Raw genomic sequence first — 288,358 nt, forward strand, 5'->3', positions numbered from 1 at the left:
GCAGCAACACACGGAGTTAACTCAATTATACAAGCATGGGTTAATGATTAGAGGAAACTGAGTTATTTATTTTGTTAAAGTTTTAGTTATTCTGTTCACAGTTCTGTCATCAGATTATTTAATACGATTTGTTAAAACACTGTTGTTTCTTTTGATGTGAAATATTATTTATTTAATTTAAATAAAAAGCAATGTTAGTTTTGTAAACAATTTGTTAAGTTAATTTAATAATATATGTATTTTTGAATCAAGTATTCATCTGTATTGTCTTCATTGTTAGTTTCCACATGCCTAAAACAACCTCAAGCTAAATCTAAAAGTTGATGGCTAAATAAGAGCGTTTGAGAAATAAAACGTGTTATTCAGCAACCCTTGCAATTTGGGATTTTATTTTTGGTTGGTAGAGCTGGTCATTTCAAAAGTAGCTCACCAGCCAAAAAAGTGTGGGCACCCCTGTTGTAGAGGATAATCAGTAAAGATAGATTTTTTAGGATCTTATTTTGCCTTTATCTTCTTGTATTATAATCCCTTACATTCTGTGTAAAATCGTTTTCATTAAAATAAAAAAAGGCAATTTGGGGAAAGATTGTATTGGTCAAACTGAAGTGTACTCAGAAATATGTCCTGATTGGTGGTGTAATTAGGCTGATTAAATATGTTTTATTTATTTATGGGGTCTGTGCTATGGGGTTTACACAACCCACCTTTTGGGAACAATTTCAGGCAATCTTTTGAGCTTGCCTGCATACTGCTCATAAATGGTTTGATGGAAGAGGGGTGTGATGTATTTTCATGGTGGTATTCATCAGGCGATTAACAATAGATGTAAAATGTTCAGTCCTGTTAAACCCTGGGGTTTTTTTCACGACACTGTGTCTCAGGAGATCTTAATATTTAAGAACCTATTAATGTGTTATACCAGATTAACGAAAATAATCTCAGTTAACTGAAGATACAAACCATTTTTACCAAAACAAAACACAAGTCTCATAAGAAGAATCTAAATGACCCGTTAGCGAAAAATTCTAACGGACATTGGCACAGAACTCAAGATAAAAGTACCCTTATTACTTATCGTAGCTGCACATACAAGATATCCGATTAAAGCTGAGGTTCCACAGATTATTTAGGTATATAGTATCATCACTGAGTGATCCGAAATCGCGACAGGGGAAGCAAACACAGACATCACAACACGTACCTTTACGTAGCTTCTAGGGGAGATGTCTCACCGTAGCTGTCAATCTGATCAAAAGACGTGTTCAATGGCATTAAAACGAGAAAAAACGCGGCTGAATCGGTTAATCCATACGTTTTTAACGTCTCTGTATAAAAAAAGTATTTCATTTATAATCAATAATTCCATTTTTATGTAAAAATCGCAGAGCAAAAGTTAGCTGCTAATGGTAGCCACCAGAGTGGCTGCTGCTTCCGGTCTTGGCTATGCGGCATTCTAACACACACACATTACCAAATAAGGACTAGGTGGGAGTTCCCCTCGATTCCATTGGCTCTGATGGTTAGAAAGATATGTCACATGTCAAAATCCAGCAAGGGGGGCCAGATATATGGAAAATCCACCCAAATGGCCCCAGAAGAGGTTTTTTTGTGCTAAATCTGTCTAAAAAGGTCAAATATCACTTGTTTTGCATCAATCTTGATACAGGGTACTTATTATATGTTGTACTTTGGATTCCTAAAGCTTTTAGTCTACTACCCCATCATCCAAGGTTAGTTTTTTTCACTATAAATACACAATATTTTTTGGACGGACACTATAATTTAGTTTTTTACCATGTTCAATCTGAATTTTCTTTAAAATAAAAAAAAACAATATTTATTCTGACTTTTCTACATCCAATTCACAGGTTTATCATTACTTTGAGAAAAAAGATTATTAATTTAGGGAAGGGAAGATATGGTCATTGAATGTCATTTTTGAGCCTGAAACCTGAAAAACAGGCTCGGGGTTTAACAGGTTACTATCAAACTGAATATTACATACCTGTAATCCACAATATCAATAACGGAATGGAATAAAACTAATGCTTCGCCCCATGTAAAAAACCCACCCTGTATTAGTTTAATCTGATAAGAAGATGAGAAGCTTTTGACAAATCTTCAGCAATATGAAAGACCAATAGCCCCATCTATTGGCCAAATAAGGCTATCCTTACCCTGATCTCTGAAACCCTTGTGATTCTTTCCAGGAACCCAGAACCAATATTCACTTTCGATCATCCTCTCAGCCCAAGGCAGTGTGCTGTAGCTGTCCTCACCAATACTTGAGTAGCACATAGGAACTTACATAGGGTAAAGGGAGAGGAAGTCAATTGACAGCCCCTGTACTTTAATGGCTTGGGTGTAATGATGACTTTCTACCAACAGATGTCAGACATAGTGGACATTTGCTCAACTATTAATTAGCATAAACAGAGAAGAAAAAGTCAATCTAATATACAATTTATATAATATATCTCAGTTTTAAGTCGTGGAGACTGTATAATGATAATGTTTAAAAATATATAATACACACATGACATTGTTCAATTACACTGAACCATGAGTGTATTATTTTACTTTTAATCTACTTTTATTTAGAATAAAACCATTACATTAATTCAATATCTAAAATTACTCGACAGCAAAACTCATCCAATATTTGAAAAATTAAATTACGAATAGATTATCAAGAGGAAAATACTAATATTTCAAGAAAATAGCACTATCAAGACATCTGTTGTCTCAGCAGCTAGGTCGAAATTATTTTGTCCATACTACTTTTATTGGATTTATATCAGGTGTCTTTTTTTTCATTGGTAAAGTTTTGGTCTTAACTATTATTTATTTTAATAGTTTCAGGTATCATACATGTCTTAATTTGATTTGTTTAAATATATATATTTACACATATCACCTTTTTTTTTTGTGGCTGCATCGTACATAGCTCACACATTGTGCAGCACATTGGTCTCACACCTGGTATGAAATGTTATATATTTATTTGTTTTAATTTTCTTTGCTTCAATGTGTAAATGTGAACAGGTAGCCTGTTCAATTTCCTGTGTTTATGCAGCAGTACTGTCCACAGTGTAGCCCACTAAAATTAAATAATCAATTAATACAAAAATATAAAAATAATCAGAATCATAAATTAATTTTCTTAAACGTTGTAGGGATTTCTTTAAAGATGAAATTATTGTTGTTGTTGTCACATTCCAGAGCAGTGGGTGGCGGTAGAGCTTTTCTTGCAGCACCTTCTTTGAAAGAGTAGAAGAAGAAGCATGCTAACAGCAGCTAGCGCGAGCGCCACCAGTTGCTGCTGTAATGTTCGCCTGTCCAGCCGGGGTGGACTCCTCTGCCAAGGCGCTGTCCTGCACTACTGTTGCCATTTGGATAAGGTAACTAGATGTGGGGAAGCTCAGTCTGAGATTAAAAAGTCTGTGACACTATATTTACTTCTTTTTTTTTTAATAGTAACAGTATTTCTTCATGTGTTGTCATGAACATAAGCTAACGTTAGCTCACTGTAACTGGAGCTGAAGTTAGGCAGTTCGCTGACTGTGCCATGGTGCCGAAATTCAGCTGAACACATGCTGGACTCCACATATTGGAGTCAGAAGTAACGATAACACGGTTTAAAGTGATTTTTAGATTAAATTACGTCCTTCAGTTTGGCATTAGAGTGTTATAAATCGGTTGAGAAATGATCGCCTAACTTTGTTAACTTAAAGTGTATCTCGAGCCGGTTTCTCAAACGTACCTACCCCACCTTTTAATGTGTACAACAACGTTAATCAAAGTGCACAGTCCATTAAGATTTAAAGCATAATGAATATGTGTTAGGGTGCTGTCACTCTTTAGTTTAAACTAAGGAACTACCGTGCGTTTGCCTTTTTTCTGTGGTCGTGTAGGCAGGTGTGAAAGCTATAATTCAACCAGGGCGTCGAGAGGAAGGAGCTTTCGGCCCGCAAGTGAATTCTGGTGCGCCTTTTTACGGTGAAAAGCAGCCAGAGTCAATGTAGATATGTGGCATTAGTATGAATCCAAAAGTTGTTAAACTCATACTGCCACATAATGGTGTTATCTAGCTATGTGTAACGCGATCCAATCAGAAGTGTATATTTGATCGCTCCATGTGTTCCCCTGAAAAGTGAGCAAAACAAAGCAGGCACACAAATTTGACAGCAAACATCATCTCTATTATGAGATAGAAAAAATGGATAGAAAATACTTTAGAATAAGGTGGCACTTTTAAACTCAAACATAACTTGAAAATGAATCGATTATTTACATACAATATATCTATATCAGGAGACAGGATGACTCAGTTGGACCAGCCACTGACTGACTGATACAATGCAGATACAAATATCTGCTCAGGTGAGGTTTAGATTCTAGGAAAGCTTAAAGGTACAATGGGTCACAAAATAATATATAGGGTTTCTTACACAGATAGTAAGGATGTGTAAGACCCATGGAGCTAGATAAGGGATAACAGCTGTGCGACTAACAGGCCATGGCATTCAGATGACACTGCTGAAACAAGCCACTGTAGTTTAATCTAGAGCAGAAGTCAGATGTAGATACAAGGCGAGGCCACGTCGCAAAGCATCTGCTCTCAACTCGTGTGAGTTAATGATTCAGAGGCAGATTAAAGGTACTGTAAGTTAGTTCAGAGTTTGGTAATGGTGTCTCTTGTCATGTTGTTCAGTAGAGTCATGACTGCACAGCCTGTAGGGCCTACAATGCAGTGTTGGGCTTCCATAGGAGTCTCCCCAGCGACATTTGACAACATTTATTTAACTGTATATAAATAAATGTAGTTTTGTATTTAACACATTATAAGTTGCTTGGCTCTTTTAGAATTCATTAACTACACATCCAATATATGAGGCTATGATAGTTTGCCAATGTCTAAGATTATTCTTATTAGTTTTTATACTGTTCTAAAACTATGTTTTAATACTCCTTTATTCATCTTGATTGGTGATATGCTTAATTATACTTAAGTTTATTCAACAAGAAATAAAGAAATGAAGGCTTTCTTTAAGAAAAACAACCCTGCTCAGCAAACAGAGCCAACGCTATCTATCTAGTATGAATGAATTAAAGGTGGGGTAGGTAATTTGAGAAACCAGCTCGAGTGCGCTATGATTTGAAAATACACTGCCGGAAAAAATCTGCTACTTCCTTACAGAGCCCCTCCTCCAACACAAACAAACGCACACATGGCCAATGAGGGCACGAGTTTGTGCACAGATGGAAGGCTGACAGGCAGGTAGGCCATCCAGTTATTTTAGCCGGGCCGGCTAAAATGATTGTTCGTGCTTTTTACAGTACTATGGCTTCCACAGATGGATTTTGTTATGGATTTTTTGTCAAAGCACTTAAGATATTCATTGCTATCGGGATGTTAAGAGCATTCCATGGAATATAGCAAAAAGTGTATCTCGAGCCGGTTTCTCAAACTTACCTACCCCACCTTTAACTGTAATTTCAAAACTATTTAGTTTGGATTTATAATTTAATATGTTTTTAATTGTACTCTTGCTTTAATGTTGGGACATCTTTACAGGCTTCACTATGCGGCGGGGGGATCACGCTTCCCGGGCTTTCCAGGCCCCGGTGGATGTCCATGCCAGTGTAGATGGGCAGATCTACATGTTCAACAGGAGGCCCAATGAGTCTACTTCCTCCTCAGATGATGAGGAGCTCATCGTCTTGGAGATGAGGCCGCGAGTTTCACTGCAGGAGCCAGACAGTCTGAGGAACATCCAGCTGCTGGAGCGGGAAGTGCTGGACGGGGACAACCTCAACAAGCTCGCACTGCAATATGGCTGTAAGGTAAAGATATTGAATAATCAATGATTTTTATTTAAAACAAATCTGGTCCTTATCTCAAAATAATGTTTCCTTTTAACTTTATTGCTATTTATCAATCTAGTTTGTTTTGGGTTGAGTTCAGAGATATCAATTGAAGATATCTTTGCCTTCTTTTGAATATGATAACATTACAAAGCACTCGCATTTGGTGCTCAAAGACGCACAAAATGAATACTTTGAAAAACTCACCAAAAATGTCTCTGTCGACCCGGTTAATAAAGATAATCCACAGATCATGTTGTGAGCAGCTTCATGTAGGAATATTTCATTCCTCTTTGGTTGAGCTGTAAAGTAAGATAGCTCAGAAGAGTTATGTTCCATATGGCGTGGTTATACACTTGGTCAGTGCACTTTGGTGTAAAATAAACTAGCTCTTACATGCCAGGTCATGATTTGTGGGAAGAAGTTTTTCGAAACCTTTTTTTTTGGTACCATTTAGTCGCATTATATTTGAGAGAAGGCATACTACGACGATATCTCAATGATATAACACTCAGCAACTATCACCAAAACAATCTAGATTGGTGAATACAAGTAAGATTCCTGATTCCTTAAAAATCCTGTGTTTCTGTCAACAGGTGACGGATATAAAGCGGGTGAACAACCTCATGCAGGAACAAGATTTATTTGCACTGAAAACCATCAAAATACCTATTCAGAAACACAGCTTTTTAACCGAGTTGCACACAAGTCACCCTCAAGAAGAAATGCCACATTCATCCCCCACACCAGTGAAGCCTCAGGACCGATCCAGAGCCCAGCTACACCTGCAGGAAGTCACAGACTTCCTGATGGAGGTGGACCAAGATATCGAGAAACTGATTCAGAACACAAATGATCAAGATGAAACTTTTTTAGATAACTCAAAACAACAAAGGTTTGGTTTCAAAGGACAGCCTCTGAAGAGTCACGGTGCAGACTGGGGCATCCAGTGGTGGAACGCTGTGGTGGCCATGCTCCTGATCGGCATCGTCCTGCCATTATTTTATGTCATTTATTTCAAAACAAAAGATAGTGGAGTAGCTTCACCAACAGATGGTGAAGGTGCTTTATCTTCCATCCCCTATTCAAACACCTCAGGGACAGGAGCCGAACACTTCCAAGAACCAGGATAAAGCACACCGGAATCATTTTAAGACTGATGATATTTAAGGTGTCAATCAAGATAAAGCCAACTCTCTTAACATTTTCACGCAACACCCCCGTGCGTCAGTGACATTGTCTTTCTGTTTTATACTATATCTGTGATGCTTGAGGCAGAAACTCCAATGACTGTGTTGAAGAGAAATGGATGAAAAAGTTCAAATCTTTGTGATATTTTAGAAAACTAACGGTTATTTCTTTCAAGAGTTGATGTAGTAACATTTCTTACAATATTACTCTCGGTTATTTTACCTCAGGTGATTTACAATATTTGAGGCTGATAAGTAACTGTTGTGTCTTGAACCTCCTCACATGAACAAAGCTGAATAGTGATACTAAATGTATTGTGTGTATTCTGAGATAACACAGCTGTAAGTATTTCTGTGTGGGCTTCACTACAACTCGCCTTCCTATCATTGCCTTTTGCCAGTATCAACATATCATTGTCATGTATCAAGCATAATCATGACATCTGTTCCAATACAGTAATATATATATATTTGCAATACTTTATAATATGAACAATGGGAGAAAAGTGTATGAGGTTAAACTATATTTGACATGGGTTTGAGCATTTATTGTGTGCCTTGACTGAATGAACTTATTTGTGGCTGTGTTATGGTCCACTCATTGCCATGAACATCGTGCCTCTGGGTCTGAATTCAGTGCCAAAAGTGTAACATGTGTTTACAATAAGATTTTGGTACAATATGCTTTATATTTTACATTACAAGGTGTTTCATTTAGAACATTGCATGTATGTTTCCTGAATGAAGTGTGACGTGCCTTAAACCTTCATAGTTAGGTTTGTATGGTATTAAGTCCACCATGAGCAGGTGGTGAATTTGTGTGCCATGTCCAAAGCACTTTTTAAAGTCTAGTATTGAAGCTGGATTTGGTTTTTAAATGTTGAAGTACATTTGTAAACTAATTGGTGTGCAACATCATTTTTATTCAGCATGTACCTACCTGAATACAAACCTAATAGTGTGAATTTAATCTCACAAGTTGATGTTTATTGTCTGGTGTTTTTCCTTGTCAATTCTTCCTTATTTTATAACATGTGTTTATTGAGATTATTCACAGACACGCAATATACTAGGATAGACTATTCACTACTGACACCCAATGTAATTGAACACTTAAACAAAAAGATACAGTAAGCCTTAAGTGTAGTAGAATAGTGTGTATTTAGTTTTGAGAAGTTGCAGTACTCACAGTTACCAAAAGATGGCAGCATGCACATACAATCCTACTACTTGCAGTTGCTAAATGAAACTGCATTTACTATTGTTGTGTGATGTCAGAATAGTCATTTTGAATGATGACAAACTACCACTAAGTTCTGTTAACACTGAGCAGGTGGTGAATTTGTGTGCCATGTCCAAAGCACTTTTTAAAGTCTAGTATTGAAGCTGGATTTGGTTTTTAAATGTTGAAGTACATTTGTAAACTAATTGGTGTGCAACATCATTTTTATTCAGCATGTACCTACCTGAATACAAACCTAATAGTGTGAATTTAATCTCACAAGTTGATGTTTATTGTCTGGTGTTTTTCCTTGTCAATTCTTCCTTATTTTATAACATGTGTTTATTGAGATTATTCACAGACACGCAATATACTAGGATAGACTATTCACTACTGACACCCAATGTAATTGAACACTTAAACAAAAAGATACAGTATACAGTATATAAATATATATATATATATATATATATATATATATAAATATATATATATCAGTATATATACACATAAAAATGTCTTTGTACTTACAGTAAAATCCAAAGAATACAAATGCAGTATGTGAGGAATAACTTCAATGTTACAGATATTTAGAAACAATGCTCAATAGTTGCAAACCCATTGATAACACTAACATAACATTTGAAAGTGTCTGGCCCCCGGATGCTCGCTATAATGGGGTCTGAACCTGGATATTGTGTTTAAAAGATAATACACCCAAACACTGCAAACTGTTTGTACTCTACATGTAAAGCCAAATCATTCTGAGACAACCTATATTAGTATTTATCAGATCATGTTCTCAAATGTATCTGCCGTACACAACAAAAACAAAAGCTCCTTTTCACATTAAGCATTCGAGTCAGGTGAGGCCTACTTAGAAACCAAACTGTGATTTAGTGCTTTGACAGAAAAAATTCTTCAACCTGTGGGACTCAAAATGTTCTTTGTGATGGCAAAGCTGATATTCTTCAAATAAAATATGAGATAGCTCTGATCTGTAATATGACCAGCCAGAGACAACATTTAGAAAACTTGACTCAAGCGTTTGAGTTTTTCTGCGAGTTGGGAACAAAAGTTGAGTAGTTGCGCACTATTGCTGCGGAGGCTCTATGCCTTGTATTATTCTATGACCTGAGACCCTCCTCTCATAACTGCAGCTCACGAACCCTGCTCTGATCTAGCTCCAGGCCGCACTGCGCTGGCGTCCTGCCAGCTCCCAGGCTGAGTCTTATCCTACTGTTGACACATGCCCCCCTTTTTCTCTTTTACCTCCAACCTGGACACTTCTACTCCCTGCCTTTCTTTATTTGATGGAATTCACATCAAGTCTGCTCCTGTAGAGGACATATTTACTAAATATAATGGAGCTCTTACCTTCAACAATCCTAATATGGTGTGTCTGATTCTTACCATGTCAATGGGAGGAAGCGTTTGGCTGACACATTTCATTCAGATGCAGAACACTTTATGGTCCATTACAATTACATAAAATTTACATTTGAATCACCTGAGGGGGACTTTTATTTGTATATTTAAGTTGAAAATGAGTTACTCTACCTGAAGTATATGTACAGTTTGCACACTGTAAGGGGGTGTTCTGGTGTCACTGAAAAGCTGGTTTTGAATCCAACACATTTCTTTGGGCAGAGCGTGCTTTTTTGGAGGTGGTGGCTGAAGCAGAGGGGGCTTTCCCCCTGAACAAAGCACAACCCTCCATACAGTCTGGGTGGAGGGTAAATACAGTGAAAAGATTCACGAGCAACCCGAAGCGCTGCAGCTTTAAGAAGTTTGCACACTTGAGCAGCTGGCAGCAGGCCACTTGGCCAACATAAACAGCCCTAATCCTTTTTCCAAGGAGCTTTCAACACTCATCTCTCTGGCACAACGGCCACTGACTCACTCTCTCGCTCCCTGACATTCCTGCCTGTATTCATTCTGCACTGCTGTCACCAGGGGGCGCTGTGGCCCTTACAATGTGAACGCTGTTGATCATTATTCACTGCTAAGGTATGTGCCTTCCTTTGATTTTCCCCTGAAGCGAAACAGGTCTCAGTTTTCAATCTTAGTGGGAATGGAGGCTTAGTTTCACAATGTCATGTTGACCTGAAGCCCACAGAAGTATGGGTTGCTCCTACAATTGGTGTTGACAAAAAGTAAACTGTGAACTTTCTATTTCTATTCTTCACCACCAGGCACTTTGATATAAATCAGCTTTTGGTGAAAGGTTGGCAGCATTTTTTGTTGTTGTTAAGCTTGTTGGAATCAGCTTTTTGCTGAAAGGTTACCAGAAGTTGTTTTTGCACTCATGCCAAAATAAATCGTATTTAAGAATTACAACTATAGAATTCAGACCGACTAAAATATCACAGTATATTCTCTATATTATTATGTGTTTTAGAGTTATAAACATAAATACAGTGTGATTTCTGTGTGAGTGAGACTGAGGTCTGTTTGAATGGGGGCAGGGAGATCCAGGGTTTTGATTTCCTCTGCTCCCGGGGGGATTTTGCAGACACAGGGTAATTTGTAGTGAAATTTCCAGCACAGTTTGTTTTGCAGGTGGCTGAGAATGAAGGCAGGGCGTGGTGGGGAATGAGAGAAGCAATTTGCTGTCTGTGGGCTGTGAATGTGTGTATTGTTGCACAGCAGTAGGTTTAGTGTTGTGCTGGTATGTGCTATGGTCCAATGGAAGGGAGGCAGCAGTACATTCTCATGGATAAACAAAAGGATTGTTGAAATATTAAATACATTTTTATTGGTGAATTCCTTTCCAGTAAATACACAATGTAACTATCTTTGTCTGGACAAGTCAGTTCATTCTGCAAAGAGAAGATACTCTTTTCATAGAGTAGAGTATAGAGAGTATTTCAGTTTGAAACACGAGTCATAAAACAGGGGGAAAAACGAATTCAATATGTGAAAAATATCACATAACAAAGCAACATGAGTGTATTTGAAGCTTCTCGCCAGAAGACATTTCAGTCTCACATGCTTCGGAGTGGATTCAATTAAAAACTCTTCTCTTTGAATCCCCGGCCAGAATTTCAATGTAGTAATCCATGCCAGATGTTACAGCGCCCCTTGAGGAACACACAAGGTGTTAAGGAAAGAGCTAAGACTGTTACATTTATTTTTATCAGCAAATCTTCAGTCCAATGAGAAACATGAATTTCTGCTATGAAAACTAATCCTGCAGAGAAAGCTCAGAATATGCTATCAAGGAATATTTTGACCAGCATAATTGGATTTATTTTCACATGACTCTGGATTTGAATGAGAATGCATTATATATTGCAAGCATGCTGTATATCATCCCTTAAATCTGACTGTGTAAGTGAGGATCATCTGGAGACACAGATGGCTGGAGAATGTGATGTTCTGTCACTCATGTTCCTGCAGGGGCGGCTGTTTTTCTTTCGCCCCCGCTGTTGAGGAACCAATTGTGCAGCACCTGTTTTACATTCCAGCCGAGGTTTGAGGGGTGTTCACCCCGAGGGACGCTTCTATAGTCAAACTAACACTGACACAGATATGTATGGAAAAAGGTTTCTTTAGTCCATCTCTTGAATCTTTGCGACACTTCCAAGACATCAGTGTATGTGCTGTAGAAAACATATAAGTTAATCATTTTAAGATTATTTTTTTCCTGATGTCCAAAACTGTAAGAGAATCATGTTCTCTGCTGTGCTCACATTCTCTTTTCATCTGCAATGCATTGACCATACTGACTATACTGTTGTACTGAGAAAAAAACACAACAGTGCATACATTTAACACACGTACTCCCTTATCAGCGCTATTATTGTACTTACAAGTTTACTGCAACAATAATAAATATATAGAGTACTATTGTATGTTGCAATATAAACTTATACTGAAGCAAATGTGTAAACCTACTTGGTAATAAAACTGATTCTGATATTACTTATAATACATATTAAATAAATAAGCATATATTGAAGACAAAATACTATGTACATTCTATGTGTCTCTTTCAAAGACATTAACTAATACATTGTGAATACAGTTGTAGCTTTTTACTAGGAAAATACATGAAGCAACTGAAAAAGCTTGTATTTTTGCAGAAGAGGTCAAGAATTCATAAAAAAGTAAGGTTTCTGTTAATGTGTGTCACTAATTTAGATTACAGTTTAAAACTGTATCTTCAGAGGTGGTAGTACTGATATATATATATCATATACTGTCTCATATACCGTCTCATATAAACTCCATTGTGTCCTTGTTGGCTGCAAAGGACAATGTAAATTGTTGGCAGGGTGAGAGAATCCACTGAGACAGGCATGGATGAGGAGAGGATAATGGGTTGGACATGCTTCTCTAAATCACTGGATGCAACTCAACTGAGCACCTGCTTGGCTCAAGACACACAACTAGACGCTAACAGGAGGCTCAATATGGATCTCAGTCCTCTGACACTATATTACACCTGCCATACTGAGGAGGTTATCCCTTACCTGCAATCGCTATACTTGCAGAAACATTTCAATAGAGGGAAAACACAGACTTTGAAATGGGAAGGAACCGTTAAATCAAAACGAGTTTCTCAAATATAGATAGAGATTATGATTAACAATGCACCAAGGACTCCTTAAATAAATCATAAGGTTATTACAAGAGGTAATCAGGAGTACATTGGTTGAAAAGAGTGAATTAAGATGTTCTATTTCTCCATCGAGGGAATTAATGATTTCTTCCTATTCTTTTCTCCCACTAGCTTGTTCATGCCAAATTAAACACTTTAAACTCATTGGTTTTTGAATAACTGGCCAAATAGACCGTTTTTCCTTTCTACATTTTGGCTTTGAGACATTTACAAGGCCTTGACACAAAGTCCGGCCTCTGGATCTGTGCTGCAGGAGTGTGTGTGAAACAGCTGTGTCAGACCAGGTGCAGTCTGTTCAGTGCTCCAGTCTCAGGCACAATTTATACCATAATTCCTGGCGGATCATTTGCAGCACTGCCAGATGAACTCTATTAAAACTGGCTTTTTTTTGTACTAGAACTGGAATGCCCCCTCACACAGAAAAAAAGAAATGTTCCTGTTATTAAAATACATTTACGTGCTGTGGTTTTATTCGACACAAAGGGGTTTTGATTCAATTAAAGGGAGGATAATGCAAGTATGTAGTGACTGTTAATGAAAAGAAAATCCTCCTGTCGCCTCACACCATGTGTATTATTAACAACAACTGGAACAATGTTGTGGACATGTATATTGTGAGAACACAGCAGAACAGTAATTACTGCAGGAGACAAACATCATCCCAGCAGTAAGCTCTTTGTTTGGGACATTACATGGGTAATGAGAACCACTTGCTGCTGGACTCCATAAATGATGTCAGGGGTTTAGAGGTTGCAAGGCTCAATACTCTGCTCATCCCTCTGAAGTACTTGAAAAACATCCATTGCACGTCATGCTGAGAGATGCTGAATTTCCTGCCATTCCCAGATGTTCCCGTGCAGATGTTCTCAGAGGAGGCTTTCAAAGGAAAAGCTATAGGCTTGCAAATGCTGTGCTAATGTTTGCTTTTGCTCACACGTCCAGGCAAAAGTTGGAGTCCTGTAGGAAAAACACCAAAGATTGAAGACTGAAATAACGTTTGAAATAGGATGGCAAAGCTAGTTTAATTTAAATTCAATTTTCCATTTTGTATAAATAAAAAGATACAAAAAAAATGTGTGATTTTAAATAAGGGTAGAATATGATAAGTATATTCCAAAGAGAGAGATAATAAAAACCTTTATGACAAGTCATGTAGCCAAAATTAATGCAAATTTGTTTTACTGGATGTCTTAGTTTGTCTCCAATGTTGTCCTTAACAAGAATACCTCTTATCGTATCCGACAGCTGCAGTTTACACCTTACTGACACAACAAAGTGGCGGATAGGGACTGTCAAGTGGAGCATGGGGAGGTCAAACAAAGTTGATCCAAACATGATAGAGGACTTGGTCAACAAAGAGAAGGGACACAGCGAACAAGCATCCATCTCTCATCACTGTGCTCACAAAGCTGCCATACATGGGGGAGTACATATCAGCCGATTCCCTTTGGCGAGTGGCTCCTGATCCAAGGTCAGATAAAGACACAGCGACAGACCCAAGACTGAATTTGAACCTTGAAGATGATTTGGCTTTGAAAAGACAGATAAAAACTGGACTGATGTGAGACCTTTGCATTCAAAATGAAGCTTACAAATAACTGACATGCTGTATTCAATTCAATTCAAAACCTTTATTTATCCAGGTAAAATCCCATTGAGATCAATGATCTCTTTTTCAAGGGAGACCTGCAGCAGTAGGTTCCACAAGAAGACATAAAAACATAAACAACAGAACAACAAAAGGACATCATACAGCAAAATGTACAGGGATTACAATTTACATATTTAACCACATGTACAGGTACCAACAGCATCTGATTTTGTAACATCCAACCAACCGAGCTTTAAAAACATTTACATTTTCCATTCTTTTTGCAGACTGTTCCATGTTAGTGGAGGTGCACATCTAAAAGCTTTCTTCCCTAAGACAGTCCTAGCACTTGGCACATTTAATAAAACCACAGCATGCGATCTCAGGCAATAAGTACTTTAAATTCGCAGAGAGATCAGGGAGCAGATATAAGATGGTAGTTTATCCAACATGGCTTTGTAAATGAATAAGTACCAGTGACTGAGCCTCCGTACAGTAAGTGATGGCAAAACCGCCTTGGTATACAGGGTACAGTGATGCGTAAGTGCTTTACAATTTGTCAAAAATCTCAGTGCACTGTGATACGCAGCATCTAACTTGCTCAGGTAATTGTCAGGCGCATTCATATATAACAAATCACCATAGTCCAGCACAGGTAAAAAGGTCACAGTGACTAGCCTTTTCCTGGCCTCAAGCGAGAAACGGGACTTGTTTCTGAAAAAGAAACCTAGCCTAACCCTCAGCTTTTTAAGCAGGTTATTTACATGCAATTTAAAAGTGAGACAATCATCAAGCCAGATACCCAAGTATTTGTAACAGGTAACCACTTCAAGTTGTATTCCTTGCGTAGTTACAATATCCAAAGCAGTCTCCGGTGTATTTTTAGCTTTAGCTTTAGAAAAGAGCATTACCTTGGTTTTATCCACATTTAAAAGAAGCTTAAGCTCAGAGAGCTGAGCCTGAATAATGTTAAAAACAGCCTGTAATTTAACAACAGCCTCGTTAATCGAGGGACCTGCACAGTACATAACGGTATCGTCCGCATAAAAATGTAAGGTTGCTCCTTCGACATTTTCACCTAAACTATTAATATAGATAGATAGCGGACCTAAAACTGAACCTTGTGGTACACCATTAGTGATGTTTAACCACTCAGAAGACAGCCCATCAAACTGAACACATTGGGACCTTTCAGAGAGGTAGTTCACAAACCACCCCACTGCAAGGCTGGATATGCCAATACTGAGTAGCCTCTGCTTCAAAATGCGATGATCGACGGTATCAAAAGCATTGGATAGGTCAACAAATAGAGCTGCACAACTCTGCTTATTATCTAAAATACTCGTAATATCATTTACCACTTTCATTGTCGCAGTGATGGTGCTGTGTTGCTTTCTGAAGCCTGATTGATGTTTAGACAGGATGTCATTTGTACATAAAAACTCCTTTACTTGTTCACTCACTTGGCGTTCAAGAACCTTAGCCAGAACTGACAATTTAGAGATGGGTCTATAATTGTTTAATAAGGTGGCCTCCCCTCCTTTTAGTAGTGGCTGACTTCCATACTTTTGGGATTTTATTCGTGCTGAGAGAGAGGTTAAAAAGAGTAGTAAGAGGTGGAGCAATAAAATCTGCAGCTATCTTTAAAAAGAAAGGTTCTACGTTGTCCGGACCTGCCGGCTTTTTAGGATCTAGCTTGGTTAAGACTTCACGAACAACATCAACAGTAAAAGGAGTAAAACTGAAAGGGTTTTCCAGACCACATTGTTCTGTGTCACCGACTGTGGTGTTCACAGAAGCAGAATTAGAAACAGAATGAAACAGAGGACACAAAATGCTCATTAAAACAATTTAACATGGTAGCCCTATCCGATATAGTGCCAGATGCTGTGGTAAGGCACAGAGGTAGCTCATTACGGATATCACCAGTGGATATCGATTTTATGGCTTTCCAGAATTGTCTATGGTTGTTCAGGTTCTTTGTGGTAACTGACAGATAATACTTAGATTTAGCACTTTTGACATGTGAAGTGAAACTATTTCTTAGCTGCCTAAAACGCAGCCATTCTACCTCTGAGCCTGATTTCCTAGCCTTTGCCCAGGCCTTGTTTCTCTCATGCAGGAGACTAGACAGCTCAGCAGAAAACCAAGGATTGTTTCGTCCCTTCACTCTAAATGTACACAGGGGTGCATGTCTATCTATAATTTCCATAAAACCAAGATAAAAACAAGACCATGCAGTCTCAACATCAGCACACAAATCGATTTTTCCCCAATCAAACCCAAACAGATCATGCACAAAACCCTGCTCCACAAAATGTTTTGTCTCTCTTGATGATAATTACGTGGTTTAACCTTTTGGACTTTTGTGTCCCTAATTGTGGCTACAACACAGTGGTCACTCAGATCATTCGCAAATACTCCCACAGCTGAGTATTTATAGGGAATATTAGTTAGAATGAGATTAATTAGGGAGGATTTATTTGGGGACTTAATATTAGGGTGAGTAGGACTGTCAACAATCTGAGTAACATTTAAAGAGATATAAAGGTTTTTAAAATCCTCTGACACTGCAGTTAACCAGTCCCAGTTAAAATCTCCAAGTAGCACTATTTCCTTGTAGTCTAGTTGCGATAAAAGATTTGCTAGCGAAAACAAGGAGTCTTTGACAGCTGAGGGGGGTCTGTAACAGCCCATGACCATGACCTGTTGACCCTTTGCCACTTAAATATTTAAGGCTAAAAATTCAAATTGCTTACTGATAGATTTGGAAACTAATGTGGATACACTGAACTTATTCTTAACATAAATGGCAACGCCACCACCTTTATTAGGCCGGTCGGTACGATACACATTATAACCATTTAAGGCAATGTCAGAGGCCAAAATAGACTTATTTAGCCATGTTTCTGATAAAACAATGACGTCAGCGTCAGTCGAGCTCGCCCAAATATGGACAAAATCTAGTTTACCTAACAGACTGTGCACATTCAAGTGGATGAAACCCAACCCAGATCTAGCTTTAAAATCAGCAGGAGTAGCGATCTGACTACTACTACTGGGCGGACCAGGGTTAGGTTGTACATTTCCTGATAGTAATAACAACAACAAAAACAGGCATATTTTCCTCTTAAGCGACACACATACATTGTCATCTACTTTAGAATCACCGGAAAAGTCTGCGAGAGTGTGATTAGAGCTTAGGAAGCAGTCCTGAAGAACCATCATCGCAGGAAAACAAAAAAGACAATTAATGTGCAATTAATGCCAGAATATTTGAGATGTAAACACATCTGTGTGTGTGTGCGTGTGTGTACATAGTAAGGTTGATTGGTCATTAATTGGGCTTGAAGTTTAGCAGATCCTTGCAGCTGGTGTACTGTACAAAGTGAGGGCAATGGGTTCAGTGGTGTGTGCGTGCGTGCGTGCGTGCGTGCGTGCGTGCGTGCGTGCGTTCTCCTGCGTGTGAAAGAACAGCAAAATCAGGTATCTAGATTTCCGGCCAATTTGCTAATCTCTTTTTTTGTCCAAATCTAAATCAGCCTTTCTTGTTGTCAGTGCTCTGTTGGTATTAGTCAAAGCAAAGTATCTCTGTTTTATACATCTTTATGTAAGTCATGGAGCTTAAAATACATCACACACAAACCTAAACATGAGGGCCATTCGAAAAAGATAAGCGATGTAACAGGAGAATCTAAGTGAGATACAGAAAGGTATTCATTGATGTGTGCTGCCTGTCAAATATATATGGCAAGTAATTATGGCATGATAATATAATTGTCCTTTTCTTACAATGGTTGGTACAAGGGCAGAAGATGGTCGATGCTTTCATCAGCTCTGATGAAGGGTATCATACTTCTGCATCAGTAAACTCAGCTATAACCCGATTTAATCAACACTTATGAACTGTGCGTTTAGATACGCACCACTTTAAAAGTACCAAGATATTAATCAGGACTAGTGGAATATGCCCCTTGAGAAATGTAAGCACACTCGTCTCCCTGTGCCCCGCCGCTCTGTAATCAACATACAAGCAGAGATCACAGACTGCTGAGCTTCAGATTTGTGCTGTGGTCTGTCCTAATACTGCTAAATATTCAAGCAGATTCCAGCAGGCACAGGCTTCTTTTTAAGTGCAAAGGAAATATTAACAGACTTGAAAAGATATTTTTCAGGGGAGTAGAGTGTTTTCTTTAACCCAAATGGCTAAAACTGAAAGTCTAAATTGTCCCTGCAGGACATTTTTTTTTAAAGCCTGCTCATGCACATTTCTCAACTAAAAAAGCACTCGGAAACAACCAAAGATACTTACATACACAAATACACAAGCTTATAGATCTATACAGCTACGAACACAGAGATCAAAATAGACCTTTCATTTAGAGCTGTTGTGAAAAAAAAATGTGATATAGAATATGAGAAATACATTGAGTGTAATGAAAACAGACTAAAACGAAAATAAATATTGGCTGGTTTAACTCGGCAGTTACACTACACTCTGGCACTGAAGTCTATTTATAGTCATAATTTGATGGCTTCAGATTGAGTCCCAGCTCTTTGATTTGATAGTAATGTGATAGATCTCTTTGTGAATGCACGATAAAGTCACACTTAATAATTTTCTCATCGCTCTGGAATTGATATGATTCTCCCCGTGTTGATATGTTATTCTGACCTGATTCCTGCTCCCATGGATACAGCTGCAGCGGAGGCAGAATGGAAAACATGATTCCTTTATACGCTTGGAGGTACAGTGTTCTGTGTGTGTGTGTGTGTGTGTGTGTGTGTGTGTGTGTGTGTGTGTGTGTGTGTGTGTGTGTGTGTGTGTGTGTGTGTGTGTGTGTGTGTGTGTGTGTGTGTGTGTGTGTGTGTGTGTGTGTGTGTGTGTGTGTGTGTGTGTGTGTGTGTGTGTGTGTGTGTGTGTGTGTGTGTGTGTGTGTGTGTGTGTGTGTGTGTGTGTGTGTGTGTGTGTGTGTGTGTGTGTGTGTGTGTGTGATGACAATAAAGCCTTCGCATACTCTGCAACCCGATACAAAAGGTCAGATGTGGTTCTACACTTGAATATAATGTGTGCCACTCAAATTAGAGGGTAGGTGCGCTGTTGGCTGTTAGCTCCATGTACTCTAAGTACTACCCTGTAATACTTTTACTGCTGTGTCAGTTAGACAGTCTTTAAGCCCGTCAGTAAGTGAAACCGACTAGTAAGTAGCAATACAGAGAGTTTGAGGTTGCCCTGGTATAAACAGTAAACAAAGGTGAATAGCTGTAAGTTTGCCAAGAATACGACAGGCTGGCTGTTCCATCTCAAACCAGCATCTCATTAATCAGAAGGTCGTGTTGCAAGTGACATTTTTGTATCAGTATAAATTCATTTTTGCGGTGAACCATAGCTTAACTTCTTCCTGCTTGGTTTGTTTTGTGCTTGGAAATCCTCTCTGGTAAGACTAGAAACCTGAGACAGATTGACACAGATCCAGTTCTCGGACTCTATAAGGAAGTTCAACCAGAACATTTTATTTTAAAAGGCAGCTTTATTTATTTTCAAAGGTATTTTTCTTGTTTGTTTACACCTGCGTTGTGGCAGTAAATATGGCTTTTGTACTTTATGTAGTTAGTAAGAACCTATCATTTTCTCATCAAAGTGAGGTGCTCAAGTGTTTTAAGGGTAATGTATACATCACATTGTATAGGTCTTAGTAGCTATAATTGAATTTTTTTATTGAATCCTATTTCATTCTTTTAGTTTTGTTTTATTCAGTCTTGCTTCAATTTACTTTTATTGATATTAAGTGCTTTAATGATGAAGTTACGGGTCACTGGGTGTGTTTTACTATGGATGGGGTTTTTTAAATTATTCTTAATATTTTCTTTGGATTTGTGAATTTGTGTTAGATTTTTTTTTTTTTTAAATATGCTTTAAATATGCTTTATAAATAAAGTTTGATGTGAATGGATTTGACAATGCTACTAAGTTAATTACGCTTGGAGAATAAACAGAGCTTGTTTGAGTGTTTGACAGAGGAGGTGCTGAGCGGCCTCTTCATTGTCTCCCGTTGGTTGTCGTTGACTACAGAGAGGTTTCCGAGGTGTCTCAGTCTCATCAGGTCGGAGCATTGAAGCCCCTCTCAGTCAGCTCTGAGTGAGTGACAACAGCCGCCCAGAGATAAGAGCAGGGCGAGAGAAAGACCTCTGCATATCAGTGTGTGTGTGTGTGCGTGTGCGTGTGTGTGGCCATTGTGCATGCACATGTCCCTGTATCTGTGTGTGAAGGTGATGAGTGAGATTCAGGCCCAAAGGGGGATCACGTCACCACAGAGATAATCACCATCGCCTAGCAACCTCAGCCCTCAGGCCCACTGACGGAAGTGCAGAGTGAAAAGTGATCCTCTTTAAAAACGAGTGATAATAATGGATCTTTTCAAGCAGACCTGAAATAAACATTTGTCTTTCTTTGATGTCCTTAAAGGACACATCTAATGATGTATGAGTTGAAAGAAAAAGACAAATGAATACAAGTATTTTCTTTGGAGCCACAGACTGATGTAACCTAATCCTCCGTTCCATATATCTCATTTGTGATTCAAAACATGTAAACAACATATCAATGAGCCACATTGTTGCCAGGTAAACTGTCCTGCTGCGATAAATGACTTGCTTGCACACCAAATATGTAGCTGAAAATCTTCCCTAGCAAATTAACTTTGGTTAAGAAATACTATTATAATATAAAATAAGAATATCTTTGGGATTAACAAAATAAACTAATTAGCTTTCTGCTCAATGCTATATATAGGCAGCGAACTTGTGCATTCTTGGTTTTAGCCTTTTTCATTTGTCGATAATCACCAAAGAATATAGAATATTGTCAGCCTTATTCTTTAATAAACACTTAGCTCGGATCCCAGTGTAAAACAATCCTAATAGTAAATATATATCATTGATGATCAATGTATGTAATTGTACTTAAAATCCATACCACATTAATCCCAGAGCTGTAAATTATGAAGAAATAAAAGCAGGTTGAAGCATTTAATGTGTATTTTGTGTGGTCGCTCTAAATGACGGCCCTAATGTGAGATGTCCTTTATAAAGGGAGCCTGTTACTGGCTGTCACTCTGCTCCCAGCCAACAGCGTTCAGACTGAGCTCATTTCAGTTGTGTTACTAGACAAATTATTGTCTTCCTGCTAGACACCCCTGACGAGGCACGTCAATACTGCAGGTGCAGTTGGGCCTGAAATTGCTTTGTTTAAACTTGTCAGGTTGGAATGGAGATTTTAAAAGAAGGATCTATCCTCATTTGCACGGCTAAGGCGCTGTGCAAACCTACAGAGATTATCACCTCAAACTGCAGTGTGTTTTAGAAGAAGAATCTCTTTTAGGATCTGAAACGTGATGAGTTGATATCATGGCTTTTTAGATCTGTCAATAAATGAAACGCTCATTTTCTTTGATATTGTTTATGGGCTTTCACATTTTTGTGTGGGCTTTTCTTCCCTATGTTACATGTCAAAAAGGGAATGTGATATTCAAATTGAAACTAGAGTAAACCAAATTAATCTTTAAGAATTTTCAAAATAATTAACTACATGCTTCTTGTTTTATATACAGCAGGTGCTCATAATGTAGAAAAAGGTTACTTACTGTATCTATACAATGCATATGTTTTTGCCATGACAATTTTCCTGCCTTGAATAACACACTGTCTGACATTTCACCAGCGTACAGTGCACACACAGCGCTGACAATTCAATTGACATATCAACCTTCTTTTTCTACTGACATTTAAACTAATTTCAATGTTTACACTTTGACTGACACTTCAAATCCTTTAAGGTCTCAAGTAATCTTTTAAAAGCATAAAGAAATGGCTCTCAGCTCCTCTAACTGTCTCTGTTAATAAACGATTAACTTCTACTTGGCTGCAGTGCTTTAAATGCAGCTTACACTTTAACTGATATTGCTATTCGACATTTTATATACTTGAACTGACAGTAATTTATTTAGGACTTATATTTGTATCAACATTTTTTAAATCTCCCTTCAGCCATTTTTATTCAAATTATAGTTTATCCAGTGCTTAAAGATAGGGACAGTTTAACAGCGAGTTTGGCACTTTAATTTTAACTGTAATTTCAGCTTGCTTTAGTTTTGTACTTCAACTGCCACTTAAACTTTAACTACTTCAGCTTTGAATATTCAGCAGCACCAACTTGTCAGTCTTATTCTAAGGTTGCCTACAATTTCGATATGCATATTTTTACACTCATACCTACATTTAACAATGTAAAAATGTATATTTGTGTTTGCTCATTTTCACAGGTGTCAAGATTGGTATCAGTCAAAAGAATGTAAGGCATGGCCGCTGTGGTAAAACACTCCTAATTCACAGATTATTCCGGCTTGAATAGTCTTTCCCCCCAATTTGTTCGGAGGACAAAGGGCAATGATGCACATTCCTGAGAGCAGCAGTGGAGAAGCATTCCATCCACTGTTTGTAATTGTTCGCAGCTGTAGGCAGAGTCTGCTTCCTATTTGTCACATTCACGGGTCAAGCGTTACCATATCTTTCAAAATCTCTCGAAAAATAGAAGTAAAGCTCCAGAAGGAAGAGTGTTTATTTGCACTTACTGCAGTAGGTGAAGCAGTGCAGCTGCTAGCCTCCCTACACCTCTGCTTCTATCTTTCATCCTCTGCGCTTTGTTATTGCGAGGATGTACTCGCCATTTATCTATCTGAGCTGAGGGCGGTAAATGCGTTTGGTCAAGATGTTCTGTAAGATTTTCCCGCCATGTCACAGCACGAGGTGTCCATTGTGCGAAAGATGTCTCTTCTTCTAGTTTTAGCATAACAGTATTGGAGCATCTTGCGTTGGAATAACATTTCTGAATGCTGATTTGAAGCTTTGCTATAGCCTACAGGCAATACACACACCACACAGTATCCTTACCAAGCCACAGTGGGGTAATCTCACTTTTGTATCAAATAATTGAGGGATGGCAGCAGTATGACGGTATGTTAGAATCAATCTTTGTTACAGAAGATTTGGACAAATCTCAAATAGTAGGAGGAAAACGATGTAGATCACAAACTGTCCTTTCCAATAACAGCACTCTCTGTGTATGAGCTTCTCCAGAGCCACAATATTGAAAATAAGTGTGTGTGTGTGTGTGTGTGTGTGTGTGTGTGTGTGTGTGTGTGTGTGTGTGTGTGTGTGTGTGTGTGTGTGTGTGTGTGTGTGTGTGTGTGTGTGTGTGTGTGTGTGTGTGTGTGTGTGTGTGTGTGTGTGTGTGTGTGTGTGTGTGTGTGTGTGTGTGTGTGTGTGTGTGTGTGTGTGTGTGTGTGTGTGTGTGTGTGTGTGTGTGTGTGTGTGTGTGTGTGTGTGTGTGTGTGTGTGTGTGTGCGCACGCAAGAGGAGTGTATGTGTGTTTGTACAGGTGCCAAAAAAAAATTCTGCTCTGAGCACAATCCGTGCTTGTGCTAAGAGCAAATGCAAGTGGTTCTCCACTTCAGAACAGAGGGGCACCACAGCAGCTTTATTGTTTAAAATCAGCGCCTGTAACAAAGCATGTATCAGTAGGAACACTGCTTTTATAGTTAGGAGTTGTATCCCGATCGACTGAGACCGACCTTTCCTTCCAAAATGGACCAAAAACACCAACATGATTTGATTTGTTAAACTCTTGTGGTGCTAAATTGTGTTTTTTTTGTAATGTCCATTGTTTCAAAGGGTGACAACATGCAATACAGATTCCTTCTGAGAAACTGACATCAGCTGGGTCATAAAACCTCAGTCATCATGTCCAAGTAAATCCCTTTGCCCAAACCACAAAATTACAGCTTCTAAGTCTGCGGGCAGGGGAATGTGAGTGAAGGTTTTTCTTGTGGACCTTGGGTATGTTTTCAGGAACCACAGACCTAAAGGATATCTGCTGCAGGTAGAGGGCGCTGTAGCTCCTAAAGTCTCCGTTTGGAAATGTTCTTGGTAGTTCTGCAAATAAATACTGTTATTTGTCACCAGCTTGAATATGAGAAGCCGCAGTAATATCTGGGCTCAGCAATTCAAACATTTGGATTCATTTTTTGCAGCACTACCTCCTCTTTCATGTGTTTTATGTTCAGTTATAGGTCACAATGAGAACATGAGACAAAAGACCTATTGAAACAATGTGATGGTACGTGAGATGCTTTGGTATTTTCTTGTGTGATATACATCGCCCTCTCTGTTGAAACTCATCTTTTCTGAATTAGACCCCCTGGATTAAACACAGATAGACATTTTGTACTGTTTCTGCTTAGTTTTTCTTTTTTGAAAAAGCTGTACCTTTACCATTTTACTACCTTGAGCATGGTGTTTGCTTACATAAATAAGTGTGTGTGTATGGATGATGAGCTCTATGCTAATGCAGTGTTGTGGTCCGTAGTGTCGCACTCTCTTAGGAGCTGAAACAGCTGCCTGGGCTGCTTTGCCTCCAGCTGCTTCCAAATTGTCCTGCCATTAAGCTATTATATGTTTACAACCACAGCACCGAGCAAGCCCACGAGGTGCTAGACGCCCTGATGATCTTCCTCTGTTGTAATGAATCATTATCCCCGTTTCTTATTGCCCAGCTTTTGACACGCTGTAATTAGCTGTGATTCAATTAGACGCACTATCTTAACCGAGCTGTAAAGGTATCAGGCACCATCAAAATGGCCTGATATATATTAGATTGATAATATTATTCATGCATATATCCATGCTGTAGAGTTTCACATTACATTGAATGGACACATCTACTTATTCTAAATCTGGCATAATATGCAGTGGTGGAAGGAATTCTAAGATATTTTACTTAAGTGAAAGTTCCAAGTAAAAGTCATTCATTCAAAGACTTACTTAAGTGAAAATACATAAGCATTGACATCAAAATATACTTATACGTATTTACTGGGCCATTTCAGAATCATAAATATGACTTGATTATGAATTAATGTGTTTAACGCTTATTTGATTACTTTCTATATGGTTGCATACTTTATGTACTGCTGGAACTTCCAACCTGTAAGTATATGTTAAAGTTTTCCTAATGGTTGCTGAAATCTGAATCTATAAAGAAACTAAAGGTATCAAATAAATGTAGTGTAATACATTACAGTAAATACAGTCCACCAGTGATAATATGTTAGTATATTTGCATCTGAATTATGCACCATGCTAACTAGAATGTGTGATTTTGCATAAATAAGATTGTTGCTCCTCTTTAACATAAGCCACAAATGTGCCAACAGTTTTTTTTTTATTCCTGCTCTCAGTCTGTTGAGCTGAACTGTGGGAGAGGAGAGGAGCAGGAACACATTGATCTTATTTGGACGGGCTTTTGTCTGGGACACATCCAAACCCAAACAGCCAGGGGAAGGACCACAACAGGCTGTAAGTAATTCTCTTCCAGTAATCCAGACACACTCTGCATAGGTTACAGACAGAGCAAAGCCCCTTGTGATATTCAAAGCACTGTTATTTTTGTATTCAGAGTGTAATGATTTATTTAACACTCTCCCATGGTTTCCTCTTCTCTTCAGTCGTGATACTGTTAGTCAACGACATTTAACTCCATATATGCCTCTTCAGACTGAGTTAGTCGTGTGCCAAAGAGGTGATTCTTTAAAAAAATCAGCCCAAACAATCCCATCTGGTTTATGCTATGACAATACTGCTCTAAGACGCAGCTTGTATACAACTGAACTAGTTGGCAGCTTTCAAGAATTGGACGCGTTCACTGAATACATGTTTCTCATTAACTACGAATACAGAATAATACTGTACTTTAGTGTTTTCACATGCTCAAGATGTACCTATTTCACAATAACTGGAGTCTGTTTACTGAAGAGTCTAGAAAAACAACACTGAGTAACACAGACAACATTTACTGTATTGCTGCTCTTCCCAGTGTAGCGCACAATTGTCATGTCCGTGCTTTTAATTTCTATGGTGATGTTGCGTATGTTTTCTTCTTTACACAATAAATAGATGTTATTCTGGTATTCTGTGTTTACTGTATACTGAAAACTATCAATTTCTGCAGTTTTTAGTGAAAAAAAATCCGTGAATGCTGCTGAACCAAGCAAGAGGATGGACTGCTGATCGACTAATGGAGGAAAACAGCATAATAAAAAGTACTGTAGGGTGAAAATGTGGTGAACTACTGGGTAGCTGTGTCTTTATCTGCCATCTGTTTACAATAAGGCAGAAGAAAATACAAATAAGAATCGCAGAGCCAAGTTTACGCTCAACTGGCTGCGCAGTAATAACATCAGATACTGTATGCAGTCCTGCAGCCTCATGGCTTATTGGCTGATTTGGTTTGGACTGGATGGCTCTGTTCAGCTGCATCCAATAAGCTCTTAGCCAGATGCTTTAAAAATGATTGAAAGGTAAAGTCATTAGTACTCCTGTGTTGTAGACAATTGTTTTCAGTGGAAAAGGTTTGCTCATAAGCAATAAAACACACACTTAATTACATGCACACAATGATCTAGACTGGCCTAATGTAAGCAAAATGTATTTTAATAACCTTTTAAATAACAACTTCATCACTGGATTTATAGGAAACCTCTATCTTTTCATACTAACCCTGAATCCAACTTACAGTACAGATCCATGGGTTGGTTATCCATCCACTCACTTGTGTTCATATTTGACTTATTCTTGACTCTTGTCTTATGTGGTTCTTAACATATTTGCATTAGTTATACTTAATATCTTGACTGTTGATTGTTCATCTTTTCACATGCAGAAAATAATCACATTAGTGAGTTTACCCAACTCCTAAAATAGCTTGGAAATGGTTGCCTCATTTTTTTGTACATGTTAGCAAAGTAACATGTTTTTGAGTAGAGGCAAACTACAAAACTAAGTTTCACCAACTCAAAAAATTCAAAAGTTTACCAAACTCTTAAAATTGTTTCAAAATTGTTGCCGATTTTTTTTTGTATGTTCCCAAAGAAACAGTTTTTACAGTGCATGTATGTGTACTATAGCAGTTAGTGTGTTTTACTGTGATTTCAGTTTTTTTATTAGCAATATATTGGAAGATACCCAGTGAACAGTGTTTTTGTGTACTATTGATATACTTCTTGATCCAAAGATTTGAGTATGTTTTTGTACATGTTTTTCAAAGTAAATTCAGTGACTCATTCAACTCCATGAAAAATAAAGCAATGTCACAGGTACCTCAAATGTGATCCAAACTGAGTGCATCACTTGTTTTATTAAACATTCCTGGTAATAAACTGATACAGTTGAATCATTGTGCAGTATGAGTCACTCAATGTTTGCTAAAATCCTCTCTTTATTATTGCCTTCTTCTTTTCCCAGGTGTCTTATTGAAAGAGGATCAACATGCTCGGGGTGAATCACATTTAGTGCTCTGCTGTAGGATGTGATTGCTGATAGATCAGGCTGTATTAGGTAACAAAAGACTTGAATGAACTGGCTGTCAAATCAATAGCACTCTCCTCTCCCTCTATCTGTCTGTCTGTCGCACTCATTCTGCTTCTTATATAATTCTAAGTATATAAAATCGGTTTTAAACATCAATTTTAGTAGTAGCCTTTTGAAAGGTGCAGAAGAATAAATGGAACAATGTCTACCTGTTACATCCCATTGTCTTAACAAGTAAGTAAACAAGGTAAATGAAACTTTCTTTATGCAGACCACAACTTTACCTTGAACATGTTCTTGCTAAATATGTGCTCGCTCCACACATTTGTGATTTTACAGGGCTCACTGTTGTTATTTAGATTATGTATGCTTCGTAAAACAGATCGATGGCTGTTTGAGATAACAGATCACAGAAATAACCTCCCTCGCTCTCTGGAGGATTGTTGTAAAGGCTTCAAATTAATGCATAAACATGTTCCTTTTCCTTAGACAATAGCCATCATTCCTATTGCAATGCATGAAATCCATGCAGCAACATACATGCGTCTCTTGTTTCCTCTTTATTTGAATGCATGACAGATGACGCGAGAGTGTAGGTGTGTGTTCAGTTAGTGCGTTGAGTGTGTATCTGTGTGCATGTGCATATTGTGATGCTTTGGCAACATTGTTTAATTTAACTTTCATGCCAATAAAGTCCCTTTGAATTGAATTGAATTGAATTGTGTATCTGTGTGCATGCCTGTCATTGTGTATCAGTGTGCACTTTTTAAGGTCGGAACAGACTAAGCCTGCTTATTTCTGTCAGAGTAGACAGCCTGTTGGGTGAGAATAATCTGGAGCTGTCAGTGTCTCTGCATAGCTCCAAAATGTGTACGACCTTGCTACAAAGGAGACTCTTTAATAAGAAGGTCCCTCTCCTTTTTTTGGTGATGCAAAAGGTTGTCCTTAGTCATTTTCATTAATTTCTCAACTCACTCCCAGTGGGAAAATGTGGCAATAATGGCTCATTGAAAATCTTATTAGGCAACATGTTGTGGATAGAAGACTTCGTAATTGATTGCGTCACTTTGCTTATTCTCTAAGACTTAAAAAAGTGCTCAAGGACGTTCTGAAGGGATTTACAGCAGACATCACTAAACATGAAACTGCATTTTACACGTTTTAAGAAAAACTCTTTAAAGGAACCAAACTAAATGTGCTGCTGGGTTAGTCAGCTATTGGCACTGACCAATATCCAACAATGTCCATAGTCATAATACATTATAATCTAACAGATATACTAATGCATTCAAATCGGATTATAAATTATTCCAAGTGGCCATTGGTGGCTTTAAGTAAAGTAATGAAGTTCCTGAGGTATACGCAGATATGGTCGATTCAAATCCAGTCATAAGTCACTATAAATGTTGTTTGTCCTTGTTTGTTTGTAGGAAATTACAATCAGAAAATGATGAAAATCCAAATCAGTGTAAATTTAATTACTGTAGATTTCAAATCTGGACACATGTTATTTTGTTTATTTTATTTTGTTTTGTTTCATTGACCAAGACGTGTATCAGTATAAGCAGTTGCATATTATTTATTAACAGACATTTTGCAACACCATCACTGAACTCACAGCACTGATGGATGAGAATCCAGGCCAGACATCTCTTCCTTTCACACAGCCTCATGATTTCACACAGCTGTTTATAAGGTGTGTGTGTGTGTGTGTGTGTGTGTGTGTGTGTGTGTGTGTGTGTGTGTGTGTGTGTGTGTGTGTGTGTGTGTGTGTGTGTGTGTGTGTGTGTGTGTGTGTGTGTGTGTGTGTGTGTGTGTGTGTGTGTGTGTGTGTGTGTGTGTGTGTGTGTGTGTGTGTGTGTGTGTGTGTGTGTGTGTGTGTGTGTGTGTGTGTGTGTGTGTGTGTGTGTCTTGTTACACTGAACCCACTCTCCTCCTCCTCTTCCTCACCCAAACCTGAGCCCTGTCTGACACAGCCTGCATTTCACATCCTACTGTTTGACGCTCCTAACGTGATTGGAAGATAACTAAAACATCTGTGGTCATTGCAGTTACATCATTCCTTGTGAGTGGCCTCAACAGCAGCAGAGAAGATTATGTCTATCAAACTAGATTTATAAACTGAGGCGTCAAGTTCTCATAAAAAGAGAGATGACATGTTCAACAAGCCATCTGAGAAACGTGCTAAAAAGGTTAATTTTAGCATTATGTATTTTACAACATGCTGCAGTCCTACAATACTATTGGAATAAGCTGCAGTTGAATGGTTACCCTTAAGGTGTATTCTTAATGATAACGTCTTCATTTCACAGTGTAATGCATGTGATTAACTGTCTTGTACTAAGGTGCTTTGGCAGCAGTTCTCCTTGGAGGGCAGTAAGATATTTTACTCTAATTTGAATGTGACAGCCCTCCCATACAGCCAGTCCAACACATGAGGAGAATATTAAGTTGTTAAAGCGGCAAGTGCCTCATGATGGGATATATTCTTATACGGCAAACGCAGTGATTTGCACTAGGTGAAAAAGAAGGCAAAAATAAAAGATAGAAAACATATCATTCAGACTAATGTTTACCACAGCATCTGCAGCTCCAATTGAGGAGGAGTACTTGAGGAGATTAAAGCAGCGGCCAGCAGACAGACAGAGCACGGCATGTTTCCAAGGTAACAAGCTGTGCTAGTATGGACAAGCACTGTTTGATGGCAGCAGAGTCAATATACAGAAGTCTTTCTCAAGCAGATGTCCACTTGATTATTCAGCTACACAGAGAATGAAAGCACAAAGACATTCACATTTCAGAACAGAAGCCCGGTGTGTTTGTACTGCAAACTAAAACACTGATTGAACACAACTAATTAAAAGGACAGTATTGTAGGTATGGTTTTCTTGGTAAAAGTTATATTTCAAGGAGACCAAAACAATTAAATATAAGGTCAGGTCAGAGGGCTGCAAGCTTATTTTAGCCCCATAACCCGCTGTAAGACAACAAACTGTAGTTTTAAAACTTTAGTTTTTCTGCAAATTAAACAAATGAGCATGTCAATTAGTGGGCATTAGAGGTGAAGGTAGGGGATTTAATGAATCCCTTACCAACCGCTCCCAATTATTCCTGCCGTTTAAAATTCATTGATAAGCCAACTAACCGGCTGCTGGCTGTAGCCCCATATTTATCATACAGATACAAAAGGGGCATCAATCTGTTTATACATCTCTTGGCAATAAAGCGTATTTTCCATCTATTTAACCAATGCAAATAAATAATTCATGAAAAAATGTCATGTTTTTGAAACAGCAAAATACAAAGTGTGAGTATGTGTGTGTTGTTTGGCTGTCAGCAGCTACAGTGATGCTGCCTGCCTCTCTGATGTGGCAGACGCTATGAAGGTTCGACATGTCTGTGGTATTTTTGACTCCTTTCAGGCGAGACGGTCTACGTGGACTTGTACTATGTATTACTTAAAACTCTCCAAGAAGGTTTTTCAACTTCTTTTCTCTCTTTTTCCTGCTTGTGTTTAACTGGGTGCCAAAATGTGGCTGTGTGCAGAAGAGCTGGAATACATCTCATTTTGTGGGGAAAGGAGCGGGGGCTCTCGGTGTGTGGCAGAGGCCTACTCTTGGATTCATTTGTGTGACGTGAATTAATGGCTCACTGGAGTGTGGTTGACGCCCTTTAGTATCACCCACAAAGTACAGCGCAGCTCCAGATGAGATCCTCGCTGCATTAGATCACCCAGCAGCCTGAGCACAGATGATAGATGCAGAACCAGATGAAATGATGTTGTCACCTAAATCTGTTTTTGTCTCCCTGATGAAATCTTCTCTAGGGTAGTACTTCAGTTACAACTTGGTCTGGAAACCGTCTCATCTCTCATGATTAACTTGGGTTCAAAATGTGAAAAAGACCCAGAAGTACAAGCACCCATCATCACTACCCCTTTCATCCAGCCCAAAATGCTATTCTTAGAGTGTGCTATTTTTCCTTGTCACATACTGTACTCTACTTGCTTTTTCTCCCAGAGGAAAAAAATCATGTATTTTATGTGAAGCCTGTCATTGTACCTGGTGGAATAGAGACAGGGGAATGAAATAATGAAATGTTGTGTGCGTGCGCGCGTGGTGTGTGTGTGTGTGTGTGTGTGTGTGTGTGTGTGTGTGTGTGTGTGTGTGTGTGTGTGGTGTGTGTGTGTGTGTGTGTGTGTGTGTGTGTGTGTGTGTGTGTGTGTGTGTGTGTGTGTGTGTGTGTGTGTGGTGTGTGTGTGTGTGTGTGTGTGTGTGTGTGTGTGTGTGTGTTTTCATTCCAGTAGTTGGTGTTTAATATATTATTTTGGTTCCAGGCTTGTGGTGAGATTACAGCCACACCTTTTCCTTGAACACAAATATGGGTTTCATTCAGAAAGCCACTTTGGTCAAGTCTTATTTTAAAGCGGTAAGCATTGTAGCCTGTATTCCTCTGTGGCAAGCGAGGAATCAACCATGCCTTTATTTCTGTAATTCAAGGTTTGGTCCACTTAAGGAACAACTCAGTGTGAGCACCAGAGAGAAATTGGCAGCGTGACCGTGCCATGCTATAGGTATTGATTTTGTAGCTTTGTAGGCTATGGTGTTTACAAACCTGCTCAGACTGAAGCCAAATCATTGTTGTTCTGCCTCCCCTGGGATAACTATGTAGTTCAGGCAATAGGATGCCTTAACAGTAGATCCTTAGAAGGGCTAGAGAGTGCAATGAGACTGGGGCACTAATGGCACATTTCCACTGCAGCGGGGTAGCCCTAAGCGTCCTCGCTCAGGCCTCAGGCTGCCTCGCTGGCCGTCCGAGGCCGTGGCGCATTTCCATTACAGTTTAGGACCTGGGGTAGCAGCGCAGTGTAGGCGGGGCGATCGGCTTCACATTTCGAGTTGTTCCGTCGAGCTCCCCGCTGGTTTTATCATCCCCAATGAGATGTAGGAACGTCGTCACCTCCTCGGTCGACCACGGTGTGCTTTTCTTTGACGTTGCCATTTTTGTAGCTCCTCCGTTTACAAAAATGCTGTGTATAAAAATGTTGCAAGATTGCTTCTAAATATATATGCGACGCTAGGGATGATCTCGCGCGCAATCTTGTGACGATTCTCTCTGACCAATCAGCATTCGAGAGTGTTGACGTCACTAGTTCAGCCCTGTCCCTGTCCCTGGCCCTGGCCTGATAGAACCACGATTTTATGGGGCCGGAAAAAGAGGGAAAAAGTACCCGCTAGCCGGCGCTGCGCTATATGGAAAGGCCACCAAAAACTGGCCTGGCCGCTTGAGGACGATTAAGGACGCTTAAACGGGGCTACCCGCTGGAAATGCGCCATAAGCTTGACACAAGCAGAGCTGCAGAAACATCCATTACACTTTATCTGGATTCAGGCTAACAGAAGTAAGAGGCTTTAATTCAGATGATGTGCTAATTACAGTGTAATCAACTGTTTAGTATCATAGCTTCAGTGCTTAAATATGCTACTTTTAGCATTTTAGCATCAATAAAACAATCACAGACAGGGTGAGCAGCCTCTATTTGGTGTTTTACTTTATGTGCCACCTGGAAGAGCGTTGGAGGAAATCTGGAAATGTATGGCTGAATTAAGTCTCTCACAGCACTTGGTTGAGGTTAGGAGAGATGATGGTCTTGGTTAACTACAGACAAAATCTGCAGCGACTTGAAACACAAATCATTACGTGCCTATTAACATTCAACCACAGCCACCATCTTTCACTAACCTTAACCAAAGTGTTTCTGCAGAATGCAAATCCTGGTCTCTGGACACAGTCCTGAGGTTTCTCCACCAACCACCCATCCTGGCCTCCAGCACTGTAAACAAATGAAGCACTTCATTTAGTATTGTAAAACAATTAGTAGCAATATACTGTAGTACTATAGGAAGGCAAATAGCAGCACTTTGAGTGTGCAACATGGCCCATCAGATATTGATTCATTACTCAAGTTGTACTATAAATGCGGGCTGAGTGAACCGATCTTAATCTACAACTGGAGTTGCAAATTGAGGACTTTTCTTTGCTTGACTCTTTTACTGCTATATCTGCCATCAAATGTTTTTAAGCAGCTTGATATAAATGAATATGGCCACCGTTTGAATAAGAACCAAAAACACAAAAGATTCTCGCATGTTTTATACAACTAGCAACAAGCTATGAACTACATGTAAAAAATCATTTGTAACTTGTGAACCTTTATTGGGTCAAATTCACTTTAGTAAATCTTCCTGGCAGCAACAGTAATTTCACATTAAGCTACAAAGCAGTGACCTTGAAACAGGGTGGGGCTGTGTATTTTGAGCTCCGGACCATTTGTCTCTCCAATTTCTCTGCAATTCCTGCAGTCCATCACTGTCATAAGCTCATTATTGATCAGAGACTGATGCGTCTCATGTTCACAGTTAGTTGTCTCCTATTGTATCCTCATCACTCTTATATGAGCTTTGCACATTGATATGTGCCGCATCAGAACTGTAAAATAAAACAGGATCTTCAAGAGAGATTTCCAGTAACAATAAAAACATTATAGCTATGATCCCAAGCGCAAAACTAAAGTTCAAATATCTTTATTTATTGGTACCTGAGGGAAGACATGGATAAATGATTTTCATTTAACTCTAGTGGTCCGAAGAGAGAGAGAGCAATTGGAAAACTCCTACCCATCAAATGGTCGACTACAAGGAGACAGAAAATGACTGCTGCATGAAGACTGCAAGGAAATAGGAAATATGCTGCAAAGTTACTAAAAAGAGGCCAATTATAACTAAAATGGGATGCAAAAAAGACTGCAGAAAGATGCTTAGCAACAGAAAAAAGACACTAAATTACAAGGAGATGCAATCTTTACGCAAAACAACCATAAAGACACAAGGGGCTACAAAGACACAAAATGACTAAAGACATATTAGAAAACTACATGAGGGATATTCGTTTGTATTTGTTTCAGTCTGGCTTCCTATGCAGGAGGGATGGGGCATTTACATGTCTGTGTCCTGGGACATGTCGTCTTATAATCTGTCCATTGCTGAAGACTCTTTGGGTTAGGGTTAGTGAAATAAGCAGCTATTTATTGATAATATTTCAAATTAAAATGTTTTAAATTGTCGGTTAGCATATATTAGGGAGTCTACAGTGGCTGTAATTGTAAAATTCATTATTGTCAAGAACCAGAGCTTTATCACACATTTTGACAAATGTAATGTCCTGCATTCAAAAACCATTTAATATTTAAGTGAGAGTTAAGGCAGTAACATTACCTAGCTCCCTCTCAATAAGACGGATATAGCCTACTGTAAGCTTTCCAACACAACCTTCTGAAGCGCTTCGCTGTGCAAACAGCAGCAGGAAATGACTCCAAATTGTACCCAGAATGCGAGCATGTGAACAAAACACCCCAAAGAGCGTCTCAAACCATCGTGCAAATGTCTGAGGACTGCTATGTGGCATGAAAGGAACATCCATCTCATTTAAATAAGTCAACAACTCCGCAGTATAGGGTTTGAGGCTCAGTAGTCACAGGGTGCCTCCACAGGAGCCGCCCCCCGGCATGTTATCTTTGTGCTGATTGACTCAGCGGGCTCTCATTATCACGGGCAGAATGAGCTGTTAATGTTCTCACAGCCTCTCCTGCTCATTTTCAGGTTACAGCGTGGTTGGGGAATGTCACTTCAATGCCAGTGTTGTGTTCCTCTTCAATTGGTTGAGGCTGTTAACACATTATTTATAGCACATGCTTTATTTAGTATCCCCACTAGAATAATCCAAAAAGCTCTTTATTGTTACAGTGATGGAAACTCTGTAAAGCTGTGGCTCTACTGCAGTTCTTTATCTGACGGACACCTCGCAGGATGTAAGAGTACCTTTTATAAATGGTTGCCTCAAGGCTACAATCTTAGGGTGAGATACCATAACTCTCAATAATGTCCGAGCAGTGACTGGCTGAGAAGAGGATTGTTGCTAAAGAAAAGCCATAGATGGTTACACCAATCACAGAGAAATATGTTCTCAGAATCAACACGAGCTGTCATCTCTTAACTAACAGGTAGAACCGGACGCAGGTGATATTTTAAAAGTACTACATTGACCTCTGCTGAGGATTACCTGCTTACAAAGTTATGAGTCTGCGGTAATGAAGATCTTGTAATTCTTAAAAGCTTTTCCTGGACCGTAGGGAGACAAAGGAGACAAGGAGACAACTTATTAAAGCATTGCACATTAAAAATCAAGGAAATGCTGAGGAAGATGAGGGTTGTTATGAATAGTACATTACATATTTCTCACCTCTGATGCACAGGACATAAATGCTGCATTGGAGCTATCCATCTAATGTTTTGATAATATATATATTAATTTCCTTTTTATTCCATTTCATGAATACATTTCATCTGACAGTTTCTTTGAGAAAAGTAGAGTTCAGACAGTTCAGATTTACCCTTGGCAAAAACATGTTTTCTTTTAAATCTTTGCCAAACACAAGGATAATACAAACAAGGAAGATATATAATTATCAACCTCTTGCATTGCAGTTTTGGCTTCCAGCTATTTATATTAATTGACAGGCCTTGCAGCTAAGCTTGCTTGTTGAATGACAATGTTTTCCTCATTTGCTTCAGAAGCTCAAAAGTGATATACCTGGCAAGATCAAAGTGCAGCTAGTAGTTTCCCCTCCGGCACTTTCTGACTGGGAGAGCGAGATTATAAAAAGGACTTGTGACAAGCACACTGCCTTTGAAGCGGATTAGTATTGTTACCTTCTCATGTTGCACTACTGTCCCCAGAAGTCAGTGGTTTAAACTATCTGGCCGTCTGAACCCCACACAAATGTCCCAGTTGTGAAATATTTGTTCTCACCATTTCAAAGTGGCCCCTTGAGCCCTATAGTGCTGCACTATAATCATAATGAACTGCACCTCTATGGGGCACACAAAGCTGCTGCTGATAAAACTTATTAAGCTTCTTTTTCATGTCCCCAAGGAAAGATTGATTGCACTTGAGAGCCTTTTAATATAAATATATTATCTTCCTCAGTGGTATGAAATCTCACTCTGAAAAATTCTGCTCCAACACTTTAGCAGTGGAAACGTGATCAGAGGCAATCCAAGACTGCAGCACACTTTAAATCCCACAGCTAGAGAGCTGAAAACCAGCTCAATATGTGTTGCCTTAATAGAAAAAAAGACATGTGATTGTTTACTTCACCTTGAACATTGTCATCACATTATCTTTCACTGCTCCTTGGATCCCTTTCAGTTTCAAACAAAGGGAGGATTGAAAGGCAGCTCCTCCACTGCTAATCACTTCTACGTGTCAGCAGCAGACACTCTGTACGGCTACTGCAGGTGTTGTATTGTTCATCACCCGAAATATTACAAACAAAAGGTAAACAGTATCAAACTGTACTGCCTGCTGCAATCTTGCAGACGATACTGCTGCATCAGGACCAAGACCACGAGACTCGGAGACAGTTTTATCCAACAGGCAATTAGACTGACAAACATCTGTTTACAGTCCACATATTTATATATTACCATAAGCATTATTACCTGTACTGCACAGTATTTAATTAACATTCTGTTTTATTTAACTATATTTTAAATGTATATAGTTTACTTATTTCTTCGAGAAGACATTCCTGACATTGTGTCCCTTGCACCATTCTCAATTTCAATATTATTTCTATATCTTCTTGAATTTATTTTTGATGTACTGCTTCAAGTACTACATTTAGAAACAACCATAAATAGAAATAATATATATTTTTAAATTGTATATGCGCCATAAATATGAGACTGGAGCCAGATGATGATTAGCTTGGCTTAGCATAACGACTGGAAACCGAGGGAAACAGCTAATCTGGCTTCAAAGATAACAAATTCCAACTACTGGTACATCTTAACTTCATTAATTTAAAAGTAGTATATTTTCTGTTATATTGGTACAAAGAAAAAGAAAACAACCTCCTGGAAAATAGTCCAGCCCATAACCCCCAGTGAAACCTCAACTTGTAGGCTACTTTTTACACAAGAAGAAATATATGACTTTTTAGTTAGTTACACAGTATTTAACAGACACACATACTGTAAGTGGTATTGAACTTTCTATCTGACAGTTCTGGAGCGCTAATACTAAATAAATATTACACTTAAATCTGTTTCGAGTGTCAATATTTGAGTTCAGTTTACAGCTCCCTCCTTAAACAAAGAACATCTAACTGAATACACCTAACTGCTACTAGCATGTCGGTTACTCTGCGCCGTACCACAAAACGGATTTCAATTGAGTTGAAATCGATGGATAAAGAGTTGCTATATGTCTCGTTCCCTTTTTAAAAGTTGTGTGAGTGAGGCAGAGTCTCGGATTAACAAGGACAGGTTGAATTACAGCTTTAGTTTGGGGGCAATTCAATAGGAAGTGAATCAATCTGAGGATTAATTGTTGCACCACATCCTGAGCAGCAGACACTCGATACAGCTAGAGGGAGACTGCTTTAATGGAAATGAAATACAGACAGCGCACTGCTGCAGCAGCTTAACCCTTCACAGCTCCTACACATGATTAATGTCTTATTAACCCTCTGGAGTCGGTGGACGCGCCGGCGCGTCCAGGTGCGCATAATTTTACTTAATCATATATTTTCGATTATAAGGAGTAGAAATATGATTCAGATATCCGCGGAATCGCTGGAAGAGTAGCTTTCCAGCGGTATCTCCTGTGAGACTGTAACCAGGGCACAGCAGCCAATATGGCCTCTCAAAGCAGCTTGACATTACACTGTGTGGGATTGGTGGATTCGTGTGTCTGTCAAGGAGATCTCGGCCGGCAGCCATCATGGTCTGAAATGACCAATGGACATCGAGAAATCACTAAGGGCCTACCCACCAAGTAAAAAATATATAAACCACGTGTCTCCCATCAGTTCTCATTCATAACACTCCGTTCGATGTCTCACTATGGGATGATCCTCATCGCGGAGCAAACAGAAGCATCAATCTCATTACGCCAATCCTGATTGGCTGGTGATCTTGACGTCAACGTCAGGGAATCACCCCCTATAAGTAGCTTGCGCCACGACGCATGCGTCATTCAAACACCTCTTCTCGCTTCAGAGCACATCTCTACAGTAGCCGGACAAGCTTAACAGTCCACAGACTGAACCCAAATCCAAAACATTTCGGTGGACGGGCGCTCGCCGGCTACTCCTTCTGCTTCGCAAGAAGACGGTAATACTAACGCCAGTTGGTATTAAAATCGACCTCGCCGTTTCTTTCCCCGGAAAGTAAGGTAAGGTTTTGATTTTTCTCAAGCTATAGCTACGCACCTGTTGCTAGCTAGCTTCCCCTTACTACCGACACCACGGTAGCGAGGACGCTTTTCTTTTTCTCTCTCACGGAGGAGAAAAGGATTAGAAGTATATTGACACACCAGTCAATATTCTTTGGATTAAGGACGGGTTGGTAACACTTTTCTCTCAACAACGTACCTGTTACGAGCGTGTCCTCTCCACGCCACGAGGCGAACAAGATGGATGCCTCTCCCCCTCACACCAGAGGAGTCAGGGACTCGGAGGCTCGGTCACGCGGCAGCGGGTTGAAGATAGCAGGCACAGACTCACACCAGGTCTGCTCGTCCTGCCTCGGGCTGGAACACGCCCAGGAGGCTATCGACAACCCTGGCTCGTGCGGGCATTGTGCCCATTTCACCCGAAAGAGCCTCTACCAACGGCTAGCACACCAAGCTAGCTTGTTGGAACAGGACTCCCTCATGTCCACTGATTCGCCGTTTGGCAATCAAGACACGGGGGCGTCCGCCGCAGAGACTGAGCCCCTCACTGTGTCGGTCTGGGGCTCACTAACAGCGGCAGCTGCGGAACCGGGATCCCACGCCGTGTCAGGCCGGGACCCGGTGGCGGCCAGAGACGCGGGACCGGAGCCCCACGCCTCACCCGGCGGGAGCTCACCATGGTCTCGCCCGCGGAGGATGTCCTGGAATTAGACTACATGGAGGACGAAGAGGACACCTCTGAGTCCCTCCCGTCTGATTCGGATGAGCAAGAAGAAGATATCTTCATGTCATCGGCTCAAACGGCAAAGCCGGGAGCGATGGCTGCTCTCCCGGGCGATAGCACACCAGCTTCGCCCTGTCTGAGCATGGACCTGCAGGCCGCATGTCCGCACGCTGCGTCCAGGCTAGACATCCCGTGGCCCGAAATGGCCAAGGAGACCGCCAGGTCCCGTTACGAGGGGAAACATTCTCCCCAAGCAACGAGGACAAGGAGGCAACTCCTCCCGGTCTTCCCGGAGATGTTGGATGAGGTGTCGGTCTCGTGGAGGGACCGACCCTTTAGCAACAAGGCCCCAATCCAGGGTGCCTCCTCCCTAGACTGCGACGGTATGGAGAGGCTCGGCCTGCTCCGCATACCGCCGATGGAACTGCTGGTGGCAGCCCACCTCCTACCGAGGATGGGCCCGTCACCAAGCAGGAACCCCACACTGCCAGCGAAGGTGGACCGTTTCCAGAGCCGCAGCGTTGTCCGCCAGGGCTCTGAACGTTTCCTCACTGCTAACCGCATACCAAGCGGAGCTCTGTGAGGATATGTCGAGTAATCCTGGACCGGCCGTTCTGGACGAGTTGGCCGCGGTCACAGACATTTGTCTCCGTGTCCAACGCTGCGCCGTCCAGGCCACGGGCAAAACAATGGGGATCATGGTGGTGCAGGAAAGAGCTAGATGGCTCAACCTCACCAACCTCCCAGACCGGGAAAAGGAGGATGTGCTTGACATGCCCATCGTTCCCGAGGGGATTTTCGGCTCCGCTCTTGCCTCCATGCAGAGGAGATGCGAGTCGAAAAAGAAGGAGGACGAGGCCCTCCACCTCTGCCTCCCTCGAAGGGCCCAGCCACTGCCTTCGTGGCAGCCCTTCGCCCAAGCTGCCCCGAACCCTGCTCGGTTCAAAATACTGAAAACGCAGAGGTCGCAGTCCGCCCCGAGTCCCCAGCCCAGGCAGGGGACGAGGGCGAGCTGGCCTAGAAAATCTCCGGTTCCGGCTGCAGCCCAGGCGCAGCCAACCCAGAATTTCGGCCAGCAGTCGAAGAAGAAGAGAGCGGCGTGACAGCCCCCCCTTCTCCCCTCTGTGACAGAGCTGGAAGTATACGGTTCCCCAGCTCTAAATGTGTTCCCGCCGCCTCGAGAGATGCCTCAACACCATCCTCAAGTCCGCATGAACACTTATTGATTTTTCTGTCATGAAACATTTTCCGCTAATGCATCCAGCGCATGCACAGTGCCGGCTGGGGTCGTGAAGGCACCACCGTCACGCGCATGCGCAGTGCCGGCTGGAGCTGTAAGGGCACCTCCGCCACACGCATGCGCTGTGTCGGTGGGGATTGTCGAAATGGGGCACCACAGTGCTCAGACACTGGAGGGCCCCATAACACAACAAATAGAGACTCAGAGGTGAAGAGACGTGACATCTCAGCTGGCTCTAAGGAGCATACAGCGGGAGATGCCCACGACATCTGCTTGGGTTTCTCAAGACAGTTACACGGAGCTACAGACTCCAAGTCACCGTCACCCCCCCTCGCTTCTCGGGCTATCTGTATTCAGCAGAGACCTCCAGCGGGCGCACGTAAATCACCCAGAGCTTTTAGCGGTGTTCCCCACCCTAAAACGCTTTCTGCCTTCTCTCAGAGGACACCATGTCCTCGTGAGGACAGACAACACGACCACAGTATCGTGTATGAACCGCCAAGGGAGGTTGCGTTGTCTCCAGTCACACACACTGGCACACAAACTGATCCCTTGGAGCGGCAGACGTCTCCTCTCTCTGAGAGCGACGCATGTACCGGGAGTAATGTACCTCGGGACAGAACTACTGTCCAGAGTTGCACCACTCTATGCAGACTGGACTCCACATCCAAGGATCGTGAGTCCGCTGTGGGTGCGTTACGGCAGAGCCGCGTTAAATCTGTTCGCATAAAGAGAAAATGCTCAATGACAGCTGTTCTCTTTAATGCACGATTTAAAAACGCACTGTTAGGAGTGGACGCACTCGTACACGATTGACCTCCGGGTCTTCTGTACGAGTTCCCACCCCTGGCTCTGATACCCCCAACTCTGGCCAGAGTGAAGGAGCAACGCCACACACTTATCCTGATGGCTCCGCCCTTGCGCGCAACGTACGGGCTGGCGGAGATATATCAGCTGTTGTGCGGGCAGCCATGGCAGCCCCCACTACGCAGGGACAGATTGTCTCAGGTGGGGGGGCGATCCTTCACCCACGCCCAGAGCGCGGGGCACTATGGGCCTGACCCGTGAGTGGTACAATCTGAATACAGTGGGACTCCCTCAGAAGGTGATAAACACTATTCAGAGTGTGAGAGCTTCCTCCACCAGGTCTCTTTATGACTGTAAGTGGGGGGTGTTTGAGGAGTGGTGCCTTCAAGAAGGACACATCTCCTTTCAATGTCCTGTCGGGGTGATTTTATCATCTCTACAGGACTTGATCGATAAACACAGAGCTTTCTCCACTATCAATGTGTACCTGGCTGCTATTGCTGCATGCCATGTGGGCTTTGAGGGTAAGACGGCTAGCCAACATCCTTTGGTCTGCCGTTTTATGAAGGGAGCTCGCAGGCTCCTCCCTGTCTCCAGGTCGCTGGTGCCCTTATGGGACTTGGCAGTGGTTTTAAATGGGCTCAAAATGACCCCATTTGAACCCCTGGAAGGAGCTGACATGAAACATCTGTCACTCAAGACAGTGCTGTTACTGGCCCTGGCATCCGCCAAGCGGGTCAGTGATATTCATGCGCTGTCTGTACATCCTTCATGCACTCAGTTCGCCCCAGGGCAAACGAGAGTGTTGTTGAAGCCCAACCCTGCCTTTACACCAAAGGTGGTTAGTTCGTGTACCCCAATTGACATTGAGGCATTTCCTCCGCCGCTGGTTTCCTCCGGGGAACAGCAGCAGGATCTGTTGTGTCCAGTCCGTGCTTTACGCACCTATATGGACAGATCAAAGGAGCTTCGTCTTAATGACCAACTCTTTGTGTCCTGGGCTAACCCTCACAAGGGCAAGCCTGTTACTAAGCAACAGCTCTCCCACTGGATTGTGGAGGCAATTGCTTTGGCCTATACGAGTCAGAGTTTGCAAGCACCTTCGGGTCTGCGGGCTCACTCGACTCGGGGCCTGGCTACATCCTGGGCTTTGTTCAAGGGTGTTTCCATCCAAGACATCTGTGCAGCGGCGAGCTGGTCCTCGCCGCTCACTTTTGTCCGCTTTTACAGGCTAGACGTCTCCGCTCCAAGCGTGGCCCGAGCAGTGCTGGGCACCTTGTTGAGTCGGGACTCTACCTGTTAAGTTCTGGTTGATCGGTGATTTTCGAGATAAGCTCGTCTGGCAATACGGGAGCTACAATTTCCCATAGTGAGACATCGAACGGAGTGTTATGAATGAGAACTATAGGTTACTTATGAGGTCTCAGAGTAACATGAAGTGAGATGTCTCACCAGACGGCCCTCCTTGCTATGGTGAAGCGAGAAGAGGTGCTTATTTTGAATGACGCATGCGTCGTGGCGCAAGCTACTTATAGGGGGTGATTCCCTGACGTTGACGTCAAAATCACCAGCCAATCAGGATTGGCGTAATGAGATTGATGCTTCCGTTTGCTCCGCGATGAGGCGCATCCCATAGTGAGACATCTCACTTCATGTTACTCATAGCACTGGGGTTACGTAAGTAACCTATAGTTTTCGTCTGTGAGGAGAGAGAGAGAGACAGAGAAAACATTTTTTTTTACAGTTGCCGACTTCGCTAGAGATTTGTTTCGCTAGCAGCAGTGAAGATAGAGCCTCAGAACCTGAAGTCTTCCACTCTTCTGAAGAAGAAGAATACAAAGACAACAACAAGGATCCATTTGGACATGGGTAGGTGTAAATATTACAGTAATAGTGTACTGGCAATGTGTGGGGAATACTGCGAAAATGAACAATAGGTTTATTGATATATATTTTTTATCGATAGTCATGAACTTTTTATTGGGACAAAATAGACTCCATTAGCAAACGTTTACTCTGTGTTAACGTTATTTTGGTGTGTAAAAGTGAGATTACATGTGTAGATGATTAAATTAATCATTTATTCATCCCACAACAGAGACATTTACAGTGACATGTTTTTGCCATCGATTATTTTATCATACTGTTCTGTACAGATGAGACTTTGTCATAGATTTATGTATATATGTGTGCCTGTTATTATTTTACCGTCCTGTACAGATGAGACTTTGTAATCAGATGTAGCCTATGTATTTGTGTGTCTGTGATTTTATACTGAATGTAAAGTAACTGGAAATGCCTGTGTGTGTGTGTGTGTGTGTGTGTGTGTGTGTGTGTGTGTGTGTGTGTGTGTGGTGTGTGTGTGTGTGTGTGTGTGTGTGTGTGTGTGTGTGTGTGTGTGTGTGTGTGTGTGTGTGTGTGTGTGTGTGTGTGTGTGTGTGTGTGTGTGTGTGTGTGTGTGTGTGTGTGTGTGTGTGTGTGTGTGTGTGTGTGTGTGTGTGTGAGAGACTCCTTCTCCAACCTCCCAAACTTTATTTTTATGTGTGCATTGTTATTTGTGCTTGAGCAACATTTTACTTGAACTTTATTTCAATACAATTAGTTGTAATTATTGTCCTACATTTTAATTTGTTTTACAGAGAGGTTTCACAGCTGTCTGGGCCTAGTGGCCCACAGGCGGCGTTTATCCAGCAGCCACAACATCCATCTGTGCCGGCCCCCAGGTCTGTGGCTCAAGGGCCTTCACCAAAGCCATCACCACCAAGGACCAGCAGACCAGCATCACTACAGCTGCCTCCACCTCCATCTACCTCTGCCACCAGGTCAAGATACACCTCAGCACAAAGGCTCGACCACAGCCATCACCTTCAACCCAGCCAGCAAGGAGGTGTCGTGGAGGTCTTGTATAGCACTTGTACACCCCACCTCCACAGCAGCACATGCACCATCACCTCCACCTACACAGCAGCCAGACCCACTGTCTTGGAAGACAGAAAAAGACATTGACACTCTCTTGACATTTATAATGAATAGTTGGTTGAAAGTTCTGATGTTCAATATTGTAAATAGTTAGATTTTCCAGTTTCTTATATTTATATAAATAGTTGGTTGAAAAAAACATATTTATAATAAATTGTTGGTTGAAAAAAAAAGGTTGAATGCTCAATTTGTATTTGTACACATCACATGAACCTTGGTATGTAATATGAAGTCATTATTCAGTCCTAATGTATCTCAGTCCCTGCTGTGGTGGAAGTAGAGTGATAAACACCTATTTTACTCAAAATTCGAATTTTTTTTTTTTTATTTTAGACATGAATTACACATTTGTATACAGTGTAATTCAAATATTTCACTGCTTTTGTGATCCTAGGACTTTGGTAACCAAATCTAAACACCAAAACAATTCGATCACATGAGTAAATTTGTGTTTTCACAAGAGTTTTGAAGATTTTCTGAAAATCGGATGTCAAATGTTAAGCTTTTGAGCTACTTATCTCATCAAACAGTGCTCTAAGGTGAATAATATGCATATATAGCAATACCAGAGATTTTTCTGAACATTTTGATGTGTAACACATGGGGTGCCATTGTAGTGGAAATTTTTCTAATATATCATCCTTATTATATCTTTCATATGCTTAAACCAAATGCTTCTTATTTCCTGATGTGCTTTCTATTATTATTATTATTATTATTATTATTATTATTATTATTATTATAATATTCTCTTATGGATTATTCCCAGGCTCTGCAAGGCCACAGCTGTTTTAGCCGACTGGGAGTCATACAAGAACCGTTATGCTATCTGCTCAAGGCCACTGGGTGTCTCATAAACAATCTGACCGTGTGAACACAAGAGTTATAACATTCCCACTCTTTTCTTATATAATCTCTGCTTCTTCATTGTTCTGCGCACTCTCGCGCAGACTATCTTATACTCTGTCCGACTTGTGACATTATATTATTGTATCGTGTATTTGAAGCTTCAAATAAATAACCAAAAGACAGCTTTTCTCGATTCACCATTTATTTGTTTTGATCACTTGACTTGTACTCTCCAGCCGTGTTTGGGTCCTAGATTTCCATAACAAGTGGCGTTGTCGGCAGGATCTCTGTATGTTCGATTGGGAACACCTCTGGACGCTGGTGGCTGCTAGCTCCGGGATCTTTGGGTCCTCCTCTACCCCGACAAAAACCGTACGGGACGAGGGGACCAGCGCGAGGGGTGGAACCGATTGACTTCACGAGATCCAACGAACTAAAAGGGGCTTTCAATACTGGGTGAGATGTACAAAGTCTAAATTGTTTAAAGTTAAACGTAATTAAACTCCATGACATTTATGAGAGGGACTGCTCGAAACAGAGATATTTGGAATATCTGGCATCGACGGATGAAAAATAGTGTTTTGGTAACACGGAGTGTTTTGGTAACACTTTAAAAGACTTTGTTATGGGAGCAAAGCAGGGGAGGGGGTGTGTACAGCCTCCTGAGGGTCCGATTGTAGATGTCATGCGAGCAAAATATGGTGAAGAAAGTCTGTCTAAATTAAATATATGGACGGAAATGTTCGGATTTCCTAAGGGAGGTTCTTTGAGTAAATTAAAAATCAAAAACCTGGGAGATAAATTACAAGAGTATGGAGATGGGATGAAAAAGAAGAGTACAATTAAAGTAAAAGACTTGGAAAAACTGGACACTCATAGAAAGTGTTTAAAATACTGGGAGGACGAAGCAGAGTGCCGTGAAAGAAGGCAATTGGCCGCGGCAATACAAAAGATACAGGCTGAGGATAAGACTGAAGAGGAAGATAAAAAGTGTTTTGTGTTACCTCCACAATATAAACCACATGCTTCCCTTTATCCTCTGTTTTCAGGCGTGCGGGACCCTCTCCCTCACCTAAGTTCCCCATTCCCCCCTTCCTCCCCCCGTCTGCTACCTGCTGAGGAGGCTGCTGGAGGGGCTGCTGCTGCTGGACCAGAGGTCAACATACCACCCGCCGCTGGAGCAGCTGCACAGCAGGACATACAGAGAGGGGAAAGAGACGAAGAGAGACAGAGAAAAGAAGATGAAGAAGAAGAAGCAGGACTGGAAAATATCCATGACAAGAGAGAGAAAAAGAAAAGAGACGCGAAGAAAACTGAACTCTACAGAAAAGAACACCTCCAAAAAGGAATAACTACATGCTCCCCTTTCCCCGGCCAGCTGACCATGGTCCAGGCTATTACAACCACCTGGACCCAAAGTGATGGCCAGGGCAGAGGAGGGGGTTTCCGAGGCCGGGGAGGAAAAGGCAGAGGACGGGGAAAAGACCGCAATAACTACAATCGCTGTTTTAACTGCGGACAGACGGGTCATCGGATCGCTGAATGCCCACACGAGAAGCAGAAAAAGAACTTTTGATCGGATAAATCGGACCACAACAAAGACAATTCTTCAAACTGACAGTCGAGGGAGGGAGTGGAGGAGGAAGGAATTCGGTCGGGGGAGACGGAACCCATGCCAGCAGCATCTAACCAGGGAAGTGACACACACTAGATTAGAAGAATTAGAGAACATGTCTGTAGTTAAATAGGGTACATATTTGAAATATGACAGTGAATGTTTGCATTAAGAAATGTCCCACACATTTTTGGTTGATTCTGGGGCTACACATTCTGTGGTAAAAAAAAGGCAGATTTGCCTGAATGCAAATTTAGTGATAGATTTATTCATGTGCTGGGTAACTGTAAAGGAGAAGTTTCTGTACCACTTCAGAGTGGAGATAACGGTGTTGACAGTAATCCATTTCCCACATCAGTAAAAAACAGTTATTTTATCATCTGTCTGCCCAATACATTTACTGGGCAGAGATCTGATTCTCCGGTTCGGCTTGGACCTCATTTTTCCACAAATGAGGGTCTTAAAGTCCGACAGCCATCTCCTACGATGGTTCAAAAAAAAAGTGTCATTTGATGATAAAGAACTGGTGAATGTGTATCAATGGGCTGCTGACATATCCTGATTCTCAGGAGTTGTTGCGTTTGACTGGTCAACGTGTTTTTCCACCTGCTGTGTGGAGGCTTCTCATTTTGCATTGTACTGCTAACGTGGTTGAAGGATCCATGTAGATGCTATGATGAGAGTTTTTCTGTTAGAATGTGTGAATGATGAGCTCATATTTAAAAATGTATTGGAATTCGCTGGGTAGCGCTATCTCTGTTAGACTCACACACACACACACACAAGACACAACCAGCTGTGTCAAATCCCAGGGGCGGTCCACACATTTCACTAGCCAGGGGGCCCACTGATAGATGGAGGGATTTGGGTCCAATCGTTAAAGATTGGGAGTCAGTCACTGATTGGGCACCTACACACACAAAATATGTCATGTACTCTATGTCACGTGACGTGTATCAAATGAAAATGTGCACGAACGTAGCCGTTCTGCGCACATTGCTGTTGGTTGAGGATAAGGTAATTCTCATATCTCTGAGCTTCCTGCCGCGCTTTCAGATGTGCCATACTCACTCTGGGCAGCTCACAGATATGACGTAGGTTTAATGTTCACGTTCCGTACCGTACCCATTTAAACGTGAAGCTGTTGATGGCATTCGGCCAGTGTTTACCTCTCTGCTTAAACAAGGGGTCATTATTCCGTGTAACGATTCCAGTGTTTCCTGTCAAAAAGATCAGAGACAAACCTCCTGACGAGTGGAGATTTGTCCAGGATTTACGATGTAAATGCAGCTGAATTCTTATCTGATTATTTCCCAAGTTCCAGCCTCTGCAACATATTTACTGCCATAGATGTCTCAAATGCATTTTTTTTCCAGTGTTCCGGTACACAAAGACAGTCAATTTTTGTTCACATTTGAATATAATGGTAAACCTTACACATTCACACGTTTGTGTTAAGGCTAAATGGTAAAAAAGTCCAATATGTACAAAGAACAGTTACATTTTTGGGTCATGTCATTTTAGGAGAGGGGAAAGCGCTTTCAGATCAGCGTATTGCATCATTGGCTGCTCTGCCAAAACCTGTCACTAAGCGACAGATGATGTCATTCTTGCGTATGTGTTCATAACACACGGCTGTTGTTATGCTTGCTGTGATGTTACATTAGTCCGTTCTCTGCTTGTAATTATGCCGTTACAAGCTTCAAAGTTGTATTTTATCATCTGAATTTGCCGAAACAAGTTTAATATTCTGAAAGCCAATACTTTGAAGATGTATAAGTGAGGTGTCTTGAGTAGTCAAAATTACCTACAAATCATTGTACACACGTGTACATATTATTCTATTTTTATGCAGCTCTGTGTGATTTTGTAGCTACAATTCAGACTAATATACTACCAGAAGTGGAATAAGTACTCAGATATTGTAGTGAAATTAGAAGTACTCAGATATTGTACTTGAGTAAAGGAATAAATACTCAGATCTTGTATTGAAATTATAAGTACTCAGATCTTGTACTTGAGTAAAAGTAGAAGTACCTGAGTGTTACAGTAACAGTCCTGCATTCAAAATGTTCCTCAAGTCAAAGTAGAAAAGTATTATCAGAATATAGTGAAATTAAAGACAGTAAAAGTAGTCGTTGTGCAGATTGGTCCATTTCAGAATAATATATATATGTTTTATAATAATTGATCATGAAAGTGTTCTCAGAGCTGGTGAAGGTGCAGCTAGTCTGAAGTACTTTGTATACTGCAGGGTAGCTTGTGGATTTACTCCAGGTGGAACTAAAGTCTGATTTAACACTTGATTATATTTCACATCATTCATCCACATCTGTGAAGTAACTAAAGGTATTACATACATGTAGTGAAGGAAAAGTACACCATGTACCTATGACTTATGTTCACTTCCAACCTAAAAGGACCTCAAAAATAGTAATCAATAATGTATTGAAAAGTTATTTGCTGATTGGTTTTTATATAGGCCCAATCAAATCAAGGCAATAGGTTGCATCGATGGTTATTGAGTTAAGACAACTTCTATGGAAATGTTGTTAAAGCAACAAAGTTATTTGGGTTAGGGGAGAAGGCTTTTCCTCTACAATCAGAGGTGTTTTCAATTACCACTTATTTAATAATTGGTAGCATAAACACAAGTTTTTAAGTTGATTACTCCAAAGTTCCAACTTGTTTTACCGTATGATTTAAATATAATCTTAAATTGTATGTACTTAATTACCACATGTTGAACATGAACACATGTTTTTAAGTTGACAACCATTTATAAATTAAGTTGCTCCAAATAATATTGTATTCAATAGGGTTTTTCTCTTAGCTTTTTCATGTTTTTTGCCTTTAAAGAAAGAAATTAATTGATTCCACAACAAAAAATATTAGGCAATTCATTTTTTATTTTTGAACTGCAGGTGTTTATTTCAACACATGATGTTTCAAAAGGAGAGACTTCATTTAGTTTGAACATTGCCTGAAGACGGTTGACGTACTTTCCATGGTGTGCACACCTAGACCGGACTTAAAAGACAGACAGGTTTTTATTGTTTGGACTTAAAAGACGTTTCTCTGACCAACGCTGACCTCATTTTGTATGTTGATGGGTCTGCCTCTCGCGACCAATGGGGCACTAATCGGGTGGGTTTTTCTGTTGTTTCAGATTCTGCTGTACTCCGTTCTGGACCGCTTCCATGTCACCTATCAGCACAGGCAGCAGAGCTCATCGCACTAACTGAAGCCTGCACGTTTGCAGAAGGCAAAACCGTGACTATTTACACTGACTCACGATATGCTTTCGGGGTAGTACACGATTTTGGGGCTATTTGGAAGTGTAGACCATTTCTGAAATCTGATGGCAAACCAGTACTTAACCATGTACTGGTTGCAGGCTTACTAGACGCCATTTTTCTCCCATCTGAGGTTGCAGTCTGTAAATGTGCCGCACACGCAAGCAGTACAGACCCAGTTTCCCTAGGAAATGCGTCTGCTGACTCAGCCGCAAAGGCAGCTGCTCTGACTCCTCTCGCACCTCACGCACACTCACGCACACACGCACACACTCACGCACACACGCACACACACAAATGTCATCACTAACTTCCATGCAGCAGCTAGCTACGCCAGTTGAGAAGGCTCAATGGAAGGCTGCTGGGGCTGTTTTCGACCCAAAATCCAGCACCTGGGTTGGCCCAAATTCCAATCCATGTCTTCCCAGATATTTTTTCCCTCATTCCGCTAAGTTGACACATGGGTGGGATCATGTGTCAAAAGGAGGGATGTTAGAGTCTATCAATCAGGAGTGGTTCACAAGGGGGTTCACAGTAACAGCTCAAAAGCACTGTGAAGCATGCCTAATCTGCATTATGCAAGATTCTGGTAGAACAGTTCTACAAACTAGCAAAATGCTGTGCAGACACAGGTCTGTCATGGACCCAAGCTCTGCCCATTGTGCTGATGTACATGAGGATGCGGAAAAGAACACGGAGTCAACTCAGCCCATTTGAAATCCTTTTGAGCTGTTACTGTGAACCCCCTTGTGAACCACTCCTGATTGATAGACTCTAACATCCCTCCTTTTGACACATGATCCCACCCATGTGTCAACTTAGCGGAATGAGGGAAAAAATGTCTGGGACATTAGCGACTGCCACTGGTCCACTTCGTGCTGATCAAGGATTTCCGGAGAAAGAGCTGTAAATCCAATCGTTGGCAAGATCCCTACCAGGTGCGTCTCGTCACCCAGACAGCGGTCAAGGTCGCCGAGAGAGCTATATGGGTCCACGCCAGCCACTGCAAGGTCGTAGTCACAGGAAAGGAGAAACGGTAGAAGGAGACGACAACAAGTGACGTGTCCAAGTCACCAACAGAGATGACAACAAGTGACATGTCCAAGTCACCAACAGATGACAACAAGTGACATGTCCAAGTCACCAACAAACAGATGACAACAAGTGACGTGTCCGAGTCACCAACAGATGACAACAAGTGACGTGTCCGAGTCACCACCAGCACCACACTTGCACTACATATACCAAAACACACTACACACAAGGTGTCACGAGCGAGTGCCAGCTGAGCGGTTTCATATGCTCTCTGGTTCCTCGTTTGTGTTATCAGTGTGCGAAGTCTGACTGTCCGTGTCACGAAATCGACCGAGAGAATACACTCACACACACCATGGAACATTTCCCCCTCGTGATGAGGGCTCGCCTGGAGAGACGACAACGCAACCGTGAGCAATGTGAATACTACTGGAGAGCCTGGACAATCATAGAATGGTTCCTCTGCATACTTGCCATGATAGTTGTGTTAGGACTAGTCCTATATTTTATGTATCCATTTCAGCATACAGCATGTCAGCCAAAATCGAGGTATCTAAGAGGTACATGGGGAAAGCAGGGCGAACCACATTTATTTTATTTTGTTGTCTGTATGTATGTATCCGGCGCCGACCCGTGTGGCACATTTTACATAGACATCGCGCCCAAAACTCAGACCCCGGAAAAGCGTAAGCAACCTTTGACGCCACTGTTGACATCCATAGGTACATCTACATTTAATCTATACATAGGCGACCATAGCAACATTGATGTGGGTCAGACCAGTAATGGGATCACCGGTAACGTCTGGTGGCACACTCTGAGTTCATTCTTGCAGGCCGCAGGACAAAATGGGTCATGTTATGCATGCACCCTTTTCCCCCAGGACTCATCAATGTCCGTGCCAGTTCGTCCGCGCTCTCTGACCCAGGTTGAACACCTCTGTGCGTTTATGGCTCTGACAAGGCCCATCAAGGGTGAAGACAGCGTAACCGAGTGGCGTTATGCTAGGCAGCTTCCCCCACCATGCAGTAATCGGTCTAACTCCTCTTTGCGTGCATCCACGCTTGACACCACATACGCAAAGTACCAACCCGTCAGCCATGTGCACCCTAGTCATTTGAGAGGGATGAAACACAGCCACTGCATCCAGAGAGTGTACCACAAAACGTCTCTTACACCACCTTATTTTTTCCTAGGCACTACTACTGGTTGTACTCGTATCCTACGGAACACGTGCAGTTACGGGTGGCTTGTGTCATGTGATCGGTGACTCCTGTTGCACTTACATTCCCGACGCCACCAAGAACATCACTGACACTGTGCTGCATCTTAACAACCTGTTAGCCGACATGAAAGCGATCATTTTTGGCCTATTAATCAGTTGTACCCGTTTGATTATCCCAATACTGAAGAAGTGCGTTTCCAGCATGGTATCCTCAGCTTTCGTTCAGTATACTGCTATTCCATTACACGACAATCCTTTGCGCCACAGTGAGATAGATCAGCTAGAATCAGAAGAGTCTGATTCCGATTTATCAATATAATCATGCATACCCTCTTCTCTTATCCTCTCTTATGCTTACATTATATTGGAGTCTGTCCTCCACAAAAACAGCCAGTTTTCTATGATATATTTGTGATGTGTTTACTTAAACCAGCGATGGAGTGTATTCATTGATGTGTTATATCAGTCTATCCTATCATTTGTTTTTTTTTATTGATCAAGTATGATCAAAAGGGGAGAATGTAGTGGACATTTTTCTAATATATCATCCTTATTATATCTTTCATATGCTTAAACCAAATGCTTCTTATTTCCTGATGTGCTTTCTATTATTATTATTATTATTATTATTATAATATTCTCTTATGGATTATTCCCAGGCTCTGCAAGGCCACAGCTGTTTTAGCCGACTGGGAGTCACACAAGAACCGTTATGCTATCTGCTCAAGGCCACTGGGTGTCTCATAAACAATCTGACCGTGTGAACACAAGAGTTATAACATTCCCACTCTTTTCTTATATAATCTCTGCTTCTTCATTGTTCTGCGCACTCTCGCGCAGACTATCTTATACTCTGTCCGACTTGTGACATTATATTATTGTATCGTGTATTTGAAGCTTCAAATAAATAACCAAAAGACAGCTTCTCGATTCACCATTTATTTGTTTTGATCACTTGACTTGTACTCTCCAGCCGTGTTTGGGTCCTAGATTTCCATAACACCATGTTAGAAGAAATACATTTAAAAAAGGTGATTTAAGAAAACATCTAAAAATCGAGAAAATACCCTTAGACTCCAGAGGAGAATAGGCAAGGTGAGTATCATACATAGTCTCATTCATATAGTATGTTCCAGTTTAAAGAAGTGTGTTATAAGAATATTTTCATTGGAATTTTTCCCAGGTTGGGGGTCATTTCGAGGCTCAAGGATCCGTGACATAAGGTATATGAAGGACGGTTAAAATGGCCCTTTAGAAGCAAAAGCATTTCGAGGGTCAATGAGGTGTTATAAATGCTCCATTTTACAGCTGAGAGCCCCTACATGAAGATGTAGGTATAAATGTGGAGATCATAAAAAAATATCGAGCTTTTTTATTTTGTTCATTTATTTGACCATATCTGCTGACTTTTATGACTAACAGCTGCCAAATGTGCATAATGCAAATACTACAGTATGGGCATAAGTTACCTTCTAAAGTAAGTGAGCAATGGTGTTGTTTCACACCACATGTAATATCACTGTAATATTTGTGTCTAAAAGACTGCCATAAAAAGGCCTGTAGTATAATCAAATGAGACACAAGGTTAGTAAGCTTAGTTTGCCTCAAACTATTTTAGAACACTCATTCTGTGTGGATTTCTTTGTCAGAATAAATAGAACCAATTAATAGAGAAGGTCACGTTGAACAAAGTTCTCAGGAGAATGAAAAACATGAAAGGGCAATATGGTGTTTTTCTGTGCATACAATATTAAGACCTACTGAAGTTTCATTGCTAGTTTATAAAAGGAGACTTGGTAACTGTGGCTATTTATTTTTATTTTAAAGAACAAGTGGTATTCTTGTACCAGTGTTAAGCATATAACAACATATTTAACCGTTTGCACCTCAAGCTTTTGTAGCTTTCGAACAGTTCACACAATCGCATTCAGGAGATGAGATTTGTCTGTTCTTGGACACATTTCTTTAAGACTAACCATTAAAGTTCATTCTCTACGTCTGTACAGCAATTAAAATAACACTCATCTCCAGTTCCATTTAGTAGTGTTCTGTGGCTTTCAATCTTATCACATGTTAGAGGAGACTTTTAGATTTTTAATTTCAGACATATTTCTATATTTAATTTGAAGCTTCCCGACAATGTGATCCTAAGAGTTTGCTTGGGCGTAAACTTTTTTTGGTGTTGAGTCAATTCCATTTAAATGGAGCCTTAGGGAAACATTAACTGAGAATATTGTGTGTCAACAAATGTAAGGCATTGAGCCAAAGCACAATAATAAAGATGTCCGATCTACCACTATTTGGCTTTTGAATAACAAATATATTTTCAGTGATATATCAGTAGACATGTTTTATTGAATGGCATAATCTGACTGACATCTGTTGCACATATTCAATTCTTTGTCCGTCTATGGTTGACTTTGTGTCAGACCATGTGTGTACACATATTCACATAAACAAATTGCAGATTTTTGTCTGGGCTGAGATTCATTGCAGGAAATTGATTCCTCTGGACATTACTCTTCCAAAGAGATGCTGCTATAGGATGTGAGGCAGGTACACACCGTCATTTGTCAGGTGTCTCTGCCAGCGCTCTCATTCTTTGACTTATTGCATCTGGGTTGGCTGGAGAGGAGATAGCAGCCATATGTTTCAGAGCCTGTCACACAAGGGGAGGCAGCCTTTAATGAGCCTGTCTCCACAATTGGCACGGTTCATGTCAAGCTCCAGGCCGGCTCTAAACCGGAGCTCTAGCGCTTCTGTAGGTGCAGATTTGTTTCTGCTCATTGTTATTTGTGTGTTACTGTAATAATGTATCAGCACCACAGGGAAATAATGGATGTACATGTTCAGAGTGCTGTGGCAATGAAGCTTCAGCAGACTTTTCCTGATCATCCTCAATGTCCAATTACATTTACAACATATTCAGTTTGTTATCATGTCTGAACAACTTAGTATCGACTGGCTTCTGATAAATAAATGAAGAGTAATACATTTTCTAATGATCAAAATGAATGTGTGCTATTTGTGACAGGTTTGATTTTTCCCTGAAATTAAACACACGATAGTTGGGATTGTAAAGTTAAACCTGGCTTATTACAAAGACTGGAGGCAGAGAGAATGTGCCTTAGAAAAAGGTACAAAAAAAGACTGTGCACAACTTCCATTTAGTGTTACATTTGTAACACACATTAAGAGGATTTTCGACACAAGATATGTTTAAAAATCTACATTTACACAGTATATTTAAAAGCTTGACACAGTTGGACATGATGTAAAGCTGTAATGTTATGTGCCCATTGTTGACAGTTTACAACTCCTTATGCTTTAATCTCATACAAGTTTAATATGTTTTCACAGTAAAAGTAGATCCATGCATTGTCCACCCATAACAAAAGGTTTTCAGCACTGCTAAGTAATATAGTGGTCTTATCTAGAAGCCTTTCAGATTAAGATAAATGGGTCAATTTGAAAAGTAATTAGCTAACCTAAAGCTAATGTGTGTTTCTTGAATATCTGCCCTTCATCCCATTGTGTGCCAAACCTGCGATCGGCTCTCCTTTCCTTTGTTCCCTGAAAAGTGAATCTGTTTAGAAAGAATGGAAATGATTGATTTGCGATAATGCTTCCTCTCTCCTCCTGACATTACTAAAATACCTGTCCAGGATCATTCCTGAATACAACAATGAGGGTAATGGTTCGTAGAATCTCACTTACTTTTTCTGTGATCAGGGAAACAATTAAAGATACTAAGTGGGTGTGACAGACAAAGCCTGTATGAAGGTTTTTAGGCTTCCTGCTGACAGAATATGTTCCACACATACTGTATTGTCTCTTTGAAGACTGGGGACAGATTTATTGCCCAGGAGTATCAAAGCAGAAATCCTCTCAGAGATAAATACCTCCATCTACCTTTTTCTCCCTCTCTGTGAGAGATAAGGACTCAAAGTGATGATCCTGCTGAGCTTTTCAGACAGCGTTGTTTTCTACCCTAGGATAGGCTTTGATTATTCCCAGTGGTTAGCCAGACCAATCCTGCAAAACTGTAGACACAATTCAGAATCAGAATCTACTTCTCTCTTTAGACTCAACCCTCTCATAGAAATGTACGTCTGGAATACAAAGGAGACAAACTGATGCAAAAGAGGAAATGAGAAAACTCAAATGAAAATCACTGGGCATCAAACAGCAAAAAGTCTACTTGTTATGTGAGGCTGCACTTGGAGACAGTGGACATTAAAGGTCCCCTATGATACTGTTTTTCATCAATATATTATAGGTGTCAGATATATACAAAACATGTCTCTGAAGTGTTTGGCTCCAAATACCAAACAGATCATGCATTGCAGCATCCCATAATCCCCTCTGTTTCAGCCCTGTTTCCAAAGTGCTGATTCTCTGTCTGTTACTTAGAAGAAAATAAGGAGCCACTCCCCACGCCCCTCTGAGAGATATTTGGTTAAAAATATCACAATGGTGCTCTAGGAGGAGATTCAGGTGGTAAGGGGGTTACCTTGGTTGGTGATTGGCTAATGGTTACACAAGCCAAAAAATCGTTATGACATCACAAAGTGGCCAAAATCTGATCAGCTCATTTTCAGACAGGTTTTATATAAATGGATCAAGAAAAAAAGAGAGCAAATATTTGTTTCTTAAACTTTCAGAATCTCTGTACACAGAGGGGGCACATGTTTATGTATAAAATACATGAAAAAATGGATTTTGCATAATAGGTGATCTTTAAGCTTAAGGCTAAAACGCTACAATAAAAAAGGTTTACAGTTTAAAGAGTAACAATTTATTCTAAACACAAGACAACAATATGGGATGGGTAAAATGGTCATTGAATTTGACAACACCCCCGTGACAGTGCAGAGAAATTATGCACTGCCATCACTGCTCACTGTGTGTGTTCGACCATGATATACTGTATGGCTGATATGAAGACTTCTATTTCAAAATCGTAAAACACTGTGAGGTACATTTAATTGAATATCATTGTAGAGTACTAATATAAATAAAAGATGACACTATAGGTAGAGTTTCAATAGATACATGCAGTATATTAGAGTCAACGTGGTATAGCATGTCTACAGTGTCTGTCTGCAGTCAGTAGTTCTCTGTTGACTCCGAATCCCCACTGTGAGAAATACAGATGAAAAAAACTATTTTCCAATACCCAATAAAGATTTTTTGGAGAATTGCTTTGAAAAGGGATCTGGGGATTCTTTCAGCATTGAGCCACATCAAAAAACGTGTCAAACGTCCTCTTTAATCCTTAACACAATCCAGGGCAGACTGCACAAAACTGTTCTAACCGGCTTCTTTAAGGTTGGAAATAGTGTATTGTGCGGGAATTATATTGGTATATTATGGTATTTTATGCCCTCCAACATCAGGATTTTAATTCAGAATATTGTCATTGTTTTGCATTAATAGGTCAAGGGCAATGGCACATAGTCGTCTTTCCGCAGGGTGAAGAGAATAAAGCAGCAGCAGGATTTATTTTCTTCTGCTGTATGGAAATAAGGCAGTGTTTTTCTTCACACTATTAAACTCTCCAAGTGAAAAGAACAGCGTTAAGAAGTCATTTACATTTTAAAGTGTCTATGAAGAATACACTTTGCCATTCTTGTACCAGAATAATAAATCCTCTGTTTAATTGAGGTTTTCTAGGGAAGTCACGAGCACAAAGAAATGCTTGGGGTTGAAAGTCATAATGTGAGCTATATACAGTATCATTCATAAGTTCACAATATACATCTTTCTGATCTCCATCCTCATTATTGGCTTTTGGGTTTAAGTCAAGGCGGTAGCTTTTTTCCATGGTGGAATAATGATCTACTTATTGTGGCTCTTTTTCTCTCTACATAGAAGGAAATAAATTGGTTCTCCAATCAAGTCCTGGTTCTGTGAACTGAAGACTTTACGGAGTTACCAAAGAACCCTTGAAGCGAGCAATTGACTTTGCAATTTTGTACAAACTGATTGCAATTACCTGCGTCTGCACTGCAAAGGGCAGAAGTCCCAGAATGAATCTGATTGTATTTGTAATCCCCAGTGAGAGTGGAGATGAGGAGACCTAAGTCCAGGTAATATTTATCATCATTATAAGGAGAAGCAGAAATACTATTTAGTCCTAAATAACCAACATACTTTACATGCGCATTGGCTTTTAGAAGTGATATTTTACATTCAATAAGTATCACTCAGACCAACACGAGTATCCCTCTGATGGTTGAAATTCACTTTAAAAGAACCTTTATTTTCTCCAATATAGCTCATTCATTATAAGAAATTCTGTGATTTGTGCATTGTTGGAAATATTCCAACAATCATGACTAAACACTTAATCTATTCTTGACACTGCAGCAGCTTTTCCTCCCACTTTCCCTGCCTGTCGCACGACAAAATAAAAGTGTAAGGTTCTTTAGTGTAGTGAGAAACAAATATTTTCAAAAGCATTTGTTCTCCTGCAGATGAAAGCCAGCGACTGTCGGTCTTCACCCTCTGCCTCGCTTCAAAGCGGATGGAAAACAAGCAATTTTCTGTCATTTTGTTGTGCACTTTGTCTCGTTTTGGTTGTACATTTCAAACGTCAGGAGCCACATACATTCAGACATATATTCGGTTTGTTTTTCCCTCTCGAGTGGCCGAATGTCACTCTGCCTGCTGGAGCAGAGCCGCACATAATAGTCAGCTCGACTGTCGGACAAAGCTCTTAAAGGTCAAGCACAAACTGGAGTACTCTTCAAATAGATTAAAACAGCTCCTGTGTTGTTCATACGCATAGAAAACTGTTGATGTTCAATATCATCTGCATTCACACCCACTGAGGGATCGCTTTATGGCACACTGAGATCCATTTGATGCTTCACTGGATGTAATGGGAAAAAGGCAGAGGGTTTATGCAACATCCAGCACGTCGACACTCCATCACACTCTTCGTACTTCCTCAGAAATGATATTTCAATCTCACTGAGTCATTTTCCCCAACGCACATTTAATTCACTTTTCTTACAGATTCACATTTTTAGCTGTACATTATTTGGTATTTAATTAAATCATATGTCCCCCTAATAGCTATTTCTGGAGATTTTAACACTTACTTTTTTGTGATTAAACATGCAGAACAATACCATATAACCGGATACCAATCTCCAACTCCCCCCACATTACAGTGTTTTCAAGTTCTTACAACCGCAATTCACCTAATAACAGGAGATCGTTGTTATTATTACTGTTAATGGGTAAAACTTACAGTAAAGCATACAGGCAAGTAGTTTATAAGACAACTTGAGGAACGCATTATATCTTATAATTGATTAATCACTAACTGAGGACTGTACAGCAGATAATGGCGAGTTATCAGACTGGGAGATTAAAAAATAATGAATCATTAGGTAAGGATTAGTTCATTAATTTCACTTTCTTTATGGCTCATTCATGATAAATCATAAGTTATTTATTATTTTAACTTTGTTTTTGGTTATCAGTTTGTCTCTGGTGTCTTTACAATCAGGAATTAAACATTTTCTTTCTGGACATTGTAAGTAATAAATGAATTCATCAAAACAACATTTTTAACAACCATCTCAAACCACGATCCCTTTACGGGACCTGCTACATCCAACTATATCAAATTGGTGTGCTCATCAGTGGATGGAGCTTATAAAAAGCGTATTCTAAAGTTTATAAATACAAAATATAATTAAAAGCTAGTTAGGCTGTGGGATGCGATTAAACCACATTTGCTGATTAAGACCATGTGATAAGGTTGGACCTACTGGGACATTGATTGTTTGATGTTCATTCATATATTTTTTTGTATTTTGTAATATGATTGTATGGTAATGTGAATACAAGCATTAAATGCATATTATGTTTACCTTAATACACTGTATACACTTTAATTCATAAAGGGATAAAAGATGAAGTGTAAGTATATGATTGCAATAAATGCTCACTTAGTAAACATCCTAAAAACTCAAAATGAAGACTCATAAATATTAGCTTATTGTAACCTTATTGATATTGTTAGAATAGCCTAAAGTCTAACTATGACTTAAACTCCTTAAACTATAAGTAATCAAATTAAGAGATCTTCTGACTAAAGATTAAAATAATTTCTACTGAATGGCAGCCCAGCTCAGTTGGGTTATAAAAGAGTTAGCTTATTAATTCTCTAAGTTTAAGTCAAGTTGTACATTATATTTCAGATTACTAAGATAATGAAGCTTCTATTTACGTTGCCATAAGTATAAAGTATCTACATACGTGTAATGTAAAATAATCCTTTATACCATGCAATCTTCAATGTGAAAGGAAGCAAAGGCATGTATTCCTCAGCAGAGACTTCTAGTAAAACCACCTTGTTCCTTCAGCTGTCAGCTGTACATTATGACAGCAGTCCGACTCAGCATGTGAATGACACTTGATGTTATTATCTGTTAGTGTACGGGTAGTTTCCATTTCAGCTTTCACATTGTTCTTAAAGTACTGTATCATTACCCTGTCATGGTGAAGCTGTATCTCCCTGTTGATGCAGATACTCCACTAATCATTTTCTAAATGAAATCAAACTTACAGTGAGGCCACTGCCAGTTCGGAAAGGGAGGCAGATCTCATTAACATGGTTAACTGTGGCAACACTTCTCTCAAGGCACTGCTCTCGGATATTAATTAGGGCAAAGCTGACAAGCTCCCATGAAACTGAGTGAGTTTATTTCTCACTATAATGATGTGTGAGTGAGTTGATTTCTTTATTTCTAACTATAATGATGTGTAAGTTAGTTCATTTCTCACTATAATGATGTAAAGTCAGAGGGTTGATGGTTTGTGTGATATCTTCTGCTCTTTGATTGGCTGTAGTGTAAATATGAGGGATCATTATCAGTGTGTGCTGCATTAAATCCCCACTTTTTAGTTTTTAATATCTACAGTTCAGTTATTGATATTCAATCAGACATGTTCGTGACTATTTGTAACCAGTTTGCTGTACAGTCAACTGTTGCCATGGAGATAGCTGTGGTTTGTCGATATAGCTGCAGGTTTTAATGGTGGTGTCAACATGCCAGACGTGATCATTTTCTAAAAGCAGGAACACTTTGAAGCACAGTGAGATTCTTTTTTTAACAAATCAAATTTCTTAAAATGTCTGCGCTCTTTGTCAATTAAACATGCCTCTTCCATCCGGACAAACAGGTTGTGGATGTGTGGGAATATGCACCCAAAGCCCATGAAGTATTCATGTGATCCGTTTCCCTCTGTCAAATGTCCCACCAGAGACACAGTATCGGCCTCATTGCCTTCCCTGGGCCCCATCAATAGAATGAAATTAATACCACCTTAAGTATCTTTAGGGCAATCCTTCTTTTTCAGAGCCAATGAGATTACATGTATCTCTATTGACTTGGTGTTATACAGTATGGAAGCGATCTATTTTAATAGGATTAGGGCATGTTGTATGAGTACCAGGTCTCTTAATGTGTGAGCAGCAGTGTGTCCGCTGAGTTTTAATGTCTGAACCTTTTGGTTGAGAGTCAATGCCGTCCACCCAAGAATCCCTGAGCCCCGATGGCCAATCGAATCATACAGCACTAATTCACTTTCAAGACTATGCAGAGTCATTACACATGCGGTTTCCCTTCATCATATCTCTTCTGCTTTGTTTCAGCAATCAGTCTCTGGAAGATTGAAAACTAAATTGAGTTTGTGCGTCATGAAGCTGAGCCGCCGGCAAATGCTAATTTTAATGTCAGCGGGTAGAACAACACTGAGTGAACAACACACTACCTGTGCATGAGACTATGCAGCAGCACTGATATGAATATCCCTTTTCACTAATATATAATGCTCCAAAGCTGCTATGATTTAAATAAATCAGATCAGTGCTAAATTGATAATTTCCTACTTTTATACATTTTATGTCTAAAATCTGTACTTCTGATTTGCAACAGTAATTGTTTCTCAAGGGAAAAAAACGGCCCAATTCCTATTTTTATTGACATGATGAGATGCATTTTACATGTACTGTATGTTTTATTTTCAAAAGTTGCAAAACATTTTCCCAACAAAGAACACCTTTACACGATGATCAACATGTCTATGGTTATGTTTAGGCATTCACAGGATTGTTGTTTTGGTTTAAAATGTAGGAACAGTGTGTATTGTTATTCTTGCCCAAACCTCATGGCTAAAAGCACCTTTGTCAGCTTTATTTCCAAGCTTAAAGATAAAGACAAAAAGCTAAATAAACAACTGTGATGTGATGACTGTAAAAGAAAATGGCAGCTGAGCTTCAACACATTATAAACATCGCTTGTTTAGGTGTGGTTTTAACTGAGCTGAATGCTACATGAGGAACCAGCAACAACTGGATTAGAGACCAAAATAACCATGATGCGTTCACTTACTGAAGTACATTCTGAAATGCATTGAAACAATAATGTGGTTGCTTTGCTTAGAGTAAAGACGTTTCATCTTTTGAGTGAATGGAATAAATGATTCAAATCAGCCAGAGATGTGTACTTAAGATCTCTTGTTCAAGACGGTTGTAAAACATTGGCAATGAAAAACATTGACACATTTGTCACAATAAACTAAAAGAACATAAACATAATTTCTTGGACACCGAGTAACTGAAAGCCAGTGTGCATTCATACTCTGTCCTGCTGTAAAGACACAGAGCTGTGTGATGTCCTCCAGTAAAAGCTGGTTTTGTTCCTGTTAGAGCTGCAGGACGGTGTGACAGAGCATCCTGACCGCTGGTCAAGTAGCCGAGTCTGATGACTTAATTAAGGTCACAGGCTGAGAAGCCTCATTACCATAACTCTTTGTTCAATATGCTGATGTGAGGCAATGATTTACAGTTAATCGGCTTCACAGCGAACACCTCTGATTATGCCGAGGTGTATTGAAAGAGGTTATTTATATGTAATTGGATGTTTTGTTTCGTGATGCCTTAAAGGTTTACAATGATTTATTTGCCAAAAACATCATCTATAACATTTCACGCCAACACAAACAGCTTGCACTCTCCATCGCTGGAGCTCATTTACCCTGCTCTGAGAGAAAGGTGATAGCTGACAGTGTGAAGTAATCTGCTCTATTGATCACGCTGTCAGGGAGTGACTTCAGTAACTGCAAAAGCAAACACAGCGAGCGTTAACCCTCTGAGGCACAGGAGACAGACAAACAAAGGTTACAGTCGATGATACCAGAGCATGAAAGTGTTTTTAACATTAAATATGCTTTCATAACATCACACTTTCCTCTCTCTTTGTGAATTTGGGTTGGTCCTGCAGCGTGCTTTTACCTGTAAGGAGAGGAGTGTGCTGCAGGGATCGTTTACTGACACTGGCGTCTACGGTTTTGGAGATCAGAGGGTGAATCCCGAGGGGGTGTTGATGCAGACTTGCGCTTTGGTTTGAGGATCTGTATTACGTTGCTCCGTCAAGCCCTTCTTCCATCAAGTTCAGGGAAACGGAGCCCGTTGTTACCCATAAGCCCATGTGTCATTGAATATTTATCATGTATCTGATTTTGGCGGGGGGGGGGGGGGGAGATTCCTAATAGATGTGGCAGCCCCCCCTGAGGCTTGCAACTCAACACCCTGTAATAGAAGCCCTAAAATGTGGCTGTCATTTTCTGCCTCTGGGACATGGTTAATTAATTACACGTTAGCCTCCACACTTAACTCTCCGAGAAAACCTTTTCCACATTATTTCACAAGTTTGTCCCAACTCTGCCAGTGTGCTAGGCTACAGTGTAGTACTGTATGATTTCATCTGAGAGAATATGAAATGTAGCCCCAATTCTGAGAAGTCACAGAGCAGCCTTTGACTGTCAGCCAACGTATAGTGACTATCTCCATGGCATTAATAATGTAAATAAACCAGACAATGGAGGATTAACAATGCAAACATTGACGCCTCTGAAAATATTTTTGTGACTGTGGAAATCATTCCAAATAGGGATAGTAAATATAAGTATTTCTACAGGGCGTAAAGTAATGCAAAATATGTAGTTTAGTCATCTAGTTTAAGCTTGTTAGTCCTTGTTAAGATGTTAAATTCAGGTTGAAACAACAAGACAAATACAGGGAGAATAGGATTTAGAACAAGAGTATACAAACATGCTGGCAGATCTATGAAGCTGTATTTAGGCTAAGCTAATGTCATCATGCAAAACATGCTCGCAATGAAAATTCTAACGTGTAGGAGCAAATGGTTAAAGTTTACAGATTTATATATATATTTACATTTTATCACATTCACTATTTTAGTGTTTCGGCATGCTAACATACAGCTGAAGGCCAAAATGTCATTATTTATTAAAACAAATTCATAAACCATGATCGTGAGACATTTTTGGCGAATCATAAAATGTCAACCTCAGAAGTGATCAGTAAGTAATCAGTAAGTAAGTAATCAGGTAAGGAGTGGCGAGCCGTCAGGGCCCTCTAGGCCCTCTGTGAGGGCCTAAGATATTCTAAAAAATAATATTTGAAAACATAAAAAAAAAACGTTTTTTTAAAAATATCTTTTAAAATATTTATTTTTTGTTACATTTTTCATTAGTTTTACCAAAATAACTTGATTTAATTGTATTTAAAATAATATTTCCAAAGAAATAAATCCTTCGAATCAGCCTGTTCAGTTTCTGTATGAATGTGAACGGTTAAATACCGTCTCTGCGACTGTGACGGGAGAGCTTGTTGGTCCCTCTCTACATTCACAGAGGGCCCGCTATAGTAACTCAATGAGAGAGTAATGTCAAATGACAGTACAATTGACCAATCATATCTTCCCTCTAAATGGGCGGGCTTTCTTTTTGCGGAATTTATGACAAGTTCCGCCCGCTGTGAGGTCTATGCAAGTGGTGCAGTGACGCGTCCTAAAACCCGGAAGTAAGCTTCGCTCGGATTCCCTCGACAGAAAGCAGTGGAATTTCTCCATAGGATTTTGGAAAATAGCTCGAAAACTGTGGAAAACGAACCTGTTAGATAAATGTACGTTTTGTTCAGCCGGATAATATCCACATGTCTACCGTACTTTTATTATTTTCGAATCATAAATCTAATCAATAGATTTATAATTAGCATAAGTTCGTTCATGATGGCTCACTTCAGTGATAGTGATGACATCGTTGCGAAATTATTAACCGAGTCATTTTCAAGATTGAGTTACAATGATAAACTTGAGTGGCAAAGGATCAGCTGCATGACCCCGCCATCAAGTGCTTCATCCAAAAGGACAGGAGGATGGACTTTGTGTTTAAGTGATTTGATCATCAAAGGTAGGCCTAAGTCATTTTCAATGTGGGCCGCCGTGCCGACTTAATTCATTTGTAATTGTTACTTGGCTGTGGGTGCCCTGTCATGATAGGTGTTTATATAAATGGTGTTGTTTTGTGTGGTAGAGGGTCGCTGTCATTGATGCGTTTTGCACCCCGGGCCGCTGTTTTGATATTCCGCTGAAGTATACGCTGTGACGTAAAATCTCTTCTTTTTTTTCTCGAGGGAAGTGGGGGGGGGGGGGGGGTCAGAGGGCCTAGGTATAAAAGTCACGGCTCGCCACTGCAGGTAAGTAAGTAATCAGGAGTCATCTTCTGGAAAACACTAATATTCATCCACTATATTTTGAGATATTTCAATGGATACGAGGGAGCTGTGCCTGCTTGAGTCACTAGATAACAAGTAATGGGTCATTAAAGTAATCAGAATCCATCCAAGTTGTCAAGACATACTAGTCTGCACCAAAGTAGTGCACTAACCAATCAACATCAATTGAGTTAGGCCAGTAGCATGTCGTATTAACAATATATCAAGTAAAACGGATTGTTTGTATGTATATATGCATGTGTGGTTTGTGACTGTGTATGCAGCCCAATACATGAACACAAGCACCATAGGTGGGTTTTCAAATAGGTCGATTGAAACTCAATTAAAGCTTAAATTGCAGATGTTGTTTAAATCACGATTTAAATAGTGTGAAGCAAAGCACCACATGTCCCTAGTGTGTTGTTTGGTCAAACTGCAACACAAATGTACTGCAAAGTGTTGGACACTATAGTAAACTGATTGAAGTGCCATGCTGTACCAACATACTATAGATTCTTTGTTCATCGTGTTGTTTTCTGTTTTTCACAGCATGACTACCCGACAGACACTAAATGACAGTGTGTGTAGCATACTGATGTCATGCTGTGCAGCACACTGTTAGCACTGCATGTGTTTGATGTACTTTCACTCCTCCGCGTTTCAGTTAGAGCCGCTACGGTGTGGAGGAGATCGATTTTCTGCAACAGGAACATTAGTGATTCTCGAGCCAAGGGTATTAAACTCAAATCATTGTGTTCTATTGTTTGGCATGTCTTATTGATTATCTCCTGGGTTTCAGTGGCGAGAGTGAAATATTGTAGCCTCAACAGTCTTGCACACAAATAATTGGATCCATCATCCATTTGAAAACAAATAACTTGTACAAAGTGATACAAAATATCTGTTTGGATGTAATCTTTGTGCAAGTGCTGGTAAATAGAACTGAACAAGCATGGGTTTATAGGTCACTATAGGTGACTCAGTAGTTTATAGGTGTGTAGACTGCATTAAATGGAAATGTATTCATCTCATGTGTTGCTGCCCTGCGGCTGCCCTGTGGTCGTTTACAGTGGGAGGAATAAACTGACAGCAGCATCACTGCAACATGTTAATACAGGAACGTTTTGCAGTCAGACGACGACAGCAAATGAGAAAAAAACTGTTCAATTATTGATCCAGCGGCTCAATCCCTCATTATTTCATAGTACCCGTTAGGGGGGCGGTCCCTGAGGAGGGGTCAGCCGTCTCCACAGTAGACCGGCTCACAGAGACACGTCGCACACATACTTGCCAACCCTCCCGATTTCATTGCCCTCTCCCGGTTTCCTCCCGGGGTCATATGTGTCCCGCATTTCTCCCGATTTCTGACAAAATCAGATTTACATTTACTCAGGACTGTTTCCACTCGGACTTTAATACAGCTACACCATTGTTTGGTTTCCATGGTAGCACGCGCAACTGAAAGTCTGAGAGGGTGAGGAAAACAGAACAAGAATCGACAACTCCACCCTCTGCTCACTCCTTTCCTGTCCAGCCCCCACTATGCTCCATCAAGGATGGTGCTACAGGCAGCAAGGCAGTGCACTTAGAACTACAATAAGCATGGTAATGTTAATCTAATACAGCTCCCCGCGATGGTTTTCAAATCCTGGTTGGCAAGTATGGTCGCACATGATAACTATGATGAAACCTCGTTCAGCTGAAATCAATATTCTGATCCATGAATCACACTCGCTGTTTTCTCTCTCTTGAATTACACACAGCAGGTATGAAGAGAAAATGTCCTTTTCTGAGGGAGAATCAGACTCACTGAGAACAAAGACGTTTCCAAATATCGTGTCGTTGCATCATCATCGTCAAAGTGATGAAACTGACCTTTCTTCAAAATGCAAATGTTAGGAGGCATACTATATTACTTTAAATTGTATAACTGTCCACCTTCCTAAAAAATAGTGTAATTTGTCTTGTTATCTACGGCACACCATCCAATTATGCTGATTTTATTGCAGGAAACAGCAGTCGTGTCTATTGTTGCTACATTCATCACAGATTCATTGTTTCTAAATGAATTTTAAATGTGAACCCGTCAATACTTGTCTGGGAGAAAAGATAAGCTTGGCCCCTATTGTAGCACAAACAAAGAAAATCCATTATTTGACACAAAAGTCAAGCCAATAAACTTCAAATTGCATTTACAGATGGGTGTTTTTTCTTAGCTCTATTCAACTAATATGTGTTGTTTCCCATCACTGTGGAGTTTACTGTAAAGGCGTCATTAATTGTGTCACATTGTTTCAGAGACTGATGGAGTCAAAACAAAGCATGAATTCATTTCCCTGTGTGCTTATATAACAGCACAAACAACTCGTATATCTGACAGTTTACACCAGATCGTCCCGTATAGATGTGAGCCAGGGGAGTGTGGCGCGGAAAATATGGTCATTTGCCCCCAATTGAAATGCATAACTAAGCCGTGTTTTGTCTATGCCTGTTGAATGCTGCATTAACTGAAACCTACCATTACCCCCCGTTCCCTCACTGAGTTATTCATCTGGGTCTCCTGGCGTGTTCCCTAAATAAAAAGCCCGCAGTGCCTCGCCAACCTCCCTCTCCTCGAGCCCCGCAGGGTGTCTCTCAAAGCTAATGGTCACACCGGGGCCTGTCAGCGCTCTCCAAAGCCCATGCTTTGTACACTCTCTGCTCCAGCCTCACCCCTGCTGCCCTGCACCTCACTACAAATGTCAAAGAATATTGATCTGGCTCTGAGTGACAAAGTCTTCACTAAGATAGCTTCCTTTGTACTACCGCAATAAAGGAAAAGACCTGACCTTCAAACACACTAGACACTCTATACATGTTTATGTTATTTGTACATTTTTTGCTGAAATGCAGTTTCTTTTTTATGAATGATTTCAGGGAACACATCATGCTGAAACTACATGGTGGTACAATAATTGCATAAATGCTGCCTGTCAGTTTGCAAGCTCCTTGGGTGAATTTGCTGTCTCTTTTAGAAGCAAACCTTCTGAAGCAAAACAAATATTCCTATGAGCCTTTTAGCTTCTTACGGTGGCTGATTCAAAACGCCATAAACGTCGTCTACATTTCTGAATGATATCAGCTTTTATAGAGCATCAGAGGAGCCAGAACAAATAGAGCAGGAACAAAGAAAAGATAAAAGTATCAGGAGATGTTGGCATGTGAAAAAGCCTATATGCTTCCAACTTATAATATTTCAGCATTAAACTGATATGGAGCTGTGATTAATAAACGGCGGCCATTACTAGAACACCTTAATGTGCTTCGTGTCAGGGATACAAAAATGTCACATAATGTCCGATAAGCTGTCCCATTATTTGTGTGCGTAACAAAAGAATGACATTTATCAGAAATGTAATGACTGTGAATTGTTGCACAGAATCAATGTGGCATGATGCCCAGTTTCTTACGTCGTGCATGGCTGATATCTAATTGTTTCTGCAGAAAACTCATTAGGAGTCAGTTGACTGGAAATTCTCGCAGGAGAATCACTGCAGTCATCTGATAACCTCCACGTTCCCTTTCAGAGTTTATTCGAAAATCTTCTTACAGAGAAAGCGAGAACAAAAAGCCTCTGATTTCCCAGAGGTGTAATGATATTAGTACACCTGATTATTGTGTAGGAAGTCACATACAAAATAGACTCGTACACTACGGTACTGCTTCATATCATTGGGTTTGTTATACGAAGTCGAGGTGACTTTTCTCTGAACATATGTATGCATATATTATTATGTACACTTATTTTTATTTACTTTTGTTTGGCCTTAGGATGGCGATAATTGGATGACCATTTTAGTTTTCACTTCATTTCACTGTAAATTGCATGAAATTATGAGCCGTTTTGTTTTGTTTTAATTTTGTTGTATGTATGTTTATGTATGTTTTGAGTGTGTGAGGACCCCAGGAAGAATAGCCAATGCTCATGCTAGTGCTAATGGGGATCCTAATAAAGACATAAAGAGGTGCAAACAATCAACCTCAGATAAAAGTGGGTAATTAAATCACTTTATTATGGTTTCAATTTAGGAAATTCTAGCTATGATGTCTTTGTATCTCTCGTATGAACGTGAAGCAGTATTAAGATGCTTCATCTGTTTTTTCTGTGTGTGAGTTCAGAGGCAGTTTGCCCTCTGCCTGTACTTGTACATGTCCTGCCCGCTCAGGGGAGCACTTCTCTGTAACGCTAGATGCATCCGTTGCATCTTCATCCCTCATTATTTTACCCCTCAAAGACCTTTGCTGGAAACAGGAGATGCTGCAATCTGAAAGAAAGGTTTAACTCTTTGTTGTGTCACACGGTGAGCTGTGTTGTCTAATTCTCCGTCTAGACACGCTTTGATAAACTCTCCTAAAAAGGAAATTTTTTGAATGGATAATAAAGATTTGGTTGTAAAATTGAACAATGATAATAATAAAAGATCTGACTTCTGCATAGCTGCCACTTAGCTAACCTGCCACGTATATGTTTAAAGGTAATTACTCAGTGATCAGTAAAGTAGTTATAATATATTGAAGTATATTAATCTTTTTCAGATCATTGTTTTTGTTTTATCTGCAGAATTGTTGTTCTTTTTCACTCTCCAAAGGACAATCGCTAGAACACTGTGCAGCATTTGGCTGCCAGTTGTTTGCCTCTGAAAATGGGAACCAATAAATAGAAATATAGGCAAATCCATATTGGACTTGCATGTGTCAGGTGGCCAGACACATAACTCAAAATTAATTCTAATGTTGCTCTATATCTTATAGTTCGTTAAATAAGCAATTCTTTGACAACCCTCGGTTGAAGATATTACCCTACAGTATATGGCCCAAAAACATTCAATTTTCACATATTTAAAAGAAAATATTATAATATATTGTGTATATTTAACATATGTATTGGTCTTACTGTGAACATTTCCTTTCATGTATTATTTTTCCAAATACAGTTAAAGAGTAAAACTTATTTAAAATCCTTTCTATGGCTTACAGAAATCAATGCAAATGCTGTAGGATTTGCTTTGCTTACACCTAATTAAATAAATCAGTCAGATTGCACCATGAACAGCTAAAACTGAATTGCCTGGCTGATGGCTTCTCTCTGTACTTTAGTGCCTGATCTGTTTCACTCCTCAAAGACTCGGCTCTGTCCCCAGAGGCTCTCACTCTGCCGCATGATGATTGATTGCCATTTCTATATTTCATTTAGGAGCCAGGCTATGGGACAGGTAAATGGATTGTGGGTGGGTGCATCTATTCTATGAATGCGATGTTGAATATGACAAATAAATGATCACAGTTTGACTGACGTTTAATACCCAGGGATTGTTTTAAACTGACAGTCTACAATTATTAGTGGGTATCTCCGCTTGAGCTTGGCTCAGTTAGATCCTGTCACAGATGACAACCACCTGATAAAAAGAAAATGGAAATGGATGGGCAAATCTAGTAAAATAAATATTACTTTTTAATTTTTTTCAGTAGTTTTTCTATTTCAGGATTATTGAAGCCTAGTGTGGTTGAAGGATTGAAATTAAAGTATCAAGAACGGTATCTTCACTGCCACTCAGGAACGATTTCCAGTGACAATCTATTAAAACACCAGAAACCATTTTATTTGCAGCATGAAGTTCAATCTGCATTATAGAATAAGAGAAACAGAGGAGACACACAGTTGCAGTGGCGGTTCTAGACCAATTGTACTGGGGGGGCCAGGCTGGGGCCAGTTATTTCATGAGAGGGGCACAATAAAAGCAGGCTAAAAAGACAAAGACAGTATAAAGTAATTGTGTAAAATAAACATAAATTACAGTAATTGGTATTTGTACATTTTTGTAACAGTCCTTTGTTTCAGTAGTTTTTTTTCATTTAGAGTATTTGTTTTAGTAACTTTAAGTGACAATGTCATTAAAAAAGAAACAATATTCGTATTTTATATAAGGTAATGAACAGTTTAATCTCCACTGTACATCCGGGTCTCTGATTTGATTTAGTTCCAATAAATCTTAATATTCTAACCTTTTTTTTGAGGGGGGTCTATGGTCAGTGTTGACCCCCCCTAGAACCGCCCCTGCACAGTTGCCTTGTTGTAGGATTTCAGGTAATTCCAGGTGGAACACCAAAGAAATCCATCAAATGATCATGCTGTAAGGAAAAATCAACGGTGTGCTTAATAAATGATGTTGTTAAATCAAAAGGCGCATTAAATAAATGGTGTTCAGTTTGATGTTGGAATTAGTTCTAATCTAATCTGACGTGGTGCTTCTGTTGCTGCTCTAAACCGATCCCGATCCCTTTAATTGCACCTGAGAGGAATAAGAGTAATGTACATTTTCCTTAAAACATTCAATCAATCATGAGGCTTCCTGTGGAATTAAATACAAAATGAAGTGCTTGAACATGCTTATCAGACAGGAACATTGACGATCAACTGACGCACTGCTGTAAAGAAAATGTCAAAGTATTAAACCTCAATCTTGTGGTAAAGAAATGTGCTTTGAAGTCACAGTTTGGAGTCCCTCTCTTGTGTGTAGAAAGGAACTATCCGTCGATGGGAGGAAGTCAGTGAGGAAATAAAAGCTGCAGTCATTACTGCTGGTCAGAGCTCATTCTGTTGAGTGATCAATCTATTGCTGAAGTTGGTAATGGAGTTGGCCAGACTAAATCTCTGCAGCCTGACTCACATATTGATGAGCAGCTTCTGCACAGACTAGAAACCTACCTCAGTGCACCCTTGCTTTATTTATTTTCTAGCAATGTAACTGTTTGCAGGTATGGGAGCTATATATTTAAGTTTGCTTGGTACAGTAACTCTGTCTGTTCATGTTCCTTCTGTACATGTGTTCTTTCGGGTTAAGTGCATTGAGAAGCAGAGTCAAACTTCTATATGTGTCACCATACTGATGGCAAACATCTTTATTAGATTCAGGATATGTTTTCGTATTACGAGAACAGTGTAAGGATAAATATATGTAGGTACAGGGGATGATGTGAAGATGAGAAGTGAGGGAATACGTGGGCATTCATCTGGGAACTCAAAACTAATTTATTCTGCATGTATTGTGGTACCGTTCTTATATTTCAGGGTATATATCTGTCAGAATAAGCTGTGGATATTATATATTTTTCTTATTATCAACACATCCCAAAACCAACTGTGTTTCGGGCATCTGTCAATCATTTCTGAACCTCATATCCTGACTGACTCTCAACTACTTGACAAACATTCCTCAAACAGGAATTTAAACAACTGCCTTTATTTGGGACTGGTAAAGGATAAATAAGGAACATGTCCTCAATCTCACAGATGTGTGTTTAGCAAAGAATGTATATATATATATATATAAATAGATGTAGTGTCCGTGACATCATCCATAGGTTTCTACCATAGACTGTATGGTTTTTAGACCACGAAGGAGGTGTATGCTGCAGCAATAGCTTTGGCTGCTTGTTAGTGGAATCATTGAATTTATTGAGTTTATTTATTTTTTGGGAGGTGGGTTTGTCTGTAGTAAGAAAATACAGAATATCACAAGCCTCATTTTTTCAAACAATCATTTTTAGGCGATGGGCTTAGGCATTTGACTGGTGTCACACAAATAAATTCCAGGGTCTCCAATTCTCCATTCTTTCAAAGGTCAGCACTGTCAAGACCGTTTGCAATTGGCAAACAGCACAAAAAAGCAAGTCAAACCAAAGTTGAATTCTACACAAAAGCTCTTATACTAGCGAAACTCACTGTATTGATTAAAATGTATTGGTTTTGTTGGAAATGTCTCTGTAAATGCATGAGTGTAATTTCCATCCATTTCACATCTAGAGGATCTCACATTATGCAGAGCCCTGATTAGCTCCATGTCCGGGGAATAAAGGAGCAGTAGCTGCAGGAAACAGGTGGTTCTCTCTCAGACTAAATGAGAATACTTTGGTCGTCTGCCTTGGACCGAGCTAAAGTTGGCGGTTTGGATCGCTCTGGTTGGCTTCTGGTCTTAGTTCCACTATAGAAGCAGGCTCACTGTACCAGAGTGCCATAATTACATTTGGCTCCCTCACCCACAACAGGATTAGGTGATTTCTGGCCAAGAGGCCTTTATAATTGCCCCTGATTACAACTTGCCACTGCAGTGAAGAGAAAGGTCAGTTGGTCTGCCATTCAGACACCCTTTTGGCCCATAATCCCTCAGCACCCCACGTCCGTCGCCCCCTTCCCCCTCCCAACCTCTTTCTGGATCATCACTTTTAGTCTGTTATTGTCTGAATCCTAATTGTTACTATTTTCTCTGCACTGTTCAGTGGAGAGAAGAGAGAAAACAAAGAAATACTAACAAATGATTACCTCATTTTGTTGAGGTCTGTGTTTATCCTTTCAGAGATGGTCCCTCATTATTCAAGCCTGAAGGTATGTGACCTTGTTTGGTACAACAAGAAAATAAGACAGCAATGATGCATTGCTTAAAAGCAATTGCTTTTTTTCCTCTTTCTCATGTTTGCCTCCTGTTAAGCTTCGTAAGGGCTTTGAAAAATTCCCTCTAGCCTCCTCTGTTTTTTTCCCGCAATGGAGGGATTCCTCTCAATTTTTTCTTAAATCCAGCTTTTGTTTGCTACTGAAAAGGAGATGCTTGAACAGAAATTATTAGCTGCATTTGGTGTAGAGAAAAATGTATCTCCCTTCTGAGGTGAAAATCCTCCTACTCATCTTTTTCATGAAAGCCAATGGTATCGCTAGACTTTTTAGCATTGAAAGCTTCACTACATAGAGGGAATTCAGTGAGAGTTGGAAGCGAACAGAGATGATTTGATATTATTACACCGGCTTTGTTGAAGATGTGTTCCATGTGTGCATGTAAATTCAGCTGAGTAACATGGACATATTGTTGTAGTGTTAGAGATTCTGGGAATACATAAATTAAACGGGCTACTTCCGGCTTTCTTCCCCTCTGTCTGTTTGTCATTCTCCCTTTTCTGTCCGTTTTTTATTAACTCCTATTTATATAAATAGCATTGCTGTCTCATCCTGTCCATCTGCCGTTTCCCTTCAGGGCAATGCATCATTGTATAAGTGTTTAGTAATTATGAATAGGTTGTACAACACTTTTCATGACAGTGTGAGATACCTTGAGTCCACTTTATAGAGTATACTAATTTACACCCTCACCACAAAATGGCAAACTAGTCTCATATATAGTGAGTTTTGTAGTGCTATCCATAGGTTGTCGTGAGAGTTTCTGCTTCACAGCTTTGTCTTATGAAACGAGACAAAGGGGTACTTGAGCTTGACAGATCTATGGGAATATGTTGAACAAAAAAAAGTATATTTTATACTTTGGTCTTAGAACCTTTTTTGCAGCACAGCTATAGATAATAGAGTGCCCTGTATTTCAACTGCGGCTAATATTTTCAGTCTCAACACAAAGCCTTTTGATTTGTCTTTGCTGACTACTTTGTCTGCTGTAACGCCACTTTAGCTCCTTCTTGTTGGAGGAGTCTGAGAAGGGCTTCTAAAAGATTTGTGTGAGAAATGCAGTTTAAAAAATGTCAGCCGAGTATCACAACATGTGTGTTATTGGTCGGTGGGTGCAGCCAGCCCACCTCCTGGGGTCCTTGGCTTTTCAGATAAAGGATAATGTGAATGACCCAGTGTGACTGTTTGTTCTCCAATTTGTTCTGCAGTTTCTCTGGATCCTGAGAGGTGCCTTTGGCTTGAAGCAGCCTCTGAAGCTGACTGAATTGCTTAAGTGGGTGAGAAATTAAGATTTATCTGCACATCTGTGAGGCGCTGTTGCTTCTCAGTCACAGCGTGAGTGAACTTCTCACTTCACACAATTGACACCACGCCAACTGAAGAGAAGTTACACATTTTAGGTTTTTGTTCAAGCACAAATTACTTTGGATAAAGATTATTTCATCCATAAATCAGCATAGCTTTAAGTGTTACACACTCTTGCCGTATAAAATAGTGACTTAACCCATTCTGAGCTTATTTTGACTATTTTATTTATTCAGGCTCAAGCCCCACATATCGCCCAAACTGCCACTCCACCTTCATTTCCTGCCAGGCCCCAGAGCTGGCTCTCCCTCATCTGACCTCTCACACAGTGAACCCCATGAATGGACAATAGTGCCCTTCAGTGGGGCCCCATGACCATAGCAAAGCCTGCAGCTGGAGCACATAGCAAGGCTGCCCTGGCTCGAGGGCACGCTAACAGCTGAGAAAGATCACTGAACTGCCAAGGGGATTTTTGGAAATGCTCGGGGAACCACAGATGTTAGGGATGAAAAGTGGCCTGCGAGCCATGTGAGGGGATCAAGAGTTGGAGCTGTTTATTAGATGCGGAGGAGAAGCGGTCTTTACAGTAACAGGTGCTCAGGGGCTGGATGGTGGATCTGGAGCTGGAGGATGAACCCCTGGAAAGCCCCGGGCTATTTTTTATCAAACAAAGGAAGCAGGGGATTAGGGCTGTTACAATAAAGTCCACTGGATTTCTTGCTGGGTGTCAAAAATAATAAAGAATATTAGAGTGTTTGGATGGAAGAATGAAAAACGAATTTGGTATTTTATCAGTCCCATGACAAGGGGTGGAAAGCTATATTATACTTCTACTTCACAACAATTCAGATGGCAACAGTATACGAATGCATGTAAGACAGACTTATAGACGGACTGTCATCCGATTGGTTCACAGAAATATGTGGTAACACCATAGACTGTATATTGGTAACACCCTTTTCCAACTTTTCACAGCCATCTTCAAACCAGTATAAAAAAAGAACAACCAAAAAACAGAAGTACAGAGATTCTCTCATGTTAAATTGGTCATCATGGTAAGAAGTTGATTAAGAAGAAACATGTGTTGTGCCTTTATCAGAATTCAAACACAGGCCTCATGTATAACAGATGAATTTCTGTTGTAAAAGTAGGTTGAATATGTTTGATTGTTTGACAGAATACTCTGGTTTACAGAGAGCGGGTAGTGGGTTTAATGGTGTTCACTGAGCTCATTGATTTTTGAATAGCTGGTTTAATAAATGATCAATGCCTCTGAGCAAACACGTGTCTTTAGCATGCTGTCAGTGCGGCGTGGCTTCTTCAGACATCTTTGTTTCAAAACCTTATGGCATCAAAGCAGCGGCTGCTTGGTGATTTGGAGCTTGTTTTTTGTGCCTTGTTATTTTCCCAGCAGGGTTAATTAGATAAGAAAATTATGATGAAAATCACATCAAACATGTCTTATCTGAACTAGCCAGCAAGTTATTCTGATCGTTTGTGCCATTAGGCAATAGCAAGCAAAAAGTATGTATGCTAACGAGAGGCGGGGAGAAATAAAAATCAGTGGGGAAATGAATCCATCAGTGTAGTCTTTGGACAAGATGAACTGCTTAAAATTCTACCATCATCATCATAATCATCCTGATAGTCCCAAGGTTTCCTCCTCCAGTCCTGTAATGATGTGCTGTCCAAGAAGCCATTTACTCCAGCCAGCCCGGCTGCGGTGGAGCCGTCCAAATACATGCCGGCGCCCCCGCTCTGCCTCTCCAAATGAGTCTCATTAACATAATGGTGTGTGCTGCTGCTTGGTGATTTCTTTTAATCAACCCCGGAGTCACTGGTAATTAGTAACAGACTACTAATGGATTCTGATGGACACTCTTATCAGCAGCTGATTTGATGTAAGAAGAATATTAATGGCAGCTGCGACAGACAAATGTATTCATATCATGGGATCGTAGGCGAATTAAAAAAAGGTTGACACCGATTTTAAAACAGCTGTCACGTATTAATATTCACTCCCACCTTCACCATTTGTCAGAGCACAGGTTGTCTTCAGCTCATTTTAGCTCATTAGATCTCAGATATGACATTAACCTAATCTTACCCTGCAGGAAAAAAAAACCTGTCCTCTGAGCAGATAGGCGGAAATTGACATTCCCTCCGCTGTTTCCATCTTTGACTGTGTCTCGCATCTTTGTTTCTCCACAGGACATGTGGTGATTGGAGTTCTGAGAGGTAATGGGAAGAATAATATCCTGCAGTGCACAGACACAAAGTGAAAGTTGTTCAAATTCATAGGACGAAAAAAGGAATCAACTGCAGAATATATTGCGCAGCATCAACGGTTCCAAGGACAGGAAAGGTCACACTGCTTGTCTGGCTCGCTGTCTAGCAGTCAATGGAACTGCTGGGACCTCGTTGTACAAAGAAATGTGGATTAAAGCTGCAGAATGGCAAGCTCCAAATCCATACAAACAATCTGTGATGGCTTCCCTGCATCACTGTCCACATATAAGTACGCGTGTCCCCTGACAGCATGTGTGGGCTTGTATTTGTGGCACAAGCGAGCCCATCAGCAGTAGCCACTGACCCATTTCTCTTTTCAAATGTACTAGCTAACACAACGCCCCGCTGCTCCTCTTCACTCGGCTGCTCTGACCTTTGATGGAGAAGACTTCAGAGATCATGTACCCTGTAGACAGAGAGCTTGTCTCCAAACTAATCTGTCCTGAGGCTGAGATTGATGCTGTCCAGGGCTTAGCGAAGTTCAATACCGACGTGTTCCTTCCACAGAAATTCACCAGGATGTGTTACAGCAGGATTGCAAATTTCCAACGTTGTTTAATCATGGATTGATGAGGACAATAGTTTCCTAGGAGACCAGACTACCACGCATTTAGCTCGCAGACATGCAACCTCCCAAACGTCACTCTTTGTCACTGTGTTTGCTTATGGCCCTACTGTTTCTTGAATATACACATCACTCACGCCTACACACATAGAATTCAAAAACGTGAGCTTTGCCCTTTTTTTCTCACCATTTCCCCCTCTATCGCCCTCTAACCCTCAACTCCGAAGGTACACTCTTTTATTCCTTCAAAGTTCCTTTTCAAAGTTATGTCAATGCAAGATTCAATTCACACAGAAACCCCACCCAGCGCCTCTCCCTCCTTCCCAGGGACTCAGTATTTCAACACAGGCCGGGAGGCGGTGTATATAAACGAGTGAGCCACACCCCGCAGCTGTGCACCTGGAACTGCTCTCATTCCAGCATAGCAGTGAACCCACACACCTGTTCACACCTGAGGCCTGCACCTCTGGACCGCCACCTCCTCGCCTGCCTTTGTTTCATCCATCAACTTATGAGACTGACACAGGCAGAGAGAAGAGGTGTTACAAAATAAAGTGTCAGGACTATTTGTGTCACGTCAGAGGTATGCACCAGTTGGAAAACCGTGGGTCTAACATTATGCAAAGCAGTCGATGTCTGCTTTGATTAGACATTTGTGCTATTTTTCACATCCATGTGTAATCTCACCCAGCCTGTAAAACCAGCGCCAACACAACACGTTAGCGTGATGAACTCCAGGCAAATGTCTGGCCCCTTTTCTTACATACGGGGATAGAAGACACGCTATCATTTTTGTCAATATCTTTCACAGTGGAACTGGTTTGGTGTCATCTTTTGTAACTGCACACCCTTTATCACATGACCGATAAGCGTATCCCTGTGTGCTGTTGGTTAATTTTAAACGCTTTGCAATCTGAATGTTAGAAAAGGTTCACTGAGAAAGATCTGGAGTCAAAGACATGTTGCTGTGTGGGCTTAAGAGGAGAAACTACATTTGAGACTTTACATGATAACTTCATGTCCGTCTAATTGTCTTCCCGAAAAATCCAGAAATTCTTTCTAGATTGGAAATAAATAGTTTTAAGCAGCAGAGATTTTTTTAACCCCAACTTTAAGTTTCATTCATTTATACTTCCTTAAAATGCTTGAAAGATCTGAGTCTATATATTATCATCTCAAGCTCTGTGAAACGCAAAGTAAGTGGACCTTGAGTTAAGATAACTTAACATCAGATTTAGACCTTTTAAATATATGCAAGTGATATATTTATATTGTTGAACAAATAAAAACCCAAATCAGCTTCACCAGGACAATATGGGTGTGGTTTGAATAAAGTTGAGTGACAGGTTCATCTTTATGCCAACATAAACAAACCCATCAACTGTCATCAGTTTACGACTAGATTATTCTCCATTGTATAACCCTGCAACACTAAATATTAACCGCACATGCAGGTCATAAATTATAATTGACATTTTAAATGTACATGTTTTTTTAACATGAACATATCATTGTCATGTACACATGCATATAGCTTACATAATCACCTACTTCGTGTACATGAAGTCATTCATATAGAGTCCACAGTATTACATGCGTTTTTTTATTCATATTAAAGATTTTCCAGCTTCATTTGCACTGTGCAGTATTGTATTCTTGTAATTTTAAAGATGACATTGTGTTGGTTACTGACACCTTCTAAATACATTACTTTTTATTTTGTGTAACTTAGTACTTAAAGTGCATCATTGACTGTTTGCCAGCATTCCAAAAACAAATTAATAAATATTCTGTTAATAATATTAAATTAAAGTTAAATAAAAAGTTATTTGCTCTGCTGGTTAATTAACAAGAGGATTTCCGTCTGTTTGTTTTGAATCATCCTGTTGACCACCTGTCAGAGTGAGTGTCAAAGACTCGCTGCTCATGACTCGACCACTTCAAACAAATGTGGGAGGTCTGAGCTCAGTTGCTGCACAGCGGGGCTCCACGCTCCCCTCTCCCTGCTGACAGGTTAGAGCATCTGCTGGGCTCTATTGCTGGACTCTTACCTCAACACAGTGAATGGAATTAACATTGTCTGCATGTGTGCGGGTTGACCACCAGCACACAAAAACACAACAGAATAAACAAGGGATTCAAGAAAAGACATCCTCCTGATAACATCAAACCAGGAATACTCAACATGTTGTTCTCTTCAACCTGTCGTTAGTTTCCTGTGATCCAGAACTACTTTCAACAATTTCCACAACAACAATTTTGTTATATGTGCGACATAATTAGCTTGCATTTGGATATTAAAAACTCTCTCAAAGGCACGAGCAGTGGTTGTATATTTTTCCTCTTTCGCTGTTGATCGTCAGAGCAGTTTCACACGTTCGATCTATATTTTCAAGATGGGAAATAAATATCCAATATATCACTTTGCTCCAATTTGCAGTTCCGGTCTCTGGCTTTGAACTACAGTGTCTGACGGGAGCATAACTTGGTAAATAATCTAAACAGTTTCTCAAAATATCTGCAGTATTAACTTTATGAAGGAGGCTACTCTCACATATCAATGCAAACTGCAACAAGTGATAAATCACATAAATTAATATAGATATTTGTGTCTGCCTTTTAAAAATGAACATGCTCAATCAGCATTATTATCAGTTATAATTTGTGCAAAGTCACCTTAATTAACCCAACTGATAATAACGTTTGGTATTATTAAATGGTAATTAGGCATAAATAACGTAGTCATTTATACGGATGAAATGGTTTCTATTAATAATAATTCCTTACATTTATTATAGCGCTTTTTCAATGACTCAAAGCGCTTTACACATACACATATATATATATATATATATATATACATATATACATATATATATATATATATACATATATAGCGCTATACATTACACATATATGATACATGCAATGGTCAGAAACTGTGGACAATACCCACAGGAGCAAGTTCAGGTGAAGTGTCTTGGACACACCGGCTTTACAGACGCAGCAGCGGCGGGTTTCACCCCTTGATCTGATGATCATTGCACAGCGCACTGCGCCACACCGTCCATCTTCACGCCTCGAGGTCATCGAGGCGCTTTTACAAGTACACATTGATATTGTCATGTCCTGTGGACAATACCCACAGGAGCAAATCCGGGTGAAGTCTTGCCCATGGACACAACGGCCTGACGCAGTGGCGGCAGGAGCGGGTTTCGAACTGGAGTTCCCCAGCACTCCCTGTGTATTCAGGAATATTGAATCTGTTTGTTTATCATGTCAAAGGCTGTGAGGCGGCCAAGCTGTTGAAAAGTTTGTGAGAAACCCTGAATTGTATGACGATAACAACATGTTTGAATATTGAGGTCAGAGTCCCACATAATGTTTTGTTTTGTATGAAATAGTTTTTTCTATTAAAAACTCTATTGTTGCTGCTAAGTCTTAGACAAAAACAAAAGTAATCTCCAAAGAACATCACTTATCCAAGAATAGGAGGTACATTGCCAATGTCTGTTTTTATTTATTGCTTAATCTTCCAAGAAGGACATATTAGTTGGATTATCAACTTGATCTGAGTTTATTAGAGAATAAAGCAGTGTGTTCCTGAGAAAACAACAACGGCAGCAGCACAGGAATACCTCAACAATGAGCGCTGTTGTCAGTTAGAATGTCAGCCATGCGTCTCTGCTGGGAACGGATGTATCTTTCCAGTTTGGCACCAATCCCGTTGAGGTACCTCCAAAAAGAGGCCAGCTTTCATTCTCCTTTGCCACTAAGAATAATAAACTTTGCCTCTCCTCTCTATTTGTATGTGACCAGTGCTTAGTATTAGTCAAGGCCGTCACTGGTGAGAGCCCAATTAGAGGTCTGAGACCGCCCGGGGGCTTATGTTCTGCTCTGTGTTTTGGGGAGTCAGTTGCCAAGCACTGCCATGTGCCCTGAAATCATTAGCGACTCTCTGGCACATCACTCCAGGACTCCAAATACTTTAATTCTCTGTGGTAGTCTCTCAATTGATTAATTGGTCGTCAACAAATAACACAGGCTTTTCTATTTGAACAAACATCCAGTGTGTTGATATCGAGCCGTTTTACTGTTCATGTTTCTGTCACATGAAAACCTCAGGGTTGATTGGCCAAAGCTTTTTTTTTTATCAGTGCTTTTAGTTTGTATATATCTTTTTACGCTTTACCTTCATTTGTTTCTGCTGCAGATGCGTTTACAAGTTGCAAATGTTTGCATTCAAGAATTATGACTTTCTAAATCCACCCCAGGTTCAGCTGTAACAGCATTTTTTGTCAAAGCTGCTAGAGGGAGGAGACGTTTAAACTTTCTTTAAGCAAATATATTCTACATGCTTCCATGTCATCTGGCTCAAAATATATGCCAAAGTCTACTAACTCACATTGTATAATAAATCACGGCACATACAAAATATTAGCAATAGAATCAAAAACAAAAAGTCTAGGACTGCAGTCAAAAGTTACATCAGTATATCAGAAGACAGCTGGACTGTTCAAAACAAACCAAACACACTTGTGGTCTCCTGCAACAAGTGTTAGCGGTGCGAGACCACCCACATAGTCGACACACTTTAAAACAAAAATTCAGCATAAAATATTGGAAGACACCACCTGAAGGCTGTTATGCTTCAGCCGCCACAAAATATAGGAACATTTGCCACTCACGTTCAAACCATTTCCAAGCCTGAATTGCTTATTGATTGGAACATTTCTGAGTTTTTATGATGAATGTCGACAGTCTAATGTAATATCTAAACCTTGGAACAACAATATCACAGCTCTTATATAACGTTAAAGTGGCAATAGACAGGTTTTTGGCTTTAACCGATGATTGTGGGTTAAATGTTGATTGCAGAATGTAATGGCTAAAGAATAAGGACTCCATCAGTGTTTAGATTGGTTCACTATATAGTCTCATTTTGTCTGACTCCAGATATACGGCACAAAGCTGTGGAAAACAAAATGCAGTGTTGCAGACTCCAATTAAAGCAGCTAGCCTAGTACTAGCTCTAAAAGTCATTGAAAGTTGTCAGAGGACATCATATGCATTGTGCTAGCTAAAACAAACCAAATTAATGTTGTTTCACTACTAAACATCAAACCTTTCCAATAAAAATATCTTAGCAAAATAAAAAATATGTGCGTAATAGAAAGTATTTTGTGTCATTTTCAGTGTCATTACCCATGCTGCATGGACCTTCAGCCTTGTAGCACTTCTGGCTTGGATTGTACAACATCGAGATTGACCAAAAAGTCTTCCAAGTAAATAAATGTATAAATAACTGTTCCATGTTGATGACTGGTCACAGTTCAGTGACTGACCGGAGGACTTCATCACTCACCAATCAGGGGTACAGTCGGTGAAGCGGGTTAACTCCCTCTGCATTTTGTGAGACCAATGGGATCTGAAGCCAACTCTTATCCTGCCTGCAGAGTTTCAACGGCAACAACCTGAAAGACACAGAGGACATGGTGTTCATTTATGTGATGAATTATCTGTATTAAAGAGGTTTGGTTATCTGTTCAACATCCAAGCAAATCATCATTGAGTATAAATCATTAGGAACTGTCAGTCAAAGTCACTCATTGTTATATGTACATCCTTATATCACTTTCATTTGCATTTAAAACCCAACTCTTTGGTCATGGTTTTATTGCATCATGCAGGCACAAAATGTAGCTGATAGTGACTCATTAGAGGAAGAAGATGGTCAAAAATAAATGATGAAGATGGTGAAGTGTATAAGTAATCAAGGCCTAAACGCCTCTGTTCATGGTCGAGGAGAAACATTGTTTAAGCTGTCTGTATTGATTTTCCTTCTAGATAAAAATTGATGTACGACACAATGCAAATGAATCCAGAATTGCATTAGGAAATACATGTTTGGGTGCATTAATAGCATTTAAAACGTTAACAAACGTGGAGGTCTTTTAAGTGCAAAGGAACCATATGGTCTCAACAACAAAACCCCAGAGTGTGAGAGGGGAGGGGGAGGAAGAAAAGCCCTGACCTTTGACTGTGTACAAAGCATTCCCCAGACTGTGGACCCATTGAACAGAGGTCCTTCAAAGGTTTTATATAAAGAGCAACTCTAATGTGACCGCCATGCACAACTCGGTGCAAATACTAATATCACCCAGGAAACTCATTCTCTATGCAACTGCCAATGAGCTGTCATTACTCCAACTCCACCACAGGACTGATGCATCTACCGCCTTGTTGTGTAGGTGCTTGGGGCAGAGGTAAAACATGGACGCGGAGAGAGGGGACACACACACACACACACACACACACACACACACACACACACACAACACACACACACACACACACACACACACACACACACACACACACACACACACACACACACACACACACACACACACACACACACACACACACCACACACACACACACACACACACACACAACCCACACACACACACACACACACACACACACACACACACACACACACACACACACACACACACACACACACACACACACACACACACACACACACACACACACACACACACACACACACACACACACACACACACACACACACACACACACACACACACACACACACACAGGTATTCTTGGCTTCACTCTGCTGAGCATATCTGTCTTCAATTCAACATCTGTTTCACAGTCCTGTCAGCTGGAACGGTGGATCATCTCTAATTCCTCCAAATGTGGCACAAGTCGTGAATACTGGTTTCAACTTGGGGGAAATAAGAAAATAAATGCACATCCAAGCAGCTCTGCCAAGGTATAGATTAACTGCAACTGATTCTTATGTATGCACTTGGTTGGTCCCATCGGAACGTTACAGTGAAGCTGTGAGACCAAAATACAAAAAGCAAAGCTCGTATTAAGTTTAGTGGCTGAAATGTTGTTTTCAATTTAGACCATATTTAGGTTTTTTTAGCCTCTAGGCTGTCAGTTGCATCAGATATCGTGGAAATGGCTGTTAGAAATGCTCAACACGTTTAAAAAATCTTATCTGCTCATTGTATTTGCTCAGCCTGTATACTCCATCTAACTTCAGAGATTTAGTCGGTGATTTTATGATGCTTATCAGGTGTGACAGCCTGTTTTGTCATGACGATCTTCATGCTTCATAATGTCTTTGGCATAATCTACCGCAGACCGTAAAAGAAAATGGAAGAAAATGAAAATATCTGCAAAATAAGAGAGAACACAGAATGAATTGTCACTCTCCTTGATTAAGATCTAGCAACAGCGGCATTTCCGCACTTCATCCAGGACTTATGTTGTTATTCCTTCGCTTCACTGGGAAGGCAGAAGAGGGCTTGGTGGAACCACCTCCAGAGGGCTTTCGCTCTCATACAGTGCAGGTGAGAGGCAGCGCTCGCCCCACAATGCACCTCTGCAGCACTAGCACCGCACACAGCAGCTATCTTTCCCCTGGGTTCGGGGGGTCACTATTTTCCCACCGGGGGAAACCCTTTTTCTGCTCATATAGGGCTGATGCATTATGGCCTCTGAATGAGTATGGTGGCTTTCAATGTGCATTCCTCTGGGTTTCGGTTCTTACAGAGGGCCACTGAATAAGAAATCAGCATCTCTATAAAACGCTCTTTTTGGCACACAGTTCCCCCCTCCCTCCTCCTAACTCCATCCACCCCTGACTCCCCTCCCCCACTGCCATTCTGTGAAGTTAGGAATCCATAGGAGGTTTATTTGAGATGCAAGCACAACTGTGAGAACACTGGGCTTGGGAAAAAAAATCCTTTCCTTTGGCCTGAATGGGGGCATTTAAAAAAAGAAAACGGACGTTTTTTCAGGAACTCCTTCAGGCCTCGTCCACTGTCAGCTGAACAAAACACTGCAGCCATTCAGGAAAAATAAAGCTTGATTACTGGTTAATTTGATTGAGCGTCATTGTGATAAAAGATTTGCCTCATTTAAAGTATTCCCCCCCCCCCCCTCTGTTGTTTCCGTTTTATCTTATTGGGATAATAATTGTAACAAGCCTATCTAGTAAATACGTTTGAGGCCTGAATGTTTGAGGGCACAGATCAGATGCTTTATCCACAGCTGAGGCTGTGCTTAGCTACTGGCTCTGCTTAGCTACTGGTGTTCAGAAATGAAAAGGAAAGTCAATCACACAGCGATACCCAGCCGCTTCATTCAGCTCTGCTCCCATTTACACTTTCTGAAAACATCAAAGTCGGTTGGAGTCGAATCACAGAAAAAGGGGCACAAAGGAGACAAAAAAAAATTCAGAATTCCCTTTAAACCCAGCATCAATTTGGCTTTTCATGAGGACGAGTTGAACTGTCACTTACATGATTAATGCATTGCATCCAGGGGTTGTTTGGTTAATTTGTGTCTCCAATTTGAAAACATAATTTATGGGACTTTTTAATATTCCTGTGGCACAGAATGTATTTTGTAATAGAAAGATCTTGTGCAACCTTACATGCATCCTTTCTGCATCTGATTTGCACACATATTCATGAACAATTGAACAACTGTGTGCTTCCATTGGAGTCCATAGTTATCTTCCTTAAAAAGCTGCACACATGCCAGCTCACAAAAAAGGAAAAGGGGTATTTTCTGCTGACACACGATTTGTATTTTCCGTGAGGCATTAGCACTACGAAATGGATCAAAGGATGATATTTGCAGAGGCATTGCCGGTGCAGTATAATGAGGTGAATCCAATACAATGTTGTGAAAAACATCCATAATGTCGACTAATGCACAGACATGGCGACAGTGAGAAGCTGGCTTTGAATACAAACTCTATCTTGGCTCAGTTGTCGGCCGGATTCTTTGGCGTTTTCTTTATTTGTTATGGCTTGCCGTCTTTCGCTTGATTTTGTTCTGCACTCAAACTTCACAACTTCTAATGACAACGTTAAGGCTTATTCAGAGATGGCAGGGAGGCTTTCAGTGAGCTTGTTGCATAACCCACTACTACCATATGTTTCTGATGTCGAAAATTAGTAATACATTTGTTTTTATTATTATTTATTTATTGCAAAAGTAGTTTAATGTTCACTATTTAAGATTTTAATTTAGGAACCATTATTTTTCTGCTATTACGGACTACTCCTGATGAGATAATGACGAGAAGCATATGATTAGAAAATGATCTACTATACAAATGTTTAGTTCCAAATGAGCCTCTAGTGCCTGGATGAATTGGATCAATGTGCTGTAAGTGACGTTGTCTCATTGTTCTGAATATTACGGCTTTCTGGGAACTAAAGTCCCCGGAGATGAAGTTGACAGGAAGCCAATGTGCAGGGACGTTGCACATTTGTGTTTCATTCAGTCTGCTGTGGCTGATTTGTGTCTGTGCGACTGGAGCTTCAACATGTTGGAGTGATGTTAGTAGGCTTCCAAAGAAAAAATGTGGGGTCCCTTCTCCATACAAGAATATTGTCATAAAATAACAATTAAAATACAAAAATAAAATAAAAATAAAATTAGGTTTCTTTTACAGAAATAAATCCTGTTTCTCTTTTCAGACAAAGAAAAATTTGATATCTGCAACGTTTTTACCTGTATTAGATTATGGTGACCTGCTATACATGAATGCCTCTCACCAGTGCCTAAAGAGCTTGGATACTGTGTACCATTGTGCCTTACGATTTATTACTGGATGGATATCGAGTACACCATTGCACTTTATATGCTGCTGCTAATTGGTCATCTTTGTCTGCTCGCAGACTTTCCCATGGTTGGGTTTTATTTATAAATCTCTGCTTGGGTTGGTTCCCTCCTACATTTGCACATATATGTGTCAAAGAGAAAGTCTATGTCCTGCGCTCCCAAGATTTTATTCAGATGCTGGTTCCTACAGAGAGAACAAAACTGGGTAAAAACAGCTTTTAAATATGCTGCCCTCACAGCTTGGAACAATGTACAGAAGGAGCTGAAACTCTCAGATGTAATCACTATGGGGGAATTCAGGTCCATCTTAAAAGGACAGAGAACACGACACCATTGGTAGATGTGAGTGCTCGTATATCCTAAAATCGTTTTAAATGTTGCCAGTTTTGAATGATTTGTAATAGTTTGTTTTACTTTGCATATTGACTGGCTAATGTGCCATTTTATTTGTGTTTTACAGCTGTATTTGTCTGCCTGTCATGTCTGTGTTTTATCTGTTATAACTTCGTACATGCTGCCCCTCTTGGCCAGGTCACTCTTGGAAAAGAGATTTTAATCTCAATGAGTCTTTTACCTGGTTAAATAAAAACGATATATAGGTCATTTTTCAATGACTTCAACTAACAATTGTTTTCGTTTTTAATTAATGATATGATTAGTTGGTCAGAAAATAGTAAAAATAAATGTGTGAATGTCTTTGTATACCCGTGCGACCAAAGAATATTCACCTGACTATTATATATGATAATGAAATTATTACATCCGTACATTTAAAAACTGGAACTGGAATGTTTTGCCGTTTCTTACTGAAAAGCTAAAACAATGAGCACTGAGATCACCACATATGATGTTGAATTACATATTAGAGCCCCATATACATCTACATGCATCAGACAATACCTCTTAATATTTGGTTTCCTCACTTTTGTGAAAGCTGTTAAGTAAACAGCTTTTTGGGAGGTCTATCACTTTAATTAACAGTGAGGGTGAGGCTGACAGCTGTGATGGAAATAGGCGAGCCAATCACAGGTGCTGTGTGGGGCGCAGGAAGGAATGTGAGGGAGTGTTTGACAGAAGAGGCCATGTGCAGAAATAAGATGACAGGTGGTTGGCCTGATCCAACGCCAGGCTGCCAAAATTGGTTTGCCTTTGAGAGCTCCAGAAAAAACATGACGGTGTTAATGAAAATGGCAGCGTCTAAATGTGGTGCGCTTCAAAACAGCACATCCCAAGTTTAGGATATTAAAAAATAAAATATGACATGCTTGAAAATAAATTAATGAATGGTATAATGGAACTTATGGACTGCATTTAAATGATTCATGGCATTTGAATGTGTTCAATATTTCACCTCCTAACTTAAGATCAGAATAAAGTTTTGTCTGTGATCTATTCCTGAATATGATGTTTAATGTTCAAAGATGTATATTGAAAGAGATGTAACCGTATCTTTAGTTAGATCAGAAGTTCTACACGTCATAGACTCACTTTGGTCTAAATGAACCAAATCTAATTTTAAACAGAAGTTTTGCTTGGTGGATACGAATACAACATTAAAAAGAGGCTCCTATGAATTGGAAGCGCCGCACTCAGATTTTTGCTACAACCTGACATCCTTTGTATGTTTTTGAGTCTCTGTGGGAGTTGCTCTGAATGCCCTCCAGGTGCAATACTAGATTGACACACACGCATGGAAAAATGCAATTTTTTTTTAAATGAAAGACTTCACCCGAGTGTAGAACTATTTGTTTTGTTTACATAGAAACATCAGCCAACAAGAATACATCTAAAGTATTTGATTCAATAAGCAAAACGACATGTTATTTTTGCTAAATGTAGTTCTAAAAATGCAGGGAAAAAGCCCATGTGACTGATTTAATATTACATTCTATTACACATTTAACAATTTAATTTAATTTTTTTGTGTACGAATGGCCGTTATCATCCCTGACAGCATTATTCCACCATGTTTCTGTGGATGTTCTCAATGTCAGCTAAGTTTCCAGCGTGTTGCGGCTTTGTGAGGAGCCGTGCATGCCGAGGCCTGTTTCCTAAGCCTGCCATTCTGACACACACAAAGGTGCTGCTCATCTAGGCTTTGTGTCGAGGATTAGGAGAGCAGATACGCTGCAGCCCCAGAGAGACACATTCAAAAGTTGCTGCTTCCGTTTTCTCACATGCCCTCGCTTTTGAAACTGGCTGGTAAATTCCTGAGAATACGACACAGGATCGTCCCACGTGGAGCACTGAGAGTATCAGTGGCAGCCGATGATGTCAGGGTTTAAAAAGTGAAATCTAATTACAGTATATGGAAGTTGCCACAAGGGAAAATGGTTAAACCGTTAATCCGGAGTGTTATTAGCTAACAAAGTAGGCTGTCGGAATATCATTTAACTAGCCTGACAAGTTAAGGGTTTCATCACCCAGCTCTCAGCACAGCACAAAGGACTTCCAGTTGGTTCTAGCAGGTTTCCAACCAAAGCACAGCACGAGCCATCAAATCCAATCAGCGTTGCACTCCCGTGTCACAACCCAGAGTTTCACAGAGCCGGACTGAGAGCAGCAGGCACGGATTAATGGCCTCGAAAGCATGTTGAGTTAGAAATATACTTGTTGAAATGGCTTAAATTGTTAGGCCAAACTTTCTTTATCCAGGATCCAATCATTTTTTGGAACTGAATAGTGTTAAAACATGGCATGAAAGCACTGATTAAGCAAGAATAATGCCTAATGTTGCCACTGCTTGCACGGCTGTCAATATAATGGATGATTTTTAATGTCTTCGCCAAATAAACCTTTCTCTCCGACATATTTGCTTTGCTTTCAGTTGTGTTGATAAAAGCAAATATCCATCTGCATGGATGTCAACGCCGCTGTATATCGCTGTGAGGCATGTCTATGCTCATCCCTAGATCCTCCAGCTCTCCTTTCAAACACCCTTCATGCTTTCTGTAAGTCTAAATATTCCCTTCTTGGTTTTATTCGAGCTGTTGGGGCTTCGGTTCTTGTTATAAGGCATTATATATTCATATTCATTATATAATATATATATTGCATATTCAGTGCAGTGTGTTTCATGATGAAAGTGCACCGTTACTTTTCAGCTGTGACAACCTGCAATGTGGTGGTTTCAGCAAACTGAATGAGGAAGCCAACGTTTTGCACTGCAGTTTTATAGTCAGATTTTATGTCTGTGCCTAAAAACCTTTCCCTCCAGTTGTGATGATAAAAGCAATAATCCAGCTGCATGGGTGTCACTCCGCTGCATATCGCTGTGAGGCCTGTCTGTGCTCTCCTTTCATACACCCTTCATGCTTTCTGTATCTGAGAGTCCTCCCTGCTTGGTCTTATTTGAGCTGTGTGGTTCCAATTGGATGCTTTAGAAAGAGTTATTTCTGTCTACCCTCCATTGTGTTAAAACTATACTGGCTGTGTGAAACCAGGACTTAGTTCTTTGTCAGCCTGCTGCATTGTGACAACATTTTTCCAGGTGCAAAAACAAGGAATTGGTAAATGAAAAGAAAAGTATGTGTCTAAATGCAAATGCAAAAGAATGACTGGATCTGACAGACACTGGGAGAATTAAGCAAGAGGAAGTAAAATGCCCAGCAACCCAGGGTATTTGAAAATAATACGAGTGAGCCCTTTGGGTAATGTAGTGGATATTTGTTTGCCAAATAGGTATAGATTTTTAGAAAAGCATCAGGTGAGGGGAGAAAAACAGGATTTTGCATTCTACAATAGATCCCCTCCAGTCAATAGTTCACTACAAATGCTACTTAGAAAAGCAGATGATTTCGTCAATCAATACTGTTAAAATGCTAGGACACGTTTGGGCATATTCTCTGGGTTTTGCAAGGCAGACTTCATTCTTGGCTCTTGGATCTGACAGAAATTGACGGTCTTATCTAAATGGGAGTGATTTTGGATTTCCTCTGCATCGAGTGCACTGACTGACTCAGAGCTCTTTCCAGTTCTATGCATGCTGACGTTAGCTACAATGTGTAAGAAACGCACCCTAAAGAAGACTATTTTTAAAGAAACTAATCGTAAAAATTAAATCGGTGTCCATGAATGTTTTATTCTCTTGTGTATGGATGGGGTGTGGTAGTGCTTTTCAAAAGACGCTGAGTGTTTGACTGCTGATACCCTGGAATTTGCTGCAAAGATACAGCTGGGATCACAAGCGAGGATCACCTTACTGTGAAAAAGAGACTGATAGCAGCTGGAAAGCAAATGAGCATGCGTCAGCCATCTGGAAAAGTCACCCAAAACACTATGCATCCTCTGTGCTGAGACAAAGGAGTCATTTTACTTTATGAAAAGACTTGTTCCCCCTTTTTAAACTGCAGATGTAGCTAACAAATGTAGCTCATTTTCAGTAAGTTACAACACAATCAATGCTACAAAGATGAGCTTAAACACACCCAGAAGTCTCTAACAAATTGGTTCGTACATTTAACAAGCCTATATTTAAACTAGATTATTTTAAAGATTCTACTGCACCACAATTAATCTGCACCTGCTGCTGTTTAGGTGAAATGCTGTTTGGCAGGTTATAAGAACTAGCTAGTAAAGTTAAAGTGTGTTTGTCCAGCTCCTAACAGTAACAGCTTCAAACTATTCCATGGATTGATTGCTTCGCCCTGAGCACAACCATGTTGCACTCGTAGTAGAAGTTAAAAAAAACCTGCTAACTCTTCTTACTTTCAAGCTCCTGGCCCATCACTGCATGAACTGGCATTGCTTGAAAGATTAACACGTTTTGAAAGTTACAGAAATTGTCTGCAGTCTTCCTTAAATTTCGATTTTATTTGTATGTCGGGGTACCAGACACTGAGTTGAAGCATGCTGACAAAATCACAGTTAACAGCTGCTAGCTAGCAAACAGCCTCACAACACCAACACTTGCTAGCGTATAAAAGCTATCTAGCGCTCCCCATGACCTCAAACACCATTCTTCTGAGATTGAAAGAGTATATTTCTGCGGCATTCAAGTGGGGGAAAAATGAACGCAAGACTGCAAGTTGTAATTCTGACGTCAACATCTCCCACTTTTGAAGAGAAACTAAAAGGTGGCAACGAATCTTGGCATCATCGCGGTGGAGTCTCCATCACTGACAGTTACATTTGATCACCAACACAATGAATTGAGCTAAATAAAAAAAGAACGGAACAATCATACTTTCTTATTGGTTCTCTTTAAGTTCAGACAGTTAATACAACAAAAATATTTTTGTCATTGGTGTCCCTGAACAGTGTAAGAAAAAGATGTAATCAATACATAAAGATGTAGATGTCAGAAACTGCCGAGTTGGGGAAGCTAAATCGCAGCAGCAAGATTTTCCCTCTCAATTGAAATGCTGAAAGTAACGCACCAGGAGGTATTCCCCGGTATTCAGTGCAGTGTGTTGCACAATGACACCCTGTGTTTTTTTTTCTTCTTTTGACTAAGGCTTCCTCAACATGAACCCCTGTTGTGCCAATTCAGTGGTCTCATTTAAACGAATAAGGAAGCCAGCGTTATGCACCACAGTGTTATTGTCAGAGTAAAAAGGGCCCTGAGGCTGTAGAAACCAGTTATACTTGGACAGGTCTCGTACACCTCCAGGTGTGGTTTGATATTCAGAGGAAACAGGAAGGCCACGTACTTTTTGAGTCACAGGAATGTAGTCTTATCTGTCACCAACCTCTCACTTCTCTGCTGCTTGTTTGTTCAGTTTATGGCAACTTGAACCCATCGCTACCTTTGAAAGCACAAAATGTAATTTCCTGCTCATTATAGAGTTTTTTAACACAATGGCTTTGTAGATCCGTAAAATATGTAAATTGAAAGGGAAGTCGTTTTATTTTCTTGTTCAGCCAGTGCACAAAAAGCACACAAAGCTATTCACACCTGCAGTTGAAGAGGCAGCTCCTGCTTATATCAGGGTGCCGGACATATTAGCAAAGTGCTAAGTGGATAGCTGGATGCTCCAGCTGAGTAACAAGAGGCAAAGCTTAGGCTCTGCCTCTGGCAAATAACTGTCCACCGTGGCTTCAGGGGACATTTAGGAAACTGTGCAATTGATATTTTAAAAGAAATCCATTACATCTAAATTGTTTCCTGGTGATAAAAAAAAAAGAATAATTTATTGAGGTGTGTACTGCTTTATTCAAGTAGTGTGCCTTTAACCCAGTGTTTATCAAAGTGGGGGGCGCAGAGGCATGACAGGGGGGGGAATGGTTATTAAAAAAAAAAAAAAAAAAAAATCCTAATTACAAAAATTATTGATTCGAAAATAATATTATACAGTACAGTACAATTATGTCTGGGTCTATGTGTTTCATTCCAGCTCGGCTCTCTCTCTCTCTCTGTGTGTCTGTGTGTCTGTGTGTGTGTGTGTGTGTGCGTGCGTGCGTGCGTAGCGAGCAATTTTGTATGCGTGGGCGAGCGAGAGAGAGAGCGCACCGCTACCGGAGATCGTTGTTGTTAGCTTCTGGTGCTAGCGAGCTACGCTAACGGATATAAGGAGTTTTTTCAACAACAAGGTGAAGGGAGAGTCTTCTCCAGTCAGACTGAGAGGCTCAGTGAACTAAAGGACTCTCTGAGTGTTTAGATAGTTAACTTTAGTTATCTCAGTGGGTCTCAAACGTGTTGGTCACGATTAATGTAAACAATTATTTCCGAGGCACACGTTTATATGATCATTATAGTTATAAAAAAACAAGAGAATAAATGGAACAATGGAGCGTGAGATGGGCCGGAGAATCGGAGCAGCGGGAGCGGTACTGCAGTCGCTTTACCGCACCGTTGTGAAGAAAAGGGAGCTGAGCCAGAAGGCAAAGCTCTCTGTCTACCGGGCCATTTTCGTTGGTCATGAAGGATGGGTCATGACCGAATGAACGAGATCGCGGATACAAGCGGCCGAGATGGGTTTTCTCCGCAGGGTGGCTGGTGTCTCCCTTAGGGATAAGGTGAGAAGTTCGGTCATCCGGGAGGGACTCGGAGTTGAACCGCTCCTCCTTCGCGTCGAATGGAGCCAGTTGAGGTGGTTCGGGCACCTAGTTAGGATGCCACCTAGGCGCCTCCCTAGGGAGGTGTTCCAGGCACGTCCAGCTGGGAAGAGACCAAGGGGTAGACCTAGGACCAGGTGAAGGGATATCTCTTCGCTGGCCTGGGAGCGCCTTGGGACCCCCCAGTCAGAGCTGGTTGATGTCGCCAGGGAAAGGAAAGTTTGGGGCTCTCTGCTGGAACTGCTACCCCCGCGACCCGACCACGGATAAGCGGGAGAAGATGGATGGATGGAAGAGAATAAATGAAAAACAGGTATGAAATACTATATGACAGTAAAAAAAGAATAAAGTTTAAAAGGGTGATTTGTAAAATATCCATAAAGAAAAAGTAAATCTGTTTAAAGTTCTGTTTCAAATGGGTGTTGTTGAGAGAGGTATCCATAGATCTCTTCATTTTGCTCTCAAAGTGCACCAGATTGATGAATTTAAAAAAAAAAATCTTCCTGGTGGAGCATGTATTAGGTAGTGTATGGACCCCCCTATGTGAGGTCCACACACTACCTATAAAAATAATACTTTACCCCTGCTTACACCATGCCGTGAGCTGATTATCGAGCCTTCATTGTAACAGTCGCGGGTACATTGTGTATTTGCGTGGGGATTGTTGCACAAATTCCACTGTAGCGAGCGGTACATTAATGGGAAGAAATGTGCAGTGCCAAACAGGCTCATTGCAGCCACCAATGCTGTGATAACACACACTTTTTTTGCCAAATATATCAGCATTTTCTTTCTTTTCATTTTTATGCACAGATTGGAAAGTGGCAAAGTATTATAACGTATTGTTCTAGCAAAGGGATTGCACAATTGTATTTATTTTTTGACCACACAGAATTATGGAGAATTGTTTTATTATCACTGTTCTAGCAAAGTGATTTTTTTTTAAAGGAATGCTCACGTTCATATTGATGTATTTTAATAAATGTTAACTTGGCCCATTACGTAACTATTTGTGTTGGGGGGGCCTGACTTTTTTTTCTCCAAAGGGGGGGCCTGACAGAAAAAGTTTGAGAACCACTGCTTTAACCGATGGTGCTGGGTCTGTGATATCACAGTTTCCTGACATGGATACACTCAGTTACTGTAGCTACATGCCTTTTTGGACGCTTCTTCTACCCTCGAAGCTAATTTGGCAGCTCAATGTTTCAGTGGTTGCATAGGTCAAGAACAGTGCATGCTAAGGCTGTTTTTTGTATCTGTTATGGTATTGCTCTTACCCATCTGAAAAGCTGATTTAGAAACAGTACTAACATTCTTTTAACTGAGATACTTACTTTATTTCTTTCTTGTCAGCCAATGTTTTAGGTGATTTGCTTGCCCTGACAGTTACAGTACGTGTCTGTCAGAAGAACACAAGACAGCTTTTCATAAAGGCAACCTATTTTACTTAATGTGTCATTTGTCATCATTAGGTTGTCATCAACCAAAGCTATGTTTCTTTCCTAGTTTGCTTTGATTGCCCCAGATGAGAGGAAATGTAGACAATGCATGGGCAAGTAGAGACATACAGACTGATCGCAGTTTACCTAGAGAAATGAAAACCAACATCCACGTTTGCTCTTTTCCCTAAGTGTAACTTAACTGCCACATGACAAGGGGAGGTTGTAAATAATTTTCTCATAGTATTTCAGTTGTATTACCCAACGGTGGCACCTTATTTGAATATAGCTATAAACCATCAGATAGATCTACATCTCGACTTCAACCCTTGTGCAATTTGAATGAACGGATTATGCATTACAAATAATACAGTTGTAGAGACATATTAGGATGAGGTTAAATATGTGGCGACTCCTACTCTTACTTTAATTAAAGTTACTGGTGAGAGGACCGGTCTGCATGTTGAGACAGAAGAGATAAAGTCAATGTGGCCTGGAGGCAACTATGACTCACTGATGTTATTCTGGCTCTGGAATTGGGATTTTGTTTCCTGGGGGGCCTCGAGTCTCCTCCTGTTTCACAACTTTTCAGGAAATCCACTCTGTGTGAGGCGCTCGCCATGAAGGGCCGTCAGGAAAACATCAACAGCCTCCATCGCCATTCCACTGTTGGTCAAACACCTGACCAATCACCAGACACCATCACAACCACGGGGGCGGGGCCACGCTGTGGAGCTTCACAACCATTCAACTCACGGTTAATTAACCCCATTGCATATTAAGCACAATCCTCGAGCTAAGGCATAACAAATCTTGATGCTGAACAAGCTATAAAGGTTTGTAGCTTGTTCAGCACCAAGGTTTTTTCTTTTCCCCCCCTATTAACGGGTCGGTTCCAATTAACCTGCTTTTGTTGCAACAGCCAAGACGGGGAAATTACGGTATCATTTTACAAATTATGATCAATAAAGCATCATTGAGCCCTCGGGGGGCGGCTGAAGGCACACTGTCTCTGAGGGCTGGGGATATCTTTCTCCTGTAATTAGACGTCTGTGAGTTCTTCAATTAATCTGAACCCAAAGCGCTGACATTTCCACAGCTCATTAATGAACAACCGCACAATTTACAAAGATGGAGTGGACTACAAGGCTGCACAGGGATATGAACATGGATGACATTTAGTAGTGCGAAAGTGCTGTCTTCGGTACACAGAGGCATTCCCACATGTTTGGAAGCATCTAGCAGGAAATAGCTCCTCTTTGTCCTGCTGAGGAGATAGCATGCATCTTAATGAGTTTCAGATTCATCTGTTCTTTCAGCCACCACTGAGTTCCACTCTCCAACTGTTTTAAGGAGACTATAAATATTTCAGCATGGAAAATATCTTTTTCTAGGGCCCAAGAATTGCAAATTAATTTGCTTCCGCTCGCTGGGGACACAATTACACTGCTGGAAGGATTGTTTTATAATTTGAATCGAGCAACCGACCCATAATTATGACTTGAAAGAAAAAAGAAAAAAAAGGGAGAAGGGGTCGGATTAAATAAGTGTAAACTTCTTCCGACCCCTTTCGGACGTGTAATTAGCTAAAGCTTTGTTGTTTATTGATATCAGACAATCTACAGATACTACAGATTATTCAATTATTAATTAAATATTTCGTTTTGTTATTGCATTCATTTGTATAATTCTGTATCACTTTGTTTCATTTGTATTTCCTTTGGTTTTACACGCTCTAAAAAAAAAAAACTAAACTAGGACTACCAATTTACAGTATATTGCAAATTAAATGTACATTAAAGCACAGACATAGGAAGAAACTAGGCCAAACGTTTTACATGAAATGATGGTCTAAAATGGCTTAAATTCAAAAGGAATTGTTGTATTAAAATGCGAGATAGAGAGAGTTGTGTGGTAAGTAGGAGCAGCAATCCTGCCTTGACTTTAAAATCAATATGTGTGGTCAAAGTAATAAAGAGAGCGATCTAGAAGCAGCCGGGATTAGAAGTGAACAATAAAAAACTTGCAAGCCAACAGTCCCACAATACTGAAGATCTACTGACTAGACTGGCTAGGAATTCATTTCAGGTGGTATATTATTGGATTTCAGCATTGTGATGTTTTTCTAAAAGAAAATGTAGGTTTATGCATGTGATAAACGTTCAGGCAAAAGCAAACGCAACATGCACCAGGTTCCCCGTGTAGCTTAAAGAGAACCAGTCTGATTCCTGTTTCTCACCATCAGCAGAGCATGAAAGCTGTAAACTGAATTTGGGGCAGCACATAATTTGCTGGCACCTGCAAAAACTTGAGCTTTCCTCTACAGCTATTGTGACAAGATGGGACAAAGGGAAGGGCAGGACGTAGCCCCCGCAGCTGTGCATACAGGACAACACTGCACAACTCTAGTAAAAGTTCAACAACCTAGACATAAAAGAGCCGTGAAGAATTCAGGCTGGCTGACATTGGCAGTGTTCACAAAATACAATTAGCAGGGCTGAGACTGTGAATCCGCTTGTTGTGATAAAGTCTGTGCTCGTACTTCTGTCAGTGTTATCGTTGCCCTGCATTTACACGGGTCAAGGATAACCAGAGTGTAGATGAAGGGGAAGCTACAAAGAATTTTCAGCTAGAAGCATGCTAAAATGAGTAATGCTAATACAGCGGTGACAGTGAAGAATACAATAGGTTTCTTAAAATAGGAGTGTGCTATAACATGATTATATTATCCATGTAGTCTAAAAACTAAATACGAGTCATACAATTCTGAATTGGACGACATATTTCTATTGTCTGAATAAAATACAAAACAAACATGCAATGATTGTTTTTTGTGACAGTAAAGGCAAATAAGGCATAATGCCAACATTGCTTATTATTTCTTAGACTGATTAGTTGTGATTAAGTATAAATTAAATTGCCAGAAAAGCATTTCACAGTGTGCGGTGAAAAGCATTATCTAATTTTATATTCATAAACTGGATATTTAGATGGTCCTTTAATTTCGGCACAGAATTCCAGAAGCAGGAAATTAAAAAAGGCAGGTGTTTTATTGAGATAAGCCTCAGTTTTCCTGCATTTATGGCATCTTGCATACTAATGGAGTCATGGCGGCTCACCACCAGCATGTGTGTTTTTATAAAACCCTGTCAAGTGCAAAATTGTGATGATCATCCAGGGTCTAAAGCAGATCTTCATTCATATGGTGCTCCCTAAAATGTGGCTTGGAGTGTTGCTTCTTTCACTCAGATCCGTCATGTTTGGCAGCGGAGCTAATTATTTGTCTTGCCGTCCGTAAACACTCTGTCTAGTTCGGTCCATGTCTGGAATTAAACAGTGTGCATAATTCTCCCTGGATTGTAGACTGGCTTTAGACAAAGAGAATAAACTATTCTTCTCTGCTTAAATGAGAGAGGAGAATCTGTAATGAGGGTTTTCACATTCAAGTCCATTCCTCTGTGCACGAACAGGCCAATTTGCAAGCATTCATATTGTTACTACTGACTGAGGTAGTAATTCCACACAGTGTCTGAGCCCCACATATCACCTCCTAATAGATTTTTTTGAATTCATGCTCACACCTTATTACCAAAGAGGGTGCTGCTGGATGCACTACCCCCTCTTTTTGAATGTCAATCATGTACATGAAGCATAGATCTTTGTCCATTTGTATTTTCACTGAATGCCAAGGGACTCTCCCTGGTTAACTGTTTTTTCTCATTTAACAGCCATTAAAAGAAGAGAAACCTTTGGCAGTAACAGGTTAATTTAAAACACTAAAGTCTCTTCAATCATATATATGAGCGTTCTCCAAGATATGTCTTAGTTTGTAATACTGAGCCAGCAATAGAATAGTCCACACTGAGGGATATGCATTTAGTGTATGTGTAACATAAATGGAATGGATACTATTTCACACAGACATGGTTTTATGATGAGTGGAGAATACAATAAAATGCATGTGTCATTAAAAAGAGCAGACATATGTCGATTGTCATTTTCTGTAGTTGTGAGCATGCATGGCACGGACTGCTATAGAAGCCTCGCTGTAAACTTTGCTCTATTTATGCAAATGTATACTCTATAAAATCTATTCTAATAAGTGGTGTTGGAAATTACCTAAAAGAAAACATTTTAACATTTTATTTTTGTTATCTGCTGTTAACCTAGCATTAGCCTTATACTCTATTCTGTAATATAATATCTAAAATCAGGCAATCAGTGATAAATTCCAACTTCCCAAATTTAAAACAACTTTTAAAGGTGGGGTAGGTAATTTTGGAGAAACCAGCTCGAAGTTAGAATTTGAAAATACACAACCGGAAAAAATCTGCCACTTCCTCACAGAGCCCCTCCTCCAGGCGGTTTTCTCAATGCTGGGATTAGTGTTGTCAAATGTGTGAAAATATTGTTCTCATTTATTTGTGTTGCCTGAATTTGCCTTGCATTGAGCTCTAGGGGCACCTTGTAGAACTGTTCCTCTGATCAATTACACTCAAGTACATAAGTCACAGTAGGCCATGGAAAAATTAAGTGTATAATTGGTGAGAATGTATTGCATAATCTGAAATGTCCCTCTAGAGCTAAATGACTGATTTGGTTCTTTTAGGCTGTAATTATAAAGACAACTAATTGAGAATCTGATTTTTAAAGCCCGATATGATATGATAAAGACAATTAGCCAATTCTCACTACCGAGTAGATTAAATCACTTAAATGGTTAATTAACAAAATAATTGCCATTATCAATGTATGGACTTATCTTTTCATCTCTATCAAAGGTTACATGTATGAAATTACCAACAACTCCGCATGACAAGGGAAACTATGGTTTAAGTGTTGAAAAGTTAACAGAGAAAACAACATATTTCTTCTGGTGACACAATGATCACAGGAGGATGTGTCTGCATAATCTCAACCGGTCCGTCTAAAACACAATGCAGTGTGACACCTCAGGGAAAAAAAAGGCTGAACGCACCATGACAAGCTAATTGTTATGCTGTGGGAGTTCAAACAGCAACGGGAAGGTCAGCAGGAGCACACAATGTTTACTAATCTATGTCTCACTCAGAAATACTGCCATCGCTGACTAGTTTCTCACATGTCATCCACCTCAAACATCTGGTCAGCGGTTGAGACACATTTGTTATACGCACAATCATTTGCTTAGCACGAAAACCTTAAATTATCTGGACCGTGATACAAAGCTTTGAGAAAAGAAAAAAAGATAGTTCAACAGAATGAGTTTTCAGTAGGCTGGATTTATGCTTAACTGGTGATCAGCATCTGAAATGATGGTTATGTTTGTACAAGAAGACAGTTAAGGTTTAATCTTACAGTGGGAAAGTACAGAATGAGATGGTCTGGAAAAATCACCAAAGTGAAGCAAGATTTAAATAAATTTGCTGAATTGACAGTTTGTGGTTTTATGATAAATCATAATGCAGGAATCTTGCAGCAACTTTATCCTATTCGCGTCAGGAAAGTTTGAGTAATATCTATCAGTGAGCTAGTCTTTTATAGACATATATTCTTTCTTTATCACAAGGTTTCAAAAACAAATGTCTCCATCAGGATCAAGGAGCTCTTTTTTTTTTTATATATAAATTGGTCTCCCAGGAATGTTCTGCTGTCTAGCAGATTCGTCTTCTGTTTCTTCCTCAATTTTTACATTTTATTTTCTGAGGCAGCCTTAGCTTAACATATTTTCATAATGGACAACATCACAGGCTACTAAAGAAAATCACAAAGAACCCCAAGGACAGGCATTACGGAATGCTTCTTTAATTTCAGTCTGTAATAGTTACATGGCTGACTACTGATTTCTTCTGTAAAATGGTGCAGCAGACACTGAACCACAACACAAAATAACTGTTTTTCAAATCCAGTGATATGCAAGTGTAAAGCAGATCTGTTGGGTTAACTCGCCATAATACCTCAGCGAGGCAGCAAGTAGACCAGCTGTGTTTGAGATGGGGTCGGAATCCGGCACCTCCAAAACCATTCTTTTCACACCGGGGCGTCACTCTTTCATGTTCTTATGTTACGTCAATGCAAAATATGCTGCCTCTCAGTGGCCATCTGGAGAGGGCAGGTCTGGGCTGTGATAGTAAACGAGCAGATTACAGGGGTCAGAATCTTGCTGGATGCACCAAGGCATGATGTAATGTGACAGCTCAATCCGGTAGCTGCATGATAAAAACGTGTACGACTCCAGTATTGATAGAAGGTGAAATCACAGCGGTTTTAACCATCAGCTCTGCATTTCTGCATGATTCTGCTTATCCAATACCCGCCTGACAGACAGTGAGAACACCGCATTGGTCATTGTGCTACTTCAGTCAGAAAATCTCTCCCCTCCCTGGTGTGATGGATTTTCCTGATCACAGAGAAACTGGAGCAGAGAGAACCAGTTATGTTGAACCATGGAATGGAGGTTGGAAAAGCTGAAGAGGAAAGGAAAGAGGGGGTTGTGGTGGTATTTTCCTGCATGCCGTCTGATCCTAAAACACAGGTGCAGCCCCCATGCAGCCCTCTCTGCCTTTGAGCATACCCACCCACCCCCCTCCTCCCTGCTGCAAAGCGTTTGTCCACCTGATCCTCCATTAAATCCTGATTATTATGGATTTGTCTTTTTCCAACCTGTAATTTAGAGAGTGTGCTAAAGGTTATCTGGTCATTTAGTTCTGACAATTGGTGTTATGTTAGAAATTCAAAAAGCTATCAATGTGTAAATGAAGTAGCAGTTTAAATTAGTTGTAAACGCTTGTGTGTGTGTTATAATAGGTCTAGAAACTTATATCTTGATCTTGCAGAAGGATTCTGTAATAAGGCAAAAACTTCACAACTCTCAAGTCAAATGTTTGAACCGTGGACGTCTATCTCCCAAAGAGAGAACAACTAGCTGGAAAACGGGGGGGGGGGGGGGGTGTTTGCAGCTGAGATTTGGGGCTCGCAGTGGCGTCATGCAGAGCCGATCATTGTCTCTCTCACACTTTCTAACTAGCCGTTTCACAACATCCAGACAGCGAGCCGTACGCAGCAGCAGCAGCAGCAGCAGCAGCAGCAGCTTTGCCCTCAGGGCTTCTCTCCCCGACGTCGACCATAACTAACAATTTGGATTCACCGCGCGGATTAGGGCAATTACTGGACTTAATCTATCATAATGTCTGCTTGCCGATCGATCGATAGTCAAATGAGTTTAGCAATGGCTGCAGAGATCTGAGTCCACCCCGGGTGCGAGAAGTGGCTTCTTAAATGAATCCCAACTCACAAGAAGAAAAGCACTTTCATTTCAGCGAGAGGTACATCGTTGGACATCATGCACAGACGGGATTTAACACTCAGAAAGCCACTGAGTGCGTTTGATTTCGGATTACATTGACACACAGTACGAGGTTTATTTTTTTTAAAGGGGGAGATTTTTTAAGAGTGTGCTCCCTCTCACTCCTGTTCGCTGTCCTCCGGATTCCTGCAGGACTCCAGAGTCGCGAAGAGCCCATGCAGTCGCCAAGGTTGGTTTGGAGACTTATTTTGAATTTTAACCAACATTATCTGAGTTCATGTTTACGCAGAAGTCTTGTCAGTTTTTCGTTCGCTTGCTTTGGTTTGAAACTGTATCTATATGTCCTTAAATGCGTCTACTTTACCACGCGATATTTGCAGTCAGGAGAGCTGCAATATTAAGAATTCGATCCATTTGCTGGTGTCAGTCAAATGTGCATAAATACTGTATTCATTTGTGCCGTCAGATATTAAAGAATGCAGCACTATTTAATTTACCATATTTCTAGGGTTTTTGAACAATCTACTCCAGATTCAGTTGTCCATCTGACATGTATAAAAGAGTATCTTCTTTAGAGCAGTGCAACAGGACAAATGCGCCTGCTGGCTACAGATTTAAACTACACCTTTTAAATCCTAATTGCATGACACCATGTAATTAGACCAATAACCGAGCTGTCCATAAAGCTCAAATGTAATGACAGGTTTGGTTGTCCTCATAATGCCATGTGCGTTTGTGTCATGATTTGAGGTTTCATATCAGAGCTCCAACAAGCGCCATCTGTTGGAAAAGAGGCTCAGTCCTCAGTGACCGTCAACACAGATGCAATATAATAAATGTATGCTATTGTGCACACAATTTAACATCAATACGAGATGAATATTACTTCATTACACCATGTTTAGTATGACAATGTGAGAACTGTGTGAGGTTTGGCAAGTATTAGAGATTTAAAGCAGCACACCTTTAAACGTCATTGGATTACCTGCTGGATTAATGGAGATGTTGTATTGTTATAAATCACTTTTACCTACCACACACAGCATGTGGAGAACATGATGTGCTGGATGTCTATATAGATCCTCATTTATACAATGTCTTTCCACTACATGGAGATTTAAACCCATACAAGTAAACTAATTTGATTTAAAAGCAATCCATCTTATAATTGGTTGGTCATTAACTATTATCCAATGGACACAATACAGCTGATGGCATGATGGACACTTGATGAGCAAAGCCTATGGAAGAGAAGAGGTCTAACCTAATTGTTATGGTGGTGTAATGAGTCTAATGCAATTTTCCTTTGGAGTGAGAATTTGGTCTGCATCTTATTTCTCTATTAACTATTTGGTAACTTTATCAAATGTAAGAACATTGTCAAAATGGCCGTCAGATTTCAGAGCTCAAGGTGATGTCTTCAAATGGCTTCCTTTGTACAACAAACCGCTCCTAATCTGTGGACATTTTATTGAAAGTAAATATGAGCTAATATATAAAACAAAGAAACACAGTGAATCCCTGCATTTGAGAGGCTGAACCAGAGACTGTTTGGCATTTATGCTAAATAAATTACTTTTCCGATTATATTGATTATCCATATAGTGGCTAAAAGTTTGTTGTCGATCGGAACAAAACAATGAACTAAATAACATTGGAAATGATAAAAATAATCATATTTTTAAACAAGGAATAAATATCCTAACCAAAGAAATGGGTCATGGACTTCTAAATAAGTAATTTTCCATTGATGTAAAAATGTAACATTATTTGTTTCTCCAGTTTCATTTTCAATCTCAGAGAAAGGCCGTCATGCACACGTAACTCGTAATGCCCATTACTAAAGAGCTTACTTTAAACAGAAATACATGCAAATTAACTTTTGATGATGAATGAGTGTTAATAAAAAAGACAATTCATAAACCACTAATTGGCTAAAGATGTCTTAGTCAACCAAGACATTAACACAGTCAATTAATTGACAAATAATATGAACGTGGTCATAAAAACCCATGATACTGAATAATATTCAGACATGTTGCACCTTCGTTTGCAAGCTCACTGCAAAAGGTTTCAAATTTTCAATCTGCAACAATATTTTCTAGATGTGATATATACACACAAGGATTTTTAGCTTTTTAGGAGACTAAATCAATCACAAGATATCTGCATCAAAAGCCCTTATAATGTCATTCCCGAGTTTGGTTCTTTATCCATTGTTGCTACTAAACACCAAAAATATTTAACAGTTCATCAAAACATATCACAGAGCAGCTTGTGCCTTACAGCTGCAGCCATTCATTTCAGATGGGAATGTTATAGAGTGGGGAATGAGTCTTTCCGGGGCCACCCTTGTTGAAAACATGTGTAGGCTCAGACCTCATTGTACATGAACGTATCCATCATCCACGAGAGGGAAAGCATTCACAAAGACATTCAACGCTCTATGGAAAAATACTGTTCCATCGGGGCCATCTTTCTGATAGAATGTTCCTTTAAATCGTAGTCAAAGTCAGAAGTGATGTGTCATTTGTGCAACCTCAATGGAGGTTGTATGCATTTAAGAGTAGTAGATCATCTGCTCTTCGGCCCAGTAAAGAAAATGTCTCTAATCCTTTAAGCCAACATGCCAAAACTACCATCTTACAAGTCCGGCATTTTTATCACTACTCAAAAAGACAAATCACTCCTCGAGCTGCCTTTTACATTGGCTTTGATAACTTAATTTACTGATGTGACGTTTAAACTGCAGCAACACATTGTGGTATGGTTTGCAAGTTAAATAGTTACATGCTGCTGGGTTAATGGAAAGTATTGCCATCACTGAAAAGTAGAATATTTCCATCAAGCGCTATAGGTTTTTATTGAGAACACACAGATGATGTTGAGTTTTATATTATATAATTACCGGCATAATATTTCACAGTGGCTTTTAAAATGTTCAAGCTAATGTTCTTTACCTTTTTCCTTTGATATTTGATTTGATATGATTGATTATGTGTTGAGGGTTAATTGACCTTACAACCCTTAAAATCCATTTATTGTTGGTATTTTCCTAGCTTGTAGTTTGTCTGATAGTCTGACACACTAAAACTATTGGGTGATCAATTTCTCAAGCAACAGAAAACCCCGTTGGCCACTCTTTTGAGAATTGGTTAAAATAATTGGCTATGGTTCTACCTTGTCAAAACTAAAGTGAGGATTTTATGCTTTACTTTGTCATGTATAATAGTAAACAAAATATATAGGTGTTGGCCTCTTGGCATGATTAAACAACCACATTGAAAATGTTAGTGTTGGCTTTGGTAAACTTTGATTGTCTCACATTTAATAGACAAAATAAGTAAAAAATAAAACAATGAGCAGATTTATCGATAACTAACATAATAGCTAGTTGCAGGCAGCCCTTATAATAGAACAGCTTGTTCAAATGTCAGACATGATGTGTACACTTGGGGAAATATTCAAACTGGAGACTGCATGCAGGTAGTTTCCCCATTTGATCAAATTGGAATGTTCTTCAGCACCACTTTTGTGTACATTTTCAACATTCAGTATGACACATTTGGCATCTTTAGAAACACTGGGACCCCCACTAGAACATACATAAACTTGTGTCGATTGTGGCTGCACTGGGTGAGTTTGATTGACCTACAGTGGTGGGTATGAGGGGTTGAAGAGGTTAGCTTTGCTTGTAGCCTCACTATTAAACATGAAGTAAGTTGAAACCTATTTTTAGGGTCCATTATTTATACAAGGCTATGTGTGCTGATATGAACGGTAGAAGCACATTATTAACAGCTCTTTAGGAATAAACGTGGTGTTGTTTTATATTGTTGGTAGCTTACCTCCTGTTTACATGCTTAGTTGGGGGGATGCCACTGTTTTTCTCTCCAGGTTTTTCCTTCACAGAGAGGTTATTGTTGTGATCTCCGCAAATCAAGCCCCTTTTACACGGCGTTGTGCACCACTACTTTGTGGGCCGCGAAGACGGTCGTCGTCGAACAAGTCTGCACATTGAGTTGTAATTTGAAACTTGGAGAGGGGGTTTAAGGGCAGAACAGGCGGATGTGATTGGCTCAGTGTGTCCGCTAGCCCGCAGAGGCTGCACCTTGTCGACACTCCCCTAAAAGGAAGACGGATTGCCCGGCTGCTAAGGTTTGTCCCGCACTGCGAGTTAGCTAGCGTCCCCGGCTGTAGCCGCACGGTGCACCGAACAACAACAACTTCTTAAAGATAGTAATGAGAAGACGGGGCACCTTTTATGGACTTTTCTGTGTGTTTTCACGGCGGCTTTAACTCTTCTCCTCTGTCCTTCCTTCATCGGGTTTGACCAGGGAGAGGAGTGAAGTGCGACCCCGAGCTGGATGGATGGTTATGGGGAAAAGAGGAAGACCCTCGGCGCTTGACGTGTGCAGAGTCCTCGCGGTGTTTCTCTCACTCTTCCCAACCGGTAAGATGCCTCTTTTTTTACTTTTAAATGAAAACGTTTTTTTAAAAACCCACACGAGCATGTTTTTACCATGCATAGACTGTATATAAATGTTTAAACTTAAAAGGTTTACGAAACAAAATGACAAGTTAAACGTTATTGTCGAAACGTATCGTTGTTGTTTCTTCTTTTCTTTTTGCGAAGTTGCTTGGTAAGGTCACAATTTATGAGCCGATATATTTAATTGAACAATGGAAGTTATACAGTGTAGAAAAAAAAAATCAAATTCTTTACTTAAGTAAAAGTCAACTAATACCACACTGTAAAAATACTAAATTTCAAGTAAAAGTACTGCATGAAGTATGGTACTTAAGTAAAAGTAGTAAAGTACGATTGGGAAATGTACGTAATGTAAGTATTAGGATTAAAAGTAAAACTCAATTTTTTAAATATATATTTTAAAGCAAAAGCAGCCTACTTATCAAAATTGCTGCCAATGAATTCCCTGTTAACCCACTCAACTTACTTAAATATAATGTTTGATGGTTTAATCTAGATAGCCTACCAAATAAAACAAGTTATTCCTAAATATTGTGTGTCAAAATCTGAATTCATAAATAATAAATACATATGTGAAATACATTTTTGACAAAATATGCTTCCAAAATGTAGTAGAGTATACACAAAGAGTTATAAAATGAAGATACTTGGGTAAAGTACAAGTATCTCAAATGTGTACTTAAGCAAAGTATTTGAGTAGATGTACTTAGTTACTTTCCAACACTGTTACATAGTGCACCTAAAAGAGTGGTTTCTGCTGAAGCTTGCATTTAAAATAAAAACTGCAAAAAATGTACAATTCACCGCAGCAAATCAGTTGGTTGGTTACAAATTGCACATATTTAGGGCAAATTGCTTATGTGCAAAAGTCTGGAAAAGGTTGAAAGTTAGGAAAATATGACACCAGGCTTGAAAGTGAAGAAGAATGTCGTTACTGCACAACATTTGACTAGTTTAAGCAGCCTAGTTGTTGTCAGGGTTTTATTTTATTAATGGAAGACAAAACAAAGTGAGGGGTCTTTTGGGGGCTGTTGTAGCCCTCACCCCTTGTTTTGTTTGGGGGATGGTGCATGCCTCAGTATTTCATATAGCTCCTTGAAAGTATCTGTTTATTTTTTACTTTAACTTAGGTCATCTTTTTAAGGAAGGACTTTCATTTAAAGAAGTGTATTCACCCATGAAACTGAAAAAACCTCGAAAGAATTCCAAGAGAGTTGAATTACGCTTAAATGTGCATGCTTAACAGTTTCAAGTCCAGCATTAAAGCTATTTAAAAATGTTTTGGGGGGAAATTAATGTGAACTGCTGCAATGGCAGTGTGATATGATATTAGACATCCCAATTTTTGTGTTTAAATTGACTTAATAAACTTGTCATTTAAGACTGGGATGATTGCAGTGGGTTGGTTACTTTCTGCACTGGGGAAACCTCATTCAGCTCACCTTGCATGTGTGCCAATCCCTTATCAGTTTTCCTCTAAAGTCATTTACCGTCAAACAACAAGGTGCTAATGCACTGATAGCTGAGATCAAGATTAGTTTATTGCCATCTATCAAATGGGTGGTAAACGGAGAGGTGATACGGGGGTTGTAGAGAGCTGCGGTGAAGCTTTCAGGAGGGATATTGTTTAAAGTATGACTTCAAAGTGTTGATATGGCTCCCCCCCTTGAAACACTGGGAAAAACCTCTCACTGCCTGTTTAAATTAATGCTTTATTAGTCAAAGGTAATACTATTCAAACATGGTGTGGCAACAGGGCATCCTGAAACATGTTTGAAGAACATTTGTGTTGATAAGTGGCCGGATGTGGAAATAAAGCAGGAGACAACAATCTAAGGTCAAGCAGCATATTATCACTAAAGGTGTAGATTAGGATCCCAAAAGGCCTTTTCTTACTTTACATCAACCAAAAGGGTGTGAAAGGTCAATGCACTTCTCTACAATACACCGCAAAGTTATCATATATCCTGGTTTACCCAAGGGAGGTTCAGACCTGTGTTTTGTGCTTTTCTGACAAGATGCCAACTAGTTAATCTACAAAACAAAGTATGTGGCAAAGTAATTACTGCTGTAATGTAAGAAAACTTCATTTGACACTGCAGCCAACGATAGCTGTGTGAACATTCATGATTCGTCTGATTTTTTGGTTTTAGATTTAGTATTATATATATCTGTGTTACTAAACTACCATCAATAACAGACTACTATTAATAGCTTTTCTGTGAAACTATCATGTGTTTGAATAACATTGTGTCCATCTGGTTTGCTTCTTGTGTTAAAACTGTGTCTTGTTCCTCCTTGACAGTGAGCCTGCAGTGTAAGATCCTGAAGTGTAACTCGGAATTTTGGGCCTCCACCTCGAACTCTGGACCGGAGGAGGAGTTCTGCACTGCGCTGCGAGCGTACAACAGCTGTGTGCGGCGGACTGCACGAACCTGCAGGGGGGACTTGGCGTACCACTCTGCCCAGCATGGCATAGAGGATCTAATGAGCCAACACAACTGCTCCAGGGAGGGGCCCACATCCCAACCACGTGCCCGCACCGCACTTCCTCCTCCACCCCCGCCCCTCACACCTGACAGCCAGGAGCGTTCAGATGGCCCGGAAATGTGCCACTATGAGCGCAGTCTCCCCCGCAACACGGCTCCACCCAACTACACCCACTGTGGCTTCTTCGGAGACCCACACCTCCGGACATTTAGCGACGACTTCCAGACGTGTAAGGTGGAAGGAGCCTGGCCGCTCATACACAACAAATACCTGTCAGTGCAGGTGACCAACACTCCTGTGGTCCCGGGGTCTATGGCCACCGCAACAAGCAAGGTGGGGATCCTTTAATGATGTCCTAAAGTGTGGTCCAATCAGGCGATAAACAACACTTATATTGGTCAACTAGAGCTGCATCTATACAATATTTCAAACTTCCATGGTGACATAAGTCTTGTTTTGTTCGACCAGCAGTCTAAAACTTACAAATATTCCAAATCGCATAAAACGATAAAAATGAAACACATTTTGTCAAATCAAGCAAATTTCAGCTCCACAATCAACAGAAAATTGCTTTGCTAATACTGCAATAATTAGTTTATCCTGGAAGTAACTTATGAATCATAAATGCCTAACCTTTGCTCGTCATACTTCTCAAATGTCAATTTAAAATTGACATTTGGTTTGGTATTGACTGGAGGACTTTTGCTTGGGAAAATAATTAGCATTCTATAATATTTCCTGACATTTTCCAGGCTAAATAATTGTTTAAATAATCATATATAATTGAAGTGATTACTTGCACCTTGCTGCACTGATTTACCATGTTAGTTGTTGGTGACTTCTGGTCAGTGCTGCTGCATGGAAACCTGAAGCCGCTCGTGTTTTTGTTCGTGCGAGTCTCTTCTTTCATGTGGTCTGTTTGACAGAGAAGCTGCTCTCACAAACTGTGAACTCTAGTTAGTGTTTGGATGAGATCCATAATGACGGATAACGAAGCCAAACCCTGCTCAATTGCAAAGATCTTGATAAGCTTTATAAATGATATGTTAGTATTATAACAGCAGTTCTGCATCAAATGTTAACATGAGGCTCCATGTTCACTTTTCACTGTAGACGGCTCAGGCTGATGCTTGGCCTACTTACAGTGAAGTCTACACACAGAGCACATTACAGTTAGACATGTTGTGTCTGCAGGATATCTTCTCTACATTATGATATATTTTCCTTCATAGCTTTATCAGCAGTGCATTCTTCATTATTGTTGTTTTGTTTAATGGTTTGGATGGCTGTCCCTGAAATGCCTTTCTAGTAGAACTTGAGGTCAAAAACAAAGAAGTACAAGTATTTGTATTTGGCAAGTTCAGTTAGAGTTGTTCCAGATTTGGCAACGTTTTGACCGCAATGATTGTGGACCTCAGCCTCTTTGCAGAGTATCATAAGTTAACTTTTAAGACTGAGTATAAAAGGACTTTGTCCTTAATCACATTTGTAGAAAGTACAATTTTCTGCAATCAAGGCTTCTTAATGATACTCTATTAGGCATTTGTGGGGTTTTGAGCTTTTAAAGTAATGACATTTTGATATTGCTGTTCTTGGAAGCCAATTAGATGTCTTTTTTTAAGATCTTGATTCTGGACAAAGGGAAAACAAGGCAGCAGCCAATGCCACCTGTGCAAACAAGGCACCCTCTTCTAAAGGACTTGCATTAGCAGAGCTCTGTGCTGATTCGCTACAGCAAATACAACTGTCTGTTTTTTTTTTAGCTTTTTCTGATGAAGGGATAATAGAGGCATTTTAGTTTTGATTGTTTTCATTTAAAGCAGGCGGAAAAAACAGAAGTTAATATAGGTGGGAAATGTTGGCAGACGGTTGGCTCCAATTGAGACAGAACTGAATTGTAAAGCAAATGGAGTATTTTGTAGACCCCCTACTCTGTCTGACAGTCCCTATGTTGTCCTGCTATCGCTGCTCTGACAATGGCTCATGGTGTCCTGATGAAACCGAGCTCTGCCCGGCCTCACTTAATTAGCTGCGGAGTGTATCGCTGCGTCCTGGCCCCGCTCCACTCCCTGCAGCATAGTTCTGGGGTTCACTGGCAGGTTTTCAGCGCTATGAATGGATCGCCTTTGTGTCTGCTGACTGAGGCCTGATTTTACATGGCCGAGACTCGTGTTTTTGAGGGCGTTTACCTTGGCCTCCCCCATGTTGAGCCAGTGCTGAAATATGACACTTAAGTGGAGTTGTGGTACATATTGAACAAACTTGTTCTTAATGCAAAAGTATAAGCACTTCCATTTTTTAAATCTGCTGCTAATATCTACTGCAGTTAACAAGGACTTTGTATCCAACCCTAACTACATGGCATACTTGCATTTGTGAGGTTCATAAAGGCAAACGCATACGATCATTTAAGCTGAATGTTAATGACTTATCTTTTTTTTCTGTCCTCCTGCAGCTGACAATCATCTTTAAGAACTTCCAGGAATGTGTGGACCAGAAGATGTATCACGCAGAGACCGATGAGCTGCCGGCTGCTTTTGCAGATGGCTCCAAGAACGGAGGGGATCGCCATGGAGCCAACACTCTGCGTGTGGTGGAGAAGGTTCCCGGGCAGCACGTGGAGATTCAGGCCAGGTACATCGGTACAACCATCGTGGTGCGGCAGGTCGGACGCTACCTGACCTTTGCTGTGCGGATGCCGGAGGAAGTTGTGAATTCTGTGGAGGAAGGAGATGACCAGGACTTGTACCTCTGTCTTCACGGCTGCCCGGCCAACCAGCGCATTGACTTCAGAAACTTCAAGGCTCGGTCTGCGGAGGCCCAGAGCACAGGAAGGCCCCGCAGCACCGCGGCTCAGGGCTTCACCTACCAGTCTGCCAAGGCCAAGTGCAAAGAGCGGCTCCCAGTGGAGGACCTGTACTTTCAGTCCTGTGTGTTTGACCTCCTCTCCTCTGGAGACATTAACTTCACAATGGCAGCCTACTACGCCTTTGAGGATGTAAAAATGCTCCACTCCAACAGCAAAAGATACCACATCTATGAAAAGGATTCTTTTTTGAATAATGCGCCACAGAGGGGCAAAGATTTCCTTTCACTCCTTCTCCTCAACGTCCTTGCTGTCTTATTGTGGATTGAGTGTTGCACAGCTCATCTATAGTCCCTTCACAACAGGATCCTCATGGTGTATCTGTCAGTGAGTGTTAGAGTGCTCTGGTTCTGTGATGTCTCATTTTAGTAGTGTTGTCGTGTCTGGACTTCAGTCTGATGACCAGGCGAGGTCACCGTGCTCCCCACCTTTCATCACATGTGTTTAGCTGCTTCATAGGACTGGTCTTTGATGAGAGCAGCGGTGAGAGAGCCCGCTACTCCAGAGCTCAGGATATCCACCTGGGATTAAATCCCACATTCTCACCGGGCCTGCATGCCGATGGGAAGCCGGACAAGATGATCTTTTGCAGAAAGAAGAGTTTGCTGATCCTCCCTCTCCTGATCCACTCATTGGTGCCAAGCCAGTGAAGCTCTCCGTGGCTCATGTGGCGGAGCAAGGACCTGACAGGGGCTTTTGTTAACCTAAGGCCAGAAGCAGCTCTATGTTTGATTAGTTTCCAGCATTGGAAAAGCCTGAGCCTTTTGGAGGAAGCACTCAGCCAAAAGGATGTCAGAGCAGCGTCTCCAGTTGTCTGCTGTGGAGATTAATGGGTCATTGTGTGTGTGTGTGTGTGTGTGTGTGTGTGTGTGTGTGTGTGTGTGTGTGTGTGTGTGTGTGTGTGTGTGTGTGTGTGTGTGTGTGTGTGTGTGTGTGTGTGTGTGTGTGTGTGTGTGTGTGTGTGTGTGTGTGTGTGTGTGTGTGTGTGTGTGTGTGTGTGTGTGTGTGTGTGTGTGTGTGTGTGTGTGTGTGTGTGTGTGTGTGTGTGTTCAGAGTCTGTTCAGAGTCTGTGGTTAATGTTGTGTGTCTGTGGGTGCAGGAGTCCCTAGAAATGACAGAACAAACCTCCAGTGGGAGGACTCTTTCCCATGTCTTGCTGTTGCACCCAAAATCTCCGAAATAGAAATACGAGGCTCCACAGTCCTGTTAAAAATAGCCTCTGTTAGCCTAGTAGCAAATCCCTTAAGGGAACTGATAATAATAACTTATCTTCTTCTTCAGTGTCATACGGCCTTTCACCCCATTGTTTCAGCCGACATGTTGATCAGACAGTGTTTTGTGTTTAACGTCTGTAATGTGAATGTAGCTAACATGAAAAGCAGAAGAACAACCTTAGTTAAGGGCACTCACAGCGTTTACAGAATGTAGATCAGCCAATCCAACTGAATCACCTCATTGAAAGCATTTTGTGAATTGTTTCTCCAATGGTGTGGATACTGTTAGCACTAGCTATAAAGACGTCACCTCCAGTCAGTTCAGCTTTTTATGGACTACCAGTGTGCTGCTTTGCGTAAACGATAAGCATGCGTCTGTAGACATGCTTTCATGGCTTAAGTCTTTCCAAAGAACAAGCCCTTGTGCCAACATTTCCCTTGCATCTGAATTTCCATCGTTCAGTCTTAAACATTCACATTAGACGGATTCATAACTGTATACAACTTGTGTTTGTGGGTGATTTGCAGTACAGTAACGCTGTTAAAGCAGCATTAGTTTCCCTTTGCTTTTCTTGTGTTTCATGATAACACTTTCCATTGAACTTTGGCTATCACCTGCAGTATCTGCTAATGTGTAAGTCACCCTGTAGATACAGTTACTACTCGGGCACAGTTTCTCAGTCATTTAACTTGTACACTGAAGTATTTGGCAGGCCTTACTACTGCTATTCGGAACATGTATTGGTGCAGTTTGACAAACAAAAAATCATTAAAAAAAAATGATTGTAATGTTGAAACTTTTGTTAATAGCTGTAATTTGTGTTGTGAGTTTTACAGTATATGGTTCTACACGTGAAATGTGAGATTGTACATATGTTTTGTGAGTTTAAATTTGTATATTACCAGTTGTGTTTTGAATTTATCTCAGATGTTTTGGTGAATGTGAACCTTTTTTATTTGAAAGGAATTTTTTACAAAAACATGAACACCACAGAACAAAAATACTTTTGATTGAATACAGTATACGCACTTACTGTAGTGGTTGTGGAGAAAGGGATAAAATGCCGGCTGTCATTACTTTACATAAAACATGCTAAATGCAGCCCACCTTATCTAGAAAAGGAATGTAGGAACAAATTCTGGGGTGTTCATGTTTTTGAATTTAAAGCACTTTATGTTTTCCTTTCCATTTAGCTCTTATTTCGTTTGTAATTCTGTGTCAGACTTGTAATGGTAGAAAAGAGTTTTAAAAACAGCTAAATGGGAAATGCCAGAAAGATCAAACTGTGTTTGTATGTAAAGAAAATGTGGTGCCACACGCCAGCTGTTCATAATGTAAATTATTTATTGAATAAAAGAAAATGTCTTGTTAGTGATGTGTCCTCTAGTCTCAGTGGGAGTTGTATGTGTTGGCAACAGTCTCCAGTGTTAGACTGCCCCCTGCTGTAGAGATATAGTGACGCATGTGAGCAGATGCAACCGTTTTTGACTTTTAAGATAAAAACGAAGAAGTCTTTGGTAAGAAAATATACATCTCTAAATATTAAAATAAGCAAAATGTTTCATCAGCAACATTTAAGTGAAAGACAAATGTGACAAAGGATGATCATGCCTAGCTCAGGCAGTGAATCAGCCAACAGGACTGCTTCATGCATACCTTGTCATTAAGTCATGCATATCTTAGATTTAATGTCAATACATCTTAATATACAACAGGAAAGCTTTATATACAAGATAATTAACCTGAAATGGTTTTGCCATAAGAAAATATATTTAATTGCAAACTCACAAATCGACATTTCTGTTATCTTTAGAAATTATAACATATCCTGTAATTGAATTTCTTATCTCATTCACAAGTACATTTTATTTATACAAAATTGCAAATCGAGACAATACAATTAAATACACTACAAAGTAGTGTCTTTTTGTAACACACTATGATAATGAAATCAGGTATATTGTCTTCGAGTCTGCCATCAAAAAATCAAACGGGCACATTTTCATTGTGTAACAAAGTTTATTACATATGTCCAAACATATGTACAGATCATTTCTCATGAGTGGTTTTGTCACAAATATAAATTATTTAGACTTTCCTAAAGAACATGATCCAGAAACTGTAAGTTCGTGGAGAGGATGTGCTGGCTGTACACTGTAACAGGTCGGCTAAGAGCCCTGCACAGACACACACACATCATACCTATATCTATGTTTTTTCCCTCAAATGATCAGCTCTTTTGGAAACCACAGGATGCTTACCAGAATACATGGTCCCTTAACCAGTTCATTCAGAGCAATGTCCTTAAAATCAGACTGTAATACTACACCCCGCCTGTCGGGCCCCAGGACTGTTGATGAACAATATGATAATACACACATAAATAAGGCACAAATGGAGAAGCGTAAAAAAAAACATTGAGGGCCAGAGCAGGTTTGGCACGGATAAAGGTTGACCAGAGGTAATACACATAATCAAATGTCATCAGCAACTTCCTGGTAACCCTTGAACAATCCATTTCCAAACCATAGATAAAGAGAGAAGAGGTTTTATCAGAATATTATTTTCTGAATACTTACATACTGAGAGATGAAGTAATGCAACTACACTGAGTACCATTCTTAACTATCAGAATACTGAAAGGCAACACAAAGGATTGTTCTAAGTAATAGTGTTATGAGCCTTTGCACAAGTTGTGGCAATAAATACTGCTTCTATTTCACTGGGCCTACTAAGAGGGAAAGTGGTTAAAGTGAAAAAAGCAAGAGGATTGCCTTGATTTATATAACTACACGGTTACAGAAATAATGATTATTTGTACACATGAGCAATGTGAATTTTCCAAAATGATTTTGTTGAGTGTTTTGTAGAGTAAACATACTGGCTTCATTGATCATTCAAATAACATAACAGGGCTGTGCCATTACACCACCTGTTTAAAGTGGGGATTCAGTTCAGCTACATGTTCAAGATAAACATAATGAAGGTGCAGATGAAAACACTTTCGTTTGTATTGAAATATCCCAACGACATCATTTGCAAGTTTTAAAGCTCAACACAAAAATATATGTCCATCTCATGCCTCATCTGGGAATAATCCCATACACCATTCAGAAAGGCTGAAGCCTTCAGGCACTTTTAGGATTGAGATCAGTCAGCAGTTCATGTATCCTAAATTCTTCTTAGAAAATAGTCCATGGGACTAAGCATCCAAAAGCACTGGTTTGAGTCACTTCATTTAAATAAAGATGCTTGAGAAAGTTTTTCTTCATCTTGGAGACGACAGAAGGAAAGCATACTTCCATCAGGGCATCATTCCCAGCCACAGTCATTTGGGGGAAAAGAGCAACAGAGTTTTGCTGGTAAAAATGGAACATCCCTTTCCAACTGTGAGCTTATGATTGGCGGGTCCAGACTTGTCCATCAGCAGCATATTTGTGACCCTGGACAAAACACCCAGATCTGTCCTCGGTCTGCACTGGTGCACTTTTTATGTTTTCCTGTTGTTCCAGGTAGAGTCTGCCGCTTCATTGGGCTCTGCAGGCCGCTCCGGGGAAGAGCGCAGGTCCTGCGGAGACTTCTGCGCCTGTGGGGAGCGAGGGTCCAGTGAGGGTTTGTCAGAGTGTCTGCTGTAGTGCTCGGAGCCGGGAGGACCTGCAGGCCTCCTGAAGTCCTGGAGAGGACCCTCCCTGCCCTGGTGGTGGTTAGGACGGAATTCATCAGGACGTCTTCTTTTGGGATCTGAATGCCTGAAACATAAATTATATAATTTAAAAAAAACAGTGGTATGACCTAAAAAATACCCTGACGTTAAAAGTCCCTCAGTACACATTTTAAAGTGAGTACAAAAATACTCTGCTAAGGATCATATTTTTTCGGAACAGCAAGTTGAACATTTCTGGACTTATCTAATTTGTGCAGGCTTCATTTGGTGTCACAAGAAAATGTAACAAAACATAAAATAACATAAAACATTCAAATGAATGAGTAACTCTCACCTGTCATAGTAGGGTCTCTGACCCCGGTGGTCCCGGTCGTTGCTGTACTGCTCATAAGGCCGTTTACGAGGGGAGCTGCTGTTGCGGTAACCCCCTGAGCTGCTGCGGTACGAGTCTCCATGAGGACGTCGGTCTCCATAGTGATCCTTGTAGCGGTCATACTGATGATGTCGATCTCCCTGCCACGACTGGTTGCTGTTACTCGGGTAATTGTATTTACGGTCCCTCTGCCAGTCCCCTCGATCTGTAATAAAAGTGATATTCAACAATGTCATGTATTAAGTCACTTCTATTAAAGGAATAGTCCTAACAATTTGAGAAACTTTTTTTGTTGTTGCTGAGAGTTAAATGAGCAAGAGCCTGGACACGGTTAGCTTAGCACAAAGACTTGAAACAGCTAGCCTGCCTCTTTCCAATGTAAATAAGATCTCCCTGCCAGCCGCGCTCAAGCTCATTAATGCTCACTTGCTCAGGGTTTTCTGGGCCTAAAATATTTCAATCTGCACGTACCATCGTTGCCAAAGTGCCGTTTATTGGCAGAGTTGTACGGCTCTCTGTGGTGCCCGTGGGCTCCCGGCTGAGTGGAGTGAGATCCCGGTTTGGAGGACGACTGATTTCCTGTGGAGTCTCGACTGGAACCAGAGGGCTCGGGTCGGAAGTTTTTCCCCCTGCCTCCAGAATCCTCCTTTTTCTTCTGCTCCTTCTGGAAATGTCACAGGATATTTTCAGTGCTGTCCAAAACATCATGCCTACTTCGTAACACTTGATTAACCAGGAGTGTAAGATCTAGAAATAGGAAGCACTTGCCTCTTCCACGTGTGAACGCTTCTTCAGTGCCATTTTGTAAAGCTTGTGAAGCTTCCTAGCACCAAACTCCGTAAACTTGGACACAAAAATCCAGAGGTTTCTGCAAAAAGGAACAAATAATCCTCAATGTTTAACAAGAAAGCATGTCATTCAATTCCAAAAGGGTAATATCTAACCCTCTTACCTCCGCCATATCTTGACATGTTCGGGGTCACTGTAGGCTTTAAGGCATTCTGTGATTCGATCTCCAATCTTCATCAGGCATGTGCGAGTGTGCTGGAGCTGGTCCTGGTCAGACAGACCCTCATCTGGTTTATCCAGCTGCTTCAGGAACTTTTTCACCGGCCTCATGCGCTCCTTGCACTGTACATGTGCACGAATGGCAGGAATTAGTGTAATGCAATGTTCCCAAGTTACTTATCAAAGTCTACGGGTTTAATATTGGCACAGGAATTAAAGAAGAAACTCACAACACTGAAAGTCTCCTGGTCCAGTTCATCATCGTCCTTTCCTTCGATGGGAACGGGGTCAGACCCAGCTGTAATGTGAACCGGACCCTGATTCTTCTTCCCTTTGGCTGCTTTAGCCTGAGTTACAACAAACACCAGACATGAAGACAACTAACCCACATCCACGTCAAACTTTGAATCAATTACTTACAGGATGAGCTAAAGTGCGTATCCTTATGATTTGCTATGGTCTTTAAGCCCCTTGCTGCATATTAATGCTACGATGAGATTCTGTTTTCCATGAACCTTCTGTCCATGTTGATTAGAAACAGTTGGAGGAAAGCACACATGATAAGGTCATGAATACTTTGCTGAAATACCTTTTCTTTTTTGGGCTTAGCACCCTTTTTTTCTTTGTCCCCGTCCTTCTCCTTTTTAGGTGTTCCCTGTTTTTCTTTGTTCTCTTTGTTGTCCTTTTTCTTTTGTCTTTTCTTGGCGGGGGACTTCTCTGTTCCATCATCCTGCGCAAACACGAGGAAAGACAAAGCATGTTAAACAATATAACAACATAATTCATACCACGAGAGAGGACAAGGATTTAAGGATCAAATGTACCATTGCGTTGTTTATCTCAAATTAAAGCTGAAAAACACCTCTTTGCCGAAGTAGCAAGTCGGTAACTATCTCCGACAGTTGTAACAATAGTGATTGAGCCTATGGCCCACTGATGTATGCATTACAATATGTATACATTCATATTGTGAATATTTGTGTTTAGCAACCTTCCCTAAAAGATGCTGTATTTAGCTTTATTATCAGAAGGTTTGCCTTTGTATTGGCTTTGCTGGGTCACTACATTAAATGTGTTTATCCTAAGGAAAAAATGGTTTCCACTCTCGTTCTCGTTCTCTCAAAGCATAGCCACTTATTCAAGTAACATTGTTTAAGGAGGAGCAGAGCTACGAACACATGAACGGGAGGGAGTAGAAAAGCATTTCTAAGCCTGGACTCTACAGACGTGAAGGTGACACTGACCTTGACCTCGCCCTCCTCTGACGGGATGTCAGACAGGCGGGGGGAGGAGATGTCGTTGCCCTGCTCGTCCTTCAGAGTCTTGTTCTCCTTTTTCACCCGAGGCTTCCTCTTCTTCACTTTGACCTTTGGAGGAAGAGGCGGTTAGAGCTGTGTGGGACGAAGTTCAAAGGCAAACTTCAGAGGGTATGTACGAGTAACTCTGTGATTAATGGCAGCGTACCTCCTCCCCTGTTTTAGACTCTGAATTGTCTTGTTCTTTTTTCAGCAGCTTCAGAAGATGCTCGGCTCTCGCCTGCAGCTGCTTGGCCTGAGGCTTCTTGCCTGGGTCGACTGGGAGAATCTGTGCCGAGGGAAGTGAAACGTTAGACTGAAGAAAGGAGGTGCAGATTATGGTGATTAAGTGCAAATCAACATGAACAGAGAAGTATAACCAAATCCTTAGATTTTTAAACCAGATACTGATTTAACAACTTTTATGCATGCCAGATTTGGTTCAAATTCAAAAGATAAATGTATTCTTTTGGAAATGTGTTCTTATATTTTTACATTTAGATATTTTTCCTTTTTTAAGGGTTAGAAATTAGACATTTGCCTTATCAGCGAGTTTAAGGTCAGGGTCCGTCTTGATCAGATCCCAGTTTCCAAAGCCGTGCTCATAGATGCCGAGCAGGAGCTGCACGTCATCTGGCAGATCCCAGTCTACATCAAAGTGGGCCACCTTGACCCTGCATGTCAGATTGAACCTGTGGGCAGAAGAGACATGTCAAATGTAATCTGCAACACAAATGTATTTCTCTAAATGTTATCCAATGCGACCCCTGAGCTCCTCCTTGTGTCTTCAGTGGTCTCTTACTGGTTTCTCTCGGCAGGGTTTGAGGGCACCACTTTGTGCAGGGGCTCAAACTCTTCCTCATGCTGGATGATGGTCTTGGCGTTGACCTGCACTCCCGAGATCTTGATGTTGATTCCTCGCCGTTTCCCAGGACCTTTGGCTGGAAAAGGAACAACATGTTTTATTTTTGAGCCTGGAGCAGAGCTATGACCTCAAATAACTCGAAACAGGTAAACCGACATACCTTCCACTGGGTTTTCTTTAAGGTGTTCCTCGTGCTCCTGCACTGCAGTCACACAACTAGTATGGATGAGTTCACCGAGCCTCTTCAGGTCTGCTATGGATTTGTCGACGAGCTCAGAGTCCCTTGCGATGGCCTCCAATCTGGATTCAGAAAGAGGCACTTCATTGTTTAAGTATGAGCCATCAGGCTGTTTCTCAAACCAAGCAATCAAATGATGTAGCCTTGCATTTATCAAAATCATTTAACAATGCTTACCTTTCAAGCGGCGATCCAAATTTCTTGTAAGCCTTAATGAACCTGTCAATAAAAGCATATTTTAATTCCGTGCATGTAACTCTGATACAAAGAAATAATAAATGCTTACTAAACTCTTTACCTGCGGATCTCTGCATCAGTGAAACCCTCCACGTTGTTTTTGCGGGCTCTGGGTCGGCCTCTCCTCTTTGGCTTCTTGTCGTCATCGCTATCCTCAGTCTCACTCTCGGAGCCTGAGGAGCGGTTCTTCAGCTTGGAGCCGACGTCACTGTCACTGTCATTGACCTGAGCCTGAATGTGAAGAGAGAAACACATTATGACCCGATTCAACTAAGCTGCTCGAAGATAGAATCAAATCATTTAAAGAGGAACAATATTTGATTCCTTCTTCTTACCCTCTTGTTAGAGCTCCTGCTCCTGGGCAGCATGAAGATGTCATCCATCTCTCGCTGCTTCTCCTCTTCCTCAATTTTGCGTCGCTGCTCTTCAGGGATGATATCGTCCCATTCTCGCCCCGGCTTCTCCAGCAGCTCTGGAGCGGCCTCTTCCATGCTGGAGAAATTGGCAACCTGCAGAGACGGCAAAGGAACACATTAGAAGTTGAAAGAGAGGAACATTGGGACAGACCTGACATTGAAATGATTTCAGATTAGGATTTCTTTAAATGACTGTAACAGTTACCTTAAACTGAGATAGAAGTGCATCCGTAGCACTGGAGCCTTGGTCACTTTCTCTCGTTTCTGCCAATCTCAGGATCTCATCAATATCCATTTCCTACAGAAAGAAATACATTCTTGATTAACTTTATCAATATGTAAAAAGTCCTCTGAATGCATGAATTCATTTGGTAACTTGAATACCTGTGGTTCAGACTCCTCTCCTTCGGCCTCTTTGAAAAGCTCCCCTGCACCAAACTTGAGGATGGCAGTCAGTTCTTCTTTGTTGAATGGATTTGAACTGTTAAAAACAAAAGGCAGCAACGTTAACACACAAAGAGCTGTAGAATCTAAATAAGGTGATTTCTGACATCTTACTTTGTGCTCCCAGAGTTGCTGTCCAGAACAGTTCGACCAGTAGTGTCCATCCTCTGAATGACGAGATGGTCCAAAACCATCTTTTTCTTTGCCCTCTCGATGATGTCCTCCTCCACTGTGCCTTTGGTGACCAGTCGATAAATATTGACCTATGAAAAGCAAGGATTTTGTTTTATTACTTACTACACATTTAAATTCTGTATCTACAGTGAAAGTGGACACTTTGAGTCATGCATTACCTGTTTCTTTTGTCCGATCCTGTGAGCCCTAGCTTGAGCCTGCAGGTCGTTCTGAGGGTTCCAGTCAGAGTCAAAGATAACTACGGTGTCTGCCGAGGCCAAGTTTATCCCCAAACCTCCAGCTCTGGTGGACAGCAGGAAGCAGAAGTCCTGGAAAACAAATATAACTGTTAATATACTCCTAGAGCAATAATGCATTGTGAATAATAAGAGTAAAATGGGAAAAAGACTAATCCAATCTACTTCAACCTCAAACTTCTTTTTCTAGTACTCATGTATAAACCTTCTTTTTTTTTTTACACCATTTATAAATTAAAAACACAAGCAAAACAAAGTACTGTATGTTTGTTTAAAGCATAATCACAATAAGATAAGCCTGTTGTTGAGATATTATACATACATGTATGCATACAAATACACATATAACTTTAATAATAACATTCTGTATCAACACATTATTATTACACATACCTCTGAGCCTTCTGCATTAAAGTGATCAAGTGCTTGCTTTCGGATTTCCCCCTTTATAGAACCATCCAGCCGCTGAAGAGGAAAGAAAATAAACATTTGAGATTGCCCGCACAGCTATCTGCTGTTACCTTGGCATCAGTAAGCTTAACAGGTAACAAGCCATGAGCCGGTCTATATGCTCAGACTGATTGCAGAACAGTTAACGCTGAAGACCAAGTCAGCAAAAACAACCTGAGTGGAGTGACTTGCAGGAGTTGGACTGATCTTCAGCAGAAAATAACTTGTTGATATAAATAACCACATGATCTCTCAGCTTGGCACAGCATGTGTGCATCAACACTGACATCTGATCCTTATTCAAGTCCAACCCTACAACACAAACACTGAAAAAGCCCCCTGCACTGTAAACACTGATAAACACAACAATCAAAAATGATCTGTCAGGCTAGACACAGCTTCTGGAGAAACTGGTGCTGCAGGTGTTTCAACTTTCTTGTAGAAAACCTTAATGGAACCTGATGGAAATATAAACTTAACACACTAAATGTAATAGTATAAATTGGCATTTTTCTGCTAATTATAATGAAAGGGGTAATCAATGTTCCAACATGCACTTCATTTTACCAGAAAAAACAGCTGGGATTTGAATCAGTGAACACCTAGCAAGCAGAGCGTTGTGCTCGTGTTGTCCTTCTACATGATACAGTAGCCCTTCCTCAGATGGAGTAAGAACAAACTCATATTAAGTGGAATTAGTCTTCCTATGTTGATAGCATCACTCAGAACGACTACAGTACCATACAATTAACATGGATTATTCGCAGACAGCATCTTGCTCTGTATACGAACTCCCTGATTAATGTTACCTGGAATGGGTAGCGATTCTTGGCGAGGTATTCAGCCAGAATGTCCAACATCCTGACCATCTGAGAGAAGATCAGGACTCTGTTTCCTCTTTCTCTGAGTCGGGTCAGCAGCTTGTCCAGCAGCACCAGCTTCCCGCTGCCCCTCACTACACTCTGTAGAGATACAAAGTGAGCCAGTCATTAATAATTAGGCAGCATTGAGCATTCTTTTGGGACTATGTAGTTTTCATCTTGGTTACGTCACAACTCGTTTCTTTAGTGGAGCAGAGATGTCCTGAGGTGTTGCTTGGAGCTAAAGAGGGTTCATAAGGACACTTACCAGCATGTGTTCCTTTTGTGTTTCATTTTCTATTTCCTCCGGCTGTTTTATGAGAAAACTATGGTTGCAGCACTTTTTAAGCTCCATAACTATGTTCAGGAAGCCGGAGGAGCTGCCTCGAGGGCCTTTGTAAAGGGCTCTGTAATTCCTCGTTAAAATCCACCTGGAAATATTGAGGAAAAAGTTAATGGGGAGAGACACGCAGCTTCTTGTACAAGATGTTTGCGAAAGATGGATGTTGTAAAAGTTACAAAAGACAGAAATGAATTCATACTTGTAATATTGTTTCTGCTGTGCAGTCATGTCCACACGGAGGATCTGTTCCACCTTGGCGGGGAGAGATTTTTCCACGTCTTTCTTAACACGTCGCAGAAGGAAGGGCTCGAGGACTTTGTGAAGACTCTGATAACCGTTATCAGTTCCTTTCCCGTGCGCATCGTCAAAATCCTCCCAGGAAGCAAACCTGTTGTGCACGACATAGATAACAAACGTCACTCATCCCCGGCTGGAACTCAAACCCGATGCCGTTCCCTTGCATTTCTCCAGTATCATGTTAAAGGTCTAAGCCAGGACGTACTTGTCAGGCATGAGAAAGTGCAACAGGGACCAGAGCTCTTTGAGGGAGTTCTGCAGCGGAGTGCCGGTGATGAGGAGCCTGTGGTTGGACCTGAACTCCATTAATGTTTTGTACAGCAGGGAGTCGTCATTCTTCAGCCTGTGTGCTTCATCCACACCCATGAACGCCCAGTTGATGTTCCCCAGGACCCCCTAGAGGGAAAAGTCACCAAAGTGATGAATTCTTGTCCTTCACAAACATACTGCACGACAAATATATCAACACAAAATGCAAATACTGATCCCTGCACCCACCTTGTCTTTAAGTACAATCTCATAAGTAGTTAATAGTGCATTGAACCGGATTCTCTTCGTTTGGTGGTTCACCCACTCGTAGTCACGAATCTACATTAAAAGGAGCAGAGACAACGTAAGATAATGTAACCAACTTTTAAGATTCCAGCAGATTGTGAGAGAATCAGAATTCAACACACCGATTTCCTGCTCATGACGTCCCCGAGGTAGACCACCACGTTCATGTCGGGGGCCCAGGTTTCAAACTCTCTCTGCCAGGAGGAGAGCGTGGACAGAGGCACCACCACGATGAAGGGTCCGTACAGCTGGTGCTGATGGAACAGGTACGACAGGAAGGAGATGGTCTGGATGGTCTTTCCAAGCCCCATCTCATCTGCCAGGATAACGCTGTTGCACCTGAGGACGCAGAATAAGAAAATAGGCATGGTTTTTAAGAAGATGCCAATTTTTCAAATAAGATTTAACTACGTGCCATTATTACACAAGTTATGATTCTCATTTACACAGTACCTGCACCAGGAATGAGCTAACCAGTTCAACCCATCCAGCTGATAATCTCTCAGCTGAAGGATTTCATCTCCAATGTACGATGGTTGTTTCTTCAGAGCAGAAAACCTCGGTCTTTGCTTTAACACCTGAAGTGATAGTAACAAACACGAATTCTTTGATTTGGTTGAGTGAATTGAATAATATCAGGAAAAGGGAAGTGTTCAAGACGAATAAAAACAAGACCATTTTTGGGTGATTTGACTCTTACCTTGCAGTCTTTGGACGGGACGGTTTTACTGGAGTTTCGGCTCAGGAAGCTGTCGATGCAGTGCTGAAACTTCTTACCAACCAAAGCTCCATCTTCCCAGCTGCACTCTGAATAGGGCAAACCCATCCACTTACAGAGGTACTCTGGCTCATCGGAGGACGGATTCTTGTGACCATGAGCTGTTGAACAAAGCAGACAAATGATTAGAAAAAGACAACTGCAACTAATAAATAAAAATATATAATTGTATACCAGAGGGGAACATTTAAAAATGTAGCCAACTTAATGTAACGGTGAAGAAAAGTGAAGAATTAAAAAAGGGGACTTACAGGGGAAGTCAACAGATCCTGGTGTCTTTGCTGTTTTTGTTGCTGTTAATAGAACAAAATGTATTTTAGTAAGTGCAACAAATGGATTATGTGGAGCACTACCGGACAAAGGCAATTACATTTGATACTGAGTTCTTACCAATAATACGCTCCACAAACTGAAACTGCTTGTTCAGGTCGGATATGAGCTCCTGTTGGCAGTTATGAAACTCTATATCCTCAGGGGACGCCCTCCTCATCCTACAAACAAGAAAATAGTTCAAAGTTCAAATTCTCGAAAGATGGTTCTGCAAACAAAAACAAACAAGTGTAACATAAAGGAGAAAGATCCTAACCATGAAGAGAGCTCGTCATGTTTCCTCTTGAAGTTGTCCAGTTTCTTAAGTCCCTTGACCTTTTGCTGTGTCATAGTGTCCATGCTCTCCCATGTGTTGTGGATGTAGGACCAGCCCTTCCACTTGATCAGATAGTGAGTCTCCCCCTCATCCTTCTCGGGGTCAAAGCCTCCATTTGGGTCCCCGTTCTCCTCCACAGAATACATTGTAGTGGTGGCACCAGTGGCTAGAAAAAAGAAGAACAACTTTACTATAGTGTGCATTGGGTGAAGTGTAATTCAATCACACACAACATGGTTTAAATAATAGTTAAAGAAGATTGAAAATGCATCACCTGCTTTTTTGCCTGTCCTGGTGTCCATCACTTTCTCAATGGTCTCACTGTCATCATCCTGCTGCTCCTCACAAGCGTCCCCTGTCATCTCGATCAGGTCATCAGAGTCTGTTTCAAAGTCATGTTGGTCCTCTTTATAACTGTAATAAAACAGAACAGGGGGTAAGGACAAGTGGAAAATGTTATGCTGGAGTCCAGAAGATTAAACGTTATGTCCCTGTTGAACACATTCATGCCCAAACACTACATTTTCTATAAATAGTCTTGAAATGGGCACCGATGTAAATTAGGTCAAAGTCAGATTGTTTGTGGGTTCTTTTTATAATTTGTATCTTTTGATATAAATATGAATGACTTTATACTGCTTCTTTTAGTTTCTAAGAGTTATTATCATACGATATTTAGTCTTTGGGCATAAGGGGACTTGAAATTAGGGCTGCAACAAACGACTAATTTGATAGTCGATTAATCTATCGATTAATGAAACGATTAATCGACTATTCGGACTATTACGCCTTGCACAATTTCGCAAGCGCTCTTATTTAGCCATCAACTTTTAGATTTAGCTTGAGGTTGTTTTAGGCATGTGGAAACTAACAATGAAGACAATAAAGATGAATACTTGATTAAAAAATACATATTATTAAATTAACTAAACAAATTGTTTACAAAATGAACATGGCTTTTCATTTAAATTAATTAATAATATTTCACATCAAAAGAAACAACAGTGGTTTAGCAAATAATAAATAATGTGATAACAGAACTGTAAACAGAATAGCTGAAACTTTAACAAACTAAATAACTCAGTTTCCTCTAATCATAACCCATGTTTGTATCATTGAGTTAGCTCCGTGTGTTGCTGCTAGCATACAGAACACCTGACGTGAAAACGTTGCTCGTGGACCGGGCTACAGAGCTGCTAGAAAGACAGTCGAACCCGGTGCATTTCTCTGTCTGAATCTGGAGCACTTTTGATAAATGTTTAGACAAATTGATCGTGTTACCGCCCTTACATGCTAAACTCTTATTGCACTTTTGGCAACGAGCAGCGAGACGGGTAAAGTTTAACCACACCTCCGAGCGGCGTTCTCCCCGCTATCCCCTCAGTGTGTTGCTGCATGTAGCAGCCGCGTGTGTGTGAACCGCCCCGCCCCCTCCCACACAGACCAGGGAGAGAGATCTCGTCTGATCGAAAATACATCATAGACGCATTTATTTGCCTTTTTGCATATTAGAAACGAGCTGGCCACACTAAGACTGCGATATAATGTTTTTGTATCAATAATACATGACATATATTTTTTAAATGTCCCCAGTACCAATAACGTTGTAGCTTAACAGCGCGTAAAACGCACGTGATGACGTCACCAACGAATCGACGACTGAATTAGTTGGCAACTAATTTGGTAATCGATTTTAATCGATTAAGTCGATTAGTTGTTGCACCCCTACTTGAAATGACTGATAAAAGACAGTATGTGCCAAAAGACTATACAGTATATAGTATAAATGTAGACTATATATAATTAAGTATAATAGAAAAGCTCCTTTTTCAGCTAGAAAGTTAGAAACTGATATTAAAAAAGTATCTTTTTTTAACTTCCATCCAAAGCATGACATGACATTCAAAATAAAAGTAGCTGGCACACATGAGCCAATCATTAAATGCAAGAGGACCCGATATCTAAATCTCTGAGAACATTCACCTCTTCACTTTGGTTGCAGTCCTTCCTCGAGTTTGTCTCTTTGGAGTGCCGTCCTCATCGTCTTCATCATCATCGTCGTCGTCATCGTCTTCATCATCGTCGTCTTCTTCAGCAGACGAGTCCTGTTTCCTGGACTTCTTGCCTTTTTGAGACAGCTGCTTTTTGGACGTTGATGATTTGGTTTGAGGTCTGTAAAAACACAACGCACCAAAGCCCTTTGAGATAAGGATCCAAACTCCTGGACCATTTGTCAGATCATTTAGTCTCTATTGGTTGACAAACTGCAGCCAACAGTAGGGGGCCACATTACTTTGAAATCAAAAGAATATTTCTTTCATGTCTTATGATATTATAACATTTACATTTTTTAGAACATCTGGCTACAGCTTTAAGGTTTGTACTTGACACAAAGTAAAAAGGGGGAAATGAAAATGTCTCACAATATGGAATGAATTGGAGATGAGCAGTGGGTAGCTGTCTGATGGCCAGGCCTCGCTAAGCTCTTACCTTCTAGCAGGAAGTCGTCTGGATCTAACTTTTTTCTCTTCCTGCTCACTGTCTGAACTGTCCGTAGCTTCCTCCTCCTCGTCTTCATCATTAGAGTCATCATCTTTCCAGATATTTCTTACAACAAAGAAATACCACAAGTTCACCCTCAAGACCCATCACTTCTATTACCAAATTTTTAATTTCATAATTTTGGCTACAGGGTGTTCACCCAAACCCAATTTGATCAGGGATAAGCTGAACATATGACCAATCAAATTTGATTTAAATGTAGAACCTCTGCCGTCTGTCTGAAACTAACTGAGCGCATGGAGAACACGCAGATACCCATTTACAGACAGGTTTGATAAGATGATAATAGGAAGCACAATGTGAGCACAGACTGACAACACGATGACAAACACAGGTATGAATTGTGAAAAATTGCTGATCAAGTGTTAAATAACAAAAATATTTTTAAAGACTTTCAATAATTGAAAGCATATAGTGCTATACTAACAAATACATGTAAAATAAATATAATAATGATAAACCACAAAATTAAAGATGTTTTGCAGTCTTTTAACTTACTCTTTTTTCTTGGTTCGGGGTGTTTTCCTCTTGGGACTCTCACTCTCTGAGCCGCTGCTACCCTGTAAATACAGTCAGCAAGGCAGGTGTATATTTCAGTGAGAGCTGTTTCCAAATGAAATGTAACAGCACTTCTTTAAATGTCCACTAGGTGGCACAAGTGGCTTGATGTTGATGCCAATAGAAAATAATGTGTATATTATTGTTGTTGTTTCTTTGTTTCCTTTTTCATGCTTCTGCTTACCCCAGCTCCAATGTTTAAACGAGCCGGCTCCTGTCTACTGCGGTTTGACCTCCTGACCCCGTAGACATCTGGATGTTCTTCCCACATCTGTAGAGAGATCGACTGCTATCAGAATTGTGATTTTCTTTATCACTACGCTAAGATATGGTGTCCATATTCCATTCTGCACTGCTATCTGGCTGCAAATCTACATTATTTTCACTGTGTGATTATTGTCTGAATTTAAATTTTGTTCAATAAATTATAATTGGTTAAAGACCGTGGCCCAGTCAAATAAGAAAATTCAAAAATATACAGTTTTCAACTTATAAAACAGAGAACAGCTGTAAATATTCACAATTGAAAATATATACCTAAATGTATAGGGATCTTCTTGGCATTTATTAAAAAATAACATGGAAGAGTTATCAATTGTCAAAATAAGTGCTGGCATTTTTTTCTGATAGTGTCCCTTATAGATTATTATTCTGTATACTAATTGTAACATTGTTTTTAGTAATACAAATGTACATACTTTATACTTTCTGAACTAACAGTTCCAGATATTTGTGCTGCTGAGGATCAATCAATACTGCAGCATTGAAAGACCACATTTGTTTTCATTAACAATTAAGTTTATTTTGGTTTTCCTAGACATTAGTTGCCACTTACCACTACTGCTCTTAACTAGCTGAGCAGTGCCTCAATTGGCTTTGCACTGCATTATCGTACGTGTGTACATCAACGCAGCACAAATGTTCTAGTATGCTTACTTACTATTTTGAGCATACTTTGTCAGTTTTACAATGTGAACTTAATCTGTTTAGATGAAGATGCAGTCTAGAACTGGGAGACCGCAGAACTCTACAATGGATACAAAAATGATAACGTATATCTCGAGCTACATCCTTTCTGCATTTTAGCCCATCATAATCACATTAAGATTGAAGGCAGGATTACCCAAGGTGACCCAATTTGCAGTATAAATTGACAGTCCCCTTTGCTCGCTTTAGAAACAGTAAGAGGACCTAGGTACCTCTCTAAAGTTCAGTGACCTTTACCTTCTTTACGTCAGCCAGGCGCTCCTTCTTTTTAACTGGCTTATCTTTTGCTTCTTCTGTGGTTCGCTGTGATTTGGACCCTGCAGACTCGCTCCCTGACTCTGAGTGACTCTCAGACTCTGAGGAGCTGTTTGACTCGGAGTTGTGGGATTTCCTCCGCTCACTGCCATGCTCGCTCTCTGACCGACTCCCCGACTCGGACGCAGAGCGGTTGGATTCTCCGGAGGCTGAATTGCTACAGGAACAAGAACATGTTCATTCTTTCCATCTTGCACTGTTGACCTTTTTTTTTTTTACATAATTCTGTACAACCAACAACAACAACATGTGAAATATACAAGTAAAGTGGTGGCAGACACTTAAGTGTTTTAAAATTCAAACTCAAAGTCCACACACCATCACTAATACATGGAGAACCTGGAGGAAACGGAAACCTAATTACATCACCCAGCATGTTCCTTAGTCAGCTAACAGTCTTATAATAACCTCATTCTCTCTAAAGCACACAAATCCTCTTACGGTCATTTTGTAAAGCTTTTGAGGTGCCATCATTGCTGAAAGAACAAACTTAATCTAAGCTTAACTGTATATTAACAAGGCATCACTTATTTAAATGGGTAGTATTAAAATATGTCTTCTCTGCTAACATACAATTTTATAAAATAATCAAGTGGAGTTTAAAAGAAAAGATCACACAAAAAACAGAGCCCAAGGCCCAGGACATTTCCTCAATATACTTGTAACAGATTTTTGGAGGAATTAAGACTTTTTTGCAAATGGTTCATAAAAAGGTTATCTTAAAGATCCTGAAAATGAAGCAGTGTCCTAAAATGTGACCCCTCATTAAAGATTTGTTATTCTCATATTTTTTCATTTAAATGATTCTAAGGGAAATAAGGTTTTTCACAATAAACAAATAAAATAATATATATATATATATTATGGACACAAAATACAATTTGAGTGATAGAAAAGTGTATTAAAACAAGAAAACACACTCTCCATAATGTTATGACCAATCACATCTATTTTGGGCTATAATACATTAATGTGGTGGTTAGGGTTAAGGCTTAATATCTGAATGGTGACTTCTCCTGTCTGGGTTTCTCTGCATGAAGTACCTCGTCTGGGCACAAGGGGTCACAGCACTCATTAAAATAAATCTGTGTGAATCTCTGCCTTACATGGCTTTCTTAAGAAAGAAATACGTGTGTCTTCCAAAGAATATACAGGATTATTGCTCGTTTCTTTCACATATTATAGGATCTTATTTCATCTATTGGGCGTGTTTTCTCTCCAAGAACCAAACACGTTTTTATTTGTATTTCCTTACTGTGTAAAGAAATCAACAGTCTGTATCCTGACATTTATAGAACTAGCTTAAAACTGTAGGACATTATAAATTCATTTGTTGGAACTAACCTACTTATATCTAAATATTAATAATAGGACTGCACCACGAGCAGCCTCATGACAAAACTCGGAAGTGCATGGCACCTTCCGCTTTAAGTGAGGTCAAACATGGGCGGGACTTGGACATATTCTCGAATTCTCATTGGCTGTCGCGTTGCTAGGTACATTTTTAGCCTATCACAGCGCAGTGTGCAGACTTTCCAATGTCAGAACTCTTCCTGTTCCTCCTCCATGTAGTTCTGAGCTGAGTTTTAATACAGATAAGTGAGCAAGCTGGGCACACAAAGCAAGGGCCATTTTGTTACTCAGGAGAGAATTGATATGGTACTGTAAGGGACATTGAGTCCCTATATTTTTATGTTGCTCTTTCTGATGCTGTGCATGCCCATAATGCTCATCTACCAGTATAAAAAAAGTTATGCTGTCATCAGAAACAGGTAATATTTCACACAGCTGAAAATACTAAAATGGCTGCCACAAGATGACACAGAAGACTACAAGTGTGATGTAACCTGCTGCAGTGTAAAGTCAGTAAAATGCTATGAGGGTGATTACCTGCATTAAGCATCCAAATGTCTGTGTCTTTATCTAAAAACACAACAGCATATTGTTCACAGGCTGCATTGTTTTGTTGGTAAACATGGCAGCATTTTGTTGGGCAACAGCATTTATGCAATATTACAAAATTAAAATAGAGGCTAGCCACTTGTGCCGTTTGTGCAACCCTGTATTGTTCTGACACCATGCAAATGCAGCTGATATTAGTTTTAAAAACATCTTTATTGATGATATAGAGTCGTTTCCACTGGATTTGATATTTGAAGTTTCAAATACCTGAGAATGATATAAAAACACTTGCAAAAATATTGACCATCATACCAAAAAAAAAACAGCAATCAATACTGTATATATATATAATATTTCAGTGTCACGACTCCTGGCCTTTATACACAATTGAAAAGAACATTGTTTTGCATTAACGTCACAAGCATCAAAACATGTTCAAGACATAATGTTTAACTAACACCATCAAGTTCCAAATTTCCAATATTAATACAAAAAACTTCATTGTATGTGAAAGGGGCTCATCTATGAATACAATGTTTTGCTTGACAAATGAAAGCAAGCATTCAATTGTGTATTGTAATAAAAATAAACATTAGGATATGTGTTACTAGATTCCTGAAACTCTCTAGGCCCCCAAAACAAAAGTAAAAATAACCTTTCCTGAAAACTATTTTAAAGTTGGGGCTGACATATTGTCATTATACAAGTATTTTAAAGTGTTGCTATTCTCAAAATAAAAATAATTAACAAGGCATTAAAATATGTGGGATGAAGGGCTTGAATGAGGAGAAATATGCATAATAATTTGGTAAAAACTGTAAATATAGTTCAAGATTAAAGATTACAGATTCATATAAAAGTGTAAATTAAAGCCCATCTTGACCTGATTTAAAAGTCATAAGACAAATGGCAAAGTATGTTATTAATAACTCTTCTAAAACCAACAAAAGTAACATCAAAGCAATGCATTGTTTCTTCAACAAATAAGAAAACTAGCAACAACGTTGATTAAATGGTGCAATGCAGTACCAAGTAGTTAGACAAGGTCATTACAATAAAGCGACAGGGAAAACATATGTGACAAATCATTAGCAACATAATACAGAACACATGAGTTTTCCTGTGGTCTAACACAAACATATCTTGTGGGCAGTTATGTCCAAACACAGGCCTGAAACCTCAGTATAGAGTGAAAGAAATGCAAGGAAAATCAGGGTGTGGCAATTAAACAATAGCAAGGTCATTCATGACAGTGGTGCAGTTCATTAAAACCATGTCACAAACACACAGGTGATCAACCATGCTTGACAAGGTAAACAATCACAACATATATGAAAAGGGTAACAAATAAAGTAAAAGGTCATACCTTGATGCATTGCTTTGAGTCGATCGCTCATCCTCTTGTTTTTTACTTTTAGTCTTCATCATGGTAGTATCCTGAAAGTCTTTGAAAGGTATTTTGTCCTGGTATTTACTGTCAAAAAGTTAGAGGAAGCATGAGCTATCATGCAAGTCCCACAAGATTGCCTTTGCTCGGGTGGCAGTTAAAACCCAGGCGACGCGACACGAGTTGAGAAAAAGGGCATTCAATCGAAAGGAAGTATCATTATATACATCGCTTCATTAAAATATATCCAAGGAAAAATGTACAGGTGTTTCTAGAATATGATAAATATCCAACGTATTTCGTTCAGTAAAGTCCACGGAACAAGCCGCATGCAATTAATTGCAACTGCGTCATCACATGAAAGGATAGAAAAATAAGATTTAAGGATGAGAAAATCAGTCAGTTATGCACTTCACAATGTAAACAGACCAATTCAATGTGAAGAAAGGTAGTAACCTATAAATTAACTATTAGGTCGACGTTCGCTCTATCACAAGCAATTATCCGATTCGAATACGAATACAAACTATACAAATAATAACTTAATAATAAATTGCAAAAAAGAGCATTGTTTTGAAAAGCTTTAAGGCCTTTAAAGTGTGCATCTGCTGTCAGAGCCAGCGCGACAGAGGCGAGCAGCTCACTAAAAATGGAGGAGCGCCATGGCTGCCAGAGCCCAGTGTGGAAAACAACGACAAGCACTCCCTCTGCACAAACGACTCGTCCGACTCGAAAAAACAGCCCGAAAACCACTCAAAACGTCTTAATTCCCGTTAAAATACCGATCGTACTAACATTGCGCTTAATATAAACCAAAATCAGACAGTTTCAGTCGAAAAACTAGTAAGAGAAACGGTCTGACGAAAGCCCATGGCACCCTTCCCAAGGCTCAGCCGCCATCTAGAGCTCCTTCCTAGCTCTGAACGCTTTGCCTTTGATTGACGTTATTTCCATTTACCACACTCAGGTGATGTGAAGTCCCACCCCTTTTATTATGTTTAAATGTTGTTTTATATAAACTTATATTTACTTTCAGCCCCAGACTTGAACTTGAGATCTTTACTTTCACTTCATGAAATAGTAAGAATACTAAGAGGCTTTAAAAAGTATATAATTATTGCACCAATTGCATCACTTCCTGCACAGACAGGAAGAAGAACAACCAGAAGCCATTTTAGAATGCCTTTGGAAACCATTTCTGCTCAGACCAAAACATTTTTTAGTTGCATTGTACCTTACAAAAAGTATGTATTCTTCGATTGTTTTAATTGAGTTAAGATTATACAGTGGGGCTGGCTTAATTTTCTACCACTTTCACTTTATCTAACAAAGCAAGTGATAATTTGTTTGTAGAATAACACCTGAAAAATAAAGTAGATTCATCAACCCAGTACGAAGTTTAACCGTGAGCGTGTATGCTAACTTAAAAGTTAGCAAACATGCTGAGCAGTGGCACAAAGTCAGTGCTAACCAAGTGTTTTTGTTGTACGGATTACTTGTAAATATTAGCGGAGCTAATGTAATTCAACGTTATAAAAATGTAACGCCAAATTAGTTTGTAATTTTCCGGTTACTAAGCTAATGAAACAAAGCCAGGAAAATTACGAGGACATAAACTTTATTTCAAAACAACATTTGAAAAACAAATGTACAAAGGCTATTTTCCCCAAAACAACAATGTCATTCTTTAAGTCAGCTATACAGCCAGCAAGTCTTCCAGTGTCCATGTTGTCATAAAAAAAATATATATATCCAATCGAAAAATCCCAGTCAAAAGGGCTTCATCTTGGCAAAATGTGGCTAACTGTCAAATCAGTTTGCCATCTTCGCGTCAAACAACGCTGTCTCCACTTCACCACTATCCAGTTGAATGGCGTCTTGATAGGATAAAAAAAGAAGGAAAAATTGTAAGCCCACAGTGCAACTGAAATGAGTTATGTTCACTGTCCAGCAGTCCAGAGAAGTCATGCTAATAAAATACATGGCTAGCTTTAGTTGCATTAGCTAGCTTTAGTTGCGTTAGCTAGCATTGCACGAGTGAACGTATTATGCTGAAGTATTACTTTGTGTACACAGTATATCAAAAAAGGTATACACATTCAATTTTTTTTTATCAAAATTGCAATCAAAAGTCATATTGAAAGCAACATTAACTAAACATTTGGATGCATTTGTAATCCAGGGTTATCATTTTTAAATTTTGGATCAAGTGTTGATGAATTCAATTCCAATAAAAACGCAAGTTTTTTTAATTAAAAATATAAATACATAATAATAATGTAATAAATAAACATTTTGGCATTATTTCGTACATAGGGTTTCTAAGTACACAATGATACGCTGAGACATGCAGCCTGCTATATCAATAATGTAAGATCTTTCAAATAGTTGTAAGGCTGCAAATTGATATATTGTTTGGTATATTCCAAGTTAAATGAAGTCCAAGTTAAGTTAATGCAACGACAATTTGCAAATAAATTCATCAACTGGCCACAAGAGGAATGATGTGTCAAGAGCTAGCCAAATTCACACAATGTGTTAAGCGACACTGATGATCAAACAGACTGCGATCAAAACAATGGCGTGTGAGTAAACATTGCTGTATGCAAAGTGAGATCCATTTCCTGAATTCACAGAATGTTTACCTAATTAATCAAACCAAATACATTATCAAGCAACAGTTGGACACAATAGTAGCATCCAAAACCTATTAAAGCAACCCTTCAATCCATAGTAATATATATTTAATTTTATAAAAAAAGGCAGTAAAACATAGTTGTCACATGGTATTGGCCATCATGTATATTTTTTACCTTTTAAGGCCAAATAACCATCAGAGATTTTAGCAAAGATGGATCATATACAAACTCTTAGGCGAAATGTGGCTTTGAGGTACCAACAACAGTAAACGGAGCAAATGTCCACATAAAAGCAGCATTGTATCATCAAAAGTTGCCCCATGACCACTTGTTACAGCTGTATTACCATTAAGTAAGTTTTGGAAAAAATCACCCGTAGTTTTTTTTAACTATACTTGCCAACATCTAGGTCTTTTAGTAGCCATACGTAAGGTCTGCTTGAAATGTGAGTGGCTATCCTCAACATATCCAAATAAGATATAGGTAATACAGCATACAGTAATCCCTATAAAGTAAAAATGTTTTAATCATTGTATTTAAGGGATCATTCAGCGTGTGGGTAAATACTCATGTCTACATAGCAAACTTACCGAGCCGTCTTCTTTTTCATCATCATTTGAAAATCTTCACGCCCATCTCATACTTCCGCTGTGGAAAAGGTAAAAAACAATGAATTATACCTACGTCAACATAAATCACATTCATACAGATTTAATAAAAAAATATGTAACCAACTGTTCATTAGTGGTATACGACCAATAATACAAAATTAAGCTAAGATTGATTTTTGATTGACAAAAATATTTTGTGTCTGATGCAGTACTAAATACAGCTTATCCTTAAGTCTTTAAAATAATTTGGTCAAATCAGACTGATTTGTATGGTTATTTTTATACAACAGAAAAAGCAATTGCTGCAGTACAAGATCAGTACAGAACTCGACATGTATAACTAATGCATATGCAGACGTCAACAACCATACTTCCCTCTGGGGGTTGACAGTTCTTTTGCTTGTGTGGGGCGCTTATGTTCTACAAGGAACATTTATTTTGTGTTAACATTATTTTAGTGGAATTTCCTGCCTTGGACTTTTTGTTGTAAGGACACCCGACAATGCTATTAATTTTGATAGCTCCACTAATGTCGTTTGATTTTGCCTCGGTTTCTCTTTCTTTTTTCAGTTCAATTGCATAATTTCATGAGACAGAAAACGTGTTGCTTTGTGCAATAAAATAGAACACATCTGATTTTGAGCATTCATGTTGTTTCAACATTATCAAGAGCATAAACAAACCAGAGTTGGAAGAACATCTTCCAAACTCAAACAACATGTGGAACACATGAAGCACCAATGAATGATGCTGTACCATTAGTTTGCATGGCCAGTCTCTTTCACACCACAGAAATTAAAGCGCGATTGGAAGAGTATTTTTAGAATGGCAAACCCATGAAATGCACTCTTGTCTGGGACCCACAGTTAGTGCCATAAAATGGCAGTGTATTTTAAATGAGTGATATTAATGTTTGATGATCATCAGTTTTTATTATATTGGACATATGAAAAAAAAAAAAAAGATAGTAAGGGCCTCACGGATGCTAGCTCGTTAAAGTAACATGGTGAATATATAACGAATCCGAATGTCCGAATTTCAGGTAACTGAAAATGTATCCCAGAACAAGTTGTTATCGTATGCGCATTCTGGTCTACCACGCTCATGTGGATTTGCACACGGTTCATTGGAACTACAAATGAGGATCGCACATTTGGGCTCTTTTAGTCATCGCGGACATGGTGAGTTACGTAATTAGCATCGTAGGGACCATAACCGACGCGGAAAGTATGAATTGGCCTTTTTATCACTAAAGCATATTTTTTTGTTGGTATGTCTTCACCGCATTATACACTAGGTGGCAGAACCTGTCCTATGCATGGTATTCAGTCAAATGAATCGCTATAATGCACAGAACATAAAAGAAAGAGCATAAAGCGGTATTTCCAAATAATGACTTGCACACACCTATGTTTATCTGGTTATGTTTCAGTGATCAGTAAAACAGATTTCTACTTGACACTAGTTCAATGCACAGATAACATGCACATAATGTATTGTTCCTTAAAAATTATACTTACAAAAACTTCTTGCAGTTCAAATCGCCGGAACGCTTCAATTCTCGACTCCATGGTCTAAATGTCAACCCTTTGAAATAGACAAATCAATGCTTAGAGGAAATGTGACAACAGCACACCCTACTGGCTACATGTATGTAGCAGTAAAAACAACGTAGCTAGCCTGAAAACAATTCAAAAAACATACCATTTAGCTTGGGTCAGGTGATTTATTTTCGTCGTTGACGCAATTTGTGAAACCTCAAGAGAATTCCTGCAACAACAAAAAAAACATAGTTATGATCATTTTTGTAATCACAATTAACAAAATAGCAACTAACATTGGCATAGAACATTGGAAGATAATAGGCTATTGGTGTAAAAATATTTTAAAGTATATTTTCTGAACAGGTTTCAGTGCTCATTAACATATTAAGAAATCATAAATAACCAGTAGCATACTTAGTCCGAATATTTTTTAAATCTCTTTGTCTTGGTGGCTCAAAATGGAACTAAATTAGTCGTCTACAGTGCCATCCTATTGAGAATATCTTTGAAAATACATTTTATTATGTGCATGGCGGTACTAATCCTTTGGATTTAACAATAGAGTTTCAGATGCAAATATTTATCATAAAAGAGTGTACGTATAATTGTATTATGTGTAGATATGGCCTTCATGTGTGGATAAATCCACAACCTTGTCCTTGAGACCGTGATATTGAGATTCATGTATTTCTTTATTTAATCTTAATGCAGTATTTTGATATTCCTCCAATTCAAATACTTATTGTTGAGAGGTTTTCTAAAATTATAGTCTGTATTTACATGGCTTGCAGGTGTAAAGTGAGTGGCAAACTAAATGAATGTACATATTTAAATGGCTTCTCCTTCCAGTGCCTGAAAGGGTTAAAAGCCAACACCCTATTTTGTATTACTAAGTATATCTATGCTTTTATCAAATATAGAACCTTTATTTGGCAAACACATCAAATATCGTTGGTGAATAGTGTCTACAATGGAATAATTCTTAGAATGTCATATTTACAGTATTTAGACAACTTGTTACAATTTATTTTAACTATTATGAATAATTAAGTATCAAGCATCTATGATTAAGTTTAACTTAGTCAGACAATACATATTTGCACTGTAATGAGAAAATGTTTAAAACTATCAATTTTTTTAACATGTATCATTACAATTCAGTGAAAAACTTCAAAAAGCTAGTAAACTGAAAATAAACAAAAATGTTCTTCAGCTTGTTGTGTTGATGTCCATCATTCACAATACAACATTCAAAAGACGAAACATTTGCTTATATTTCATGTTTTTGTCGAGTAAATTGAGACAAGGGCATTTGTCCCTTCAAGGACAAAGCCATTTTAAATGCGTAGGTTGAAATAACTGCTATTAAGTCGAGGATAAATGTTCTTATCGAAATATGAACTAAGTTTACTCGAAACAAAGCTAGCAAACATGCAAAATCCATCAACTAAAATACAATTGCATGCAGTTTAGAGCCTTTACAGCGTTTTCTGTGTTCTTAGCTGACACACCATGGCCATTTTTACAAGACTGCGTCTAACTGTCGTTCTATCCACCATATTGCCTGACACCAGATTCGTACTTTACAGCTATAAAATGTCTAAATACTCGTAAGTTCTTACCAATTTCCAAGTCCGGGTGTAGCCGTCGTCATCTACCCCGGCCGGTGGCACATTTTGGGGCGATTTTCGCCGTTTTGGTGGGTGTTTCGGCCGCATCGTCCTGTCCGCTCTCGCCGCCTCTCTGCTCTGATGTGTGTCCTCCTCTCCGCCTCTGCCTGATATTCTTCAGCGGCTCAGCCCACTTTGCTCTCAACGTAAGCCAAACTCCACTTCCTCTCCAGCCCAAGCTAGCTCTACACTAGCAGCCTACTGAGCCTAAAATCCGTCCAAACTCTTCTTGGATGAGCACAAAACAACTGCAATACATTTTAAAGGTTTTAGTCGGAACAAAGCAAGTTGTCTTTACAAAACTATTACACGTTGTTGCTGTTGTTGTTGTTGTTGTTGTTGTTGTTGTTTTCTCATTGCAATGTACGCAGCCAATCAAATCAAGATAAATGTGACGTTAGTAAACAGCTAACCTGATGTGAAATTAACCAATTTTAAACCTCTATTTTTAGATAGGCCTACCTACACTGACACTTTTGTGTCATAGTAACTAACCTGGTACATATTGGACCCTACTGAAAATATGAATATAGGCTACGTGTTTGTTAAGGGCATGGGTAAAACACATTTTCTCTTGGCACTGGTCCAGTGTGCCTTCTTTCAGACTCTCATCATCCATATAGTAGGCCTACACGTTTTCCTTAAAACACAGATAGAAACAGGGCTAAGTATATTTGCTGTGTTGTAGTAAACTCTGTGTATTGCTTTAAACATCTATAGCATTATATGACATAATTGTAACGAAAAACTGATGTAGGCTATGTGTAGAGCTGTGATAAACAAAGTAGGCTATGTTGATTCCCTGGTTTGTTGTTCATTGATATTCAAGATTCATGGCTTTTATTGTCATTCGTACATAGCTACAGTGTAGTGCCATAAGAGTCTATACAAGTGATACATAATTTGTAAGTTGCAAACAGGTGAATGTTATGGATATGGATGTAGGCTAACTAATAGCCACCTTTCCAGGAAAGAACAAGTGATTGAGGCCATAAACTAAACTATTTTGGATAAGGTATGTATATTTATTGTGTATTCTTTGTTTGTAAGGCTTGGATATACATGGCCCTTCCTCTACAAACGCTTTTTCTGCCTGCCATGCCTGTGATAAAATAAAAGAGTTTGAACATGTTTATTTGTACTGAAAAAGTTTGAACCAAGTCTAATGGGGACGCCAAATAGCAAACTTAGGCTGTGCAGTCAGTGCAGCCTTTCTTGGAAAGTCTATGAGGCCTGTGGTATGCAACACTCCACCCCCATCACTAACCAATGAGATGTCTGACACCACAGCGCATGCTCTGTTCAGTGGAAGATTTCTTAAAATATATCCTCAGCCTAGCAACAGGAGTGCCCTGCAAATGCAATAGAAATCCAGACGTTTCAAGTGAAGTGGACACAGCCTTATTTGACTGACTGGTTAGACTGGTTTGAATAGGGATGTGCTTACCAACCATATGTGTTGGGATCCCAAAATAGTCTAAGTAGTATCTTCATATTTGCAAGTCACCTGGAATTTTGCAATTTAAGACTTTGCATAGATTATTCGACATGTTGTCTCTTGGCACTATCGTTGCAACAGAAATATTGGATATCCACCTCTTGCAAGCACCAATGTGGGTTTTGTTAAGGCAGGTTCTTACTATTAGTGGTCAGAGTTGTAAGAAGTGTTCATGTAATTTGCTGTATTAATGTGTATGTTGCATTTTAGTGCTGTATGTTTAAAGTTGTAATTATTATCTTGACGGTTTCTTGACTGGCTGATCTGATCCAGTACAGTTAAAAACAAAAACAGTTTACTTAGATTAAGACTGGACGTTGGTCAATTTAATCAATTAATACAAATCTGATTTATTAAATCTTCATTTTTTATTTTATGTAAAAATATTAATTATTAAAGTTACTTGCAACTAAAACTGTCAAGTAAAGTGTAGACAAGTAAAAAGAACATTATATTTGCCTCCAAAATGAGCACAGAAGAATTATAAAGTGGCATAAAACTGAAATACACAAGTAAAGTGCATCTGTCTTGAGTTTTGTAAATATTGCATGAAAGAAGAGAAGAAAGGTAGATAAACAAATTTTCAACTAAACTGGATAGTTGAGATCTGCTGTGTTCGATACGATATAAGTACTTTACTGTAGTCGCTCTAAACAAATTGATGTAACATACATAATAGTACAGGCTGTAACTAGTAGTCAGCAAAAATAACATTTATATAGGCTACACTTTTACAATCAATGATACCAATTACTTTGACACATACATTTTGGTAATTTCTTTGTCAGATTTGGATGTGGTAATGACACAATTTGTGTTGTAAAAAGTATACAACACTGTTGCAGAGGGATGTGCCTTAACATTACGAAAACATGCAGTGTTGCATTCAAAGGTGTATATTACGGGTAAAAAAAAGATAGGCTACACCCAACTTAGAAATGATGTTACAATGTGACATTGCAAATAACCTTTTACACTAGCTGCAGGATCAGGGAGGCTATGTTCTTATGTTTGCTTTTTAATTAGCAAGACAAATAATACTGGTGTGGTCATGTCCTTTAACAAACAATAGAGATGGAAGGTAAAGCATGTCAATAGAGTTTGGAGATACAAGAGTAACACGTTTTAAGATCAAAGTTCACAACTGTATTTTACAATTGTTTTTCTAAATGTGTTAAATATTGTTTGAACTGAAAGGTGAAAATGCAAATTGTGGTGTAAGCCTGTGCAAGCAATGTAACCTGATCCCTTGTTTCTCTGTGCAAAGTTCAGCCTGTCCTCTCAGATGGGAGAACAACAACCCCCCTTTAGCTTAAGATTTGTATCTTCTTAGGATACATAAGCAATACCTCTCCATGCAAAATCAACATATAGCTAATGCACACACACAATATGGTTGTGTGTGCATGTTTGTGTACAGTATGTTCCTGACTTATTTTCTGGCTCCAGATGCTAAGGCCTACTGCTCTAACCAGTCAGTACTGAGTTGAGACCTGTGCATTGAAGGAAAATGCAGGCTCCGATTGTTACTTTGTGCTGCCATCTGGTGGGCTTTGGTCAAATCAAAAAGCTCACATGCAGGAGCCCAGTAGAAGGCCAGTACTCAGGTGTACATAAATAGGACCATGCAAGCATCAATTAAAGCCAACAAAACCAAACAAGCTGTATTTTGTCTTCAGATAAAAGGAGCCCCAACTGATTTGTACACAGGAAGAAATGCTGTATATGTATTACTGAAGTTATATAAACTGCAAGTCCCCCTACTAGCCATCAAAGGGATTATTATAGTAAATTTAAGTGTTGGTCTAATTATCCATTAGGAATATGCAAATTGAAAACCCAAATGCATGAACATTTTAATTACGTTAAATTATAGGTTGTGTCTCTGTGTCTGATTAAGTCTGACAAAGATTGATTTAGTATTAGTGTCATGCTTTTAGATTTGGTGAGGGATTACAGTCGTCAATGATCAATTGACAGTTTATCACTCTTGTCTGGTCAAGATTTACCCTGGAATGTGCGGTCGTGACCCTGGAGGCTGCTGCCCGTGGAAATGTGTGTTTTCCAAGGCCCACCCACCCAGAGAAATGCTGCCTTCAAATGCTGTTGGAAAAGTGTAATTTGCGAGTCAACCCCAAATGAGCAGTGAAGAGGTAAGAGATGATCTGTGACACAGAAGTCTAGAAAATGGAATGTGCTGGGGCTCACTGTGTCTAAAAAGTAATGTAAATCTTCTAGACTAAGTAGTGTGCACAATTTCACACACACACACACACACACACACACACACACACACACACACACACACACACACACACACACACACACACACACACACACACACACACACACACACACACACACACACACACACACACACACACACACACACTGCTATGCTATGATGCGTTTTTAAAAGCTTACAGGATACGTTTGTACGGTTGATCATTGATATTCAAATTCATTGTATTGCATTGTCTTCCAGGCCCGGTTCTACAGGGGTGCATAAGGGTGCATTGCACCCTCAGTTGAGTTGTTATGCACCCTCATTTGAAAAATGAAAAGTATTACATATATAATAATAATAATAATAATAATAATAATAATAATAATAATAATAGTATTAATAATAATAATAATAATAATAATAGTAGTAATCTGCAAGGTGCTTACACAGCAGTCAATGATGGACATCAGAAAATGGTTAAAACAACCAGCCCTTATCGCCAGCGGTAACACTGCATCTACTGCAGGTAATAACAGTTCAGATCATGGGGACATTACGTTACCCACAGCCACTGTCGTGGACACTAACGACCTCCCGCCCGACTCGCCGGCTTTGCCCGCCTCGCCCACGGAGGCGGAGCAGCCGCAGCCGCAGCTCTCCCCAGGCGGTGAGCCGGCCGTTGAAGCCAAACTGCCTTTTTTTTCGAGGAAAAAAAAAAGTTCGAGTTAAAAATGGCGAAGGCGAAGGCCAAGCGAAAAGGGGGAGCAGAAAAATTGCGGGCAAGAAAAAAGCAGGCCCTTCGTGCTGATGCTGCCGCTTGTGTCAAAATAACCGACATGTTTAGTACAGGTGCAGGTCCATCTTCTTCTAACCCGTGGCCGATATTGGTGGTGAGGAAGATGATGAGAGGGAGAGAGATCAGCGCGAGTGGGGAGAGGGAGGAGAACTTGCGGTAAGCAGAAGCTAAGAAAATTAGGAAAAGATTATTATTAAGGTTATGATACTCTGTAGTTCTGGAACCCATTAATATCCCTTTGATGAAGCACTAATAAGGCAAGGCAAGGCAAGTTTATTTATACAGCACTTTTCAACACAAGGCAATTCAAAGTGCTGTACAAAAAATGAAAGACATTAAGAAAATGGCATTTAAAATCAGTCATTAAAAAGAAAAGCTAATAAAAGAAACATTAAAAGAAAAAATACATGGATAAAAGTTACAGTGCAGTCTAAGATATGAATAGTTCAATTAAAAGCAGCGACAAAAAGAAAAGTCTTCAGCCTAGATTTAAAAGTAGTAAGAGTTGCAGCGGACCTGCAGGTTTCTGGGAGTTTGTTCCAGATATTTGGAGCATAATAACTGAACGCTGCTTTACCATGTTTAGTTCTGACTCTGGGGACAGAAAGCTGACCAGTCCCTGAAGACCTGAGAGATCTGGATGGTTCATAATTTAGCAGGAGGTCAGAAATGTATTTTGGGCCTAAACCATTCAGTGCTTTATAAACCAGCAGCAGTATTTTGAAATCTATTCTTTGACATACAGGAAGCCAGTGTAAAGACTTCAGAATAGGAGTGATGTGATCCACTTTCTTAGTGTTAGTGAGGACTCGAGCAGCGGCGTTCTGAATCTGCTGCAGCTTCCTAATAGATTTTTTAATGAGACCTGTGAAGACACCATTGCAGTAGTCGAGTCTACTGAAGATAAAAGCATGGACAAGTTTTTCCAAATCCTGCTGTGACATTAGTCTTTTAATCCTAGATATATTCTTTAGGTGATAGTAGGCTGATTTAGTAACTGTTTTAATGTGACTGTTGAAACTCAGGTCAGAGTCCATGACTACACCTAGATTTCTGGCTTTATCTGTTGTTTTGAACATTGCAGACTGAAGCTCAGCGCTAACTTTTCTACGTTCTGAATTGGCTCCAAAAACCATTACCTCAGTTTTATCTTTGTTTAATTGGAGAAAATTCTGACACATCCAGTCATTGATTTGTTCAATGCACTTACTCAATGTTTGAATTGGAGCATAGTCTCCTGATGAAATTGTTACGTACATTTGTGTGTCATCCACATAGCTATGGTAACTTATTTTGTTGTTTTTCATTATCTGAGCCAGTGGCATGTAGATGTTAAAGAGAAGAGGCCCCAAGATGGAGCCTTGAGGAACCCCACGTCATATTTGTCAACTCAGATGTGTATTTACCTATAGAAACAAAGTTGTTTCTGTCCTTTAAGTATGATTCAAACCAATTTAGAACTGTTTCCGAAAGTCCCACCCAGTTTTCCAGTCGGTCTCGTAATATGCTGTGGTCAACAGTGTCAAACGCAGCACTGAGATCTAATAATACTAACACTGAAGTTCTGCCACTGTCTGTGTTTAAGTGGATGTCATTAAAGACCTTTACAAGAGCAGTCTCAGTGCTGTGGTTTGGACGAAAGCCTGACTGGAACACATCGAAACAGTTATTTAAATGCAAAAAATTACTCAACTGTTGAAAAACAACTTTTTCAATGATTTTACCTAGAAATGGCAGGTTTGATATGGGCCTGTAATTGTTCATTACTGAAGCATCTAGATTATTCTTTTTTAAGAGCGGTTTAATGACTGCAGTTTTCAGGGCCTGTGGAAAAATACCTGAGTGAAGAGATTTGTTTACTATATGAAGTAGATCTGAGGCCATGCAAGGCTAAACATCTTTGAAAAATCCTGTTGGAATAATATCAAGGCAGCAGGAGGAGGATTTCAGAAGTTGTATAATGTCCTCTAGGTTTTTATCATTAATCTGATGGAATTGTGTCATGGTGTTTGAATTGATGTTAAGTGGACACAGAGACAACACATTTGCTGTTCCTGATGCAGAGGCACTGACTGCTTGTCTGATTTTCTGAATGTTGTCAGTGAAAAAGGAGGCAAAATCATTGCACGCCCTGGTGGATAGAAATTCAGAGGCTACTGACACTGGGGGGTTAGTTAGTCTGTCGACGGTAGCAAACAAGGCACGGGCGTTGTTTTTGTTTTTGGTAATGATGTCAGAGAAGAACGATTGTCGTGCGTTTTTCAATTCCAAATTATAAAGGCCAAGTCTCTCTTTATAGATTTCAAAGTGAACCTGAAGATTTGTTTTTCGCCACCTGCGTTCAGCTTTTCGACATTCTCTTTTTTCTGTTTTCTCCACCCCCTTTCTTATGCATTCTTTCCTGACTCATAAAACTAAATAAGACAAATATTATAAGAGAAACATTCGTTAGCCTACAAGCTAGTAAGCTGGCTTTTTTAGGTTTTCCCTGGCAAGTTAAAATATAGCTTAATGGTACTCTGATACGTTGTCTCATTGAACGTTATATACGTTGACAATATATAGAATGAATAATATAGAAATAGATAAAAAATTGAGGCACACATGTAGTTTTGACCATTAACTGTGTGGTATTGTTATGTCAATGCCTATTTGTGTGGACCTCTATCAGGGAATCCATTCATTCTGTATCATTGTGTTGAGCCAGGTAGCATCCCCAGAGGAGGAGAGTGTCAGCGAGAGTGAGGAGAGCAAAGAGCAGGAGGACATAGATTACTTTGCCCGCCCGAGCCATCTATGTTACAGATGTTTTTAGAACAGCACCCACAACAACATACCAGAAATACAGTTGTGCAGAAGGTATTCACCTGTAAAGATGGCACCAGCAGAAAGTGGCTTACATATAGAGAACCGCAGTGACGCGTCCTAAAACCCGGAAGTAAGTTAGCATTTTTAGCACTTCCGGTTCCTTCGTCAAAAAGCAATGCATTTTCTCCATAGGGTTTTGGAAAATAGCTCGAAATAAGGTCTGTGGTTGACACAAATTTAAGAGATAAATCACGTTTTGTTCTACGACATTAAATACATCAGCAGTGACCCCACTGGTGATTTTTGAAGAGTTTACGTGTCTGAAAAACGATGGTTGTTACCGAGTGGCTGAATAGGACTACAGAAATTGTCGAGACCGTTGTACGTCATTACGCCGAACACGTAAACACTCTCGCTAAGTTTGATTTCCCCTGTGTTCTGCTTGAAAGCAAGTACCTGCCTATCTTTAGTATCTGTAGTATCTTTAATATCTGTATATCTATATCTGACCATTAGAATCTGTATTTTTGAAATTGTCATTTTTAACACCGTAGTTTTACAAATTATAGAACAATAATTACCAGTGTTTTCCAATTTTACTCGGCAGTTAGTTTCGTTGGCTAACGTTAGCTAAAGCTAGCGCTACTAGTTAGCTACGCAATGGTTTGTTGCTTTGCTCCGGGTTGCAGCCACAGGTCTTCGCAATGAAACGTGCTCGTTCTATCGTTTCCCGGCCAATGTTTTCCAAAGGAGAGTCTGGATTCGTGCCATGAGGTAAGCTGACGTTAAATTTTTGTCCATGTCACAGTGAAATTTAAATGATGGGGAGTGACTGTTTCGCCGTTTTAGAGATGGCACTGCTGAAAAGACGAGAAGGTCCTCGCTGCGGAACGCGGAATGGGCGGGGTCGGATAAAAGGCGGGGTTGGATGTCAGACCCCGCCCAGAGAAGAGTTACGACATCTCCGTTCACTCCAATGGACCAGTTTTTTACAGCAAGGGCGAATCGTGGATCTGCGGCTGGCAGCGTAGTAGAGTTGTAGCATAATCCCCTGCGAAACGTAACCATGGTTGACCATGGTCACCATGGTATTCCATTGCCAACCATGGTAATACCATGGTTGACCACAAAATACCATGATGGTCACAGTACTATGGGGAAGAAACCATGGTCTACCATGGTCAACCATGGTCAGCCTACCATGGTCACAACGTCATCTCCAGAAACCATGGTCAACCATGGTCAGCCATTTGAATATTTGAACCATGGTCTCAAGAAACCATGGTCTACAGAAACCATGGTCGACAATCATTCTAATGAGGCTCATGCAGGCACCGTCACCTGATGAATGTATATAAAATAGTCTTTACATTTTCACCAACTGTTTAATGAGAATTTAATGAGTGTGTGTGCAACTATAGAGTGACAGTGTACTGTAGATTAAATTAAGTGCAATTAACATGATCTATACAAATATTTTAAAATTAAATGCTTGAAACTATTGAAAAGCTTGTATTAATTTATATTATTTCCAGTCTGGTGGACCATGGTTTATGTCCATGGTACTGGTGGACCATGGTTTATGTCCATGGTAGACCATGGTTAGACCATGGTAGACCATGGTTTATGTCCATGGTAGACCATGGTTTATGACCATGGTTTATTGTGACCATGGTAGACCATGGTTTATATCAGTGCTCTACCATGGTTGACTATGGTGCCATATCCCAACCATGGTCTACCATGGTCAACCATGGTTATACCATGGTTAAATGATTAAATGAACCATGTTCTACCATGGTAGACCATGGTAGACCATCAAATTAACTACACATGTGTATTAAAGGATGTTAGTGGATTATCCCTTCAATCAGTATATTTAACGTTTACAGATAACAGATTAGGCTAGAATGCCGGATAAAGTTAGCAACACACGTTAACCACGAACAGCCTATTAATCCGTTCTCCTCATGTTATTTCCTCCAACGTTGTGGAATTAGAGAAAAGGGGCTTCTTAACGTGCTTTTATAAACGATCTTAAGTTGGTGTGACGTTGAAGTTGTGCAACCCTACTGCTGTACTAGCTTGTAGTTCGTTTATAGCATAACGTTAGCATTTTGCTTCTGGCGACTAGATTTATGATTCAAAATTATAGAAGTAGTGTTGACATGTGGAGATTATCCGGCTGAACAAAACGTGATCCCTCTCTTAAATGTGTGTCAACCACAGACCTTATTTCGAGCTATTTTCAAAAACCCTATGGAGAAATTGCATTGCGTTTTTGATGAAGGAACCGGAAGAAGTTTACTTCCGGGTTTTAGGACGCGTCACTGCGGTTCTCTATTGCAAGGGACGTCATATGTTGTTTTGTTTTGTATGTCTGGCATTTGGGAAGAGGACTGACACTGGCACATTTATAACTGGAATGTCAGATTGGAGGCACGCACACCAGCGTACAGAGGAGCACAAAAAGAGCATTACACATTCAACCTGTGCTGAAGCTTTTTTCTTACGGTGCTCTAAAGCAGACATCGAAAGCATGTTTGCTGGCAGTCAGATGTCTGCTCATAGGGAACAAGTCCGAAAGAGACGTCAGGTTTTGGAGTGTGTGGTGGATGTGGTGAAAGTGCAGGCAGGAGGGAGCATATATGCTAGCTGACAACACCGTGGACCACGGTAACTTTTTGGAGCTCATCCTTTTATTCGGAAAGTATGATGTCTGCTTAAAAGAGCATCTGGATGATTGCGTAGAGAAGAGCAAGAAATTGCACCAATCCAGTGGAACAAAAGGTAGAGGGTCTCTCATCACCCTACTCTCCAAAACTACTGTTAACTCCATCATAGAAACTGTTCGTAGTCTAATCAAAGAAAGTATCTCCAGTGATGTCCAGAAGGCCGGAATGTTTTCTGTTCAGCTGGACACAACACAAGACATAACTTTTCAGGATCAGTGTTCAGTAATCTTAAAATATGTCAATGAGACTGTGCAAGAGAGGCTTGTGGCTTTAGTGAAGTGCCATGCATCCACCGGACAATACTTTGTGAACTTGCTCTCAGAGGTCTTAGAGCATCTGAAACTGGACAAGGGCATGTGTATAGGTAATGCAACAGATGGAGCATCCAATATGCAAGGCCGGTACAAAGGATTTTCTGCACTGATGACCTCCCAGTCACCCACTCATGTCCATGTGTGGTGCTATGCTCATGTTCTTAATCTTGTCCTGGCTGAAACTACCCAAACTGTCATCGAATGTGGAACACTTTTCAACCTAATCAATGACATAGCAGTGTTTATCAGGGAGTCATATCAGAGGGTCAATCTGTGGGAGAAACAAGCCCAAGAAAAGATGCCGTCGACTCATCCTGTAGACTCATCTGGTCCTATCTCTATTGTGTTGTCATAGAAAGGGGAGGTAGGGCACTATAGGGTCCCCCCCCTAAATTCACTAGAAGTCATCATTTAAGGGGTTATTTTTAAAACTTTTCTTCTGGGGGGGGACATACCCCCCCAGACATTACATTACATTGCATTTAGCTGAGGCTTTTATCCAAAACGACTTACAATAAGTGCGTTCCACCAGGAAGACACAACCTTGAAGAAAACAGAATCATATAAGTACATCAGGTTTCATAGAGCCAAACATTTCAAGTGCTACTCAACTGGCTTTAGATAAGCCAGTCCTTTATTAGTATATAAGTGCTTTGTTAGTAATTCTATCGCTCGAAGTGGAGTCGAAAGAGATGAGTTTTCAGTCTGGAAGATGTGTAGGCTTTCTGCTGTCCTGATTTCAATGGGGAGCTCATGCCACCATTTTGGAGCCAGGATAGCAAACCCACGTGTTTTTGCTGATGGGAACTTGGGTTGGCCTACCTGCCTGTTAACCTTCCATCTGTGCACAAACTTATCTCGTGCCCTCATTGGTCATGTGCGCGTTCGTGTGTGTTGGAGGAGGGGCTCTGTAAGGAAGTCTGAAGTTGGTGCATCATGGCATGTGGCTCATTAAAAAATAAGTACAGTTATTATCTCCCTCTTGTATAACTGGTCGGCCCCACCTGCAGCAGGTAAACCAGGGTTGCCAACTCTCACGCATCTAGCGTGTGACACACGCTTTCACTCTCAATCTCACGCTCTCACGCTACCCAAACTATTCTCACGCCAAAACCAAGATGAACCGATTGTAAAGGAAACTTCTGTGATTTGGGCCGGTCTGGGTCTAAATGCCAGGGCCGATTTGCTGTCCCAGTCCAGCCCTGCATGTAGACATTTCGGTTCAAGTAAGTCACATGCCTTCACCACAACTGGCTACAACAACTGGCGCCATGCTCTTATAGGCTACGTGATAAGGGACTGGGAAGGCATGAATCAAGCAAAGAGCACATAGATCCATAGATCTCTTAATTTTGCTCTCAAAGTGCACCAGATTGATGCTTTGAACTTCAATATTTAAAAAAAAAAATCTTCCCGGGGGAGCATGCCCCCGGACCCCCCTAGAGGAGGTGAGGACCCTCCTAGAGGAGGTGAGGACCCCCCTAGAGGGTGTTAGGTCCACTCCAATAGCACTTTACAAATGCACCCTCTCTAATCTCAGATGCTCCCTGAGTCATTTTGTTCTGGAACCGGGCCTGTTCCAGTTACATTTGCATTCAGATAACTATACAGGTTGACGTTGTTCTTTCAAAATATGTACTTAACAAAAAATATGTAGGCTAAACATGAAGGAAATAAATATATGCTTTGGGAGTGACCTCAGTTTTATTTGAAATCCTGTTTACAGGCCATCCTACTATAACATTAAACACAAGGCCTTCCTGTATAAAAGTATACAATAAACGACCTTCTCAACTACATGCACCAAACCTAACATTCAATAGTGGGGCATGTCTAAAAGTTAGCCCACTGTTTCCCAACCTTTCCATATGTCAAAAATATATGAGATATATAGGGCTAACATAAACGTTTAGTGTTTTTTTCTGTTTCGGTAGGTGCAGTGGTGAAAGTACATAATACTCATAAAGCGCTTTTCCTGGTGTTCAAAGCACTTAAATCCAGTACTGCACCTATGTCCAATTTTGAGGTACTTGAACATAACTTCAGCATTTCAATTTTATGCAGCTTTTTCTCCATCACATTTGGGCTGGCGTACTTTTCACTCATTATTTATATGACAAAAGTCGTTACTTTGCAGATTCTACATATTATATTACAAAATATAAATCAACGCATTATTTGTGATATATTATGCTGGATTAATTTCCATTAAAAACATGAAAAAAAAACAATTAGCCCTAGCTTTACCATCTGCATCATCAGTTATATTTAAAAATACATTTATCAACAATTATATTCAAGCAATATCTAAAGTCAAATTTGACCCCGAGTCACCCACAACAATGTTAGAGACCTTCAGACTTGGCTAAAATTGTCAAAATCAGTTTTGTAGTGTTTATATAGCTGACGCTGTTATGGAGGATGTCATGAAGCCTTGTTCCGATCAAAACAACTAGAGCGTGGTTATTATATAATTTTTACTTGAAACGGGTCACGTGAGACACCCGAACACAAGATTTTGCATTACATTAAGGACTTTTACTTGTAATTTAGTATTTCAGTACTGCGGTATTGCTTCTTCAAGGCGTACTTTGGATTTATGTAAAAATATTTGATTACTATTATATATCTATATGTCTTGTTAATTTGATGGTAGATTGATTTAAATGCGTAATCAAACATAAGCCACCTAAACAATTTGTCGACTGCAGCTGCCAAACTAAGTCTTGTTGACAGCAGATCTGTGAGTGTTAGGAAGTCCGAGGCTGCCCTGAATGCATCACAAACCCACAAAATACTCCTCTTCAGCACCTTCAGCACCGGGAGCAGAGGGCCAGCCTGCAGAGCTCTTCCGGAGACGGATAATCCCCATCTCTACACTTCTAATGCAATCAGGAAGGAATCACTATAACTCACCTCAAAGGAAACACGTTTTTAGAAGTTAATGCAGGTTAAGACCTACATTTCCAGCATTAGGAAAAGCTTGGACGAGGAAGGAGATGGATATTTGCGTTACGCATTATTGTGTAAATAGCCACATCTGACAGAGATAAGCCAATCCTCCTATAATGTGACAGCTGCTGTCGCATTTCATCTAGTTGGGAGAAACTACACAAATAAATTCCTTCTTACATTTTATTTTTATCTCAGCACAATGGTGAATTACAATCTCGGTTTGTCTTTAATTATCGCGGCTATTTGGCGGGTCAGTGGCGTACCACTAAATCCTTATTCACCGGCGACGCTGCTCAACTCAACATCATCTTCCACCATCGGCGAACATCAAATGACACATAATGTGACAGACACCGCCGTGGGATCCCGGATTTCATCTATAATGACGCATCTCCCCACTCTGAAAAACATTGTTATTTTCATCTGCGTGCTAACAGCTGTTCTCATCACATGCTTGGTCATCAAAGTGATCAGGTAAGCTGCAAGCAGGCTGATGCAACTGTATCTGTTTACGGTGTACCTTTAATAAGAAGCCTTACAGTGATGCAGTCAAAGAAATGTATGGTATAAATGTCGCTCTTTGTGGTGTTCCTTGTAAATGAATCCATTAGGAGCATGTGGTTGTGTCTGGGCCTATGTATAATGTTCCTTCAGGGAGTCTAGTGTAGAGGAGCCACTTAGATAGAGATCCCGATGTGCTTTATGTCAGATATTTTCTGTCCTTATTTATCTTTGACCTATGTGAAGAATATGATATTGTTAGTTCTAACATCACATTCATCACACGTATTCTTGTTTAGGTTGTCTATTCATATTTCATACTAGGGTTGCAATTAATGATTATTTTTAGATGAATTTGGTCATTCTTTTATCAATTACTCAATGGTTATTTTAGTCTATGAAATATTGGGGGAGAGTAAAAACAAAAAAGGCAGAGCCCAATGTGCTGTCTTGAAATGGCTTTACAAATATATAAAACAAGACAAAACAGTGAAAACATCTGAAAAGGTGTAAATCGAGAATATTTAGCATTTAGATGATAATCAATTATCATATTGGTAGCGATACAATAGAAATATATGTCAACTGCCCATCCTAGCCAAACATTATTATGATTGTGAGAACTAAGCATGTTACCAATTTAAACGTCACAATTTGGAAAAATTATAAATTTGCTTTACAGCTGACGTGGTGTAGTCATTCAGCCTACATTATGACATTTTGAAAACTTGTGCTTGACTCATGTTTGCCAATGTTTTCTTCCCAACAGATCTGGGAGAAGAATCAGAAAAACAAGAAAATATGACATTATAACGACCCCCGCTGAACGTGTGGAGATGGCCCCTCTAAATGAGGAGAATGATGATGAGGACGACTCAACCCTCTTTGATGTCAAATACAGGTTTGTTATTTTACAATTCTAAATACTCCTTTGAAGAAACTCCCCGATTGACGATTGCAGATCTAATCCTATATATCCTTCATAATTGATGTTATGTCTTGTATATATTTATATACACTGTAGTTGCATGTATGATATGACATTAAACCTTTTGAATCTTGAATCTATATCAGAGAAGTTAGGTTTATGGTTCCCTGTGGATGGAGAGGAGATATTAACCTCTGTAGAGTGTGGGCATAATATGCTAGCCCATAATTCACACTCTGGCCCTTTATTTCTACCGAAATGTATCTGTACAGAATATGTCTCTCAAGTCAAAGTGTTTCTTTGTAAGGGTTGGACTATATAAAACCTATTCAAGTTCAAAGATTAGTGTAAAAACTGAACAGTACAGTACTTTTGTACTATTTAATTGCCTGCTTTTGCTCATCTTAGTTTTACTCAGTTGTACTAGCCATGACGTGTTTTAAAGTTGATTTCCCTATGTAAAGCTCTCCGCCAAACTCTTTTGATTAATAAAAGCTGCTTTGTGGCACCACCTTTTCAGCCAAGTGAGTAAGCATATGCTACTAAAACAGATATAGGAGTGTCTTACAGCTTTTTTTGGACTATCTATAGCACTTTTATAATGCTCACAAACATTTGAGGTAAAGGATTGTTATTAAAAACCACACTGATAGTATGGGAATTTCAAAAGTATACATTAAATGTGTACTTCCTGCTTGCTTCTCTTGAAGAAACACTATTTTGAAAAACTATTGTTTTAGTTCATCTAATGTTGATATAAGGTTTCACCCTTCCGTTCTTTCCATTGTTCTTTAACACACAAACACTTCCTGAAAGGGAGATATGACGTCCTGTTTACCTGACATTCCTGAATTCCTAGTCAGACTGGAAACAGCAGGCTAAATGATTTCCACGTAATCATATGTATTGTAAAAACGTATTCAAATATGTAAAGTAACAGAGTTATTTTTTTTCAGGTGAATGCCGGCATGGCTATCAACATTGGATAACTCCTGTTTTGCCTGGAACAACTCAAGTGATTGTCTGTATGTTTGTGCTGTTCAAGTCTTATCAAATCAGCAACTTCATATGCTGCTTGTGCATGGCTTTTATCTGTGTTAAAGAACTGGAGCCGCATGGATATCATAGTATGCTGCTTCACTGACGCTTCTATCATGTGGCACAAATAACCTGCACAATACTTTTTGATATTAGAGATCAGAGTGCTTAATTTTGTGACTTTTTCTCAACAGTCATTTAATAATCGTCTTTATAAAAACGTGGAAATTACCTGGAGAAAACATTTTAAAGTCATTTCATTTTGACACTTGAGCTACATTGTGTTGGTCTGAGGAGTTTAGGATCCAACGTCTGCTTTGAAAATATAATCCTCCTATATTATAACCATCAGATGATGCATAAAATGTTAACAAATAATGTGCAGAGAATACTTTATTCAAGCATTTGCACACTAGGAAGAATCTATTGATATTCTATAATGGATATTTTTAACTAAACTTTCATACCAAATATATTTCTATCTACTAACCACTTAAATGTGCATATACTGTGGACGGCAGTCTGTCCTTATGTATGGAGTAAGCGTATATTTTTTTACCATGTGTTGTCCTGTTTTGCTGCTATCTTAGCTGAAGTTTTGCGTATTTTAAGATGTAGAAATTTGATAAGAAATCTCAAATAATATAGTCAGGGTATTTTGTAAGGTGTTAATGGAAAACGTCCATTTGCTATATGAATGTGATGGAGTAATCTGTTATGTGATTGGGTATGTTCAGTCAAGTGACGTCATTCAATTTAGCAACCACTGAACAATCCCAACAGGTTTAAAACAACGCAGAGATGTAGTAACAGTATTTACATGCACCCAGTGTCTTTTTTTCTAAACCAAAACAATGTTATTTCAATTTAAAAGTATCCCCAGAATCTGGTATCTGTTTAAAATAGTAGACGAGGCGCTAGTAAAGTATAATGGAAAGTCTCCCTCAAGAATGGCAATTAATGGCCCACTGACTCTTGTAATGTCTAACCTGAAAAGCACTCCGTCTTTTCCCCCTTAAGAGTACATTCCCTGTGCCAAATGGACTCTGGTAGAAACAGTTTCTTCAACTGGCTTTGAGAAAAAGTGTTGAGGAAATTTTACCTTTAACATTGATTTTATTGATAAGTATTCACTATAAAAAATGAAAACATTGAGGTTGTTATATCTTTAATTCAAATACACAATAATCAACCAAGAATCTCGTATAAGGGGCAGAAAATAAATAGCCGTCATGTTCACAAACTGGTCTGTGTTTGTGCCCTAAATGTAATTACAGCAACTACGTAGCAGAGTGCACCTAGATTAGGTTTCTTCAAATGTGAGTGTGGGTGTTGTAGGTGACCTTCTGTTTTTAATCCAAACTGTTATTTGATAGTGCAAAATGGCATACGGCTGCAGCTGCTTCTGAATGACCTCCAACCATAGTTAACAAAAAAACTGCAATGCCCGACTCGTACTGCATTTTCTTTCCGGGAGAAAGAACGTTTTGTATTTTTATTTCCTTGTTGACATGTACAGAAGACTGGATACAAGTGATATGGCGTGTGTGTGAATGTATGATTCGGTTTTTGAAAGTGATTCAAACTTTCGATCATGTAATTTATATCATGTCCTTTAACAGAATGCTGGCTATTTCCTGTGGTTTCCATCAGATTATATGACCACTGTTATTTTCGATATTGTTTCATGTATGTTTTTTACTGTATGTGGAGTAAACTGCAGCTCCATTAGTGTGTCTCAGGGGACTATCACCCTTGAACAGTTATCCTCCTCCATCTTGTCACCGTCTATTATTTTATCTTTAGTTGTGCGTGTAATTGTGGAAAAACCCTGCTCGTCTGAAGATGCTATTTCTGTACTTTTATTAGAACTGAATGATCTGCTACAGACAGTTCCGGTTGTAAAATGAATTAACGTCATTGTGGTAGCTATTTGAAGACTGTATCTAATTGCTCTAATCCCACATTTAAACCAAAACAAGTTAAATGTTCAAACTGTTTTGGAAGTTTATTGAATTCAAGTCCCCGTTTGGTTTTTGACACAGATATTATGTGTACCCACAGCTGTATCCTTGGTTTCCATTTCTTTGAAACACTATTGAAATAAAACTGCTTCCTTTGAAGTGTTAAATCGTATTAAGTGTTATTTCTTTCCATTCTGATCTTCTGTGTGTTTTCTGACACAGAAAAGTACATTCATTTTTGTCATAACATCATTCAAGTTTTCTCAAGTCATACTGAATAGTTTAAATATAGTCAAGTGGTATGCATCAAGACAAAACATGCAAAAGTTAATATTTTGTTGCTGGAATTTGTACATTGAACAAATACTAATATATGGTAAAGCTACATGACTAAAGTTAAGCTACAAGATACAACTATAAAGAAGAATCCCCTCAAGTAGAACGTTTTCTATCTGTGGCAAAGTCCAGATTCTGGGATAATTAACCTAATTGTATTGGTCACAGAATGTTTCTATTTTTGTTGATCTCAGACCAGCCTTCACAAACGGGCCTTTCATTGCCTCAGACTGCTCACATCGCTAGTACAACTTTCGTGTATATTCTTAACTTTACTCGCTCCATTGGCCAACATGAAGTCAATAAGCGCATCCTGTCAAAACAACACTATTACAGACAGATCACATGGCTGGCAGCGCATGTCCTGCTGCTTGTGTAGAGCTTGTGGAATCATTTGAATACTTCTGTTAATTTGTATTAAAAGAGGCAATTTGATGCAGAAAATAGTGTTTGGCAAAAAGCCCAGTATAAAGACAAAAGGTGGAGCTTTAAATTACAAAAATATAACCCTAACTAGCATTCAACTTATTGACTGACAAATTAGTCTGGTATTGTTCTTAAAATAAACAAATTGCGTTTCTTACCTGATCACAACTACTGAACAAGTCTACAATCAAATGAGCTTTCTTTGTTTATTTTTGTCAATCATAGCTGGGTTTCAGTGGTGAGTAACACTATTAAAAGTAATGTAAGTTCGTTTTTTACATCTATCTTATCATGTCAAAAATAAGTTAGATAAACCCTGAACATTTTTAATTCTTCAATTTTAAATCATCCAATTAATTGATTATAGGCACTAAATACTGGCAATCCTAAAATCCACAAATATCTGTATCAATCTATAATGGTTGAGATACTAGCCCTAAACAGTAACACACAATACATGTATAATTCATACATTATTAAAAAATAATGAAGGCATACAAGTTATCAACTCCTCTCAGTGCACTGGAACTTCTGCTAACAGTTACTAGAAATGTATTTAAAGCACAATATAGGGCTTATTTCCTACAGCATTTGTAAGAATATCACCAATACATTCATGAAATAAGCTAAGCTCTTCTTAGTACCAACACACAGCTACAACCTATTAACATTTCCAGTGCAGAAACAGGGCTTATGTTGTTTGAGAAGAGTTTACAAAGCGAGTTTACTTCCGGCTGAGTCTGTGTAAACAATCGTATGTGAACAGCTGGCACTCCCTCTTTATCCTCACAGAAGCTGAATACATTTCCTCATGCTTCACTCCTTCATTCGGCTCTCAAGGTAACCCAACTCTATCACACGGCAGTTCTGGTTGACTAGACTCTTGGAGTTGTTTGCTTATGAATGACCTGTTTCACTGTGAACACCACTGACGGTATTTTACAAGCTACAAAAGCGTAAATGTCCTCAGAGTAAAATGTCTCATCACAAGTTGAAGGTTATTTATAAAATAAAATAAAAAGTTTGAACAGTTGACCAACATTTTTCTATCATCCTTCTCCCTGATTATGAAGTGCTTCCATCTTGTGGCCCAAAAAGTGCCTTACAAGAGCCATTCATTCAGCAGCTCTTCATTATGTTGACATGATGGGTTAATTATACACACCCTTAATGGGGACCTTTCATATCATAAACTGGGAATATTATTAATATGGAATATATTTACCGATGGCTTTTCATGACCAAATTTGAAAAACAAAATTGTGTTCTCAATTCCTATTTATCACAATAGTAAAAACGTGGGAGGCCTTTTCAAATGTTGTTTCAAGACAACAAAATACCTACAGAAAATGGGACTCATTATTTTGAAAGGTTGCCATAGAAATCTCATGAGGTAAAACACATCAGTAAGAGGTAAGTAAGAAGTCACTTCTTTAGATAGAAAAAAGTTCATTCCAATTACTGAAAATATCTTAATTCAAGTTTCAAAAAAGTACCGTAACAAGAACACTTTTTCACAAAGTCTGCTTAAAGTGGTTTCCATGGAGATGTGTTGTCAGCTACTTGCTCTGGAGCTCCTTCTGGTCTCCTGTCGGCGTCACAGGTTCCAGTGTGGAGCCGCAGCGCCCCCTGTCTGTGCAACGCGCTCAGGGTCCTGAACTCCAGAGGCATGGTGTGAGGGCTGGAGCTGGACGTATACTCGTACTTCAGAGTATCGTAGTAGTGGTATTTCACCGGTTTACCCTGCGGGTCGTGTGAGAAGGGCCAGAAGCCGTACAGATGGATCTCATCACAGAAGCGAGTGGCCATTGTGTACATGAGGAGCCCAGTGGTCGGACGCTTGATGTGGACATGATTGGTGAGCCAGTACCTGTACACAGAAACATAAAATATGCGTTTAGCTGCATGCGATAACTCCTAGAAATAAAGCAAAAAGGAAAGATATGTCCAAGGTCTCCAGAGCTTCTTTTTCAGGTAGCACACTAAAGTCAGTATTCACTCTGAAGCAACACTTATCTCCTTCAGTCAGACCCTCCTCCCTCCGGGTATTGATATTAATCCAGATACGCAGTATGCCAGAGCACGCACTGTGGAGCTGAATCCTAAGAAGTCAGGCAAGTAGAAATGTAGAGCACGCCGGATATGTTTCTCTGCTGTAGACATCTGAGCTTCAAGGACTGGCTGCTCACAGATATCAATAAATAACCTTTTTTTCCGTCTTGTATTTGCTGCACTGCAAAAATATCCTTAACATCATTTAGTATGATGTTTCAGAAAGTTATTTATTTAGAGAAAATGCTGAAATAGTTGGCTGATTAATTCATAGGCATATTTTTTTATAGAAACTTAATTGGTTCAGCAATTTCACAAGAAAAAAAACCTCCTATTATTCTCTGGTTCTTGCTTTTGAAATCAATTTTTTTTTTTTATTTGTTTTATACCACTTAGAGGTGATGTGCTTTGCAGTTGAAAATTAAACAATCTGAAGATACGCGTTTGGATTTAAGTATTTACATTTTTGAAGATTGACAACAGCAATTATTTATTGCTGCCCTATTCTTCTTTCCACAGTTAAAAAGAAGGATAATTAAACACATTTCCTAGCACAAAATCTTGAGTCTAGTGCAGCCATCTGCGCCGGAAACAAAACAACTGTTCAGAAAAACAAACTACTGCAATGATGGAAATTACATTGTGAAAAAAGGGATATAACTAACCACATTTGCAGTGGTTTTACTTCTTAGAATAAAATAACAAATGAAATGTAATTACTTGTTCAGGTGGATATGTTTTGAAACATATTAAACCAAGTGCACACACTAGTGGCATTATTCTACTTTATGTGACCTAGACCTCCTTTGACAGCGAGTTACCACATGCTGCCTTCAGGAGCAGCTTCAGGGGGAGGCGGTCAGACTCTCACTTGCCCCAACTTCCTTTTCTGTTCAAGTCACTTGCCCATTGCCCCAGCCTCAAGGGCTTTTCTGCCCCCTCTGGCTGTGCACTCTGTTAGTGTGGAAGGTCGTGTTGAGATTCAGAGGTCGTACTATTTAAAAGACATTCGTGTCCACAGGCCAGGTTTACAGTCTAACCAACACTACAGCATGTGATCAGATTTTTAACAAGCAGAGGAGACATTCCAATTATCTGTCAAATGCTCTGATGTGGCATTTACGTGGAGTTAATACGAACAGATCTATTGTCCTTCACTGCACATGATGGAGATCTAAAGTTACTGAGAAGAGGAGGTAGGCGAGGGGTAGCAATTATCCGATCCCACCATTAAAAGGAAAAAGGGAGTTTCATCTCAAACAAATCTTTCAGGCTAACCATCTTCTCTTGTAAAACACTAATTAAACAGACTGTTAATTACACAAATAACGTCCCAGTTCAACCCCTTACTGAGGGTTAGTTGAAGCATACAAAATGGCATAATTTGGTCACTGACCATCAGTGGCTGTTAGGCTTTTAACAAAGCTCCCGAACAGAGTGTGGTTGTGACGACAGAGAAGCAGAAAAGCAACAAAAATTGCACAGAGGGAATTTATAACAGCCTGAAGGCAGTAGAGGCTGTATCTGAAAAGATATGCAAAAATATTACCCAAGAAAAATCCAGTTCTAAAATAAATCCACACAAATAATAGCCTGTTATATCACCGTTAAACAGCATTACTCATTATCTCTGCTTTTCAGCAACATTATCTAAAAAACACGATTTGGAGCAACATTTTGAACATAATTTAAGCTTACGGCAATTGATCTCTTCATAGAGCAGATTCATAAATGTTAGCAGCAAATCAATCAAAATCAATGCATAAAAGCTGAGAATGAACCAGGGCACTGTGGTCAGACCCTGAGGGAACAAAGCCTCTATTTCAGTAAATGTGCTTATTTGCTTTCCTGCTGAGAGTTAAATGAGAGAATCGATACCATGATGAACAACAGTTTATCGGTCCGCTCAGCAGTCTTATCTAGCTTCTCGGCTGTTTGCCTGGTAACCTCACCATGACGACAGCACTCCAGGAAGTCACCCTGCTGTTAATCAACAAGAAATGGTCAAAGCATGTATTTCCCTTGAAAAAGCACGTGTTTGTTCTTTGTTCAACACACTGAAAAATCTCAACAAAAATGTAATTAAATGAATTGTTAGGACATTTTCTATGGACATTAATGGTTCCCGGATGATGAACCCTACCGACTTTTGTGATCCTCTAACTCTACCTCTAGGTCCACCATGAGGTTAATTTTTTTCTTGATAACATTCAGATTTTCAAGATTGTGACACACACATAAGAGACAAAGAGACAAGAGAAAAAAAAAGAAGAGGCAACATTTTCCCAATTTGGGAACATCTTATCAACCTTATCACCTAACTCTCCATAGGAAAGCAAATAATTGAATTTTCCAAAATGTTGAACTATTAGTTTAGAAAGAGACATAGACCTAACTTCACGAGAGACTGGCATGTCTGCTTTAACTATGTCATTAGTTTTAAAAATGAAACGCACTAAGACACATTTCACACTTGATCAAGACGAGACAAGATTATGTAGAACGCCTTCAGGTGCACACTGAGTGAAGACAGACTGAGTATCATCCTGCCCTTGAGATCTGCCTTAATGCTCTGTTTAAGTATAGCCACCCGGTCCGGACTATAGATTAGTGTTATCCACCCCATCATTATGCTGCTCACAGGTGTTCTTTAAAGAAGCAGCACTCTTACCCTCTGACGGCGTGGAGAAGGCGCAGCGAGGGGAAGGCGGTGCGCACGTCCACGGTGTGAGACAGGATGAGACGAAGGGCCCACTCCACGCGCTCCTCCCCCCCCTTGGCCATGAAGGCTGGGATCCACAGCACACTGCCGCTGAGGCTCTGGAGACGCTGAAGGAAGCGGTCCCTCCACTCCTCGCTCACCAGGTCCTGGAAGGCCCGCTGCACCACTGAAGGGTTCATGGTCACCAGGTTAGTCCGCCGGCCCACGTCCTGCGAGAACTCATCCACTGGAGCCAGGTTACACCTTAGGACAAGGAGAACACATGTCACTGGGTTTCAGTGTCAGCTAATGAGAACATTTTCCCTTCGTCTAGTTGCACATGATCTAGTTTATTTTGCTTGAGGTTTTCTAGCAGACACATCTGCAAACATCAAGTCATGTTTCTTAATTATGTATAGGACTATAATAAGGACCCAACTCAGCACTCAACTAGCATACTGCTACTACTCATTAAAAGTTTTATAAGAAAGATATAAGAAAGTTATTTGAAAAGGTAACACTAAAAATGATACCTTTAAATTGTATTAGTTTCAACACACATACTGAGACAGCTTGTGACGTGTAGTGGAATCATTTAATAAAAAAATAATTCAACAGATGTTTGCTCATGGCTGGTATCACCTTGAAATATTTAAGACATGTACAGATGGGCGACACATTAAAGGTCTCCTATCATGCTATTTTTAGGCATATATTATGGGTCTCAGATATAGAAAAATATATAAAAACATGTCTATGATGTGTTTTGCTCAAAATACCAAACAGATCACACATTCTAGCCGTGCCTCATGTCCTTCTATTCCAGCCCTGTTAGAGAAACGCTGATTTTGGGTCCTTAGCTTGAAAAAAAAAAAAAAAGAGGAGGGGGGGAGCTAATGCCTACTCGGAATTACCCGGCAGATACAGTTAAATTCTTCCGTGATTAAACGCCATCATGTTCCAAACCACATCAAGAATGTTCAAAAAGCTCAAATGCTTTTTCTCTTGCGGGTTTACCACAAGGTGAGTTCCTTTTTTTTTAAATGTCCTGCTTTTTTACGCATGTATTCTCTCCAGTACAGGTTAGCTCTGAGTGTTAGCGATGCTTGCTAATGTAAACAAAGACCATATTACGTCCAAAACACGACATGAGAAACGAGAAACATTCATGTATATGGTTTGATAAATATGCATATGATGAGAATCATACATGTATATGATCTTCACAGTCACCTGATTGACAAGTGAGCTTAATAAAAAGAAAGCAAGGACATGAATGATATGGACCACCAATACTGTGATAGGCCATTCATTTCATGAGCTGATTACAGAGACTTCAAGCTGTCAATGCTACCTCAGACATCCATACACAAATCTTAATCTTTCAGCAGCTCACATCTTACAAAGACACTTTTTTATGCCATCTGTTTTTGTCTTCAAGCTGCCCATCATGTATTTCTACTAAGAGTAAAATAGCAGAAATAAAACTGTGTTTGGCAGAAAAAGCAGCACAGCACTTTGTTGATGTTAACCTTGGCCTCAAAATAAATAACAGAAAAATAAAGCAGGTAATTACTTATATTCACTGGGAAGCATTTCTATTATCTGCAGTGTGGCAGGAAGACAAACCAAGAGCACTTGATTTAATGACTAAACATGTTTTAATTTACACACTTGTGGAAACTGTTTTGTGAGAACAATGCATCTCCAGAACACTCAGATAATCGTTTTTTTTTTAAAAGTTTGTTTAGTTTAAAAAGAAGTCGAGAACACAACATTATTTAGTTAAAGGAAAGTAAATAAAGAATGCATGGATGTGCTTTTAAAGCTTTCTGTAAATATGCTATAACAGCTCATATCCAGACTGGGTTCAAAGATGCCAAGCAATGGAAAACATGACAAGTATGAAACATCAGCGGACTCCATTTTGAAAGGTCAGACAAATAGCTCTGTCGAAAATTATTCAATGATTTTATCAAAACGCTGAACTAATATAACATATTACCCAAAATACTGTCAACCTACTTTGTGGATACCCAGCATAGGCAGAGAGCTATATTTAGATGAGGCCTTATCTTCCTATCTGATACACGAATGCCAGAGCAAATTCCTCAGCTTCTCAAAATGCCACATTTCCTGTTGTCTGCCTTTAACCAAGCATTACCGCCATGCCCCGGTGTTATTGTCATGCTGCTGTGGTCTAGAAATCAGCATAACATTGCAGCACTTAGGGAAGACAAGATGTGGTGGCAACAGAATCAATTTAAGAATAAAAAAGGGACATAAAAGAACTTTGAGCCCTATTCAACTATTGATCAGCTCCACAAGGTGCTACCACTGATAGATACTTCCTGCTCCATTTATGTAACATTAAAGTCATTGATTTATTAGAGGAAGTGACTCACAGTCTCCACATCTCCTGCATTATTTTTTGGATTATTACTATCTGTAATCGGAAACCCAACCAGAATACTTGGTTTTTGCATCTTCCATTATAAAATAACCCCATGCTAATTAATTTACCTCCGATGACAAATTAATAATGATAAACAACCCACTTTGTGACTGCAGAGAGTGCACAGTGTGTCTTCTGCTGGTTGAAAATGCTCTTCAAAATGTCGGTTTGATGTATAATCACACATTTAATTGCTCTCATCCCGACTTTGACAGCTTTTTCGAAAGACCAATTAATACATTTCCTGCTGTGGAAGCACAAACTCTGAACCTGAATTAAACTAAGAGCTTCAGGAAGTGATTATCATTCCAATGTGAATTACACTCGAAGTAAAGTGAGATAAACCTATAACAGAAACTAATGTGCTAATCCATTTCAAATACGGCCTACTTTGACTTGCATGTTCTCTGAGTTATTTTAATTGGAGGACTTCCAACCCTGAAATCACTTATGCCGTTTCTGTGAAATAAAAAGTACCTGATAACAAAGTCGTGGGAGTCGATTTCGGGCCCACAGCTGCTGTTCAGCAGGATCCCTGAGTTCCCCACAATGGCGCAGCGCTTGTGATGTTGGTTCTTCATAGGGGATACAGTTGGCAAAAGACGGTAGAGATTTTCTGAGATGTTTGTGGTGCTGTGGCGATCAAACACATAGTGGATGATATCTCCCGGCTTCAGTGTACCCTTCAGAATAGAGATGTCTCTCTCTGGATCCAGAAATCTTAGAATATTCTTTCTGTGAAAACAGAAAATAAACACTGGTTACGAAAGACTCTTCTTAGTAGAGTGTGAAAATACGTGGAGATAATTGTAGAGAGTGATTAGCCTGCCTGATGAGGTTGGAGAGCGTCTTGTTAAAAGTCCAGTTGTTTGAAGAAAGCTTGGCAGTGTGATTGTAGCTTGGACCAACAGGCTTTACATCTTTGCTCACTCTCGTCACAGCAGTCGGATCGACATGTGCCGTGGCCTTTCTAATTGAGAACAGAGAGTCACGTTATACACACTACTGTAGATCTTAAAAGCGATAAGATAAGAAACTAAAAGTCTTGGTTAATGGTCAATATAGTGTGCGATGTCTTCCCTTTTTCCCCCCAATTTAAGGGTGATCTATCGGTATTTAGGGTCAGAATATAGCACCCTATGTGAAATTCGTGATTTTAGTTTATAAAAATAGTTGTGAAATGTAACTGAGAAGACCTACATTTACTCAAGCACACATGTCGGGTCCTTTTTCCGACATTTAAAAGTAAAAAACAGCAGAACTATTTTATGCAAATGCCTACTCTATTATATAAGTGTATTTTTTGCACTGCAATTATTTTTTAGATTTAGCCACTAACACAGACATTGCTCAGCAAGATTTTGAATACATAATATAACACTCTTCGAGGACATCTAGTGCATATTGAGTACTTTGAATAGATCTTAGCAACAAAACCTTGATATATACGTAGTTATTCAGCACTTTTACTGGTAATGCTTACATAGATCATGCAATGTTCAAATGATCTGATTATTTCCTCCAACAGTACACATAATCAGAATAGACTTTTCTTGATTGTGCTTTAACAACAGTTAGGATAATTTATATCAAATGGGAGGATTTTACTTAAAGTACAGCAGTTTTATTTAGATGTATTGGTATGGCAGATGTTTTTGTTAACATATGGATGCCAACACAGTGATTATAGCAGCTGCCATCTTGCTGAAAAAAAGTAACGAATGACTTACTGTCAAAGCTGCAAAGGCATTAAAAAAACAAATTGAGATAAATAATTAGATTTCAGACCTATGTGGTTTAGGGATGGCCCGATGCAAGTTCATCTTCTTCAAATGTCCAGGATTTCTAGACAGAAAAAGAGAGGATTTAGATTGAATTATGAATCACGTCCTGTAGCTTGGAGCTTGGGTTGATAATGGACTGATGATTCAAACCCTTCTTGTAACCATATCCTGTAACTATAATACACTTACTGTATTCATCGCAAGCGTACAGTACTTCCGCCTTTTAAGACAGAATGCTTGTTAGAAAGCATGCATCAAGGTATTTCTAAGCATCCACTGTAGGCCTTTGCTGATGTAATGAAGGGAAATGTGACCCTAATGGAGCCCCATTATACTACTGAATGGAGGTTTTCTTTTCATGGGGAAGTGAGCAATCTTTTTACAGGATTGTTGAATACACCAGGAAAAAAGAATTTACAGTCAACATTCTGTATGTGCATTCAGATCAGACTGTTTTACAACCATGACCTTGGTCACGTGTCCATGAAATCCTGACAAGCTGGCTGTTTTTCTTGAAGGAGAGAGAAGCTGAAACAGATGAACGCTGCTCTGACAGACGGCTGGGCTCGTTTCACAATCCTGGTGGCTTTAAATGTATTGATATAATTTAGTTAAGCTGCATTTATGCAGAAGTTGAATTGGTTCTGGTTCTTCTCCCACTGCGAATCTCAAACCAATATGACCTCATTACAACGTAAGCCACAGCCGGGTAATTGCATTCAAAACAAAATGCTCTTGCTGCAAGGGAGATGTGAGAATTAAAAAGCTTCACAGAGACATGAAAGAAGTCGATGTTGCCATTCAGGTAGCACAGCATCTTAAAGCAGTGATGATAATGATGAGGAGGGTGATGTTGCACCGTCGAGGTTTGGTTGTTGTTTTACAGAAGTATTTGGAGTGCTAAATTGAGCACCCATGTTCTTGTGGGTCAAATGCAAGTGGGGCATCTGTGTGACTGGAAATAAATCTGCTGCACTGCTCAACATTTCAAAGTCTGAAATTGAAACGAAAAAGAGCAAAGCGTCTTTTGTTACCGTTGCCCCCTCCTCTCTTTATGCTCTATCCCCCCTCTGTTTTTCCTCTCTCCCATTTCTCTGTTACACACTACACACTCTACTCTCTAGTGTAAATGTATCCTATCCCGCATGCAGTCTGCGACAAGACAAATAGCCAAATCCTTGGAGACCCTGCCTGGGCAGGCTGCTGTCCCCGGGAACAGCTGCTACTGCTGCACCCAAGTGTTACAAATGTAGAAACCACATAGTCCACATTCAACTCCAAACTTAAATTCCATAAAGATAAGCTCATTCATTTTACTCATGTCCACCACTATCACTTTCGAGTTCCTGTGAGGAAGACAACCTGCTGGACAAGAAAACAATGGCCACACACATTTACACACTCATACAAACACAAAGCATAGGTAAATTACGGTGTGTTACTTACGCAGTTTCTTCCTCCACTTCTGCAATATCGTCTATTATGAGAACCACAACGAGCAGCGTTACAAAGCCGAACAACAGCGTGCGGAATACGAGCGGCATGGCTCGGCTGAGGGGGGCAGCCGGGGGTCCCTTCTTCCAGCGAACACTGCGTTACATTCACCTTCTGTTTCACATTTACACATCGAAAATCCGCTTAGCCATCTCTCCCATTGTTCTTATCGCCGGAGCCGGACCCTCCCACGCGAGCTGCGGTGCTCTCCCCTCTCCAGATGCAGATTTCCTGTTCCCGATGCCGCCTCCACTGTTCCCCGGCTATTCCCAGTCAAACTTTGAAAGCGTGCACCTACACAGCCTGCCATGGGAGCCGCGAGACCACATGCAGTCTTAAAGGCGCAGCGGCCAACTACTCCATCTTTACCCCAGCTGCTTTCCTCTCTTTTCCTTTCACTCTCCAGGTGTTGTGACCGCAGTGTAGAGGCAGGCAGGTGCACAAGGCAGGTTTGCACCACTCATATCCAAACAGAGAGCGTGGTTATATTATATCTGATGTGGAAATTGAGGTTTGATTGCAAGCATTTTTTAAATAGAGGTCAAAGATTCAATGAAGCTCACAGTGAGAGTCCCAGATCAGACACTTTCTGAATTAAATGGGGCTATCTTTTTATAGATCAGGTCACAGGGTTGGAGGGTAGGCTACTTAATGTGCATTTGTACATTTTTAAAGAACTTTGCTTGGGTATTTAGATATTTGGATATTTAAACTTCTATCCACATCTCAGAGAGAATTTTGTATATTATTTACACCACGACATTCATCTGACAATATTCGACTTGAACAAATATAAGCTTGTGCATTATTCAAGATTCAACCATTAAGTCCCAATGTTTTTTTGCCTGTAAAAACGTGTCACCAGTTGTTAGGTCCCCCAAATACTAATTTCCCATCCATACTTCTCAGATGGTTTCATTTTAAAGAACTGTTCAAGACTCAAAATGGTGCAATTAGTTAATAATTACAAAAGAGCAACAAGTAGAGAAAAGCCAATAGCAATTTGTGTTGGAGACATTTTTGTTCTGTTGTTTTTCATCCAACCTCTCCAACCAATCGTCCCACGACCCCTTACATTTATTTTGTGACCCTTTAGAGGGGGTCTGACTCCTCCATTGGGAACCACTGGACTGAGTATAATGTGTTTAAAACTAGCTCTGCCTCGACCAGCTACAACAACAGGTTCCCTTTTTACTGATGGCACTGTTTTTGGTGCAGTAGTATTTTTAAATATTGGTTATCATTTGTTTTACTTAAATAGGTATCCAAATCTTTCTTCCATTAGTGGAGCAGGTTTTTAAGCAAAGGTTAAACTACTTTCTACAACTAGTACTACCATAGTTGAAAAGTCATAAATATTGGACAGCGCCTTCTTTTACAAATGTTTTTAAGGTTTAATTTCTCAGTTCTTGTTCATCATTCATAATATTTCAGTTATTTTCGGGCAGAACTGCTGATCTTGGAAAAGGAAATGCATCAGACCATCTTTGTATTGCTACCAGGTCAAAGGCTCTGCTGTGTCTACCATTTCTTTGATTATATATTTTCTAAGGCTAACGTTTTTCCTGAAAAAGCTGGCTGGGTATGATTGCTTTTTCTTACAGTTTCTGGCAAAAATGTCTGCTACTCCTGTAAAACATGAATGTAGATGTTGGAGTGACAACAAACACATATTTCAATCAAAGCTGAAATGGAAAACCTCACACATTTAGCTATACTGTATGAGAGACTATTAGTTTCTTTTTTTTTGCTGATAAAAACAAAACACTCTAGCTGGCATTGGCACTGTGTTTGGATTGGGTTCAGTTTTCAGGCATCAATTAGTGAAAGCAAATGTAAAGTGTCAACTCTGTCTGTTTTCAAATGTCATGCATATATTATCTACACAATTGCATTTCACAGACATGTCTAAAGGCCAGATTAACATAAAGTGAAAGGTACAGCTGGAGCCTTGAGAGGGCGCATAATGACAAGACTCATAATCAAATTCATCCTTGTAATAATATCTAAAGCTAATTTGAATATTCTTAATGTATATACAAGTGATGTGACACTTAATGTATACTGTCAAATCTGTCATGCATGCATCACATTTGCATTCATCTCCTAGTCGTGAGTGACATTGTTCTTGAAAATCAGCGTCTTGGCATGAACATATAAATGTCAGCAGACTCACTCACTCACTCACTCACTCACTCACTCACTCACTCACTCACTTCACTTCACTTCAATCAGGAGAGACGGTTTTTATGTGATGATACATATTTAATGCGCAGATACACAAATGAATGTGACAGTAGTTTCGGCAATTAGGCCCCGTTGTGCAGGAAGTATCATTCGGGAGGGTAGAACCGATCCGATGAAACCCCCCCGGGGTCTAGACCCTGGTGGTGGTGAATGGATAGTTGGGTCGGTCTGAGGAGGAGTGGTTTAGCTTGACCCTGGATTCGGAGGGACGGGAGGTGAAAATGGGTGGAGGAGGGTTGCGTTGAGTCACCTGAAATGACAGCTGTCAGAGGGGAAAGAGCAGAGTTTAAAGGGTTTGACGGCACGCTATGATAGGCTCTTGGGAATAGAGCGAAGTGATTGGCTAAGCTGAAGAGTGACGCCCCCGGTCACTTATTGAGAGGAGAGAGAGTAGAAACATGGAGATATAAATACATGAATGAGTAAAGACGGTCTTCTTGGTTGAACTTGCGCTGAGCTTCATTAGATTAATATTCATTGGATCATTTACAGTATATCGCTCACAGTCACAGCTCTCGGCGGAGGGTTTATTGCTTTATTTTTTCCTCTGGAGTTGTTGCGCAACAGTTTGTCTTACTAGAGCACCCATTAAGCTAATTGAAACTGCTTGACTAAAGCAGCAATCTCTTGCCTGCAGCAGCTTCTATTTAAAGTAAGGTTGCTTATTTTGTGTGATTTGACTTTCAGCAAGTATGCTTTCCCCCCGAGTGTTGTAGTTGCATTTTGTATGTCTCTGATGTGACGTGCATCAGGAGCGAGGTGTGTATCAGAGAGGGCTGTTAACTGAGGCAGATGCTGCTGATCGGCTACTGTAGCGGTTGTCATACACCTGATGTTTGGCTTTTTGGAGTGTCTGTTTTTGCTAGACTTTACAGACACCTAACAACCACACACATGAAGATAGCACACATTCTCCTTTTTGTCACTTTTGCCTTCACTTGAGCTTAGAAATTATAGTTACTCTGACATGCTGTTTTCATAAGAGGCTGCTTCTTTAGCTGCTTTAGTACACAAGCCAAACATTTTAAATAAAGTTGTGATTTATTATTTACCCGGTATGAATAATTTATTTCATCCCAATGATATCTTTGATTTACTGAAACTATGCTTTTCATTACATTAATGTTAAGATCAGACAAAGTAAAGCTGCCTTGATGAATTTCTGGAACCAAAAGAAAAGGCTTGGTTTTGGCTCAGTTCTCAGAGCTGCAGAGGGACTTGTTATTTTGAATCATTGAAACATTTCAAGTGCAAGCTATTTTTATCAGTCTTCACAGCTAAAATTCACAGGACATAAAATGTGCACTGTGTAAAAGCAACACCGCTACACACAATAAACCAACCCCCCCCCCCCCCCTCCCTCCCCACTCTCTGCAGCTGTGACAGACTGAGGTCAGCCTCTAATGGGCCGTGTGCAGGTTATTTATTGAAACGTAGAGGGCGGCCTTTTGAAATACTTTGGAAGTGTGGTTGTTGGCTACAAAGAAATGTTATCTTTTATTTCATGTTATTTACTCACATGGACAAAAATGCAGTCAACTTTTTTTTTACGTGTCATTCTTGTGTTAAGAAATGGAGGTCGTGACATCAGGTGCATAGGCAAAAAAAATCATAAGAGAAAATAAAATATAACTGTTAATATTTTGTATCGTTATTATTTTTTTCATTTTTTTATTAACATTTCCAATACTGTATGTCCCATGTTTTTAGTGATTGTATTTACTGAATGAAATGAAATTGCATTTAGTGTGACTTACAAAATCTTTCCAGGGACTGCAGATGATAAATAGCCTCTTGGCTAACTGAAATGTACTGTCCCTGTTAAATAAATCAAAAAGAAAAGGAGAAAACATGCTCCCAAAATGATGAGTTATTAAATAGGTGATGTATTGGCTGTAAGAAATACAATAACAAATGCTTGTCGATCCACAGATCATGATCTTTATTGTTGCCTAGGAAGGGTCAATTTTTCCATGAAAAGTCCAGAGAGATGATCACATCGGTCCAATTATAGGATCTATGAGTTATTGCAAAAAATGATTTAAAATCACTGTTGGTAAAAAAAGCACTGGAAATGTTAGTGCATTATTAAGGGTAGTTATATATTATCTTTTAATTTAGATCTTGCGGTTATACACTACAAATTCACTTTTCAGGCTGCCTTCTCTTTTGTCCTTCCTTCAGCAATGTTTGCTGGTAGATAATTGGCGCGACGGTATATATAAATACATTTTTGTAGACTTTCGAGGCTTGTGAAAGTCCTGCAGCTTTTTAAAGACAATTAAAATATGAGTGGCAGATGTAGATGACAGGCATCTTTATTTAGTTGATAATTTGTAGTTGGATATTAAAAACATTGAGCAACATAGTTGATAGCCTCTAAAAGAGTCAATGGCTCCCCGATGAATAGTGACTGAATGATACAATAGCTGAGGCTGTAAATCTGCTGTGCAAATAAAAAAGTAATGTGTGCTTATGTGGTCCATACATTTTTTGGTCAATACCTCACATCTTACTGAGTCATCACTCAGTAAGATATTGAGGAAATATGAGTTGTGCATTTTGTTTGTTAATCCATTTTGTTTGTAAGTGTGTAGTGTGTAGGTTGTGTAGAACAGAATCAAACCAAACACTGGTCAGAGCAACTCTTTAAAAAGAATGATTCTCTGAAAAATAATGCAAAAGTCACATTTTCTGAAAAATAATTTATTTCCAGAGTAAAATAAACAATATGTTGCCATACAAAAAGTGTAAGAAAAGGGACAAAGTCAAAACTGTAAATGCATGGAAATCAGTCAAGTAACAGGTCGTACAGTGTGTGTCGCATTGCCTTAAAGACTTCTTCAAATACATGACCAGGAATATATTCAGTGTGTTCTATGAGTCGTTTGCTTTATTTGACCTGGCGCACACAAACTCCTGAAACATTTCTCTTACTTTTATCCCATTTATAACAGGCTGTTTTATATAACCAAATAATGCACCATACACCTTCCGATTTCTATGAATTGTCCCAAATCTAATGTGACCACGCATCTCAGATCATATATAATTCATACCGTCCTTTTCAAATACAACCTAACAAAACATCCTGGGCCTAATGACACCTATATATATATATATATATATTATATATTACTCATCTGTTTTTACCAAAACACATAGAAATATTACTCTTGATATTTGTTATTTTTTCCACTAGGTGAAAGTCAGAAGAAAATATAATTAACATTCTTATATGAATAATCCTTATTAAGACGCATTAGGCTGAATAAAGTCTGCAAATGTAAATACAAACATGGATATGGAACAAACTGCTGTAATGAAAAAACAAGCCTGCAGTCTGACACAAGCTAGTAATAAACATGGATGTATCAGATATGAATTGCACCCTATGAGTCTAAACAGTATCAAAAACAGTGCCTGTGATCCAGCAAGATATAACTGAACAGTGCATGATGACATGAAAACACTACCTTGTTTTAAGTTATTAGACTTAATATTCGGACAGTTAAAACATCTAATAGGCCACTATAACCACCCAGTCTGAGTGTTTCTGTTCTCTTTTAGAAGAAACTCTCCTGCATTGAAACAAAATGCATTAACTCATGAACTGTTAGTTTGTAAACACTTGGCAACTTTTTTAAAAATATGAATAACTGAAGAATCATCCAAACTTTTAGCATAACAATCTCATTTTGAGAGAGTGACAGACAGAACACACAGTGCACTGACTGAAAAGGAAATTGTCATTTTCCACACGATCACTGGAGTCATGACAGACCTAAAACAATATGGCAACTAGTTGTAATAGCTTCAAGTCCGCTCACTAATAATCATCGAGGACTGAGCCAGACAGTACTGTAGTCGTCTTCTACCACCACCGAGTCAACACAGGAATTCACCGGCAACACTGGACAACACCTCGCCGCAATGTAAACGACTAAAATGGACCCTTGAAAGTTTGCAGAGGACGTGGAGCTCAGTGGAGAGCAACGTCTTCTGAGACCTGAACGGGCCATTAAATAGATTGCCTTTTATCAAAAACGTTATCCTTTCAAGAAAAGAAGAAAAGAATATACCTATGAGAGAATATGAATGTCCATATTATCTTTTTCTTGCACAACAAACTATAAAACTGACTCCATATTTTCACAAACCTCATGGTCCTCCAGGTTATATATAAACTTTGTCCTGTCGACTAGTTTGGGGCCCCAGTGGAGAGAGGGGTAAAACTCGTCGCTGACATGTAGCCCTCGTTGCTTTTAATGTACTTTTATAGTTCCTGCGCAAGCAATACCATGTGGTGGCGTAAAGGAGGAAGGCGATGCCCTTGAGGATGATGGCGAGGCTCACGTACAGATGCCTGTAAGCTATGTTGTCGTACAGCAGGCAAGCTCCTCTATCGCCGCAGTCTGAGCTCCAGAAAAGGCAAGTCGAGTCGATCCCAGCTCCAAAGATCAGAGGAGGGGGGATGAATCCTGTAAAACAGAAACACTGTCTGAGCCCACTAACTCTTTCTGTTCCCAAAAAGAAACATATGGAGAAAATGTGTTCCTCAACACAAAGAAAGAGAAAATAAATCCTCATTTATGATCTGTAAGTAGCTTCTAGATAATTTGTTTCAGACTTTCTTATTCCCTGCACGTCCTGAATGTGTGTTTGTTTTTCGATGCAATTAACTCTACGGCTGTACGGATGATCTGATTTGTCTCCATGTGGGAAAAAAAACAAAGCCTTTCAGGTTGATCGAGGCGTGTATTGGCGTTACTGTGGTGAATGCCGCAAGTGTTAGTATTGAGATAGAAACATAGAATCTGAAATCAATGATCTGATAAAAGGTCTTACCGAGGAGTCGTAACAGAAGAAACAAAAGTCCCAGTGCGTACGATTTCAGCTCAGGGCTCACAGTCCTTCAAGAGAAAAAGGTCATTTGTTTATGCTTATTGATTCTGTGCAAGAACATACCTATTCACTAACACTTCACACACACACACTCACACTCGTACATGTAAATCATACATACCTGATAAGAATAATAACAGAGGGCGTCTGGGCCATGGCTCCGACCAGGCTGCAGGCGCAGATCACACACAGGAAGATGAGGAACGCTTCCTGGCAGCCCGGCGTCGGACATTTCCCCGGGGTCGCTGTGGCAAATTCACTCTCGGAGGACACACAAGCACACCCCGTCAGGTTCTGTTGAGAGAAGAAGACGAGAGGCTTCATCCAGGACCCACTTTAAAAAATAACAGGTTAAATTACATGGAAGACGTGTTATAGCTGTAACTCACACTATTCTCACATTTGGATGAACGCCGGTATCAAAACATGTGATCTGTACTTGATATACTTGCGGTTTAAAAAAAAGAAGAGAAATACTGCTACAGAATTGATAGTAATATTTAGTGCCTCTGAGCTGAGAGAAATTCTTTCTGCATGTGATTTGAATATAAAAGTCACTAATCTGCAGTCAGCATCTGATCTGAGAACAACCACAGCAACACTTAAATGCCTGGCATGTGATAGCTGACGACAGGGCTGTGAAATACTGGGACTTTTTCTTTTAAAATAGATTAGGCAAGGCAAGGCAAGTTTATTTATATAGTACCTTTCAACACAAGGCAATTCAAAGTGCTTTACAAAAATGAAAGACATTAAGAAACATATTTTTAAGGCATTTTAAGAAGCTTTAAGAAAAGTTAGTAATCTGTAATGTATTTATTGGTGATCCAGTGGTACAATCGGAACATGTATTTTAGTAATTGCTGCCACGAGACTGAGAGAGGGGTAAAGACCTGGGAGATGCTGGACCCGATGCGAGTGCTGCCTGTCCTGCCTGTCTTGGTGCAGCCGGCGAAGCAGGCGGACAGGTAGGTGACGCCGTTGGAGCCGCATACGGGGCTGATGGAGGAGGTGAAGCAGTTGCACTGACTGATGCACTGAGCTTCTGGTTTCTCACCCACCCGCAACGTCCTGGACAGAGAGAGAGAGAGGGAAACCTGAGCAGCAGAAGCACTCTCTATCAGTGACTCTATGGCTCACTTTTAACATCTCCATGGAAACTGCACTGCACAGATAACCTGCTCTAAGAAAGCTCAGACTATCAAATATAAAAAGTAGCAAAGCCGTAAAGTCAGATTTACTACAGGACCACCACACGAAAAAATTACTACTGACAATAACAAGAATTAAAGGCAATTAATCCACTTAGTACGCATTTTCTTTTACAATATCAACATCAGTCATGTATGTTTTTACAGGGAAGCTGTAACAAAAATTTGATCTTGGATTGGATCTAAACTCCTGGGCAAAAATCTTCTTTGAAAGAAAATCAATACTATTCATGAATGAAGACCTCCAATTAACCAAATGGGAAATACATTTATTTAAAGTTTAACCATTCAAAATATAAAAATGTTCAACTGAATGTGAAGAGGTTGCAGTGTTGATGCTATGTCAAAGACGTCTATTTGTTGTGTTGCAGAGATATCTACAGAAATAAAAAATTCACATCTGCAACCCACAAAAACTAAACTGCACACTGTTAACATTGATTATACTGACATTCACAACCCATCTCTACTTAACATTTAAATGTACCTAATTGGGTATTACATGTGTTTAGTAAAATAACATCCATCACTATCAAAGTGGATGAAATGTTGAAATGAATGGCTCTAAAACTCTTTCAATGTCTGTTGCATCTGTATTCAGTCTGTGCAGCCAGGAGGAGCGCAAGGCCACTTTCTGAATAGAAAACCTTTTTATAGACTCCATGAGATGACAGAGTTGTTAATAATAAAAACTATTCCCACAGCGCCCCTGTGATTGGCAGTGGTAAGATTTTTTTAATTTGCACATTTAGACCCTCCAATAAAGTCCTCCAACCTTGGCAGCAGTGTTACCTTTAAGGGCTATAATGTTGTTTACGGCTCATGTTTATTTATAAGAATATAGGATATTTATGATGCGACACAAATGTACAAACTATGGTATAAAAACTCGCTGAATTTTCAAAGAGTTTACAATAATATACACATTATCTAAAGTTTATTGTTTAACTATGGTATAGCTTTCTCTGCTTAATCTAAAAAAACATGTTGTTTTTTCAATTTAACTAACTTTAATTTACCCCTGGAGATTTACTGTTTAATCCCATTTTACAAACAATATCATTTTTGATCTGCTGAACTAGCTTGTGGCTGTTTAGTTATAAAAGTTACATTATCATGGTTTATCTTGAAAATTGGCATTGTAAGACCAGTTATCCAGGAAGTGAAACGTTTCGAAATCAGATACATTTAAGACAGCCTGACCCTGTTTCAACCCAAGGTGTCATGAAGTCACTTTAACCCTTTTATCAGACGAATACTCCTCTAAACCAGTGGTTCCATACTTTATTTGGCGTTTAATCCCCTTGGAACAAAATATGTAATTGGTTTAATTACTTTTCCCCAATTGTTTTTGAATATATTTTGAGATTTCTTATCAAGCAAGTAAAGCAGTAAATTACAGGAAATAAAAAAAACAGCAGCTGGCTTTTTAAGAGTCCTGAAATAGTAAGATAATACAGTACATTTTAAGGGAAAACGTATTGGGAGAAAGTCTAGTATTAGTAGTTTAGTATAGGTAAGTCGGACTTTTAAAAATAATATTCAATTATTTCCACTTTCCTCATCTCATAACTCCTCATCCTATATTCAACCTTTAATACAAAGCTGCTCTCTTACTCGTTGCCGTATGGGATAGTCACTCCTGCTACGGGGCCGGTGTCGCAGCCGAGGAACAGGATGCAGACGTAGCAGGCGGTGGAGATCAGGTTGACCAGCATGGCCATGCGGATGGCTCCCAGGGCCGAGAGGTTCAGCTTCTTCACTAGCAGACCGCCCATGAAGATCCCGAGGCACGCACATGGAATCGCTGTCATACCTTTAACATCAAGTTGAACAAACCCTGTTTATCATACTGATAAACTGTGTATAGTGTGTGTGCTTGTGCACGTTTGCTGTGAATACAGACCTAACAGCTGGTTCGCTGAGGTGGTGGTGAGGTTGAACTGCTGCTCCAGATATTTCCCCAGAAACGCTGCAAAGCCAGCTACGACCGCGATCTCCATACAGGCCGCCAGGATGATGCAGGTGAACACCGGGTTGGACAGGAGGTGCTTGGTCACCTTAGGGATCACTATTATTAAAGAAATAAGGAAAGATGATCATTAATATCTGAATTGGTCAAACGGACAGACAGGAATCTCTTATTGCCTGTTTTGTCCTCCTCTGATCTCATCTGATTGAATGCGTTTACAACATAAACTGAATATATAATAGATATAATATAGTATATATAATAATACAAAAGTAAACCAATTACTTTGTGGATACTCAATGGATAAAATACAGGAGTTTTTTTTTGTGTGGACAGTATGGATAATAACTAGTTTAACTTGATGTCTAAAGCTAATTTTGATGATAGTACTTTTACTCAAGTAACATTTCCAGCACAGTACTAATAATTTACTCAATAAAGACGGTCTAAGTCTTATCCATTTCTGACCAATTTCAACCATTACAAACTGTTTAGTGTTATTTCAATTTGACCAATAAAAGAATATAGAAAATAAATCAATAGATGTCATGCATTTTAAAAATAGATTGTATTTTTCTTGCATCTCAACACTGCAGTGCCTCTCTGGATGCGGCACACTCACCCCTGAGCTGCTGACAGCAGGTGGGGCTGTTGGCAGGCTCATGGTTGCGTACAACACCATTGCTGGGCTTTGGAGTCTCATAGTCTGCACTCAGAGAGGGAGGCAGCATCACCTGCTCACTCTCTGCCCCCTCCTCTCTCTCCTTGATCGGCAGTGACTTGGGGAAACCAAACATGAAGAGAGCCGAGATGAAGAGTAAGGCACCACACAGGAGGAAGCCAGCCCACCAGGCCCCGATCCACCGCGGGTCTTCTGGAGTGATGCCCAGCTTATCTGTGGAGAGGCACAGCAGTGGTCAATACATCACAGAGAGAGAGGTGACGGTGAAATAATTAAACACTGGAGAAATATTGAACTCACCAGTGTCGATGAAGATAGCATCCACGTAGAATTTAGTGCAGACGGAGCCAAGGATGAAGCCACAGGCAGGCCCGAACACGAGGGTAGAGAAGAGGATTCCTGCATAGAAACAAATATCTAGTTAACTGAGTTGTTTGGTTTCATTTTACTCACCCCGTGCTTTCAGAAATGTTTTTAGTGACAAAAAGCAAGCCCAAAAACAAGGAGGCAAGTTTTATTAGAACAGCTGTGTATATTTAACTGTGGGTACCAAGCCAAAGTCACAATATGATCTTTGTTATACAGTTATTGCCTTCTGGGTAAGCAATAAAACACCTCTGGTACATACTGTATAAGAAGCTCTTATGTTCTCAATGGCAATACATTAGAGATTAGTAGATTAGTTATTCCAACCTTTGAACATATATTGCAGATTAACTGTAACGCTTGTGTTTATCGTTTTATTACAGTATTGATGTATATTGCGTTTATTGGTGAGAACAATGTTCTGCTCTGAAGGGACAATAACGTTTTATTTTATTTTAAAAACAAAATGGTGGCATGAAGTGACAAGAGAATTTAGGAATGATGAAAAGGTACAAATAAAAAGTTAACATTTTACTTTGAATTGAGACCATAGACATAGACTGTATAAATGGACGTAGTGTCCGTGTGAGAATCATTATACATCCATGGTGACGAGAAGCCTAAAATAGGCGGTGTCGGCCACTAACGGCTCGACAGTGACGTCAGAGTCTAACTCCCGCCTGCTGCAAATAAGGGCAAAGAGTCGGAGCTGCTGCCACCGAGCTGGAAGTTCCAGAGCTAGCTGAGGCTACCAAGCTAAGCTAACATGCTCAGCAGTGCTGTTCTGTTCTGTGATGCTAGCCGGCTAACCTACATCTGTTGCTCCCGGTCTGCACATTTTACGTTGCTTAAAGGTGGGGTAGGTAATTTTGGATAAACCAGCTCGAGTGCGCTAGAATTTGAAAATACACAACCGAAACAAATCTGCCACTTCCTTACAGAGCCCCTCCTCCAACACACACGAACGCGCACATGACCAATGAGGGCACGAGATAAGTTTGTGCACAGATGGAAGGCTGACAGGTATGGAATGCCATTTAAGCCAAAATTAAATAAATACATAAATAAATATATAAATATGCCAATGAAATAAATTCCGAAATAAATAAATGAGGCAATACATATGTATACATTTATTTATTTCATGGGACTTTTATTTATATTTATATAATTTATATTTCTAGATGCCATGTCATTTTTGGGTCAGTCGCTGTTGCAGTACGCTTAGTTTATTTTCGAAAAGAGTTTTCTAAATCCACTTGTGTAAATGTCTCTCTGCATCGCCTTTAGCCGGTCCAGCAGTTCTCCAAGAAGGAGATCGAGGTCCTGCTGAGGAAAGGAGCCTATGCCGCCATCATGGACGAGAACGACGAAGGCAACTGCTTCTGCTAGGACAGGGGTCGGCAACCCGCGGCCCACGGGCCGCATGCGGCCCTTTAAGCCCTCTGCTCTGGCTCCCTTGAGCTTAGACAAAAATAAGAAGGAAATAAAATAAAAGTATTTGTAGGACTATTTATATTTTGTTGCATGGTTGAAAATGTTTCGTATCTTGTATTTTGAGGTGATACTGTGACACATAAACAAAAAACAAAACGGTTTTAATTAGGTCAACTAAAATATGCGTCACATCCTGCTACGGTCCCGCGTGATCGCCTTTTCTTGGAGGCGAATAACCCCCGGCTCGATGAGCGAACTATGGATAAATCAAAGAAAAGTACCGGAGGAACACAGGATTTAATTCTGTGTGGACAGAGTTATATGCTTTTACAGCAAACGATGCTGGTTTACCGGTATGTTTGATATGTAGAGAGAAGTTGTCAACGGTGGTGCAGCTTTTACGTATCGAGGAACAACAAGGGAGAGGAAGACAGCTGACGATCTTCAGTCATAATTCAATGGGGTATGTAATTTATTTCAGAAAACACTTTTTGTTATATTCCATGGAATGCTCTTAACGTCCCGATAGCAATGAATATATTAAATGCTTTGACAATAAATACATACAAAAATGTATCTGTGGAAGCCGTAGTACTGTAAAAAGCACGACCAATCATCTGCCTCGGCCCGGCTAAAATAACTGGATGGCCTACCAGCCTGCCTGTCAGCCTTCCATCTGTGCACAAACTTATCTCGTGCCCTCATTGGTCATGTGCGCGTTCGTGTGTGTTGGAGGAGGGACTCTGTAAGAAAGTCTGAAGGAAGAGGCATATTTTTTCCGGTTGTGTATTTTCAAATTCGAGCGCACTCGAGCTGGTTTCTCCATTCTTACCTCCCCTACCTTTAACTCTTTTTAGGGTGCAGCTATATGTTTTATTTATTTCAAAGTGGGCCAATTTTAATAATATTTATTTTTCCTTCAAATGTGCAGAGGGCTCCCAAAGTGCTGTGTTTAATTTATTTTAAAGTAGGCCTGTGTATTATTTTTAATTCTCCTTATAAGAGTTCTTTGTTTCTTATTAGAGGTTAACAGTTTTATATCATGTAATAAATAGCCTAATAAATGCAAAAAAACTGTAGTTTTTGTCTGATATAACAATAAAAAACTATGAAATATGTTTTGCGGCTCCAGACACATTTTTTTTTTGGAAAAAGGAGCAAAATGACCCCTGTGCTAGGAGGACATCGACCAGATGCTGCAGCGAAGAGCCACCATCATCACCATCACCAGGTATGTTCTTAGCAGCACTAGCCACTTGCTCTTTGTGAGACACCAAGTACTTGGTTATTTGAAATGTAATATTGATTATGTAATAATTAAAACTAGGGATGGGTACCGAGCCCTGGTATTAAACGGGCCCCGGGGATGAATTATTAAAGGCCGTGGTACCGTTAAGGTCCAACGTTATCAATCTTTTTATCGGTACTGGAGACATTTATAAAATAGATGTCATATGTATTATATCTACATAAACATTATATCGCAGTCTTACTGTCGCCAACTCCGTTTCTAATATGCAATAAGACTACAAAATGCATCTATGATTTATTTTCAATCTTTCCAATCCAGACGAGATCTCTCTCCCCGGTCGGTGTGCGAGGGGGTGGGGCAGTTCACACACACACACACACACACACACACACACACACACACACACACACACACACACACACACACACACACACACACACACACAACACACACACACACACACACACACACACACACACACACACACACACACACACACACACACACACACACACACACACACACACACACACACACACACACACACACACACACACACACACACACACACACACACACACACACACACACACACACACACACACACACACACACACACACACACACACACACACACACACACACACACACACACACACACTAAGCGCCCCGAGGGTAGTTATATGTTACCCGTCTTGAGCATGGATGTTTAATAAGAACGGGATATAGCGTCGGAGGAGGAGGGGTCTCGTTCTTTCCTATGAGAGCTGCTCATTGGCGCATTAAGTCAAAATGGCCCAACTTTTGAGAGAGCGAAACGTCAGATTACCCGTCACGCCTGGCTGTCAGAGCAGACAAACCCTTTTGTGCACTCACAGAGCATGCGCCCCTTAAGCCCCGCCCCCCGAGCACCCACTCTCGGCTCACTAGAAAGAATGGAGAGAGAAAATAAGTCTAGATTCGGCTTTTAGTGCATTTTACAACTTTAAGGATCGAATGTTTCTAATAAGAGCTATAAAACAGTTCATACTGGGTAGTTTATTTAGTTTCAAAAAATTATCCACCGATTTACAGACGTCTCTTTCCCCATGTTAGTCTATGGGGAAAAGTATTTCTGGGCCGGTCGACGTCACAGACTGATAAGGAAATTGTAGTACCACCATTTGGACACAACGAATATTTTCCTCAGAGTCCGGCGCACTTCCTGGGGGCTTGGTCTTGAGGTGGAAAATGCTCATTGCCAAAAGTGCAATAAGAGTTTAGCATGTAAGGGCGGTAACACGAGCAATTTGTCTAAACATTTAGCAAAAGTGCACCACATTCAGACGGAGGAATGCACCGGGTTCGACTGTCTTTCTAGTAGCGCTGTAGCCCCATCCACGAGTAACGTTTCCACGTCAGGTATATATTATGTATGCTAGCAGCAACACACAGGAGGGACTCTGTAAGAAAGTCTGAAGGAAGAGGCATATTTTTTCCGGTTGTGTATTTTCAAATTCGAGCGCACTCGAGCTGGTTTCTCCATTCTTACCTCCCCTACCTTTAACTCTTTTTAGGGTGCAGCTATATGTTTTATTTATTTCAAAGTGGGCCAATTTTAATAATATTTATTTTTCCTTCAAATGTGCAGAGGGCTCCCAAAGTGCTGTGTTTAATTTATTTTAAAGTAGGCCTGTGTATTATTTTTAATTCTCCTTATAAGAGTTCTTTGTTTCTTATTAGAGGTTAACAGTTTTATATCATGTAATAAATAGCCTAATAAATGCAAAAAAACTGTAGTTTTTGTCTGATATAACAATAAAAAACTATGAAATATGTTTTGCGGCTCCAGACACATTTTTTTTTTGGAAAAAGGAGCAAAATGACCCCTGTGCTAGGAGGACATCGACCAGATGCTGCAGCGAAGAGCCACCATCATCACCATCACCAGGTATGTTCTTAGCAGCACTAGCCACTTGCTCTTTGTGAGACACCAAGTACTTGGTTATTTGAAATGTAATATTGATTATGTAATAATTAAAACTAGGGATGGGTACCGAGCCCTGGTATTAAACGGGCCCCGGGGCTGAATTATTAAAGGCCGTGGTACCGTTAAGGTCCAACGTTATCAATCTTTTTATCGGTACTGGAGACATTTATAAAATAGATGTCATATGTATTATATCTACATAAACATTATATCGCAGTCTTACTGTCGCCAACTCCGTTTCTAATATGCAATAAGACTACAAAATGCATCTATGATTTATTTTCAATCTTTCCAATCCAGACGAGATCTCTCTCCCCGGTCGGTGTGCGAGGGGGTGGGGCAGTACACACACACACACACACACACACACACACACACACACACACACACACACACACACACACACACACACACACACACACACACACACACACACACACACACACACACACACACACACACACACACACACACACACACACACACACACCACACACACACACACACACACACACACACACACACACACACACACACACACACACACACACACACACACACACACACACACACACACACACACACACACACACACACACACACACGAACTAAGCGCCCCGAGGGTAGTTATATGTTACCCGTCTTGAGCATGGATGTTTAATAAGAACTGGATATAGCGTCGGAGGAGGAGGGGTCTCGTTCTTTCCTATGAGAGCTGCTCATTGGCGCATTAAGTCAAAATGGCCCAACTTTTGAGAGAGCGAAACGTCAGATTACCCGTCACGCCTGGCTGTCAGAGCAGACAAACCCTTTTGTGCACTCACAGAGCATGCGCCCCTTAAGCCCCGCCCCCCGAGCACCCACTCTCGGCTCACTAGAAAGAATGGAGAGAGAAAATAAGTCTAGATTCGGCTTTTAGTGCATTTTACAACTTTAAGGATCGAATGTTTCTAATAAGAGCTATAAAACAGTTCATACTGGGTAGTTTATTTAGTTTCAAAAAATTATCCACCGATTTACAGACGTCTCTTTCCCCATGTTAGTCTATGGGGAAAAGTATTTCTGGGCCGGTCGACGTCACAGACTGATAAGGAAATTGTAGTACCACCATTTGGACACAACGAATATTTTCCTCAGAGTCCGGCGCACTTCCTGGGGGCTTGGTCTTGAGGTGGAAAATGCTCATTGCCAAAAGTGCAATAAGAGTTTAGCATGTAAGGGCGGTAACACGAGCAATTTGTCTAAACATTTAGCAAAAGTGCACCACATTCAGACGGAGGAATGCACCGGGTTCGACTGTCTTTCTAGTAGCGCTGTAGCCCCATCCACGAGTAACGTTTCCACGTCAGGTATATATTATGTATGCTAGCAGCAACACACAGGAGGGACTCTGTAAGAAAGTCTGAAGGAAGAGGCATATTTTTTCCGGTTGTGTATTTTCAAATTCGAGCGCACTCGAGCTGGTTTCTCCATTCTTACCTCCCCTACCTTTAACTCTTTTTAGGGTGCAGCTATATGTTTTATTTATTTCAAAGTGGGCCAATTTTAATAATATTTATTTTTCCTTCAAATGTGCAGAGGGCTCCCAAAGTGCTGTGTTTAATTTATTTTAAAGTAGGCCTGTGTATTATTTTTAATTCTCCTTATAAGAGTTCTTTGTTTCTTATTAGAGGTTAACAGTTTTATATCATGTAATAAATAGCCTAATAAATGCAAAAAAACTGTAGTTTTTGTCTGATATAACAATAAAAAACTATGAAATATGTTTTGCGGCTCCAGACACATTTTTTTTTTGGAAAAAGGAGCAAAATGACCCCTGTGCTAGGAGGACATCGACCAGATGCTGCAGCGAAGAGCCACCATCATCACCATCACCAGGTATGTTCTTAGCAGCACTAGCCACTTGCTCTTTGTGAGACACCAAGTACTTGGTTATTTGAAATGTAATATTGATTATGTAATAATTAAAACTAGGGATGGGTACCGAGCCCTGGTATTAAACGGGCCCCGGGGCTGAATTATTAAAGGCCGTGGTACCGTTAAGGTCCAACGTTATCAATCTTTTTATCGGTACTGGAGACATTTATAAAATAGATGTCATATGTATTATATCTACATAAACATTATATCGCAGTCTTACTGTCGCCAACTCCGTTTCTAATATGCAATAAGACTACAAAATGCATCTATGATTTATTTTCAATCTTTCCAATCCAGACGAGATCTCTCTCCCCGGTCGGTGTGCGAGGGGCAGTACACACACACACACACACACACACACACACACACACACACACACACACACACACACACACACACACACACACACACACACACACACACACACACACACACACACACACACACACACACACACACACACACACACACACACACACACACACACACACACACACACACACACACACACACACACACACACACACACACACACACACACACACACACCACACACACACACACACACACACACACACACACACACACACACACACACACACACACACACACACACACACACACACACACGAACTAAGCGCCCCGAGGGTAGTTATATGTTACCCGTCTTGAGCATGGATGTTTAATAAGAACTGGATATAGCGTCGGAGGAGGAGGGGTCTCGTTCTTTCCTATGAGAGCTGCTCATTGGCGCATTAAGTCAAAATGGCCCAACTTTTGAGAGAGCGAAACGTCAGATTACCCGTCACGCCTGGCTGTCAGAGCAGACAAACCCTTTTGTGCACTCACAGAGCATGCGCCCCTTAAGCCCCGCCCCCCGAGCACCCACTCTCGGCTCACTAGAAAGAATGGAGAGAGAAAATAAGTCTAGATTCGGCTTTTAGTGCATTTTACAACTTTAAGGATCGAATGTTTCTAATAAGAGCTATAAAACAGTTCATACTGGGTAGTTTATTTAGTTTCAAAAAATTATCCACCGATTTACAGACGTCTCTTTCCCCATGTTAGTCTATGGGGAAAAGTATTTCTGGGCCGGTCGACGTCACAGACTGATAAGGAAATTGTAGTACCACCATTTGGACACAACGAATATTTTCCTCAGAGTCCGGCGCACTTCCTGGGGGCTTGGTCTTGAGGTGGAAAATGCTCATTGCCAAAAGTGCAATAAGAGTTTAGCATGTAAGGGCGGTAACACGAGCAATTTGTCTAAACATTTAGCAAAAGTGCACCACATTCAGACGGAGGAATGCACCGGGTTCGACTGTCTTTCTAGTAGCGCTGTAGCCCCATCCACGAGTAACGTTTCCACGTCAGGTATATATTATGTATGCTAGCAGCAACACACAGAGTTAACTCAATTATACAAACATGGGTTAATGATTAGAGGTAATAGAGTTACTCTTTATTTTGTTAAAGTTTCAGCTATTCTGTTTACAGTTCTGTCATCACATAATTTAATACGATTTGTTAAAACATTGTTGTTTCTTATTTTCAGTTTGCTTCAAGCAGTGGCTGTACGAGAAAGACGTGGAGGACCAAGAAATGCTGGCCAGATTTGCAAAGACCGGAAGATACATAACAGAGAAGATAATGGATATTAACAAGAAAAAGAAAAAAATGTTTTATAATTTCTTTGTTGCCGTTTACATTTTGAATTATATTTGTTATTTTTAAATCAAATGCATCTATTTTAGATGATATATTTATTTAGATGTAGGTTTTTTTTGTAATATTATTGTATTAAGTATAATTTATTCAATAAAAATACTGTTATGAACACTATACAATGTCTTTATTTTGATAGTTACCAGAATACATTGTATATTTAATACTAACACAAGCTGGTGATAGATAAATGCTGGTCTGCTGGTATGCCAGCAGACACATATTTATAAAGAAAGAAACGGAAGGGAGGAAATGATGATAGCTAGACTCAGAATGAATCACACAGCATTGAATGGTACGTTGCATGTCATGGGGGAAAGTAACAGTGATAAGTGTGGGAACTGTGGAGTAAAAGAAGATGTTACATATCTTGTTACATTGTGACATCTATAAAGCTGAAAGAGAACAACTAAAGGATAACGTTTTAGAGGCAGAGAGGGAATGGAGTGTGGTTGGTGTTTTGGGAACAAAAGGAGAGGGAGAAAGAGCTACCAGAAAGGCACTGTTTACCTTTAGTGAAACTGGGGTAGGTAAAATTATCTAACATTAGGTCAGGAAAGATCATAGATTGTTGTTTTGTTTTATTTATTTTTATTATTATTTTATTTCGACCGATCTCCTCTGAATTGTGCGGGATGACACACCAAACAGATCCGCGATTTCTCGGGTTGATAGACCGGACAACACATAGGTGGCGGGCGTCCTGCACCTGTGCTTGAACCAACTTCTTGGACATCTTCCACACGAACACGGTGCTCAATCAGTGTCAAAGTATTTACAACTTCGTCATCCGTGTCGATATCTCGAAGAGCGCTTATCCGCCCGAGTACTTCGATAAAGTCTTCAATATGGGCCAAAATAGTGTCTGTTGGTGCTTTGGTCTGGGTCTCTGGATATGTGAGCTAACCACACCCCGTTCATTTGCATATAAGGAATGGAAATGTGTCATTATGAAATACAAGTCCCCTGAAATAAATAAATGTGTCATTATGAAATACAAGTCTCTTGAAATAAATAAATGTGTCATTATGAAATAAAAGTCCCATGAAATAAATAAATGTGTATTTAAATGTACATGTATACATATTTATTGCCTCATTTATTTATTTATGAATTTATTTCATAGGCATATATATATATATATATATATATGTATGTATTTATTTAATTATTTATTTAATTTTGGCTTAAATGGAATTCCATAGACAGGCAGGTAGGCTATCCAGTTACTTTAGCCGGGCCGGCTAAAATGATCGGTCGTGCTTTTTACAGTGCTACGGCTTCCACAGATGACATTTTTTTATGGTTTTTTTGTCAAGGCACTTAAGATTTTCATTGCTATCGGGATGTTAAGAGCATTCCATGGAATATAACAAAAAGTGTATCTCGAGCCGGTTTCTCAAACTTACCTACCCCATCTTTAAGGTAAGTTAACATGAAACTATTTAGCAAAACTTTCAATAATAATCTAAGGTATTGAGTTGTGGGATAATACTTGCATACAAATCTTAAAATGCCTTCAGGTTTCTAAAATATATATTTGCAGAGAGACAGAAAGCTAGAAGCAGCACTCACTGCAAAGACCTGTCACTCAAGGTGACCACGCCCTAATGTATGCAAAACGTCTTTAAATGTTTTTCTTTGTCCAAGCTACAATTCGGCAAGATATTGAATTTAAAATGATATAAATATAATAATTGAGAGACCCAGAGAATATTCTCAATTTTAGCTTCATTTCAGCTTTACTTTCATGTGGCCTTTCCAGGAGTAAGGGTGTGAAGCAAGACAGCAAACAGTGAAACATTTTGGCTGTCATGACAGATCAAATTAGCCAGTTAAAAACCACACAGCAAGTGCAGCAGAGGCAAGTGTACTCTTTATAAATCACATGGCCCATCCTTCTCAGGGAAACGCAATGAACAAAGAGACACACTGTGAGGACGACACCTGACAACAGAAACCAGTTGTTTGGTCCCAATCTGCTCTGACGGGCAGCTTGAAGTAAAAATGTGGAGCTATATCCCAAATCCTCATTAGCGCACTGTCAGCGGAGTGAGAGCCGGCGCTGTGACTCAGACTGCAGGCCGATAATGACGACTCAAAGCTGCATTTGGGAGACACATTTCTCCATGACGTTATATCCTGTGATCTGATGTATTCTTAGACTGTACACTTGGACTGTATCTGGCACACATGGACCAACCAGATCATGCTCTAAGTTTGCGATGATAACTACAAACACCATCAAGACAAAATAATGTCATCTCTGCAGCTGTACTTCCTTCTCCAACCCTGCAGCATTAAACCCCCCCCCCCCCCCCCCCCCCACCACACCACACCTTTTTACTGGCTGCAGGTTGGCCTGCAGTTTGCTGCTATCAGCACGCAGCCTCCAGTAAGATGCTGTTCAGATGCCAGGAGCAGCCACTTAATGAACAAGCGTGGAAACTGTGACTAAGCTCTGTACGTCTCTGCTGGTGCTGAGAGTGAATGCACGGTCTGCTTCCTGTGTTGACCACCCACATAAAGAAGGAAGGGAGTCAACACATTCACATAATTGTAAGCTCATTCACGTGATAGTTTATTCTTCACATAAAGGAAATGGCTCACAGACTTGTTAGGTGTGGCTCCCTACCTACAAGATGGTATAAACAGCCTCATGTAGGCAAGGCAAAGTAGAACAAAAGAAAAAGGGGGCTTTCATGTTGGGGTGGCAATATACTGCTTTTTTTTTTTCATAAGCACAGAGCCGAAAGATCTTTGCGGTTGACAGTCAGACCAGCACGGAAATGAACAAAAATATACGTGTGTCCATGAGGCGCCAGAGTATGACAGGCTTTTACCTCTTGCTTCTGAAAACTTCTGTGCCTTCATAAAAAAGTCTAATTTCCTCTGCTGACAGGGTGGATGTAAGACTGAAATCAAAGTTTGAAACAATAAATCACAAAGAAGAGCATTTAACCTTCTCTATATACAGACAGGAAGAGGGATTCACACACAGGACCGAGCTTTAGTATTTCATCAGAGTTTCCAGATGCTAACGGAACTGAGCCGTTGAACAACACTTTCACAATGGAGGGCTGCAGTCGCTACTAGGGATCGACCGATATGGCTTTTTCAAGGCCGATACCGATACCGATTATTAGTAATCAAGGAGACCGATAACCGATATTTGGAACCGATATACATTTGCAGTAAAAAAAAAAATCTTGGTGTCAAAATGTAGAATAACACAAACTCCAACACAACTCAACACAACTTCTTTGAAATGCATTTAAGCATAGCCTATATTATGTTTAATTAACTTTTAAACATCTTACAACTGGTTTCCTCTGTGCCCTTTTCTTTAGTGCAGTCATCTGCAATGAGTTAGAGAGACAAGAAGTGGGGCTGCAGGCTGACATGCTTAACTAACAATAATGCTTAATTTATTATATCTGTCTATCTAGCATAAAATCCCAATAAGCTGCTAGCAACTGCAAAACACTAGTGCTAGCTAATGTTTTGCAAACTATTAAAAAGTGAGGCTATTACACTAACGTTAGTCTAGTAGCCTCACTTCTAATATTTTGCTAAACATTTGCTAGATACATGTTGGCTAGCTAATGAGCTTCACATATCAACCTGAAAAACTGCGAGGCTCCACTCCACTCGCAGCCCCCCCCCCCCCCCACCACAGTTACGGCCCGTCTACACTACAGTGTCGAAAGCTCCAATCTGCCCATTCACTTTCAATGGGGTGACGTCACGTAGCCTCGCTTTTTCGCCGAACTGAATTGTGGGTAGCAGAGCGGTCCGTCTCAGGCGTCTCCGGCGACAGAAGTTGAACAATGTTCAACTTCTGACGCCGGAGACGCCGGAGTAGCCAGCGCCAGCCAATCAAATCCCGTTTCCCAAAATCTGACAGCTGAAGCCGTAGCCAATCAAACCGCGTCTAAACTGGGAGAGATATCCCGCCGTTCATTTCTATATTTCAAAAAAAGTCGGAGGAGAAACTAACTATCGCCGTAGCAAATCACCCGGTTTTGTATGACCAGACCCTCTTCTCCTACCGGGATACAAACCGGAGGAACCAGGCATGGAGGGAGGTGGCAGAGACAGTGGGTGAAACTGGTAGGTTTTCGGCTGTTTGGGGAGTTTATATATATATATATATATATATATATATATATATATATATATATATATATATATATATATATATATATGCTTGAATAAAATCCCCAAGCTCCAGACACGCCCAGCTCCAAGCTATTTTTGAAGCTGTAGTGTGGACGCTCCGTTACTCCGCTGCGAGACGCTGCACGCACCCCCAACTCTGACTGACTTCCCGCGTCCCTGTGTAACTGGGAAACTGATAGAATTGGATCATAAGATCGTGGTGTTTTTGCAACTTCAGCATAGGGGATTGGGATGTTTATTGAACTTCGGTTTAACACATGTATGGCTCTGCCGCTCAGCGCTGCTGCTTGCTTCAGTCTGTGTCAGCGTTCTTTCGCACCTGCCTGTAATCTGAGAAGGTCCCGCCTCTCTGGCTGGCTCCCGCCCGGAAATCTTCAGTAATAGCCTATCAGATAGCGCTGTGGGCGGGACATTGCTCGTGTACACAGAGTGGTGACTGCAGCCAGAGAAACGGCCGCATCAGAGCCAAAGTTTTATCGGCAATTTGATAAAAAAAGGCCGATACCGATAATCGGTCAAATGCGGAATATCGGCCCCGATAATCGGCCAACCCCTAGTCGACCCCTAGTCGCTATAGTATGTGACTTGCTAGTTTGCCTGTGGTGCTGCAAACGAGGCATGTGTGCACTCTCTGTTTTGAGTGTTTCCTTAGAAACTAAATGTTGTTTTCCCATAGCAACAACATCACAATTGCTTTCACCACAGGAAACCTCAAAGAGGAAATTCAGTTAGTGAAATCACATTGAAGGAAATGACGGTTTAGTTGGACCACAAGTCCACGACCACCGAGAGAATAAATGTTTCCCCGGAGATCCGTGCCTACCCCTTGTTGCTTTTAGAGCGCTGTCTCCTTGATGATAACATGGTGCCATAGCGAGAGCCTCACATGTGGAAGAGATCACTAATCTATGAGGGACCATGCCTTCTTATCAATCTGCAGCTTCTGCACGAGAAACAGGGTCAACACTATTTAGAAGTTGGTGATAATCTTCACATGAAAGATTAGGATATTTCGTTTTCTTCTTAAGGTCAAAGCAAGCAGAGAAAAAGCATGCAGCAAGTTGAGTCTCCCACAATAGGATTAAGCTGGCATGAGCCTGAACTTGTAGTCATAACATAAGCAAAGTCCAACGTTGCTTCAGTTCTTCAGCTTTTTTCTCTAAGAACCAGAGTAATCTACTTATTGTGAGGTGCTCCAAATAAAAAAACGTTCTGTTTACCTCTTTGGGAGCTGCTATGGGGAAACATGTTAGATAACTATGTATTCTCCAGTGTGGCTTAATGGAATAGTTTTGGGACTTAATTGATGTGCTTTCTTGCTGAGAGAGGTATCAATCTAGTATCAGCAAAAAAGAGAATTAATACAATTATTTCCATAACTAAAACTTTTCCTTTCAGGTCTTCTGTGCAGGAAAAAGATCAGAGCAGAGAATATTCCATTTTATGATGGGAGCAGATTTGACTACAAAAGGATCTGGGCACACACTGACAACCCTGGATAAGTTATTATAGACATGTAAAACCCATCTACCTTAGTGTTGCTGTTATCCTTACTACTTATCAGATCAATTCAAATAATTGACCTTTGCTCTCAGGTCATGCACATAAGAACTGTGACTATACTAACTGTAGAGAGAAGTATTTCATGTTTGTCACAAGAGCAGCAGAGAAACAAAAATTCGAAGTCAGACACATTACATTTCCATGAAAGACAATTACAGTTCCACAGCCGTGTGTAATCTTTGTGATACACCGCTTTCCTAAACGGCCTTGAAATCCCTTTTGCTTCCAGCGGTCCCGTTATGAGATAAGCACAAAACAAACTAATTTGTTCATGCTGTAGTTTCACCAGAGCCTTTTAGTATCCTGTGAATTATACTCTCAGGGGAGCATGTCAGATGTAATTCAATAACAAAGCTGGGCTCTATTGTTTTTTGCCTCTCGAATTTGTTTAGAGACCAGTAGAAAAGGGTTGGAATGCTACTGTCCATGAGGCTGGTTCTTTTGTGGATAATTATTAAGCCACAAATGCACACCATATCCTAGGAACTATATTTCATTTGGAAATACATGTTTAATATACACATACCCAAGCATTCCCTTCAAAGAAAAACTTTAGGTTTGAGTATTTCGCATGAAGCATTTGTGGTTTAGCAGAAACCGGAAAGTCATTGACGTCATGCTTATCATCTTTCATACTTTGTGTTTCTTTATAAATTGTGTTAACCACATATACCCTACGCACTGTGGACTTTCGTAAATGCTCAGCCAAACCACCGAGCAAAGAGAAGAGATGATAACTGAGAAAGGAACGGGCGGCACTATTCTCATAAAAATCACTCCTGAGATCAATGTGGAGCCAAGTGAAACACAGACAATGATTCAATACGTTTTGACACAGGGTCCTTCAGAAACTATAAGGGCATTTAAAGAATGACAGGTTTGGTTTTATTTATGAGATCCAGTCAAAGGGTTGAGATTGAAAGCCAACACAGCGCGAGGTTCAACACAAAAGCTCATGGTATCGAAATGTCAGATCAATTACGCCTGCACGGTCCTCAGTTTGTTTCATGCTCTCACTGTACAAAAGGGAATTCCTCCATTCATCTGGCTCTGTAATCCTCCGAGCTGAATAAGAGCAGAGGGACAGTGTGATGTTGAGGCCAAACAACAGCTTGTGTCACTTTCATGGGGGCTGAGACTGAGCTCAATGATTACTAAAGATAAAGCCAAGAGCCAGAGTCTCAGCTTTCTCCATCTCTGGTGACTAAACATGAGTCACGGTACGTCCACACAGCAGCTTCAGAAGAAACCAATCAAACCGCGTGTAAGCAGGGAGAACCAGACCGCAGTTCATTTCCTCATATTCCAAACGAGAAATTACGGTAGCAAATCACCAGGAAGAGGCATATTTTTTCCGGTTGTGTATTTTCAAATTCGAGCGCACTCGAGCTGGTTTCTCCATTCTTACCTCCCCTACCTTTAACTCTTTTTAGGGTGCAGCTATATGTTTTATTTATTTCAAAGTGGGCCAATTTTAATAATATTTATTTTTCCTTCAAATGTGCAGAGGGCTCCCAAAGTGCTGTGTTTAATTTATTTTAAAGTAGGCCTGTGTATTATTTTTAATTCTCCTTATAAGAGTTCTTTGTTTCTTATTAGAGGTTAACAGTTTTATATCATGTAATAAATAGCCTAATAAATGCAAAAAAACTGTAGTTTTTGTCTGATATAACAATAAAAAACTATGAAATATGTTTTGCGGCTCCAGACACATTTTTTTTTTGGAAAAAGGAGCAAAATGACCCCTGTGCTAGGAGGACATCGACCAGATGCTGCAGCGAAGAGCCACCATCATCACCATCACCAGGTATGTTCTTAGCAGCACTAGCCACTTGCTCTTTGTGAGACACCAAGTACTTGGTTATTTGAAATGTAATATTGATTATGTAATAATTAAAACTAGGGATGGGTACCGAGCCCTGGTATTAAACGGGCCCCGGGGATGAATTATTAAAGGCCGTGGTACCGTTAAGGTCCAACGTTATCAATCTTTTTATCGGTACTGGAGACATTTATAAAATAGATGTCATATGTATTATATCTACATAAACATTATATCGCAGTCTTACTGTCGCCAACTCCGTTTCTAATATGCAATAAGACTACAAAATGCATCTATGATTTATTTTCAATCTTTCCAATCCAGACGAGATCTCTCTCCCCGGTCGGTGTGCGAGGGGGTGGGGCAGTCACACACACACACACACACCACACACACACACACACACACACACAACACACAACACACACACACACACACACACACACACAACACACACACACACACACACACACACACACACACACACACACACACACACACACACACACACACACACACACCCACCACACACACACACACACACACACACACACACACCACACACACACACACACACCACACACACACACACCACACACACACACACACACACACACTAAGCGCCCGAGGGTAGTTATATGTTACCCGTCTTGAGCATGGATGTTTAATAAGAACTGGATATAGCGTCGGAGGAGGAGGGGTCTCGTTCTTTCCTATGAGAGCTGCTCATTGGCGCATTAAGTCAAAATGGCCCAACTTTTGAGAGAGCGAAACGTCAGATTACCCGTCACGCCTGGCTGTCAGAGCAGACAAACCCTTTTGTGCACTCACAGAGCATGCGCCCCTTAAGCCCCGCCCCCCGAGCACCCACTCTCGGCTCACTAGAAAGAATGGAGAGAAAATAAGTCTAGATTCGGCTTTTAGTGCATTTTACAACTTTAAGGATCGAATGTTTCTAATAAGAGCTATAAAACAGTTCATACTGGGTAGTTTATTTAGTTTCAAAAAATTATCCACCGATTTACAGACGTCTCTTTCCCCATGTTAGTCTATGGGGAAAAGTATTTCTGGGCCGGTCGACGTCACAGACTGATAAGGAAATTGTAGTACCACCATTTGGACACAACGAATATTTTCCTCAGAGTCCGGCGCACTTCCTGGGGGCTTGGTCTTGAGGTGGAAAATGCTCATTGCCAAAAGTGCAATAAGAGTTTAGCATGTAAGGGCGGTAACACGAGCAATTTGTCTAAACATTTAGCAAAAGTGCACCACATTCAGACGGAGGAATGCACCGGGTTCGACTGTCTTTCTAGTAGCGCTGTAGCCCCATCCACGAGTAACGTTTCCACGTCAGGTATATATTATGTATGCTAGCAGCAACACACAGGAGGGACTCTGTAAGAAAGTCTGAAGGAAGAGGCATATTTTTTCCGGTTGTGTATTTTCAAATTCGAGCGCACTCGAGCTGGTTTCTCCATTCTTACCTCCCCTACCTTTAACTCTTTTTAGGGTGCAGCTATATGTTTTATTTATTTCAAAGTGGGCCAATTTTAATAATATTTATTTTTCCTTCAAATGTGCAGAGGGCTCCCAAAGTGCTGTGTTTAATTTATTTTAAAGTAGGCCTGTGTATTATTTTTAATTCTCCTTATAAGAGTTCTTTGTTTCTTATTAGAGGTTAACAGTTTTATATCATGTAATAAATAGCCTAATAAATGCAAAAAAACTGTAGTTTTTGTCTGATATAACAATAAAAAACTATGAAATATGTTTTGCGGCTCCAGACACATTTTTTTTTTGGAAAAAGGAGCAAAATGACCCCTGTGCTAGGAGGACATCGACCAGATGCTGCAGCGAAGAGCCACCATCATCACCATCACCAGGTATGTTCTTAGCAGCACTAGCCACTTGCTCTTTGTGAGACACCAAGTACTTGGTTATTTGAAATGTAATATTGATTATGTAATAATTAAAACTAGGGATGGGTACCGAGCCCTGGTATTAAACGGGCCCCGGGGCTGAATTATTAAAGGCCGTGGTACCGTTAAGGTCCAACGTTATCAATCTTTTTATCGGTACTGGAGACATTTAAAATAGATGTCATATGTATTATATCTACATAAACATTATATCGCAGTCTTACTGTCGCCAACTCCGTTTCTAATATGCAATAAGACTACAAAATGCATCTATGATTTATTTTCAATCTTTCCAATCCAGACGAGATCTCTCTCCCCGGTCGGTGTGCGAGGGGGGGGGCAGACACACACACACACACACACACACACAACCACACACACACACACACACACACACACACACACACACACACACACACACACACACACACACACACACACACACACACAACACACACACACACCCACACACACACACCACACACACACACACACACACCACACACACACACACCACACACACACACACACACAACACACACACACACACACACACACACACACACACACACACACACAACACACACACACACACACACACACACACACAACTAAGCGCCCCGAGGGTAGTTATAGTTACCCGTCTTGAGCATGGATGTTTAATAAGAACTGGATATAGCGTCGGAGGAGGGGTCTCGTTCTTTCCTATGAGAGCTGCTCATTGGCGCATTAAGTCAAAATGGCCCAACTTTTGAGAGAGCGAAACGTCAGATTACCCGTCACGCCTGGCTGTCAGAGCAGACAAACCCTTTTGTGCACTCACAGAGCATGCGCCCCTTAAGCCCCCGCCCCCCGAGCACCCACTCTCGGCTCACTAGAAAGAATGGAGAGAGAAATAAGTCTAGATTCGGCTTTTAGTGCATTTTACAACTTTAAGGATCGAATGTTTCTAATAAGAGCTATAAAGTTCATACTGGGTAGTTTATTTAGTTTCAAAAAAATTATCCACCGATTTACAGACGTCTCTTTCCCCATGTTAGTCTATGGGGAAAAGTATTTCTGGGCCGGTCGACGTCACAGACTGATAAGGAAATTGTAGTACCACCATTTGGACACAACGAATATTTTCCTCAGAGTCCGGCGCACTTCCTGGGGGCTTGGTCTTGAGGTGGAAAATGCTCATTGCCAAAAGTGCAATAAGAGTTTAGCATGTAAGGGCGGTAACACGAGCAATTTGTCTAAACATTTAGCAAAAGTGCACCACATTCAGACGGAGGAATGCACCGGGTTCGACTGTCTTTCTAGTAGCGCTGTAGCCCCATCCACGAGTAACGTTTCCACGTCAGGTATATATTATGTATGCTAGCAGCAACACACAGAGTTAACTCAATTATACAAACATGGGTTAATGATTAGAGGGTAATAGAGTTACTCTTTATTTTGTTAAAGTTTCAGCTATTCTGTTTACAGTTCTGTCATCACATAATTTAATACGATTTGTTAAAACATTGTTGTTTCTTATTTTCAGTTTGCTTCAAGCAGTGGCTGTACGAGAAAGACGTGGAGGACCAAGAAATGCTGGCCAGATTTGCAAAGACCGGAAGATACATAACAGAGAAGATAATGGATATTAACAAGAAAAGAAAAAAAATGTTTTATAATTTCTTTGTTGCCGTTTACATTTTGAATTATATTTGTTATTTTTAAATCAAATGCATCTATTTTAGATGATATATTTATTTAGATGTAGGTTTTTTTTTTGTAATTTATTGTATTAAGTATAATTTATTCCATAAAAAATACTGTTATGACACTATACAATGTCTTTATTTTGATAGTTACCAGAATACATTGTATATTTAATACTAACACAAAGCTGGTGATAGATAAATGCTGGTCTGCTGGTATGCCAGCAGACACATATTTATAAAGAAAGAAAACGGAAGGGAGGAAATGATGATAGCTAGACTCAGAATGAATCACACAGCATTGAATGGTACGTTTGCATGTCATGGGGGAAGTAACAGTGATAAGTGTGGGAACTGTGGAGTAAAAGAAGATGTTACATATCTTGTTACATTGTGACATCTATAAAGCTGAAAGAGAACAACTAAAGGATAACGTTTTAGAGGCAGAGAGGGATGGAGTGGTTGGTGTTTTGGGAACAAAAGGAGAGGGAGAAAAGAGCTACCAGAAAGGCACTGTTTACCTTTAGTGAAACTGGGGTAGGTAAAATTATCTAACATTAGGTCAGGAAAGATCATAGATTGTTGTTTTGTTTATTTATTTTTATTATTATTTTATTTCGACCGATCTCCTCTGAATTGTGCGGGATGACACACCAAACAGATCCGCGATTTTCTCGGGTTGATAGACCGGACAACACATAGGTGGCGGGCGTCCTGCACCTGTGCTTGAACCAACTTCTTGGACATCTTCCACACGAACACGGTGCTCAATCAGTGTCAAAGTATTACAACTTCGTCATCCGTGTCGATATCTCGAAGAGCGCTTATCCGCCCGAGTACTTCGATAAAGTCTTCAATATGGGCCAAAATAGTGTCTGTTGGTGCTTTGGTCTGGGTCTCTGGATATGTGAAGCTAACCACACCCCGTTCATTTGCATATAAGGAATGGAAATGTGTCATTATGAAATACAAGTCCCCTGAAATAAATAAATGTGTCCATTATGAAATACAAGTCTCTTGAAATAAATAAATGTGTCATTATGAATAAAAGTCCCATGAAATAAATAAATGTGTATTTAAATGTACATGTATACATATTTATTGCCTCATTTATTTATTTATGAATTTATTTCATAGGCATATATATATATATATATATATATATATGTATGTATTTATTTAATTATTTATTTAATTTTGGCTTAAATGGAATTCCATAGACAGGCAGGTAGGCTATCCAGTTACTTTAGCCGGGCCGGCTAAAATGATCGGTCGTGCTTTTTACAGTGCTACGGCTTCCACAGATGACATTTTTTTATGGTTTTTTTGTCAAGGCACTTAAGATTTTCATTGCTATCGGGATGTTAAGAGCATTCCATGGAATATAACAAAAAGTGTATCTCGAGCCGGTTTCTCAAACTTACCTACCCCATCTTTAAGGTAAGTTAACATGAAACTATTTAGCAAAACTTTCAATAATAATCTAAGGTATTGAGTTGTGGGATAATACTTGCATACAAATCTTAAAATGCCTTCAGGTTTCTAAAATATATATTTGCAGAGAGACAGAAAGCTAGAAGCAGCACTCACTGCAAAGACCTGTCACTCAAGGTGACCACGCCATAATGTATGCAAAACGTCTTAATGTTTTCTTGTCCAAGCTACAATGCGGCAAGAGTATTGAATTTAAATGATATAAATATAATAAATTGAGAGACCCAGAGAATATTCTCAATTTTAGCTTCATTTCAGCTTTACTTTCATGTGGCCTTTCCAGGAGTAAGGGTGTGAAGCAAGACAGCAAACAGTGAAACATTTTGGCTGTCATGACAGATCAATTAGCCAGTTAAAAACCACACAGCAAGTGCAGCAGAGGCAAGTGTACTCTTTATAAATCACATGGCCCATCCTTCTCAGGGAAACGCAATGAACAAAGAGACACACTGTGAGGACGACACCTGACAACAGAAACCAGTTGTTTGGTCCCAATCTGCTCTGACGGGCAGCTTGAAGTAAAATGTGGAGCTATATCCCAAATCCTCATTAGCGCACTGTCAGCGGAGTGAGAGCCGGCGCTGTGACTCAGACTGCAGGCCGATAATGACGACTCAAAGCTGCATTTGGGAGACACATTTCTCCATGACGTTATATCCTGTGATCTGATGTATTCTTAGACTGTACACTTGGACTGTATCTGGCACACATGGACCAACCAGATCATGCTCTAAGTTTGCGATGATAACTACAAACACCATCAAGACAAAATAATGTCATCTCTGCAGCTGTACTTCCTTCTCCAACCCTGCAGCATTAAACACCCCCCCCCCCCCCCCCCCCACCACACCACACCTTTTTACTGGCTGCAGGTTGGCCTGCAGTTTGCTGCTATCAGCACGCAGCCTCCAGTAAGATGCTGTTCAGATGCCAGGAGCAGCCACTTAATGAACAAGCGTGGAAACTGTGACTAAGCTCTGTACGTCTCTGCTGGTGCTGAGAGTGAATGCACGGTCTGCTTCCTGTGTTGACCACCCACATAAAGAAGGAAGGGAGTCAACACATTCACATAATTGTAAGCTCATTCACGTGATAGTTTATTCTTCACATAAAGGAAATGGCTCACAGACTTGTTAGGTGTGGCTCCCTACCTACAAGATGGTATAAACAGCCTCATGTAGGCAAGGCAAAGTAGAACAAAAGAAAAAGGGGGCTTTCATGTTGGGGTGGCAATTATACTGCTTTTTTTTTTTTTCATAAGCACAGAGCCGAAAGATCTTTGCGGTTGACAGTCAGACCAGCACGGAAATGAACAAAAATATACGTGTGTCCATGAGGCGCCAGAGTATGACAGGCTTTTACCTCTTGCTTCTGAAAACTTCTGTGCCTTCATAAAAAAAGTCTAATTTCCTCTGCTGACAGGGTGGATGTAAGACTGAAATCAAAGTTTGAAACAATAAATCACAAAGAAGAGCATTTAACCTTCTCTATATACAGACAGGAAGAGGGATTCACACACAGGACCGAGCTTTAGTATTTCATCAGAGTTTCCAGATGCTAACGGAACTGAGCCGTTGAACAACACTTTCACAATGGAGGGCTGCAGTCGCTACTAGGGATCGACCGATATGGCTTTTTCAAGGCCGATACCGATACCGATTATTAGTAATCAAGGAGGACCGATAACCGATATTTGGAACCGATATACATTTGCAGTAAAAAAAAAAATCTTGGTGTCAAAATGTAGAATAACACAAACTCCAACACAACTCAACACAACTTCTTTGAAATGCATTTAAGCATAGCCTATATTATGTTTAATTAACTTTTAAACATCTTACAACTGGTTTCCTCTGTGCCCTTTTCTTTAGTGCAGTCATCTGCAATGAGTTAGAGAGACAAGAAGTGGGGCTGCAGGCTGACATGCTTAACTAACAATAATGCTTAATTTATTATATCTGTCTATCTAGCATAAAATCCCAATAAGCTGCTAGCAACTGCAAAACACTAGTGCTAGCTAATGTTTTGCAAACTATTAAAAAGTGAGGCTATTACACTAACGTTAGTCTAGTAGCCTCACTTCTAATACTTTGCTAAACATTTGCTAGATACATGTTGGCTAGCTAATGAGCTTCACATATCAACCTGAAAAACTGCGAGGCTCCACTCCACTCGCAGCCCCCCCCCCCCCCCCCACCACAGTTACGGCCCGTCTACACTACAGTGTCGAAAGCTCCAATCTGCCCATTCACTTTCAATGGGGTGACGTCACGTAGCCTCGCTTTTTTCGCCGAACTGAATTGTGGGTAGCAGAGCGGTCCGTCTCAGGCGTCTCCGGCGACAGAAGTTGAACAATGTTCAACTTCTGACGCCGGAGACGCCGGAGTAGCCAGCGCCAGCCAATCAAATCCCGTTTCCCAAAATCTGACAGCTGAAGCCGTAGCCAATCAAACCGCGTCTAAACTGGGAGAGATATCCCGCCGTTCATTTCTATATTTCAAAAAAAAGTCGGAGGAGAAACTAACTATCGCCGTAGCAAATCACCCGGTTTTGTATGACCAGACCCTCTTCTCCTACCGGGATACAAACCGGAGGAACCAGGCATGGAGGGAGGTGGCAGAGACAGTGGGTGAAACTGGTAGGTTTTCGGCTGTTTGGGGAGTTTATATATATATATATATATATATATATATATATATATATATATATATATATATATATATATGCTTGAATAAAATCCCCAAGCTCCAGACACGCCCAGCTCCAAGCTATTTTTGAAGCTGTAGTGTGGACGCTCCGTTACTCCGCTGCGAGACGCTGCACGCACCCCCAACTCTGACTGACTTCCCGCGTCCCTGTGTAACTGGGAAACTGATAGAATTGGATCATAAGATCGTGGTGTTTTTGCAACTTCAGCATAGGGGATTGGGATGTTTATTGAACTTCGGTTTAACACATGTATGGCTCTGCCGCTCAGCGCTGCTGCTTGCTTCAGTCTGTGTCAGCGTTCTTTCGCACCTGCCTGTAATCTGAGAAGGTCCCGCCTCTCTGGCTGGCTCCCGCCCGGAAATCTTCAGTAATAGCCTATCAGATAGCGCTGTGGGCGGGACATTGCTCGTGTACACAGAGTGGTGACTGCAGCCAGAGAAACGGCCGCATCAGAGCCAAAGTTTTATCGGCAATTTGATAAAAAAAGGCCGATACCGATAATCGGTCAAATGCGGAATATCGGCCCCGATAATCGGCCAACCCCTAGTCGACCCCTAGTCGCTATAGTATGTGACTTGCTAGTTTGCCTGTGGTGCTGCAAACGAGGCATGTGTGCACTCTCTGTTTTGAGTGTTTCCTTAGAAACTAAATGTTGTTTTCCCATAGCAACAACATCACAATTGCTTTCACCACAGGAAACCTCAAAGAGGAAATTCAGTTAGTGAAATCACATTGAAGGAAATGACGGTTTAGTTGGACCACAAGTCCACGACCACCGAGAGAATAAATGTTTCCCCGGAGATCCGTGCCTACCCCTTGTTGCTTTTAGAGCGCTGTCTCCTTGATGATAACATGGTGCCATAGCGAGAGCCTCACATGTGGAAGAGATCACTAATCTATGAGGGACCATGCCTTCTTATCAATCTGCAGCTTCTGCACGAGAAACAGGGTCAACACTATTTAGAAGTTGGTGATAATCTTCACATGAAAGATTAGGATATTTCGTTTTCTTCTTAAGGTCAAAGCAAGCAGAGAAAAAGCATGCAGCAAGTTGAGTCTCCCACAATAGGATTAAGCTGGCATGAGCCTGAACTTGTAGTCATAACATAAGCAAAGTCCAACGTTGCTTCAGTTCTTCAGCTTTTTTCTCTAAGAACCAGAGTAATCTACTTATTGTGAGGTGCTCCAAATAAAAAACGTTCTGTTTACCTCTTTGGGAGCTGCTATGGGGAAACATGTTAGATAACTATGTATTCTCCAGTGTGGCTTAATGGAATAGTTTTGGGACTTAATTGATGTGCTTTCTTGCTGAGAGAGGTATCAATCTAGTATCAGCAAAAAAGAGAATTAATACAATTATTTCCATAACTAAAACTTTTCCTTTCAGGTCTTCTGTGCAGGAAAAAGATCAGAGCAGAGAATATTCCATTTTATGATGGGAGCAGATTTGACTACAAAAGGATCTGGGCACACACTGACAACCCTGGATAAGTTATTATAGACATGTAAAACCCATCTACCTTAGTGTTGCTGTTATCCTTACTACTTATCAGATCAATTCAAATAATTGACCTTTGCTCTCAGGTCATGCACATAAGAACTGTGACTATACTAACTGTAGAGAGAAGTATTTCATGTTTGTCACAAGAGCAGCAGAGAAACAAAAATTCGAAGTCAGACACATTACATTTCCATGAAAGACAATACAGTTCCACAGCCGTGTGTAATCTTTGTGATACACCGCTTTCCTAAACGGCCTTGAAATCCCTTTTTGCTTCCAGCGGTCCCGTTATGAGATAAGCACAAAACAAACTAATTTGTTCATGCTGTAGTTCACCAGAGCCTTTTAGTATCCTGTGAATTATACTCTCAGGGGAGCATGTCAGATGTAATTCAATAACAAAGCTGGGCTCTATTGTTTTTTGCCTCTCGAATTTGTTTAGAGACCAGTAGAAAAGGGTTGGAATGCTACTGTCCATGAGGCTGGTTCTTTTGTGGATAATTATTAAGCCACAAATGCACACCATATCCTAGGAACTATATTTCATTTGGAATACATGTTTAATATACACATACCCAAGCATTCCCTTCAAAGAAAACTTTAGGTTTGAGTATTTCGCATGAAGCATTTGTGGTTTAGCAGAAACCGGAAAGTCATTGACGTCATGCTTATCATCTTCATACTTTGTGTTTCTTTATAAATTGTGTAACCACATATACCCTACGCACTGTGGACTTTCGTAAATGCTCAGCCAAAACACCGAGCAAAGATGAAGAGATGATAACTGAGAAAGGACGGGCGGCACTCATCATAAAAATCACTCCTGAGATCAATGTGGAGCCAAGTGAAACACAGACACTGATTCAATACGTTTTGACACAGGGTCCTTCAGAAACTATAACGGGCATTTAAAGAATGACAGTTTGGTTTTATTTAGAGAATCCCAGTCAAAGGGTTGAGATTGAAAGCCAACACAGCGCGAGGTTCAACACAAAAGCTCATGGTATCGAAATGTCAGATCAATTACGCCTGCACGGTCCTCAGTTTGTTTCATGCTCTCACTGTACAAAAGGGAATTCCTCCATTCATCTGGCTCTGTAATCCTCCGAGCTGAATAAGAGCAGAGGGACAGTGTGATGTTTGAGGCCAAACAACAGCTTGTGTCACTTTCATGGGGGCTGAGACTGAGCTCAATGATTACTAAAGATAAAGCCAAGAGCCAGAGTCTCAGCTTTCTCCATCTCTGGTGACTAAACATGAGTCACGGTACGTCCACACAGCAGCTTCAGAAGAAACCAATCAAACCGCGTGTAAGCAGGGAGAACCAGACCGCAGTTCATTTCCTCATATTCCAAACGAGAAATTACGGTAGCAAATCACCCGGTTCTTTACGACCAGAACTATTAACGGGATACAAACCGGAGGAACCAGGCATGGAGGGAGGTGGCAGAGACAGTGGGTGAAACTGGTAGGTTTTCGCCTGTTTGGGGAGTTTATAAAATCCCCGGTTTTTTTTGCTTTGTATGTCGGGGGCGGGAGATTCATGTGATTGGTTGTTGGTCGCATTGCTCGCAAAAAATCCCCAAGCTGTCAGACACGCCCAGCTCCAAGATATTCAAGATTTTTTAAAAGCTGCTGTGTGGACGTACTGTTATGTGTCAGAGGGGCAATTTACAGGAGCAAGAAGAGTCTTGGGATGGAAAAAGCGCATAAAGCAGACACAAGATTTCAAGGATATGCTAAAGTGACTATAAACTTTTAAGAGCACACGATTTAAAGAGCTTTCAGACAAAAGCCCAGTCTTCCTGCTCTGCCATTTACAGGCCATTTCATCCTGTGTTGGAGACATTTTTGACGTTGAAGAGACTCTGGAGAAACTCTCAAACAGACCAGAGAAATCTGACTGAACACAGACCACTTCCTGTTTGTCCATTGAGTTAAGGTGGCATCACTTGCATTGTCAGTTACACAAAAGATTGAGACACACCTAAACTCACACACCACACCTAACAACCACCCGCTTCTTGCTGGCAACACGGTTCTTGCTGGCAACACACTTCCTCTTACGCATGACCTGCACAAAAACAGCATGCAGCTGTTGCCAGGTAGAAAGATATCTGCTGTTTTCTGGACTGGGCTCTCATAGGTCTATCCCCTATTTTTATCAAGTTTTTTTCTGGGTAAAATAACTGCATATACACAAATTATCTGGAATAAGGGTTTTAATGTCCAGTTTTTATAATACATTCTGGGGATTTTTATAGAAACAATTTCCCAAATTGGGATCAATAAAGTACCATCTTACCATCGTGGCTGAGGTATAAAGTTTGATCCATGCTAGGCTGCAGATGACAGTCATTTTAACTTAACATGCTGTTTGTTACCTGTTGATATGAGAAGCAAAAGCGGACATTGCTTTGGAGGCCTGTGCCGAGTGAGTCACCCAACGTTAGGGTGTTTTGTTTTGTATTGCTAACTGGCTACATTTTTGTCCCACCTTTCATAGTTTCTCACATATGTGTCAGCCTGATTTTCACCATTCAAAGCTACACTATCGACTCTTTATTTAACGGCTAGGCCGTTAATATGCATGAAGTTCTGCACTTGGTCAAAGGATTTACAATTTCCACATGCAGTGAGAGTGATTGGTGGTCATCAACTTGTCAATCAATGCTCTGCTGTTAATGGGAAGGACACAGAGTTACCAGCATTGATGTTACATGTAGAGGCTACACACATTGACTGTTCTATGACTTTTAAGTAACACACATAGAATATGCTGTACTTGCTGTGTGCTGGAATAACTTTTTCAGACTAACCTCGTACCTTGTTGGTCTGCGGCTTTATTTAATAGGTCAATACTTTCTATTTATCACATGTTAAATGGTGGTTTTTTAACCAGCAGGTGTCCAACTTGGTATAACACACCTTCTACAATATCATGAATACTTTAGTGACATTTTGTGCACTTAGGTATCAGTTCTGTATGACATTCATAAACTGTTCAAGCATGCAAAGACATAATCTGCAGGTCTCAGATTACTATCCACAAATCTGCTGACAACAAAGTGAGACTGAGTGAGGCTAAACAAGTTCATGAAGGTAACGGCTATGACCACAGTGATCAATGTATCTATACAAATTCAAATGTCCGACACTCTGAGGAGAATTGACAACATTATAATCTTTAATTTTCAAACATTATCTGGATTGAAGCACCACTTCCTATTTCTCTCTTTGGAAGTTACTAATTACACCCTCACCCTACAGGCCCCTGAACAGTACCCCTCTGCTGATGTGAAAGTGTAAACAAAAACAAACTTGACTTGCAGAGAGGAAATAAGCAAATCTAAATTAAATTCTGTACGCAATTACTTAATCAGATTTTGACATCAGTTTCTGCAGAGCTGTTATGTAAACTTAGCCCTCCTTATGCTTGCCGGATTAATGATAAACATGCAAAAATGTCTCTTCAGTGAAGTCTATTTTGAAAAAAGGTAGAGAGGATATGAACGGCTACTAAATCTTCAATGATCCAGAAGTAAGTGCTAACAGCATTAGACAGCAGCTTTCACCCCGTGAAGCGAAGCCTCAGCCCACCTGAGTGGCTTTTAGTATCAACGTCAACATTATTCACGCTAGGGCAGGAGGTCTTACCTGGTGCCTTTAAAAAGATCTTTAGACTCTCATGAAATTGATGTTCTCAATGTTTGTATCACTGTATATTTAATGACATTAATATATCTTCTCTGACCTATGAAAACCATGCATTCATATTTATTTTGATGTGGTTCAAAAATATTGAGTTTACTATGATATATAAACAAACAAATATTCACATTTCTGAGGCTGGAAACAGCAGGCATTTGGCTTGAAAAATGCCAGTTTTTATAATGTTTCATAACATTTTATAAATGTCAATTTTTTTGTTACAGGGTGGGATAAGAACACTGATTGTTTGATGGTCAGCCATATCCTACAGTAACCCTGTTGGCTCTCCACAGCCATGACCTAAATATAAAGCCAAAGCTTAAAGTAGGCTCTCAACTCACATTCAAATGCCATTACATCAGGATCATCCTGCTTCTACTTCCGCTTACGTCAAATCATCTAAAACTTGAAACCAGCCTGCTGCACCCAGCAGCTGCTTAACGTCTAGTCAACTTCTAACTGGCACTGAAGCAGACAAGTGTTTCACTGATGCCAAATGGATGCGCTAAAGTGCAGCCTACGGACACAATTTAAACTATTAACATCTGACCCTGAGGATGAACTGCTGAACTGATGAACTACTCACACTGCTTCTCAGCGGCTCTTTCCCTTCGACACCCCGCAACGCTAAGTTGATCTTTGGCTCAATTTAAGCCTCAGAGAGGTCGTGCCTGAAATGAGAGGGCAACACCAGGGCTTTCTGAAGGCTCCACTACTCTTGATATACGTCTAGAACAGGGGTCTGCAACCTTTTTGACCAAAAGAGCCATTTTGCCCCCTTTTCCACCAATGTTTTTTGTATGCAGCCGCAAAACATATTTTATAGGTTATAAAGTTGTATATATTGTTACATCATATACAAAAACTACAGTTTGTTTGCATTTATTATTTATTACATTATAGAAAGCTGTTTACCTCAATTTACCATTTACCTTAATAATAAACAAAGAACTCTTATAAGGAGAATTAAAAAAATACAGGCCTACTTTAAAATAAATTGACAAAGCACTTGGGGAGTCCTCTGCACATTTGAAGAAAATGAATATAATTCAAATGGGCCAACTTTGAAATAAATAAAACATATAGCTGCACCCTAAAAAGAGTTTACTGATTGAATTATGACTGAAGATCGTCAGCTGTCTTCCTCTTCCGTGTTTTTCCTCCAATACGTAAATGTTGCAGCACCTTTGACAACTTCTCTCCACATATCAAACATATCGGTAAGCCAGCATCGTTTGCAGTGAAAGTGTTAAATGTATTTATGTGTCACAGTATCACCTCAAAATACAAGATACGAAACATTTTCAACTGAGCAACAAAATATAAATAGTCGTACAAATATCTTAATTTGATTTCCTTCTTATTTTTGTCTAAGCTCAAGGGAGCCAGAGCAGAGGGCTTAAAGAGCCTTATGGTTGCCGACCCCTGGTCTAAACTGCTGATAAACACATTCATTTTAAATAGCAGAACAATGCACTGACTTTCCCTGATCCTGCTGCACTAAAAGTAGGATTTTTACTATATCATCCTCAGTTATTTCACACAAAACAGACCCCGGCGTCTCCAAACTTTTACTTTCTAATGTCAGATATGAAGACTTGTTAGGACCATACATATTTATTTGAAATGCCACTTAAATTAAGTAACATTTAGGTTTAAGTTTCAACCACAAATAATTAATTCACTATCTTTTACTACAGATCAGGAAATGGTCCAGCTCCATAAATATGCTCACTACGTTTTGTAGATCCCATCCCTTATTTGAATTGGTGTAAATGTTATATTCCTAAAAATGTAAGCTATATATATTCTAAACCTTACTTTACCAAAACACTTAGAACCTATTAAAAATAAGAGAAAAACAAGTTAAAGGTGAAAAAAAAGAAAATCTGTTTTGTTACCATTTTCGTTTCATTGTAAATTGTTTTGTCTTTGGGTTTAGACCATTGGTTGGATAAAACAAGATGTTTAAAGAAGTTACCTTGGTCTTATAAGTCATAGCCTCATAGACTAATCAATACATTCACTTATTGTATTTTGCATTGTTGAGTTATATTCATACTCGCTGTGTTAAAAATAAACGTTGACTGAATATTTGCTGTGCCTGACAGATCTCTTTATAATTCAGTAGCTGTGACTACCGAGCTGCCACATCCAGTGACTCTGTGGATGACAATACAGAGAAAAGTAAAACACAGTGGAGCGGGATGGGAAAGGAAAACGTTTTTTTACCCAGTGAGAAAGACGTCAGAGCTGGAACAGAAAAGCCCTGTCATGGAAATAAATGTTGTTTTTTTTGTTATCTGAAAAAAATCTACATCCGGCCTTCTTAAACGCAGATTGAAGCCATCATGATAAACTTTGGGAAAATAACAAACTATGCATGTGTGCGTTCATATCCTGTGTGAATGTCTCCTTACAGATAAATATTGGAGGGTAACACTTGATAATGAAAGCAATGGAAACATTTATAAATTGTTTAAAAAGCATCTATATCCATATTACATGTTGCCTAAATCAACACGTGTAAATTAATCATAAACAGATGGAGGTGGCCCTGCCTCCCCTAACTGAACTCAAACTTAGTCTCTTAAATTGCATGAGGAGTTTAACTCTCCTTATGTTACTAGACTCCATGTACTAATATGGATGAGAAATGTGTGTGAAAAAGGTGCCTCAGCAGACAGAAAAGTCATGTAGATGTAAATTAACCACAGTCAGTAAATGCACCATCGTTCTGAGAAAATGTGTTTTGGCCATTTTGACATTTCAGGAAAAGCACAGGTGTCAATAACAAAATGTAATATTGTATTAAGCCGTTTCAGTTTCAGGGTCATGGTAGTGTGCATGCTGGTTCACTGTTATATACACAATATCATAAACATAATAATCAATGTAATTAGTAACACCTGAGCTTTACAAAAGTCAAAATGTCTGCTATGGGAAAAGGCCGAAATAATCAAAATCCCTTGTGTGGGTATATCACAGGTTTACCTGTGGGCCTTAACAACACACACATGCTAATTGTCGGAATTGATACTCATATTTTTAAGTGTTTAAAATGTTATTTTTGGCTGAAAACACTGCTGTAAAATGTGGATGCATTGTTCCTTGTCTTCCTTTTTCTAGTCAAATAAACTGAGCTAATCAGAACATGTCAGTATCATTAGGCTTCTTCAACCTGACACACAGTAACTTAATCTTTGAGTCCAATTAACCTCGTGTCATCCCACTCGCACTATTCCAGGAAGCAGTAAAAGCCCTCATTAACCTAAATGGCATCAGTATTAGTTAGCTCTAAATGAGTGTCCATTTGTTTTTGTTTCATGTCCTACAGCTTTGAATCCACACTCCTAATTAATGACACGATCTTTGTTTTTAGCAACCAGACAGAAAACTGCACACATAATTTAAATGATCAGCTTTGAATGCTAATTAATGCTGTCAGTTCTTTTTCTGTGCAAGGTTCAACTTTTAAATTGATACAAGATTTGACTATTGTTACAATAATAATGACGGCCTTTCAGTGCCATAAGATGACATAAAGAGAGCGGGCATGTTTTCAAAAAGGGCAGCGATGTGATGCTGGAAACAGTCCAGCTCTGGGAACAGCGGGTCAGCAGAGGGGGAAGTCGGAGACGGGGGGAGAGAGGCACGGATGGACGGTGGGAGTTAATGTAACAGAGCCGAGCCTTGTCGTCCTGACTGCTGCTACAGTGATCTGTTTGTAATCCTGCATCAGATGTTTGCTCTGAGCCGATAGGGAGGGAGCGACCCACAGTCTCCATTGTTGGGAAGTTGGGTGGTAGGATGAAGGCATGGAGGAGAAAGGGCAAAAGACCAGAGAGTATACGTCTCACCGATGGAGAGTCGCAGCTGCTCTATTGAAGATGAGGAGCTCAGAGAGGTTTGGGACTCTGACAGCAGCTGCTAACAGCTTCTTCAGCAGGTGGCTTGGCCTAATTATCAATATAGACTTGCCAATTGCCTGTTTCCCCCCTTTCCCCAAGAACATGTGAGAAGCAGGCTCACAATATACAGACAAGTGTACAACAACATGTCTTCCACCAATTATAATGGGGCACTAATTGTGCTACATCCTGAGGAAGAGGAGAATCGATGGGGAAGGACACATGTGGGGGGTGTTTTAGGGAATTTACAAAGTTGACAGAACTACTCACGATATCTTTTAAAGAACTTAAAGAGTCTAACTAGGTTAAGTAACTAAAAAACTAGCACTCAGATAAGTGATACCTGAAAATCAAGCGTGCAATGTGACAGATAGTGTGACAAGGTGTTGATTGAATTGACACCCTGAATTAACAGCTAGAGCATATTTACATTAAGAAATATAAACTTCATTTATTTTGATGATATGCATAAAATGGTATTTTCTGACAACTGAAAATAAAATGACACTATCGGCTAAAGTTTTAATTCTTGATATTTGACAGAGCAAATTAACACAAACCAAAACTTTGCTTTAAAACTAGATATTGGAAATTATGTATGGTATTTTTACTAATTAGCAACCGACCGCTGATTGTTGTTATTTTGAATGTCGAAAACGACTAAGGTCGATGAGAGGTCTGCAAATATTTTACTATATTTTTTGGGGCAACCGGTGCCTTCATTGAAGTGATAATGTTGAAACGGGGAGGCAGAGGGGATGACAAGCGGCAAATGGTCTCGGGGAAAAATTCAAACCCGGGTCCTCTGCATGGGGAACAAGCCATAGCACATGGGCTGCACGTTTTACCAACTGAGCTATAAGAAGACCCTTCTTACTTTTTTGTATTCAAGCCGATCATAAAAAGTAATAATAAACATGTGTAACCCAAGAACTCAACAATTTCAGGTATTGGGGCAGGAATAAATTGACTCAGCAGAACATGGTTGGATTAGACTAAAGCCAGAAAGAAAACAAAGAAAAAGACTCACCTCAGAGTCTGATTAAATATTAGTTGTCTGAATCAAATGGTTAAATATAATTACAGCCCACCTATTGATCAGAGTCCATTTAATTAGGCACTGTTATCCCTCACTCTCCACCATCAGTGATATGGGGATTAAGTGCTGAACATGCTTCTGAGTAATCCTAGGAGCCCAGAGAGCAACCACTTACACACCACTCAATCAATGAGGCTTGGGATTTGTGGTAAAGCCACAAGCACAGCATGAATTTGTATTTCCTGAGCAAAGTCCTTGTCCAAGGTTAGGTCTTGCCGTACACTTTAACTGCTCATTTTTCAGAGTAAAATTATGTGTACTGCAAGTCATCGACAAGAGCAGAGCAGCAGCCATGTGTGTGTGCTTTTTAAAATTGCTGGGGATTGAAGTGAGAGCTGCACCCTCCACAGCAGAACTAAGCATCTCAATCCAATACTAACAAAAAATGAACAACCAGCCTAACAACTGTCCTTTGCTATGGCAACGGCTTGCTAAGTGCTGTGTTTAGGATCTGTCTCCTCCCACCTCTTATCCCCACGCTCCTCCCCCAATGGATGACAACAAATATCCCCTTTTTAATCAGCAGAGCCTGACCCAATTTAACTTGAGACGGCTGCATGGTAAGGTTTACTAAAGCCACAGGGATTCATGATGGAGAGGAGAAGGTGGCACAGGCATGTTTTGAGCAAAATACCAGCTATAATGCAGCAGCTGGCCACATGGGGCACCGTTCAGCCAGCAGAGCCGGGCTCCACTGCTGCAGATGGTGATCTGGTAGGGAAAAAAGAAACATACACATGCCAATAGCAAGAAGCTTCAACATATGGCAATGCAGACTCTGCTGAGATGGCCTGAGGGTTTCATATCTGTTATCCAATACTGATCCATTTCCTGCAGAGGTCTGACCTATTTACTGGCTTCCAAACTGACACTTTCTCAGTTCCCTCCTGTTCCAGCTAAGGGATGAAAGGTTCATCATCGGGCCTGAAAATTGGCCAACCATCAGTGAAACTTTCAGATGTGCATGCTGAGGCCAGTTTCATAGTTATTTTAGACTGGTCTGTGATAAACTAGTCCAGTTTTCTGCTCTCAGGTTAGCTTACTGAAATAAAGACTTACTTAAAAAAGGTTATCCTGTCCAACCACAGGCTAACTTTCCTTAGTTCTGGTCTATAGCTTTGATTCATGGGACAGTTAAAATAGAAATTGGTTCCCATATGTTCAGCTGTTTCCCTTTGTCTGTAAGCCTTCAAAAACAAAACAGGGGATTTTGTGAAAAGATTTAGATGTTTATCTGATCTGCTCTGGCCAGCCAGACGTCCAACAGACAGAGCTGTACAGTCTGTAGCAAAACATACACTGGAATAATTACAGTGTCAATGCATTACCATCTCACAAAAACAGCAGATTGACTGGGGGAGTTAATTCACCAGTCCTTATGAGGCTACTACACGGCCTGGTACACAGCACACATGTAATAATCCTAGTCCACACCCTTCTAAGGTTAATTTAACACAATCAGATAGGTTTGCAAACCCGCCCCATCTGATTCATATCAGAACTACGTCTAAATAAACAACTCCTTAAACAGCTTTTGTCATCTGAAAAAGGCGGCTGCTAAAAATATAAAACTATTAACAGTGGACAGATTTGATCAGTATTTCTTTTCACTAAGCAGGACTGGGAGATAAAATAATTTGATTAAAGAAAGGACCGTTTACTAAAAGGGGAGCACTGAAGTGTTAGTCTCCCTCTGCTCCTTTTGAATCTTTTGCGATAATTACTGATTGGCTTCGAGACAGCAGCAGCATGTTGTTGATAAGTTGGATCCAAGATAATATTCTGCTCAGTGCTCTCTCTACAAACTAGGAACGAGTATGGCACCAAGCAGGGGGGGTCGCTATGTGCGGGCCTGCAGCAAAACGTACAGTAAACGTCTCTGGGTCACTCAGCTTGTAGTACAGTAGACTGCTGAGCGTCCTGTCACAGAGAGCGGAAATACAAGCCCACAGTTCATTATGGTGGTGCAGAGGAGCAGCGGCTGGCTGACGAACGTTTACTGCAACGCCGTTTATCATCTTGAGATAAAAACAAACGGGTGTTGCTAGGCGAACGCAGCATGCAGCGTATGGTAGAGACAGAAAAACCCATTTAGAATCTAATCCTTCAAGATGACATTAACATGTGCCGAGTTTAAGTAGCTTATATAAACGCCCTGCTGCATTAACTGTTTGGAGTCGGAGCATTTTAGCAGAAATGTTGACTCAAGGATCCCTCTGAGACCTTTGTCACTGCGACGACTGCAATTGGCAAAACTGAAGCTAAATGTATCACTGCAGAGCTAAAATGAACGTAAAGAACCATACTATTATAAAAAATACAAAGCAGCTGTACAGTAGCTGAGGTAATACACAGAGCTGAGGTCTGGGAATAAAATACAAACTAGTGGTTGGTAGCAAAAAACAGAGATAGGAAAAGCAAGTTTTTAATGATATTATTCTCCAGGTAGAGGCAGCCATCTGGTTTTATCTCAAACCCTGAATAGAAGGACGTTTGTGTTTTGCCACTTCTAGTCTGTCATTCTTAATTTGGTAGTTCGGCTGAGAGAGAGACAGAGTGAGAGAGACTACCGGCTGGTGTATGAAGTCAACTCAAATCACAATTAGTCATCCCCTCTTTGCAGTTAAAATCCTGTGAAGGCCTTTACAAATTCAACTGTTAATATAATGTTAATGTAAACAATGACAATTGAAATGAAGTAAGACGGTTTGTGGTAGGGATGCACGATATTGGTTTTTTGAAACCGATACCGATAACTTCCTGCTTCTCAAGACCGATACCCGATAATAATATAATATATATATTAAATGTACCTGTAGTTTTTGCACAGCTGGTGGTAAAAAAAAGACTAGTAGTGAGCAAATGACATGAGCATTACTACTATGAACAAAACAAAGCCAAGAACAGTTTTGACTCTTCAAAGTGACCATATTTATTTTCCCAAATAAATATAATTGAGTCAATCAGTCAATGTCAATGACAATGTGTTTCCCTGAACAATGAGTGAACAATGAGTGGTCCATATTAAGAAATGGAAACAACTATTACCTGGCATTACTCTGGCAAACTTCTTGCCTTTTTCAAAAGCCTCGTCGATAGGTAAAAGCCCCGGTGCCTTTGCAGCTGGCTTTGGATTCGCCGCTAGTTTAGCAGCGCAGGCATCTTCGTACGCTTTTAACACACCATCGTAGCGATCGCGATGTTTCAGGTGACTAATCAGGTTGGAAGTATTATAGCTCGTTGCCTTTTTCCCTCCTCGTGGAACTTCTGCATTGCATTTGTTAATACAAATAGCAAGCGAACTATCTAACTCTGAAACTTTGAAATAGTCCCATACTACCGACGACATGTTTGTTTACTGTCCTGGCTTCACGGCCGCACACCATTTACGTCACAGCCAGGCATGAGTTAGGGAGCGCTGGATTTGTGAAAAACTCCCCTCTTCCTAAACCACTAATACCACAGTACTGGCAAAACGGGAGGAGCCGAGTGAAAAACAAGCGCCCCTCATCCCAATCCACCCACACCGCAGTATTTTTTTCTTTTTTTTTACCCAAAAAATATATTGTATATTATCGGGGCTATTAATACTTTTATCGGGTTTATCGGGATGACGTCATAATTCCTAATATCGGACCGATAATTATCGGGCCGATAATTATCGTGCACCACTAGTTTTTGGGCATGGTGTCTGGTCAACAGTTTTACAGACTTGCATTTTATAATGTTGTTTATGTGAAAAATGCCTTTTGGGCCATAGGAGGATTGTTGTTGCTGCAATACCACGACTGGCCACTGGGAAGAAAGGGGGAGACACAATACTTCAAGTCAGTGGCCGTTTCTCAATGTCGAGGAGGCTTGCTTGCTTGGTAGCACATGTAGGGGTCCTTCTCACTTTGGTTAAATGGAATCCTTGCGTCCCTCACTTGCGTCGTTTCCCTGTGACTAGTCCCTCCCACCAGGGAAGCATGGAGAGACGCAAGGAAACCACGAGAAGCAGGGAAATTAGTTTTAAGAGCAATGGGACGTCCTTTCCTCCGGAGCATCACGTGAAGCGACGTCCGTTTGTGATGATGCTGCACAGCTGATTGTCTGACAGCAGCTCTGTCCCCGTTATTTCCACACACACCCCCACCTCTGTTAGTACACATTTACTGACACAAACATTTGTATCATCTGTTGTAGACCCAAATAAATAAAATAAAATAAGAACTCATTCTCAACAAAGATAAACGCCATTCTTAAAATGTATAAACGAACATTAGTTGGATTAATATTGATTAGAGTGCACAATAGAAATAAAATAATTGAGAGAAGATATGATATGTTATCTATCAAAACCCAGTTAGATTAACATTCATTGGATTGCACACTGTTTGTGTGGATATGTAGCACATTAACATTTTAATAGCACTTAATGACTGACTGAATGGAAATGACAATAAATGAAAATGTAAAACGAAAAATGCGATCATGACATTTTTTCCAAAAAATGAATACAATTATTTTTGACCACTTTGTTGTTCAGATATATCACATATTTGTAAATAAATGATACATTAATTGAAACAAAACACGGTATAAACTGAGGAGTGACTCTCGTGAGGTTCATGTATTTTCTTCACTCCGCTGGGAAACTGCTCTCATGTCAAGAAGCATCAGATCATTGCATGCACTGCATCGTCCAATCAGTGAGCGATACACAGTAAGGGGGCGGGGCGAGTGTCTGAGGATTTCATCGGAGGATGCTCTGGTGGTTCCTCGATTATAGCTCCTCCATTATCGCTCCTCGCTCCTCCGGCAAAAATAAGGCCATTGGGACGCTACTCAAGATGGCGCAGACAAATTAACTTCCGGTGAGACCGAGACCGAGGAGCGAGGAAATGAAAAATAAGAGAAGTGAGAAAGGGCCTATGCTGGGCCGATAATTATCGGTCCGATATTAGGAATTATGACGTCATCCCGATAAACCCGATACCAGTATTAATAGCCCTGATAATATACAATATATTTTTTGGGTAAAAAAAAAGAAAAAAATACTGCGGTGTGGGTGGATTGGGATGAGGGGCGCTTGTTTTTCACTCGGCTCCTCCCATTTTGCCAGTACTGTGGTATTAGTGGTTTAGGAAGAGGGGAGTTCTTCACAAATCCAGCGCTCCCTAATACTTCGAACCTGATCAGTCACCTGAAACATCGCCATCGCTACGATGGTGTGTTAAAAGCGTACGAAGACAATAATACAATAGAGTGTGTGTGTGTGTGTGTGTGTGTGTGTGTGTGTGTGTGTGTGTGTGTGTTAGGGGTTTCACAACTACCAATATTTACTAGTCGACTATTTTTCAAAATAGCAGTCGACTAGTCGACTAGTCGTTGCGTCATAATAAAGACACGCAAAGAGAGGTGTTCAACTGTATTTTATTTTAAATGTGTGTGACATGGCTGAGTAAATAACAAACAGTGCATTAGTACATAACAAACAGTGACTTCGTAAATAAGAAACGGTAACTGGACTCACCAAAATGTACAGCAAAAAACTCGCAAACTTAAATGCCACGTAAATCCATTGCGCAACAGCGCATTGCGCAACACGTTATTCGCTGTCCTCCGCGATAACGTCCACATTTCCACCTTTCTGGTTTGCGTTGAGGAACACCAACGCATCGACGTGTGCGGGAAGGAGGCTTGACCGCTGTCGGGTGACAGTGTTGCCTGCCAGGGAAAAAACTCTCTCACTCGGGGTGCTCGTGGCTGGAATAGCCAGATAGCTCCTTGAAAGCTTGGGGACACGGGGGAATCGGTGCGCGTTTTCTGCCCACCACTCCAGTGGGTTATCCATAGTGGGGATATGCGGTGTCTGGCAGTATTCCCGTAGCTCATCATCCGCATCACCGTTGACCCGTTTTCTCTTGCGGCTGCTCTCGAAATGAGCTCCAAACAGCTGTTCAAAGTCACTCTCCAGTCTCGCCTTTTTGAAACTTGTTTCCGCCAGCTCCACTCCAACGTTGTCTGCGATCTCCTCTTCACCTACAGCAAAAATGAACCACATTAATGATAAATACATTGTTTTACAATTTGGCCGGTTTAAGTAGTTTTTTTTTGTGAAACTATTATCGCTATTACAACTCTATTTACCTGTAGCTCCCGGCTGTTCCACCTCTCCGTCTTCACGCACTAATTGTGTCAGGCGCGCCTGGGCTTCCTCTCTGACATTGTCTGGAAGGAACTTCAGATGCTTAAATCGTGGATCTAGCATGCATGCCGTGATCGGGATGGATTCTGCCAGCAGGCGAGACAACAGCTTGAAGCGGGTTGTGAGCTCTTTCCTCACGGTATTCTTGAAGGAACGAATAGCCGCAAGATCTGACTCATTTGCACTGAGCGTGTTGTTAGCCATGTTCAGTAGCACGGGGTAGATGAAGGACAGCCCGACGTGATTTTCTCCGCACATGATTGTTGTCGCCTTTGCTAGAGGCCTGAGCACCGGGATCAGCTGTTCCACCAGTTCCCACTGGCACTCTCTCATGGCGAGGGATTTTCGGATGCCAACTTTTGTCACTATCTCATCCGCAAGGACGGCCTGCACCGGGAGTCTCTGCTCATACAGTCGCTCGAGCATAGTGAACGTTGAATTCCAGCGGGTCGCACAATCGTTTTGGAGTTTGTGTACTTTTACTCCAAGCTGTTCTTGACGTTTCTTCAAAGCACACACTGCTACTGAGGAGTGACGAAAATGACTGACAACACGCCTGGCAGCATCTGTGGTCTTGGCGATTTCTGGTAAGTGCAACCCTGCTTTTATTGCCAGTTGAATGGTGTGTCCGGCGCATCCAAGGTGGTGGGGAAACTGCTCGCAGAGCTCCATTGCCAGGTTCATGCTGCTTGCATTGTCATGAATAGTGCAAAACACAACTAAGTCCCACTCCTCAATTGTTTCTTTGAGCCTCTGGGCTATATTCACAGCGGTGTGTCTCTCTGGCATTATAGTGGTTCGCAGCACTCTGGATTTTATCTCCCAGGTGTCTGTGATGTAGTGGGCAGTTATGGTGATGTATGGATCCATGGTGCAAGATGTCCACAGATCAGTGGTTAGTGAGACACTTTTATCTTTCATCTCATTGGCAATCCTGGCTTTCACAGTGTTGTACTGTAGCATGATGTTGCTCCAAAGTGTAGCATGTGACGGGATCTTATAGCCTGGCTCGAAAAACTTCATAATGTCCCTGAAGCCTTCTCCGGAAACGGCAGAAAGTGGTCAAACATCCTTGACGACAAAGTTGATAAGCAAGTCTGTTATCTGCTGTCTTCTTTTGTCCGTAACGGGGCGCTTGGAAAAATCAATAATGCTCGTCTGTCTCTGTCCTGTGCTGACGGCGGTCCGTTGCTCACTGGTGCTGCTAGCATTACTGCTAGTGCTAGCTGTCGGCAGCGGGTGTTTCATTTTTAGGTGGTTGCGCATAGCAGAAGTATTTTTGTTGTACTTTAGTACAGATGTACACAACTGACACTTAACTGTGGAGTTGGTTACGTCTTCTTTGAAGTACTGCCATACATATGAATGTCGGACGTTTTTTGGAGCATTTTGCGGCACCTCGTTCACCTCCATTTTGTTCACGACTAGTTGACGAGGGCCTACAGCGACTAGTGGTAAAGGTAGTCGACTAGTCGATTAGTCGGTGAAACCCCTAGTGTGTGTGTGTGTGTGTGTGTGTGTGTGTGTGTGTGTGTGTGTGTGCGTGCGTGCGTTGGAGCTATGTGCAACTCAAGGCATATGCTCGAACCGGAGCTGCCTGGACGCTGCAATCATGTTGTGCACTATCCGTGCTGAGTGTGCTGACTTTTCGTACAATGTCCCACTGTCTGGCTTCCTGCATAAAGTGAAGTGCTCGGCGCAGTTGTGGCGAAATGTCGCTCCTCTGTTTTCATTTAAACAGCTCCTTATATCCGTTAGCGCAGCTAGCTAGCACCAGATGCTAACAACAACAACAATGCACGTAAGGTCTCTCTCGCTCGCTCGGGCCACACATACACACACCCTCCCGGTCCTCCAGATGGCCAGTCGGTGCCTGCCGGTGAGCGTGGAAGTGTGGTCTGCCACAAGCGGGCGGCAGGAGCGGGGCTGTCAGCATCAGCTTGTAGATGGTATTTTAAACTCGATGCGCTCTGAAACTACGGGGCGGCCAAGGAAAAAAAATACACATGCGTTAATCGCGTTAAAATAGTTAGTGGCGTAAATCTTTTTTTATTATCGGTATCGGTCTTGAGAAGCAGGAAGTTATCGGTATCGGTTTCAAAAACACAATATCGTGCATCCCTAATCCACACCCAACAACATTGTATAGTGCTAATTAGCAAATGGTGGCATTTTAACCTGCTAAATTAAGACTGTAAAAATGACTTACTTTAAATAAGCATATTAGAGTTGTTAGTTTGTTAGCATGCTGACATTAGCATTCAGCTTAAAGCTTTTTTTTTTTTGGGGGGCCAGAGAGTGCTTTTTTATCAGAGATGAATAGTTCAAAGGGGGAGATAGAGGGGAGGACATTGCCGGAAATGTTCGCCGGGCTCGGGAGTCAACCTCGCTTTCTTGGCAGCGGACACTGATATGTCAAAAAATAATACGTTTATTTATTATAGCAATGAGCTAGCCAGTGGCCCTAAAACACCACAGTTCCTGCATTAAGTCTTGCAGAGCTGCTAGCAGTAGGGAGCGCAGGATGTTACTTGTAGCAGATTCGGTATGAATGCTTCAGTTAAAATAAAAACCCGCTTCTTCAACAACTTCAAGACTCTGTCATTGTTGCCAGTAATATAAGCTACATTAGAAAATTGCACTTTAAGCCTCTCCACCATTAGCATTTTAAATCGGTTAAGAATTTCTTATATGAATTATGCAACAAGCAAAGTCCACATGTCCAAATCTGTGAGATTTTGCTAAAAGGGCATGGCATCAATGAATTAATTAATGTCATCCTTTCAGTCCCCCCCCATATATGTAGTGTACCAGAGGCGGTACATACTGTACATTATAGTTGCATGAAGCAATCTCAGGCTGTTTAAAAGCTTCTGAAACCTAAAGAGGCAGCGGGTGGAGTCTACGATACATGACGCCAGCTCTGGACCCTTCTCTGTGTCCTGTACAGCATATTTATGCAGTCAGGGGTCCTATGGGAAGAGCCAGAATTAGCAGTGGATAGTGAAAGGTCATAGAGCAGTGGGAATAAAGATCCCGTTGACGCAATCTGTCCAATATTTATTTCCCTTGGCCAGAGTTTGAGTGCCTACGTCTAGACTTGGGGAAACAAATCAAAACAACAAATTGATATAAAACACATTTGTTAGTGTTGGTGATGGCATTCAAACCTTCAAACCGGTTTCTGGCCAACTTCCTTTTAAGATGAAAATAAAGCACACGTAAGCATTACACAAGCTTCTAAAAAGGAAATGACAGTGAACATATCTTAACCAGACAGAGAGAAGAAGCTTTCTGAAGAGTCACAACCAACTATGCTGGAGTGTTTTACAGCTGTTTAAACAGTGAGCCTGCCTGCTGCAGTATACACAGTCAGAGCCTCTGGAGGAGTTGTTTTTCACAGGCCTTTGTGGTATGCATGTGCGTCCCGGCCCACTCAGACCCACCTCATGGCTGGCCGGTTGGCATTCCTGCCTCTCTCTGTAATTATGGCTCTTCTCCAAGCCTCTCTGCTCTGCTCTCTCCGCACCGCCATATTCTTAAAAGGGTGGGGCCTGCCTCGCACTTTCCACCTGGCCAGTTGACTCAGGCTCTAATTTTAACAATAACACATCACCAGGAGAAGATGTACACGGACAACAGAAGCAGGCAACAGTTGCATGCAGTGGGAAAAATATCCGTTTAAATTACACTTGGTGTCATGTATCATGAATCAGGGTTAATCATAATGTTCTTCAACTTGCAGTGAACCTAAAAACCATCATTAATACAGAACTAAAGTGAAGGGAATACTTTGCTTTCAACCCTGCCTCCTATGGAGTGTGTGAAGTTTTAACACACAAGTTGTGAAAGAGTCTAGATGTCAAACTACACACAGTAGATACACACTTGTAATCTGGCAGTGTGAAAATGAGAGCCTAGGGGAAGTTTGACTTTACGTGCTCATACAGCACATCTGTCTGCAGCTGTTAGGAGACACGTGTAAGGTTGAAGATTCTGGTCTCAGATTTCCAAGGTGTTTTTCTCTCTAATTTCTCGAACAGCCTCCTCAAAAGACTCCAAAATGTCCCCTAAACCTTCAGCAAGACATGTCTGCAGGCACGAAATAACACGAGTAAGTGGTGACCTGACGTTAACAACAACATTACATTAGAGCCAAAGCCTACAGAACTTTGCATAACATTCAGGAAATAAACAAATATTTGGCCAGCAGTAACCACTGCTGCTGTAACAATGTGCACTTGTTGATGTAAACTGATGAATAATCCAAATACATTATCAGTATGTGGAAGGAAATCTCACAGCATTTCAGACAATCTACTCCATTCATGCAGCTGGGGGCACATGACATGCCTGCAGCAGAAGGATTAGGATGATCAGCTGAGCGCGACTCAATACCACATTGTTCCTCGCTGCTCACCGCTTGTTTTTCCTCCAACTCTCCTTGAGCTTATCAGAGGAGGACAGAACCAAATCTCACCTCCCTCACGCGTGCCAAACTTCAATCACTCGCAGTCCACTTCCCACAGTCAATTGCTTACAAGCTACTATGGTGTTGCCAAAATGTCAAAGCCTTTTGTGGCACTTTTTAATGCTCTTTATTGTCTTAAACAAAGCTTGGGGAGGGCTATTTGTAAAAACAGCTCATGTTCAGGAAAATAAAAACAATGAACGGCAATTAAGAAAATCAGCTTTGGGCTTGAGATTACAGTGCACACTGCTGCCTTTGTTTGCAGGTCACATCTGTATTTGAGGGACAAAAGGCAGCCACACAACATGCTGCTCTGCGAATGTATCAGAAAAAGGGCGAGTGCCAGCCTGAACTGATCTTCTATTCAGGCTCTTATTGTCTCTGTACCACACTGATAACAAACAGCACACATCTCATCTACTCCATCAAAGGCTAATGTGGCAGTCTGGACAACAAACAGCAGGTCTCCGTCAAAACTAGGAAACGTACTATTACATGGATTAGTGGCTGGGATTTCGCAGGTAACTTCTCTGCTCTTATGACCAGCAAAATTAGAAAAATGTGCCAAAAACAAATGAGAAAATTGTGATAAGGCTGGTCCCGGCCAGGAAAGTGTCCAGCACATAACCTCAGGAAAAAAGGGCAGTTTTTTTACAAATTAAACAGGAGATAAACATGAAAATTAGCAAGCATATTTCCAAAAATTATAAAACTTCCCCTAAACATTTGCGCTTCTGTATGAAGACTTGTATTTATAGGCACTGTAACATATTTCGCTGGAAGAATATACTGTAAAATATCGGACATCCACAGAAAAAGCTACAGATGTGAAAATCCTCCATGGCTTAATGAGCCAAGCATTAAAGCTACCTTCTGCACACAGATATAGCAAAAATATACTTATCACAGCAAATACATATCCCTAAACAGCCATTGTGTATTCAAAACTTTGCACAGAAAGCACTTTGAATGCACCTTTAAACCTCAAAGAACCCACATCAGCAGCATCTTCCCTTTGAGAGAGGATTGAGCGAAGCAAAGACATTTAACCCGTATCTGGCCTCTTCGCCACTGAAATGGATGTAATGGAGATTAAAAAGCTCCACGATCTGCTCACCTGGCACTCACGTGAACAGGCTTGTGCTGTTAGCAAAGGGTGTACAGCAGAAGAGCACACATACAGTATATACTGTGTTGACTCAAAGTGTGCAAACATCGCACCTGATGAACAAACACATAGATGTCTGTCTTTCCGCTGTACCAGTTTTAGTTGCCTTGGGAAATCAGTGTGCTGCAGCAAATAGATTTTTAATTTCCAGTGTGATAATCATCTCCTTGAACACTGCTTATCTTGAACAGCAATATAAACCAGCCAGAGATTCTCAAAACTTCCTTCGGCAATGTCATTTGGATTTGTACCACTTCAACAGATTAGGTATTATCTTGATTTCAACAATATGTTCACATGAAAAATATGGATGTAGCTCACCTATATAGAGTGATGAGTCTTTCTTCTTCACGTGATCATCGATGTAGGACACCCCCAGGGGCTGCACCGGCGTGGCCCCGATCCCCAGTAGGACCTGGGCTCCAATCAGCAGCAGGTACATCATGTTGGTGTTGGCCCTGTTGCCGCATATAACGTCCTCATCCCTCTGAACCTCTATGCTGCTGGTGTTTGAGCAAACATCCCGACCCACGTCAGACCTCAACGTCTCCCCTATCTCATACTGTTTTGTCAGAAACTCAGGCAGAGCTGAGAGAAGGGCGCCAAGAGCCATGACGATGCCCCCGCAGCCGATCAGACGGGGCCGATGTGCTTTGGCCCCAAAGTAGCTGACAAACAGGATCAGAGCCAGGTTGCCTATCTCAAAGCTGCTGGCTATCACCCCCACGTCAGCACTCTGCAGGTTGAACCGCCGCTCCAGGGTGGTCAGCACACTCACCTGGAGACAAAATCAAACCAAGTGGGTCAAGGCAATGATTATTGCGGGGAGGCTGTGGCTCAGTGGATAGTATGCTGGACTTAGAAACAGGGGATAGCAAGTTCGAGTCCCACTGCAGTCAGCATGTCGTTGTGTCCCTGGGCAAGACACTTCACCCCAAATTGCTCCTGTGGGGATTGTCCACAGTACTGAATGTATGTACGTCGCTTTGGATAAAAGCGTCTAACAAATGACATGTAATGTAATGTAATTATGAGGGATGGAACACATAAAGACAAGGATGTGGGAATCTGATGCCTAATATCAAGGAGAAAAATCTATTATATGATTTATCGATGATAAGTATTATAAGCATTCAAACTCTATGACTTTATTTATACATGCAACTTGTATCCGTAACATCTGTATATAGAAAAATGTGTGTTCATGTAAGTTTGTCAATGCAGAACATTGTGATCGACAGCGAACAGTTCAGTCAGTTCCAACGGATCACTCAGAAATAGCAAGTGTAATTGGGGACTATATGCTTGAAAAAATCGTGGATTTTTTTCGTCATCAATTCCAGACTGTGCCTTTCCTTGAAAAACCCTGAATAACAATCTGTTCAGATGTTCCACGCTGTGGCTCCTGCCTGGAAACTTGCCTCTGGTTTTGATTAGCCGGGCTCAGATACATTTAGCTTTAGTGAAAATAACTCATCCCAAGCTTCCCTCTCTTAAACAGCTGTCATCCCGCAAGAGCTAGAATCTACCAGTATCTACCAGCTGAACACAACCCAGCAAAAAAGGTTGTTTAACCCAGTTTGGTTTGTTAACTGTAGTTGTCACAGTCTAAATAATGTAATACAATATTTATTTTCAGTGTGCGAGTGCATACAACATTGCTGATGTTATTTCAAAGTCAAAGACATTTTGATAAGGGGTCTGTTGTAAAGCAGAGCTGGGCTGTGTTTGCTTTTGATATGTGGGAACAGTCTATCTCTGCCATGTGAACCACGGCCACACATTTAAACGGTTATGAAGCTATTTTCAGATCCGTCCCAAACTGTCCTTGAAAGGGCATCACAATTTTCCATTTCCCCAACGGGCTCGGGAGTTTTGACTCAACTCTAAACAAACCGTAAAAAAGGATCCACCAACACAAACATCCCTTTTTGAAAAAGGGGACATCACTGCATGATGAATCAACTTGTGGTTTTGCTTTCAGAAAATGGTTTCATCAAATGCTCGATTATGCTAATGTGGCGTACACAGTTGATGTGAATAAGAGCAGCAAGTAACATCGAAGTGACCTTTGAGTTAGCTGTATGTCTCTTAAACAACCACAACATTGCTATCTGCCCACCAAATCTGGTGCTGAATCAGTAATGAACATAGAAGTAACGTCTTAGAGTTTTTGGCCAGTCGGTTCTATTTTGTGATACTACAATATTTCCTGAAGCAGAAAGGAAAGAAAGTACCACACAGATACCCAAAATATGATCCGTTTCTCTAAAACTATCCAAACACTTCTCTACACTCTGTCCATTTCAAGACCATAATGCACAGCAGTCTAGTAAATGAGAAGTCTTTGACAACTTAAACCAACATCAGACAGCCGGTTTGCTTTGTCATTAGGGTTAAAAGAAGAAATAAATTGTCCTCTGTGATTTTTATGAAGCAGAAGTGACAGCAGGTCGTTGCAGCTGCTCTAAACTCAGCTGCACTGACCTTCACTCCACATCAAAGCATTGGGAGGATGATTGTTGGGAGTGTTTCGTGCCGTTGTCCTTTTGGTGACGTTGAGTTGAAAACTTCAGAATGAGTCACAGCTCTCTGCTCTTTCTCACTGAATGCAAACACTCGTGATAGGATGTTTTTATCCAAGCTGGCTCTGCTCCACAGGGATGTGATCTCAACATTGTCTCATCCACCTCTTAGAAATGATGCCAGTTCTAAACAACTTGTTGACACCGTAGCTTTAGCTCTTCACAGATAGTGCCACTTCAACAGAGTATAGCAGAGCAAGTGAAGCCGTCATCAAATCCAATCACATCCCATCCCATCCCATTGCAGGAGGTCTGTGTGAGTAACTGAGAGCTGCTGCTCCCCGCAGTGGAAACACGGATGTGTTGAGCCCTCGTGTCTAGGTTCAACATGTTTATGCACTTTCACTCTGACTTAAACAGGCAGCCTTCCAGGAGGATTACAGTCTGAATAAATGATATAGGAAAGTTTGAGTGGATTGCAAACTGGTCAGTGGTAACAGCCAAATTTTCTCCAAAATACTCAAACTGTGGAAATGTTTTATCTGTTGCATGGCAACAAAACAAACTTCGTCAAGTTGTGTGACTCCTCATCGCCAAACAGAAAAACGAGTCTTGTCTGAGCACAAGAATCCCGAATTCCACAGGCTTTTTTCCCCCAGGATTTACTGACAGGGTGTTTATTAGCAAAAAGGCAGCTCAACGCTGACATCCACTTCAACACATTAAGGTTTAGCTTTGATGGTGAAAGTGCTGAAATGGTGCCATTTGTGATGGCACAGCAGCTGTTTATACCTGAAGTTAAAGCTATTTAGAAGCATTTCTATTCAGCTTTATGAAGTGTAGCCTCCTGAATGGTGGACTGAAGGTTAACCAGAGGTACTTTATCTGCTCTGAATTAGCCATTTTAAAATGTTGTTTTGTTGTTGTTTAAAATCCACAATGTTACCCATGTGAATGCTGTGTATTTTAGACCTTTTTCTTTCTTTCGGTACTCTGTTAATGGCTGTGCTTTTAGATAAAAATGGCCTAAGGCTGATAAAGCAAAAATAAATGACCTGGATGATGTATGCTTTGATTTGCCTGTAAATTAATCAAAATGATTTATTGTCTCAGTATTGAATACAAAAATAGCCTCGCTGTTAACACTGAAATGTAATATGGTTTTAAAATGACAATTACTGTCTGTCATACAATTTGGGCTTCTCCCTCCTTCCTATGCTCAGCTGATTCAGAGCATCTGAAGTTTGACAGGTTTGCTCAGCTGAGACAAACACAGTGAGGTTCAGGTGTTGGTGTAAGAAATTATTCTTATAAAGGAAGTCTTTATACAAACAAACCTTAAAGCCTTTAAGTCATACATACAGCTTCACAGGGCTTATTATCTAGTATCAACTCAAGCAATTAAAATGTTATGTGGTGACTGCAGAAAAGTAGCAACAATATATCTGTCTCTGTAGCTTTTCTATGTCGTAAAATAAGACGGTTGGTATATTGTGTAGAACCAGATGAAATTACTACATATAATACGGGGATCTTACTCAGGTTTGTTTCTGCACAACTTGGTCTCCAACCAACATTTGTTTACTTCGTTGATGCAAGCTTTTGTCATTTCAGATTCAAAATCAGTTAAAAACTGCTCATTAAAACTTTCCAAAGGCAGAGAGCGTTGGTTTATTTGGCTTGAAAATACAAATAATCAACTCTCAAATTAGATGCAGATGAGTTTTTCTGTCGCTTGACTGATATTTTCAGCCCATTTTTCAGGCAAAAGGGATGAAATTAATAATAAAGGTCCTGCAGTCCATCAGACAGTCACCAACCGCTGAAGAATATACAATATTGTACTTCAGATGTAGATTTTTAAATCACAGGTGGCGATTATTTTAATATCATATACAAAAAAAAAGGAAAAAAGAGATAATTTCTAAAAACTGAGAAAAAAAACCCTCTAATCAATCAAGAAACAATGATACACAAATCTGTGCTTCTTTGGTATTTGCCTGGGCAGGCCACAGTGTGTGTTCTCTTGCAGCCGGGCGTCTAAATCAGGATATCTATGGGATTAGTTTTGTATCATAAAGATAAAGCAACACTTTCTCAGAATAAAGCAAAACTATGAGTTTAAAAGAAGCAAGCAAGCAAAATAAAATAAATTTCAAAAATAAAACTATAAGTTGCAAACAAATCATTTGTGTAATCATGTAAACCCTAAGTATTTTTTCTTTGTTTTAACATTCTTTGTTTTTGTTTGCAGTTCTTGTTTCTTCTTTCTCAATGATCAGACTTTTGCTCTCGCTGCAGCTTTCTCGTTTGCGCTCCCTCACTTTTTGTTTGAGATTCGGACACAAACCTCCCAGGTGGGCGGGACTTTCAGTTTTTGAGTGACAGCCCAGTCCTCCAGCGATTGTGCAGTCAGTGCAGGCAGCTGCGGTGCGGTAGCTGAGCGTCGATAGAACACCCCCAGAAGAACCAGCATTTCAATTATTATAATACAAGTGAAAATATATGTAAGTATTGACCATTTGTGCTGTACTATACGGTATGTTTCTTTATTGTGTTAAGTGAGAAGTAAAGCTGTGCTATGAAAGTTAGCTTTTGCTACCTTTAGATCCATAACAATGCAAGCTAAGTAGCCTAACAGTTAGCAACATAGCTAGAGTGAGCGTTCAGACACCGGCGCACACACTCAAACGGACTCGTGTGCCTGACTCTACCAACAGGCTTTCATGATTCTGTTTAGATATGCAAGTATGCCGGATGTCTCTGCCTTTAGATTTTGCTTTTTTTGTTGTTGTTGTTTTTTATCCTGTCGGACTCGAATCATACTGTTGTCATCCTAACTTGTTTGCCAACTGCTATTGTGCTGTCTGTCTGGCTGTTTGTTTATAAAAAACTAAACTAAAAAGTAAAAAAAAAAGATATGCAAGTACAGTATAAGCCATGATAGCTTATTTTATTAACACGCTAATTTGATGTGAAAATCAATGGAGGCTGAGTTTACTACTTCTCTTTGTAGGAAAACCTACAGTCCATGACTGCCCCTGAGCTGTGTTTTATTTGTTAACTTCATATATTTCATTTCCTAAAACATTTTATTTTCCTCTCATATTCACAGTGTGGATCATTGAGACAGCGTGGCATCCAGAGTCTTATCCCGTTTCCCCACTTCCTCTGAGGGGACAGCACGGAGGGGGGGGGGGCATGAAGAAAGACCTGTACCAGCTTCATCCACGCTGGGCGTTGCTGTTATCCCTTGCTCAGTGTAATTTCATTTGACCAAATGTCTTTACATACATTTAATAGATTTTATTATTATCCACCTTTTTGTTTTATGTCCTTTTATTTAAAACATTCTTTGAGACTTCATCTTCTGGTTCAAATTTCAATAAATGTAATTTGTATAATCACTCTTTTGTCTTTATTCTACATGAAAATGTTAGAGATTCCATTCAAATCTGTTGATTATTCATATCTTCCTGAGGCTAGGAATAGTATGTCGAGTTTGTAATGCTAAATGTATATCATTTTCTCACAGGATATAGAATGAGACAGCACAGTTTTTATCCATTGTGTATGAATGCTTCAGCTCTTCAGACCAACATAGTAAGATGTGAGCATGTTCCTAATTGTGTTGGCATGCAGCCTAGGTCTGGTCTGTTTAATAAAGCAAATCTGCCACTTTTATATTGTAGAATTTGTTAAATTAAAGCAGTCTTTAATTATTTGGCCTAAACATAGCAATATTTGCTTTTGAAATGTAACATGTATTTGAAAAAATAATAGTATACAGTTTATATTGTGTATCACCTTTAGCTTGAACATACATAGATGTGTTTTTTTAATCTATAAAATAAATAGACAGACATTTTATCAATCCCAAATTGGGAAATGATTTAACAGCAGCAGTGTGTTCAGGTATTAAAATATTTAAAGTTGGAATAAAGTATAAACTACACAACACAAGTATAATGCACATCAATCCATAAGATAAGTCTGATATGTTCATGAAAACCCCCCAGGAGACACCAACACTAACGTGGCCGAGTGGACTCCGGAGTTTGCTGCATGAGTTGCACTGTATGATCTGTGGTGTAGTGGGCTGTCACTCAAAAACTGAGTAGCGAATGGGGACGCACCCCTGAAAATCCCGCCCACCTGGGACGTTTGTGTCAAAATCGAAAACAAAAAATGAGAGCGCAAACGAGAAGAGCTGCAGCGAGAGCAAAAGTCTGATCATTGAGAAAGAAGAAACAAGAACTGCAAACAAAAACCTATGTTAAAACAAAGAAAAAAAAGACTTATAGTTTACATGATTACACAAATGATTTGTTTGCAACTTATAGTTTTATTTTTGAAATGTATTTTATTTTGCTTGACTCAGATTATTTTTTTTTTTTAAACTCTTACCCCCTAATCCCACCAGGAGCGTCTGCGCTGACTAGAGTGGCCGCGATCGCTAAAAATCGCTGCGCTGCGGCGTTTTTAGCGATCGCGGCCACTCTAGTCAATGGGTGCTATTCCACCAGACCCGCTGCGCCGCGGCTTGAAGCGTCCCAGAAGCTCCTCGCCGCAAGGAATTTCTAAAATATAGGATGAATCCTATTTTTGACACGGCGCAGCGCAGGCAGGAAGTGGAACGTTCATCCAACAACTGCTCCGCTCCCGCAACGTTTTGAAACGCGCCTGGTGGGTTATGATGCAGGAGGAGGTCGCAGCGCGGCGCAGACGCATCCGGTGGGATCAGGGGGTTAGTTTTGCTTTATTCTGAGAAAGTGTTGCTTTATCTTTATGATACAAAACTAATTCCATAGCTACCCAGCATGCTGCTAAGTGTCTTGTACAGCAAGCAGCTCAGAGAAAGCAAAGATGGCCATGATAGTTGAGTTTTGTCCCTTTACTGCCAGCAAGCTCTCTTATGGCGCGTTTCCACTGCAGCGGGTAGCTCGCACTGCGAGCCGAGCCGTGCGGGGCCCGTTTTTGGTTGCGCTTCCACTTGGCCTAGTTTTGGCCCGGGGCTACTTTTTCACCTTTTTTCTGGCCCGACTAAATCGTGGTTCTAGGGCCAGGAACAACCAGGCTGAGTCGGGCTGAGTATGCTAAACTAGAGAGAGAATCGCTGGCAACGGGGCTACAACTACAACAAGATGAACATATTTGACCGTGATTTAATTGTAATACACGTTTCAAAATGATGCCGAAGTAACAACATACTGATACCGGTTAGTAAAAACCATGAATTAATGCTTTGACAAGTCTGCAGACAGACGGCAGGCGAAAAACCCTTTTAAAATGCGTGTTTTCTAAATGGAGCTTGGCTAAGCTAAAGTTATATATGCTCCGACCGTCCACACTCACAACAACGGCCTATACAGACATAAATAAACCAGCGACTGTATTCGCCATGACACAGGCAGTCTGTGGTTTGTACTTGTCTAGTTTCTGAACAGATATGAAGAGCTGTGAGCTCTGAGTGCTAAGAGCTAACGGCTGTGTTGTTTTTTGGGGCGCTCATTGAAGATGACGTCACGGCTCCGCCTACACTGCTTTACTATAGTAACTACCCCAGTTCCTAAACTGTAATGGAAGCGCAGCATTAAAGTGAGCCGGGCCTAATAAGGCCTAACCAAACCGAGCGAGGCCGAGCGAGGCCTGCAGTGGAAACGCGCCATTAAATCCCCATCATCCTATCAGAGATACCACAGTAGCTCATGTAGATCGACACCAGTTCACCAGATTGTAAACGAACCAGATACATAAAGTCCTGTCTGAAGAAGGTAAATAATGGCGCATTTCCACTACAGCACGGAGCTCGCTTTTAGCGTGCCGGGCCCGTTTTTGGTTGCGTTTCCACTTGGCGTAGTACCGGCTAGCGGGTACTATTTCACAGTTTTTCTGGCCCCATAAAATCGAGGTTCTTTCCGGGCCAACAACCAGGCTGAGTCGGGCTGAGTATGCTAAACTAGAGAGAGAATCGCTGGCAAGGGGGCTACAACTACAACAAAATGAACATATTTGACCGTGATTTAATTGTAATACACGTTTCAAAATGATGCCGAAGTAACAACATACTGATACTGGTTAGTAAAAACCATGAATTAATGCTTTGACAAGTCTTCAGACAGAAGGCAGGCAAACATTATAAAATGCCATGACACAGACAGTCTGTGGTTTGTACTTGTTTAACTTTTGTCTAGTTTCTGATCAGGTATGAGGAGCTGTGAGCTTGAGTGCTAACAGCTAACGGCTGATGTTGTTTTTCTGTGGTTCTCATTGAAGATGACGTCACGGCTCCGCCTACACTGCGTTACTATAGTTACTGCCCCAGCTACTAAACTGTAATGGAAACGCAGCATACTCAATGTAAATAAGCTCTGTTGTGTTGACGAACAAAAGTAGGCCTGAAAGCATCATGTGCTGGAGTAAATGATTCCTAACCTGACCTGGGAATTGTTTAAACTGTTTGAACAGGTGTGCAAAACTATAAAAAGCAGAACAATTATGTCATCAGAAACACACATTAAAGAGGAAGTCTTCTTTAGGAAATTGTCCTAACTGACTCTGAGTTGCACCGCCATGCTGTCGCTGTTCTCTGGCTATGATGCTCAGCAGGTCCACTGACAGAGAAGATAAGATGTTCCACTCCAAATATGGCCAAGGCATTCAGGGTTTAGTCTATTAATTTTAAGTATGAAACAGTATGAATCTTAAAGAATAAAACCAAGTTAATGTCAAAACTCAATGTTCATATTGTTTGCCTGAGGCTGTGGGACTCCTCTGGGACTTTTTAAGGAATATTTGGAGCACTTCAAGGAGATTTGTCCCACAAATTATACACGAGTCTCTGTATAAGTTTGGATCTTTGTGAGTGTTGAGGTTTTCATTGCAACAGTGTCATATAAAATACACATATTGATGTTTTACAGAAACAGATCACACATTTAAATAAAGCTCATGTTACACCGGCTCCATGTGTTGGATCACTGTTAATAGTAAAATTGAAAGAGTGCGTAGACACAGGAAGTAAGAAGGATGGGAGGGGGGTCCTTGACCTTGACTGACATTTTGGGTAAAATCATCCAACTACTGCCTTCTTAAACATGCTTATCAATCATAACCAATGCTAGGCAAAGCTGTAAAGTTACCATTTAATTACTACTGCATGGCTTATTTAAAAAGGGGCTCTGTTTAAATTGTTGTACCTTAAAATTAAAATGGACATCACACAATCAGCTTTATATATGTTGTCAAACACATAAGGGGTAGTTTAGCAGCATGACATCTTCCCTGCAGGCTGTAGCTACTTCAGTGAGAAGGACAGAGGTTTATATGTCCCGTCATTGCCCTGCTACGTGTTGTTGTTAGTCCAAAGCATGCAGAGCAGCAGAAATAAACCCCATATGGTGAGCCCAAACCCGGCTAAGACACAATGTGAATGTGACCCGCAGTAGAGTCGCAGTAACAGAGGCAGCCCCGCAGGAGCTCGGTTTTTGTAGCACTCACCAGGTAGGCTCCGACGGTGCCCTGAGCCAACATGAGGGCGCATTCCGATATCAAAAATATCTTGATATTTGAGAAGCATGAGGAGTTTTTTCGGGGGCCGTCTGTTTCCAGCATGTCGCCACTGCTCTGGTCCGAGTCCCGGGGCTTCTTTACCTGCATCCTCCCCTCACTTCACCCACACAGCACTGCGAGAAACCGAGACACACAGGAGCAGGATAACCGCAGCAGGAAGACACTGTGGCAGCAGGTACGGTGTTTCGCCTTTTCCCTCCTGAAGACTACATTCGCGGTGCTTCTTGTCGCAGTTTTTTTTTCTTCAAGAATCTCTCTCCATACACAAGCTACAAAACACGTTAACAACTCCGCGCTGCTCTGCCGATAGTCTGCGTCTAAACATTGCCTCGTCGTCGACACGCAGGAACATGTAAACTCCCTGAAGGGGTTTGGAAAGGCACACGTGAACCGCGGGCGCTGAAATCTCTGTCAAATCGCATGTTTCCGTAGCCGGCGTGTTGAGGGTTACATCTGCAGGTGAATGTCCCGGTTAAAAGGCTTCTTCTTGTTTCGTTTCCCTCTAACTCCCGCCGCTCCGAACTGTCATGGTCCTTCACGCACGCACAATTACTGTGTTTTCTCTCTCTCTCTCTCTCTCTCTCTCTCTCTCTCTCTCTCTCTCTCTCTCTCTCTCTCTCTCTCTCTCTCTCTCTCTCTCTCTCTCATGCACGGCGATGCAGTCACAGCGGCGCATCAGTCTGCACAACTTGACTTGAAAAATCACTACAGTAGTCCTGTGGGGCCCGTGTGTGTGTGTGTGTGTGTGTGGTGTTTAAAGTGACTCACTGCCATTTTATGATGCATAATTTCCCCACAATATAGACCCACAGGGATTATAAATCTGTGGTGCCGATTGAGATGATCTACAATTATGATAATTAATTATTGCAAAAGGATTACACAACTATTCAAATGACTAATAACATGGTTAAGATATTCATTAGGACGTTTATTGCAAATATTCACTTGTTCAGACTTCTCCAATGCAATAATTTGCTTCTTTCCTGTGTTTATATCACTGTATATACCTAATATATTGGACTATATTTATATATTCATGTGATATGTGAGATAGTATTTTAAAGGGAATTTAATTACCCATTAGTATTTCAATTTAAAAAGTCAAATGAATGGATGAATGACAACAATTACAACGTCAGGCAACATCTTCAAATGTATAATCCCTAAATTGTATACAGGAATGTATTATAATTTTAGGACCAGGAAACACTCATTTGAGAAACTGGAGCTATCAAATGTTTGGAATACTCATTTTGGGAAATATTTATTTTTTGCCAAGAGTTTGAAGATTTAATAAAGACTGGAAAACAGTTAGCCTGGCTCGGTCCAAATTATCATTAGTATACTTTGTTTTGGATTAGACAAACAAGCACAGACATGTTATTTGTTGATTTCTGGAGGTATGCTATACAGATTTGGTTAGCATTAACTTCAGTCTTTATGCTAACTGCCAAGTCAACTAGCAGCCGACTATAGCTATAAATATTGATCATACGACACCAATCTCCTTCACCTCATCTGTGAATGACAGTGTTCCCAACACATTTCCTTTTTAACAATCAACTTCCAAATATTTGCACGACTAATTGATTTAGCTACTAATCATTAACGCCCTTCTTTATCAGCACTTTGGCGAAGTTGTAGAAAAGACTGTGACTTTTGCTGTTTTTTCCAACATTCATTATTGGATTATCGTGTTTGCAGCATGTCTGGGATGAGGTATTGTGGTGGTTATGATGTAATGTAACCACATAATGTGATGATGATGGGGTGGAACTGCACTGGGTGAAAAACATCTTGTGTAAAGCTGTGAGGGTTTTCTGCACAGCTGTTTGCTCAGTTTTGCAAACAGCAGCAGCAGTATGAGGACATGCAAAGGTCAACAAGATGAGCTGGTAATTGATGAACTGGGAAATGTGTTTTTGAACCAAACTGATTATTGAAAAAGTGGTTCAAACACCACAGTGACAGACAAGATGTTTTTTAAAGTGATATATTTGAGCTTGAATGCTATTCGAGCTACATTTAAGAGTCGATAAACTGCTTAGACGACTGACAGAATATTACTGTATGTTGAAACCCTTTATGTAATTTTACAAGAAAAAATGCAAAATATTTCCAGAGAATCAGCCTCTCCAATGTAAGGTTTTGCTGTTTTCATTTTTATATCATCCAACAAACTCTTTACACTATTATCTTTTTTATAGACTAAAGCCATGGTTGTCAAATTAATTGATGATGAACATAATAATGAGTTGCAGCCCTACATGCTTTTACTGCCTGAACATGAACTATTTATTGATCCATTTACTTTTTATTTATTTTTCTTGATGAGTTAGCAATTGAGTTTTTTTAATGAAATTCAATGAGTATGATACATATTATCATCTGCATTAGTTCTGATATGATATATATTATTATTATTATTATTATATAATACTATTTATTCCCTATTTATGTCTCACTTCCTTGGAGCAACAGATGAACCCACATTAAAAATGATATATGTTTGCAGCTGGATTTACAGTTTGAGTGTGATTTAGGGCGTTTTTTGGCAGGTGTCCAATGCAAAGTAGTCATCAATCGTAGACGCTCCCTCCCTCTCGCCCAACACTCCCACACAAAAATCCTTTCTACACTTCCACATATTGCTCACTATGGTCAGCCTGCCGGGAGAAGCATAGCATTTACTGTAAAGCTGACAGGTTTAGAGACAGAGGCTGTCATCTGACAAAATGTGTGCCATGTTAAAATCCCACCAAGCTAATGTGCCAAAACTGAGACAAGTATATCAATATCCAAAGCTCAATGAAAAGCATTACGAGAAATGTAAATTAACACATGTGAGTTTCATATGATTTGAAACTAGACCCTGTAACCTATACAGCCGCAACAGTAACCTGTGTGTGTGTGTGTGTGTGTGCTTGCTAGGGGCATTGACTCCTGAAGTCAAATGTAACTGTAAGTGCGTATAAGGCCCAGCACTCCCACACAGGTGCTTTCAACACATTTAACATGGAGGTAATTTGAATCTGGGTGGAGTCTTTGAACTTATAACAATAGTGGTCTTCAGACTCAGTCACAACGGGATTTAAAACCTCAAAAACATCTGAGCCAGCTAGATTGCTCAGAACACCACAGTGAACATGATTCTTACAGAACAGAGCTGCCGTCAAATAGAGTCTTCAAAAATGGACGTCCTTTGTCTTTGCTAATAATTTTTCTTGGCTTCAATGGAAAACATCATGAGGTCAATGAATAATCTAAAGGAGAGTACATGGGCTTAAGAAAAGCCAACAATGGAGCTAAGTGAATCACACTGCACTTACACTGAGTGGTCAGACACAATCTGTATGCGTCCAATCAGGAAAGTGTAAACACCAGTGAACGTGGACTACAGGTGTTTAGGAGCTTAAAGTTAATTGGAGTCAATTTGAAACCCCTCCATCACATGTTATGACCTTATATTTGCACATACATTTTGAGCAGTTTAACCACGTTGTTTTTCCCTTTTCATATTCATAATCATAGATCATTGAGGTGCCATTATTCCACCAAACAAGAGAAAAGTTAAATATAAATCAAGTGGTTGAGAGGCATACCATTCCACTGAAACAGCCCTAGATGTCTTCTGCCTGTATCTTTTAATACCAAATCACTATCGCAAAAATGATTTAGAAATGTTGTTATCCCTTTAACCATCTTGTTACCCCAAAGATTCATTTAATTCAATACGGTTGTGTGTGTGCTGACTATAAGTCTGAAAACAGTACCATTATAAATATGAAAATTACGCTCAGTGTTTGATATGTTTGCATGAACCATCCATACATATTTTTTTATAAAATACATTTATACAGTCTGTTCAGATTATAAAAAATTATGCAGAAATGTGTGTGTGTGCGATAAAAAATGTGTCAATGTGTCAGCAGGACTGTTTATACAGTAGACGAGCAAGGACATGAGTCAGGTAGTAACAAGCTGTGGGCGGAGACGCCTCGGACCGGTGCCAGGAATTTATGAACGGAAAAGCCTGCAGACTATTGTTTGCCTTCTGAAACAGCTGCTATTTATAGGAATTGGAAAAGAGTGGACTCTGGAAAATAAGCCCAGCCTGTCTGCTGGGAGAAACTGGGAAATGGGAGAAACCTGAGGAATAACTACAAGTATAAACAAGCTGCTTTAAAGGGACTTTCCTGTTTAAACTTTTTAGGAAAACATTCCTACACAACCATTTTTTCCTAATGCGTGACCAAATGAAAGTTAAACTTTGCTTTAAAATATAATTTTTTCAGTAAATGCGATATGAATGACTGCTGGAAAGCCAATCTTAAAGGTCCCATATCATGGCCATTTCTACTGATCATATTTCCATTGTTGATGTCTACTAGAATAGATTTCAATTGTGCAATTTTCCAAAATCACATTGGTTTCTCATACAGCATCTCTGTATAGTATGTGTATTCACCAGGTATTCACTCTCTGTCCTAAATGGCTTGTTGGAGCTCCTGCCCCCCCCTCCCTGTGAGCCCAGTGTGCTCTGATTGGTCGGGGCGTTGCGAGTCTCGTTGCTGCGAGGAGTGGACAGATTTCCCGGGTCGGCGATACAGCGAGAACAAGCAAAACTCATCCTGAGCACACACAAACACTCACAGCCGGAGTAAAATTTGATATTGAGTAAGAAAAAGTTGAGCAATGTTCAACTTTTGAAGCTTCGGCGGAAGCGTCATCCAATCAAATCATATGCCAGTACAAGCTCTAGCCAATCAAACCGCGTGCTTGTGTGTCCGGGGCGGGAGATTCGTGTGATTGGTTGTTGGTCGAGCTTCAGACACTCCCGCCGGCAAGCTTCAACGCACGCCGCCGTGTGGACGCTGCGTAAGATACAATCCAAAGTGAAGCTTAAAATACAATACATTATGGATTATTAAAACCTATAGCTGTTAGCTAGGTAGGTCGATTTATTTGACGACACTTAAAGGTGGGGTAGGTTATTTTGGAGAAACCAGTTCGAGTGCGCTATTTGAAAATACACAGCCGGGCCGGCTAAAATGATTGGTCGGCTAAAATGATTGGTCGTGCTTTTTACAGTACTACGGCTTCCACAGATGACATTTTATTATGGATTTTTTGTCAAAGCACTTAAAGGTGGGGTAGGTAAGTTTGAGAAACCGGCTCGAGATACACTTTTTGTTATATTCCATGGAATGCTCTTAACATCCCGATAGCAATGAATATCTTAAGTACTTTGACCAAAAATCCATTAAAAAATGTCATCTGTGGAAGCCGTAGTAGTGTAAAAAGCACGACCAATCATTTTAGCCGGCCCGGCTAAAATAACTGGATGGCCTACCTGCCTGTCAGCCTTCCATCTGTGCACAAACTTATCTCGTGCCCTCATTGGCCATGTTCGCGTTTGTGTGTGTTGGAGGAGGGGCTCTGTAAGGAAGTGGCAGATTTTTTCCGGCTGTGTATTTTCAAATTCTAGCGCACTCGAGCTGGTTTCTCCAAAATTACCTACCCCACCTTTAAGAAATTCATTGCTATCGGGATGTTAAGAGCATTCCATGGAATATAACAAAAAGTGTATCTCGAGCCGGTTTCTCAAACTTACCCACCTTTTAAGGTAAATACCATATGCAATCAATTCAATAATTGAGGATAAAAACACAAAAGAGCTAAAATATCTATTTTGCTCCTGAACACGTCATCTCAGTTACAAAACCTAATAAAGTAAGAAGCCCATTTCTGTTGGATTTTCTTGTTGTTATTTGAGTGGTTGTAAGCCCTGAATGAATGTGGTTAGTATTTATAACATATTTAAAGGGGACCTATCATGCAAAATGCACTTTGTGATGTATTTTATACATAAATATGTGTCCCCGGTGCGTCGGGGAACTCACGCAGCGCCAGAAAATAAAACCGTCTCTCTTTTCCTCCGTACCCAAATATTTTAACGGGTGTACAACGAGCGGATACAGATTTCCATCCGCTGTGGCGTGTCCATCCGCTGTGACGTCAGCGGACCCACATAAAGTTGCTATCAGAAACAATGCCTGACGTGTTTTGGACGTAATCTCGTCTTTGTTTACATTAGCAAGCCTCGCTAACACTCAGAGTTAACCTTTACTGAAGAGCACATGTGTTTAAAAAGCAGGAAATAAAAAAATAACTCACCTGGTGATAAACCTGCAAGAGAAAAAGCATTTGAGCTCCATACTATTTCAGAAATAATCCTTGACGTGGTTTAAACAGGATGGCGTTTTATCACAACCGAATTTAACTTTATCTCCGGTAGAATTCTGATCAGGCATTAGCTCCGCCTCCTCTTCTTTCTTTTTTTTTCAAGCTAAGGACCCAAGATCCGCGTTTCTCTAACAGGGCTTCAAAAGAGGGGTTTGAGCAGTAGGAGGCATGGCTACAATGTTTGGTATTTTGAAAAAAAAAACTTCACTGACATGTTTTGTATAGGTATGGCCCTACAATATATTTTTCAAATATAGCATGATAGGTCCACTTTAACTTCCATAGATGAACAGTATCTGGGGTGTAGAAACTGGAATTCTTGACTTTATGAGCAGTTTGTTTCTTGCACAGTGTGTGGTAAGAGCTGTAAAACATTGCTTTCACATAACCATGATGTCTCTGACTCTTCATAGTTCACTGCACCTTTGGTCCCTCACATGGTTTCACCTGCAGTAAAAAATCCTCAGAACAGTGTGTCCTCTTAACTTCAGCTGTCAGGAGTAGTTTTTGTCTCTGTCTAAAACTTCTGGAACCTTACATTTGATCTTGACCCGGAGAGGGAACATCTGCAGCTTTTCCCCTTTTTATCTTCAACTCACTGATTCCACAGCAAAGCCTGGTCTTATAGAGTTTTGTTTTTTCTAATAAAGTCAAATGATTGTTTCACATTCGTCTTCTCTTCTGTCATTAGATCCCGGCATCCATCCCAAAAAGCTTCAGACATTTTGCTACGTCACAGCGGTTGCCATGGAATTGGTTAGTGCGGATATGGGCAGCGGGAGTTTCTGCTCAGTCTGTGAACTTATCAACAGCTTAATTGGAAAAAAGATTGTGAGGTGTTGGAAAAAAACATTGGTTATCATGGGTGATTGCTGAAGCTGTGTCTCCATCATAAGGACTTCAGCTGATATTTGAAATCAGCTTGTCTTTTCGCATTTATTTGATAGAACATATTATAGGTACCAGCATCCACCAAACTGATTGTAGAGAATACAGTATGTGCTTTGCAAGGGAACTAACAAAAACATAAAATATATTTAAAAAATGTCTTATATTACGTCCTATTTTATGATACATTTTGTTGCATCAAACTTTGTAGTAATACCTACTGCTGCGAGTCATATTCATTAATTGATTTAACTGAATCGACTGAAGTTCCCAAACGTGTTGTTTATTTATTCAAAAACACACAAAAGGTGCCAGCGTTGTACATTCTTTCTCATTTCTAACGATCTAAGACTGAACCCAGTCCTCTATGAATTCCTGTGCATGTTCAGACAGTGACCCTGTCCTCCTTCACTCTGAGTCCACAGCTGTCAGAGCGATGCACAGCCAGTCTGTCCTCAGGCGCTGCATCACTTAGCCATGCAGTGCCGCTGAGCTGGAATTTTACCTGGAGAGAGCGGCCTCTACAGAGGACAGCGCTTATTAAAACTCAGATACTGTAAAGAAACTTTAGGTGGGAAACTCCCGACATGTTGCCTTGTTGTGTCAAATCTTCCACAGATAATACACAGGAGGACTTGCATGGTATTCAGTTTTATTTTGTGCCAAGTAACACAGCAAAGGCAATGTTTTCTACTGTTGCTGGGAGTAACCATGTGAGAAGAAGCCATCTGTGTTAAGTGTTTGATATACCTTTTTACTGGATGCACATTGTGACTCTTTATCACCCACAATTCTTCTCTCAATAACAGATCAGAGGTTTTAATCTCTCAGTGCTTACAACCGTGACAAGAGAAAGACTAATTGAGAGGTTGGACTCAAAGGGAAGTGATTTGCCTACCAACATTTTGTGTCATAGTCCATTTGCTTGCAGTGACCAGCAGTAAAGTAACACCTTAAGTCACTGTTCTCCACAGACAACAGCAGAACTCTTCAGGGCTCATAAATACTGCATGAACATAAGGATAGTGGAATGGCATTTTCCGCTTTAATGGAAACTATTAAATAACTAAAATATCACATGGCACTTTTTTCTGATTGTGTCTTGTCTAAATATAGCTTGCTGCTGTCTGTTTCACATTTTAAACCATTTCATGCTGCGGATCTGCTTTCTATTTTTACACCTATATCAATAGAGAGGGCAGCATGTGGTTTTAAAATAGAGTAATTCTGTCTGCGCTGCTGAGGAGAACATAGCATGTAAAAAGCAGCATGGTCCAGTTACCTCCCAGGGGTAAATAAAGCCAAGAGATACATGTTCTTATTTTCAGATGCTTCCTCGCCTCGTGAAGCTTTTATTCACTTATCTTGAGAGGAACTTGAGATATGAAAAACATTTAAGAAAATAGTCACAAAAAAATGCTATGTTATGCTACATACTATAAATACTATAAAACAACCTGCTTCATGCGGATGAATGGGGGAAATTGGAAAGCTGCTAAAAGCAGAAAGCTCAGTCTGATGACATAAAAACAAAGATGGAGAAAAAAAGAATCACATTGGGCTTGCTGATCATGGGATTACATTACATTATATGTTTTTGAGATACATGGAAACAATGGCAGGACAGAAGAGATCTCCCCTGGAAGTCATCCCACCGTTTTTGACTTTCACATCAGGCTTAATTTGTCTGTCAAAACAATATTTGCAAACAGGAACAACTTGCTCTCAAAGCAAGAAACCACAGAGCTGAGCCACCATGATGTCATCAACATTGACATCCTGGAGAGAAAGCACTTGCACTTTGTTTACTGAAGTTCAAGTATTTATTAACTTATGAGCCTCATTCAAGAACGATGTGAACCAAAAATGCAAATGTCCCCTTAAAACACCCTAAAGTACTTTCTTTATTGTCGCAGGATAGTATCCGTGTTTACTTTACAAATTGAGTGTGTCACAAGTCTTTAGGCAAACAGATCTTAAAAATAACATTCAAGGGCAGTTACAAAGCTGATCATAAGAATGATGGTATCTTGTGATGTTTACCACAAACAAATATAGTCTTAAGGAGCAACCACAGGTTTCTGGGTCATTTTCTTACCACAATTTGCTACAGTTAACCCCTTACTAATGTAGTATGCACTCAGATGGCATGTTTGCAATGTAAAAAATGTTTTATTAGTGTAAATAAAATCATTTTATTTTCTATTTAGGGAATCTTATGGATGGTGGCACTGTATAAACAAGTCTGGATAGGTCAAAACTCCCGCAACACTTGTAGTACCAAAGACAACTTTGTTCTCTGAACCACGCTTGGTATCAATGAACTTACAGAGAAAAAACTATATCTGCATCTCTCTGTGGCTCTAATTAGCTTTATATCAAGTGTAAGCTCATTATTTACTCATTTGTTATTGTTTGTTAGTCTGGCTGCAACTTGTCTTTCTTTGTTCACTCTTAATACTATTATAGATTTGTGTTTTGACCAAAGAGCTTTAAAAACCCCACAGTTCTCTACCTGCTCAGCACCAAATAGCAGACAGATGCAGTAAATGACTACCTAGCGGACATAGCATTTAAATTTAAGAAGAAGAAAAGAGAACAGCTCTCACCAGCTGCTTCAGAGTACACAGTTAAAGATAGAAAGCTTTGAGTGCAAGAAACAAAATGTTTTGTCATTTGACTTATTTTAAAATGTGAACGACAGCCGACCTAAAACCTAGCCTAAAACCCCTAAATTAAAGCCTTCTTCAATGGCTCAGCTAAAACTGGTAACTATGAACAGACTCATAAATCAAATATGCCTTACTGTACTTACAGAGGAAGTTAAAGCAAAGCATTGTTTAGGATGGGTGGGGTTAGTACATTACATTACATTGCATTTAGCTGACGCTTCGACCAGGAAGACACAACCTTATTATTATTACACATAGTGGGATAAGACAGCCACTCATGAGAAACAGCAAGCAGCACATCCCTCTGCAGCAACGTATGAAACATAACATAGTAACAGCAAAGCAGTTTCTTCATCCCTTCCCTCAGCAGATTTCATCGCTCCTTGTGCAAGGAAGATATTTTAGTCGTTGACATTTTGATTGTCAATGTTTGGCATGCGGTTGGCTGATAATTCACGTTGAAAAGCTGACTAATTGGGTACCACATCCAAAAGGCTCTCTGTCACTGGAGGCTGTCCGGAGTGAAGATGATTTCATGCAACGGAAGAGATAATTCACTTGCACATTTTGCTCAGCACAGCACAAGATATTCATGTGACTTTCCAGGCCTCAGTGGTACTCATAGTGTCTCTGCAGTCTCACAAGGTTAATACAACATTTTTACATTTCACATTGTTGTATCACTTTTCAGCACATCCTTTTAAGACTAAATAAGACTAGACTGAAATGTATTTTTCTGAAATGCTAGTTCAAAACATGGCGGAAAAAAAGACCTCGAGTGGAGAGAGGCATAGGGAGTATTGTTGCTCCAGTTTATCTCAAGCACATTTACATGAAGCAAATGTATGCAAATAAACGCTTGCATGAACCTCACTCTACAGCATCACAGGGGTTATGAGACTCTTCCCTGAACTGCAGAAATGTTAGACTTTATTCTAGCATATCGGAGTCTAAATATGTATTTGGTGTTGTGTTTCTGGCCACATTTAATATTTGTACTCTTCTTTTAGCTCTGTTTTGGTCTCCACCAACTTCCTACGGGAATTTCTAACTCTTTAGTCTGCAAAAATGCACCACTATGTTACAAATTAGCTGTGTCTGTTTGCAGTTTGGTGCGGAGCAAGAAGTGCACATTGGTTTATCAGAACGTCTTTGCTAAACAAAAGACTAAGCTAATGAGAGCCTTGAGAATGATTAAAATAGTGAAGATGCTTGCTTCAAAACAAAACAAAAACAATGAGTTAAAGATGTTAAAGCTGTTTCAATTGTATGTGGACTGTGCATCATCACATGAGAGTTCATCACTTCAAGCGGCCTGCTTCTCAAGAGGATGTTTTCAACTGCTATACGTTACATTGAGTTTTGTTTTTCTTGCTAAACATTGAGCTGTTGCATCTATAATTATTTTCACAAAAAGTTGTTTAGGTGTGGAGAACATTCAGCAGCTTTACTGCCCAGGGGCACAAACTGAGAGGAGACATAATGTGAAACTCTGAAGAGCCTTCGGGGACCATTACAAACCACTTACCATATTTATTCCATGAAATATTCAGGCCGCACTTTTCCCAGTAAGCACACAAGCCATTCTTAAAGTCAAATGCAACCAAATTGAAAGCAACATGTGAACATATGGTCGCTTTACAAACTCAGCCGCAGTGGGACAGCAGGCTTGAAAACATTCATTGAGGATGTTGGCAGAGCGGAGTCAGTACTGTATGTGTGCCATTTAATCACATCTTGATGAAGGGTGATTCAATTTGATAATATCTGTAGGGACAACAACTCAAACTTGTAATATTTGTCATCAAATGCAAGCTATAAACCGATTTGAGGACATTGTAAAGGCTTAAAGTCATCTAATAACAATTCTTACATCTTTATTGCTTTTAGATTAGAGAGGTCTCTTTCCTCCTCTTTCTCTGCCAATGCTTGCAGGAGGAGAGGAATCATTATTTCAGTCTCTGCATATATGCCATGGTCTCTTATCCTGTAATTCTAACAGTGCGAGTCTGAAAGCTTCCTTCCTGTCTAGGAAATGACATGCTAATGGCTCTTCCCTCTTCACTAGTCCTGTATCACAGCTGTCTAATGAGAGCATCAGTGACTGATGATGATGGATGCCTTTTAGCTTTGTCAGCTGCAAGCAACTGATTAGTTCTAAAGAAATTATCCTTTTGCTTTGGACTGAAGTCTCAATCTGTCTGCAGATGTCCAAATATAGATGTATGTCTCCATTTCAGGAGTAAAAATATCAAAGTTTTATAAAATGCAGAACAGGAATGCACTTCTTTCTGTTCAGTGTGCACAGATTTAAAGCTGCTCTTATTAATATTTAAGCCTCGATAGTGGTGCACCCTTTTCGAATGTTATCAACCTATTGAACGGCCGTTATCAACCATTATCCTTAACATTAATGGTTAAGACGGGGCAAAATGGGCCAACTGCAGCTGCAACAATTGCCGTTTTAAATGCTTAACATTATGAATCTTAAAGACTGAAATAACTGCCTTATTGAATCAAAATGTGTAAGTGCAATGACACTTTTACGTTCATGGTTTGCAGAAGATGAATCCTGAATTTGGTCATCCTCATTTGGCATTTTTGGTTTCGAGTGTAATGTCTATAACTACTGGGTGGAATGAAATGTGCTTTAGATATTAATTGTTATCATTCAAGTCATGATGAATGCAAAGCCTCGAAAGATAATTATGATTCAACTGGGAAGTTCCTCTTTGCTTTACTAACTATTTTAAGGCCTTTTAGCTTTTTGTTTTGGTTTTATGGCCTGCTATTTTATGGTTTTGCAGGCATCTGTTTTTAGCCGTAAAGTCATTGCAGCGTTCCTGCTTTGCAACAAAATGTTGACAAACACAGTTGGTGACTCAGTGATAAACATTGTGTAGCAGTTTAACGGGTTGTTGGAGACCAAAGCAGAGCTAAAAGGGAGTGAATACTGGACTTACTCGTCAGGTGACCAGAAACATGGCTCTGAATGATAGCTCATGTTATTTCCGCTGATTGTGTTGCTGTTTGCTGAACGAAAACTTTAACTGACTGCTGTGGTAACCGATTGCTGACTGCTACGCCCCACCCTTAAAATGGCCCTGTGGGGCTAACAAATTCGAAACACATTCAAAGACTTTATGAAGTGACAATATGTTCATTTGTAAATGTTGTGAAAACCGCTTGCTCTGCTGCTGCTCAAATAACATGACTCAAGTACTCTCTACTTTTTGCCTGTATGTTCACAAGTGTTTATGACATTCATCATATACTTCATACCAAGCAATTGCTTATTGGTTGCAAAAATATCTGTTTGTGGTGACAAGAAAATTCAAAGAAATCACGACTGTTAAATGGATACAGCAGCCATTTCTGATTAAACTGATACAGGTAAGAAACCCTAAGCATTATGTATCTTTTCAGAGGTGAACACATATTTTCAGACAGTTTGAATCATATCACATCTTTTGATCTATAGACGCTGAAAATGTGTAATGTCCTGGAATCCTATAACACACTTTCTGTAAGCTGCATATACTTCTTAAAATGTTTTGCTTCAACATGACTGTGAATGTAATGTCCACACATCTCTGACAAGCTGAGCATCAAACTTTCTATTTAAAGTTTGTAATCGCAGCCCTGAAACAGGGAAAAGTTGAATTATCGCACACATACAGTGGGTGTTAAGTCCGTAAGAAGATTTATTTGCATAAGCACACACAGCTGAAGCAGCTTCCTGTGAAACAGCTTTTGAGGAAAGGAATTTGTTAAGTATAACTACTGTACCTCTGAATAATGCAGAGGTTAGTGTCTTTATTCCTTTAATTTATTATAAGAATATGAATTTCAATGTACTTATAAATGTGTTTGGTAATCACCTCAGTACCTTTGGTATTTTAATTTTAATATGATTAAAACCCAAAATGTCTCTATTTTCAAATTCACCGAGGGATGTAAATGAATTATGAAACATGCAAGATAGAGATGTTTTGCCTCATTAAATCCTTAAAACTCCACTTCTGAAGAGTATTTTATGCTTCATCATTCACTGCACATTCATTTAGGAATCACTTGCTGGAAGCAGTCATTCGGTTTGACAATTTGATGCAGTTCAAGTTCAGTTTGTTTACTGTAACAGTGACGTGTGAGTGACCCCATACACCTTTAGCACCAAGGCACATTTCAATAAGTGACAGAAAGCAACGAGTTGTACAGTAGCGCTATACTGAAGTAAATACCATTCTAAGAAGCTAAACTGTTGTAAGTATTTTCCTTAAATGTTTATATTAAATTCCCTGGTTTGGTCGCATATTCATTTGTTTTGGGATTGTTTCCCTCTCAGTTGTATTCCCTGGGACCAATAACTTTTTTCTCACCACTGTAATATCTCTGCAGCTGTGCACTATGAATTTTCATGAATGTGGCACCTTTTCTGGCCACGAAACGTAATGTGCTTCTGATGTTTGTGATACATTTCACACAAACGTGTCATGATGTTAAAGAATGTTGAATCAGTAAAATGTGCCGACTGGTTTATTCAAACCATGACTAGGCATTGTGACTTCAGAAGAACAAGCAGTCATGCACTCAACTGTGAATAGTTTAACCCAAGTTAGTTTTTAGGATTATGTGTCAGGCTTTTTATGAAAATGATATTAATTATAATGCATTTGTTTATAATACAAACTTAGACTTGCGTTTCATAAATTAGATTTGGTGTATTACGGGCTTTTCTATAATAGTTGTTATGAGCCACATGTTTACATCCCTCTTAATGGTAAAAACAGACCTTAGAAAAACCGTTTGTACTTTTTCCATTATATTGGGTTCCCTGTGCATTACCAGTAAGTGCACCAATACATTAGGATAAAGGATGATTACAACAAACATATTTCTACTTTTTAACATACATGCTAAAATAAGTAATGAGAACATTTATATTAAAACACACTCAAAGTTGTAATGTTTGCAGTGTCCTCAAAACAACACCTCTGAGGGCTAAGCTCAAGTTGTTGCCACTATTCCACATTATTCGCAAAATGTGTGCCTGGAAGAACTTCATAACCATCATATATTAAAAAGAAGCTACCAGTCTGAAAATAATCTTACCTACATGAGATAAGAGAGAGGAAATGATATCAGATATGATATGAAGGGTTTCTGGGGTCTGAGTTTATTAATGCTTTGTTTTTATACTACAACAAGATTATGACATTTAAGTAAATGGGATGAAAGTTGTTTCTTCAAATGATACCTGACTTGAACTTCGTTGACAAACAGTAGTATTTACTTTCGTGCACAGCATTGACATGCATTTGAGAAACCTGGTTACTGGGAGGAATCAGATTATCAGTGTTGCCCACAGAGGAGTAGGTAAAGCTGGAGAGGATAAAGACAAATCTCTTTCTAATTCCAGTCAAACAGCCAATTACCTTAGGGTCTGTTTCTGTTCTGCCAATCTCTGGAGAGCCGGCCTCCTCTGCCTCTTCTGCCTACAGGAAGCAAAATAAAGTCATATGTTTGTGGAAGACATTAATGAAATGCTGCCTCCCCCTTGTGGTTGCTGTCAATATTGCAGTAGCAAATGGAAAAGTGTAACTAATTTGTTTTATATGTGACTTTGCCAGTAATTCATATAGTAAATAGACTGTTAGTTTAGTTGTTCTCCCATGTAGAGGAATTATTTAGGTAAAGGTTTATCAGCACAATGTTTACAATGAAAAAAAGTTACCCCTTTTCATCAGATTATCTTTTACTGAGTTAATACTTTATTGAGTTGGAGCTGATGTCCTATTGTGTAATCTATAAAAATGAAGGACATTTATTGGGCTTATGTCATATGTGTGTGATTATAATTATAATTTGCAAAGTAGATGCAATATTTTCCTTTGACATTGGAGTAGAGTTATAAAGTAGCATGACATGAGAAAATCTTCTTGAGAAAATATAGTACATTTTACCTGCTGATTTCCTTGAAATGTGATAAGAAAATCTTATAAAAACGTATAACAACATGTGAGAAAAAGATGAATATCTACAGCTACACACAGTCATTCCTTCATTCACCTGTAGAGGGTTCCTTCTACAGACAGGCGCGTGCGCGGGTCCACGTGAGGGAATGATTGCTGCTGTTGTTATGGGTAATTTGTTTACCCCGCCCACCTGTGTGTCCTATAATAAAGGCCACATGAGGCTCAGCAGCTCCACACACACAGCTGACTCACTGAAAATGGATGCTAACATTGTAATAATGGGCACAGAAAGCGTTGGGAAATCAGGTAAAAAGATTTCTGGAGCAGAGAAGTAGTTAAATATACATGTGTCTGTGGCACATGGGTTAATGTATGTTGTTTTTTGTTTGAATTTAGCGCTGACTGTACGTCTCTTAACTCGGAGATTCATTGGAGAGTATGGAGATATCGGTAAGTGTATCGTTAAATAACATCGTTACATTAATTGCAGCCTTTCAACTTCATCTAACTTTCCATTAACTTAACCTTTGTCCTGCAGAGTCCATCTACAGCCACAGTTTTATGGTAGATGAGAGGAGAACCACCCTCAATATTTGGGATTCACCTTGTTCTGAGGTAAGGAGATATAAACTACTATCTGACAAATGCTGTCAAATATTTCAGTTCTTAATAATGCTGCTTTAATCTGCTGATAAATTATGCTGGTACTAGTGTTAGAGGAAGTAGCCTACTCCTAAATATCTTTTAAATTCAGTAGATTTAATACAATGTAAAAAATAATAATTACGAGTAAAGTTACATTTTTATCAAAAAGTGCCTCAGGTAACACACGTGTAGCATTTAAGTCCATCACATACAAATATATGATGTATTTTAGTATTACTAATTTAAATAAGATACGAGATAATCATATAGTGTGTAAAATCACAAGGTAACTGCAAAAGTAATAATTATAGCTCTACTGCAATTTGTCTAAAAAAAAATGTATTCAATTATATTTATTTAGTTATTTTCACCAATAAAATAAAATGATCTGTTTTCACAGGATTTGTCTGTGGAGACGTCACTCTTTGAAAAGAAAGTCCAATGGGCAGACGGCTTTGTTCTCGTCTACAGCATCTGCGACAGGGCCAGTTTCAACGCCGTCAGCAGGCTCATTCAGACCATCAAGTCCACCAAAGACTACCTGAACGCAGACAAAGCGCCCATAGTGGTTGTGGGTAACAAGAGGGACTTGCACCACAGGAGGACAGTGCTGAGCGAGGAGGGGCGTCTGCTGGCTCTCAACACGGGCTGCCACTTCTGCGAGGTGTCAGCGGCTGAGAACTACCACAGTGTGCTCATGATGTTTCACGGTCTGGTGGGCAGGATAAAGGGTGCAAAGCTGACCACCAAGAGACCTCTGGGGTTCAAGGGCATCGTGAAGAGCATGTCTGCGGTGTTTGCCAGGAGACGGACAGACTCCTTTTAGCAAGACCATAACAGCAGAAGGAGTTTTCTATGAACTGCATGAGGGGGGTCACACATAATGAGGGTTTTTACCTGATGGACATCACAGTCTGTCAGGGAAATATTACCATGTGACTGTGCAAAAGATCAGAATGAAGTCCCCTGAGTCAGAGACAAGGCAGAAAGCTGTTCCTGAAAAGAAAAGATTTAAACAAAACAATGTGAAAGAGCACATGTTTTGAGGTTTGCTGCGCTTCAAGGTTGGACTGATGAAACTAAAGTTATTAATTATACAGATACTTGACATTTTATATTCTATCGTGTGCAGCAAGGTATGTGAAGTTTTAAGAAGGGATTTATATTGGAAGAAACAATATGTACAATCTAAATGTGCCTTTAGTCCTGATAATGACCAAAGAAAAATGCTCTTCAATTTACAACAAAAAACTTTTACATCACTAAAAAAAAGTGACTGAAAACGTGTCGTGCCTAATTTTGTTACAAATTATTGAAAGTAAATCAAGCATATTTATATTTATTCAACTCTTTAAAGCATTATACATAAAAGTGTTTCCTTTTTATTTATGAGCTCTCCCATGTTTAATCCATCTACTATGGACAATGTGCGGAGATGTATTTTTTTTATATATGCCTTGTTTTATGTATTACAAGGATTTTAAATTAATCATAACAAGATATTTTCATTTGTGTTGACTCTAGAATTCCAATGTTTGTTTTCCAGTAACATGATTAAACGGTCAGTTGATCCACATTAGGAAAAACCTTTTGCCCTATAAGGAGTGACAGGAGTCGGTCAATTCTCCAAATGGATGCTGTAAAACATATAAATGAATTTCTTTGTAGATCTCTAGGAGAACATTTCCTACATGAAAATCCCTCTAACTTGTCTGGCCTGCCCCAGCAAACTCGGTCTGACCCAAAACATTAGGCGGCAGACATTTCTATTCTTCTTATCCTCTCTTTGACCTCTGTCGTTCTGTGTCAGGAACATGTCTATCCACCATGTGCGGCTATTACGGCTATCCATGGGAGGGCAAATGGCAGGTAAGCTGGTGCCAGCTCCCCCCTTTAGTTCTTCAGTGTGAGGAATCTGACAGGAACAAGGCACAGGTTAACTCAGAAAGACTGGGGTGGTCTGGACCATGCAGCTCCTTGTCACAGCCTCTGGTCACTTCACAGCATGACACAGAATCAACTGCAACCCCTAAGAGCTGCTTTCAAACAAGATTCAATCATATATTAGTCTTTTAGCCAATATAGTCTATTTTGAAAGATTCCTGAGCACTGAATAGTGGCTTGTTTGAAATGCTGGAGCTAAGATTTAAGACTTCGATTGAAAAAGCATCTGCTCACTTGGAACTATGAAATACATATTTAGTGGAGGATACTTTCCGTCATTTACGCATTGATGCTTGAAGAAGATCTCTGACTGAAAATTCCCTTTGAAAGCCTGTTTTCAATTAAAAAGACCACGGAAGTCAAAGAGACTTATAACAAATCTGCTCAAAAACTATTTGAAAATGGATGTTTAGGTATCTGTTTATTTCCTCTGCCAAGGAGGTCATGTGTTCAGTAGCAGGCACATGTATTTTGTCACATCTGACAACTCCTCCTTAAATGTTTGGATCACTGCAGGAGAGCAAGCTGCTGGGGAGCAACTGGTTCAAAGTCTGCTGAGGTGTAACTGTTCTGAGACTAATACTAAGTTGCTGTTAGAATAAATATGTATATTTTATAAATAAATAAATCATATCCAAAACAAATGTTCCACCCAGAAGCATCATTTGTGTTTACAACACAAAAGTAAATTGAATCAGCTCCTGACATGAGTGCATCCAACACTATGACACATTCAAAATAGCATAATGGGACTCTCACATCTAGTCAAACTTTAACCAAACAACTAGACCCTGACTGGATGCTTTAAGCCAAAGTCACTTATTGGAAGAATGAGGTGAGTAAACAAGGAAGTACAGTATCCCAGAAAATCTAAACAATGTTTGATGATATGGAATCAAGAACGTTTGATAACAGCTGAACTATATTAAAACATCTATTTACAAAAAATAATCTGGTTTGCTCATTACATTTGCGCATTTAACAGTAAACTTTAACTTTTCGATGAATCTGACATCTGACCTTAAATATAAATATACCAAAATTCAATAGTTTTTTTGGTAGAAATTAGCTACCGATAAAATAATCTTACACATGCATCATTGTCTCTTAGCTTCCGGTCACAATTTTAACCTCAACTGAATGCTGTTTCCTCTGTCAGTTCCCAACTTTATTTTGAACAGATGTTGTACCAGGCTTGTAGGAAAATGCCATATGTTGGTAGCTCACTATCTTTTATTGGAAGAAATTGATCATAATGTGTTATAATAACCAACAGCATGTAATGTCTCCTGTTTAAGCCAAGGCAGGCTCACACCTGGACTCTTACCTTGTGGCATTACAAGCTTTTTCAACCTGACAATGACTTTCAATTTCCTAATACAGGATTTAAACAGGGGGTCAGGAATGTGAGCACTGAAAGACAGAGATGCTCAATGAGCCTTTTCGTTAACAAGATTTATAAAGAAATGTGTTAACTGTTGAAGAATGCCAACTATCCTGCATATGCCCTTTTGCCTTCGCTAAGCTCCCCTGCAAAGACTTAAGGACCCCCTGCAGCGCTCTACAGTTTTCCAAATAAAGTCCTGGTGTGTGCACACAGCAATGATAATTCAACCCCCGGCGCTGAAAGTTGTGAAGGTTCAAAGTTCAATAGCACTTTGTACTTTTTATTGGCTTATCTTACTTATTAAACAGCACACTTGCACACAGTTAGGGGCCTAAAACCTGTTGAACATAAATACCATACTCAAGATTGCTTTTTCTCAACTATTTTATTTACAATTCTTCCATTTTCTATTTGTCACTAAAGCAAGAAAGGCAGGGGTTTATATTGGCAAGTTGTCAAGGGCTCTTTGATGTGTATATATGTGTATGAGAAATTGAGAATCAGGATTACAGGCACAACAGCAATTCAGCTGTCTGCATGTTGACATGGATATTGCAGGATTTTAGAAAGCTTTTGTGACATTTATCATAAAGAAACTTGTCAGACTTCTTTTCTGTCTTAGACCCCCCCCCGCTCTTGATCTCTGAGGCTTTCCATTTTCACAATCATTGAAAAGGATAAGAAACTCACATCATTTCTCACATTGATGATAAATGAATAGTGGAATAGTAGGAGCAATATATACATAAGGTTCAGCATCTGAATGCATCATAACTAACATGATCCCGCAGATCAAAAGATAATTTGCTTATTTGAGCCTTTAATAACCAGATCCACCACTGAGAGCAGGGTCGTGTCTGGAGGGCTGGGCTGAAGATAATGCTAATATTAAATGGATGATTGACTTGGGAAAACATTTCTTTTTACAGGAAGGGTTAATGTGGGGGTCAGGTGAGACAGAGCTTTGCGTGTGAGCTGGTAAATAAAATCAGTCATGGTGTTGAGTAACTTTAGTAATGTAATGGATGTTGGGATATTGACCCGGTTTCCCCTGCAGCAGGCAGTATCAAGCAGGTGTCACACAGAGGCACATATAACACTGGGCGTACTGATGTTTTAACTGATTAAATGGTTAAACTGGTTACATTTATATTAAGGTGGTGTTTTTCTAATAAATAACTATTGTCTCCTTTATTATGTACCTGTGACACCCTCTGAATAATTCACATTGCTAAAAAATAAAACCACATTTTATTAACACAAATTAAGGCCTTAACTATAACAACTGTCAAACTACACTGAAAAAACTGAAGCATTGACTTAAATGTTTTTGCTCAGTATTTTCAGTACACTAAAACAGTTAACTTAAAAGTAATCAAATACATAATTTGTGGGTTTTACGCTTTCCACTTCAAATAAATCCATTCAGATTAACTTAATGATGAAGGTTATTAACTGACACCAATAACAACATAACCCCTGACCCTATATTTTGGGTACAATGTGCGTTTCATGCCTCCCTTATAGATTCCCACAAAACCTTATCCACATTCTTAGCTGGATTCAGTTAAACCCAAATAGAATATCAAATAAATGTGTTTTCCTGATGTTCAGCAGTGATAGATTTCAAATGGATATACATTTACACATAATACTGGTCTAATTTAGATTAATTTTGAATGACTTACAAAATACATTTCTTTGATCGGGCAAATGCAATCTCTTTAGAGAATGTGTTAACATTTTGTTGGATTTTGAAAAGACAGATTAAATAAAGGTACCAAAATCATTTTCCAACTAGTTATCAATGAAAATAGCTTGTTTTACATGATATCCAGTTTACATGCAACATGCTTCACACAGCGGGATCATAGCGTGTCCTCCATGTATGCACATACATCTCGACAGCTTTGGCTGACTGCCAGGCTGAACTCACTGCAGGGGTCCCATGTTGTGTAACAGCCCCTTTGTCTGATATTTATCCTCTGAATTATGCTGAGAAAGGGGAGTTGTAGGGAATGTGTACTGAATGTGAAGAATGCCGTTGCTTACATTTTAAACAAGGTCACACACAGAACATCAGACTATGGGTCAAACATTAGAACTACTGACAGGACTAATAGTTTCCTTTATATTTGTATTCATTAAAGACTGTTTCCGCTAAATTAATCTTCAGAGCAACTTTCTGTTCTTTAAGCAAAGGTAGGAAAATACCTTGGACTGATTGCAATGCTATTACATAGACTCCCTGTCACACTAGGAACTTTTGAGGAGGTTGTTGATGTTGCATCTCTTTGGAAAAAAGAGTAGCTGGAGGAACTTCTACTGTATTTATATACCCAGGGGGCAAAACCCATTTTTTGGGAAATCAGACATGGAATGTTGTAAAAGGTTGTCTACCAGAAATGATATCTAGGACCTTCAAGGATCACAACCTGGGTGGACAACCCGGTCAACTAGCTACTGGAAAGCTACAGTGAGGGTCCAAACAATGCAACCCCTATATGAAAACAAGTCAACAATTCTGGCTGGATCAGATGCCATCATTCTCTTTCTGATTGAATATCTCTGTGACAGTTCATGGTAAAGACACACTGAGCCAACCTATTGAAAGAGCAGAAAATAAGCTTTCAGGTGATGCCTGGGTTAAGCCTGTTCTCAATAAGGCCACTAGATGGCGCTGTGCCTTTTTGTCTCTCCAAGGCAAAATCCATTTCAAGCAATGCACTTGTGGTCCTCTGGATTGTTTGCTGTGTTCAAAATGGGTAATAATTATAATAATAATACATTTGATTTATATAGCACTTTTCCTGGTGCTCAAAGCGCTTAACAAGCAAGTAAAGAAGAAAAATAACAACAAAAGTAAAACGTGCTAAACTAGGTGGAGTAAGGGTGAGGGGTTAGTGGATTAGGAGTTGAAGGCAAGAGTGAAAAGTTGAGTTTTGAGGGATTGTTTGAGTGATGTGAGAGTGTTGGCAGATTGGAGTAAATATACTTAAAAGATTATTTCTATAACATATTGAAGGGTTTACATTAATATACAGAAGGTTTACTGCCGATGCTAATTTGAATTGATTCAATGTTTACAGATTTTCCAGCAAGTGAAAGGATTTTAAGATAGCTAGCTAGCCAGCACTGTTACTGTAAACTACAATTCTTTAATCATTTGTAAATCAGTTTTACAGTGTTAACATTTAATACATTTAATTTGATACAAGCGGCCGAGATGGGTTTTCTCCGCAGGGTGGCTGGTGTCTCCCTTAGGGATAAGGTGAGAAGTTCGGTCATCCGGGAGGGACTCGGAGTTGAGCCGCTCCTCCTTCGCGTCGAAAGGAGCCAGTTGAGGTGGTTCGGGCACCTAGTTAGGATGCCACCTGGGCGCCTCCCTAGGGAGGTGTTCCAGGCACGTCCAGCTGGGAAGAGACCAAGGGGTAGACCTAGGACCAGGTGGAGGGATTATATCTCTTCGCTGGCCTAGGAGCGCCTTGGGATCCCCCAGTCAGAGCTGGTTGATGTGGCCAGGGAAAGGAAAGTTTGGGGCTCTCTACTGGAACTGCTACCCCCGCGACCCGACCACGGATAAGCGGGAGAAGATGGATGGATGGATGAACATTTAACAACCTATTAATGATGCATACCCACTTAACGGGAAGAAACTCAGCTAACATACAATAATAACAATTTTTACCTAAACAGAACAGAATTCCAACACCAAGCGTCTAAATCGTCTAAAACGAAAACATGCTAACGCTACATTAGTGGCAATTTTATTACTTCATGCTATCTGCACAAATGACATGTCATATGAAAGCTGAGATTCCACATATTCCTTTGGTATAAGTCTCATCACTGTACAACTGTATGTCTTCCCTTTGAGGTTTCAAAAGTTGTGTTCAAGGGCATAACAACGCTGCTAAAGGTTAATCCAATGTCTGTGTCACTTTGAAATGAGGTGTATCATTGCTTTGATAACAAGATTATTCATATACCCCTTTTTGTTGTGAAAAATACTCATTCATTCTGGGCATGTCATTTTCATGATGAAAAACAGCGAGATCCCCCATGTGTTTGCCATGGACAATCTGGACTGGAAGATGAAGACACTGGAGGGTGGGAGTTTTAATGCCACCACTGCAATCATAATTGAAAACCAAAAGATTGTGTGGGTCCAGGAGGGTGCCAGACTCCCCACTTCTACCTCGGACAGAAAGAAGACTCTCTCAGATGTTACTGACCTACCTGCTCCCATGTGTCACATCTCTGCTAAAGACAGGCAGAGGTCCAGGTCACTTGAGCATATTGAGAAGCTCGAGAGTCTGGATACTTCCTCAGATGGCACAGCAGAAGACCTGTTACTTATGTGGCGCCTAGCAAGAATGGTTACAACTTCAGAGTTGCTGGATGCTCCTCCAGCTGCAGAAGCAGGACTGCCTGGCTTTTCTGCCTTCTGTGCAGACCTCCACCCACACAGACCGGCCAGTATCATTGGCTATCTTCCTCTCATCCCAGCATCTCCAACTGATCCTGCTGTCCTGAAAGAAGAAATTAAATGGCTGGTCAGCATGCACTGGGAGACAAGTATACCATTATCACAGGAGATCAGGCTACATATGAACTCGCAGATGCCATCCGAGACAAGCACAGAGATGAGTTCTGCAATGTAGTCCTGCTGCTGGGGGGATTTCACCAAGCTCATAACTACATGAAGGCTGTTTGCAAGATCATCAGGGATGCAGGTGCAGAGGATATTCTTGTTTCAGCTGGTCTGTTTCAGGAAGGGACTGCCAAGAAGATGCTTGGTGAGAAGGCTGACTACTACCAAACCATGCATGCTCTCAGGATCCTCAGTGGGGCCATGTGGCGCTTGTACTGGCAAGCATTTGAGGCATGTGTAGCAGACAGAGAAACACAACACTGGCAGTCACAAGTAGAACATGTTGTGAAGATGTTGTTTGAGAAAGACACCACTGCTACTGAGAAGTTAGAGATTATCCAGATGTCAGGTCCACAGATATCAATCCTGCAAGAACAATGTTACTTTTCCAGGAATCTCTGAATGCAACACACTCTCACTCCCTAAGTGTCCAATAGCGACATTTGGTCAGTGTCCGTGGCGTCCAATTGTGACGCTCCTAGGCTCCTTCAGCGTCATAAAGGGACGCAAATAGCTTTCAACTGATTGCAATGTATTCCCATCTGCGTCGGGATTTGACGCTCATGGAAGCACGGCATTCGTTTATGTCGGCTGCCCTTAAAGGCAATGTGAGAGTCCATTCCCATTGGATAACGGAGAATTGTACACCCGGAAGTAAGTATTCCTCTTACTGTCGATTGATTTTACAGTGATATCTGCACTACTCATCGACTAAAAAACACCAGATTATCCTTGTTAATTACACAACATTGATTGGTTTAAATTGTGTGCAATGCTTTTGTATTTTTCCCCTTCGATTCGGAGAAACAAATATTTTTTCTGAGTAAAGGATGGCAGAAGACACTACACTACCCAGAATCCCCAGCTATCGTTTGGACTACACCATGTGCTCTGTTTGACAAACCCTGTTTTTTTCACCATTCATTCCGATGGCTGGAGTCTATGTCATATGATCTTCAAATTTCTCCCTGCAGAAAAAGAAAACATGGCCGAACTTCGTTTTATTCTCGGTGGAAAATGCCTATTTTAAAGTTAGGTTGGCCATTAAAATGCGTTTTGATGTCATTTGATGCGAGAAATATGAGCTGTTATTTCAGATTATGTGTGCAGTGGATGTACATGATCTTTAGTTTGCTAGTTATTACGAAGATTACTTCAGGAAATCACGACGTTTTCATTGTTACCAAGGTGGTTGCTAGGGACGCTGCTATCGATATTATTTCTGTTATGTTGTGTAACTGTTTAATGGTGTTATCTTTATTGCTACCCCCTTCCCCGTCAAAGTATAGTGTTGGTCCACAGCGCAAACATATTAGTTTAACAAAATCCGCATCTAAAGATAGCCTACGTTATTTTCCCCTGTGCAATTCCAGTCTCACATCTCACAGCACATCGTCATTAACAAATACCGGAAACAGACCGAAAACATTTAAAAAAATAAATAATAATACTTTATTCCGAGTGTGCTTGCTTTTCTTTTTGAAAGTCATCACATAACGGTATTGTAATCAGAGACGTGCACACATAGACTCTAGGTCAGGGGTCTCCAACACGTCGATCGCGAGCGGTAGCTCGCGGGCAGCTCGCGGGCAGCTCGCGGGCAGCTTTTCAGTAGCTCGCCGCTCGATTATCGATTATAGCGTAGTAACGTTGCTTCTTGATTTTTCGGCCGCGGCCGGACAATAAAGTGTTTTTATTTTAGAATTGTTTCTGTCAAACAAATATAAAATTGGTCCGTGACGCAGAGATCAAGGAGCAGACGTGACAGCGGCACAGCGACACCACACACGGAGCAGTCTGCTTTCTCCAGCAGCACCAGTCAGAACCAACGGCAGAATGACCCGCTCTGAATCAGGCCGCGTCGCTGCGGCTCAGAGACACACAGGGAGGGATTTGTGTTTTTGAAAAACACTCGTTATGTCAGGTTTTTGGTGGATTTAATCAAGTCTTGGATTGCAGAGTATGAATGTCCTCTCGCTATTTTCAGTTGATAAATACGTGTGTAAAGTTTGTGAAGGCAGGAGGAAAGCTTCCGCAATCACCGTCTCCTCTCGGTTCCTCCAAACCCCGCCCCCTCCCTGAAAAATAACTACTAATAAGAGTGACAGGCTGATAGAAACTTTATTATTCACTGATTGAGATGATGAAGCTAACTTGATCTCATACATTCATGGGATTCATGTAACAGTAAGACAGAGAATGTAAGTGTGCACCCACATGCACTATTTTTGTTTTTATAATGCTGTTGTAAATACTCCTGTTGTCTGCTGTGTTCAGACTCAAGTCCTGTGTGTGATGCCTCATTCAGGACATTCAGTGTCCTTTCTTTAACAGAAGACCGTAGCTAGAAGCTGCAGCTAGACTGCAGAAGCATTAGCTTTTTGTTTTTGAGGATGGACAAATGTCACACACAGATATAGGGAGGCTAGACCTATACAATTGATTAATTATGGTTTATAATTTAATGTCAAGACGAAGAAGAAGAAAATATGGCTGCACTGTTCAGTGTCAATCCTGTGGAGATGGAGATTATACATCTCCAAAATCATGTTCAGCTTAAGTCTCAGCAAAACTCACAACATTTCTGGAGCCTTGTAGACCCAGAAAACTATAAGAACATTCACCAAGCAGCACTGAACATGTCTGCTTTATTAGGCTCTACATCCCTTTGTGAAGCAGCTTTTTCCGGCATGAATGTCATGAAATCTAACTACAGAACAAGACCGACTGATGAACATGTAAATGACTCCATTAGAGTGAACCTAAGTGGGTACACTCCAGCATACACCTCTATGGTGGACTCCATGCAGCGCCAGTCATCTCACTAACTGTAGAAAAGAGTGAATGCACTTATTTTACACATGTGCCATAAGATGCTTGCAAGGTGGTGATTAAGGCGATGTATTTACTATGTGGGCCATAATAAGAAGTGAAAACATTGTAATTTGCTCTTGGACATGTATGTGAATCTTCAGTGATGTACTTACTATGTTGTTGTCCATATTAATATGTGAGAAATTGTCGTTTTCTTGGACCTTGATGTGAAGTTAAGATTTTAGATAAGCTTTAGGTATTGCAATTTCACACAAAAGTAGCTTAATTCAACTGATGAGTGCTATGTGAATAAATGTAAGCGATGCGATGCAAGTAGCTCTTGGCCACTTTCATTTTTTCAAAGTAGCTCTCAGGTGGAGAAAGGTTGGAGACCCCTGCTCTGTAGTGCTTGAGCACCTGCCCGTTTTGCCCTCTGGACAGCAATGTGCCCTTTTGAAAGTTCGTTTTTTACAGTTTTTAAAAAAAAAAAAATTACAGTGTACTGTATGTGGCTCATGGTAACATCGATCAATTCTGGATTAAAAGTTTCTAATACAGCAATGCCCCAAATGCGCGTTGTAATTTTGTCAAACATCCCCACACGTGCCCCGCGGCACTCCCGTAGGTGCCCTGGCTGCAGCCCCTCCCTGCTCTCAAGGTGAACGCGCAGCGCGCAGAGTCATGAGAGGCTTCTCAATACTCAAATTTCCCCTCCTCGACTCCTCGACTCCTCGGTCCTCCGGTAGTGACCCGGAAATGAATTTCAGCGCGCCATTTTGAAGGACGTCTCATTTCTCTAAATGCACACCGAGGACCGAGGATCGAGCGTCGAGGAGGCTCTCTGGAGGAGAGCCTCCTCCAGAGAGGAGCACCTAAGATGAGGGAGACAAATCCATAGAAGCGAAGAGTTCAAAACAAACATGATAACAAACAGAAAAGACAAATAAGGGACAAGTACAATATAAGTAGTAGTAACCTTATAGGTTTACATTAATGCTGCTGTTAAATGTTTCTCGGAGATTAACCCTTAATTATCATGCACAGCAGAGCAGTACATGGATTTAGCTCATTTGCATTTACCACTTGTAGAATAATGCCAAGAAGAGACAGGATAAGAAAAGAAAAACAAAGAGAGCTACAGCAAGCAGCCCGGGGAAGCAGCTCTCTGCTCTCCTGGGTAAAGCAGCCTGAGCCTACCAGCAAGGAAGATGAGGATGCAGATGTGCCTGATGAACCCTTACCCATCATCAATGATGAAGATGAAGAAGAAAGGTCAGAGTCAATACCAGAGTCATGTTAACGGACAAACTATATGTCTAGAGCCCTTTCATGCTCAGATTTTAACTGTGATAATAATAGTAGTAATAATAATAATAATAATAATAATAAATAATAATATAATTGTATTGAGAGGCCCACAATTTATTTTTAACCACACTAAGTGCTTTGGTGATACTAAATCAGACATGAAGCTACTTGCCAAATGACAAAAAAACAACAACTAGTGGTAGGGTGTTGAATTTTGGCCATGACAGTTAAAGTCTGGTGAGTCTTAATGTTGTCATGCATTGTAGTGCCTTACCCAAATAATTGAAATAAACATCATATTCTATATTGTTTGTATTCTAGGCAGCTACAGCAGGCTCAGGGAAGCAGCCCCCTGCTGTCCTGCAATAGTCCATCTAAGATGAGGGAGACAAATCCATAGAAAATATCTCAGACACAGATGAAGCAGAAATGTCAGAGTCCAGAGCAGCACCATGGTCAGAAACGGTGCTCTCTGATGATGACCAAAATGAGGGAGAGATGGAAGGAGTAACCAAAAACCGAAAATAAACTAACAAAATCCACCATTATCCGGCACATTTTCGCGCACAATTTCGGCGCACACACGCTTCGCGCGCGGGCGACCGCCAGACCGCCACGACGACTCAGAAGGTGCCCTTTTTTTTCTCTTGAGCACCTACCCCTATAAATGTCTGTGCACGCCACTGATTGTAATACACGGTTCGGCTGCATTACATATTACATATCTGCCGTAGTTCTGTATTTATAGAGCCCTGATGAGAAGACAAACATGAGGAACTGAAAACGTGACGTGGATCATAAATATATCAGCCATTAAACAACATCTTACATTTCTTTTCACACAATACGTCTCCTTGCAGTATCAACACTAATTCGGCTCACTTTTATATTTGATCCAATTGGTAGATAGGCTGTATTTACACCATAAAGGTGCACAGCTGATATAAAGGGACACCTGGTGGTTAAAGCATGTTATTGAATTTAATTATTTGTATTATTAGATATTAATACGATCCCTATAAAGTATATTCATTACTCGTTATTCTCTACTAATAGTTAATTAAAGACTGTATATAATGACTATTTTGCACATCCCTTTCAAGATTTCAAGATTTTCTAAGGTTTATTGACATATCATATCGGCCTACACAACTATGGTGTAGTTCTGCACTGAATGAAAAACTTGGGTTGCAGGTTCCTCAATAGTGCATTACAAGACATCTATCAATATTTGTGCATACCTCCAGCAATGTTAACTATGTTGAAGCACTTATTTTAACTGATATTATACATAATGTATTATACTCTTATAAGATGTATGTAGATATTTCATCTCCGGCCTTGTTAGGTATTGAACAATCAATAAATAAAGAACACAGAATTGTTGAATATAAAACACAGAATTTGTGTGATTATACTAAATGATTTTCAAATAAACACCACTGCATATTTAACTGTTACACATGCTGATGTAACGCAAATGTTCCAACTTGGGATCAATAAAGTATATCTTATCTTAAGCTGATCGATGGCTACTGCCATATTTGCAAAATGTGCCTCTGAACCTTGACAAGTGCATGTTTCAGGCTTATCAATTAATGTAATGTAATGTTATCACAGGGGTCACAAACATAAGACCAGCTGTTAAATAAAGCTCTTCTGACCTTAGCTGGCATGTGGGTATATATATTAATACTGCCCATAATGGGCACAAGCAATTTTCACCGATTTATTAATTATATGTTTTAAATGTGAGTGTTTCCTGTCCCCTAAACCTCCAGGGATGTACACAGTTTAATACTGGCAACTTCTTATTATGGGAAATACGAAAACGTCTTTTAAAACTACAACTCCTAGTAGAGACGTGCCATATAGAACATGTTGCGAAACAGAATAGCCAGCATGTGTAGTTCTGGGGATGGGGTGGGGGAGGGGGGACGCGATGGACCCGTTCAAATCCAGTTTTGGACAGTCTGCCGTGGTTCCATCCCATTTCAAGTGCTGTTCGAGAATCGGCTTAACCCTCGGAGCACACTCTCCAATCACAGAGCTTGAGGACTATCACGGGGTTTGTCAAACAGAGCACATGGTGTAGTCCAAACGATAGCTGGGGATTCTGGGTAGTGTCGTGTCTTCTGCCATCCTTTACTCAGAACAAATATTTGTTTCTCCGAATCGAAGGGGAAAAATACAAAAGCATTGCACACAATTTAAGCCAATCAATGTTGTGTAATTAACAAGGATAATCTGGTGTTTTTTAGTCGATGAGTAGTGCAGATATCACTGTAAAATCAATCGACAGTAAGAGGAATACTTACGTCCGGGTGTACAATTCTCCGTTATCCAATGGGAATGGACGCTCACATTACCTTTAAGGGCAGCCGACACAAACGAATGACGTGCTTCCATGAGCGTCAAATCCCGACGCAGATGGGAATACATTGCAATCAGTTGAAAGCTATTTGCGGCCCTTTATGATGCTGAAGGAGCCTAGGAGCGTCACAATTGGACGCCACGGACACTGACCAAACGTCGCTATTGGATGCTTAGGGAGTGAGAGTGTGTTGCTAAATGAGCACCCAACTGCAGTTTTATGGTCAATCTTTCTGGAGATGTCAGACATTCTCCAGGTTCATCTACTACCAGCGGGAAGGTAACTGGGCACAACATTTCTGTGAATCAGCATGAATGCTACCTTACCTCACTGCAGCAGGACACTACAAATATGGGCAGCAGTATTTGCCTCTGTATTTGTCTGAGATGAAGAAACTGCCAGAGACAGCCACAGAGCCACAGAGGCACAACATCCATTTTGGCCTCTGACATTTACATAAATGGTTACAGTGTATATCGTACTGACCGGCCTAAAAAAGGTGGTGGCGTTGCCATTTATGTGAAAAATAAGATTTGTTCAAAAGACCTCATGAAAGACGACACAGGAAGTGAGGATACCCGGCCCGGAGGAAGCCCGGGGTCCCCTTCTGGAGCCAGGCCCAGAAGGAGGACTCGTCGGCGAGCGTCTGGTGGCCGGGCTTGCCACGGAGCCCGGCCGGGCCCAGCCCGAAAAGGCAACGTGGGCAACACCTCCGCTTCTCCGTCCCGCGTGCCCACCACCTACGGGAAACATCGATGGGGTCAGGTGCGCTGTCAGAAGGGTGGCAGTGAAAGCGGAGGGTCTCGACGGACCAGACCCGGGCGGCAGAAGCTGGCTTTGGGGACGTGGAACGTCACCTCTCTGGGGGGGAAGGAGCCGGAGCTTGTGCGGGAGGTGGAGCGGTACCAGTTGGATCTGGTTGGGCTCACCTCTACGCACAGCGTCGGCTCTGGAACCTTACTTCTGGATAGGGGTTGGACTCTATTCTTCTCCGGAGTTGCTCAAGGTGTGAGGCGCCGGGCGGGTGTGGGGATACTCACAAGTCCCCGGTTAGGTGCTTCGTTGTTGGAGTTTACCCCAGTGGACGAGAGGGTCGCCTCCCTACGCCTGCGGGTTATGGGGGGGAAAACTCTGACTGTTGTGTGTGCTTATGCACCCAACAGCAGTTCAGAGTATTCAGCCTTCTTGGAGACCCTGGAAAGAGTCCTGTATGGGGCTCCTGAAGGGGACTCCTTAGTCTTGCTGGGAGACTTCAACGCACATGTGGGCAATGATGGAGACACTTGGAGGGGCGTGATTGGGAGGAACGGCCCCCCTGATCTGAACCGGAGTGGTGGTTTGTTACTGGACTTCTGTGCTAGTCATGGATTGGCCATAACAAACACCATGTTCGAACATAAGGATGCTCATAAGTGTACGTGGTACCAGAGCACCCTAGGCAGAAGGTCCATGATCGATTTCGTTATCGTATCATCGGACCTGAGGCCGTATGTTCTGGACACTCGGGTAAAGAGAGGGGCGGAGTTGTCAACTGATCACCATCTGGTGGTGAGTTGGGTCGAGTGGCGGGGGAAGCCTCTGGATAGACCTGGTAAGCCCAAACGTGTAGTTCGGGTGAACTGGGAACGTCTGGAGGAGGCCCAAGTTCAGGAGGCCTTCAACTCACACCTCCGGCGGAGCTTTTCGGGCATTCCTGTGGAGGTTGGGGACATTGAACCAGAGTGGTCGGTGTTCAAAGCCTCTATTGCAGAAGCCGCGGTGGGGAGCTGTGGTCTCAAGGTCCTAGGTGCCTCAAGGGGCGGTAACCCTCGAACCTCCTGGTGGACACCGGTGGTCAGGGAAGCCGTCCGACTGAAGAAGGAGGCCTTCAGGGATTTGTTATCCCGGGGGACTCCCGAGGCAGTTGCAAGGTACCGACAGGCCCGAAGGGCAGCAGCCTCATCCGTGGCCGAGGCAAAGCAGCGGGTGTGGGAGAAGTTTGGAGAAGACATGGAGAAGGACTTTCGGGCGGCACCAAAGTTGTTCTGGAAAACTGTCCGACACCTCAGGAGGGGGAAGCAGGGAACCATCCAAGCTGTGTACAGTAAGGATGGGACGTTGTTGACCTCAACTGATGGAGTGTTGGGGCGTTGGAAGGAACACTTTGAGGAACTCCTGAACCCGACAACTCCGCCCTCTATGTTAGAGGCAGAGCTGGAGTATGACGGGGGATCAACACCAATCTCCCGGGGGGAGGTCACTGAGGTCGTCAAACAACTCCACAGTGGCAAAGCCCCGGGGGTGGATGAGATCCGCCTGGAAATGCTGAAGGCTCTGGGTGTTGAGGGACTGTCATGGTTGACACGTCTCATCAACGTTGCGTGGAAGTCGGAAACAGTACCGAAGGAGTGGCAGACCGGGGTGGTGGTCCCCCTTTTCAAAAAGGGGGATCAGAGGGTGTGTGCCAATTACAGAGGCATCACACTACTCAGCCTCCCCGGGAAAGTTTACTCCAAGGTACTTGAAAGGAGGGTCAGGCCGATTGTCGAACCTCAGATTGAGGAGGAACAATGCGGATTCCGTCCTGGTCGTGGAACGACGGATCAGCTTTTTACTCTCGCAAGGATCCTGGAGGGGGCCTGGGAGTACGCTTATCCGGTCTACATGTGTTTTGTAGACTTGGAGAAGGCGTATGACCGGGTTCCCAGGGAGTTACTGTGGGAGGTGCTGCGGGAGTATGGGGTGAGGGGGTCTCTACTCAGGGCCATCCAATCTCTGTACTCCCAAAGCGAGAGCTGTGTCCGGGTCCTCGGCAGTAAGTCGGACCCATTTCCGGTGAGGGTTGGCCTCCGCCAGGGCTGTGCTTTGTCACCAATCCTGTTTGTAATATACATGGATCGGATTTCGAGGCGTAGTCGTGGGGGAGGGGGTCTGCAGTTCGGTGGACTAAGGATTGCACCACTGCTTTTTGCAGATGATGTGGTTCTGATGGCTTCATCGGTCTGCGACCTTCAGCACTCACTGGATCGGTTCGCAACCGAGTGTGAAGCGGCTGGGATGAGGATCAGCACCTCCAAATCTGAGGCCATGGTTCTCAGCAGGAAACCGATGGACTGTCCACTCCAAGTAGGGAATGAGTCCTTACCCCAAGTGAAGGAGTTCAAGTATCTCGGGGTCTTGTTCTCGAGTGAGGGAACAATGGAGCGTGAGATGGGCCGGAGAATCGGAACAGCGGGAGCGGTATTGCAGTCGCTTTACCGCACCGTTGTGACGAAAAGGGAGCTGAGCCAGAAGGCAAAGCTCTCTGTCTACCGGCCATTTTCGTTCCTACCCTCACCTATGGTCATGAAGGATGGGTCATGACCGAAAGAACGAGATCGCGGATACAAGCGGCCGAGATGGGTTTCCTCCGCCGGGTGGCTGGTGTCTCCCTTAGAGATAAGGTGAGAAGTTCGGTCATCAGGGAGGGACTCGGAGTTGAGCCGCTCCTCCTTCGCGTCGAAAGAAGCCAGTTGAGGTGGTTCGGGCACCTAGTTAGGATGCCACCTGGGCGCCTCCCTAGGGAGGTGTTCCAGGCACGTCCAGCTGGGAAGAGACCAAGGGGTAGACCTAGGACCAGGTGGAGGGATTATATCTCTTCGCTGGCCTGGGAGCGCCTTGGGATCCCCCAGTCAGAGCTGGTTGATGTCGACAGGGAAAAGAAAGTTTGGGGCTCTCTGCTGGAACTGCTACCCCCGCGACCCGACCACGGATAAGCGGGAGAAGATGGATGGATGGATAAGATTTGTGTAACTAATATGGTTTCCAAATCTGTTAGTAAACAGCTAGAATTTTTAGCCATGAATATTGAGGTAACAAAGGGTCAACAGGTCATGGTGGTGGGCTGCTACAGGGCCCCTTCGGCTGTCAAGGATGCTTTAACGTCATTAGCAAAACTGTTATCACAACTTTCCTACAAGGAAATAGTGCTGCTTGGTGATTTTAATTGGGACTGGTTAACTTCTGTGTCAGAGGATTTTAAAAACCGGTGTACCTCATTGAATTTTACCCAGATTATAGACAGTCCTACTCGCCCAAATATTAAGTCCCCAAATAAATCCTCCTTAATTGATCTAATTTTAACAAATGTTCCACATAAATACTCATCTGTGGGAGTATTTGCTAATGATGTGAGTGATCACTGTGTTGTAGCCACAATTAGGGACACTAAGGTCCAAAAGGTTAAACCACGTATCATCACAAAGAGAGACAAAAAACACTTTGTGGAGCAGGGTTTTTTACATGATCTGTTTGATTTTGATTGGGGTAAAATCAATCTGTGTGCTGATGTTGAAACTGCATGGTCTTATTTTTATCTTGGTTTTATGAAAATTATAGATAGACATGCACCTCTGCGTAAATTTAGAGTGAAGGGACGAAACAATCCCTGGTTTTCTGCTAAGCTGTCCAGTCTCCTTCATGAGAGAAATAATGCTTGGGCTAAGGCTAGGAAATCAGGCTCAGAGGTAGAATGGCTACGTTTTAGGCAGCTAAGAAATAGTTTCACATCTCAAATAAAAAGTGCTAAATCAAAGTACTATTTGTCGGTTACCACAGAAAACCTGAATAATCCTAGGAAATGTTGGAAAGCCATAAAATCGATTTCCACTGGTGATATCCCAAATGAGCTACCTCCGTGCCTCACCACAGCATCTGGCATTATATCAGACAGGGCTACTATGCTAAATTGCTTTAATAATAATGATGTCCTCTATTGTTTGTTTTTATGTTGTTTTTATGTTTCATGTGGAACTAAATTGATGCAGGTCTCCCTTGTAAAAGAGATCCATGATCTCAAGGGACCTATCTGTCTAAATAAAGGTTTGAAATGAAATGAAATGACATGAAGCACTGATGGCAGGTGCATTTGTTGGAAGGAGAGCAGATGGCAACCACAATGGTGTCTCTCCTGACATGCTTCTGGAGCAGACATATAATGCAGATGCCAAGGAGGCAAGTGGTCTGGATGGTATTACACTCAATCATGCTGCCAGGATGAAGTGGGTCTACACAAAACCACTCACTGCAGCTATCTCTGCAGAGCTAAAGTCTATGCTGCTAACAAAGCAAACCTGCTGAGCTTCCTTTGTGAGAAGTGGTGTGAGGATGAACATCTGGTACCTGGTCTTGGCCCCACTCATCTCTACCTGGGTGGTGGATTCAAGGAAGAGACGAAGAGTGTGGTGCTCACAGCATGGTCTATTATGGATGTTCTTGCTCTTGAATCAACACAGCAGGAGGCTGCACTAGGATCTTCCTCCACACTCTCTACAGTGTCCAGAATGAGGGAGTTGACAGAGTTGTCATACATGCCAAAGACACCGACATCATTACCACATGTCTGTACTATGGTGCTACGCACCTCAGCGATCTAACAGAGCTGTGGGTGAGAACAGGCCAGAATGCATACCTGCCTAAACATACAATGGTTGTGGTGCTGGGACCTTCACAGTGTTGTGCCATGCCCTTCATCCACAGTCTGAGTGGTAGAGATACCACTAGTTATCCATATTTCACTGGCAAGAAGGCATGGTTCAAGAGCAGCATGAGTCTGGACATACCTGCACTTGAAGAGTTTGGTGAGAACCCCGCCGATGCCATAATAGATGACCTCCTCAATCAGGTACGAGACCTCACCATCACTGTGTATACATCCAAAGCTGATCACTTTGAGGGTTCTGATCTGGGCAAACTGAGAGCATACAAGTTCCTGAAAAACAAATCAACGCTCCTAAAGCTACTACCCCCAACAGAGAATGCATTTCTGCTGCACCTGAAGAGAGCTGCTCTGGCAACCATCATTGACAAGAACGCACACATCGCCAAGCCAGAAATCCCCCCATGCACAGAATTTGGATGGTCTCTGGACAATGGACATGTAGTTCCGGTACCATCTACAAAGCCAGCTTGGCCTGTGTCAATGAACAAGATAATCTCATGTGGATGTCTCAAGGGCTGTCAGAAGAACTGTTCCTGTGCAAATAATGCAGTTCCATGCTACATAGGGTGCCGTTGCCAAGGACTGGCAACCAAATGCAGAAGGATACACACTGCCACACTTTCATTTCATTTCATTTCAAACCTTTATTTAACCAGATTGGTCCCATTGAGATCATAGATCTCTTTTTCAAGGGAGACCTGCAGCATATAGGTTCCACATGAAACATAAAACAATAAAGGACATTATACATTATATTTACAGGATACATAGTTATAGACATTTACAAGTGCCCATTGTATCAGCAAGCATTTCATTTAGCCTAGCTTTAAAAACATGCAGAGGAATGAGATTGCTCAGTTTCAATTCTTGCTGAAGATTGTTCCAAGCAAGTGGAGCTGCGCACATAAAAGCTGTCTTACCTAAGACAGTCCTTGCTCTTGGCACATCTAACAAGACTACATCATGTGACCTCAGACAATAGCTGCTTGCAACTCTCTGTGTTATCAGAGAGCAGATATAATACGGGAGTTTACCCAACAAAGCTTTATAGATAAACGTGTACCAATGACTGGGCCTCCGTACAGAGAGTGATGGTAAACCTGCCTTGGTATACAGTGTACAGTGATGTGTAAGCGCTTTACAATTTGTGACAAATCTCAGAGCACTGTGATACGCAGCATCCAATTTGCTCAGGTAATTGGCAGGTGCATTCATATACAACAAATCACCATAGTCCAGCACAGGTAAAAAGGTCACAGTGACTAGCCTTTTCGTGGCCTCAAGCGAGAAACAGGACTTGTTTCTGAAAAAGAAACCTAGCCTAACCCTCAGTTTTTTAAGCAGGTTATTGACATGAAGTTTAAAAGAGAGACAATCATCAAGCCAGATACCAAGGTATTTGTAACAGGTAACAACTTCAAGTTTTGTTCCTTGCGTAGTTACAATATCTAAAACAGGCTCTGGTGTCTTTTTAGCTTTTGAAAAGAGCATTACCTTGGTTTTATCCACATTTAAAAGAAGCTTTAATTCAGAGAGCTGAGTCTGAATAGTGTTAAAAACAGCTTGTAATTTAACAACAGCCTCTTTAATGGAGGGACCTGCACAATACATCACAGTATCATCCGCATAAAAATGTAAAGTAGCTTCATCCACATTATCACCTACACTGTTAATATATATGGAGAATAAAAGTGGTCCTAAAACAGAACCTTGTGGTACACCATTAGAAATGTTTAACCATTCAGAAGACAGTCCATCAAAATGAACACATTGGGACCTTTCAGAGAGGTAGTTCACAAACCACCCCACTGCATTGCTGGATATGCCAATACTGAGTAGCCTCTGCTTTAAAATGCGATGATCAACGGTGTCAAATGCTTTGGAAAGGTCAATAAACAGAGCTGCACAACTCTGCTTATTATCTAAAATAGTAGTAATGTCATTTACCACTTTCATTGTCGCAGTGATGGTGCTGTGTTTCTTTCTGAATCCTGACTGATGTTTAGACAGGATATCATTTATACATAAAAACTCCTTTACTTGTTCACTCACTAAGCGTTCGAGCACCTTAGCCAGAACTGACCATTTAGAGATTGGCCTATAGTTATTTAAAATAGTTGCCTCCCCTCCTTTCAGTAAAGGCAAGACATAAGCAGACTTCCATACTTTTGGAATTGTGTTCGTGCTGAGGGAGAGGTTAAAAAGAGAAGTAAGAGGTGGAGCAATAAAATCTGCAGCTATCTTTAAAAAGAAAGGTTCTAAGTTGTCCGGGCCAGCCGGTTTCCTAGGATCTAACTTGGATAATGCTTCATGAACAATACCAATAGTTAAAGGAGTAAAACTGAAAGGGTTTTCCAGACCACATTGTTCAGAGTCAAGGATTGGAGCGTTCACAGGAGCCACACAGCCAAACAGAGAGCCACAAGACACAAAATGCTCATTAAAGCAATTTAGCATAGTAGCCCTGTCTGATATAATGCCAGATGCTGTGGTGAGGCACGGAGGTAGCTCATTTGGGATATCACCAGTGGAAATCGATTTTATGGCTTTCCAACATTTCCTAGGATTATTCAGGTTTTCTGTGGTAACCGACAAATAGTACTTTGATTTAGCACTTTTTATTTGAGATGTGAAACTATTTCTTAGCTGCCTAAAACGTAGCCATTCTACCTCTGAGCCTGATTTCCTAGCCTTAGCCCAAGCATTATTTCTCTCATGAAGGAGACTGGACAGCTCAGCAGAAAACCAGGGATTGTTTCGTCCCTTCACTCTAAATTTACGCAGAGGTGCATGTCTATCTATAATTTTCATAAAACCAAGATAAAAATAAGACCATGCAGTTTCTACATCAGCACACAGATTGATTTTACCCCAATCAAAATCAAACAGATCATGTAAAAAACCCTGCTCCACAAAGTGTTTTTTGTCTCTCTTTGTGATGATACGTGGTTTAACCTTTTGGACCTTAGTGCCCCTAATTGTGGCTACAACACAGTGGTCACTCACATCATTAGCAAATACTCCCACAGATGAGTATTTATGTGGAACATTTGTTAAAATTAGATCAATTAAGGAGGATTTATTTGGGGACTTAATATTTGGGCGAGTAGGACTGTCTATAATCTGGGTAAAATTCAATGAGGTACACAGGTTTTTAAAATCCTCTGACACAGAAGTTAACCAGTCCCAATTAAAATCACCAAGCAGCACTATTTCCATGTAGGAAAGTTGTGATAACAGTTTTGCCAATGACGATAAAGAGTCCTTGACAGCCGAAGGGGCCCTGTAGCAGCCCACCACCATGACCTGTTGACCCTGTGTTACCTCAATATTCACGGCTAAAAATTCTAGCTGTTTACTAACAGATTTGGAAACCATATTAGTTACACAAAACTTATTTTTCACATAAATGGCAACGCCACCACCTTTTTTAGGCCGGTCAGTACGATATACACTGTAACCATTTATGTAAATGTCAGAGGCCAAAATGGATTTATCTAGCCACGTTTCTGATAAGACAATGACATCAGCATCAGTCGAACTCGCCCAAATACGGACAAAATCTAATTTAGGTAACAGACTACGCACATTTAAATGAATTAAACCTAGCCCAGATCTAGATATAAAATCAGCAGGAGTAGCTATTTGACTAATACTGCTAGGTGGACCTGGATTTGGCTGTACATTTCCTGATAGTAACAACAATAAAAATACCAAGCACCTTTTACTCTTAATCAACACACATACATTGTCAGCTGTCACCAGCAAACTTCGCGAAAGTGAGATTAGAGTTTAAAAAACAATTCTGAAGGACCATCGTGGCAGGCATGTGAGAAAGACAAACATTTTCCGAAATGAATGTCCGCGACAGTGCAACCAGCAATTGTTTGTGCAACACCTCCGAAACTGTACAGGGGATGTCCACTGCAGGCGGCAGAACATACCCGAATCCAGTAGATTTTTCAGGACGACTAGCGATCTTCTCCTTGTCCAGCACAGCCAAGAAAAGGCACAGCAGAAACACGACACCCGCCATTCTCCCTTGAGAGCAGTGACAGCAGCTGTGACTAAGAAAATGTATAGAAAGCAAAAAGCTTTCTGGGACACTACCATGAATACCACCATGTGTACATTGAAAACATTTGTACTCTATATTCAGTGTAGGTTCCCCCTTTCTTCTTCAAACATTCACATTTTTCTAGTTCTTGGCCATGTCAATGATTATTTTATGTTCAACTTCTGATTATTGTGTCAAATCTGTTGATCTGTAGTTTATAACTAAGAAAAGAGTATGTGAAAGTGAAATAAATGTTTTGCCACCAGGAATTATGTTTGTTTTTGTGAAAAATATCCTATTTTGATCATGAAATAAAGACATTGATTTGCACAAATAATAAAAGGGTATTAATTTGACATTAAGTTGAACTTAATGTCAACTTCCAGATAAGTTGAACTCAGTTTGCCTTGTCCTATAACAATTAAAGGGTTTTGCAAAGAAAATGGCGGCCATTTTGAATTACGCTGCCTTTAGCTTTCCAGACTCTAAACTGAAAAATCTGTAAACATTGAATCAATTCAACTTAGCATCGGCAGCAAACCTTGTGTATATTAATGTAAACCCTTCAATATGTTATATATAAATAATCTTTTAAGTATATTTACCCATTTTGAACACAGCAAACAATCCAGAGGACCACAAGTGCATTGCTTGAAATGGATTTTGCTTTGGAGAGACAAAAAAGGCACAGCGCCATCTAGTGGCCTTATTGAGAACAGGCTTAACCAAGGGATCACCTGAAAGCTTATTTTCTGCTCTTTCAATAGGTTGGCTCAGTGTGTCTTTACCATGAACTGTCACAGAGATATTCAATCAGAAAGAGAATGATGGCATCTATTCCAGCCAGAACTTTTGACTTTTTTTCATAGGGGTTGCATTGTTTGGACCCTCACTGTAGCTTTCCAGTAGCTAGTTGACCGGGTTGTCCACCCAGGTTGTGATCCTTGAAGGTTCTAGATATCATTTCTGGTGGACAACGTTTTACAACATTCCATGTTTGTAAAATGACTTTGCCCCCTGGGTAATAGGGTATTTTGTACAAGGTTGCATTGCAAGGTGCTAAACAAAACCCACAAAATACAACAGTACAACACAGCACAGTCGAAAAAAAGTGTAATATATATTGTGGTCGATTAAGATTAAGAAAATGCTAAAGAAGCTGGAACAAGGAGAATACTGAATGTTCACTCCACTGCACCTTCTTGCTGTGCCTCATGGTGAAACATTACTGAACTGTGATCCTACACACAGCTCTAAAACATGTTCTGGTTACAAAAAAACAAGTTCTCAGCATGTGTGATTTCATCAAATTCAGGACAGTTTTAGCAGGAAAAACAATTTTCTAAGTGAATGAGGAGAATGCAGACAACAATGTCAAAAGCATACAAATCCAACAGATTTTGGTAAACAGCAGACGCCTCTTTGTCAGGGGAAATGAGAAATTCATCAATCATCATAAGCATTGCGCGGTAAACCCTGAAACCTTAATGAAAATGCTTAATAAAGTATTTGGAATCTGTTCAGAAAAGCAGCTGAAATTAAACTTTTGTTTAACTCAGCCACATTGTCTTTAATCATACAACAACAGGGGGCTTTCATTTCATGACATTTCATTGTTTTTGTGAAGTTAAACACTGACATCCTAATGATGGATTTATTTGTGACCAAGTGAGGTAAAGAGAATAAGGAATATGATTTTTAATAAATTCAGACGGCTGCTTTGCAGATGTGATGCACATTTCATTTCATTTCATTTTTATTTGTCCCGCTCATGGTACGCAAAACCAAATGTACAATAATTGCCACAAAACATGACTCTACCATTGAGCGAAAAGGAGCAGGGAGAAGAATAAAATCTTATGTGACCTGCCCCTTTCTAAAAAAAACAAATAAATACAAATAGATGGTCTGCCCTTCATAATAATAATAATTTATTTTTATTTTTTTTCACAGCCAAACATAACAGTATCTTAGGATACTAAGAGAAACACACACAAAAAAAAATTATTTCCCACTTGACGGTTAACAACACCAAAACATCACATGTATAAGGAAAAGAAAAGTGCAACACCCTCATCTGAGTCCTACTGGAGAAGAAGGTGGAAAGCGACACATGATGATAATAATAACAATAACAATAACAATGGCAATGGGACCCGCAAATACAGAGGAGACATCACATCAAATACATCAAAAACATGAAGGACCAGAGTACATAGACTTATTCACATTCTGCTTCATATAGTCCCATCTTTCTTAATTTATACAACTTCTTTAACTGAAAAATACATATACAATTCTTTAGATCCTTGTGTTGAGAATTCCACAATTGTACACCAACTACCGAAATACACATTTGTTTAAGAGTAGTCCTTGCATATGGATGCTTACAATTTAATTTCCTTCTGTGGTCTTCCTTGTCTGATTCAAAAACAAACAACTGTTGTAAATATGCTGGTAACATTCTACTTTTTGCCCAGTGCATTACTGATAATGTCTGCAGCTCAGCTATGTCTTTGAGTTTCAAGAGTCCCTGACTTAAAAAACAGTCTGTTGGTGTGTTCTCTTGAGTCAGCTTTATGAATTATTCTTACTGCCCTTTTCTGTAATATTGACAATGGCTTTATGTTGCTCTTATACGTGTTGACCCACACTTCTATACAATAAATGAAAAATGGCAAAATTAGTGAACAGTACAACATCCTCAATGCCTTGTAATCTAGCAAATACTTTGCCTTGTTTAGAACAGAAATATTCCTAAACACTTTCGTTTTAACGTTTTTAACACACCTAAGAATCGAAATTCTGAAACCCTTTCAATAAAAACTCCATCAATGGACAGTGAAATGTTTTCATCTTTTTTTCTATTAGCAAAAACCATAAACTTCGTTTTATTCAAATTTAGGGTAAACTTATTTTCATCAAACCATCTTTTAAGTTTGACCATTTCATGTCAAATACACTTTGCTAAAATGTTTAAATCATTTCCTGAACAAAATAAATTTGTGTCGTCTGAAAACAACACAAATTGCAATAGTGTTGAGGTTTCACATATGTCATTGATGTATAAAATAAAAAGTTTAGGCCCTAAAACCGAGCCCTGCGGGACACCACATTCTATGTTCATACACTCCGATGTACTACCAGCAAATTCTACATATTGTTGTCTGTTATCTAAATAACTTTTCAACCAATCTAGAACTACTCCTCTCACTCCGTATCTATGTAATTTCGAAATTAATAGGTAATGGGCTATGGTGTCAAATGCCTTTTTTAAGTCAATAAATACACCTATTGCGTATTTCTTTCTTTCTATAGCTGTTGTAATTTCTTCTGTTATTTTCATTAAAGCTAAAGATGTAGATCGATTTTTCCTAAATCCATACTGACTCTCACTCAATAACTCTTTTTTTCCAATAAAATTATCACATTTTTGGACCATCAATTTCTCAAGGACCTTTGAAAATTGTGAAAGCAAGGACTGTAGTCTGTAGTTGGTAAATTGGATTTTGTCCCCTGTTTTAAAAAGTGGGATAACTTTAGCTATTTTCATGCTATCTGGGAAAATACCTGTCTGAAATGAAAGATTAAAAATGTAGCTTAGTGGTTTAATTATGCAGTCAATAGTCGTTTTCACTATTGTCATGTCGATCCCATCACTATCTGTCGAAGTCTTATTTTTGCATTTGTCTACAATGGATCTAATTTCAATTTCGTTTATCTCTCCCAGAAACATTGACTGCAACACTTTACTTCCCCCAATTCCGCCATCCTCTGTTTGCCCATCGTGTTGTTTTGGAATAGTCTTTGCAAGATTAGGTCCGACATTTACAAAAAAGTAAAGTTGAATTCATGTACCACTTCATTCATGTTTTTTACAAACTTATTTTTGTCATCAATGAAGTGACTGGGCAGGCCAGTGGATACAGATTTATTTCCAATAACATTATTTAAGATTTTCCATGTGCCCTTGATATCATTTTTCTCTTCTTTTAACATATTATTATAATATTCTCTTTTTGCTTGTCTCATTATAACTCTCAACTTATTTTGATATGCCTTGTATTGCTTTTCAATTGCCTTTGTCCTAAATTGAAGTCTATGAAGTCTATGAAGTCTTTATAAAGGTTATTTTTCTTCTTGCAAGCATTTTGTAAGCCCTTGGTTATCCAAGGCTTTTGATGATAAGTACCTTTATATGTACGGAGTACAGTGGGACAATGTTTGTCATACAGTGATATGTAGATTTTTTGAGATGAAAAGCTTTATATTAAATATGGATGTACAGATATGATATTGGTATAGGCATACCTACCCGACTAAAATATATCAAACTATTCCTTTGAATTTTTCCGTTTATGTTAGAATGGAAACCATAATTATTGTTTTCTTTATAAAGGCTTGCACATGTCGATGTTGATTTTTGAAATGTTATTGGTATATTATACCATTAAAATATATAATTTTCTTAAGCAATGAAACATTGGTTTCCTGCACATCAGTATTTTGATCAGAGGTGCCTTCTCCCTCTTAATTATACTGACAGGCAGCAGAGGTGTGAGACGTGCTCCCATGATTCATGTTTGTGTGTTTGAGCAAGCTGATAGTTATCTGATTGTAAGCTTCACTGCACAAAGTGCTTTTCAGTGTCCAAAGCCTTCTTTATCTGGGCAGCAGGCCATTAGCAGACCCAGAGAGGAACGAGGAAAACACTCAACTGGTGGACAAGAAAATAAGAAGTACTTCATATCTGACAACCTACCTCCCATCATCATTTAATGTCAGTAGCTGAACATCTGATGATTGATCAATAAGATGGAACATCAGATTACCACAACACATCAAAGGTTATGCAACTGATTAATAAAAGTACTCATTTAGTTCAGTTTTTCATATTTACATTGATAATAAGGATCCAGACCTACGAGCTGATTTCTAAATCAAGAGTGCTAAGGCTATATGGGTACAATAATACATACCATTTTGAATTTCAATTTAAAAGCCTGTTATAATATCTATCTAGTATCTCCTATTGAAATATTTCAGTTTTTGACCTATAGTCTGCAAGGCAACACAACGCAAGGTAAGTTTACATGTATTTATATAGCACCTTTCAACACAAGGTGCTTTATAAAAATGAAAGACATTTAGACAAAGGCATATAAAAACAGTCATTAAAAAGAAAAGATAATAAAAGAAACATTAAAAGAAAAAATACATGAATAAAAAGTACATGAATAAAAAGTTACAGTGCAGTTTAAGATATGAATAGTTCAATTAAAAGCAGCGGCAAAAAGAAAAGTCTTCAGCCTGGATTTAAAAGTAGTCGTAGTTGCAGCGGACCTGCAGGTTTCTGGGAGTCTGTTCCAGATATTTGGAGTATAATAACTGAACGCTGCTTTAGCTGGAGGTCAGAAATGTATTTTGGGCCTAAACCATTCAAAGCTTTATAAACCAGCAGCAGTATTTTTGAAATCAATTCTTTGACACACAGGAAGCCAGTGTAAAGACTTCAGAACAGGAGTGATGTGATCCACTTTCCAGTTTCTTCCCCTCCGCTACCAGCCTCTTAAACAAGGCCCGGCCCCCGCGCTGACACTTTACCTCTGCCACATCATAGACTATATGCATTACATTAATGCACACAATGTCATACTCCTTTCTGCACATATTCTGATTTCACATTTCATAGTTTATATGCAAAAATTCATTCATAGCATTCTATTCCCATGTAAATTACTGCTTTATTTAATTTGTATTCTATTACTATTTAACTGTATTATATTACGCTGTAAAAGATTTCTTGTTTTTTATATTTTATGTATGCACCATTATGACATCAAGTCAAATTTCTAGTATGTGCGATCCTACCTGGCAATAAACCTGTTTCTGATTCTGATTCTTAGTGTCAGTGAGGACTCGAGCAGCGGCATTCTGAATCAGCTGCAGCTTCCTAATAGATTTTTTAGTGAGACCTGTAAAGACACCATTACAGTAGTCGAGTCTACTGAATAAGTCCACTACACAAAGATATATAACTTTGTTTAAGAATAAAATAAAATGCAACGTTTAGACATCGAACAAAAGAAGAGAGAGGAAAGATAAATATACTGTATGGGTTTATTCCTAACTTAACAAAAGTTGTATATGCATAATGTATATTAAAATGTGCACACATACAACGCATATGTTAACTATTGATATGGAAGTTAAATTATGGTCTGTTTTGAAGCATGCACATGTTGTTTGTGTGCTTCAAAACATGACCACAGGAGGGCAGCTGTAGCCAAGAATAAACCTGCTCAGTAAACTCCATAATTGGTTTGCTCTCTGTGTGACTCTTTGTTTTTCATTCCTGTCAGACTGTGTTATTATTTGTGTTTGCTTTCTGTATTTATCTTTCTGTTTGCATGTCTATTTGTGCGATTGTCTATAAGCCCTGCTCTGTCCGTCGGTCTCTCTGTCCGTCAGCCAGACACCCAGAAATCCAAACTATGAATATATAATAAATAGCTATACATATAGACATTTCCCCATTTTCAAAAGTAATCTTGATTAAATAAAATCATAAAAGTCTATTTGTTTTGATTGAAATTACGTAATGTTTGTTGGCCTGGTCTTAGTGGAACAGGATCAGTGACACATGCACACATTTACATTTTGGGCTCAGGCTGAAGCACAGCAAATTAATCTGTTTCTGGATCAAGTGTCAGAGCATCGGTCCAGAGCCAAGGTGCCACATGGTGGTGAAGAATACTGCCGTGCTGATTACTGTGCTGCATTGGGAGGCTGAGAGCAATACACAAGTGAGGATGCATTGTAATTGCTTCTGCATTCAAATGTGGATGATGCTACACTGTTTACATTTCTACCATCCTATTTTGTAAGCAATATACAATTCAACACAATCTCAGATGCAAGTGATGCAGCAAACATGTTGTAGATTATAGATAGAAGAAGGGGCGGACTGTATGTACGAAAGTATGTTACTTAACAAAAAACCCTATGCATTTGATGTTATTTTGGACCATTATTTATATAGTAATCACATTACCTGAGCCCTTGAGTTGCCTAGAGCAAAATAGTTACAGCATTTTAGTGATTTTAATGTTAACAGATCATTGATGCAATAACATTTTGACCCAATTTGCCTGACTTGACACATGGAATAAAACATGGGCGTAGGAAGCATCCTCAATGTGGGTGAGACAATTTAACAGGGGGTGTGGGCAGGTGGTGGACCTCACCTCCTCTAGGGGGGTCCGGGGGCAAGGTCCCCGAGAAGATTTTTTTTTAAATGTTGAAGTTAAATGCATCAATCTGGTGCACTTTGAGAGCAAAATTAGGGACTAAATCTATGGCAGTCAGTAGGGGCTTGGACTGTGAGCCGTAGGGTCGCCGGTTCAAGTCCCCGACCAGACCTACATTTGGAGTATGGACCAGTTCACCTCCTGCCCTGCCGTGGTGCCCTTGAGCAAGGCACCGGACATCCCCCTTCCCCCCTCACTCCCATTGCTCCCTGGTCGCTGTATAATAGCTGCCCACTGCTCCTAGTACTGGACTCCTGGTACTACTCTTCTTCTTCTTCTTCTTCTTCTTCTTCTTCTTCTTCTTCTTCTTCTTCTTCTTCTTCTTCTTCTTCTTCTTCTTCTTCTTCTTCTTCTTCTTCTTCTTCTTCTTCTTCTTCTTCTTCTTCTTCTTCTTCTTCTTCTTCAACACCCATATAAAACAGAACTGTAAACAGATTTACTTTTTCTTTCAACATTTATTTGAACTGCAAGTGGAGGCAAAAGTGACTGCACCAAAAATAATAAACCTGCTAGCTAACTAGCCCAGCTCAGTAACAGAATGTGGGCAACACGTTCTTCTCCACAGCCGCGCGACCTCTGAGTCAGACGTCACTTCCCCCTTTTCTATCCTACGGTTACGTTTACCGTACAGCCACTCCCCCTGAACCCCGTTTCCCTGCCAAGCCGGGGAAACTCCCGGTGTTCCCAATGGCCCCTGGATAGAAGTATGCAGGTCTCCCTTGAAAAAGAGATCTATGATCTCAATGGGACCAATCTGGGCATTGCGTTCCAAGAATGCAGGGTTGTTGGTTGTTCCTAGAGTCTCTAAAAGTACAATGGGAGCCAGAGCCTTTTCTTATCAAGCTCCACATTTGTGGAATCAGCTTCCAGTTTGTGTTCGGGCGGCAGACACCCTATCCGTTTTTAAGAGTGCGCTTAAGACCTTCCTTTTTGATAAAGCTTATAGTTAGGGCGGATTAGATTCAGCCCCTAGTTTTGCTGATATAGTTTGTCGGGGGACATCTTACTTCTTCCTTCTCTCTGTCTATACCTGTGTACTCTCATGTTCCGATTAACCCAGCTTCCCCAAATTTCTTTCTTTTTGGTGTCTATATACGCCGGGATCCGGAGTCATGGATGATCCTGCGGTCCTGTGTCCTGGATCGCGAGCCCTGGATCGCGAGTCGTGGCTGTGGTCCTGGATCATCGGTCCTGGATGGATATCCTCCTGGATTCATCTTCCTATTATACACACATGCATTTCCAAACATTTGGACTACCTATGTTGTAAATGTATTATCTTTTCAATTTACACACGGCATCTATTGCACGTCTGTCCGTCCTGGGAGAGGGATCCCTCCTCTGTTGCTCTCCCTGAGGTTTCTCCCATTTTTCCCTTTAAACTGTGGGTTTTCTTCAGAAGTTTTTCCTTGTACGATGTGAGGGTCTAAGGACAGAGGGTGTCGTATTGTCATACTGATATTCTGTACACACTGTGAAGACCACTGAGACAAATGTAACATTTGTGATATTGGGCTATATAAATAAACATTGATTGATTGATTGGTTAAATAAAGGTTTGAAATGAATGCGCCTTTAAAACGTTTTCCTTTGACACCACTATCCTAGTCATACATCCTT

The 288,358-nt window shown here is 40.2% G+C and overlaps 7 protein-coding genes and 1 long non-coding RNA gene across 9 annotated transcripts; 3 read left to right on the forward strand and 5 right to left on the reverse strand.

Annotated features, from left to right (window-relative positions):
* Positions 1-3,300: 3,300 nt before the first annotated feature.
* Positions 3,301-8,028, forward strand: lysmd4 (LysM, putative peptidoglycan-binding, domain containing 4). Of its 2 annotated transcripts, XM_071203504.1 has the most exons (4): positions 3,301-3,401; positions 5,201-5,281; positions 5,579-5,847; positions 6,465-8,028. In XM_071203504.1, exons 3-4 carry the CDS (start codon positions 5,587-5,589, stop codon positions 6,999-7,001), a joined length of 798 nt encoding a protein of 265 aa, XP_071059605.1. In that variant the 5' UTR covers positions 3,301-3,401; positions 5,201-5,281; positions 5,579-5,586; the 3' UTR covers positions 7,002-8,028. The 2 variants fall into 2 exon arrangements, with proteins under 2 accessions (XP_071059605.1, XP_033940874.1); XM_034084983.1 differs by lacking the exon at positions 5,201-5,281.
* On the reverse strand, positions 5,751-108,753 carry LOC117447956 (uncharacterized). The gene is made up of 4 exons (XR_004552301.2): positions 108,491-108,753; positions 84,601-84,709; positions 33,663-33,753; positions 5,751-5,840 (listed from the first exon to the last, which is right to left on the reverse strand). It is a non-coding gene; the product is annotated as an uncharacterized lncRNA (long non-coding RNA).
* rgma (repulsive guidance molecule BMP co-receptor a) lies at positions 104,367-115,378 on the forward strand. Its single transcript, XM_034084981.1, has 4 exons — positions 104,367-104,871; positions 108,980-109,095; positions 111,440-111,957; positions 114,080-115,378. The coding sequence occupies exons 1-4, from the start codon at positions 104,858-104,860 to the stop codon at positions 114,779-114,781; spliced, it is 1,350 nt and encodes a 449-aa protein (XP_033940872.1). The 5' UTR covers positions 104,367-104,857; the 3' UTR covers positions 114,782-115,378.
* Positions 115,379-117,704: 2,326 nt separating this feature from the next.
* Positions 117,705-143,062, reverse strand: chd2 (chromodomain helicase DNA binding protein 2). Its single transcript, XM_034084764.2, has 42 exons — positions 142,733-143,062; positions 141,271-141,336; positions 141,087-141,153; positions 139,546-139,603; positions 136,296-138,193; positions 132,950-133,184; positions 131,910-131,996; positions 131,666-131,727; positions 131,096-131,212; positions 130,589-130,777; positions 128,880-129,019; positions 128,546-128,771; positions 128,350-128,450; positions 128,211-128,252; positions 127,882-128,060; positions 127,635-127,759; positions 127,304-127,520; positions 127,125-127,214; positions 126,832-127,022; positions 126,529-126,717; positions 126,255-126,417; positions 125,936-126,088; positions 125,070-125,141; positions 124,599-124,748; positions 124,360-124,508; positions 124,186-124,282; positions 124,007-124,099; positions 123,721-123,894; positions 123,447-123,616; positions 123,326-123,367; positions 123,071-123,210; positions 122,848-122,986; positions 122,587-122,737; positions 122,215-122,334; positions 121,995-122,117; positions 121,340-121,480; positions 120,981-121,097; positions 120,695-120,873; positions 120,511-120,610; positions 120,214-120,406; positions 119,704-119,947; positions 117,705-119,454 (listed from the first exon to the last, which is right to left on the reverse strand). The coding sequence occupies exons 5-42, from the start codon at positions 136,355-136,357 to the stop codon at positions 119,196-119,198; spliced, it is 5,421 nt and encodes a 1,806-aa protein (XP_033940655.1). The 5' UTR covers positions 136,358-138,193; positions 139,546-139,603; positions 141,087-141,153; positions 141,271-141,336; positions 142,733-143,062; the 3' UTR covers positions 117,705-119,195.
* A 16,669-nt stretch (positions 143,063-159,731) lies between these two features.
* On the reverse strand, positions 159,732-172,156 carry st8sia2 (ST8 alpha-N-acetyl-neuraminide alpha-2,8-sialyltransferase 2). The gene is given in 7 exon segments (XM_034084693.2): positions 159,732-162,887; positions 162,889-163,176; positions 166,030-166,323; positions 168,992-169,249; positions 169,344-169,484; positions 170,303-170,359; positions 171,745-172,156. Coding segments are annotated over 7 exon segments (1,158 nt in total). The 5' UTR covers positions 171,843-172,156; the 3' UTR covers positions 159,732-162,865.
* A 4,571-nt stretch (positions 172,157-176,727) lies between these two features.
* slco3a1a (solute carrier organic anion transporter family member 3A1a) lies at positions 176,728-239,559 on the reverse strand. Its single transcript, XM_034085023.2, is given in 11 exon segments — positions 176,728-178,302; positions 178,304-178,520; positions 178,888-178,952; positions 179,066-179,238; positions 179,838-180,015; positions 181,773-181,971; positions 182,062-182,226; positions 182,750-183,022; positions 183,110-183,208; positions 229,228-229,684; positions 238,932-239,559. Coding segments are annotated over 11 exon segments (2,118 nt in total). The 5' UTR covers positions 239,091-239,559; the 3' UTR covers positions 176,728-178,169.
* Positions 222,512-224,184, reverse strand: LOC117447986 (E3 SUMO-protein ligase ZBED1-like). The gene is made up of 2 exons (XM_034085024.2): positions 223,210-224,184; positions 222,512-223,101 (listed from the first exon to the last, which is right to left on the reverse strand). Exons 1-2 carry the CDS (start codon positions 224,135-224,137, stop codon positions 222,668-222,670), a joined length of 1,362 nt encoding a protein of 453 aa, XP_033940915.2. The 5' UTR covers positions 224,138-224,184; the 3' UTR covers positions 222,512-222,667.
* Positions 239,560-255,013: 15,454 nt separating the features above from the next.
* LOC117448239 (ras-related and estrogen-regulated growth inhibitor-like protein) lies at positions 255,014-257,945 on the forward strand. Its single transcript, XM_034085438.1, has 4 exons — positions 255,014-255,093; positions 255,184-255,237; positions 255,326-255,402; positions 255,833-257,945. Exons 1-4 carry the CDS (start codon positions 255,045-255,047, stop codon positions 256,256-256,258), a joined length of 606 nt encoding a protein of 201 aa, XP_033941329.1. The 5' UTR covers positions 255,014-255,044; the 3' UTR covers positions 256,259-257,945.
* The last annotated feature ends 30,413 nt before the right edge of the window (positions 257,946-288,358 follow it).

Source organism: Pseudochaenichthys georgianus, chromosome 6, assembly GCF_902827115.2.
Source record: "Pseudochaenichthys georgianus chromosome 6, fPseGeo1.2, whole genome shotgun sequence".
Classification (NCBI taxonomy): domain Eukaryota; kingdom Metazoa; phylum Chordata; class Actinopteri; order Perciformes; family Channichthyidae; genus Pseudochaenichthys; species Pseudochaenichthys georgianus.

Coding starts and splice junctions, on each gene's coding strand:
- lysmd4 (XM_071203504.1), top strand. CDS start 5,587: ATGCGGCGGGGGGATCACGCTTCCCGGGCTTTCCAGGCCCCGGTGGAT. Junction 5,848..6,464: donor CACTGCAATATGGCTGTAAG/GTAAAGATATTG, acceptor TTCTGTCAACAG/GTGACGGATATAAAGCGGGT.
- chd2 (XM_034084764.2), bottom strand. CDS start 136,357: ATGATGAAGACTAAAAGTAAAAAACAAGAGGATGAGCGATCGACTCAA. Junction 120,611..120,694: donor CATGTCAAGATATGGCGGAG/GTAAGAGGGTTA, acceptor TCCTTTTTGCAG/AAACCTCTGGATTTTTGTGT. Junction 119,948..120,213: donor ACGGCACTTTGGCAACGATG/GTACGTGCAGAT, acceptor CTTTTATTACAG/ATCGAGGGGACTGGCAGAGG.
- rgma (XM_034084981.1), top strand. Junction 109,096..111,439: donor TCTCTCACTCTTCCCAACCG/GTAAGATGCCTC, acceptor CCTCCTTGACAG/TGAGCCTGCAGTGTAAGATC. Junction 111,958..114,079: donor TGGCCACCGCAACAAGCAAG/GTGGGGATCCTT, acceptor GTCCTCCTGCAG/CTGACAATCATCTTTAAGAA.
- LOC117447986 (XM_034085024.2), bottom strand. CDS start 224,137: ATGGATCCATACATCACCATAACTGCCCACTACATCACAGACACCTGG. Junction 223,102..223,209: donor GGAACAGCCGGGAGCTACAG/GTAAATAGAGTT, acceptor TTTTTGCTGTAG/GTGAAGAGGAGATCGCAGAC.
- LOC117448239 (XM_034085438.1), top strand. CDS start 255,045: ATGGATGCTAACATTGTAATAATGGGCACAGAAAGCGTTGGGAAATCA. Junction 255,094..255,183: donor AGAAAGCGTTGGGAAATCAG/GTAAAAAGATTT, acceptor GTTTGAATTTAG/CGCTGACTGTACGTCTCTTA. Junction 255,238..255,325: donor TGGAGAGTATGGAGATATCG/GTAAGTGTATCG, acceptor TTTGTCCTGCAG/AGTCCATCTACAGCCACAGT.